Genomic DNA, 237,110 nt, shown 5'->3' on the forward strand with positions numbered 1-237,110 from the left:
ATGTGCATCGGATTGGCCCCGTGATGTAGCTCATGAATCGCCCCCCCCAAGTTTCTCACCGGAACCCCAGCCTTAGGCTGGTTTTTTGTGCTGTTCTTGAGGACTGGCCTTAAGGTATAGGAAACCCCTGTGTATATGTAAATAATCTGATTAAAATATATATTACAAAATTCATGAGCCCATGTGAGGTATAGCAATTCCTCCACGAAGATTTAGAATAATGAGCCCTTCAGTATTTGTTGTTATGAATGTACACAGAGTCTTCTTAGGGTCCACACACCAGCTCTCCTGTTAGTGGCCAGGAGTGTGGCCGTCCTCCTGCGTCCGAGGTGAGTGAAAGTCACTCAAGAATAGCTCATCAGCCTCATTCAGGAGGCCAGTCCCTCGCAGTCCTGTGAAAAACACATCGCCTTGGCCAGCAGGAGAATCTAGGTGGCCATCCTCCCTGGGCCTGAGGTCCAGCCACGGGCCCTGGAGGGACTCCCATAAATGCCTGGATGTCTGGATGACGCCACGTGCATGGTAGAGGGTCAGAGGGTGCCCTGAAGAGGAGAAACAAAGACCAAGCCCACATGGGACTGATCCGCGGCCACAGGGGCTTCTCTGGATGGCACAGCTGGCCCCAGACAGTGGCAGGCCCCAAAGGAGCACCCCCCAACACAGGGCCCCGCTTTCCTGGGTCTAAACATGGCACCCCTCCTAAGGCATTGGCACGTTGCAGACAACAAAACCCACGTCAGTGCATTTAAGCAAGAGGTTTATTGAAGGGTATTACAACGCTTGCTGGATCGTTGAAAGGGCAGGAGGAGTGGATTTGAGATTTCCAGAAATGACTCTCAGATTCACCGCCGGGAACGGGCCTGGTGAGTCGGTCACCTACCCACCTCAGAAACCTGCGGCTCCTCCTGCGAGCCTGGTAGTCGCTGCCTCCCCCCCACCAGCTGACCACACAGACACTCTGCCCCTGCCGTCACCCGTGTCACCCACACGGACATGCCGAGCCTCCCTGCTTCCCCAGGTGAGACCATGAGGGGCTGCATCCACCTGGGGAGACGGAAGTCACATGTGTGGAGCAAAAGCAGCTTGAAGATTCTCTTCTGGGTGAGCGGGATTTGCAATGTGGATTCACCCTCAGCGGGGCGATAGTGTCCTCAGAAGATGGGGGGCAGCTCTGAGTGACAGAGACCTACTCATGGAGGCGACTGGATTCTCTTATTCTGTGAATGAATAGAGAATTTAAGGCCGTGAAGAAAGTTTGGTTTGGGTGTATGAAGGAGGAGAAGCACCTACTGGCCAACAGTCGACAAGTGTGTGGAAATACACGTCTGGGACTTCTCAGAGCTTGAGCCACGGACTCATTTCTGAAGAGACTGTCACTGAAGTAGGGCGCTGGGTGACGATGTAAGCATGAGGAAGGGACATGCGCCTAGGATTGACCATATTTCGGGGGGGGGGCGGTTGAGAGGAGGAGCCTGCAAAAGTGGCAGAGAAAGAGGCCAACGAGTTGGGAAAACAAGACAAAGGCAGTGTTATCAAAGCTAGGTGGGACTGGCTACAGAATTTTCAGGGCCCACTGCAAAAGAGAAAAACAAAAGTCCTTAAGGATTTTAAGACAACACAGCAGAGAATTAAATCAAGCCCGGGGCCCCTTCTGAGCCTAGGGTCCTGTGCGCCTAAATGCACACTCAGGAAGCTGGCCCCAAAACCAAGAAGTGCAAGAGATCCAGAGGAGGGGCCGTGTCAAGGGGGGTGACATTTGAGAAAAAGCTGTTGAATTTGATTATTTCAAGGTCACAGTGATCTTCGAGAGTAGAATTGTGGGCACTAAATCTGATCATATGGGGCTGAAGAGCTGATGGCTCAGAGACGAAGCGGAGAATGGCACAAGGTAGGGGTTCGAAGAGATGGCCCGTTTTCAAGAATAGGCACAATCACATTTACTGGCTCGAAACACAGGAGCAGGGAAAACTGCAGATGTGAGAAGGGGGAGTGTGGGAGGGCACGAGGTTTGGAAGTGGCAAACATGTGATTAACAACAGAGGGGGAGACAGAAGCAGCTTTGGAAAGTCAGCCCCCGTTGCGGGGGGGCGGGCTCTGGAGCAAGGAAAGAGAGGGAGCAGGAAGATACAAAGAAATCAAGAGAGAAAGGGTGTGGTCACACATTCTCTAAGTGGGCGGACTCTATCATCCTGGAGGGTTTCAAGGATTTGGATACATTGATCCCATTCAACAGAACCAGGACCAACTGCTTTAAATGGAAATGGATTAATTTTGGGAAACCCACTCTCTGCGTGTGTGGGGGACATCAATTTAGAAAGCATTCCTGCTCTAGTTTGAAGACATGGGATTTAGTTAGAATCGACTGTCCGTGGAGTGTCCTGCTTCTGAAGAGGTAAATTACAGCCTAGCCCTCGTTCATGGTGTTTAGAAAAAAATAACTGCCAGCAACTTAGTTTTTTGAGTGTCTTATCCCTTGTGCTTTGTTTCTATTTATTCTTTTGTACTTGTTCAATTCTATTACAAGGGAAAACATTTCACATATTTTCACCCCAAATTTTATTCTTTCTACAGAAATCTTGCACAATCATTTTCTGCTTCATATGAAAAAAAAATTCCCTCCGGGATTTTTGAATCGCAAGTTATTAGAAGTAAACAAACAAAACACTTGTCTAAACGTTTAAAGAACATATTAAAATTCCCTTCATTTTTTTTTTGTTCTAAAAAGGCAAACATATTTGAATTTTTAAACATCCAAGACTGTAAGCCAACCGAAAGGACCACCACTGTTTAGTGAAGCACGAAAAACAGGATTTTAGAGTTGTGTCAGTTCTCAACTTCTAATTTGTGTGAAAGAACCTTTCTGAACTTTCCCTTTCCATACCTAGTAATTAAACCATTACTCCGACTGGAGCAATTAGAGGTGACTATTTTATAAAAACAAAAGTGATGGAAAAGATTCTACACACGAAGACACAACCAGATTAGGAGGTGCCGGCAGCAACAGAACAACCAGAACAAAGGACTCAATTTGAAATCACAAAGGAGCTTAAGACAACACACTTCAACTAAAAACAAACACGTGATGGAAAACAAAAACAGAAAAAGATCGTATTACTTCATTCACACAGATACCTACATAATTCTCCCTTAAAGTGGAGACATGGTCCCATCTGTATTAAAGTTTTGTCCATCGTGGGTTAATTTTTGCAGCTAAATAAGAATGAAACCTAAGCTTTTTGGTGTTTTATTTTGAAAATGAAAAGTTAGCATGGAGTCTTCGAGAAATAAGGATAATTGAGAAGGAATTTGGCCTCCGAGAAATGTGCCCATTCTGGCATTAACATTCTGTTGAGCCTCTACCTGTCACTTCTTAGAGGGCGGGTTTATCCATTTTAGCCCAAAGGGCTTTGACCAATGGGTAAGGCAGCTTCTTGATAGGAAGCACATTAACTTTTTAAAAATGGTAAAGGGATAGATATTCTTAGAAATCTATCGATTTAAAATGCTTCCCCCTCTCTGTCCAACTTTGTCTAAGTCCTTGTAAATTTAACATCATCCTTTGAAACAACGGATTCAACTGTAAAGACTTGAAAGTTAGATCTCCTATCCAGAACGTTTAAAGTAACAGGCACTTGGCTGTTCAGCAGAGACTTACTGCTACAGTTTATCTTTACACCTTTTCGAGAATGTGTGTTTATACAGAAAATCTGATGAATTCTGACAACCGAAGCAGTGATTCTCAAACTCAGAATTGCCTACTTGGCTGCTTACTAAAATGTCGATGTATTTAGGCACCCAGCCCACTCCCCAAGATTGAGTCATATATATATATTTTTTTCTTTTTAACACCTGGTTCAGGAGATTTTGATAAGGTGGTGTAAACCTCTTAAAGAAATATAGTTCACTAAAATTCAACTTTTATGTATTGGATCTGGCTCACAGTTCTTTATATGAGTGAGTCAAGTTGGGGGTAATTATTAACTAAATCTTAATCAACAGGGAAGTGACTTTAAAAAAAATTAACAGACTTTGTTTTTGAGCGGTTTTAGGATTATACAACAATCGAAGGGGAAGTGTCCCCTCACCGCCCCCCTCGCCTGTCTCCTCTAATGTTAACATGTTGTATTAGTGTGGTACATTCCTGTCAATTGATGAACCAGTATTGGAAAGTGACTTTGAAATGACATGGCCAAGGCTGCACAATACATTAATGGCTGGGTGGATGCTGGGAACCAAGCCACACCCACACCCTTGCCTGAACAAGGGGGGGCTGGTCATTTCTCCTGAGAGATGTTCTGTACAGATTAATGCCATAATGACTGTAATTGTTTTGCGCCAGTATCTGAGGACAGGTGGCAGCAAGGCTCATTTGACTAAGCACTTTGGCTGGTGCCTGGGTCCTGGCTCCCTCTTCGCTTTCCTTGCAGCCTGAGACACGAGCTTTAAGGGCTCCAGTATGTCAACCTGTGAACCAGGGCACTAGCATAGCACATGATCACTAATTAATTTATACTTTGACTCTTTCCAAAGGCAAGTGGGGTGGGTATCAGGGTATTTATGCTGGAGCACTGTCTGAGGTTCGGGCTTCAAACACTCTTGGATTTTCCTGAACGGATTAAAAAAGGATGCTTCATCCATTCAATTCTAAGTCAGGCGGGGGATACACATTTTAAAGCACAGTTTCCCCCTGTCGAGGAGCTTCTATTCTCCCAGCTGAAGGAGAGACAGGACACCAATAAAAAGACCCTTAAAACATATGGTTTCCTCAACAATCTTAGGAATAAGGCACACCAGGTGGTTAGGTGGGGCTGGAAGCCGGATGAGTGGCCTGGCGTTTCGGGAAAGGCTTCCCCTGGAAGATGTGACTTTCTGACTTAGGTTTTCAAGGATGAGTAGCAGTTGGCAAACCCCCTGGAGAGGCTTCTCACACCACTTGTGGTGAAGAACCAGTCCTTTTTGTTTCAATTTGCCAGAGACCAATGGTAGAACCTTGCTGTGCTAGGTATGATTCACCACTGGGTCTGACACCACCAAAACTGGTTTATACTCAGTTCAAAGATTCCACCGATCATTCGCTTGGCTGTTGTGGCATTTTTAAATTGCTACAGAAGTTCCTGAATCTTGGCTCTCAGTTTTTCTACCTGTTAGAGACAGGCTGCAGTTTGCAGACCAGCAAAGGGGCCAGCTGACACCCTTTGAGGGCACCTGGAAGCTTGTGGGAAATGCCCCCACTGAATTCCAATCCGCATTTTGACAAGATTCCCAGGTGATTCCTGGGCACGCTCAAATTTGAGGACCTGCCCTAGAGGAAGCAGTATCAGGTGGGTCTGATCCTTCATCCATCTCACTTGCCTTTGCCTGCTTCCTTTAGGTCTAGGACAGGGGTTACATTTTTTTACGGTGCAATTGGCCTTGTCCTCTTCCAGGTTACAAAACTACATTCTCCTGCTGCTAAGAAAACGTCCTTTAACCTGACTGCAAGAAAGAAACTCAACACGGGAAGGCAGCTTCCAGAAATTGAGTAGCCTGCGTTCCCCGCTTTGATCTGGCCCAACAGCCGGGGCAGCTCGGCCGACCGCGCTTCCCTCCCCGGGGTCGCTCATCTGCCGAGCTGCATTAATGAGATCCGTGTTGAGCCGGTTCCAGGGTCCGCTGAAGATCAAAGGCACAAAAGAATCCCCCAACCCCTCCTCCCCGGTGACTATTTGGTCTCAATCACCAGAGGGTAGAGTCAACTCCCCCGCCCACTCCTGGGTGGGGAGGCGGGGACAAGAGCAGGCGCAGCCCCAGCCTCGCCTTCCCCTCCAGCTGCGGAGCCCGCGCGTCCGCCCCAGGCGGAGTGGGCAGGGCCGGCCCTGCGGAAGCGCGGGGCGGGGTTGGCTTTGGGCTGGGCTCCTGGAGGGGTGGGGCGAGGCGGGCGAGCTGGGAGGGCAGGCCGAGTGGGCGGGGCTCAGCTCCTGGCGGGGCGGGACGGGGCGAGTGGGCGGGGCGAGTGCTCCTGTCTGCACGTCTCGGAGCTGCGGTGAGCCCGCTGAGCCCAGGCGCCCGAACCTTCGCCGCTGCGGCGCTCGCGCGGGGAGAGCCACTACGGGCTCGCTTCGTGGCCGCTGTCCCCCTGTCGCGGAGAGCGCCTCCGGCCGGAGCGCAGAGGCAGAGGGCGCGCTCCTAAGACCCCCGCCGCCCTCCCGCAGCCCGGGGGAAGAATGTGTCACCAGCTGTTCTCCGCTCGCGAGCGCTGCGCCCAGAAGTAAGGAACTTGGAGGCAGGGAGACAAAGGCTGCTGTTGGGACGGATGAGTTAGAGACTTGGGTTTGGGCAAACAAAAGGTGCGAAAGACGAGAAGGGGTTAAGGCGATGGCAGCGGGGGAGCCCCGCGGGCTCGGGTTCCTGGGAGTCGCGCCGTGACACGCATGGTTTCCCCGGACCGTCTGCTGGGCTGACTTCCGCGAGCCGGACGCGGGACTCGGGCAAGTTGGGGAGCGCCCTGGAACAATGGACAACTTCTTCCCCGAGGTGAGTGCGCTCGCGCCGGCGACAATGCCGGGACCTGGCCCCGGCGCCCCGGGAGGGATCTGCCCACCGCGCCGCGCGCTCGCTGGGGACCCTGACCTAAGCCCGGGAGGGCGAAACTTTCCGGGAGTCGCCTGAAATCACCCCCCCCACACACACACACCCCGGGCGGTCTCCGGATGAGTAAGCCGAGGCAGGTTTTGTTTGGTCCCGCGCTCCGGGACGTAGAGAAAGGTGAGCCTCCTTCCGCGTGGGTGGCTGGCTCGCGGAGTGTCCCCACGGCGCCCCGCGCGAGGTGGGGCGACGGGGCCCGACTGCCTGGGTGCGGGAAGCCCAATAAAATGTTCAGCGGGGACGTGCCTTTCTCCAAGAAAGTTCTGTTCTGGTATTTCCTTTGCAGAACGTGCCGGCTTCCTGTGAGAGGGGCGCAAACCCTTCCAAAGGAGACGGCGTAATGAAGTGCGAGAAGGCAGGCGAGGGTTTAATCATTCACTGTGTTCTCTGCCTGCGGGACCTTTGGAGTCTAGGTTGTAGTTCTGCCCAAGATGTACTCGCTCAGGGTTGGAGATCAAAAGATCGTGTACTTGTGCTGACGGTCCTTGGTAGATTTTGAATTCGAATTTAAAGAAAATCGTTTAGAGCAATTGTTTTTAAAGATTAAACCGATGCCTCATATAGGGTCATTGAGGGCGGGACACCACGGTTACTTGAAAACCCTTGCCTTGAGAACCTTTCCCCCCCCTTCCCTGGGATTGAGAGTTACAGTGGTTTCTTGGCTTCTCCTTTCTTGGTTGTGTTTATTTAATAAATTCTGTTTAAGTTTGAGGTTTGAAGTGGCTCAAAGTAAACTTAGTTGACTTAAGGGAGTCTGATGGGACTTTCATTGAAAGCCAGGGGATGTTTTGTGAATCCAGGACAGTTTTGGAATCTTCCAGCAAATTACATTGGTGAGGGTTTGCCTCTGTTGGCCAACTTGCTTTATCAGACTTAATTGGATATAGTATTTCAAGTCATTCAGCCTTCTGAATGCTTACTGTATTTTCAGACAACTATTTTTAACGGCCAAAGTGATAAGTTCTTGTGTCAGTGCCCACTTTTATCAAAGTGGCATCTCATATGTGATACCCACATTTGCTGTGAGAGGCAGGCTGGAGAGGAATTAATCATTAATTCATATTTTTACTTTTAAAGAAATCTATGGTTGAGACTATAGCATTTAAAACAAAACAAAACAAAACAAAACAAAACCTCATAGACCTTTGTTTTCATGACTGGAAGAAAGCACCAGAACTTTTTACAGGAGTTGCAGGTTAACCAACTTTGAAGGACCAATGGGCTGTGTTTAATTGCTTTCATCTGTAAGAAAACCTAGTCTCTGCCTGCAGGACACTAATTCGTAACTTTTTCTGATTTTGTTTTTGTGTTATGGGTCCCTTAGGAAAGCTCTTGAGACCTAGGATTTGTGTTCGGTTTGTTGGGGTTTCGGTCCCCCTTGAAGCCTGTCTGTGGACCTCGGAGGGAGGAGGCTTGTGGCCTCCCCTTGGGAAGAACTCTGCCCCCTAGTGCAAGTGGGGGGAACTGCAGGATAACGTGCGACAGCTGTAACCTGCCCTCAGGTTCTCTCCTTGAAATACTTTTTTTTCCTTACACCATACTTTGGTTTGGTGTAAGGGGACCTGGTTGTTGTATTTTATTTCAGTGATTAGTATATAATATTGAAGTTGGCCTTTGGCGATCATTTACACCCCCTTCATTTCCTAGATGATGAATCTTAACCTAAAGACCTTAAGTCACTTGTCTAATCTTGGGGAACTTATTATAGAATCCAGAGCCTTTTTTTCTCTGTTGCTGGTGACTTGAGTACTTTTGGGGCAATTTTCATTTATTTAAAATTACGCTTTTAATCTTGTGGTGTATTTGTATTGTAATATTTCTAATCAACCTTCAAAGTTCTGTCCCTGATTGTTAAATCACTTTGGGAGGCTGTCAAGGCCAGAGAGGCAACATAGTGCTGTATTAATTGGAGACAAACTCGTAACCTAGATCCTGTCTCTGTTAGTGTCTTATAACAGACCATCCTTTTGTTAAATTTTGATAAATTATCCAGTGAAGAAAATCATGTGATGTCCTGCTAGAGTAGAAACAGTAAGTGTGGCAGTGATATGTTTCCAAAACCGTAGGGGCTCAGCGATAAGTAGTATCCTGGTAACGGGTGTCTTTGCTAACTTTTTTCATTGTGATTTAGGCATAATGACTTGTTGCTTGTTGGACAACAGCTTGAAGCTAACACTAGCAATTGGAAAAAAAAAATAAACCAGATGTTGCATGTCTTAGCTTTATGTGCATATGGCCGGATAATAACAAAATGGGGACTTCTTGTGACTAGTAGCTGCTGTTTAGAGCTGGGCCAGGGTTTCTCAAACTGGGTGCCATTGACATTTGGGGTCAGTTCATTCTTTGTTGTTGGGAGGCTGTCCTTTGCATTGTAGGATGTTGAGCACCATCCCTGGCCTCTGCCCACCAGGTGTGAGTAGCGCCCCCAAGCTGTGACAACCAAGATGTATTGGGGACATTGCCAAATGAGCCACGGGGAGCAAAATTACTCCCAATTGAGAACCACTGAGCTAGCTCATGGAGCATTGCCTCGTGGAATTAATTCCTGCGCGTGTTGTAAGCACAGACTTCTTGCCTGCACTTGCCTGCTTTAAATAGCATCAGGCCTTTTTCTCCTGGCCACTAAGATGCTTGGGAGGCTTGTGCCATCCCCTGATGGCTACTGACTTCCAAACCTTCCCTGGGATTGGAGGAACTGAGTGCCCCACACCCCCCAATAGAGTTTCAGTCCCTCATGACCTTACACTTTTGTGGCTTCTCTCAGTTAAATTGCGTGCACGCTTCTGGGAAAACTTGTTTTTTGTTTTTTGTTTTTTTTTCCAGCATTTGGAGGTAAGCTGTTAAAAAGTGTACTGTAGGCAGAAACTAAGTTGAGGTATGTCTATAACCAGAAGCATTTTTTTTCTTTTTAAAGCAAACAGAAAAGGCTCAGCCAAGTGGCAAGACTATTTTGCAAACATGTTGATATTTTGAAGTGGATGCTGTTTCCATGTCCCTGGGGCCAAGTACAGCACTGAGGGTCCTGGAGGGGCCAGTAAGCACCAGTTGAACACATAAATGAGCTTGACTTTTCTGTTTTCTATTTTAGCAATAGGTGTGGCCTACTGGCTGTTTAAACAAAAGATCTTTTGAGGATTATTAATGGAACTTACATGAATGCTTTGATTTTTCAGAATATGTAAAATGTACACGAGTATGATCACAAAAATACAGAAAGCAGGTTATCACCGTCTTAAGACTTATTCGCTCATGAAAACATTCCAGCTGTACCTATTTCTTACAACCTGGTTCACTCTCAAGATGTTATGTGGAACCCCCTTCCTTGTTTCCACTTAATTTGGGAAGGTGTCTTGGTTTTGGTGCTTAACCTGGAGCTGTTCAAATAGCTTTTTAAGCTGGAAAGAGTTCTTGAGCCTATTTTTCTCCCCTTTTCATGGTATTTTGGTTTGGTTTTAGAACTTATTTATTGTCTTGATTAAAAAAAAGAATTAAGACTGTTATTTTTGGGGCGCCCCATCCCTCCTCTCCAAATCCTCTCTCAAGGACTTCCTTGTTCCACCGGGTCTTGAAGGTGATCCCTTTGACACCTATGAAATAGAATCAGACCATTTGCTGGTATCTTCTTTTCTCACAGAGGACTTACAGTGCCTTGGCTTTTCTGCACGCTCTATACAGATTTCTATTGTCAAATATTCATTTTTAGGCCCCTGCCAGTTCGGGGACAGCAGAGCCCCCGTGAGCAGCTGCAGGCGGGACAGTTGTTGCCGGCAGGGAGCCCTGATCTCCCTGCTGGTGGGGAAGGGCTGCTCTCCCCAGATCATGTGACCTCCTGTTCTCACCTCTCAAATCAGGCACAAACCAGCATGGGCTGGGCCTTCACTCTTTAACCAGCGTGGAGGCAGGAGAGAGCAATGTTTGCTTCTCTGGCTCTGGCTTTGAGCGGGGTCACCTTTAAGGACCTGAGCCTTGAATGTGCTTCTTCTCTTGAAATTGGTAGGAAATAGGATACTTTTTTTTTCATTTGTAACTTTATTTTTTATTGAAGTATAATATACGGTGTTATTAGTTTCAGGCGTACAATATGATTCAACAGTCCTCTGTGTTACTCGGTGCTCTGATCCCCTTTATTTCTCTCTGTTAGGGATACCTTATTAATGGGTTTCAAAATTTTGCCTTCAGAGTAACTGCTACATAACATTTTCTTTTTTTTTTTTTTTTAGATTTTATTTATTTGACAGCGAGAGACACAGAGAGGGAACACAAGTAAGGGGAGTGGGAGAGGGAGAAGCAGGCTTCCCGCCAAGCAGGGAGCCTGACGCGGGGCTCCATCCCAGGACCCTGGGATCATGACCCGAGCTGAAGGCAGACGCCTAACGACTGAGCCACCCAGGTGCCCCTGCTACATAACATTTTCATGTCCCCTGCAGGGAACATTCAAGAATGAGCAACCAATGACCTCTGTATTGAGCTTGACAGTACTTCTCCTTGCCTAAATGCCCCTAGTTGGAATGAAAAGGGCCTCATCCTTAAAAGTAGGAAAGATGTGGCTTTTGGAAACCCAGCTACACCCCTCTCCCCTGTGGGAGCTTGGGTTTTCTGACTGTCCTGGGCTTTATTTCTGTGGGCATAATCGTGTCCACCTTGCGTGATTACTAGAATTTGAGATAAGATTTACTTGGCACATGGTAGGTGGGTAATAAGAGATTAGTTATAGTAACTAAGAGTGAGTGGCTCTTGATGGTGAATGGAATTCCAGTATTTAGTGGTGCAGAGAGACCTTGGCCTTAGAGCTGTTCCCCAATATCATTTCTTGTGCTAGACTGCATTTATTAATTTTCTCCCTTTCACCCTGTACACTCTGGCACATTTTACCTTTCCAGACTTCTGTCTGAAGCATGTCCGTATAGCTAATAAAATCAAGCTCACATTCCTTAGTCTGATTTCCCAGGCGCTCTGATCTTGCAACTCTTTATTCTTCTTTCCCATGTGAATTCACCTCCAGAGGATCTCTTACTGGTTCTACTCCATGCTTTTGCGCACCTGTCCGCTCCGCTGATCGGATGTCCTGCCTGGCTAGCTCCTTTTCTGAAGCCATCCCTGACTGGTCTAGTTTACGGTGACCCCACGTTTCTTTCTTTCCTGTGAACTTGGCTCCTCTCCTTTCTGTCCTGGTCTTGTTAGGAGTTTACCCTGGTTAGCTAGAGGCTTTACATATCTTTTTCTTTTCCCCCCCTCTCAAATGAATAAACAGAGCCTCGAGAGGTTAAATACCCTATTTATTAGTTTTATCACCTCATTTGCACGGAGAGGTCCGTAAGGATGGGATTCTCTCCTTGTATAGCCTTTATTTTCCCCTTAAGTACGGATCTTTTTATGGTGGGAGGGGTGATGCTTACAATGTTTTTTCCTTGATTGTGAAGCATTTTACAATCCTTTGAGGTCAGTAATCAATATCGCTAAGGTTCATTGAGGGCTCTACATGCCAGGCATGTTCCTGAGTACTTGACATTCAGTAGCTCCTTTAATTCATTTGACAGCTCTTGGATTAAGTCCCCACGGATGAAGAAAGTGAGACACAGGTTAAGTAAGTAGCTAAGTGTCACGCAGTTAGAAGGTGATAATCAGGATTCGAATGCACACCTGTGTCTCCAGATTCTCTGTACTCCCCCCTGCCATTCTTTTCTGTCCTGTTGGTGTCATGTGTCTTACGCTTTTATCATTGTTTCTGGGCTCTTTGAAGTGCTGTTGACAGTAGGTAGTTCATAAATGATTTTTGAGTTAAACTGCATGGGAGCTTGGGGAAACACCCACACTCCAGAAACATTGAAACCTGGTAGGCCAATGTTCATCCTGCCATTAATTTTTATCTGGTTTGCTTTTTACTTTAGAAAGACATACCTTCTGTTTCCTTGTGAAATGTGGTTTCTAAAACTGCCGGCCCTGACCTCATGACGATGGTGGGAAGATTTATGTAATACGACACTGAGAAGACTCACTTTTTGAGATGTGTTTACTAGTACTCACTTGTTTACCCAGCTTTGGCTATCCGTTATCGCAGGGTTTCTCTTTGAGGTTTTCTGATAGAATCTTCTCTCTCAACTCGATTCTGTCCGTTTTCCCAGGGTTTCTCCACATTGGTTGTGTTTTACTTGTTAGCTGCTTGGTGCTCGCAGCATGATCACCCACAGCAGAGCTGAACATTTCTCAAAGAGCATTCCTCAATTAAAACATCTTGCTGCCTGGCCGAGAGCTTTTTGGAAAGTGTGTCCACCAGGTCTGAAGTGTGAAACTTGAGTCCCCAGTTTAAATCTAGCATCTCCTGTCACGTGACATCCCATCACCTGACTCCGCCAGTTACCAGGAAAGGTGTTAGCGCTCTGTGCCAAAGTCACCACCCATCTGTTGAAATTCAGCCCGGGCCTGGGGGTCACACACAGGAGTTGTAAATTTAATACCTCTACCTTCACCCAAGCTTCAAGCTTCATTAGCAAAGAAACGGTAGGCAAGGTTGAATTTTTGCACTTTGGGGTAGGTTTGCTTATCTTTACCACTTGTTGGACATTTAGAGGTGAAGATAAACGATTTGGGGGATGCTGGAGTAGAATGTAAGCTTTTTTTACATGGCCTGTTACCCAACATTGGGTCTGAAAAGAATTCCATAATTGTTTTAAATGTCTTTTTTTTTTTGGTCTGTTAATAACATGTGAGTAGTACCCACTGACAATGGTATACATTATGGAGACAGGTGGACTTACCTCTTCAAAAGCCTGTGTTCGCAAGGTCTGCTTTTTCTGTGTTAAAATTCTCTTTAAAAGAAGTTTATAGACGACACACTCGTGTGCAGCTCTTTTATTCTTTGGTTTTACTAGCCTCCTAGGTACTTAAATTATGCTTTAAAAAACTTTTGATAAACATAGATTTACTATGTTGTTACTATGTCAAAAGTAATGCAGTATTTGCCATGTCATTCTTAAATTCATCTCTTCTTAATCCTGCAAAGAATATGTACTAAGGTTAGGAAATGCCATAAGGAAGAGACAAAAACTGCCTGGGTCCTACTTTTAATGTTTTGGGCTTTCCATACCTCTGTGTATATGTTTCTATAAAAGCACACCTATAATATTTTCCATTTAAGAGTTGACTGCGAAAAGCTTTAAATGTCAAGAAACTTGTTGCCTGTGTCATTTTCACAAGGTCAGAGGCGAGACTACAAATGCAGACCCCATACCACACATCTAAATATTTAAAAGTTATAAATCAAGCTTACAAACTGGTACATAAAATGTCTTTGCCTACCTTGACACATATACCTTCATTAGGACACAGCCAAAAAATTTGTGTAAAGCTATAGTTTTTATTGCTGAAAGTCGGAATATCAAAGGTAAACGAAGATAATTATGGTTGCACATGCCTGGCCATTCTTTTGATAGGCCAATGATGTTTGCATGAGTAATAGACATATAGTCCATAATATATTTTCCATAAATCCATTTCTCTTGCCCATATTTCAGCAAAATCACTAAATTATATGGTTATAGTCAAGATTTTCACAGTTCACGTTTTATTGGCAGTAACACCAAAGTAAAAGACCTTGAGTCCTAGTGGTTCTTTGATTTTTAAAGAACTTCAGTTTGAAGAAGACCTGCTTTGTAAGGCAGGACTGTAGTTATTGGCATTGTCAACAAAAATTCATATGGTAATACTATTTTTTTTAAACAAAGTATAATTAACATGGTGCTATTTCAGCTGTACAATATAGTGAATCACCAACTATACATTGCTCACTGCTCATCAAGATAACTATACTTTTAATCCCCTTTATGTCACTCATACAGCAATATTTAGATTAAAGAAAGAATAGGGTTGAGGGGCGCCTGGGTGGCTCAGTCGTTAAGCGTCTGCCTTCGGCTCAGGTCACGATCCCAGGGTCCTGGGATCGAGCCCTGCATCGGGCTCCCTGCTCGGGGGGGAAGCCTGCTTCTCCCTCTCCCACTCCCCGTGCTTGTGTTCCCTCTCTCGCTGTGTCTCTCTCTGTCAAATAAATAAAATCTTTAAAAAAAAAAAAAAAAAAAGAATAGGGTTGCATGTGTTAGATCATTGATTTTGCAGAAAGTACTAAATATTTTAAATTAATTATATAAATCATATTATTACTGTGAATTTTCACTGTTCCCCAAACTTTTCAATGTTTTGTGTACATTATAAAGGAAACAATTCATTAAAAATCTGTTTTCAAATGAAACTATAACTTAATGCATCTTGGTCACAAAATAATCTGCATAAAAATGTGTTTGGGGTAGTGTGTGTGTGTGTGAATCTTTTCTTTCCTAGTCTTACAAATGTTTTTATTTCCTTAATCTGTTTTACATATTTTCTTGAAATTCCAGTTTTTTGGTTTTTTTTTTTTTTTTTTTAAGATTTTAGCGTTTTGAGAGACCGAGCACATAAGCGGGGGGAGGGAGAGGCAGGCTCCCCAGTGAGCAGGGACCCTGATGCAGGGCTCGATCCTGGAACACTGGGATCATGACCCAAGCTGAAGGCAGACACTTAACCGCGTGGCGCCCCTCAAAATAACATTTTCCACCAAAGTCCATGATTCATTCTTTGAGGAACTTCTATTTACTACTTTTTTTTTTTTTTTTTGTCTTTGTGATGTGCAGGGCACACTCTGGAGCCTACAGCCCAAGGTAGGAGTCCTAGGTGTCTGAGTCTAAGAGTGACCCTGCCCATTCCTCCCGCGCATGTATCATCATTTATATGACCATTTTAGGTTGCTTCTGGTTGTTTGCTTTTATAGAAAACAGCACACGAACGTTCTTATCCCTAGATCATGATATGCTCGTCTGATTATTTCTTGAGGATAAAATTGCCTGGGAGTGGAGATGTTTGATCAAAGAGTTTGCACTTTTTTAGTTAGATTTTTTTGGCAGTGAAAGTTTTATGAGAGGTTCCCTGCAGCTTATGTACAGCAGGCACAGCTGAGACACCCTGTCCTGATGTGTTTATGACAGCAGGGATTTTGTGACTTCTAACTAGAATCTTAATGACATGTATTATTTCATGAAGGAAGTTATCACATAATACTAGACTTGTGTCCACTGTCAGGTTGTCCTCTGAGCTGCAGGGGAGAGAGAGGGTCTCAGTTGATTACAAGCAGGGCTGGTGATTCACATCAGGCCCTCAGAAGATCCCTGTGTGGGCGCTGATGTTCGTTCAAGTCGCCGAAGTGCACACGAGGGACCTGGCTTTACCTTGCCTGGGGGACCATTGGCCATTTGTTTGGGGAACTGTTCATGGATTTTTCTTTTAATTCCATTCCTTTTTTTTTTTTTTTTTTTAAAGATTTTTATTTATTTGACAGAGACACAGCGAGAGAGGGAACACAAGCAGGGGGAGTGGGAGAGGGAGAAGCAGGCTTCCCACTGAGCAGGGAGCCTGATGCCAGGCTCGATCCCAGGACCCTGGGATCATGAGCTGAAGGCAGATGCTTAACGACTGAACCACCCAGGCGCCCCTAATTCTTATTCTTTTGTATTGTAAATATCCTTGTGTGTTAACCCTGGACCACAACAGTGACAGGATGGTGGTGGTTCTGACTGTAGGGGTTTAGGGAACCCACAATACTGTGTGTGTGTGTGTGCGTGTGTGTGCGTGTGTGTGTGTGTGTGTGTGTGTGTGTTACTTGAAAGCTTATTCTTATTTTTTACCCCATGAAATCTTTCACGGAAAGATTTGACTTTGAAGTGAGTGATGAAAATAACACTATCCCTTTTATAGTATATACCGTCATTTAATACAGGTTTGCATCTGCTTTTTCCCCACCCACATTTCATTCTTTAATGATGGGAGCTAAGCCTTCTTGGGATGCTGAAAACTGCAACAAGATATTCCTGTCATCCCCCAGCATCTCAGCAGGACGGAATGGAAAGGGGATTTCTTTGCTGTAAGCCAAGACGGCTAAGGCAATCAGGAGTGTCCTTACTTGAGTCCTGAGTTGAGTCAGGCCTATAGCGGGGGCAGCAGTGAGAGAAGTTCCAGGGGGAGGGTGTGGCCGGAGAAGCGAGGCCAGGCAGCCCAGACAGCTGTCACCTGAAGGCGTGTGACTCCACGGGGAGCCACGCTCCCGAGTCCTGAGACTCAACTCCACGTCGGGGCGCAGAGATGGAAACGCGTCCCTCGGATTCTTGCCCTCGTCTGGTCCTGGGTGTTTGGGAGGAGTGCCCAGTGAAGACTAGCCCAGTATGGAAGCAAGGGGAGTGTTTTCCCTGGTTATTTCTTAGGGGGCAGGGGCTCCTTCTTCCTACTTCTTACTGCTTCTGGTCCCCTGCTTTGAAAACAATGATAGTTTATTGGGCACAAGGGAGAAGAACAAAAGAGACCCATCCTATGAAAGGAACTCTCTTTAACTTTGTTAACTCCCAGATCAGGGGCCACTTGATCACCAGGGATTGGGCCATCTCCAACTCTCCTAGTCCGAACTGCCTTCACACCTCCTGCTGTTTCCCTGCCAGCCCACTGTGCCCTGCCCATCCCCACCCTGGGTCCCTGACCTTGCTACCTCTTTCCTTGTGTAGTTAAAATATGAGCTGAGAGCGCTTCCTGAGCCCTAGGGAGATGCCCTGTGTTCTTCTCACCACCTGGCTTATAGACCAAAGATTTTTTCCACATAGAGTTTTCTTCATACCTCCGTTTTTTTGAAAAATGTCCACTTGCTCTTGTTTTTTCCACCAAGAATGTGTATAGAGTATGAGGATGTTTCAGCAACAAGTAGGTAAGCTGTGCTTATGAGTGTAAGAGACTTTTTTTTTGCTTAAACTACTTTATATATATGAGATAAATCTGTGTATGCATGCACAGGTGCTTGTCTGTGTCACGTGCACACATGCACAATGCTCACTTGTGTAACACGTTGCATACACATGTGCACATGAGCACAATGTAGCCTTACAGGTAACGTGCATATACACACAGGTGCACACAGGCACAGCACACGCTCACACATGTAACACATGTGATCACATGTGCACAGCACTCGTGTGTGACATGCATGTATACACGTGCATGGTGCGCACGTGTGTGTACATGTGTGCGTGATATGCACTCGCCTGTGTGACACGTGTACTGTGTATATGTGCACATCCATATATATAATGCATGTGTGTATACACACATGCACACGTGTATATATGCGCACATACATGTGTTAGGTTTAGCATCGTGGTTCCAGACAGAGGCAGTCATGGCCATGGGTATGGGAAATGAAGTATCTCCCCAGGGCCGTGCTGGCTAAGGGTTTTGTCCACATCTAGTAGGTGAATTGTTTGCTGTTGAGAAGTTTTCAGTAGGCAGTATTTCTGAACTGCTTACAGTTTTCTAAGAAGATAAAGGTTAGAAAAGCAGCCTCTGCACCTTTTCCCATGTTACCTGCTTGTTAGGATGGGGTCATCAGGATACTGCTTTGTTAATCAGAGGTCCTGCATTTCCTTAAGATTTTCATTGTTTAGGGATTTTCTCAAAGGTAGGTGCCAAGTGCAAGGATATGAATTCTGGTGCATACTGTAAATTCTAGCACTGAGTTTTTCAGACCTTGAGAACCACTGAAATTTTGGATGTTTCTCTTGGTAATGTAGCTTTTCGGCTACAACAATTTCCTTCTTGCCTTTGGGCAGATCTGTTAGGTTACTGTACTTTAGGTTCTAAAACCATGTTCGCTTAAGATTCTCTTTGAGAAGGCCAGTGCATCTTTTCTAGAAATATCGATGGAATATAAATACGTAAATAAATACAATAGAAAGATGGAATCTCTTGTTTTTCGAAGTATATATCGGAAGAAATACATCTGATAAAATGAGCTCTTGGTTATAAAATCAGGACAAGATGCTGCCATGCAGTATCTTGGAGACTAAGCAAGCAAGTCAGGGCCTCCTGGCCCATGTTGTGGAGGGTAACTTATGCATCTGTTTTTTCACCATAGTTTTTATTTTCCTGTATTTTGCCATCATAAAAAAATTAAAGCACGAGTCATCAGTTCTAAAAGTGAAAATGGGGAGCAAAAATATTTCTAGGTTGGCCACCTTCAGCGGACTGTAGGCAGTATTAAGAAAATGTGCCTCTAGCAGGGAAATCCAAATCAAAACCTCAATGAGATACCACCTCACACCAGTCAGAATGGCTAAAATTAACAAGACAGAAAACAACAGATGTTGGTGGGGATGCGGGGAAAGGGGAACCCTCCTACACTGTTGGTGGGAATGGGAAGCTGGTGCAGCCACTCTGGAAAACAGTATGGAGGTTCCTCAAAAAGTTGAAAATAGAGCTACCATCCGATCCAGCAATTGCACTACTGGGTATTTACCACAAAGATACAAATGTAGGGATCCGAAGGGGTACGTGCACCCCAATGTTTATAGCAGCAATGTCCACAATAGCCAAACTGTGGAAAGAGCCAAGATGTCCATCGACAGATGAATGGATAAAGAAGATGTGGTATATATACACAATGGAATATTATGCAGCCATCAAAAGGAATGAGATCTTGCCATTTGCAATGATGTGGATGGAACTGGAGGGTGTTATGCTGAGTGAAATAAGTCAATCAGAGAAAGACATGTATCCTATGACCTCACTGATAGGAGGAATTCTTAATCTCAGGAAACAAACTGAGTGTTGCTGGAGTGGTGGGGGGTGGGAGGGATGGGGTGGCTGGGTGATAGACATTGGGGAGGGTATGTGCTATGGTGAGCGCCGTGAATTGTGCAAGACTGTTGAATCACAGATCTGTACTTCTGAAACGAATAATGCAATATATGTTAGGGGAAAAAAAAGAAGATAGGAGGGGAAGAATGAAGGGGAGTAAGTCAGAGGGGGAGACGAACCATGAGAGACTATGGACTCTGAAAAACAAACAGGGTTCTAGAGGGGAGGGGGGTGGGGGATGGGTTAGCCTGGTGATGGGTATTAAAGAGGGCACGTTCTGCGTAGAGCACTGGGTGTTATGCACAAACAATGAATCATGGAACACTCATCAAAAACTAATGATGTAATGTATGGTGATTAACATAACAATAAAAAATTTAAAAAAATGTGCCTCTGAAATTGCAAAACCGGGGAGTTCAGAGGGCTCTCCGTGGGAATGTAACTCTGTCCTTATTCGCCTGTTATCTTTGTGATATCAAGTGGGTTCTTTTTACCCTGAGGCACAGAGAACTAGGTTACTTTACCCAAGACCTATCCCCAAATGATGGGGTCAGAAATATAACTTAGGTTGTGTCCTTCAAGTCTCTTAAAATCCTCATGGACTCTTCAGCCTCCTTTAGGCCCTTAAATGTGAATCTTTACAGTTGGCTTGTACACGTGGAACAGGGAAATAGGGTACCTTCAGAAGAACAGGAAAAGTTATTATAAAATGTTTGACGAAGTTGAGTTAGCTATTCCCTCTAGGAAAGCAGAATTGTGGCAACTTCTTTTTGAAAGATGGTATATCCTGTCTTTAGCACAGCCTAGTTTAGGACAAAATTTTCTTTTTCTTTAAAAAAAAAAAAAAGATGTTCTAGCAGTGTTCCCTAACTCAAGTCAATAGTTTATTTGTCCAAGGAAGAAATGTGATGTATATTTAGGATTTGACATCAGGTGGGCTTTTGGTAACGATTTGAATAAATGGAGCTTGGGGTGATAGCGAAGCCACGATGCAGTCTTTTCAGCCTCTGTGCCATCTGCACTCTGTTATCCAGTTTAACTTGTGAGAATGTATTGATCACTTGGTGGGGACTGCTAAATTCTTTATATGGATTAATTCATATAATCTACCCAATAATCTTTTTTTTTTTTTTTTTTTAGTGTGAGACAGAGAGCAAGCCTGGGAGGGGGAGGAGCAGAGGGAGAGGGAGAAAGGGAGAAGCTCGAGCAGGCTCCATGCTCAGCACAGAGCCCGACGCAGGACTCGATCTTATGACCCAGAGATCACAACCTGAGCTGAAATCAAGGTGCCCCAAATCTGCCGAATAATCCTATGCTGTTGGTACCATTCTCATCTCTTTTATGTATAAGATTAGAGCCCCAAAGAAGCTAAGTAATTTGCCCAAGTTCACACAGCTGGGAAGTGGTAGAGCTAGAATTTGGACCCAAAGATACCTAGCTCTTTGGAACTTGAATTCATTTGGAGGTAATGTCAGTAGTTTGTGTAGAAGGAGGTGAAGATAGAATCGTGTCGAAATCTTTAGGAATGTGTATTTGCATCCCCATAGGGAGCAGACCAGAGTCATGTGATACAAGACCAAGAATTACCTACTCTTGCCAGTGACTGGAACAAGGAATAGGAGTTTTTTCTGTAATCCGAGCAGAAACACAGCCTCGATTGTTCTTGTGATGGCAGCCACTGAGTGTTCATCCTGAGTGAGATACGGTATTTCAGGCATTCTGTTGGGGAGAACATACAAAGATGAGTTCCTATGCAATTTGTAGATTTCTGGGGAGATTTCCTACTGAAGATGGAGGTCACACTGAATTTCCTAAGTCATTTTTCTTGGCTTTTGTATGTTTCTGATAAACTCCAGATTCCCATGAAGTGATGTTGTGAGAAGGCGTGTTTGCTTTGGAATCTGTGTGAGGTTTGCAGCTCTTGCTTGTCATGTGCATTGCTGATGGCTTCTGTCTGCCCTGCACCTGTGGCCTTCAGCTGTCCCGTCCTCCTTCAGCATCTGGAGTGTTCACATCTTCCTCTGCAGAGATGGGTAAAAGTGCCATTTCGTTTAAGTTGAGGGCTAAATCTTTTTTTATAAAGACATTTTTAGGTTCACAGCAAGTGATAAGATTTTAAGAAACTACCATTTTGGAAATCGGCCCTCTTCCTACCGATGTGAGATTTTTACTAGATAGTTAATGGTTTACATTTAAGTGAACTGTGCAAATCTGTAATTCACTTAAGATGGTGATATGTTGGTTGCTAATGTTTTCTATTCCTAATGAATACGGATTTTGTAATTTAAAAAGTGCTAGCATGAGGGCGCCTGGCTGGCTTAGTCGGTTAAGTGTCTGCCTTCAGCTCGGGTCATGATCCTGGGGTCCTGGGATCGAGCCCCGCATTGGGCTCCCTGCTCCACGGGAAGCCAGCTTCTCCCTCTCCCGCTCCCCCTGCTTGTGTTCCTGCTCTCGCTGTGTCTCTCTCTGTCAAATAAATAAATAAAATCTTTAAAAAAAAAAATGCTAGCACAAAAAAGAAAACGCTAGCATGGTTATATCAGCAGATCTGTTCTTTGTCATGACTTGTGTAGTCTGAATGATGCTAAGGGTTTGGTGGATCATTACTGGTGGGATTTGAATTTTATATGGAAGAGTGGCTCTCAACTGGTCAATTTTGCCTCCCCGGGGACACTTAGCAATGTCTGGAGACATTTTGGGTTGTTACCACTGACATAGGGAGGGTGCTGCTGACACTAGTGGGTGGAGGTGAGGGGTCCTGCTGAAGACCGTGGGATGCACAGGACCATGCCCCATCGTAGACTGATGCAGCTCCAATGTCAGTAGAATGAGGACTGAGAAACCCTGATAGAGAAGATTGACTTGATTCCGTGAAATTCTACCTTTTTGCATTTCAGTTTTCTGTTTTCTAAGTAAAATGAGTACCACTAACATAATTTCCTGTAACGTATTTTTTAGGGGTATGTGGGCGTGGCTGTGAATGAGGCCTTCATCCGATTTTTCAATTTTAATCTCCAAGTTTATTACAGTAAATTTGTTAAATTTATTATAATTTGCATAGTCATGTTAGACAGCTAGATTTATAGTTATATTTATTCCACAGTTGATTTCTCTGGCATGCATGAAAAATAAAATATATTTATTATATGTCTGTACATTCATACAGTAGGCTATAAAGTTATTTTTCTCTAGGCCTTCTTAACTGTGAGCTTCCATTTGTCCTAAAAGGCAAAGGAATAGACAGTAGGACAAGCTCCATCACAGAACACCAGGAGACAGATGTGTAGATTTGAGATGGAAGAAAGCCAGAAGAGGCCAGGATTAGTACTGTGCTCTCTGGACCTCTAGCCACTTGATTCTTTTCATTCATTACCAAGCACTTGGGTCACCAACCCTGTTAATGCACGAGGCAGCCTATTGCAAGGGGTAAGTGAACCTTTACCAACAAACTCCACGCCCTCCTTTCTTTTCCGCTTCTCCCTATTTTGATGAGTAAGTATGTAATTTTTTCTTTTGGTTTAATTTTCACCTAGCATGTTGTTTTTTTTGCAAGCTACAGCAATGAATCACTGAACGCTTGGTAAGGGCAGTTGAATCAGCAGGCTAAACTTTAAAATTAATGGAAGAATACTTCGAAGTTCATACCAAACCTTCAGTCAGGAGGGAAATTAAGTTGGGTTCATCTTAAAGTTCCTGGATTTAGGGGCACCTGGCTGGTTCAGTCAGGAAAGCATGCAACTCTGCATCTCAAGGTCATGAGTTCAAGCCCCACATTGGGCGTGGAGCCTACTTAAAAAAAAAAAAGTTCCTGGATTTAATCAGTGGTTTAGGAGTGAGTTATTTTTTTTTTTTTTTTTTTAGGTTCTGCTTTACTGAGGTATAATCGGCGTATAAAATTGTAAGGTATTTAGTGTACATCAGGGTAGGCGTTCTTCCCATGTTCCTCCTCACCTTTTCTCCCCCACTAGCAGGAGGACCAAACAGAAAAATAATCTGGTTTTCTATTGACTTTGTTGCTTTCTAATGTGGAAAGCGCCATAAACAAGACCTCTTTCTAGATGAAATTTTAGTGTCCTGCACGTTTTTGTTTGTTGATTGGGAATCATTTAAGTAAAAAGACTCTCAGGACTCCAAATGGGCTAATTTGTTAGAAGAAGAGTCCGTACCACTGCCTGTTGATGCAAAGTTCATTTGGATCATTTATTGGGCGTTAGCTGACTGTGATATGGGATTAAGGACTCTGGACATACAGTTCACGATAGAAATCTGGGCTGGATAGGTTGGTAATGAGGCTTCAGTGATGACATTGTCACCAAACCTTGGACCAGCTCCTCAGGGGACAAAGCCATTCAGCTGGTGAGGGATCTCTGCCAAGTACTTACTCACCAGCTCAGTTCATTCAGATGAATGATAAGAAACTTGAGTATGGTAGGGATTTCTTTGCTTCAGAGATCACGGCTTGTTAAAGATCCATGTTGATGGAATTCCTCATGATTCAGTTGTGGTCCTGGCATGGTGTGAGGCTGAGGCGGCTAAAGTTGGCCCCTGGCTGCCAGTGGGATTCCCACCGCTGCCTTACCCGAAGCTGTGATTTCAGGGCGGAGCGGGGTGCGCCAGAGGATACCGGCGAAGGACCGCTGATTCACTGATGCACCTGAAAGCTACCTTGGAAGCTATGAGCCTCTGAAACTAACAACAATAATAGGACGTTTATGAGAGGCTTATTTGGTGCCCTCTGCTGTGCTAATCCCTTTATGTACATCATCTCATGGCATTTTCCGCTTGTTAGCTATTGTGAATCTCATCTAGAGTCGACCAACCTGTGGCTTAGAGAAGTGAAGTAACTGGTCAAGTCACATGGCTAACACATGGGATTGCATCTTGTCGGAGTCTAGAGACTGTGTTCATTTCTTCTGAGCTGATATCTCAAGTTTATCACTGCTCTCCTGGCCAGGTGGATTACCAGTCTGGAAGGCCGACCGTGGGTTTATCAGATGTTTGGACTTTTCCTAGTGCCATGTGATCCCACCCTAGGCAGCGAGTATGTTTCAAGGTTATTTTCATGGTTTGTGTATGCACTTGAGGGTGTGTTTCGTCTAGGACTCTGTCGAATATAGGGCATATCTGGGCTACCAGCTCAACATTCACAAATAAGTAAAACAGAAATAGTGACTTGGCAGAAATCACAGCTCTACAGAATGAACAGTGGCAGAATTAACAGTGATGGGCCACATAGGCTTCCTCAGACACCACAGGTCCCAGTGAGGAGATCATCATGAGACATAATCATTTATTTTGCTGGCCATTCTTGAGTACCATAGATTTACTAGATACTAGGCATTCGATATTTACTGGATGGATATTAGGTTCCCTTAGGAGTGGGCACTTCAGGGCGGGGGAGTCTTCCAGCAGCAGCTCATGAAGTTTCCTTGGGAAGTTTGTCCCAGGTCAGGATCCCAGGGAGAGGCTGCGTGGCCAGCAAGTGGGACCACCAGAGCCCACTCTGGCCGTGAGCCGTCTCAGCCTGGCTGCTTGCACGCGGGAATATTAAGTTCTTCCTCATTCTGTCAAGAGCACACAGAAGTTGTTGGTGTGCCTTTGTCTTTTCTGACTTTGATTGCCGAAGTCCGTGTTCCCAGGTGCCTGCTTCCCGTGAGGAGCCCAGGCTAGCGGAGTGTGGTATATTATTTCTTGCCTGAACTGGAATGAGCTAAGTCTTCCAACATTGAGCTACAGAGAGTAAGCCACATTATGGAGGTGATTCCTGGTGCTGTGTCCCACAGCTTCCCCCCATCCACCCCAATGTAGGTCAAAGCTTTGCTTTCCCTGTTGACTCTGGAGCTCTGATTTTTGCCAGCCTCAGTTCTGAACTCTAATAGTGTCATAGTTGTAATTTGTCTCTCTCATTCTGAGTCTAGATCTGTGGTCCCCTGGCCACACGCAAATCCCATGCTGCACACTGCTCCTGCTTTGGCCGCTGGCAACTACCCAGGGTTGCTCTTGATTCTGTGTGGAGCTGTCCCCCACCGGCCTCCTCCCCGGTCTCCGACCTGGTACTCTCCTGGGGTCTCAGCGATGACAGGTCTTATTTTCCTCCTTCAGCTGGAGTATCCACCCAACATGTGCAGTTTCTTAAATGATAACTTCATTCACAGACCTATGAAGAAGACACTCTGATACCAGGGGTGAAACATGCGGTTTTGGGTTTCAGATGGACCTGCCAGGAGAAGCAAAAATCACTGTTTAAAATGTTCCCAAGCAATTCATGGCACAAAAGCCTGGGTTCCTGTCCAAGTTACCAAGTGTACAGCTCCCCTGCTTTATTGCTAGTCAAAGGAGAGTTGATTATTCCTCAAGGTTTGGGTTTTTAAAATTAAGAGTTTTAAGGGCATATATTTTTTTTAAAGATTTTATTTATTTATTTGACAGAGAGAGACACAGCGAGAGGGAGAACACAAGCAGGGGGAGTGGGAGAGGGAGAAGCAGGCTTCCCGCGGAGCAGGGAGCTCGATGCGGGGCTCCATGCGGGGCTTGATCCCAGGGCCCTGGGATCATGACCTGAGCCAAAGGCAGACGCTTAACGACTGAGCCACCCAGGCGCCCCTTAAGGGCATATTGATGGCTGCCTGATTTTTTTTTTTTTTTTTTTAGTTTTTAGCATCTTTCGATTCTGAGTGTGGAAACTTTTATAACTGGGGAAAAAGCAGCAGTTTTTGGTATTTGTGTTAGGAGAGCAAAAAAGAATGGAAACACAGTGAGAAATGTAGGCTCCTTTTTGGTGAACTTTATGAAAACCAAAGAAGGTAGAATCAATTTTTTAATTAACAAAAATAAACAGAATTTCACATTCTGCTGTTCAGTTGGCAGCTGGCCAGGAAGCGTGCCTGTAGCTCAGGAATCATCCCAAACCAAACTAATGGAAAAAGTCTGACTTGCTGGCAGCTGAAATTCAATATTGAGGCAGTGACATGGGTGTGTGCGCGTGTCTGTGTGCGCATGCGCTCACTCACTAGTGCTGGGGCAGGATGGCCATGGAAGACGTTGGAAGCCGTAATCCCTGGCAGCTATAAATAGAACACTTACTTGGGTGGCTAAAATTCATGCTTTTAAAAAAGGGCTTTATTCTGCCATTTGGTCAGAATTAAGATATGATTCAGTATGTTATGTCCAAGACTGGCCTAAAAACAGGCATTTTCCTTTTGATTTGAGCCAAGTTTAATTAAAGAGCACTGTTTGACAAGCCCATTAAATAATTGGAACACTTCCCTTCAAAAGCTTACTTTGAATGGAGGCATTATGCACCAAATAATGCATTTTTAAAAAAAAACCTATATTGAGGTCCAGACTACATGACCTACTATCTGAAAGAGTTGCAAATACTGGCCCATAGGGATCAGCAGGTGAGCATGGTGAGTGAATGAGACATGGTGTGGGCATTAGGGAGTGGTGGGGACTGTGGTTAAACCAGAGCTCCCAAAACTGGGAGAATTTAAGATTCGGTGTTGCCAGGCTTTCTAGTTTTTAAAGAGAGGCCACATATGGAGATCCCTGTGAATTGTCCCAATTTGTAGCATATTGGCAAGTAATGCAGAACATTTTGGTTTTTACTGAGTGAGCCAAACAAAACTTGACTGGGGTTTCTACCCTCTAAGTGCTGAAGAAGTGATGCTTCTTAACTTTGGAGCAGAGGAAGGGAATGGAATGGGTTATTTTCCTTTGGGTTAGTTTTAGCTCGCTTCCCCAAAATACGATGTGGTAAAACCTTTTTTGCGAAGGTGATATCTAGGTTAAGTTTCTGCCTTTCCAGAACGGATCCCCACTTTATTCAGTCTTTTTGGCCCATTCTTTATGTTTTCCTTGGCTAATCCAGGGATAGAAGCTGGATAATCTTGTCTTTTAAAGGGGGAGGTGGGAGAAAAGTTTTACTTTCCGATTTTAAAAGTTTACTTTGTTTTGCAGAGCTGTGAGGTGCGGAAGGTTTCTGTCCTCTTTCTTTTGGTCACTTAGTGTTCATTCAGCAAGCCTGAATGCCTCCCTATGGAGTGTGGTTTCAAGGGGAAGGTCGTGGAAGCAGGCTGCTTGGGTTTGAAAGCTGTCCTCCTGCTTGCTGGGTGGATGGCCTTGGGCAAGCTGCCATACTCTTCAGAATCTCATGCCTCCCGTTTGTAAAATGAGTTTGATCAGAACTCTGTAGTCTTAGCTCAGGCTGCCATAATAGAATCCCACAGACTGGGCAGGGCTTAAACAACAGACATTTATTTTCTCACAGTCCTGGAGGCTACAAGTTCAAGATGAAGGTGCTAGCAGACTCAGTTTCTGGCGAGGACTCTTTTCCTGTTTGGCAGAGGACTGCCTTCTGGTTGTGTCCTCATATGGGGAGAGAGAGCTCTCTGGTGTCTCTTAGTATAAGGACGCTAATTTTGTTGGATTAGAACTTTACCCTATGACCTAATTTAACCCCCAAATAAAACCCGAACATTGTCCATTCACCCCCTCCCCCCGCCCCTGACAGTCACCAATGATCCATAGCTTAACCCATTCTGGAGATTTCATATACGTGGAATTGTACAATATGTGTGACCTTTTGTGTCTGACTTCTTTCACTTGGCGTGTTTTTGAGTTTCATCCGCTTGGTTGAATATATCAGTACTGAATTCCTCTTTATGGCTGAATAATATTCCAGCGTTGGCTCTGATTTTATATAAATGTGTATAAAACACGTGGTATAAAAATGTCTCTATTGATCTAGTTTACACGTATAATGTATATATTGTATATGTTGATTTCTGCCCATCAAGAGGCTCTCATTTAGAGAGATTGGAATGGATGTATTCTGTGTGTGTGGTTTTTTTTTTAAAGATTTTATTTAAAAAAAAAAAAGATTTTATTTATCTATTAGAGGGAGAGGGAGAAGCAGAAACAGACTCCCCACTGAGCAGGGAGCCCAACGCAGGGCTGATCCCAGGACCCTGAGATCAAAACCTGAACCGAAGGCAGACGACTCTTAACGGACTGAGCCATCCATGCGCCCCCGGATGTATTGTGTTCTTAAGTACAGTGTCATGGTAGCTTTAGCAACTGTTCCTCTATTTTCAGTTTGTAGAACTAATGAACTTATTTTTAAAAGCTTTATCCATACCTCACAAGTGAGAGGTTGAAGCGTCTTTAGAAAACCTAACTGTTGTTTGATTCAGTTTGGTTTGCTCACATGGGTGATTTAACACATATGAATACCTGGTTTTATATTGATTTCATCCTTTGCCTTAAATATCTGCCAAGTGATGTGAATGTACAGATTTTCCACTTACACCACATAAGAGAACCTTCAGAGGTGATTTTTTTTTTTTTTTTTGCTTTAGTTTTAGGTGATTCGTCTTTTTTTTTTTGCTCTTTTTATAACGGGGTAAAGATAAGTGCTTATATTACATTTTTTAAGGAATATTTAAAGCTCAGATAAAGGAAGTCACGTGGATGTATGCTCAGTAGCTCAGATGTGGAAATGCCAAAGCATTATGTCCCATATTTTTTATAATAGTTACAATAAAAAACCGAACCTTGGTTTTTTGAGTAGCCCAATGTGGAGCCTACTTAAAAAAAAAAACAAAAAAAACAAGCCTTAAATATACTTTGCCTTTTTCCACACTGATGTTTTCTATTCTGTGGAAAAAGTTTTTAAAAGAGGGAGAATATATTTCCTTACATAAATATTGTATCACAAAAGATATTTTAATATTGCCTGTGTAATCCGTTTGGATGTGGTGGCAGCCGTTGGGCCTTATTTGGGGATGGGTGAAATTGTCCTCTGTTTTTTTTTCTTTAATAAATCACTCTAAGGGTGCCTGGGTGGTTCAGTTGGTTAAGCGTCTGCCTTAGGCTTGGGTCATGATCCTGGAGTCCCGTGTTCGAATCCCTGTTCAGCAGGAAGTCTGCTTCTACCTCTGCCCCTCACCACACTTGTGCACGTGGCCTCTCTCTCTCTCTCTCTCTCTCTCAAATAAATAATATATCTTAAAAAAACACTCAAAATGAAAATGCCATCACCAATGATCTGTCAACGATTGAGTGATTGGAGGTGGTTTGTTTGGCCCTCTATGGCATGTGATATTTTTCTCCTTGGTTTCCCCAGTTTTTGTTGTGCTTCCTGTGACACCACCCCCCCCCCCCCCCCCCGCTTCGTCCGTTTCCTTTGTGGCCTTGTTTTCTGTCTTGCACTCGAGGGGCAGTGTAGTATGACTGTAGGAGCCTGCGCCCTGCAAGGACCCATCTCCACTCCTGCCTCCACCATTGAATAAGTTACAGAGAGGCGAGCAAACAGAAGCAGAGCAAGTAACTTTTGTCAAGGGGCAATCAGAAGTCCTGGGTTCTTGCACGTGGGTAGGATAGTGCTTCTGCACAGTAGACAAGGGCTGGAGAGGAGGGGGCGGGGGTGGATCAGCAGACGGCATTGTGGAAGGACCTGGCAGGATCCATAGCAGTCTGGCATCTCTTGGGTACGGGTGATGCGATTGTCCAGTGTCAGCCTTCCACCCAGCGATGGCAGTGACCCTTCAGATGGCATGGGGGTCAGGAGGAGGAAGTTTAGAGAGATGATGATAAGGTTTTGACCATGCTGGCTTCTGTCCTCCGGGCCTTGGAAGTGAATGATTTAAAACTTCTTCCAGCTGGGATGCCAGTGGGCCAGTAACACTTAACCACTTCAGACCAGTGGCTCTCATTGGGGGTTGGAGGGGTTTCCCTGCCCAGGGGACATTTGGTGAGGTTTGCAGATCGTTTTGGCTTGTCACAATGATAACCCCATGGGTGGGGTTTTACAAGTGAATAGAAGCCAGGGATGCTGCTAAATCCTGCAGTGCCCAGGATAGCCTCCACAAGGAAGAATTATCTGGCCCCACGTGTCAATGTTGCTGATGTTGGAGCCCTTCCTGAGGTCAAGGAGGCACATGCCTTTAGCCCCACGAGTGACCCGCTAGCACCCCATTCCAGGCGGTAGTGGTAGGGGGGCTGGGGGAGGACCCTTCTGGGCCCTGCCCCTAGTACCCACCAGGGATGTCCTAGAAGTCTGTTAGTGCCCCTTGGGATGGAGAACAGCTGCTCTCTCAGGCAGCGGGTGCCTTAGGGCCCGTAACAGATACGGGACACAGGCTGGGTGTGTGAGACACACTATCGCTTTTGTGAAGATGCCAAGTAGAAAAGATTTCTGTTGCTTCTGACTGCGACTGCAGCTGAGGAGGTGTCTGTCGTCATCTATGGGTGCTTTCTTTTTTAATTTGCTGTGGAGGCTGTGGAACAGGAAATTGGACTCCACAATGGTGGGCTTGTCCTCCCTCCTCAGATATCACTCTGTTAACAAGCAGCTCCTGACTCCCCACAGCTCTCTCCCCGGACCCATGCATTGTCCGTGTGCGGGTCAGGGCGCAGGACAATCTGTGTGGGAAGGCTCTAGCTTGCCAATGCGCATCTTTGAAATCAGGAATTAAATTTCTTTGTTCCACCTGTAGCAGGGAGTTTATTCTTTAAAGCAAACAAGAGATGATCAGTTGGTGTCATTGGATTCCTGGAAGCCATAAAATACATTTGAAAGTGGGTTACTCCTAAGGTAACACTGTCTTTTGCTTTGGCAGCCCCTAGAAACAGAACTTTCTCACTTTGTGACACTTGCCAATCAACAGATCTGAAACGGGCCTACTGCCGTGGTGGTTAGGTTGTTCCTGCAGCCCCTGGAAGGCTGGGCGTCAGGAAGGCTGCTCTGGGCTCTGATGGCTGAGAGCCTCTGGCCTTAGGACGGGAGAACATTCCTTTGTTGCTCTCCTGCCTTCTCTCCTGTGGAGAGCAGTGGGACTCTGACTACGTGGGTAGCAACAGTTTGGGAGAAAAGCGTTTCAAGGTCAGTAGCACGATGATTTATCCTCAGAAGACAACAGTAAGCTTTGCAGAATGAGACCAGACAGATGTATTAGGTTGAGTACACCGAATTCATTCTTGGAAGCGTTTCCTTCAGAGGGTTTGGAAGCCAAGTTGTGTGTTGGTTTGCTTAAAGACAGTCCTACCCATCTCTAGAAAAAGGGAATTAGGCCGCTCTCCACAGCAAACGTGATTCATTGCCTCGTGTTATCTGTGTCAGATATGGAAGACTCCTCTAATAGAGTCTCTGGACTGTTCTCATGTAGTTTGTGATTTAGTGCCGTATTAAACTCTACATTCTCAGCCCAGGCTCTGTGTTGCAAATACTTCAGCTCAAAGAACACAGATCCTCCCTCCCACTTTGACACACAATACCCTTTTGTATTTTTATCTGTTCTTGTGTGTTCCTCTCTCTGCATTTGATGATGGCTGTTTTCTGTATTTACTAGTTTCGTTTCTGATTCGATTAAACTCTTTGCGAGGAGACGGTCTTTTGTTCATTTTCAGGCTGTCCGACAGTTCTTGCTGCCAGGCGCTGGACTGGGCTACTTCACTCTTCATTCCCTTGCGGTCATCCCTTAACTGCTCTGTGGATTCGCGTTTATCATTTGCATTTTGGAAAGTAGGAAACTGTGGCTCAGGAAAGAAAAATGAGTGGTAAGGCATTAGTACGTGGAGTTAATGAGGATGCACTTTGCCTGGGAGCCAATAATTTTATGATATAAATTACACATCAGTAGCACTGGTTTAAAAAAAAGAGAAGAGAAAAACCCCACCTGTTGTGCCACCTGTTAGCTCCGGAATTTGGGGCAAGTTCTTTACTCTGTGCCTGCTCTCTCACATCTGTTAAATGGGGGCAGTATTAGTTTCTCGCTCACGGGGGTTAGAAATAAACAAGTTGGTGCACGTGAAATGCTTGGCGCTGGCGCGTACCCCACGTATCCGCTGTTGCTGTCCTTCTCCAGGCTTACGTGGCCATTTGGGGGATTGAAGGCTGGTCTGCTGGATTCTGAAGCCCCTGTCCTCATCGCGGAGTTCTGTGTCCTCCTTGGCCCGGGCACAGTGCCTTGTCGGCCAACAAGGCTAAGTCAATATTTGTAGAATGAATAATTGCATTTGGAATTTTGGGGGGTTGGGGTGGTGGTTCTCTGGGTAAAATAAATTTGCTAAAAGATGAGAACATACCTTGGATTTATGAAAGAAATAGAACACCAGGTCAGAGATGTGGAAAATCCTTTTGCTTTCCCTCCCTAGCCAGGGCCCAAAGAGCAAACGGCTTCTCACATCAGTTATTTTAAATGTGGAAAATATGGCTTCATGACGGTCTGGCTCTGGAAGCTGCCTGGTGGTGGGAATTTCTAGTGTCCTTCCCGCTGTCTAGAAAATGAGTCTGGCCAGCACTGGACTGGACAGTGAGCAGATCAGGTGCCGGGGTTCTAAGATGAGTAGCCCCTGAATGCTCGTTGTAAGAAATTCCAGAAGGCAGGCGGTTTTGGTGCACGATCCAAGATCTGTGTTTTTAGTGTATAGCTATACACCCTTGTAATACTGCTTTTCACGAATGTGAACCCCAAAATCTGTAATAGTCTTCATACCTATTTAAATGCAGTAGAGGTAATCTTAGGGAAGGGAGTTGGGCGTGAGAGGTCAAGGTCATTGTTAATAGGGCAGGGCTGAGAAAAAGTATACACTCTCTGGCAGAGCATCAAGGTGAATGGAATTGATGCTGAAGTCCACCATGTTCTTAGGTCTTTGTTGAAAGGATCGTCCTTCTGTCCTTCACCCTTCCTAGCAGAGGTGAGCCTCCTGCTAAGCAGGCCTGGCATCGCACAAGTTACTTATATATGAGTATACCTTGCTTTATTGCACTTTGCAGATACTGCGTTTTTTTTTTTTTTTTAACAGATTGAAGTTTTGTGGCAACCCTGTGTCGAGCAAATCTTTGAGCCATTTTTCTAACAGCATTTGCTCACTCTGTGTCTCTGTCCCATTTTGTGTACTTCTCGAAGCATTTCAAACTTTTTCTAATATTATTAATGCTTGTTGGGTGATCTGTGACCATGATTATGACTTGCTATAAGCTCAGGTGATGGTTAGCATTTTTTTCTTTTTTAGCAATAAAGTATTTTTATTTTATCTTTAGGTAGGCTCCTTGTCCAATGTGGGGCTTGTTACCACCCCGAGATCGAGAGTCACATGCTCTATGGACTGAGCCAGCCAGACACCCCAGCAATAAAGTATTTTTAAGTTATATACATTGCTTTTTTTAGACATAATATCGCATAGTCAACAGACTAGAGTGTAGTGTAAACAACTTTTATATGCACTGGGAAAGCAAAAAAATTCATTTGACTTGCTTTACTACAATACTCTTTATTGTGGTGGTCTGGAACCGAACCCACAGTATCTCCTGAGCTCTGCCTGTCCTGATTTCTCCATCAGTGGACAGAAGTGCGGGGAGCAGAGGTGGCTGAGCTGGGGAGGCGGGCCAGGCCCTTCCACAGTGGGCAGTGTTGATGGCCAGGCTAAAAGGGTGCACTGGTATTATTGGCAGAGCCGCCGGGAAAGACTCAGGACAGGCTGGGTGCTGAGCTCAGCCTGGCTGAGATCTGAGGACAGTCTTGGGGAGGTTGGAGGGGAGGCAGGGGCCAGATGCGCGCAGTCCTTAGGCCTTGGGACGGATTTTGTCCAAATGAAAAAGGCTTTAAGCAGGGAAGGGATTTGTGTTTTCAAGGATCACTCTGGCTTCTCAGTAGCACGTAGATTAAATAGGGACAGGGCTGGCTGTGGGGACTAGGGTAGGGCCTGGGCATGGGAAGGTGGTGAGAACAGATGGCCTAGGTGGGCCTTTGTTCCATGTGTTCAAAAGCCAGTTTGCCTCTCAGAGCTGCTCACCTCCCTGCTGGGTACTGAGGCAAATTTACAAGTTTTTCTGCAGTCTGTCTTTAGATCCTCCCTATATACGAGGCTCCCGGCTAGCTTTTACTGTTGCTCAAGTTCATTACACTTCTAACCTGTAGCTCATGGGAACCCCAATTAACTGCGTTTGCCTTACGCAGTGCTCATTACCTCTACAAGACTCTCTCGTCTTATTATGTTAAAAATATCTGGTCATGGAAGGAGGAGAGGGCAGTTTTGGGTGAAAGCACATCCTTTCTACTGCTTGATGTAGAATTAATTGTCTAGCTTTATTTGTTTTAACTCCAAACCCCTAGTAACTCAGATAATGAGTCGACATGTGCAATTAAGAGTTCAAGAATTTAGAAAACATCGCCTTTGAAATTGCCGTAGAGTTTTGTGTTACAGTAAACAGGTAAGTTTCCCTTCCATCCCTTTGGTTAAAAAAAAAAAAAAAAAAAGTCACAGGGCAATTTATGTACCAAGTTCCCCAGAACTATTTTAATCATACACTGGGCATGTAGACTTAACATTCTTAGAGCAATTTTAATTTATTACACTCTTATTCAGAAGTAAAGAAAAAGACCGCTCAGCCTCTCTCTCTCCAGGTAGTGTTTTGCTAAGGTAGGTTCGGTTGGACCAGTAACATGACAAGGATTCCTGCATACCTTTGCCAGTCGTCACTGGGGAACATCTGTATGTATGCTCCCTAAAATGAGAAAAAGCAGAAGAAAAGAAGACCTTGTCTTTGTATACACACCACCATCTGAGCTCCCAAAATGACATCTCTAGATTCTAGATCTGTGTTGTCCGGCACTTTATTTTCATTTTTTAAATTTTTTTAAAGATTGTATTTATTTGAGAGGGCACGAGGAAGACAGGAGGCAAGACAGGCTCGGAAAAAGCTAACCAGGCAGCAGGGAGCTCCTGAAAGTTTTATCTCTGGGGCCCTTTGAGCTGCTTGTGATAATTCCTGCAGCTCTTAGCCCAAGGAGAGACGTGCAACTTCCTTCGTGCCTTTGCTCAGGCGGCTCCAGGCCTGGGCTGCCTGCAGGCAAGTTCTGCTTGGAAGAATCTGCTTATCTCCCAGCCTGTGATTGATGACAGCAAGAGGGCACACATACTTGTTGGTCAGCTCTTTCTTAGAAGAGCTCAAGGAGTTCTTGAAATGAGTGGGGTCTGCAGAGTTTTAGTGACACTCTTCAAATGCCTAATGGCATTGGGTGGGTTGCCCATGATTGATCTGACTACTGTGTCGGCCACCTCGGCCGTTTTGTCCTTGCTAGTTTTCTGTGAACCACTGGGGTTCTTATTTATTTATTTATTTTAAGATTTTATTTATTAGAGCTCATGCGTGGGAGAGCACAAGCAGGGGGAGCAGCAGAGGGAGAGGGAGAAGCAGACTCCCCTCTGAGCCAGGAGCCCGATGCTGGGCTCGATCCCAGGACCCTGGCAGGAACATGACCTGAGCCGAAGGCAGACGCTTAACAACTTAGCCACCCAGGTGCCCTCCACTGGGATTTTTAAACTTAAACCTCTCTTGGGAGCTTTTTCTGTCGAGTGAGGGGGTTTGAACCTGTTTGTGTCTGCCCCTCTAAATGTTGCTAGGTCTTGTAGCCAATGCCGGGATGTCGCCACGGACTGCTGGCTCGGTCTCGCCTGGAAATTGGGGCAGTGGAGATGAGTGGTGGTTTCTCTAGATTTCCAGGGTCTGTTGACCAACGTCTGTGGCATTTTTCTGGGGAACAAAGACGTTTGGATTGTGCCCCCTAAGATGCCTTCCAGTTTGCCTGGTGTTCACAAGAGAGGGCAGCACATGGGCATTCTGTAGAAGTCTGTAAGGAAGATTTATTGCCATGTGAAAAGTTGAGCTGTGGGCTTAACCACAGATTTGCAGGATTTATTGAGGAAAGCTGGTTTCATGCACCAGTGGGGCACTTTGCATATGTCTTGGATATGATGATATAAGAGTATTTGGGGTGGTATCGTGGACTCCCTAAATAATGCTGATAAAGGACATTTTTTTTAGGTGATGTTCCGCAAGCCAGCTGTGTTATAGGTACAGTCTTGTGGCAGCTTCTAAAATAACTTTTAAGTGACCAGTTTTAAAAAAAAATGACTTTCAGCCAATTTCCACACAAACACTTGGATTGCAGTGAGCATTAATGATTGAGTAAATAATTCCTGCAGGGGTGTAGGCCAGCGTTGTGTAGTAAATTATTCAGGAGCAGTGCATTCAATTTCTGGACAGGATATTTATGTTCACTAACTTCTTTCCTTCTTTCCCTCCCTCTCTTCCTTCCTGACTTTGCTTGGACCTAATGCTTTTCCCCTCTCGGGGCAGCTCTTTGGATTAGTGGTTTGAAACCCAGTGCTCTTCGAAGCTGATGTTTTACTTCATGTGGGGTTCCAAAGAGAGCACCAAGGAGTTCAGACCAGATTTGAAACTCAGGGAATTGGTGAACTTGGGAGCGGGGAGGGAAGGGAAGGAGCCCTCCTTCGTTTGGGCACGCACCCAGAAGGCCTCATCCTGCCGAGGACTGGCACAGTGAAGGAGCGCTTCCCCCACCCCACTCGGCCCAGAATCATGGTGGGGCCTCCAAGGATTCCAGTTGCGCACATGTGGGGCTGGTCCCGGGGCGCTGTCCAGATTTACAAGCTCCCCTGGTGTTTGCTTTTGCAGCACGGCAGGGATGAGAGCCTCCCCTCTACTCTGTTTTCTGTGTCCTGAGAGTTTATTAGAAGTTCTCTTGGCCACTGGTGTTTGTGCCATCTCGTTCATGAGCTGCTTTCCCGCCTGCCATTGCCTGCCTTCATGGCCGGTGGAGTGGAGTATGGGCTCCATTCTGCAGAGCAGAGCTGCCCGGCCAGGAGGACTGCAAGAGGAGGGTCTGGGAGCTGGGCTGGGGGGGGGGGTCTTGGCGACCTTGCTTAACCCTCCTTCCCGTCCCGCTCTGTTTTATAAGAGGAGGCCCTCTGCTGGCGGTTCACCACTGAGGGGTTTTATTGCATGCATGCCCTTGCTTCCAGCCATGAGTCAGGCTTTTTCCTGAGTGAGGTAATTGGGGGAGTGGGGCTTACCTGGTAGCTGCAGAGGCTTGGGAAGGATGCAGTGGGCCAACGGGGTAGCTGAACTCCATTCCTGGGAGATGTCCTCTGGTCTCCTGCTGGGAAGCTGCTCCTTTGCCGGAGTGAGCCTGTTCTCACCCCTGGTCGGTGGAGGCTGCCTGGGAATGGGAAGGGGAGGAGAGGGCCTTCAGTTTAGACCAGGGCCACTTTGGTCTACACAGGGCCTGGCATCCAGGAGCAGGAGAGAAGCTGACAAGGAGCTAGGAGGAACCGAGAGGAACTTTCCTTGAGCTTCAGGACTGAGAGCTTTGTGTTGCCTGCCCCGAGGGGACCTGGCCAGATTTGTTTGGCAGGCCCCAGACTTTAGCCCACCTGGGCCCTGCTTAGTGTCCGCATCCACCCCAGTGGGGTCTTAACTGCAGCCCCCCCTCCGCCCCGCCCTGCCCCTGTTTCTGCCCGCCTGTTGATTCTGCTCAAGGAGATCCCGAGAGTATCCAGGTTTTGAGTGACCAAATCTCTTGAACTGAGAGGGACTAAAGTTGATACCTCCAAGTGACTTGGCCGCTGTATTGTTTTGTTTCTTGTTTTTATAAGAACACAGTTGGAAAAGAGTTTGTTGCGTTGTAAAACAATGTAATTTGGCCTAGGTTTTATTGCTAAGTGGGGAGGCAGTTTTAGTCCTTCGTGGTTTCTAGAGCTCCGTTGGGAGAGTCTGAGATTTTTTTTTTTTTCTTGCCCGGGACAAAGGTGAATGCCTTCTTTGTTCAGTTGTGCGGAGCAGTTAACAGTTAATGGGCGGTGATTAAGTAGAGCGGGTAAGCCACTTTACATTTTAGCTTAGCCTACACTGGCACTTGGCTAATTTGCAGAAAATTGACCTTTCAGCATGGTTTCTACCTGCCCGAGGGGAGTCCGTCCAGCTCATCCCTTGTGTGAGGCCTGCTTCCTTTGTCGACACCCCAGGTGCAGGCTCTGTGTATGTCTCCCCAGGTGGGTCCTTGGGGCATCAAGCTCCAGTTATCTTTTCAACTCTCTCCCCCCTGGACTGCAAGCCTCCGGAAGTAAGGTTTGTCTGTCGCTAATCTTTGGACTGTGTCTCTGGCACAGCATCTTTATTGCTCACTCAGTCGGTGGCCACTTCTGCCCTCCATGGGGAGTTCCTGATGATGTGCTCACCTTCATTATCAGCCAGTTTAATCCTCACAGAAACCCGGGGGTAGGTAGTCTTTCTGTCTCTTCTGTAGATGGGGAAGCGGAGACCCATGGAGGTTCATTGGTCCCAAGCCGCATGGCTCAGCTGCAGTGAAGCCAGGATTCCCATTCAAGCAGCTTGACTCCCTGGACTGAGCCATCGCTGGAAACCACGACACTCCAGTCCAGCCCTGAGAGGAACCCCCAACCAAGGAGCATTCTACAAACCTGACTTGTGCGCCTCAAAGCTGTCAAGGCCATTAAACAGGGAAAGTCCAAGAGACTGTCCCACACCAGGAAAACACCTAAGGAGGCATGACAGCTAGCTAGAATGTCACCGATGGGATTCTGGGACAGAAAAAGGACGTGAGGGGAAAACTGATGGAATAATGAAGTGTGGAGCTTGGTTTGAAGATCCTTAATTGTGACAGACGTGCCCTCGCTGTGTGAGAGGTCAGCAATGGCGGGGGCCTGGGTGAGGCATGTATGGGGACTCCTATTATCTTTGCAACTTCTCTGTAAAATCTAAAAGTAGCCTGAAATTAAGTGTATTTAAAACAACAGCAGAAACCACAAGCGCCACTACATTGCACAGCCTGTTGGGCGTGTCACGTTCCCGGTGCTCCCATGTCCTCACGCCTTTTATTTTAGATAAAATCTCAGAACAAATACAGGCATTTACGTGATTTAGAAATGTTCCTGTCCTCTTCAGCGCCCCCCCCCCCCATCAACTTTCCTGGTGGGTGTAGCTTGTATTTAGAAGTTACTTTTTTTCTTTTTAAAGATTTTATTTATTTATTTGACAGGGAGAGAGACAGTGAGGGAACACAAGCAGGGGGAGTGGGAGAGGGAGAAGCAGGCTTCCCGCGGAGCAGGGAGCCTGATGCGGGGCTCCATCCCAGGACCCTGGGACCATGACCTGAGCTGAAGGCAGATGCTTAATGACTGAGCCACCCAGGCGCCCCCTAGAAGTTATTTTTAAATCCCTCCCAACAGAAAAGCATCCACAGTTGCAGTTTTGGAGAAAATGTTTGTTCACGGGGTGAGTTGAACTAGGCCTGTATGTTCTTAGATTCTCCAGCAAGGCATTCAGAGGAGAGCTGTTAAAGCAGTAGATGGCTAACAGCCATCCTGGACGTGACCAAAGGTGCCTGCAGCAAGACCCCAGATGTAGGTACAGCCACGTTGTGTCGGAGAGCCCTGCGGCTTTGGAGCCCTTGGCTGAGCCCGCTCCTGCCATCTCATGTGATTCTTTGTGCTCGGACAACAGGCAAGCCACGTGGCCCGTCATTTTGTGCAGAGAGCTCTCAGAGCATTGACAGGAGTCCACACCTTCAAGGGGAGTGTCCAGTGCGGTCTCTAAGACCCCCTCCTGTAACCCTTGGTGGCTCCTCCCTCTGTGAGCAGCACGGTTCTTGGAGATGCTACTGTGCATTTACCGCGCATGGAGCAGAGCCCTGGGGCGGGGTTTGCGACTGAGAGTGAATTAATTAATTCTTAGCCCTCCTCTAGGGTGTCTGGCCCTGTTCTAGGTGCTGGAGATTGAAGGGCACAAAACTAACCCATTCCTGCCTTCTGTAATACAAAGGATGGAAATCCTATCCTACATCAGATAGTCAAAGCACTGAAATGACTGTGGTTTCAGTGTTCTAGGAAAAGCATATAAAAACTAGCTGTGGTCATTTGCAATTGCTTTCTGGATGTCTTCTGAAAGTCATGACATTTGTGTGTTACAAAAATAATACCTGATACGTCTTTGTTTGTGGACCATGGGGACTCCATGAAAAGCAGTGTAAACTGAAAAGAGGACTTTCTTGATGTATGGAATAAGGGAGGTCAGGGATGACGATGGCCCGTGAGATACCGGGATCCAGGGAGGGAATGAAGTCAGAGGTGAGTCTGTCTCTTATTTCTTGTTGGTCTCTCTTCCTCTCTTTTGTTATTTGCAATGTAATTCACATATCCTAAAATCCACCCTTTTGAAGTATGCAATTCATTGGTTTTTTTGTATATTCACTAATACTAGTACTAGTATATTAGTACATATTAATATGAGTATAGCCTAATGGTTGTGCAACGATCACTATGATTCTAGAAGGTTTTCATCACTCCAAAAAAAAAAAAAAAAAAAACCCTACACCTATTAGCAGTCACTGCCTACACTCAGCCTTAGGCAACCATCAGTCTGCTTTCTGCCCATGGATTTACCTTTGGGACATTTCATAAAAATGGAATCAGACAATACGTGGTCCTTTGTGGCTTCTTCCACTTAGCATAATGTTTTCAAGTCTCACCCATGTTGTAATGTGTATCAGTTCTTCATCCTTTTTTTAATCACTGAGTAATATTCCATCATGTGAATGTACCACATTTTAGAAGAATCTCTTTATCAGCTGATGGACTATGAGGGTTATTTCCACTTTGGGGCTGTTGTGAATACTGCTGCTATGAACATTCATATACAAGTTTTGATGTGTGGACATTGTGGACATATATTTTCATTTCTCTTGGGTAGATACCTAAGACGGAATTCCTGGATCATCCGGTGATGTTATGTTTACTCTTTTGAGGAAATGCTGGACTGTTTTCCAGGACATCTGTGCAATTGTACCTTCTGACCAACAGTGTATGCAGGTCCTAGTTTCTCTACATTCTCGCCAACATGTAATCTGTCTTTTTGATTGGACTAGATTATTTTTAAGCACCTTTTAATCCAGGAACTATGATTTTATGAAAAACATCAACTGCTTTTGAAATTTAATAAAATTCTGCAAAGAAATTAGTGTGTATGCCACAGAAGTGAGAAATAGCTGTTTTGAGTTTATTTACTTCCTATTGTGTTCTTGGTTCATTCATTTTTAGGAAGTAATGACAAACTCCTGTTCCAAGTAAATTTGTTTTGTTTTCCCTTAAAAACAGATAAGATAATCTTAATGAAATCCTGTTCTGGCCACTATCAGTTTTTATTTGTAGGTTTATTTTTTGTTTGTTTGTTTTTGTTTTGGAAAAATTCTGGTCAAGAACAGGAAAGAACAATAAACGATAGGAAATAAGAGGTGAAGGGTATCTGGTGTTATGTTCCATGAAGAGTGCAAACATCTTGTGATGGTCTTTTATTGCCCCTTCTGTTCTATATCCTACTGTTTCCACTAAAAGGAAGAAAGGAATACAGTTTTAAGTTCCTTAGGATTTCTCACTGGTTTTTGAGAGTCTTAGCATCAGAACAGTTTTATTCATTTTATAAAATCTGTATGTCCTTTCTTCCATTTACCTACTTGTCTTTCTTGTCTTGATCTCCTTATGTTTCATAATTATTTCCTTTGGAAGAGAGTAGATGGGGAAGGTATTAGAAAAGGGGTACTTTAGCTTGGATATATTGTAAGCTCTTTAGAGCAGCGACAATTTTGTATCCTGTTGAATCTTTCATAGTGCCTGGTGCAAAATAGGGGACTCAAAAAAATATTTGTAGGAGGAATGGGCTGGTGGGTGAGTGGGTGGACGGACGGATGGATGGCCTCCTGGGGGAAGTGACTTAAAAATGGATGGATGAATTTCAGGTGTGTTGACTGGTTCTTTAGCCCTAGTTTGTTCTCTTTTCAGCACATAGGTATTCACTATGTGATGATTGGTTAACTAATAGATGGACTAGTTTGATTTTTGTTCCTTGGATTCTCAGTGTTTGAGATGATCTCAGCAACTTGGGGATGTCTTATTTCTTTCAATATTCCTTCTGGGATTATTTCTAGTCACTGTAGTTTATAAGAGTAAGTAAAAAGCTGTTTCAAGGGATTGTGAAGAAGGTGGAAAAAAAAATTAGAATATAAAACCAGGACTGAATCAGTTGGCAAGTTGGACCCCACAGCCATGAAATAAACTCTTTACAGCATCACATGGTCGTAATTTAGGCATCTCGCCACCTAGCATAGTTTGTTTGATTTTGATTTTTGGGAGTGGGAGATGCCAATGAGTCTTTGTATCTTTACCAGTGAGCAAAGGTTAGTTTCTGGTTGATGATGCCTTTTCCCATTTTCTTTCTTCTTTTTCTCCCTTTCTACCTCCTACAATTCATATACTTTTCATGTCCTCCTCTGCATGGAAGCTGCCCTTCCAAGTAGCTGATAGTGGTAACAGAGTTTGACCCTCTGGGCAGGACAACAGGAAAAATGTGAGTGCCTCATGATCCTTCTTGGCAGCAGCGTTGGGGGAGGGGAGGATGGGGTCCTAAGGAGTTATCCAAAGACCTGGAACGAATAGTCTGTGACCTTTATATAATAAATGCAGACAGGCCTCCGTTTGCGGCCATACTGGTTTTTAGGTGTGTTTGAATTGTTGGGGATGCTACATGTCTACCTGTGAAAATAGCACCATAGATGGTCCTTAGGCTCACAGGCGAGGCCAGGAAATGATGTTAGCGAAGATGGGATGACCTAGCTGAAAGGTACAAATCTACTGTAGCTACAAATAGCTGGAATGCATTTCTTATAAAAACATATAGTATTTCAACAATACCATCAAGGATTCTAGAGGCCTGTCTAAGGAGTTATCTAACACTTCTGGCATTGTCTTAGGATGGGGGCGATTATGTCTGCGAGTTTGGAGCAGAATGTCCGCAACACGTTTTCCTCTGGAATCTGATGGTGGCATCAGCCCTGATGGGCCAAGGACAGTTGCTGGGTTTGCCTATACAGAGAACAAAAGGCATCACTGTTCCACAACCAACAGTAAAATGGTACAAATTGGGGGTCTTCGAGCCACACATTTCCATCATCATGGGCTGTAGGCTTGCAGTTTCTCTCTTGAACTTTCCCTCCTCTGTGGCTGGTGCAGGTCGGGGGAGCTCTGGCCTCAGCATCCAGTTGAATTCTGCATCCTTTGAGACCTGAGCCTAAAACCACCCAGGGTCCCTTGAGAGTCTAAGGAGCCCCGGGCCTGGTTGAAGCGTTCGTCTTTGGAATCTGATACAGTGGTTGAGAAATGCTTGCCAGCCTCAGGTCTAACGCCCTGCCGTCATGAGGTGAGGAAATGAGCCTGAGATCACTCAGCCTTGTGGACCCCACACTCTGCATGGTGTGTGGCCAGGGGATGGAAAGACCACCCACTGGTGTGGGGATGCTGGGAGTCCATGGTCCCCTGACCCTTCACTATGTTCCAGGGCCCCTCCTGAGGGGTGGCTATCCCTGGGGGGGAGAAGTCTTGGGTTTCGCCTTCCCTGTTCGTTTCTGGGGAAGAATCTGCTGGGTCTGTCCCCAGCAGCAGTCCTTTGTCCCGCTGCTTGTGGTCTTGCTGCAGTTTTCACACTCACCTTGTACATGGGCTTCTGGCCCCCTCTCTATTCTTGTGGGCACCATTTTCAAACTTCTGACAAGTTTTGTGTTGGGGGTTTGTGAGCAATGAGGGGTTGAAATAGCTCCCGAGGGCTAAGAGCACCATGGACAGGTTTTGTCTGTCCCGTTCAGTCATCTGTGTAAAAACATGAAACGTCTGTTCTGATTCACATTAAAAACAAAACAGACTGTACAGAGGGAGGAAAAGGAGAGAGTCCCTCTCGCACCACCATCAAACTGTCTGCCTCCTTGACCTTTTTCCTTGTTCGTCATTTTGAATCCTATAGCCACCCCCTCCCTTCTGTATGCACCTGGTTTGATGTCCCCAGAAATTAGATCTGCCCCAGGTATGCTGTACCTGGGCCGATTGGACTCTGGGAAGTTGTGGAAGTTCCTAGAACTTAAACAATGGAGTCTGCTTTCTGTTAAGGAGGTCACCGACAATGAGTGGTTTTGGAAACTCTAATTTGGCCGTGGCTCTAGAACTTTGTATCGCTCTCGCTCTGTGGTTCTCAACTAGGACCGTCCCCTCACCCGCAATAAATAATTACCTTGACCGAAATGTCACTAATACCATGTTGAGAAACCAGCTTTAGGATTTTGCGTGTTGTAAAAGCCATTGTCTTATTTTAAGGTGGATTTGAATAATAAGGATTAGGAAAAAAAAAATATGTTGAGAAGGTACTTCCAACAGAAAAAAAAAGGACTATAAAACAGGAGAGATCTCATTTATATGTGGAAGCTAACCTCCCCAACCCCCCAGAAAACAAAAGAACTTACACAGAGAACAGATCAGTGGTTTGTGGGGTGTGGGGAGAGGAGATGGGAGAAGTAGGTAAAGGGGGTCAAAAGGTACAAACTTCCAGTTACAAGTAAGTCCTGGGAATGTCATGTGCAGCATGGTGACCATCCTTAATAATATCCTATTGTATATTTGAAAGTTGCTAAGAGAGGAGATCTTAAAAGTTCTCGTCACGAGAAAAACAATGGTAACTGTGTGTGCTGACAGGTATTAACTAGACTTACTGTGGTGATCATTTCACAACATATGCAAATGTTGAATCATGTACACCTGACACTAATATAATGTTATTTGTCAATTATATCTCGATTTAAAAAAATGGAGGAAAAGTGCTATTTAAATCCTTGGTACTGTAATATCCACATCCAGTTTCTGGAATTCAATAGGGTCAGGAACATGGTCCCCCAGACCTTGCCCCCGCAGCCTTCGGTGTTAGATATCTTAGAAGATGCCAGGTTAGAAGTCATTGCAGACAAAATCCTTTGGCTGCTGAGTTTATTACAGATTTAATTAATCTTAATGTTTTTTTCTTTTCTTTCTTTCTTTTCTTTCTTTCTTTTTTTTTTTTTAACTGAGCTTTGTAGCTGTTGGGCTTGAACTCAAGACCCTAAGATCAAGAGTCGCATGCTTTACCAGCTGAGGCAGCCAGGCGCCCCTACTATAGATTTAAATAGTCCTATTAATTTAGCCATTACAGAATGGTTTGATCCCTTTGTCTTTAAAAAAAAAAAAAAATCACATTTCAAACAAATTGTGACTTTGTCATGTAGGTCGTTAGAGAATCCTGAACCGTGGTGCTTATTAACACAGGCCAAGTAAGAAAAGTTAGGTGTGGTGCTGTTCTGGCACTGAGACTGAGTTGTGTGTTTGAGTAAAAAATGTTCTCTTTTCTGTGAATCTGTAATTAGAACATGCCACACAGCATGGTATTTAAAGCTCATCATCATTATCTCTTTTTAGGGTTGTTTCCCTACCTTATTTTTAAACTTAAATTTTTTTTTTTCCGCCAAAGTTCAAAAGAGAAAATCATTTTTAAAATCAGAAGGGAAATGCAGTACTTTTTAACAGTAGATTGAAATCTATGCTGGTGATTTTATCTTCTTAACCTTCAAGTAGGGATCAGCAAACATTTTGTATAGAGGGCCAGGAGGTAAAAATTGCAGGCTGCTTCATGTTGCCATGGTGGTGGGAAAGAGCCAGATAAAATTCCTTGCCCAGGGAGGAGGCACCGCAAGTCAGCAATGGACTGGGGATTTATGATTATCTTCCAGGGTGAGTGGCTAATAATTAAGCACCATGAGACAATGATACAATCTACCATAGTCTCATCTTTCGATTAGTTTGGGCAAGTCTCCCGTGTGGTCTCTCAGCCCCTCGTTGACATTAGTGGAGAGCAGGGACTTGAATTCAACACAGATCTTCAGAGTTCTCACTCAGCCCTGAATGCTTGTGGGTGCGTGTGTGCGTCTGTGTATGTTTCTTGTTCTCTCATTGCCCAGTTATAGAGACACGATTGGGTTTTTCCCTTTACAGAATGGTTAAGAATATGTGTGTGTACAATTGAGAAGTATGTAGGTTTGGAAATCAGCTTTTTTTTTTTTAATGATTTGGAAGAGTTCCATTGTATGGATTTATTACATTTTGTTTGTCTCTATACCAGTTAATGGTCATTTGAATGATTTTTAGTATTTTGCTATTAATGATGTGGCTCCAAGTATTTGCATGCAAGACTTTTTTTTTTTTTTTTTTTAGATTTTATTTATTAGGGACAGCAAGCATGACCAGGGATGGGCACAGTGGCCCAAGGGAGAAGCAGACTCCCCACTGAACAGGGAGCGATCCCAGGACCCTGAGATCATGACCTGAATTCAAGGCAGAAGCTTAGTTAACTCACTGAGCCACGCAGGCATCCCTGCATGCAAGACTTTTTGAAACATTTCTTTTAAGGCGGTAGATCTCTAGGCGTTGAATTATGGGAACCTATGTTAGATTGTGTTTAGCTTTTTAAGAAACTGCCAAACTGTTTTCTAAAGTGGATGTACCATTTTACATCCTCACCAACACTTGGTACAGTCAGTATTTTTTTTTTATTATTATATCCAGGAAATCATTTGTCGGTAATGGAAAGTGGAACCTCTATGAACCTCGCTTTTGGAGATAGGGAGGCAAGTAATACCATCCCATCTTACAGGATTGCTCCAGATCAAAGGAGAATGGGAGCTTTTGTGCAAGTGCTTTGTATCGTAAAAATGTTACTGGTGATTATGTGCAGAAAAATTTTTAGCTGTTAAATTTCACACATATCCATCCCAGAGATTAGGATGAAAACTTACCCAAGTTTTAATAAACTGTATTTTGTGATCAAACTTATAAAGACGTTTTTAACTCAAATTGTGAGCTTTCTCCATATGCTAGTTTGCCTGTATTGTGCATTAAATTATCAGCCTTATTTAACAATGACAGAATATAATGGCTTGCATATGGTGGGCAAATTTTTCTTCCCCACACAAACTTGGATGATCTGGTAAATGTCTGCTTGTGACTTCATTTTCAAATGCCTTGTGGGTGGCCTCTTTCCTGGACCTGGACATATGTGTTCTATTCGAATAGAATGGAGGCAGATCATTTGGGGGCTCAGAAACTCCAAGAACAATCTATGTAAAAATATCCACTTTAGTTTTACTCTGTAGTTCCGGTTTCATGAAAATTGCCAGTTTAAGCCTTTTCAAGGAACAAAGGGAGTGTTTTGAATGCGTCTCCCTTCCTACCTGTGGAAGACAGCTACTGTAGGCCTTGTGGAGCTGGCCAGTGGGCTTGAGGTTTGCAGTCCAGGCGGATTTCCTAGATCTCCCTTATCAGCAGCTCTTCGCACCTATTGAAAAAGACCTTTGGACTAAGGAAGTTGAACCGTGTGTTTGATTGTGTAGGACTGTGTCAACAAAGGGCTTTATAGTACCTTCACAGGAGGTAAAAATTACCACAACACAACTCAAGGGAAAGAAACTGTGAGCTGTGTAGCTTCTGGAAGTCAGGAGAGATTTATGTTAATCCTCGTGACAATTTATATTAATTCAGCAGTGTTTCATAATAAAATATTTGATTCTTAAGACGCTTTTAATAAATGGGAAACACATGAAATCCATTTTGATTTACACGGTGCAGGTGATGGTCATAGCAAACAGTGCTTTGGACTTCAGACTGAGGAGACAGGAGACCGTGAATTGTTTCATGACTTTACCTGATGCGTAAAAGTTCTCACCTTATAGAACTTTGAAAGTTTCCATTTGAGTGTGTGTAGGTATTTCAGAGCTTTAAAATGTTGTAGTCTCCGATGTGTAAATTAAAGAGGGTAAAAATGGGGCACCTGGCTGGCTTAGTAGAGCATGCGACTCGATCTCAGGGTCCTCAGTTCAAGCCCCACGTGGGCTGTAGAGATCACTTACATAAAAAAAGTAGTTCAGGCACTTGGAAGTCCTTTTCTAGATCATTACAGATAATGTAGTTTTGGTGTGGAGTGATATGCAAGAGAACAGTCTTAGAGGATGGCGGAAGTGAACGTTGTTTTTGTCAGCAGCTGTTTGCTAAATAAATCAGGACTGACAGGCAAACTCTTGGTGTTACCTGTGTTTCAGGCAGAACCACCTGTCAGAGGGACGGGAGTGACTCCTGCAGAGATGGGAACTCACCCCTGTTGATGTTCTGGGTGTCCTTTAAATAAGGCAGGCTTCTGGATTTAAAGAGAACTAGTTCATATTCACTGTTGTTGCTGTATATGATGGTGGAGGATTTCAGCCCCTCTTTGGAGGGAAGGTTGGAGTACAGAGTTAATACCTTAAAAGCTGCGTAATAAGGAGAAAGGGAATGCCGGTGGGGAGGGCTTCCGTAGGGCTGTAACAGCCCATGCTGGGAGAACCAGTCACAGGGAACAGGAGAGCTGGCCCCAAATACTTTGACCAGACTCAGGGGTGACTTGGAATGCCGAGTAGGGGTGGTGACAGCAAAAGTTCTAGCTCTTGGCTGGTGTAAACAAGGTCATCATTGGCACCAAGGGAGTAATTTTTAAGTCAGATTTTTTTTTTATTTTTTATTTTTCGTAATTTTTAAATAATCTCTACACCCTACGTGGGACTCAAATTTACAACCCGACATCAAGTGTCGCCTGCTCTACCGACTGAGCCAGCCAAGGGCCCCAAGTCAGATTTTTGTATCTTCTTAAATTTTCCCTCCTGGCAGGGTAAAAGAGAACGGATGGTTGTGTGTGTGATAACTGGCCACTTAAAGTGACTTCTGTGTTATATATATTTTTAAAGATTTTATTTTTATTTATTTGACAGCGCACGCACAAGCAGGGGGAGTGGCAGGAAGAGGGAGAAGCAGGCTTCCTGCTGAGCAGGGAGCCCGATGCAGGACTCGATCCCAGGGCCCTGAGATCATGACCTGAGCCGAAGGCAGACGCTTAACAACTGAGCCACCCAGGCACCCCTGTGTTGTTATATTTTGATTGTGCATTGTTTCATTCATTTAATTTATGAATTACTTTAAGGAGACAAATAGTATGATGTGTGGAAAGAGCATGGGGTCAGGAATTGGAGGTGTGTGATGGGAAGCTGACTTGGGCTCTGAGCTTCAGTTTCCTCCTGGAGGCGGGATTCCTAGCTTACTGAGGGTTAGTATTAAATCCAGTGTCCTTGAGGCTCTTAGCACTTGACCGTGACACATCATGGGCACTCCATTACTGGAAGTTAGCTACTATTTTTGCTACTGATAAACATAATTTAAGGTAGCATAACGTGCGGGTGCCCAGGTGGCTCAGTCGGTTAAGTGTACGACTCTTGATTTCAGCTTGGGTCATGATCTCAGGGTTGTGAGATGGAGCCCTGCGTTGGGCTACGTGCTGGGTGTGGAGCCTGCTTAAGATTCTGTCTCTCCCTCTCCCTTTGCCCCTCTCCCCCCAGTGCTCTCTCTCTCTCAAAAAAAAAAAAAAAAAAAAAAAAAAACTATAAAAAAAATAAAGTAGCATAAAGTGATGAGTTTACTTCTATATTATTTATCCCCTGCCAACTCTGTGTTAAGAGACTAGTAGTAGCCCCTTAAACAGCAAGTTGAATATACTATAACCAATACATTTTAAATATTTCACTTAACTTTTGAAATCAAAACAAATTAAGTAGCCCAATAAAATGAGGTTGAAAGTTCTAGAAAAAGTTCCGTGTAAGTGCCATTTCAAGTGATAACTTAGGTCTAGTATTTGCACATGAACACACTGCATCGTAAGGATGTGCTTGGTTAGTGTCATTTTTGTTGGGATTGATGAAATTGAGCAAATTAGTAATAACTTGAGAGATTTAAGTTTAGTGTTACGTTCCGTCACGCGGGCATACATCATACAGATAATTCTTTATAATTTGGCCAGTAACACCCAGTGATTTCTTCAAACTTTTATCACTTGGATCACTTGTTCTTGGAAACGAGTGTTTTTCATGTTGTGAAATGAGAGGAAGAGGAAATTCATCGTTGGAAAGGTAAATACTATGCTTGTTTCATTTGTCCAGTAGGGACATAAAAAATGGAAATAAAATCAACGCCGAAAAATAGGCCCCGGGTGAAAACAATAGGATCTGGAAGTTTCTGTCTTGAGCTGCAGTTCTGAACACTGGAGTGCGTTGGGTGTTTTGGTGGAATCCTAGCAAACTTCACCCTGGTGGACTGGGTTCTCATCTTTCCTAAAACTTGAGTCCCTCTCTTGGAGAGTTGATTTGACACATGGATTTGGTACCAGTAGGAAGTCAGCAGACTGTTTGAATGCCGTTCAGATGGGCAAGGGCTTGGAGCTGGGACGAGGGGAGCCAGCAGATCCCAAAGAGTTTTCAGTGCCATGGGGGGAACAAGGTAGCGACCTGGTTAAACTTGTTTCTGGAACCCAGCTGCCTGGGGTCAGGTTCGTTCTTTCTGGTGATGCTGGGCAAGTTGCTCTGTCTTGAGGCCTTCAGGTGTCCCATCTGTAGAGTGGTGACAGTGCCTGTCTCAGGGGCCTTTGTGAGTGAAATGAGATCGTCCACATAAACCACTTGCATTTCAGCAACACAGGGCCTACTATTTTCTCGCCCCCTTCTCCGTGTTCTCTGGTGGGACGCTCAGTCATGCTTGTCTCTGGTGAAGGCTGTGCCTCACACTTTCTGCAGTCATTCTTGTCTGAGAAAAACATTTGCTTTTTTAAAAAGTTGTTTTTTCTTAAAGGACTGTAGTAGTCAGTGATTTTGAGAGTGGTGATTTGCCACGAAACGCAACCCAAACTCCTAGTTAAACCTTCTTTGTTTTGTTTATAGGGGACACGGGTCTGGCTGAGAGAAAATGGCCAGCATTTTCCAAGTACTGTCAATTCCTGTGCAGAGGGCGTCGTGGTCTTCCGGACAGACTATGGTCAGGTGAGCACGTGTCTGCAGCTTCCCGACATCTGTGTTCTGCTTCTGGAAGTTGTCCTCCAGGAGCACATGTGGGCTCGCCTCTCCCTAACCGCGCCCCCCCCCCCAATACCCAGACGTCTTTTCCTAAGTGGGGAAAACCACATCTTGAAAAGAATGTAGAACATACACCTCAAGTGTGTGAGAGATGCAATAAAATTCTCCAGATGGAACGTACAAAGTGTTCCAACCAGGACAAGACAGAAAAGTGCTCCACTTGGCTGGTTCCTGGGAATCTCATCAAAGAAACAGACGTATAGGGTGCAAGCAATTTGAGAAACACTTCACAATTATTGATATTTGCATATTGGTTTCCTTACCACTTTCCCTTAAAATTCTTCCATTTCCTAGAGTGTTGGACTATGGGTCTGTCGGTGGGAATGTAGGCAGTGGTGGTTCCTTGTAAGAACAAGATGGGCTACACCACCTCAGCTGAGCTTCCTTGTCCACCTTCTTGGTCAAATGAAGAGGTTCCTTCCGTAGGGGGCATCATCCACTGCTTCTGGTTCCCTGTTCTTTAGTGTAACCTAAAAGCTGTATCAGTGAAAACAAATACATGAATCCAGAAACTAGCTCACTGGTTATAATTGGGCGATTGTAAAAGAAGGCTGGTGTCTCCATTTTATTAAGGAAACTAATTTTAATATCACAAATGGATCCCTTTTTCAGAGACACTTGGCAAAATTTAAGACCTACAGAGAGAAGGATGTCCTTTGCCAGTATTTAAAACTCACGGTTTCTGAATCTGGATTGCAAGTTTTGTTGAGAACAAAACCTTCAGGGTCAGTGTCAAGTAGTTTAAGGCAGGTGGGCTACGTGGTTATCAACCTCTTAGAGAGAGTCCACTTGGTGGTACCTTTCTCGTTTCATGGCTTAATAAACAGTGATGTTACTGGGCTGTCTTGTAATTCCTCGGTGTCTTTGTCATCTGAGAGTCTTGAGTAGTTGATGAACGTTTGTCTGGTGGTGTAGACCTAGCTGGGTTTGGTCGATGGCGGTTGCGGGGGATGGGGAATGGGGCAGATAGATCACGAGTCTCATGGTCATTGCCAGTGTGGACGCTGGAACTGCTGCCCAGCCTGGTTTCCTTCTCATTAGATTCTCGGGTTGTGCAGTATGATCTGTAAACTAAGGACAGGCTAAGTGACTTTCGTCAGGCTTAAGTGTGTACATTCCCGTGCCGGGTTCGTCAGCATTTGTCTGTCTCGCCATTATCCTGCCCGTTCTCCCTTCCCACTTGACCCAGATGAGAAATCACTTCCTTTTAGGTTCTGTACATACTTTTCAAGGTGATATAAAAAAAGGAAAACCGTATTTCAACAGTGTACCTGACTCGATGTAACTCTTCCTGAAAGTGTTGTAAAATAGATTGTTAGTGGAATTTTCTTTTTTTTATTGACTTGTTTTTTTAATCCCAAAGACAATTCTTTTTTCTTTTTAACTTTTCCCCCCTCTTTTAAAAAAAAAAATTGTGGTAAAAACACATAACATTAAGCGTAACCATTTTTAAGTGTATACTTAAATAGCGTTAAGTATCTTCATACTGTTGTGCAAGAGAGCTCTAAAACTTTTTCATCTTGCAATACTGAGACTCTGTACCCGCCCAGCAATTCCCCATCTCTCCTCCCACCCGTTCTTGGCATCCACCCTTCTACCCTCTGTCTCTGATTTTGATTACTTTAGAAACTTCATGTGAGAGGAAGGATCGCACCCAGTATTTGTCCTTTTTTTTGTGGTTGGTGTATTTTGCTTGACATGGTGTCCGTGAGGTTCTAAGATGCTTTCTGTTCCCATCTAACTACACCGTGCTCGCCAGAGGCTAACATGGCAACTCCAGCCCTTTAGGGCTGCTGTCGATGACACAAGGTCTGAACTGTGTGCCTCGTGAAGCCATTTTCAGTCCCAGCTAATGAACAGCTCAGTGAGCGGGGGTGAGTGGGGTGGTCAGGCCAGTAGATGTGCTCCCTGCTGATAGTATTTAGAGACTGTGGGCTTCGAAACAACTAAAGCAGAATAACATGCACTTAAACGTGAAAGCAGCTCTCAACTTTCACTTCTCATCTTCTGTCGGTCATCAAATACTTGGTCTTATGTTGTCCACTCTGTCATTCCCAAGTATAATGAGCTCGGAGGTGTGTGTAGGAATTACAGGGTCTAAGCAAGAAGGGTGACACAAGATGGGAAGAATTGGATTCAGACTTGGATCAAGAATCCAGCCTCTTTCCTTCCTGACCTCTTCTCTCCTCCCATCGCAAGCTCACTGTGGAACCTGCCCACGTACTCACCGGTGATTAGGAGACGTTCCTGGACGGGTTCCAGTCCCCAGGACAGGAACAGCAACTCTGGAATGGGGCAGGGGCAGATTCTTGAAGGAATCAGGGTCCAAGATACAGAACATGGCCTTGTCGTCCTCAAGCCTGTCTGTGGTAACTTTTCAAGGTATTGGCTACTTTTAACTCCATTTATTAAAGGATGTGAAGAAATCAGTGTGGGGGGAGGCAGGGGGAGGTAGAATGAAGAGTTACTGTTTAATGGGTACAGAGTTTCAGTTTGGGAACATTCTGAAGGTGGCCGAGGAGATGGTTGTACGACAATGTCCATGTGCTTTAATGCCACTGAACTGAACACTTAAATGGTTAAAGTGGTACATTATTTTGTTCTTTTGTACATCTTACCACAATAAAAAAAAAAATTCAGTGTTTGAGGTCCAATGGTAACTGGGAAAAGCTGTCCAATGGGTATTTTTCTGCATTTTTAAAAACCATTCTGGGGGCGCCTGGGTGGCTCAGTCGGTTAAGTGGCTGCCTTCGGCTCAGGTCATGATCCCAGGGTCCTGGGATCAAACCCCGCGTCCGGCTCCCTGCTCAGCGGGGAGCCTGCTTCTCCCTCTCTCTCTGCCTGCCGCTCTGCCTACGTGTGCTCTCTGTCAAGTAAGTAAATAAAATCTTAAAAAAAAAAAAAAAAAACCCACCACCATTCTGGTGACATTTTTTTGGGAAAAATGTGACCTCAGAGAAACAAAAGCTTATGAAACTATTAGTCTGCCCTAACTCTGATGTTATGTGCATCACCAGGGGTCCTGTTCAGCTGCAGATTCTGATTGGCAGGTCTGGGGTGGGGCCTGAGAGTCTGCATTTTTCACAAGCTCCCCGCTGATGTTGATGCTGCTGGTTCATGAACCACATTTGAGTAGCAAGGGTGTAGAGGGTGTTCCTGAGAACTGCCTTGGGGTCGTGGTTGCCTATGATGAGAGCTGGAAGAACTCTCAAACCCTGTATGTGGACCATTGGACCCAGGGTTGTAGAGGAAGCAGAGAGAAAAGAAGGAGGGCTTTAGGTGAAGCTAGAACACTTTTCTTTAGTTTTCCAAAGCTCTTCCGTTCTCCTTGCTCTGTGCCCTTCCTTCCTACAACCATTTCGCCCCGAGCATGCCTGGGGTGGTGCTGACGGCAGCAAAATGATTCTCCAGTGGATCAAAAAACCATTTTGAAGTCCTGTTTAGTGTTGGAAGCCAAGCAGAGCCATGTGTCACTAAAATCCTAAAGTGGGACCTCAGGGACCCTGGGTAGGTAGGAGATAATGTGTTTTTTGTGAGAGCACTGAAGGGTACATTCACCGATTTCATTTAGTCTCTGATAATTTTGCACATGCACTCAGCTTTTTTTTGATTTTGGGGTTTTTTTTTGGGGGGGGGGTTGGCCAGAGAGATGGTTTCACTGTTAACTTAAAATTCCATTTCACACCAAAAGTTAAACTACTATAGGTTGGTCCAGGGAATAGAGAGGACCAAAACGTTCCCATTTGATTTATAACTTATGCTCTACTCGCCGTGAAGTATTTGCAGATGGAAAAAGAAATGTGCAGGGGACGCGCTAGCACACTTTGTTGAAAACTATGCATAGTTGTGGCCTGTGGAGAACATAGCGCCTGGGCAGGTCAGCACTTGCCCTGAAAGTTCGTTCTAGGCATACGTTGTGTTATTGCCCTTTGCTTTACTGAGCTTTGAAGAGATTGCCTTTTGTTTGTTTTTACGTTTTGCAGATTGAAGGTTTGTGACAGCCCTGCTTGAGCAAGACTGTTGGTGACACGTTTTCCAACAGCATTTGCTCACTATGTGTCTCTGTGTCACATTTTGGTAATTCTTGCCACATTTTAAACTTTTTCGTTATTGTATTTGTTATGGTGATCTGTTATCAGTGATTATGAATCATTGAAAGCTCAGATGATGGCTAGCATTCTTTTTAAAAGATTTTATTTATTCATTTGAGACAGAGATGCAGAGAGAGCATGAGCAGGGGGAGAGGCAGAGGGAGAGGGAGAAGCAGACTCCCTGCTGAGCAGGGAGCCCGACGTGGGGCTCAATTCCAGGACCCCGAGATCATGACCTGAGCCGAAGGCAGCCGCTTATGTGCGTTTTTAGGTATTGTTGCACACCTAGTAGTTGACAGTATAGTGTAAACGTAACTTTTATGTGCACTGGGAAACCAAAAGATTCATTCGAATCACTTGATTGTGAGGTTCTGGAACCGAACCTGCAATTTTTCCGAGGTATGCCTGTCCGTGTCTTCTTGGGCGTCAAGCTGCGGACAGAGTTTTGGAAGAGCACCACGACTTTGCAGGGTGTGGGTGTGGCTAGAAAATCAACTCTTACGGAAGTGTAAGATGGAAGACGGCCTCGAACACTGGTCTTTTCTGGAACACTAGCGAGGTGCATGGGCCATCACGATAGCACCCATTAGGAACATTGTAAACTGAGTAATAAGTTCTAAATTAGATTTTTCACTTTGAGAGTGAGCTATCCTCTTTTCTGAGAAGAGCCTAATTTGATTGCTCTGAAACAGCTTACAGTGATATCAATTTACCTAATTGTGTTTTAGGGGGGGTAGTTATTCAACTTACCCCAGTAAACTTAATCAAGGCAATTACTCTAGGCAGTGATTCTGTGGGATTTTTTGTTTGCATTGTCTCTCTACGGGGTCTTCAGAAATATTTTCCTGGCTGGGGATTTAATCACCCCCAGTCTACAAGTAAATGCCCTCCCCCTCGCCCTTCTCTCTTTATTGGCTTACAACGAGTATGATTAGATGTGGGTTTAAAAAGTTATTGTTCTCATTTGATTAATTCACGAAAAGGCCATTAGATTGCCTGATACTCTCAAGTCCGCCCCACCCAGCAGAAAAGTCAGACTTCCTCCAGCTAGGCAGAAGACACACTACTAGATGCTGACAATCACACCTCCCATTTATAGTTGTCCCTAACCTTTTTGGTTTGACCTTCCAGTGTTGACTTGTTGGAATTAATAGTGTGGGCCCAATTTTGTGAAACTTGATAAGGGATTAGTAGGGGGTTCTTTCGTTGTTGTTGCATTTCTTGGTCATTTTCTCACACTCTCTATCCTGCCCAGCTGTTTTTCTTTGCGGTTTTCCCTTCACTTTGCCCCCACGGGTGCCTTTTTGTGTCCCTTGCAGGGAACGTGCAGTACGTGATGTTCGTGGACCATGCGTGTCCACGCCTGGGTCCTGGGGAAGTCTCCCCCAAGCCTGCTGAGGGCTGGAGAAGGGACAGTGGGGCAGCCCAGCACCTCTCCTGCTTCACAGCACCACACAGCACCCTGGCCCCACACCCTGGCAGGAGGCAGACAGCCAGAACTCTGTGATTGCCCTTCTGGGGCCGACAGATTGGATCTGATTGTTAACGCAAAGGGGTGGATCGGAGATATTTTAACTGAATTAAAAATTTCATCCGAAAAGAAGCTGACAGCCCAGCTGGCCCCTGAGAGCTCGGGAATGCCCTGGATTTCAGCATTCCATGCTTCACACGCAAAGCCAGCTGTGGGCTGAGGCAGCTGCCTGTGGAGACAGGTCCCTTCTGTGTGCTTGGCAGTTGGTGTGGCCGCCCGGGGTCTGGGGGTGGGTTGGCCCAGGGCCCCCCGGGGCCACTCACATGAGTGGGAGAGGAAGGGGGAGACCAGCAGGGAGACACTTAAAGGTAGGAAGATGGGGACAGCATTCATGATGCCGAGGTGGTGTCCCCGGGGTGCTGCGAGTCTCAGCCAAGCTGTAGACAACAGGACAGACGCTTTCTAGACAGCTGGCCTACGTATAATTCCAATTCTATATTGTTGTTGTTTAAAGTATCTTCTATCACCTTCTCAATTTTTTAATTTTTTGTGAAGATTAACTTTCTCATTAATGCACCTATTTTGGGGAAATCCTACTCATTTTGTTTTCAAAAGGAAGGAAACGTGGATTAGTTATATTTTTGCCCCTTGTAGCCTTGCAAGACTCAAGTGTCCCCTGTATTGCAATGGCTGCTTCCAACCAAATTAACCTGTAGGTCCGGTTGAACCATATGAAATTGCCATCTCACCAGGCTGAGAGGGTTGAATATTGGCAGTTCCAAGTGGTTTGACTCAAGAACGTGTTCATGACCCTCTATTTTAGCTTTGTGTCCTAGCTTTATTGATATGTTTATGACTTCAAGATAGAATAAGAGATCGAGTTTTCCAGATGGCTGACAGTAAGGTTTAGCAAAATGGGAGTGTTCTTGCAGTCCAGTCGAGAGGCACAGCAGATCCCTGAAACAATATACAGCCTTGGCTTTTGGAGTCCCACCGCCATCTTTATCTGTTGCTCTTGTGTATATGTGTGTTTGTCAACAGCTGTGACAGGCTGTGACAGGCTGTGACATTTGTATTCCTTTTGGGGTTTCCATTTTCTCCAGGTGTCTAAATAATTTGCTATGATGGGTTGCTGCTGCAAATATCCAAATTTGAGTTTGAAAGAAAAAAATGAATGTATATACATTTTTTCTGTTTTGAATTGGAGTTTGGGTTTCCTCTATTGTCGAGTGTGTGTGTGTGTGTGTGTGTGTTTGTGGTAAAATATACATACATAAAATTGACTATTTTAACTGTTTTTAAGTGTATAATTTAGTGGCTTTAGTTATATTAGCAATGTGTGAAAGCATCACCACTGTTTCTAAAACTTTTTCATCACCCCAAAACAGAAACTCTGTACCCATTAAGCACTAATTACCTATGTAATTTATTTTAACTTTATTTTTTTTTTAATTTTTATTTGATCCGGGCGGGGGGGAGGTGGAGAGAGAGAGAGAACACAAGTGCCCAAGCAGGGAGAACGGCCGGCAGAGGAAGAAGCAGACTCCCCGCGGAGCAGGGAGCCCAGTGCGGGACTCGATCCCAGGACCCCGGGATCATGATCTGCGCCGAAGGTAGAGGTTTAACCACCTGAGCCACCCAGGTGCCCCCCCCCATGTAGTTTCTTTTTAAACTATTCTCTTCTTGCGTACCTTTTCTTATCCTGCTTTTAGAAATAAGAGCACAGTAGAAATTCTGGTTTGTGTAACCTTTCTTAAGGAATAGACGATGTCAAGAAAGAATGGCTGTAGGCCTCACATCCAGGTTCCTAGGAGGAAGAATCTGACACTGACCACTCCTGAGCATTGGCAATGGCCAAGTGACGTGCCTGTGAGGTAGATGGTGCTGCCCCATCCTTTCCCTTCTCAAAGGGGAGGTGTCTGCATAGCTATCTAAAAGTAAGGGGAAAGAGGGGCATGCTAGTGACAAGTGACAGATAATTGTGAAAAATCAGACGTGTTGGCTTCTTTTGTTGAAACTTCAGTATGGGTCCATCTGTTCTTGGAAGTCGCTTTAATCAAAACAGTGCTGCTATATTAAAAAGACAGCATTGAGCTGGGAAACTCTTAAATTCTTTGTGCTTTTCCCACATTTTGCTGTTTTATCTTGGAAATACCCGTGTCTGAGATGGATATTAAACACTGGTCCGTGGAGTTTCTTAGAAGTCTATGCTCCAGAGACCGAACACCACTGGGACTTTCAGTCTTGCTTTGAAGAGCAAGTAAAATGCAGTGTGTCCAGAGTACTTGGTTTTGAGTAAGAAAATGTTTTTATGCTCTGAAAGCCATGTGAGTCTTACTCTCTAGACCTCTTCCAAGAATTTGGTTTGGCATCTTGTGGCTCAAAGATGGAAAGTCAAATGTTTCCATTAATTTTCACTCTGGGACTACAGAAAAAAAAAAAAAAAAGTCTGCTTGTTTATTAGTGCACCTAGCTCCAGCAGGAAACCGTGTGTCTTTGCAAATATGCATAGCTCTGTGTATTGTAAATTTTACCCACTATTGTAAATTTTAGCATTTTGAAATCTAAGATTGTTATCCCATACATTTCAACATCTATGTTGAAATGGGAAGCAATTTATAGTAACAAACACTGCAGGACATGTTGGTGTTCTGAGGAATGTGGGCTGTGTCAAGTGTTGCAGACCTTCACTTGCTAAGAGTGCATACCATTTCTGGGTTGTTACCTGCCATATTCCCAGCACCAGTGAAAAATCCATTGGTAAGACTTAAGAGAACTGGGTCTCTGGGGCCTGCCTCCTTGTACCTTTATCTGAATCCAGCCTAAGTGGATTTAGAATCCAGCTTATTTCAGACTCTTTGAGACCATGGCTTTTTCCCTAGCCCCTTTGGACTGAACAGCTGGGCCCCACCCCTGCCCTGCCCCACCACTGGATAGGTAGACAGGTGGCTAGGGAATTGGTTGCTATTAGCAGTATTTATTGGCCCCCGTGGGGCTCTAGCTGAGCACACATTCTCTGTTTCTGTAAATGCTTTTGCAGGAGAATGCATATAGCCTCTGCCATGGGCCATGACCTTCTCTGGCTTCCTGTCCTCCTTCCAGGGGCCAAATTGTTCCCTTTTGCGTTTTCTCCTTTGTGGATCTCTCTCAACTTTGGCCTCTTCATTCCTCTGTTCTGAGCCTCTTCTTCCCAACCTTTAGGCTTGGTCTGTTTATTTGTATCCACGCCTGCCTCTGATCTGCCAGTCTCTTCTCTTTAGTTGACTTCGGGGTTCCGGGCTCTGCTCGGTGGCACGCTCCACTTGTGCCACTGTGAACCTGCAGTGTATCTAGACCTTTCCAGCTGCGCTCATGGGCAGGCGGGAAGAAAAGGGTTGAGGTTTGGTGCCATCAATCCCATCGTTACTTTCAATTTTGTGGTTAGCTTAGCAAATTAAATTGCTCATATTTGAAGGTAAGCAGGATACCATCTTGCCTTCTTGATGCCCATGACTACTGAACACAGCTAATTAATCCTGTGTGCTAAGCTCAGACCAGGTTGCAATTTATGACCGGGAGAGGTAAATAGAAAACGTTAAATCAAGACTAGATCCTTCTTGGGACGCCTGGATGGCTCAATCAGGCACCTACCTTCGGCTCATGTCATGATGCCAGGGTACTGGGATCAAGTGCCACATCGGGCTCCTTGCTCAGCGGGAAGCCTGCTTCTCCCTCTCCCAAGTCCCCCTGCTTGTGCTCGCGCTTTCTCTCTCTCTGACAAAATCTTTAAAAAAAAAAAAAAAAAAGGTTCTTCTTTATTTTGCAGGCTCAAATACTATTGTAAGTATCATTTTATGAAAAATGTATGTGAAGATCTTACTTGGAAAGAAAATGACTTACAAATTATTTATAGGAATTAGACATGGCACCATGTACTGTAATTTCAGTAGAAAAAGCAGGGGTAATTTGTTAAAACAAATCAAGGTGGTTGTCTGTCTGTGACTTGAGTTGCATTCCATTCCAAAAATTCATTTATAGGCCTGTTATCTGGAACCAGTTTTCCCAAAGACTCCATGATACACACGGGGAGCTGACTGTCCCGTCCGTGTACAAAGACCCGGTACCCGCAGGATGGCATGCCTTGGGGGGCTGCAGAAGCCCTCTGTTGGCGGATCCCAATTTTAAACTTGTTTGCAGAGTTCCAACCCAGGATGCTGCCGTGGTGGGATTAGGGAATCACATTCTTCCCTCGATCACCTCCCTGGCAAGTGGTGGGGAAAGGAGGCACCTCATTTGTAAGCCAGGTCCTCCTCATCAGGGTTGGCCTGTGGGATGGGTAACAGGGACGAGGAGGAGGTTTGCCTGGTAGACCTCTCTCTGCCAGGAGCCACGCTGGTGCTATTTGTCCCCTGCAACCCCCACAACTACCCTAGAAGGTGTCTTTAGCCATATCGCAGTGCTGTGGAAGCCGAGCTTGGTGGGATAACATGTCCACAAGCCCCCACTTGGTCAGTGAGGACTGGGGGAGCTGGGGCTGGGGGCCAGAGTGGACCATCTCCCCACTTCTGTTAGTTCTTGAGGAGGAATGCAAAGTAGGACAGGGGAGTCTTGGGATGGGGGTGTTCCCACCTGTCCCTCCTCATCCTGGCTGTTTGCCAGGATCGCGCCCCTCTGTGGGCCCCCCGGGATTGAGTGCACTTGGTGTCTGTCTGATCATGACCTTTGGGCTTTCTCTTGAAGTCACTCTCCCAAGATCGGCCGGTTCTCCCGTGGTCTCCCCCACTTCCTCCTCCTCTGTGGTGGCTTTTATCTTGTTTTATTGCTCTAGGGAAATAGAAGGGTTAGAAAAAAAATCATGTTTTTTAATTTTTTTTTTTTAAGATTTTATTTATTTGATAGAGACACAGCGAGAGAGGGAACACAAGCAGGGGGAGTGGGAGAGGGAGCAGCAGGCTTCCCGCGGAGCAGGGAGCAGGGAGCCCAACGCGGGGCTCGATCCCAGGACCCTGGGATCATGACCTGAGCCGAAGGCAGACGCTTAATGACTGAGCCACCCAGGCGCCCCTCATGTTTTTTAATTTTGATGTTTCATTGTCTTGTGTTCACAAGCTTGCTTTCATCATGCTCCTTCCGATCAGTCCTTCTCAACCCTGGCTGCATCCTCTGATTCACGGGGAAGCCTGTACCAAGAGCCTTGGCCCTGCCCCCAGACAGTGACATCAGAATCTCAGCTGGGACTTGGGCTCCTCACAGAGCATGGGCCCTGCTTAAGATTCTCTCTCTCCTCCTTCCTCTGCCCCTCTCCTGTTGTTCTCTGTCTCTTTCTCTGTCTCTCTCTCAAAAATAAATAAAAATTAAAAAAAAAAAAAAACACAACATTTGCATCCTGGACTTAGAAAGTGCTGTTTGTAACCTGTGATTGCTAGGCCTTGATTTTTCCCACACAGCTCTTTTTCTGAACTTTTCGTCGGTGGTTCTCTGAAATGTCTCTTCCGCCCACATTATATTTGCTTACAGCTCCTTCTGTTTGTCTGTCTTACTCTCCCTCTACGGAGTACCTGCCTTGATCTTTCCATCACTCTTCTCTCCTCCCATCCTCTCCCCTTGGACACTCCATTAGAGTGGGAGTTTGGGGTTTAAATGTCCCAAACCCTCGTGCGGTGTTTCTCCATGTGTGGTTCTCTGATGAGCCGCTTCGTAATCATTGTTAAGAATGCGGGTTCCTTGGCGTCACCCCGGACCTGCTGAGTCCTCTTCTGTGAAGATGGCCCTAGAGTCTGTGCTTCAGCAAGGTTTCCCCCTGATTCTGTGGGCCTCTGACTCGGTGGGTGTATCGATCTGAGATAAACTTGGAGACGACTCCTCCTTGCTCTCCTGAGCTGGTCTCATTTACCGTTTGCTTCCAGCTGGACTGCCCCCTGTCCTGTGGGGTTGGGGGCTCCGGGGAGGGGCCGGCCCTTCTGATGGCATGAACCTCAGGCAGGGTTCTTTCATTTTCCCCTTCTCCCTCACGCATAATTCCACCCCCTTTCGCTTCTGTGTCTGGAACAGAACCCAGTGTTTGGGGTCCTCTCCTTCCGGCTGAAGATACTGGAAGGTTCTTACTGGTCAGTGGGGAAATCCCAGCGGTAAAGCAGCTTCCTGAAATCCCGTAATCAAGTGCACAGAGACCATCAGTGATGGTCTTTGAATTCAACTCGATTGAGTTACATTTGTTTCTGAGGAAAACCGTACCGGTTTCTCTTTCAGGAGAGGGAGGGCAAGGCCCTGGAGTTCAGAACAAGGCCCTGGGTGGGGATGGGTGAAGGTGTCTCCCCTGGAAGGAGCTTGTTTCCCCCATTTCTCCAGCAGTGTGCCTGCCCTCATGCCTGGAAAGACCCCCTACCCCACTCCGGGCTGGATGAGAGGCCTAGAAAAGAAGGGGTGGGTAGATCCCAAGCAGCTGCCCCACATGGAGGAGGAAAGGGGGCTTTTGGCCAGTGGAGACCTCTTCTAGTGACTCCATGTAAGGAGTATCTGTTCCTTAAAACAGCAGTGAAAGCGTGAGCTTCCAGCTTTTATTTCAAGCTGGTTGCATTTGCCCTTTTCAAAGGTGAGAAAGCAGACTGAATGGGCACTTCTGAGGAATTTTGCCTGGGAGGGGGACGCCCACAGACTTTCTCAGGTAGTGGAAACGTTCGGTGTTCTGTGTGGTTCGCCAAGCCGTATAATTTTCCTGTAGGTGAAGTAAACTCGAGTTCTTAAAAATAACTCCCGCCTGTTGGAAGGCAGCTGTTCGTCTGGAAGGTACGCGTGTCTCCCACGCTCTGCTCACCTCAGAGCTGATGGACCAGCAGCCTCACGTGAGGCGGTGGCAAACCGGGCCTGCTACCTGGGTTTGTAACTGCCTGCGAGCTAAGAGGGGTTTTTGCATTCTTTGATGTTTGGAAACATCAGAAGGAGATTTTATGATGCATGAAAAATGACCTGAAATTCAAATTTAGAGAAGTTGTGCTAGAAGTTAAGCAGCCGTGCCCATTCACAGACTTCTCATCTAAGACTGCCTTCCGACTACTGCAGCACAAGAGAGGAGCCGAGAAGCCTCACGTCTTTACGCCCTGGCCCTTCACAGAAGTTCGCTGACCCCCATCTAAAGGATCATTTTACCCAGTTGCTTCCGATGTGATATTTAGTGCTGAGCGGCCTTCTGGTGGTTTCCAGTGCTGACTACACACATCAGACACACTGGAGGGGCTGCTCCCTGAGATTCCTGCGCCCCCCCCCCCCCGCCCAGTGGTACAGTCTCCCTGGAAGTGGGCCCAGGAATCTGGATTTGCAGCCAGCCAGCGGAGGCCTTGCTGTGAACCCCGGGATCGATGAGGGGTTAAGCCCCCTCATTTTGTTGTCCTGGCGAGGTGGAAATGCCCTGCCCGAGAGGATTAAGGTCATCAGTGACAAGACCCCTATTTCCTGCTACCTGTAGGGCAGTGGCTCTCAGAATTGAAAAGCCTCAGAACATCAGCCTCCGCCCGCCCCCCCCGGCCCCCCCGCCCCCACCGAGGGCTTGTTAAACCACCGGATCCTGGGCCCCCACCCAGGGTTTCTGATTCGGCACATCTCAAGTGGAGCCTGAGAATCGGCATTTCTGACAGGCTCCCAGGTGTTGCTGATGCCGCTGCTAGTCTGGGAGCCACATTTTGAGAACTGGCTTGTTGGGCTCTGTGTGTGGATTGTTTGTTTTTTTTAATCCATGTTCTAAATAAAAGCATCTAATACACAGTCTTCTCCCCAAAGTTGTTTAAAAACACAGATGGTCAGTCACACAGTCCAAGTACCTTTTTTTGACTGCTACACCATAAAGGGATCGTTCTTGAGAGATGTCTTGTCGAAAAACAAGACGTCGTCTGGCGGTCTTAGTTTAAAATACTAACACCTGTCAATGGTTTAGTCTGTAATCGGCTAGGGGTGGGGGGGGCGTGGTTGGTTGATGGGGAGCCACTCCCAACCACAGCAAAAACAAAAATAAGAAAGCCTGTGTGTTGTGTGTTAATTATATCCCAACACGTTTCCAAGGAAGGTCCACTCTTAGTATTGCAAAAAATAAATGAGTTGATTGGGCTTAGACACAACTTTCAGAAGTTATTCTGCAAATTTTGACACCTAATGCCTGTTTTGAAGAACAGTTAAATTAACTTAACCACTGGCTGTGCTAGGCAAATGCACAGCCCTCCTTTTCTAAGTGAGGTGCCAGAGAAGGAAGGAGAGTGATTCTGTATTTAGAAGCTGTGGTTGGAACTCCCAAGCTTTTGAGAGTCAGCTCTGATTTAATAGACTGTCTCATCCCACTGTCCATGCTGCCCTGGCAGAGAGAACACTGGGCCGGGGACCAGGAAGGGGACCAGGACTAGAATAAGGCAAGCCTGGTGTGTAGGGTGCAAAATGGAAGGAAGCACCCAGCCAGGGTCATGCTGCATTTGCATGCCCCCCCCCAAGCTATAAATTGTGTGTCCTGACCACCTGCCTCTCCCTAGTCTTCGCCCTGAACAGAATCTAGGGGCGTAAGCAAGACTCCCTAGGACAAGACGCCATCTGTAGACTCAAAGTCCCTTCTTCCCTTTGCTTTGCAGGAATGAGTCATTGAAACAACTTCTGTTAATGGTCCTACTTTGATATTTTTCAATATCAATTTCAGTGTCAATTTCAAGTTATTGACAATAACTTTGTCAATACATTTTAGGGAACTTGTTTAAGATTAAATTACTTCCATGCACGCCGCAGTGTGTAATATGATGGTGTGGAATATTCGCACAAGTTTTTGAGGGGAAAAATGTCCCCAAAGGATTTCCTCATGAAGACTTTATAGCAGGCTTGTGCAATCCCCTGTAAAACTACAACATTACATTTGTGAATTCAGCACATGGACTGTATTAGATATTCCAAGTGCAGTGGCTTCATTTCATTTCAGAGGTTCAAGTTGGTCTTTAATCTGGCTCTTGTCTGAGTGTTCCAAATAGTTCTCGTAACAATTTTTAAATAATTTAATGGTATTTTTAAGTCTTCCATGGAGGGTAATTGAGTAGCCAGCCCTGGAGAATTCAAGTATCTTTGTCTTCTGGAATGACCTTCTGTTCTGAAATGTATCCACCTTCCTGCTATGTCAGAGTTCACGGTGGGTTGCTCCAAAGCATCTGCTTTCCTTCTTGCAAAGGCAGCTAATGACAGATGTTTATGGGGTGATGCTGAGAAACCTCCACTCCCCTGACAATGGGCTGGAACATATGCTGTCCCCAGTTTCAGGAAGCTTTTGTAACAAAGGACTCCAAAAGAGATCAGGCCACTGGGGAATGTTACCAGCATGCCTTTGTAAAGGGCAAATCCTGTCCGATTAACCTGATTTCCTTCCCTGAGCAGTGATAAACCAGGGAGATTAAAAAGGCAGATTTTTCAACTTTCGCATTTATTTCTTTTTCCTGACTTAAAAAATGTTCATAATTAAAAACTGAAGGTTGTTCATTTGAAAAATGTATTCTTTTCCCCCCTCTTCATCAAAAGGACTTGCCTTAGCAAACAGTACATGGGCCCTGGAAACATTCACTGGAGGCAGCACAAGTGAGCGTTTGTCCGCAACGGTATGAAGATGTAAATAGCATAGAGGAAAATAATTCCTGCCTTTGGAGGAAAGCCCTACTCAGAAGTATCCATTATTGGCTCGTTGCTGTCCTTGATGGAGATTTCAAAATGGTTTGCAGATGTTTCTTTTAGCTGAAAGAGCCAAAGAGACCATAGGCACCTTTTAACACCTAGGATAAGATAGGCTTAGTTCGTACGTTTGAGCTGCGGTCTGAAATGAAAAGGCATGCTTTTGCTTTTAGCAGCGGTATTACGGTATGAGTCACATCCCGAACAATCCACCTGTGTGGAGTGTACAATTCAGTGGCTTTTAGGATATTCACAGAGTTTGCAGCCATCACCGCAGTCCATTTTGGAACATTTTGGTTACCCCAAAATACACCTCTTAGCTGTCCCCCCCGCCCCCCCAAAAAATTCCCACTCCAGGCCCCAACCCTAGGCAGCTCTGTTCTCTGTTGCAATGGATCTGCCTATTCTGGACATCCTGTGTGTGTGCAGAATCGTGTCATCTTCTGTGACCGACTTCTTCCACTTCCTGGCACGATGTTCTCATGGTGCGTTCATGTTGTCGCATGTACCAGCACCCCGTTCCTTTTTATTGCTGAGAAATATTCCATTGTATGGATATGCCACGTTTACTCAAAAGGAATAATCTCTTAAAGCTAAGTCGAAGAGAAAAATACAAAAGAGAAAGGACGGCTAGCCATTATAAAGCCACTTTTTATATGGTTTATAGTGAGTCACACATTTAATATTTCCAAAAGTAAGGATGATATTTTGATGCCTAAGCTTGAGATCAGAATAAGAGCAGTGACCTAATTCTTAGATGCATGAAAAGAAAAAAGTTTAGACTTTCTCTTAGATTCTATTTCTAGTTACGGTCTCCTATCTGAAAATGGTTACTTTTTTTTTTTTTTCCCAAAGTTATGGGAGGATTGCAAGATCATTAAGGCTTTGAGGAAGGGGTTCTAGAGAAGCCGCCCAGGAAGTGGGTTAAATAGCATGGAGGAGGTTAGTAGGTTAATTGAAGCAGACGGGATACTTACATAGATAGTGCAGACTAGCTATTCTCTCCCACTGGGAAGAAAGGACATCAGCCCGGATGGGAGAGCTGGTAGCACAGGGAGGGACATCCTGACCTCAGAGACAGCTCGGAATGACAGCAGAGGGGCTGACTGACTTCGCCTTTGAGAATAAATAGCTGGCCTCTCATCTGCCTGAAAAAGGAGTAAGGCTATAGATTTTAGACCTGAGGATCGCCAGGCATCATTTTCCTCCTCCTGTCTCTTCTAAGCCGGTGACAGATTGTCATGAATATTTCCTTGTACAGGTGAGACTGTTGTCATCCTGACCCAAGGCACAGATGAGAATCAATGCAGATTGCCTTGACATTTGACAAGGTTGGAGAAGTGGAACAGTTTTTTAAAAAGAGAAGGTGTAACTTGAAGATGTGACCTATGATACTGAATTTTTTGTGTGTGGCGGGATTTTGAAATTCTCTAAGTGGTGTCTCGAACCCCTTACTGGTCCCCCCGGGTCCAGTGTACTGCTGTTCTTAGCTACTCTCTAGGGCTGCCTGGCAAAGATTCTTTTGAGGAATTCTTGGAAGAGATGCCGAGGAGGTTCACATGGGGCATTTTACTTCAAGCATTTATTGGGTAATTTGGGGGAGGAGAGGACTGAGGGGGTCATGTAGTTTTGCCAGGTCATTTTGTATGGGCGTGGACGTGGCCCTGGATACTTTGATCGAAGTCATCTGGGAGGGAAAACAGAAGGGGGCCTCATCTGGTTCTCCTGCTAGAGGGTCCCGAGGGCCAGCTCCTAGGACGGGCCTGGAGAGCAGCCCAAATGAACCGGAAGACGTGAGGGGCTCCTGGCCGCAAGTCACAGAACCTGTTAAGAGACCCGATTAATGTCCGAAAGCCAGAGGCAAAACAGTTAAGTTAATTTTGGGCACCTGCTACCCAATAAACCCTTGTGAATGAATGCACTGAGGATAAAACTGAAATAAGACCCAATGAAGGAGTTAATTTACATGTGCTAGGAGAGGAAAGTGGTTTCTTTACCTCCAGGACTGAGCCAGTGTTTGTAATCATTTACAGCATGTGTGTGACCTAGAATCTCTGCTTTTTGTTACTTGGTGACTTTTTTTTAACCCAGGCTTTTTTAATGGGGTTGGTTATTTAACACTTTGTTCCTAAAGGGCTTGTTCATTGCATCTGTGTGTATGTCTCTGTCCCTCCGTCCATCCTAGCCAACCATAAGGAAATCTTTTCTGATTTCGTCAAATAAATGAACCAGTAATATCATCTGTTTGTATATTGATACTTCTGTTTTTTTTCCTACGTTTGCATTATTGGGTGGGATCTTCCCAGTGCAGCCAATTCAGCAAATGAAAGAGAAATCGCAAACGCGATTTTGCAAATCTGAAGAGTCTCAAAAGGTCCCTACCTCCCATTGTCCCTGATGTGGAAAGTGCTGCATGAGCCTGGCATTTATAGGATTCTCTGTGGTTTGTATTTTCATTGGATTGATCTCATTTTGATCCTTTAACAGACCTGTGACCCACATTTCCATTTTTTCAAAAAGTCATTTATAAAGATCTGCCCGTTAACCACTTCTCTGTTGCAGAGACAGAAGCGATTTTGGGGGTCTTTCGGTACCTGGGACCTGACTTCCCAGTGTAAAGCAAAGCCAGGTAGCTGGGGGTGAGATTCTGGGTTTTCTTAAAAGTGTGAAACCATGTGGGGGGAAGAAAGAGGTCCCAGAAAGTAACGGTTACTTTTTCATTCTCTCCTTGCAAGACTTCAAATTCAGAAATGTAAAGTAGACCCCAAGGTAGAAACAAAGTTTTCATGCAGTCTACTGGTTTAGTTAAAAGCCATTTACATGGCAGGAAAAACCCCTGATGAGGTATTCACTCACCCACCTCCTCAGTTTTTTAGAGCTCATTTTAAGGTATTAGAATTACGATCGGGTTGTGTTTCCCTGTACATGGCCTTTGCCTCATCTCTTTCTCCTTGCCAATGTCCATTAATCATTTTTATGCCCTTTAACTGAGAATTTTATTCTGCTTTCTAAATTTTTTTTTTTTAAGAGTTTAAGTAACCTCTGCACCCAGCGTGGGGCTTGAACTCACGACCCCGAGATCAAGAGTCGCCTGCCCTGCTGACTGAGCCAGCCAGGCACCCCTCTAAAATTCTTTAAAAAAAAAAAAAAAAAAAAAGTAAGCAACTGGGAGTTGGAGTGTTGGATTTAATGTCAGGCCAGTATAAATGAGAAATCGCTGAAAGAACTGGTAGGGCTCTTTGATGAAAATATCTTTCCTGTGATTGCCGGGCTCGGCAGAAGGACTAATACTCCAAGGGATATCTTTGTAAGACCAATTAATTTCTTGCCTAAAAGCATTCCTCTTTGTCTTACAGAAATTCCGGACCTAAAATTGCCAGGAGGATCAGGGTCGCTGAATAAATAGTTTAGATGTTTGTGTTCTCAGTTACTTTGTGTGAAGAAAGTGTAAGCCATCTGGGCTCTCCGTACTTTTATCTTGCTGGTTCCAAAAGATAGCGGATATGGCTTTTGCTTTTAGGTTAAGGCAGATGTACGAGCCTGTCATCTTAATTTCTTTTGTATGGTTGGCATATCTTTTAGCTGTTTTGAGATGTTGGGGAGATTTCAAACCAAGTTGTTGAAGAACAAAATACATTGGTGGGTTTTCTTCACTGCTAAGTAGACTAGTTCAAATATTTTGTGAACCAGTGTCCTCTGAAATAAGTACATTTATTTAGCAACATTTGGAGTTTCTCTAAATTTGTTGTTAATCTGGGTTTTGTGTTTTTTTTTTTTTTTTTTTTTTGCCAGATGTTTAACTTAGGTCTGAATCCTGCAACTATGGTTTGGCTTCAGCATTGGTAAGAAGAGAATGTCAGATCCTGAAATATTTCGGTGTTTAATGTATTTTGGAATAGTTTCCCCTCCCAACCCCAAAATTCTGCAACAATCTCTGAATGTATCCTCTGAACTAATGTGACTTTTTGTTGTTGGTGGTGTTGTTCACTTGTGCTTTTATAGTTTGTACTTTACTCTAGTGGCATAAAGACTATTGTTATTGCAAATTTAGTCGTAACTGACTTTTATGTGAATCCATCACTCAAGATGATGCCTAGAAGCTGTCTTTTGAGCGTATTTTTAGTTACCTTTGGAAAAGCCATTATGTTTAACAAAATAGGTGGGGCAGGGGATAAAAATCCCTGATGTCTGGCAGCGGATTAGGCTCTAGCAATCAATAAATGCATATAACGTGCAGATGATGGACTGAAGCTGTTTTTCACTTATCAAAATGAAAGGAGAAAAATGCTTTTAAAACAGTTAATTCAGGTAAAGAATGTAAGGGCTAATTTTTTTAGGTCCTATTTATCTTCCTGAGTGATAACTCATTTTTCCAAATGTAGTTGAAAAAACTCTTAGGTGCACAAGGAATGCTAATGCCTAGGCATGTGATCTGTACCCCCTAGGACTTAGATTTAAGAAATGTAACCAAGTATGTCAACTGGTTCTAGTAATGGTGGTGATGATGTTCATGTAGACACCAGCCTCTTGAGTTGTCTGGTGGAGAGACGGGTCCTTCTCTCCATAGCCGGTAGGTATCAATTCCAGGTGTTTCACTAACGGTAGTAATAGCTACTAGTGTTTCCCAAAGACTTGAACTAGTCCTAAATGATGTTGAGAGAGGCGGGGAAATTGGCCAAATCAAGTTTGCAAAAGGCAACGTTAGTTTTCAGAAATTAAGAGCACCCATTTAATCTTAAGCTCTGCAGTGAAGAAATGTGTCTTTCTTTGCTTCATAATACTTCCCAAACAGCAAAAGAAGCTGTTGGTCAAATTAGTGCCCATTAACAGGCCTTCATTTTGAGAAGTGCTGACCCAGATGTTGGTTCCTTTTTTGTGGTTGCTACTTTCATTTGGGTGCTTATCAGCATTAATCAGCTGATAGCAATGTTGTCTTTAGGATAGGAGTCCTATACAAGTACCATTTGGATGTTTTCCTATTTTTAAAAAACTTTAAAAAGTGTGTTTGATTATTGTCTCTCTTTTCTTGGCCTCTGGGTTCCATGACGGCGGAGACCATGTTCATTTTGTTCCTCTGCATCACCCCAGCATGTCCCAGAATGTTGCCACCTCATAGACATTCACTAAATATTGAGTGGATGAAGGCATGAAGATGGGCTTTGTTCTAGGCTGTATACATTTCAATTTATATCACACCCAAATAGATTCAGTTATAGCCGTGTTGAGGACAACCATTTTTCTTAAGTAGTCTGAAGAGGTGTATTTCAGCGATTAAACATGACTCTGGTGACAAAGACAGCAGGGTCCCCCACTATCATTGCCGTCGACTGAGTGACTTTGGACAATTACATAACATTAATCATCTGTTTTCTCACCTGCGACTGGTGATGGTTATACTTACCTTTCAGGGTTGGTTTGAGGGAAGGGAGGGTGCGCGAGGAGGCTTAGGGATGTGCTGACATCGTGTGTATTTAGCAGCTGTCATGTATTAGGAAGTGTCATCCCAAAGGCAGGCCCCATACCATAATAACCTTCCCCACCTTTCAATACCAGCTGGCTAATGACAAACCTCTTTTGGCCCACCTGTCTTCTCTTCATCCTGTCTTAGCGACTTTGACGGCAAAGAAGGGAGATGATGTAAGCATTGGAGGATGAGGGTGAAACGGGCTCTTTTGTGAGGACCAAAATCTAGAAGACCTTTTTTATGGTAATGGACTCTCTGGAGCCAGGTGTTAGCTTTTATGCTCGGGTGTGGGAGGGAAGGCAGAAAGGGGGTCTGGCAGATTGATTCTGGAACATACCGTCTCACACCCAGCCATGACTGCCACCCTTCAGTGATTTCACGTGGTTTTCAGTGTTGCGAAAAGCTTGGTGTGAACAAACCTCCATCCAAATCCTCTTTAGTCTTATGACGCTTAAAGATAGTAATGTTATAATTAGTTCTCCAGTAGCTTGTGTTTCTGTTTGGCCTCGTTTTACTTTGAAAACAAAATCAGCAATACAGCCGTGCACACAGTTGGCCGCAGTCCGTCTGTTTTTGAGGGTTCTTGTCGCCTGGCTGCAATAGCTACTGGATGGTGGCTCCCAGGCCTTGGGAAGGTCTCTGCATCCAGAGATTCTAGACCTACATACTTATCCCTCTGTTTAGATTGTCAGGTAAGCACATCAGATAGCTCTTGCCCTTATTGTAGTTTTAAAAGACAATTTTTTTTTTTTTTTTTTAATGGGCTCCACCCTGGGTATGGACCCAGATGCAGGGCTTGAACTCATGACCCTGAGATCAAGACCTGAGCTGAAATCAAGAGTCAGGCCTGACAATTTTACCACACCCGACAGTGGGGAAGATGTAGAATAAAGGACAACTGTTTAAAACAGAAATTAAGCTTTATGAAAAACTAGTTCCATTGTCTTCGATTTCTCACTTGGCTACTGAAAATTAACAGCCGCGGTAAAGAATTTGGAAGTCTTGGGGCACCTGGGTGGCTCATTTGGTTGAATGTCCGACTCTTGATCTCAGCTCAGGTCTTGATCTCAGAATCCTAAGTTCAAGCCCCGCATTGGGCTCCATGCTGGGCATGGAGCCTACTTAAAAAAAAAAAAAAAATTAAGAAAATTTAAAAAAAGGAAAAAGAATTGGAAGTTCCCACTACAGTTGAATTCCATGAGAGGAATCTTTTTCTGACAAAAAATGCAGTCCCTACTCCAGGCTTATAATTCCTGGACCTTGTCTTAGGGAGAAGGTTAGTTCTGTAGTTGGCATTTCAAAATTACTCTCATTCCTTTTGTTTAAAGATAAGGTTTGATTATTTTTACACATCTAGTTAAGGCTTCAGTTAAATGCTTTGGTGGGATAATGAAGACCGTTATATTCAAAAAAAGAAATATATATATCCGGAATCCTCCTGCTTCAGATAAAATCTTACTGGAGCGCTTACAGATTGTATAGACTACATAAGGAGGGGTGTGCCGAAATAGCCCCTTCATTTCTTAACTGGGGTTTCTGTGAAGTTCTGAGTTTTGCAGACCTTGATTTAAGAGCCATTGAGAATGATCTAGTCGATGGAGCGCATGTTCTTAATGTTGCTCTGATTTTCACCTAATTTCACAGTTGCACTGACCTAGTTTTGAGGACAAAAATTATTAGAATACCAGGTGGAACTTAGAATTAGTGGTTGACTATAGGTTCTTTTGCTTTGCAAAAAAAACTAGACATTCGGTTCTGGTAGGTTAATTTAGCAAAAAGATCAACCGAGTAAATTTTCTTGCTTTGTTTTTAAATACTCCCCTATCATTCCTTTCATAACTACGTATTTGCCCTTTTTGATTGTGAATCTAGAGAAAGTGAAGAACCAATGAGGGAAGTTTCTGGAGAAAGTGTAGTGGATCAGTCTCGGGATCGTTGGGTAGCATCTTTATCTTCAGGATTCACTGTTGTCTGTTCCGCTTACCTCTCGAAGGGGTGCTTTGAGAATGAAAACAAACTACAGGGAAGTGGAAGATCTATGAGGATGTGTAATGTGGGCCAAAGCAGTGAAATCTGCTGCTTCTGGGAGTTTTGTGAGGAACTCAGAACCCAAATGACCAACCTTGAGTTGAATGAGGGATTCATTCTTCAAAGAAAAAGCAGATAAAATTGTTTGGAAGAAAATTGTTTTCTAATAGTAGGATTTGAAGGAATCATGTGAAGGATACACAGGGGAAACAGATGGAAAAGGGAATGGAGCTCCCCCAGGTTTATTGAGGGGAGGAGGCCACAGAGAGAAAGGGAGTGGACTCAGTTTTGCAACTAGTTCAGCGGCTGATTCGATGGGTGACTTAGGAAAACCCACTTTTCCTGTTGTGCCCACTTTTTCCCTCTTGTGTGTCTTTATTTTTTTTTTTTTTTTTTGGCCTTGTCTGTTGGCATAAAGTGTGACAAAGCACTACGGGTTTGTATTTGAAGCTCTTATGTAACTGTGTAATTATTATTTATTGGTGTCCTCAGCCTCCCCAGCCTAACTTGTGCAAACCAGTTTTGAAGCTATGAACGAATTCAGAAAACCTACAGGCTTTCTGGTTGAGCATTAACATCCTGTTTTTCATGTCAGTTTTTACCTGTTTTAAAAAAGCAAATCTGTAATTTTACCCATCACTGTATATTTGATGTCTTACGCTAGAGTCCAGGTACTTAGCATAGATGCAGTTTTAAAATACTCTTCCATTTTAATTTGATTTTTAGGAATGGACAGGCAAGGGTGACTTTTAAAAGTATTTAAAAAGTTAGAAAAGGAAGTTTGAGGACCTTATGCAAACAAATGCAACAACATATTTTGAACCCAGAAAACATCACACATACATGCATACATACTAACAAGGACTTTCTGGATCCTAGTTTTTTCATTTATAAATTTAGGATTAGAATAGCACCTTCCCAGAGGGCTGATTGCCAGACAGAACATAGGTTATCTGCCATGTTTTACAGCTAAGAATTGCCGTAATCATATATACATACGTGTATATAGATATTTATGCACGCGTGTATATAGATGTGCATATACAAGTTACAAGAGTATTGGGAGGGGGTCATTGCCATGGCACTTTAAAAGGTGGGGTTGGGCTGTGGAGCATGCTTCTGAGCTGGAGCTTGTGGAAGGTTTTAGGACCTGGGGAGATCTTGCGGAACCAGGCTGGCTGGGTGTGGTGTCGGCTGGCTGCCAAGGTGGCAGGGAAGGGCCTCCTGAATGTGTGGTCCTGGGCTCAGGGCTCGGAGCACAAGGGGAATGGGAGGAAGCAGGGCAAGCGGAACCAGAATCCATAGCAGAATTTTGCAAGGCAACAAGCCTTTGACAGTTTTGCAATCGAGCCATTGGGCCAACTGCCAAATCAGACCAAGCATCTTATCCTGGCCTGTGCCTCTAGGTCGTCTAAACCCCTGTGTTGTAAGCCCCTGTCTGATGCCCACTGACAGCCCTGTCACTGGGGAGGGGGCGATGTTCGTGCAGCCTTTGGACAGATCAGGAAGGTTCCGAGAAGCCGACCTGTTTGTGTCTGGTCACATCCCTGAAGTGTCGGACTGCTGTGAGGGGAAGGGATTGATTTCCCTGGCGAACCTGGCCTCCCGCTGCCTGGAGCCCAGCACCTTTAGTACAGCATCTGTTAAAGGTACTTTGAGGACCATTTCGTCCGTCTGCCCTTTCCCTTGATGGGGTCTCTCTGCTCCCTTCTCGCAATGGCCTTCGTTTCCTCAGGCTCTTGAACAGCGCCAGGCATGGAGTCAATGTGTGTTGAACAAAAGAGCTTTTGGCAAGAGGCAGGCCAGCCGACTTAAACCCCCAACTCCATGGAACACATAAGGCATTACGTTTATTTAAGCTACGACAGGTGTGGGGACATGTTTTCTGAAGCGTACGTGTATATGTAAAGGATTTCCTACATGAGGCTATTTCTGAGGGCTTGCTTTATGCTGTGAAACCAAGAATATGCCCGCCACCTGACTTGCTATTTGTTATGTAATATACCACTCCCACTGCTAACATTCCCCCCCCACCCCCCCAAAAAAAGATTAGTCTCATGGCTTCTGTGATTGAGTGCTCTTTGTGTACTTATCAGATATTGTGCTGATCTCGGCAGCATCATGCTGTGCCTAGTTGTGGGCTAATATGTGCCAGACCAGTTAAACAAACAAACAAACAAACAAAACCACCTCCCTTGACCCCGAGCCTAGAATAATGAGGCCAGGACGAAGAGATCATGGGCTTTATTATTAGACACACTTACAAAAAAACTTATTAATGAAAAACAGTTTGTGAGAAGAGTTGGCCTCGAAGTCAGCTTCCGTTGTGAAAAGTTCAAATAGAATGTGGCTCTGTTGAGGGTGAACCTAAATTTGCGAGTGGTGTCTCAGACCACGGGGGGTTCCTCTAGTTCATGAAACATAGCCATCCTTTGCACCTTGGAGAAAGTGGAAACAATTAGAATTTTTCAAATGGAAAATTAACCACTAGCCCTGCCGTTTCGTGGTTGCCCAGGCACAATGTAAAAGGTATTTGCAGGGCGCCCGGGTGGCTCAGTTGGTTAAGCGTCTGCCTTCGGCTCAGGTCATGGTCCTGGGATCGAGCCCCACATCGGGTTCCCTGCTTGGCAGGGAGTCTTCGTCTCCCTCTGCCCCTCGCCCCGCCCCTCGCCCCTCACCCCGCTGGTGTGCATTCTCGCTTGCTCTCAAATAAAATTTTTTAAAAACTTAAAGGTATTTGCAGAGGCAAATTTTGGTGTTAGTACATGGTAAAGACATTTTAAGCTGTTTATCTAAAATCTGGAAAATCCCTCCGACTATTGAGTCCTAGCCTGCTTAATGAACAGAATCGTTTGCATTGTTAATAATTTGTTCTGACCTTTTGTACAGAAATATTGTCTCCATTTTAATAGGCTTAGCTCAACCCCCAGAATGATTACCTGTAATAGTTCAGTTCCTCTAATACACAGTGAAAAGACTTAAAACTGAATTTGTTTGAAAATGTGCATTGTTCCTGGGGCGCCTGGGTGGCTCAGTTGTTAAGCGTCTGCCTTCTGTTCAGGTCGTGATCCGGGGTCCTGGGCTCAAGCCCCGCATCGGGCTCCCTGCTCAGCGGGGAGCCTGCTTCTCCCTCTCCCACTTCCCCTGCTGGTGTTCCCTCTCTCACTGTGTCTCTCTCTCTCAAATAAATAAAATCTTTAAAAAAAAATGTGCATTGTTCCTGAATAATACTTTTTTCGGGGTCTGTCTTCAGGGTTATGTAAGCAGCTTCTACACATTTTAAATCCCTTCTTTTTCATTTCTTAAGTAAAGATACACTACATTTCCCTATGTTGAATCTTTTGGCCCCCATACATTGGGTTTGACTTTATTTGTAGCGGCCATTTTAAATAAGGGCTTATTTGCTATTTTTTGTTGTTGTACTGTATTGACAATTACAGCCTCTCCTCTGAAGACGTAAACATTTTTAGTAATTGATTTAGGTTAGTGTGCGGGTAGCAGCTCCGTTCCTGGTAGTAGAAAGTACTCGACTATAGCATTTTTCACAAGGGCTTGAAGGAACACAAAAAAATCGAGTGTCACTAGTGAAATGTAAAGCAAGGAGTCTCCTAGGGCAGGTATGCTTAAACTCTTCTGTGTTAAGTTTTTCTTCTTAGTTGCTGTGTTACAGTCTCTCTGTAGGAAACCCAGCCAGAGATTGTCAGACCTTGCTACATTGTGTTCACGCAGTTCATCTTTTTTACCTGGGCTCCCACACTCCTACTTTCTTCCTCCTTTGTCCCCTAACCTTGGAATTAAAATACACAGCCTCTTGTAATTGTAACAGAATGGTTGGTGGAAGCCTAGGGCATGGCAGAACGGAGGCTTGAATCCCAGTCTTACAGGTAATGTTGAATGTGAGGGGTTTTGTTTTTTAACTACCTAAGCACTGAATTGGTACCCAGATCTCTGAATTCTTCCTTCTAGCTTTTCTGTTTCCCTGAAACATACTCCTAAGCCTCCCAAGCACATAAATCCCGAAACTCTTCTTCTTCCTTGATATTCAGTTTTTAATATCCTAAAGATCCTTCCCTGTGTGTTGATAGCAGCTTGAATTCAGATCCACATCTGTTCATGCTGGCTGTTTTATGGACCCGTTTCCTGAATCCTCTTTCCCAACCCCGTCACACATGGGTATGTAAGTATGGTATCAGGAGTACTAATAGCACCTGTTAAGCATGGCCGGGTACCACACCAGGCTCTTTCTAACCATTATCTTACTGTCCTTTGAGGCTTCTGCTCAAATTACCTCCTCTTAATCTTGGGCTCTCAGATTGTGCTCCGGAACGGAGACTACGATCTCAGATGCTGTCTGGTGGGTCCCGATGGTCCCTTACACCATTGTCATCTTAGCTGATCGCCACAACCCGCTTTCCTGACTCCACCCCAGACCTCTACCCAGTCACAACCGTTGGGGGAGGGGCCCGCATGCATCGTCCACCCATTCTGCTGGCATTTCTTCACAGCGGAGCTGGAGGATGACCCCCACCAGGTCTAGCTTCAGCCTGGCACTTGTTCTGGGTCTCACGCGCTGACCCAGGCCCCTTCTTCCGGTGCTGCGCACAGGGCTCTGCCGTTCTAACTAGGGGTTCGGGGAAATTGCAGAACTCAGTTCAGAAAGCAAGGTAACAGGACGCCTGGCTGGCTCAGTCGGTGGAGCGTGTGACTCTGGATCTCAGGGCTGTGAGTTCGAGCCCCACGTTGGGTGTAGGGATTACTTAAAAATCTACCAAAATCGACCCTACCAAAGCAAGGTAACAATGCTGATTCCGTTTATAAGTCACAAGGACTGTCATACTAATGTGTGGGATTAAACAAATGGCGTTTCTCCGTTTTCCTGGGACACACTGCTACCCACCCAGGTATTCACAGGAAAGTTACTGTGTGACTTTTGGTCTAGGGTGCTTGCTTACCAGTGTTTGTCTTCACATGTTGGGGGAAGGATTTTTTTTTTTTTTTTTTTTTTTTTTTGCAAAGATCTGTTGAACACATTGCTGGTGTTATTTGCTCTTACAATTACTGGCTTGGAAATAGCATATTTTCTTAAGTATGAATCCCGAACAGGGATGCTTAGTTTGGGGGTTAATTCAGAATTCTTTAATTCTCTGCAGAACGTACACGTTTCTGGAAGTCCTGATTTTGCCTCGTGTCTGCCTGAATCAATACTGTATTTGAGAGATAAATTGAACAAAGTGCTACACTATCTGATTCATTAACATTCACAGCCATCCTAGGGAGAGGGGAAAAACACCTTGCAGTAGAAAGTTGTATAGAAAGATCCATGGACATAGTTCTTAAGTTCTCAGCTGACTCCATTTAATGACTTTGGAGGACCTTATCTATTAAAGTATTTATTAGTAGCGTGTCTACTAATTATAGGAAAATCTTTTTCAGTCTTAAAGAAAATATTCCCATGGATTAAAGAAAATCTCCTATTCTCAGGTGTCTTGGAAGCAAAGGAACTGGATCTCTTGCGTGGCACCCTTTGACCGGTCTTCACGTGGCCGATTTGTGGGAAGTAAGAAGACCGTTGGGGAGATTAGAAAGGAGGCCTATGGCAGTAGGCCTCCCCTTGCATTATGAATGCCCATCATTCTCTGCCACCTGTCACTTGAAGTCTGGGGACCGCGTGCATTTAGAATTGGAAGTAGTAGATGATGCCGTGGCTTCGTGCCCACGCAACATCAGGACAGTAGCAACTTGCACAAATTCGTCCTTGTATGAAATGCCGGCCTGAATTATTATGAAACCTGATGCTCGTGACAGTTTCACTCTGCTAAAATGATTCTATTTTTCGGTTACTGTTCGCGCAATAGAATGTGTTGTTTTGAGACATCCCGATCCTCTGAAATACTGGCTAATAAACTGATTTCAGGTAGAGGCCTCTTGTGTCTGCTTTTTCATAGAGAACATGGACTGTCCATGGAAGGAGCTCCGGTAGACTGCTTTTGCAGAGGCCCATTGACCTTGGCACCAAGGGTGGTAGATGCTTTGGAGCATTTACTCTGAGGCGGGGGCTGACTAAGTGCTCTACGTGACTTCGCTCATAACAACTGCAGGAGGCAAGCCTCTTGTCTTCTGATTTCTAGTTGTGGAAACTGAGGCACAGAGCGGGGAGGCCTCATTCCCAAGGCTGCGCGGCCTCGATCAGATGCGGCAAGGATGTGAGCTGACGTTTGAGCCAGGATCAGTGGGATGCCAGAGACGGTGATCCTCATTGTGGTGACTTGTCACAGTGACTGTATGTTGTACAGATGAAGCGAATGACTCCTGATGACGTCTCAAGACTTCTAACTTGTCTACTTAAACCCCAGGTGTAGCTTTGTGGACCTGTATTTACCTGATTCGACCATACGGAGGATCCCCATGCTCTGTGCAGCCCAGTGTCTCCGGCTGGGGCATTATGGCATTCAGAAAGGTGTGGGGTTCTGTCCTGTTGTCACTGAAACTGAAGCCAGGCGCGTTTAGGGGTCAGGGTCTGGGCACTAAATACCTGCCCATGAATGATAAAGACCTCTCCTGTCCGGATGCCACAAGTGCACTTTACCTCGGACAGGGCCCTCAGCTGAGGCCCCCGGGTTAGTGATGCTACACAAGTAGCACAAAGCCAGGAAGGGTTGGGTTGGTGGCAAGACGGTGGACATGTCCCTGGAGAAGAGCAGCAGGGGAACAGGGCGATGAGGGGAGGGCACACTCAAGGAGTACAGGGAACCCAGGGACAGTGACCAGGCTGGTCCCATTTGAGGGGGACTTGGGCATCTTCAGCCAGATCCTCTTGGCTCCCACTCAACCCTCTCCCCTGTTCCTGGCCGGCTCCTCCCCAGTCTGCCTTGAGCTCAGCTTCACCTCTGTGATCAGCCCTGGGTTCCTGGTTTTTACAGAATGGGTCCGCTGGTCATGTGCAGGCTGACCTTCCTTATTCTAGAAGTACTGGTTTTGCCCCATTTCTGCCCTCGGCTCCATCATGCCCCTCTGGTCCTCTGCCTTTTAATGAGCAGACTGGTGGTCAGCAGGATGGCTGAGGGGGCTCCAGTGTTTGAGGTGGGCTCAGCATGCATCCAGGGAGAGGTGACTTCCTGTACCACCTTCTGGGCTGAGCGCCTGATTCAAGTATTTGTTAAAAAACAAAACAAACAAAAAAGCCTATCAGCTTTATTGAGATATAATTCACACCCCATAGAATTTACCCATTTAAAGTTCAGGGGTGTTTAGTATATTCACAGAGTTGTACAGTCATCACCACAGTCCATTTTAGAACATTTTTTATCGCCTCAAATGGATACCTCAGACCTGTGAGCAGTCACTCCCCCGCCTGCCCCCACCCCCGGCCCTGGCAACCACTGATCAACTTTCTGGCTCTGAATTTGCTTGTTCTGGACACGGGCCATAAAGGGAGTCCTGGGACATGGGCCCTTCTCTGTCTGACCTCTTTGACTTGCTTTCAGGGGTCATCCGTGTTGTCGTGCGCATCAGCACTGTGTTCCTCCTTGTTCTGAAGGCTCTTCCATTGTGTACAATGTAGGTACGCCACGCGACCTTTCTCTGTTCTGCTGATGGACATGTGGGTTGCTTTCCACTTTGGGACTCATAGAAATAATGCTGCTGTGAACATTCACGCACGACCTTTTGCATGGACGTGATTTCATTTCACTTGCATATATACCTAGGAGTGGATTTGGCTGGCATATTTGGTAACTTTATTTGGAGGAACTGTGTTAGGCTGTTTTCAGAAGCAGTTGCATCATTTCACATTCCCTCTGGCACTGGATTAACTCCCATCCTCTTAATGGCAGCGTATCTAGCTAGCTATCAAGAGATGAAGATAGCATTAACAAATTATTTGAAACTGCGGAGTGATGAAAATAGCGTGGATTCATTTATTCCTAATTCCTAGTAGTGTGGATTCATTCATAATTCCTAATCTTGAGAGGGAGTTGACTGCTCTGCATTCGATGCAGCTTTTCTGGGTTTTCAGAGGTCCACAAGGTGGGAGGCTGTCCCTTGGTACATTTCCATCATTATGGTCTTGATCAGTTTCCATCTGCTCATGTCATGTGCATGAGGTTGGGAAGTTTCTGGTTTCAGCCTTCTCCATGATCTTTGCCCTGGAAATCAGGTGAGAGAGCAGCATTGGTGGCTGACGCCTGAGAGCACAGGGGTGTGAGAGTGTGGGTGGAGGTAGGAGTCGGGGGTGAGGCTGTAGTGCCAGCTCTACATCCTGGCGGGAGGCGCTGCTGTCTGGTGGGAGTAGTGACCATTTGGTGGTGACAGAGATGGTAGGGGCCCCTTTGTCCTTATACTATGCTTTGACTCTGTAACATTCTAAAATAGAACTTTCAAGATATGCAAGCTTATGGTAAGGATATTGATCATCAGAAAAGAAGGCTCTCCAAACTCCCCTTTTGGGAAAGCTAAGGGGAGGGTGATGATATTGACAAAAACATAGCCACATTTATCCTCATGACCTTGGAGCTCAAGATTAAGATTTCAGCCAGATTCCCATAAGTTCCTTTTTTTTTTTTTAATTAAGATTTTATTTATTTATTTGACAGAAACAAAGCGAGAGAAGGAACACGAGCAGGGGGAGTGGGAGAGGGAGAATCAGGCTTACCGCCGAGCAGGGAGCCTGATGCAGGGCTCCATTCCAGGACCCTGGGACCATGACCTGAGCCGAAGGCAGACGCTTAACGACTGAGCCACCCCGGTGCCCCTCCCATAAGTTTCTAAACCTCAGGTGCTCCGGCTTTTGGATATTCCGGCCAGATTCCCCGCGGAAGATGTGCAGGGCTTTTATATCCTTTGGGTTCATGGACATTTGCAGAGAAACAATTCCTTGTTGGCACTTTCTGGGGGAAAGACAAACAGTATTCTTTTTAGCCCCCTTATGTTGTTCATGGTCCCTATATTAGCAAGAATATCTCAGTACATGGTATTTTATTTTTCATTAAATACACTTTTTAAAAGAGATCTTTGCTGTATTCACTTACTGATCTATTATATTTTCCAGTCTATTCTCTTTCAGGCCTTCTGCCCCCTTTTCATCCTTCCAGTATTTCCAGTAGAGTTTTCTGCCATTTCTAGAGATTTCCTTGGCAGGGGAGGGGATTGGCATACAGGGAAAGGGTGGGAGCTCGTTATTCCACGTTCTGATCTGTTGTGCTTTGTCTCTGGCCTTTCCTTTTATCTGAGTGGTGTGTTTTCTCCGAGTTCTCGTACCACAGGTTTGAGTCAAGAGAATCTCTTGAGCCTTTGTAGATATTCAGCCGCACTGACTTTTGGCTCCAATCTGGAATCATTCCGATTCTGTTTGTGCACTGGATTAAATAAATACTTTGAGTTGTATCTCTTCTTACTTGACACTTGGCAATGAATGGCATGCAAAAAATATGGCGCTTACAGCTAAGAGTCATAAAACTATTTTGACTCTGTTTTTCAGCTCTGAGATGTACACATACTTGGCTCAAATATGCCTTTTTCATTTCACTTAAGAGCAGCCAAGGAATTACTGTCATTCAGTTTAAGGCTGTTCCAAAGCAGCCAGTAAATGAAAAATGTTGATTTACAACTCAGTCTTTGGAGTCGGGTTGTAGATCACCAAAGCAGGGTGCTAATTATATGATCTCAGCACCACGGACAGGCAGCTGGTGCTCATCCCTTTAGCAGACAATTTGCAAGCAGCCACTGGTGCCAAGCATTTGACGAGGCAGTGAGAACTCGGGAGGTTTCTGTGAGATCCACGCGGACAACCCACGTCCTCACGGATCAGTCCAGTAGGAGGGTAGCGGCACGCCCCCAACTGTGGCGGCATTGTGATTTCGTCTTGCCCTCCTTCCCGCCAACCCACATGCAGCCCTAGATCCTCATCATGGTGCCCCAGGAAATCACCACTTCCACACCGGAGCTAAAAGTCCTGCCAGCCCTGATTGATTGCTGGGCAGGGATGAGACAGAGGAGATTACAGCACAGCATGGGTGAAGGACAGGAGAGGTTCTGTCCAAGGTGCTGTGGGAAAGAAGGGCACTCCTGCCAGGCTGGGTGCATGGTGGGGGAGGCTTGGAAGAGGCGTGACCTGGAGGAATGCAGGATGGACCCCAGGACAGTTCACTGAGTGTGGAACCCAGCGAGGTGGGAGAGGGAGGCGGGAAACTCTCGGTCCATCTGATGTGGCTGGAGTCAGCGTGGTAGGAGAAGTAGCCGGGGTCCCTCAGGAAAGGCATTGCAGGGAAACCACAGTAAGATTATTCTTCATCCTGGAAGTGACTGGAAACAAACAGAATTCCAGTCAGCGCCTGGTCGGATTATGTCACTGGTAACAGTAACACAGCCAACAGTGAAATATTTGAGTTGCTTGCTCAGTACAAGAGTGTGCTAAATCCTTTGGGTACATTTTCTTACTCCCATCTCACTACCACTCTGAGGCATAGGTATTATCATCCATATTTTATAGATGATGAAGCTGAGGGCTAGCATGTGGAGTAACCAGAGCAGGTTAAGATTGCTTGGCTGACGGGAAGCAGAGTGGGTTCAGACCCATCAATATCTATGCTGTTCAGACTTGAGCCGTGTCCCCTAAAAGATCCTAGTTGATCCCAGTTTGGGAAATATCAGCCCAGGAAACCAGAATTTCATCTCTGAAAATTTTTCAATTTGAAGTTATGAGTGCCAAGAAAATTCGTCTTTAAAACTAGTGAAAAAAATTTTTTTAATCATTAAAACTCAACATTAAAAAATGTTCCTTGGACTCCAAATTTGAGAACAATGAGATGCCATGGGACACTGGGGGCGGAAGAACTAATTAGGAAGCAGTTATGGGGGTTGGATGAAAAATGTGAGGTGGGAGAGAGAGGAGAGCAGATGGATTCTAGGCGATGTTGATCATCTAATCTAGGACTTGGAAAGCAGACTGCCAGCAGTGGGCAGGGATTTTAGATTGACTCAAGTTTCGAACTTGGGGAGCTGGTGATGGTGTCATTCCCGAGAAAAGGGATAAGGGGGTAGGCACAGGCTAAGATACGGAAGTCCAGTTGTGTGTGTGTGTGTGTGTGTGTGTGTGTGTGTGTGTGTGTGTGTGTGTGGAGGTGTGTGTGGAGGTGTGTGTGTGTGGAGGTGTGTGTGGAGGTGTGGGCATAAAGATGCTTTTGAAACATCAAGATGGTTTGGAATTATAGGGATGGAGATTCTCTACCAGAGTTCAAGTTCATGCTGTCAGGGTCTGGGCTTCTGACTCAGAAGAGAGGGATCGGAAAGGAACACTTAAAATTAGAAAACGGACCAGGACGTTAGGACCAGGAATGAGGAACCTCAGAAGTGAAAGCTGGTGAACCAGTTGTCTGAGAAGCATGGGGCCAGGAATTGGGGCTCCTGGGCGTTTATCCCGTCCATGCCTCTTCCTTTGTGGTCTCTCTGGGCCGAAACTTACCATGCTTAATACAAGTGAATTAGAGGAGAAGCCCTTAACTGCTTTTTTTTTTTTTTTTTTAAGATTTTATTTATTTATTTGAGAGAGAGAGAATGAGAGATAGAGAGCACGAGAGGGAAGAGGGTCAGAGGGAGAAGCAGACTCACTGCTGAGCAGGGAGCCCGATGTGGGGCTCGATCCCGGGACTCCAGGATCATGACCTGAGCCGAAAGCATTTGCTTAACCAACTGAGCCACCCAGGTTCCCCCCTTAACTGCTTCTAATAGCTGGTGACTCTTGGGGAAGGGGGTGTACTATTTCACTTTTTTTTTATTATTTTGTGAAAGTAGCTCTATAATAGTCATTTTTAAAATTAATTGAATCAGTTATGTGTATCCAGATATGTTCACTGATAGTGATTTTGATTGGACTGGTTTTTTTTTAAGGCTAGAAATGTTTTGAACTTTGAGAAAATGGGAAAAATAGAAAAGTATAAAGAAAGTCCAAAACACCTACTTGTGATCCATTATTGGAGCTCTGATATATTTTCTTCCAGACTTTTTGCATGCATTTTTAAACTCTTTTGTAACCTTAGTGTTTTGAGGTCATTGCAGCTCCACATGCATTTGTGAGCAGTAATACAGAAGGATTCCAGATACCCTTTACCTGCTTTTTCTCAGTGATAATGTCTTACAGAACTCAAGCACAATAGCACAACCAGGGTCTTGACACAGAGTCGAGATACAGAAGCTTTCCATCAGCGCTGGGATCTAGCATGTGGCCCCTTTAAAGCCAGCCCCATTACCCTCTCACCTCCACTCCCTCATTAACTTCTGGCAACCACCAATCTGTCCTCCATTCTCTGTTATTTTGTCATTTCAAAACTGTTATGTAAATGGGATCATACCCCATGTAACCCTCTGGGAGTGGCTTTTTCAGCTTTTGCGTTTTACACGTAGTGCTGCTATGAACACTTGTGTGCACGTTTTTGTGCAAATATAAGTTTTCATTTAGATAGAATGAACGCCCAAGAGTATGGTTGCCGGTGTGTATCTGTGTGCACACAGTTACTGGTGTGTGTGTGTTTCTGTGGGCATGCATTTTAAAAATTAAACATAGGATTATACTGTGTGCATAGTATAATTTTATCATAATTTAATATAACTAATGAAAAAACATTTGCATCAAACGATCTTTTTTTTTAAGATTTTATTTATTTATTTGAGAGAGAGAGAATGAGAGAGAGCATGAGAGGGAAGAGGGTCAGAGGGAGAAGCAGACTCCCCGCTGAGCAGGGAGCAGGGAGCCCGGCGCGGGACTCGATCCCGGGACTCCAGGATCATGACCTGAGCCGAAGGCAGTCGCCCAACCAACTGAGCCACCCAGGCGCCCAAACGATCTTTTTCTTGACACTAAATTCTTCAAGGTGGAAAGACTGGCTTAAGGGGCGTGAGCATCTTGTGATGTACTCGAGAGATTTGCAAGATGCTTCTTAGCTCAGCTGGAGCAACGATTGTGATTTTCTTCATGTAGATTTTCCTAAAAACTTCTTCTATGAATAAAAAAGTAGTGTAGTCTAACATTTAAGAGAAAGATGTATATCATTCTTCTATAAAAATCACAATTTCTAAATGTTCCATATAAATTCCAATTTAAGATCTTCTTTTCCTCCTCATTTCCTTAACTAGCAGATACTAACATGTTCTTTAATGTGTGTGTGAGTGTGTTAGTCATTCCTTCTGACTGCTCCAGCTCGCTCGAACAGGTAACGTTTTTCTCTGAAGTCTACCAGCAGAGGTCAGGGCTGGTGTATCACCTAGGCCTTCCTGGTTGGTGGGCAGTTGCCCACGCAAGCGAATTAGTTGCATTTAGCATTGCTCATTGTGTGGTATGGCTCTGCATCTCCATGGGCAGATGTACTGTCCACGATTAGCTTCCTGGTGTTTTAGACTTTTCGGACTCTTAATCCTATCCGTCTGCCTGGTAAATGCCGCAGTGTCATCAGAAAGATATGTGCTCAGTGGTTAAGATTTACTGCTCAGGGACTGACCTGCCGGAACCCCCCCATCCTCATTGGGTTGTGTGTATCATTGCTGATGCCTTTTGGTAGTGTTTTATTTGTGCACAGGAATGCAGGAGGAAACCCTCCATTTTGAGGACAACAGTGTTTGTAGTGATCACTCCTAGAAATGATTCAGACATTGCCTTCCTGTGGGGTTTCTAGAAAGTTGGACTCATTGAATGGCATTGCGTACTGAGATTTCTTCCCTGTTTCTCTAGCAAAACAATCACGGTGTCACACTTGACCTTTAGTTGTCTGTGATGAGGACTAAGTAGAGAAGTGTCGGCCCCCATCCTAGCTGCTTCTGCGGCCCCCAGTTCCTTCTGGTCAGAGGCCAAGTGTCACTGCAGGGCACAGGGGGACCCCCCACACCCTGCCTCAGTCACGCCCCACTATACAGACGCCCTGCACCGCCCACCATACCCGGGGAATTTCCTCTGTTCTAGCCCCCAACGTGGAGATTGCCCTGTTTGTTTCTGATCTCTTGGGGATCGCTAGGCTTTTTGAAGGACGAGCCATTTAATTCATTGTTGTATTCCCGGGGTCCAGCTCACAGCCTGGCAAATATGGTAAATGAGGGAACTAGAGAGGGCAGATAAACAAATTCAAAAGGCTGTCTCTGAACTGGTGTCCCTCTCGGTCTGACTCTAACGGGTGTGCTTTTCCACAATCCCAAGGAATTCAGTGCTAGCTCTGCTGTGTGCCATTGGGCAGGTTTCCTAACCTTTGTGATCCTTTGTCAATTCAACCTCAAAACAATGAGCAACACTGTTTTGTCCCTTGCCTGGGATCAAATGAGGGAATATCATCAGTGTGTCTGGTGCACATTGCCAGTGGTCACTAGTGCCCTGTCTCTCTGTCCAGCCCTTTGCCTTACTTTGGTTTTGTACCCAAATGCCATGCATCCTGTGACATTGGGCCCTGAAAACCTAATGGCAATTTAAATGGCTTAATCCCACCAACTAGTTTGTCTTTGAAAAAGAAAATATCAGTCTTTCTTTCATCTGTATTCGGTAGTCTGTTATCTAGCAAACTTAACAAGGCAGGCTAAAGTTACCAGAACATGGAGGTAAAAATGATTTGAACCCCCTGTGCCATGTAACTAAAATGCTAAATCTAATAGGTGGGAGCTGAAAGGGAGGCACTGTTGCCATTTCCCCCTGCTCCCTAAGAGACTAGGTGTGTATGATCTTCCTTGTGATGAGATTTCAGTGGAACTTTCTAGTGGACTCTCCATTTCTGTGCCCCATTGACTTTCTGCAGTCTCCTGAGGCTGCAGCAAAAACAGGCCAACTTTTCAGTTAAGTAGGCCACTTCCTCTTAGACTTGTCCTTAAGGGCGTATATAGCCACTGAGAGCCTGGAGTCAGGGGGGCTGGCCACGAGGAGGCTCATATTTGGTTTCCATTACTGCTCTTTGTAGCCACAGGTGGGGAGGCAGGAGCCTTCACCTCTATCAGGGATCATACTCGCCATCATGAATTCATGAGCCAATAAACGAACGAAGAAGGAAATTAAATTGAAAGAGCACCCCCAGAAACGAAGTTGAATCCAGAGAAAACCCAAACGAGGCCAGCTAGATTTGTGCAAAGGGGTCGAAATAGAAAGTGTACGTCAGTTTTTCATCAGATAATGTACAGGCTCAGATTGTCCTAAAAACCAGAGAACTAACTGTGCCCCCCTCCCTTTTGTTCACTCTCTTCATCCAGCTGGTCTCCAGGCTCGTGTCTAAGGAGTCTGGGCTCCTCTGTGCAAAGATAATTGGTGCATTTCCTTTTGGAATGTTCTGTGTTCTTCTTTGCACTTTGCCTCCCTCGTGGTGAATAGATACCTTTTATTCAGCCTTCATTAGTGTCAATCACTGTGACTTTTACCTACATCATTTTCTTTAGCTTTCATGATGATTCTGAGTTATTATTACCATTCTTATTTTGCAGGTGGAAAAAAAAATCCTGGGCCAGAGCAGGTGTAAGTACCTTGCTCATTTTCCCTAGGCTCTCGGATGCATAGATCTAGGAGAAATGAATCCAGCCTGATCAGCCTCCAGTACTCCAAGGCCATGCTTTTTGGTCATTACCCCACTCTACTTCTCCTTATACATTATACCCATTTTGAAACCCAGGACTGTTTATTCCGTCTTTATTGAGTCTGTATAGAGGACCAAGACTGGCTCTGGGGAGCATCTATATATGCCCTTAAGACAAGTCTCAGCAAGACTAGGCGTGCTTCTCGCCCTCCTAGAATTTTCGAACCATGGTTTGCAACCCATAATAGGTGTGAAATCAGTTTAGAGGGTCACAGCCAGCATCTAAAAGAAACAGAATAGAAAATACTAAGATGCATCAGACATTGTGACAAGTGTTTTATGAAACCGTGTGTATGGTAGTTTATAGGATAAAACGTTTCCAACTGTAGGTTGTGGACAAATGAGTTGAAAGAGATTGACCTGGGGTCCCAGAGTGGGGGACCCAGAGGTGGTTTTGAAGCAAGTAAGATGACAGATTAGGTAAGTGATTACAGGCTGTCCTGGGAGCTGGGAAGATGGCATACAAGCAGAATAACGAAGAGGCCAGCATGGTGCCCATGACCGCATCGGCATCTCCTGAGAGGGTAACCTTGGGGCTGAGACCTCCAGGAGAGTCCCAGGATGCAAGTGGCCCGGACACAGGACAACAGCCACCCCGGGTAGGGTGGGAACAAGGTAGAAAGAGCTGGACCATAGCATCTGACCATAATACAGTACAGGTGGAAGATAGCAGTGCAGATATAAGCAAACCCTGAGGCCTGGACACCACGCTGGTCCTCACGGCCGTCACCCTCTTAACTCAGGTCAAATGAGGAAGAACCAAAACCTAAATTGCAGAAGATTGTCAGGCTGACCTTTGATGAACCTCTCTTCAATGTTTTCTTTGTTTCTAAAATGTTTTTATATTTTATGAAAGGTTCTGTTTATAGACATTGGGTCGTTCACATCTTTTTTTTTTTTTTTTTTTGGTAGCATCTACCTAGACCTCTGGTTGGTTGGCCTTTCTAGACCACAGTAGGTCAACGTGGTGCTCTTGACATTGGGACTGAATAAATCTGTGATGTGTAGCAGCATTCCTGGCCCTTCCCAGCCTGATGCCAATAGCACCCTACTCCTTACCCTGGTTCTGATGACCAGAAATGTTTACAGACGTTGCCACAGGGCTGGGGGGCGGAGCAGGGGCGCTGAACTGAGAACATTCTAGGAGGAAATCTAGGATACAATGAGAGGAGATTGCCCAGATTGAGAATACCCTCCATCCCATCTGCCCATGACAGGGTTACTTTCTGTTTCCTTTCTCTTTAATTGGAAATGTTAAATGTTAGAACTGGGGCTTCTAATGACTTGTGGTAGGAGAAATCTGTATATGTATGTAAAACTGTGTTAGAGAGACTCTTGCCTCCACCCTTGCAGTATAGGTGCTATCCTAAGGTTAGACATAAAAGTGGATTAACGGTGGCTGAGCTGTTTTTTTATTTAATTGACTCCATACCTTTTGATCTTTCATGTAGAAGTGGACCCAGCATTAGACAAGCCTTCCGAGTCGTTTTTCCAATACTGTTGATTTGGTTTCCTTTGTTCTGCTCCCATGCTTAATCCAGTCCGTCTTGTGACCAGTGGCTTATATTTCTGACACAGGAGTTATTTGTTCTGAGGCTGCCTTTTCTCTAAGTTGATTGTCTGTCTATTAATCTTCCATATTTTCCTCCACTTCTTAACCTCACCACCTTTCTCCTGCTGTATGCTCCATGGAAGTAACTCCATTTTTTTCCTGAGTTGGGTTTTACAGAATATATTTTGTCACTGTATTGTGGCGACTGTTCCCCCCAAAAATTCCTGTAAAAAGAATCCCATTCTTTACACCTAGAGTTTTCCTGCCATTTTGGGGATAATCTAGTGTAACTAATATCGTGTTAATTGTTGCACATACCAATGACTTTTGATGCTTCAAGGGACTCTCCTTAAAAATTCTTAAATAAGATTGTGGGTCTCATTAATCCTTGGAAATCTTTCTAAATTAAATCAGGTGCTTATTCAACCACTGTGCCTTAACACACTGAATGCAGGGGGCTGGTTCCATCTCTTACTTCCTTAGGGTCTCTGCTTTGATGTGACCCTATCAGTGAGGCTGTCGTCCTATCTAGTATAAAGTAACCCCTCTTGGTATTTAATTCCTTTACCCTCATTTATGTCTTCATAAACATTCATCACCATCTGTGATAGATATTTACTTGCGTAAGCTATATTTCCAGTGCTTAGACCACATCAAGAAATATTTGCTTGAATGAATGGATTTCCTTAATTTATCAGACACTTACTTAGCACCTGCAGTATGGCACGCACTATTCTAAAAGTTTTGCACGTTAACCCATCTCTGAAGGGATGGTTATCCTTGCCTTTCCTTCATGAACACATTTTCTCTACTATTCTACTTTTCTGGAGAGAATTCGTATTTTGAGCAGCTGCTGTCCTCTGTCTTTTCTGTTCATGGTCTCTTGTTTATGTGCTCTTCCGTCATGATTCTATCTCCTTGAGGCCATGGGAAGAATTGGTTCCAGTTCTCTGGATTTTCCCACTCCTAGAAGGGGCACGTGCCCACGTTTGACACAGAGCATGCTCTTGAAAACCTGAACTCGAGCGTACGATGGTGGGAAACCCTACGGTGGTGTGTAGCCATCTCCGTCAGAGCCGTGTGCCCAGCTCTGGACTTCAGTCCACGCATTTTCTTACTATTCCCAGGGCATTAAAAAAGACCAGTTGTTTACCTATGATATAAATATTTAGGGGCGGGTGTGTAATTTTTTAGTGTCTAAGTGTTGTAGGCTGTGTATGATTATTTCCAAAAGGCAGAATCAATATAAATACAGATGACAATTTTTAGTAATCTAAATTATTTCTATCCTCAAATTCTGGAATTCTCTGTATACTCAGGGACATTTAGTAGGAAGAGTTGTTTGCACGTTGGGAAGGACTTGCTGATGATGAGGGGATGTGGGGACTGAGCAGGAGACAGTTGTGCTGGCTTTGGTACCCTGTCGTCTCTCCTACAAGAACCTTTTCCTGGGAACCTGAGCAACCATTCTGCCCACTGTGTTGGTGGGAGTTTTGAGCAAGCAGCATGAGAAGAGCCTCCCGGTGTGTGCTGGGAGCAGAGAGGTGACACAGGACTCTTCTTTGCACTCCTCAGCTGGCTGGGAGTTCGCGGGGCCAAAGTTCTGCTTCTGCCCCCCACCTCACAGTCACTGCAGATAGTACCAAGTACCCAAGTACCAGCCCAGTGGTTAGTTTTCCAGAAAACCTGCTTGGGGCGCCTGGGTGGCTCAGGTGATTGGGCCGACTCTGCCTTCGGCTCAGGTCGTGATCTCAGGGTCCTGTGATCGGGCCCTGCATCGGGTTCCCTGCTCAGTGAGACGTCTGCTTCTCCCTCTCCCTCTGCCCCTCTCCCCTGCTCATGCTCGTGCTCGCTCGCTCTCTTTCTCTCACAAATAAATAAAATACTAAAAAAAAAAAAAAAAAAAGAAAACCTGCCTGGATTAGCATCATTGGCATGTAGCAAGCTGGGGAAGAGCAGAGCGTTTTAGTATGTTCACTTCTGGGATTTTCCAGATTGCCCCAAGACAACTTCAACTCTTGTCCTAAATCTGTTTCTTTAATTTACTTCCATGGTGCTTGAGTTGGAATGGAAGGTCAGTGTCTTAAAAGTGCATCCACACTCTTGAATGTTCCTACACATTGTTTTTCTTTAATACGTGTTTCTTGGCCAGGACATACCCCACCTTGCACTCCCTGAGCGGTCCCCAGGCCTGTCCTACCCTTTGGGTGCTTACGTGGCGGGGTTGGCTGCTTATGTGGCGGGGTTGGCTGCCTCGCCAGGAGGTGGGGCCCCTGGGGCTGGTTCATCTCCTGGTGGATGTCTGCTCCCAGGAAGCAGCTGGGGAGAGTGGCTGGCCTTGAGAAGAGACGGTTGGGTGTCTGCCCTCGTGTTGAGCAGCTTCTCAGGACTGGTTTTGACCAACTCTTGTGGTTCATGTGGCAGAAATGCCACTGCTGAAGTTTTATTTTTTCCTCTAGAAAAATAAAACATGCCATTTTTCACGGCTTCTCAAAACCATTGGATTGGTACTTTGGCTTTCCTTAGTGTGTCATTCTCTTTTGCAATAACATACTATTTGTTGCCATGTAGGCAAGTGGTCGATATTTAAAAATAGAATTCCCCAATCAGGAAGTTCTACAGATACTGTTCCAGAAAGTCATTGTGTGTATGTGCACATATGAAGTACGTGTGCATGTGAGGCCTGCATTTTTCATGTTCTTGAGGTCCTTGCTTTTTATATCTTCGTGCTTTTTAGGGGTGAACATTGTGAAAGTATAAAATGAATAATTATGGAGTAGACTCCGTCATCAAATGATTTTGTTATGTACGTGAGTGCATATGTAAAGCTGGCCAAACTTTGATCAACAGGTGCAGCTGACTTAATATGTTTAATCCTATACCAAATCAGTAGTGATAAAAAAGCAATGAGTAGATTTTAGAAGTACATGCAAATTCAGTGATCAGTCTTAACTGCATCCGAGTTCGTCAGGTACATGCTATTGCACGTATGCGGCGCCCATGAGTGGTGTTCAGAATTTTAAGGAGGACAGGTGTCAAGCAAACAAACTGATTTTATTTTAAATCCAAGAAGGGATTTAAGGATATTTTTAACATATTCCTGTGAAGATGTGTTCCGACCTTTGAACAGATACATATTTGAACAAATAGGACTATATGGTGAATGGAAGAGCTATTATCATGAAGTTTTGAAATATATATGTATGATCCCATGTGAGGCATTACACAGTGAAGTCAAATTACTCTTTAAAAAGTTTGGTTAGTTTCTTAACTCTTAACTGATTTATATAGGAATTGGAGAATTACGTGGAGCAGTGAACCGCAAATTTATGATTTCTGCGATTCCCAAGGGATGGCTAATACTTGAACTCATGTCTTTGAGGAATCTCAAATTGCGATTGTCAAATAATTGCTTCCTTTAAAGATCGATAAGTGGCACAGAGAAAATGAAGAAGTTCTCTGCAGTAATACTTTTTATTGGCCAATTCAGGATCTTGTTGCTGTGAAACTGTCCTGAGATTGTACTTTAAGATGGGAAATGTGTGGGGAGGCTGTTCATTGCTGATCGCTAAACAGTTGAAATCATTCTGCCCATCAGGTGTTCACCTACAAGCAGAGCACAATTACACACCAGAAGGTCACTGCTATGCATCCCATGAATGAGGAGGGCGTGGATGACATGGCCACTTTGACGGAGCTCCACGGGGGGTCCATCGTGCATAACTTACACCAGCGGTATAAGAGAAATCAAATATATGTAAGTTCCACTTGAATTCTTAAAAAAAAAAAAAAAAAAAAAAAAACACCTCAAGTTTGAATGAATGCTGATTTTTGTTTTCCAAGGGTATTTCCCTAGCCTTTTGAGAACCTGACCATCTCATCTAAGTAAACCTGTGTTTTGGGGAGTTTTGCCAACTTAGAAACGTGGTCCAGTAAATTATGTTCTCATGTTTACTGCTTTGATTTTATTAGAGGGGATTACTTTCTATTGAAGGGTAATTTGACCTCTTCGGGTGAGTGCGTTCTGTTTTGTTAAGTGTTCTGTTCTATGAAGAAGTCACCAGAGTGGTTGTCTCCCTCAGTTAAGGGCTGGGGGTGGGGGGTGTGAAATGTGGATTTGCAAACAATAGTACCTTGAGCTCTAGCTTTTGTCTCCTTTTCTTGATTTTTCTCCTTTTATGGATTTTCGCAGTTTTTTTTCTGGCTCTGGAGCCCCTCCAGGGGAATGTTTGGATTCAGGGAACCCATCTTTCTTATTTGTAGGATTGCTGTTTTGAAGGGAGACATGTCCATAAAAAGCAGGCGTGCACATTTTTCTCTCAACTTTTGTGAAATGTGACTATATCTGTATTATAAGAGTAATATTTAGAAATCACTTCAAAGAAAAATCATTTCTATAATACATAATTACTTTTTGACATTAAAGTACATATATTAGTTTATCTGTCAAGATTGGCCTGCAGATTTTATCTTTTCATCTGCCTGTTTCTAAATCCTTATAGTAAAGGGGCCAATGGCTTACATATGTTTTTTTCTTGTCAAGTTCAAATTTGTAGGGTTTTTTTGAAAAAAATTTTTTTTAATATTGTAAAAAAACTCGATCTTGTAGTAATTTTTCTTCAGTTACGCTTAATTTTGCCAATACATTTGTGATTTTGATGAATAACATCAGCCTTTACAGCAAACTCGTAGGTGCTTACGGAAACTCAAGGCCTGCTTATTAGTATTCTTGTTTCACCAATTTATTTACCCTTAGACGAGGAGAGGAGAGCTGGGAAATGAGTTATTTGCGGGTTTAATGCTTAACTTTCCTCTGCTTTTTACGTTGCAAAAGTGTCGTTTTTGCCAGATTGACCTAATGTTTGCCACGTTTTTAAGTGGCCCTATGGAGAGAAATGCAGTGGGATTTGACTGGCTCAGCTTCCCTACACTAAGTCTCTAGGTTACGATATTTTCCATATGTTCTTCAGGAAAGGTAACATTCCCATGTGTTTATGAAGATGTGGCTGTCTCTTCTGTGTTGTGCACGTGCTGACAGAACTCTGCGATCAGAAATCTCCAGGGTGACCAGTGGCCTCCCTCCTTCCTGGGGAAGAGCCACTACCTGCATCCGGGTTGCTGTACCTGGGTATTGAGTATTATTTGACGCTGCCACGGAACTTTGTTTACCCAGCAATTTCCTTGCTCAGTTTGTCAAGGACTGACTTTGTCTTTCCTTTTTTATTTTTTTTTTAAAGATTTTATTTATTAGAGAGAGAGGGCACAAGCCAGGGGGAGAGGCAGAGGGAAAGAGAGAAAGGGAGAAGCAGACTCTCTGCTGAGCAGGGAGCCCGACATGGGGCTTGATCAGAGAACCCTGGGATCATGACCTGAACTGAAGGCAGATGCCCAACCGACTGAGCCACCCAGGAACCCCTGACTTTGTCTTTCTTGAGCCAAGGACATTCCCGGGCACCTAGTAATTGTGTGAGAAATGTTTGTAAAACATATGCCATATGTATTAGAAATAACATCCTAGTTGATGATGAAATGCGAAGCTAGATTTACAATTTCTTTATGGGTATGTGTGTCTCATAGGTGAGTATTTCAGAATTCACCTTCTTCTATCTTTAGGTGCAAGTTCTTATTCTACATTTAATAGTCAGGGAAAAGTCAATCCATTAGCAGGGGCGGGGGGGGGGAAACTACCCAGGGGGTTTAAAAGGCAGAGCCTTTTTAAAGTTTTTCCTCTCCCTCTTTTCGTGATGACGTTAAACCTGATAGCTAAGTTGCCCAATAAAGCCTGCGAATAGGGTCTTGGTTTTTTTCCCTAGAATGAAGATCTTTTTCCTCCCCTTTGAGGGAAAAACACGGGATTTTTATACCTCCAGTCTACGGGTCAGTTCAGTTAATAATGCCCTTCTATGCCTGCCTTTTGAGACTTGGATAACTGTATTGTCATAAAGCAACCCCTCGATTTTCTTATCATCGCTGAAGCTGTTGGTGATGGCTGCCAGGACGCCTCAGGCTCTGCCCCATCAAGGCAAAATGACCACCTGTCAGAAAAACCACAGCTGTCCTGCCTTTTATCCCCCCTCTGAACGATGCCCGTCTACAGCTTTAAAGAAGAAAATAATTACTTGTACTAGAGGTGCTGTGTTAGTTTTCTTTTGCTGGCATAAAAAATTGCCATAAATATAACAACTTAAAACAGCAGATAGTGTCCTACGGTTCTGTAGGTCATGGTCTGACCAGGGTCTTGCCAGCCTCAAATCCAGGGTTGAGAGGGGCAGTGCTCCTTTCTAGAGGCTCTAGGGGATGATCTGTTTCCTGCTCCTTCTGTTCATATGTGCAGTTACAGGACTGAGGTCCCCGTTTTCTTGCTGGCTGTCAGCCGAGGGCTGTTCTTAGCTTCCACGGGCCCGCTTCCTTCCACCTTCAAAGCCAGCAGCGGTAGACCGAGTCTCTCTCATGTTCCAGATCTCTCCTTCCTTCCTTCTCATTTCTGTCTGCAGCCAAGACCTCTCTTAGCCTTTAAGGATTCCTGCGATTGGATAGGGCCCACCTGGATGACCGCCCTGTCTCAGCATTTCCAACCTTAATCACATCCTCAAAGTTGCATTCGGCCTGGACGTCCAGGGGCCACGTTCATCTGCCTGCCATAGGTGGCCTCCTTTGAGTCATGTTACGGAGAAGGAATCCCCGTGGGTCTCCTCCGACGCTCTGGATCTTGCGTTTTTTCATTTGTTGGCTTTCTGGTCCGTGTTAGCAGGTTACACAGCTTGCTGATGAGCAGACCCATCACCAGGTAGAAAGTTCTACTGCCTTGTGCTAAACCAGGACCATTAGCTTTTTTTCTCCTTGGGGAAAGGAGAAAACCCTTTGCCCTTACTGCCTGCGGACTTTACCAGACCCCAGTAAGTTATTTTCCCCAGCCGGTACCATCCCCCATTAAAATGGGGTAGACAGCTATAAAGATTAGGCAAAAGCTCTCAGAGTAGACAAATCTGAGTTGAGCATGCTTTTCTCCACTCGCCTCCGCTTGGGCTCTATCTTAATAATTTAATCTGTGTGTCAGTTTTTTAATTTATGTTTTTTAAAAGGTCAGATGTCATAGTGATGTCATAACCCCTACATCTGACAGGACTGTTTTAAAATCAAATGGCAAGTGAAAGCTTCTAGAGCCTTTGTACCTTTCCTGCACCTTATTTGTCTGTACTACCAGGTGTTTATTTATAAAGCTCCTGCCTGGAACTTGGCCCTGGATCCTTCAGGGCAGAAACTGAACAGACTTCTCTGTCAGTGTGTAGGTCTGCATGACCCTAGCCTTGCCACTGGTCCTTTTGGGATCTGACCCCTGGCTAGAGCAGCCCTACTCTTTACATAATTGCCTTGCATGAGCCCCTTCCTTTGGCCCTAATGCTGGATTCCTTTCCTGGAACTTCAGGTTCCTGGTGCTTGAGGCTCCATCTCATCTTTCCCATCCTCTGGTGACTTCCCAGCACTACAGCTCCCAGCCTTGGACCTCATCCCACACTCCACCCTGAGCCTCTTTTCTATGGGCTTCCTGCCACCGGGGCTGTTCTGTGATGGCCTCTCCTCGGGAGAGGGTCTGATGAGGGTCCCACATTCCTGTCTCCTACCGCTCATGAGACTGGGTAAGGACAAGTACCCACACCTGTCAAGTTCCTAAAGGCTCAGGGAGAGGAGGAGCAGGGCATGTGTGTGTGGGACAAAGAGGGAAGAGAGAGGGGGAGGTCACCTGTAGGTAGGCGAGAAAGCCTGAACTGACCATGAAAAGCCCTGTGGAGGGACGGGAGGGGCAATAATGACCCTTCAGAGGAGAGAAAAGAGTTGGTTAGAAGGAAAGGCTAGTAGGCACCATACAAGAACATGGAGAGACGAGAGTGAATTCAGTGTGTTGGACTCACTAAATTGGGGAAGTTCCTTTGCTCACGGAATCTGGTGTGTTAGGGAATATTGAGCCAGTTAGACGAGATAGGCGGGCTGGGGTCAGGACACCCTCAAAGCAGTGATTCTCAACCAGGTGATTTCTGTCCCCAGGGGACATTTGGCGCTATCTGGAGGCATTTCTGGTTGCCTGGCTAAGGCAGAGGATGCTATCGGTATCTGGTGGGTAGGGACCAGGGGTGCTGCTGACACCCCACGGTGCCCAGAACAGCCCACAACAAAGCATTATCGGGACTGAGATGTCAGTAGTACCAAGGTTGAGAAACCTTGATTTGCTTATAGTTAGTAATGTTTGGACTGAGCGGTATAGAAAGCACACCATCTTTGTTAAAGGTTTTTGAAGAGAGAATTTCCTCGAGGTAAAACTTAGACAAGTTGATAGGGAAGTGGTGTGGTATGGAGTAGGGAGGGTAGATTGGCGGAGAGAAGGTTGCAAAGATGCCAGGGCAAAGCGATGGAGGGCTTTAGCCCGGGGTGGGGGGGTGGGGGCGAGGGAAGAGCAGACAGGAGAAGCGTGGGGGAGGAAAGGTTCGTTTTCATGACCCCCAGCCTTGTGAAGGCCCAACGGCCGGGAGGAGATGGCGCCAACAGTCCTGTGGCAGCTCCTCTAGGAGAGGAGAGCGGGGAAGACGAGCTGGTGTTGGACGCCCATCCTACTGTATTCTCTGGAGCCTGGATCATTTCAAATTGTTATGTACCCAGCATCTAAACACAGTGTTGACAAGAGCAGATGAGGCTTCTGTTGTATTGAACCTAAGCTCCGGGTCTGCCAAGCAAGCTCCGTGGTGTGGCAGATTTGCTTTCCGCCAAATGGAAGAGAAGCCCAGTGTGTCCATTACAGGGTTTGTTGTGTTCTGGGTCAATGGCACGGAGGAGCCTCCTCTCCCAGCCTTTAAGGAGCGGCTCCAAACCACATCGAGGAGGGAGCCGCAGGGAATGCTGAGCTTGTCTGCAGTTACGGCGCCGGGGATGGCTCCAGAGGAAGCCGGGCTCCGCTCCACCCAGCCTGTCGGTTAGCCTGTCGCTCTTGCCGGACTCACAGGGCAGGGATCAGAATCAAACGAGCCCCTTTGAAGAAGCTGGGGCCGAGACTGAAGATAAATGCGTGTGTAAGCACAAAAGAGTCCTCGCGTCTCGTGTAGTTGTAGGTGTTTCAAAAATATCCTCCTTTGGTGAGGTGGTGTTCCAGACCGAGTCTGTAAATGTGGGTGATGATGTACCTGAATTAACTTGGAAGCCTGCTGCTTTCTGGCAAGTGTAATGTGTTGGCCGCCGCGAGCTAGAGACCTGTTGGCGGAGCAGGCCTGTGAACTGAGTTCACGTGCAGGGAGATCCCGGGCCGCCGACGGTCCTCAGACTGGGTGTGGGGTGGACTTGACGGTCTTGGACACGCGCAGCTAAATCTGCATTTCATTTCCTGGAGTTGAGTTTTCCCGAAGTAGACTCCTCGGGATTCATTTCCGTCCCTTCCCAAAGCCAGGGTCAAGTAATAGTGTGCCTCTTTCGGACGCCAGGATGGCCTGGAAGCAGGATGGCGTGCAGCCTGGGCATGTGCCTCATACCAGGAACAGCTGAATACAGTGTGGTTTGTCAGGGGCTTTTTTTTCACATGAAATCAAGACCGGTGTTGCCAAAAGATGATTGTAACCATCTGTCTGACAATATGTATTTTTAAACTTTACCAAACATTTATACTCTTGAGTGGCTACTTCCACATCAGCACATGATGGCGGCAATTAGGAACGTTGTTTTTATGATTTTTTTTTTTCTTTCTTTCCTGCCTCTCTTTTGGGTCTCTTTTTGGGTCAGATTCCTTTCAACAAGGAGGGAGTTTTAATCAGAAATTTACTCAAATTAAATGGAAATGTCACTTCCAAATTTCAGAGCTTGACTTCAGTAACAACTTGACTTACCTGTTGTCATCTAGTTTTCAACTAGATGTGAATGTTAACAGTTTTTTTAATTGTTTAAAACTGTTTTAAATTGTTCAATTGGATAACGATGGCAAAGTTTTTTTTTTTTTTTAATGTAGAAGGTAGTGGACATAGGACACTAGAACACAGTTAAAACATGAATTTATTTGGTAGATTTGTGGTCAGATCATGTGCCCCCAAGCTATCTACATGGATGCAGCCCTACTTGTGTGCCAGGCTGAGTGCTAAGCTCCAAGAATGCAAAATTACTCTTGTTCACTGTAATTGTTCCTTGAAAGATTGGATAAATGAAAGACACTGCCCCTCCAAGACCTCACAGTTCACTGGTGAGGGCAGACGCAAGCAAACCGTTGACAGTTGCTCAGGGTGATAGTGTGATAAAAGTACTTGGAACATAATGAACGAGCATCCAAAGGAGGAAAGAAGGAAGGGGTCAGAAAATGATTGCCAGGGGGCGCCTGGGTGGCTCAGTCAGTTGGGCGTCTGCCTTCGGCTCGGGTCGTGATCCCAGGGTCCTGAGATGGAGCCCCACCTTGGGCTCCTTGCTCAGTGGGAAGCCTGCTTCTCCCTCTCCCTCCGTCTGCTGCTTCCCCTGCTTGTCTGTCTCTCTCTCTCTGACAAATAAATAAATAAAATCTTAAAAAAAAGAAAAATGATTGCCAGCAGAGGCACTAGTCATGCTGAGTTTTGAAGGATTCATTTGACCAAGAGGGAGGCTGGCTCATTTCTAGCAGAAATCAGCATGTGCAAAGACATGAACTAGTATGGTGCATTTGTCCAACTGCAGGACATTCAAGATGCTGAAATGTTATATGCAGCTGTCTGGCAAGATGGTCAAGAGCAGGTGAGGAAGGGCCCCGTGTAAAAGTGAATGAGTTTGAATATATTTGTGAAGGCTGTATGGGACAACTTTAAACATGAGTTCTGGGAAAACTCACTCACTGCAGGGTGATGGATGGGAGTGCAGGAGGCATCCCAGTCTAGGACCAGTGAGCTAGATGGGAAATGATGGGGTTCCAAACCAGTCCTGGGGGAGTTTGAGTGTGAAGGATACTGAGAGGAAGACTGTAAGTGTTTGATAGAGTTTGGGGGCAAATAGGCTGAATGTCTGTAGGATGAATCTCAGATTTCTGGATTAACCATTTGGGTTGACCATGGTGCTGTTGTCAAGATGCCACTAAGTGAGGGGCGCCTGGGTGGCTCAGTTGGTTAAGCGTCTGATTCTTGATTTTGGCTCAGATCACGATCTCAGGGTTGTGAGATTGAGCCCCGTGTCGGGCGTCACTCTCAGCATGGAGTCTGCTTGAGATTCTCTCTCTCCGCCTCTCCTGCACCCCCCCCAACTTGCACATGTGCACTCGCTTCTTGCTCTCTCTCTCGCTCTCTTTAAATAATATCTTAAAAAAGAAAAGATGTCACTGAGTGAGAAGAAATAGGCGTTTTGGGGAGCTCAGCCCTGTCCATGTGAGTAAGAACTAAAGGTCATCCAAGTGAAGATGTCCATTGCGCCGTTGAGCGTATGGATCTGTAATTTAAAACTGAAGCTGCATTCAGGATAAAGATACTGCTCTATGGAGTTGAGATGATCAAGAGGGAAGGAAAGAAGAGAATGGTGGATGGGAAATTAATCTGGCTGATGATTCCCACTTCTTAAGTTTTCCCTTTAGGAAAGTATGGCACAGCCCTGACTTTAGCAGATTTCCCTGGTGCGTTTCAGATGTCCCTGTTCCACATCCAGCTACAGTCATGATCACATGATGAAAAGCAGTTGTGGTTTTTATTTTCCTTAACAAAAAGGATAAATACCCCTGATTTACATAGTATTCTCATGTAACCATCATGTGGGGTCCGAGAGGATATGTGTTTATGACTGATCAGAATCTTAGGCCCAGAGGGGTTAAGCAGTTTTCCAGGGAAGGTAGTTCTGGGCTTCGGACTTCTTGGGTTCTGATGACCAGAACCTGTTGTGTAGACCATTAGTTCCCGTGGCTGAACAGTGCCTTCCTAACAGTGGCATGGATCCCTCTGTACCTCAAAGCAGAGCGCGCCTGAGGCCACTGGGTCACTTTTAGTTTTCTGAGTTATACCTCTTCCTTTTGGTGGGGGCATGAGATACTAGGCATTACACCCCGATGCCTTTTGAAAATCTTGAATTGGTAGACTTTGGATTGAAGAAATGCAGAGTTTCTTCTAACATTTTTAAGCAACATGTGCTACGGCTGTTTTAGATTATTAAAGTGGGCAAGGAAATGTAGTTTTTGGTGAGTTATGTGGAACTTTTCTGACTAGAAAAATTTGTTATGTGCTTCAAAATAGAATGTCCTTTCTATTTCTGAAAAGCCATGCAAATGACCAAGCTCTTTATTCTGGTGGAATTTGGAATCCCATATGAGGAGGCCAGTACCAGGTCCTGCCTCATGTTTGAGAATTTCACGTGTCCAGAGTCTGAAACATGGCGTCGTCATGGAGGTTTCAGGAGCAGTAGAAATACCTTTTTATGGGGGGATAAATGTGTGTCACAGCTCTTGGGATTTCTTACCAAGTGATCTTTGCTTCCCTTCGTACTTAATTTACAGCGAGGCTCTTCTTTGACCCCCTTCGCTTGCCAGTCGCCATTTTTACTTATATTACATTTGAACTTGACTAATTCATTGACTCTCTTATCCATGCAGCCTTTGTTTTAGTGATACAATAACCCAGGCGGAGTGGTATGTTTAAGGTAGTGGGGGAAAGATAAGATGTCCTTGGCCATAATTATTTTTGCTGATAGACCGCTAAGATTTTGCCTAATTTGTCCTCCTTTGAGTAAACTATTAGGAACGACTGCTGTTGTTGTTGCCATGTTGTTTTACACTTCTGTTTTATGGAGGTTCAAAAGTGCCACTTGGCACGAACATGGGCACGAATGATGAAAACTCAGTAAGTGACTGGACCCCCCCCCCCCCCACCCCGCCAGCTTCTGTAACTGTTATGAGAATAATTCATTAGGACTCAGGCTGTTCTCTCACCTTTTGGGAGCCGCTCAGACTCTCTTCTCAGATATCCCAGTTGAGTGACCCTGAAGATGGTGGGATTTGTTGGAGGGCTCTAAGCAGGAGAGTTGTCATCTTCAGAGGCTCATGGGTCAAAAATGGCGCTTGGATTGAACAAGCAAGTCCACGCTGGGAAATCAGTGAGGAAAGGGGGCTTTTTTGAAAATTTGAGTGAGGTTGAGGTGGGAGATGGAGGGGAAGGAGATAGAGTCTAGAGTTCATTGAAAGTGGAATGTATAAGACACAGAGACATTGGCCACTGGTGATGAGCTGGCCAGAGTCTGGGAGGGTTCCTGTTCCGTACATGGGTGAGCGGTGGAGGGGGCTGCCACAGAGCCACGGTGTGGCTCCACTCCAGGAACCCAGGTTCCTGTCCTTGATTTCACTCACCGGCTCTGTGACTGTAGGGGCAGCACTTAACCATTCCCTCATCTGTCAGAGGAGGCTGAACCGTGGCCTCTGGCCTGCCCAGATCTCAGGGTTATGTTGGAGCAAGTGAGGACTGTGAAGATGTGTCTACATGGGTAGGATTGTCCTCTGTGCCCCACAATTATGAAATGTCAGAGAAAGTTGTTTTGGAAACATGTAGGCTTGTCATTTAAAATCTGGTGACAAGCCTTTTAAGAAATGACTTAGGCCATTAGTGAGAAGGTGAAGTAGTAGAGCTTGTGCATTCATGTTTTAAGAGCCTAATTAACCTCTGGTACTTAATGGAGGTCTTACATTAGACATTTTTTTTTAATTTATTATTAAGCTTTTACTTAAATTCTAGTTAGAGAGAAGCATTTCAACTCTAAATGAGACAAGGTTTCCTGTACTCTTAAAAAATAAAAATAGGGACGCCTGGGTAGTGCAGCTGGTTAAGTGTCTGACCCTTGGTTTTGGCTAAGGTCCTGATCTCAGGGTCGTGATATTGAGCCCGGTGGTGGGCTCTGCACTCAGCATCGAGTCCGCTTGGGATTCTTTCTCCCTCTGCCCCTCCTGCTCATGTTCTCTCCCTCTCTAAATAAATCTTAAAAAATAATAAAATAGCTTTAAAAAATTAAAATACTGGATTCTCTGTGTATACCAGACACACATTTTACATATTCTTTACTCTTTTTTAAGATTTCAGATTATTGAGTTTAGTTCAAATTAAGCCTGATTGTTTGCTGTCCCTGTGTGTTGCGAGTCCATTTGTTGAATTTACTGTCAGCCACAACCTATGTATTTATTAATATTTGAGCTGTAATGAGATTATTTTGTCCCTGAAAATCTAAATGCCTTTTGTCTTCTCCCTTACTAAACGGTCTGTAATTTGTCACTGGAATATTTTTGTCAATTTGGGTTAAAATTTGAAGGTACATGTCCAAAAATGGAGCGTGATGCTTCTTGTTATTTGCCCTTAATTCTGTGCTTGTTTTCAGATCTCTCCTTGGTATTATAAAGAAGAGATTAATGTATTCTATCAGTACCAAAATTCTCAATCTTTTTAATTTTTAAAATGTTTAGTTACTACCAAATACGCACAAACTTTGTCATCCTGACCATTTTAAAGTGTATAGTTCATCAGTAGTGTTATGTACGTTCACATTGTTATGAATCGTTTAGAACTCTTAAATCTTCTAGAACTGGAACTCTGTGCCCAGATGGGTGGCTTATTCAGTTGAGTGTCTGCCTCTTGGTTTTGGTTCAGGTCATGATCTCATGGGTCATGGGATCGAGCCCCATGTCAGGCTCTGTGTTCAGCCGGGAGTCTGCTTGAAGATTCTCTCCCTCTGCCCCTCCCTGTACTCGCGTGTGCACTCTCTCATGTGCATGTACTCTCTAAAAAAAATAAATCTTTTAAAAAGAGAAAGAAAAATAGCTCCCCCATCCCCACTCATGCCAGCCCATGGCAACCACCATTCCACTTTCTCTTTCTGTGAATTTGACTACTCTAGGTACATGATTTCAGTGGAATCATACAGTATTTGTCCTTTGGGACTGGTTTATTTCACTTAGCATAATGTCCTCAAGGTTCATCCATGTTGTGTGTGTTAGAATTCCCTTCCTTTTTAACGCTGAATAATAGTGCACCGTATGCGTGTACTACGTTTTACTTATCCATTCTTCCTTTGATGGATACCTGGGTTGCTAACACCTTTTAGCCATTGTGCAATATTTTTTTATACACCCTGGAAATATAAAGTTTTAAAATCCATTCTTCACTCAGTAGGAATATAGCAAAGAAAATAAAGTACTTGGAGGACCAGAGGGGTTGCCCAGTCAGGAAGGGGTAGCATGCCTATGAGATTTTGACCAAAATAATCACTTTCCAAGTAAAGCTTTTGTGGAAAGGTTATGATACTCTTTATGAGTAGATCAGTACTTTTTAGAAGAAAGGCTCATCTCCCCAAATATTAGAACAACCATACAAACATGTTATGACAAGATGTGCAAAATTTTCAACACATGGGCTGGGGGTGTATCATTTTTAAAATTTTTTGTTTTTGTTTTGTTTTTAAAGATTTTATTTGACAGAGAGAGACAGCGAGAGCAGGAACACAAGCAGGGGGAGTGGGAGAGGGAGAAGCAGGCTTCCCGCGGAGCGGGGAGCCCGATGTGGGACTCGATCCCAGGACCCTGGGATCATGACCTGAGCCGAAGGCAGACGCTTAACGACTGAGCCACCCAGGCGCCCTGTTTTTGTTTTGTTTTTAAGCAAGCTGCGTGCCCAGTGTGGGGCTTGAACTCACAGCTCTGAGATCAAGAGATGCATGCTCTACGACTGAGCCAGCTAGGTGCCCCAGGGCATATCACTTTTTTAAAAAAGTGTGTTAATAATTGGTTAATATCCTAATATTAAGGAAATTTAATTCTTAGCCTGATACTGTGTGGCTTTTACATTTTATTTGTAACTGAGAAAGAGGATTGCATTGTGCCTGCCTTGCTGTTTTAAGAGGGAAGGCATTAAGTGTCTTGATTTCTGCCAAAGTAGGAAAAAAGTCAGAACATATTGCAATACAAAAATGAACAGTTTTGATATTTCCATAATAAAAATAATAATCAGGGCAGCTGGCTGGCTCAGAAGAGCACGCAATTCTTGATTTCAGGGTCTTAAATTTGAGCCCCATGTTGGGTGTAGAAAATACTGAAAAATAAACTTAAAAAAAAAATCCTTTAAAAAATAATCATATAGCTACCAAAAGGTAGAAATGGGTCTGATATTTTAGACAAAGTAGTGTAGGGGTCTAGATACCCAGAGCTCAAGCACTGCCTGCTTCACCCCTGCAAACAGTTGATGAGAGGGAAGGCACCAGAGCCTGTGGTCAAAGCATTGATGGAGGATGTATGCATCTTCCAGGGAAGTAGGTGGTTTTCTGTTGTCCTTTAGAAAAAGGACACTTTCCTTCCCCAGAGGAAAAAGCAGTTTCCATCTTTCTTTACGGTCAGATCTTTCCCACAGTGCCCTGGCCGGGGTAAATGGACTTTCTGGAGAGTTGAGGTTTCCAGAAACCTAACCATTTACCCATTAATGCACTATATCTTTTTCTTTTTTAAATGGAGGTGAACTTACCATAACAGAAAATTAGCCATGTTAATCTATGCAATTCAGTGTGTTTTAGTACATTCACAATGTTGTACAATCAGCACTCTTGTCTAGTTCCAAAGTATTTTCATCACCCCAAATGGAAACCCTAGATCCACTAAGCAGTCACCCCCTATTCCTGCCTCCTCCCCCTGCCCATAGTAACTACCACCAATCTGTCTGTATGGATTTACCTTTTCTGGATACGTGAACTTTGGCGTCTGGCTTCCTTACCTTGGTGTAATGTTCTCAAGGTTCATCCCCACAGTAGCTCGCATCAGTACTTTATTGCTTCGTGGGGCTGAATAATAGTCCATTGTATGGGCATACCACATCTTGTTTACCCGCCCATCGGGGAATTGACATTTGGGTTGTTTGACCTTTAGGCTAGTGTGAATAATGCTGTACTTGTTTTTAATTCTTTTGGTTATATATCTAGGAGAGGAACCGTTGGTCATATGGTAATAACTCTTACATTTTTAACCTTTTTGGTTCAAATATTTCTAAAATATATTGTAAACCTCCTTACATTTGAAGACCGTTCCATGGAGCATGTGATACTTTGCTGGATGTTCCTGGCAGTCACCATGAATATAAATGAGTACAAATTGCCACCATGTGGTACAGATGTTCTCAGGATGTTTGGACTTTCTGCCTAGCGTTGCTTGCTTTTCCTTTCCCTATGCTGCATCGTTGTGCCTTGCCAAGGAATGTAAGAAGAGAAGCCTCTGCCTTTGGGTTGCTCAGGTTCAAATCTCACCACTACCACTTCCTGGCTATGTGGGTGAACAGGACATCATCATCATGCCTGTTTCCTCCTCTGAAAAGTCGGGCTAGTAATATTGGGAAGCTCCTTAGGTTATTGTGAGTGTGAAGGGGTCAGGGCCCCTGTGTGGGTCAGCTCGGGAGGTCATAACAAAATATCACTGACTGGGTGGCTTAAACAGTGATTTTCTCACAGTTCTGAAGGCTAGAGGTCCAAGGTCAAGGTGTTGGCAGGGTTGGCTTCTCCTGTGGGCTCCATCCTTGGCTTGCAAATGGCCTCCATCTTACTGTGTCCTCAGACGGTCTTTGTCAAGGCACACACATCTCTGGTGTTTCTTTGAGTGTCTACATTTCCTTCTAAAAGGACGGCAGTTAGATTGAATTGGGGCTCACCCGAACAGCCTCATTTTAATGTAATCATCTCCTTACAGGCCCTAGCTCCAAATATGGTCCCATTTCTAGGTGTTGGGGGTTAAGGCTTCAATGTAGGAATTTTGGAGGGCTGAGTGCAACCCATAACTCCCATGAAGCACCTGGACAGTGCATGTGCGCCATCAAAGGTGGTGGTGGTTACGCAGCCTGCCTCCACCGCTCCGCTCTGCTACTTCCATCAAGTCTGAGCCTGGAAACCTGGTAACCAAACTCCGTTAGCGTTTCCTGCAGAAGTTCAAGTGAACAAATTTGGTCCATGTGGATGAGGCAGCAGGCCTTACACGTTAATAGTTGTAGTCTTTGCTGCTCTGAAGAGTTTGCTTAATTTCTGGCCTGGATTTTGTTCCGGAAGGGTAAGATGGTCAGGCATCTCGGTTCCAGACCATTTATGTGGCACCTAGTGTTTTCAAAATGGTCTTGTTACTGTTTTAAAAGTTAAGGTTAAAGATACATGACATAAAATTTACCATTTTGACTATTTTTAAGTGTACTGTCCAGTACATTAAGTACATTTGCAGTGTTGTGTAACTATAACCACAGTCTGTCTCTAGAATCTTCTTCCTATCCCGAACAGAAGCTCTGTACCCGGTAAACAGTAACTCTCCGTTCCTCTTTCCCCCAGCCCCTTGGTGTCGCTCTAGTTCTTTCTTTAATCCTGTTGATTCCTGAGAGCTACCTGATGAAGAAGGAGACGGGGAGTGGACAGTCCTCTGTACCTGGGACGGGATGAGGAGGTCACCGGGAACAGGGATTTGGGCCTGGGCTGCTTCCCCATCTTTCTGTGGTTTACCTGTCACTGCAAGTCCTCTTTGAAATGGTTCCATTTGTTTGTACAGAATGAAAAGATTTTGTACCAAAAAGGTATAGGAAACACGTATGCAGAGGGGAGCCCTGTCGGTCCTCTTCAAGCACACTCAGGTGGATTCTGTTAAAGTCCGAGACAGGTGGGGCTATGGGGACGTGTGGCTGGCCCTTCCCCTTTGGAGCGTGGAACAGCATGAAGTGTATCCAGCCTCTTCTGTCTCTGTCCCAGCGTGAGCAGAGGCGACGCGCCCTTGTCCTGCACAGTCCTGTTCCCCCCCCCCCCCCCCGCCCACCAATGCCGAGTATAACCCAGCGTCCTTCTGTCTCCCCGCCCCATCTGCTTGCAGACCTACATCGGCTCCATCATTGCCTCAGTGAACCCCTACAAGACCATCGCCGGGCTGTATGAGCGAGCCACCATGGAGCACTACAGCAAGTGCCACCTGGGGGAGCTCCCCCCCCACGTCTTTGCCGTCGCCAACGAGTGCTACCGATGCCTGTGGAAACGCCACGATGACCAGTGTGTCCTCATCAGGTAACCGGTCAGCCGGGAGGCTGGCGGAGGGCTGGCAAGGGGGCCACTCGGGAAGCTGGTGTCAGAAGCCCACCACTGGCCGTTCAACCCAGCCAGCCCCCAGGACCCAAAACCTGCTTAGGAGGTTAATGAGAAAAATTTTTCCTAAGTACCTAAATTTCTCAGACGGAGTTTTCTATTTCGAATGGCTTGGTAAGTACAGCTTTCAAAAGAGCCAAACTCACTTAGAAAAAAGCAAGAGGTACCACATTTGTTGGCTCTTAGCCTCAGAATAATTCTTCCATTTTTTTTTTTTAATTTGCCTTAATTACTCTTTGGTTTATTCCAAGAAAATGTGTAGTTCTTTCAAATTTAAAATGTTATATATATTCTAGAGTGAGAAGGCTTGTATATTTGAGCAAGAGATCTTTTTTCTCTAATTCAGTAAGATTACATAGAATTTCCCAAATTTAAGCATCTTAATGATTTTGAATTTTATTAAACTAGCAGAAGGGGCACCTGGGTGACTCAAGTTGGTTAAGCATTAAGCATCCGACTCTTGATTTCAGGTCAGGTCGTGGGATCGAGCCCCGTGTCAGGCTCCACGCTCAGCGGGGAGTCTGCTTGGGATTCTCTCCCTCTGCTTCTCCCCCAACTTGTGTGTGCACTCTCATTCTCTCTGTCTCTCAAATAAACAAATGTAAAAAAAATAAACTACCAGAAGACCCACTATCGAAACCTATCACTAGGAGCTGTCTAAAAAAGCAATGGAATATATTTCTTTAAAAATATTTCTTTTATGGGGCACCTGGGTGGATCAATCAGTTAAGTATCTGACTCTTGATTTTGGCTCAGGTCATGATCTCAGGGTTGTGAGATCGAGCCCCACGTCAGGCTCCACGCTCAGTGCAGAGTCTGTGTGAGATTCTTTCCTCCTAACTGCTTCACCCCCCTCTCATGCTCTCTCTCTTAAAAAAAAAAAAAAAAACCTTTTATTAACAGATTCGAATTGGCCTCATCACTTACATTCTAGTGATATCCAGTTGGATCTTCTTATTAGTTCTTTATCCCAGAATCGTGTTCTCGTGACGTTCAGAGTGCCCGTGGCTAGGACCCAGAGTAGATGTGCTGAGCCTCACTTTCCGTGAAGTTTCCGTGGACTCCCCAGGCCCTGCCTCATTCCCGCTCCCAGGCCTGCACTCGTGGGGCCGGGGGGGCCCGCCTGTCACTGAAAGTCTGGAGTGTACCAAAATGGGTGGTGGGAAAGATTTGGACTTCTGTTGTAGGTGACTTTCTAGTCCCAACTTGTGGCAAAATAATGACATTATTTCAAGAGGAGAGGACAAGGCATTTTGGATTTAGGTGAGATGATAAATGAGACCCTCTTGAACCCCTCCGGGTTTCTGATTCGGTGGAAGTAAGGCAGATGGAGAGCCATATGTTAGCTTTAGACTTGAAGCCAGTCGGGCTGGCTGACATCGAAGCCCCAGATTAGACCAAAGCACCTGATCCGGATGCAGGCAGGCAGGTAAGTGGTGGCCATGCTCACTGTGGGAAACCAGTTCTCAGCCGGTGAGGAGCGGACCAGTCCTTCCCCCCAGTTCACCTGTCAGGGAAGCCACCCCAGCTCCTGGGGGAGGAAAGGTGGGGTGTAGGTATGAGCAGACCTGCCAGAGGACGTCCCTCACTGAAACCCCAGGGAAGGGGAGCAGCCCCCGCCAGCTGAGGACATTTGGGAGATAGAGGGTCCTGTGTGGCACCTGTTCGAAAATGAGGACGCTAATGGTTTGTGAAGGGTCAGTGTGTTTTGGACACTGTGCCAGGAACTTTTCAGGCATCATCTCATTCGGGTATCAGCCTTCCAACAGCCCTTTGATGTATGTGGCTGCTCAGTAGTATCTGTCGGTGCCACACACAGAAAACTGCTTTAGGGATTATATTCTTCTTACTGACAGTTTTTGCCCATTACGCTAGTGCATGGGTCCTTGCTTTTACAGCAAATCAGAATTACATGAACAGAATGGCAGAACTTTGCCTTTCTCATTGTACCTCTCTCTCTGCCCCTTAAGGGGAGGCAAGCATCTGGGCAGGTACACGCTCTTTTCTTAATCACTTTTATGGTGCTAATGTCCTGGGCTGTGGAAATAACTTGGAGAGAGAGGCTATCCATTTATGTAGTTAAGTAAATGAGTCATTATGACTTGCAGTTCGTCAAAATGAAGCTATTTAATATATTTTAAAGGGGGGGGGCTTTCAAGGGTCCCATTTCCAATCAAGAAACTTGCCTTACGTCTGGAAGCACTGTAGGCTCTTGCAGGGAACTTCACCAAAGCTCAGAAGTTAGAATATAAGATCCCCATTTCAGCATACAGAATATGATTTAATATGATTAACAGGAAGAAAGAAAACTTAATCTATTTTAAGAAGATCAAATTGTATTCCACACTTAGGTACCTAAATATTTGCCATTGATAATTACTTGTTTCTTACTTTCAATGGGAAAAATGAGAGGATGACTCATATATCACTTGCCAGACAGAATAGTTTAGGAAGAAAGAGGAAAATCAAATGAGGTCATTGTGCATGTGTGTGTGTATATGTGTAATAAAACGGAAAGGGGTTGGCATTTTCATGCCAAAGACTGTGGTATTTAAAAACAAGGTGGGAGGTGGAGGGAGAGTGGATCCCAAATAGAAAGCTCCCATTGTGTGATGCCCGTGTGAACGGAGTAACTGAATTTATCTAAATTAACTCAGGAAACGGAGTCTTTAAGAATAGAGTTCTCATTAAAATGTGTCTTGTTTAATAGATATCTCTGGCAGTTTTTTTTTTTTTTTTTTTTTTAAGTGGGGATTGGGGCTGTGAGAATTTAGAGAAAATTGAGTCTAAAAATAAAACTTGTAGGTTACTGTAGATTTCCTCGGGCATGATCTGCCCCCTGGTGGTTACAATGTGTTTTACTACTTTGAAGACATTTTCTCATGCAGATACCTTTAAAACCAGAAAATAGGCCTGTTTGGAATCAGAGAGGACTTGAGAGATCAATTCTTTTCCCTCCCTTCAAGGGAGGTCCAGCTACTTGGTGGCAATGCCAAGTCTCTAGGCTTCTAATCCGAGCCTCTTGTGTTGGTCTCACTTTCAAGGTTGTCAGCTCCCCCAATCTCTTGTTTTACCTGTTGGTGCAACATTTAAGCAAATGCTTATGGTATTATGGTTTTAAAAACGTGTTTAAAACTTGAAATTCTTTTTCATCTAACTGGCAAGATCAGCATTTGATCTTGGTTGATCTGGTCCATTTTACATTGACTTGGGCTTCTCATACATTGATTGGGCAAGTGGGGTTTAGTTTATTACCGTGTCTGGGTGTATGTGACCTTCTAAGATCTGTAGGATAGGTAAGGCGTGTGGCTAATTCACTATGAAGCTCATTGCCCAGGACAGTGTCTGGGAGAGGGCCAACATTCAACAGCTGTCCGTCCAAGCATATGCAACTGTGGATTTGGGACCTTTGCTTTGCCTTGCATGTTTTGGTTCTCCAAAAAGGGATCGATTATCCACCTGATGGATAATTAGATGTTCAGTCTTCTATTTCTAGGAATATATTTATAAATGATCGAATTGGAACAGTGAACAAAACTTGCATCCTGGATTAGAAGGGCAGCAACCTGAATAGGACTTGAAGCAGGCTTCTTGCTCACGTAATGTGGCAGGTTACTGTGCTAGACTTTAGCAACTAAAAATTAATAATAATAAAACCCAGTCTCTGCCTTTAGGAACTTCTTCTCTGATGGGAAGAAACTGATGTAACTAATTTCAGTACAACCTGCCAAATGTTATAACGGAAATATGTCCATGGTTGCTCAGAGAAGGTGGTAGTAGATCCTCAGGAAGGAATTCAGACAATACTTCATAGAGGAAGTGATGTGCGATTATGAGTCAAAGACTGTGTAGGAATATGGCTGGTGTAGAGGGAAGAAGGGCCCAGAAGCATTTGCCAAAACACAGATACTTGGAAAAACAAGGGTCATTAGGAAATGGAAGGTAGTCCCTCCTCTCTCCATGGTGCACCATCATTCTGGGTCTCTTCCTGGTTCTCCGGGCGCTCCTCACTCGTCCTCCACCTGCTCATCTTCCACCCAGCCTCTCCCTCTGAGGTCTGCAGAACCCTCTGGTCTGAGGTCTGCAGAACCCTCTGCAGAAGATGCCTACCCCTGCACCCCTCCCAAACCCCGCCCGGCTGGTTTCTCCGAGTTCCAGACATGTGTCCAAGTGCTCTGAGGTACCATCACAGAGATGTCTCCTGGGCATCTCAAGGGTGGCATGTCCTAGATTCATGCTCAGTTTCTCCCAGAAGTGTATTCCTCCTTTCCTGTTCTCATTCTCAGCAAGTGGACTCTCCATCCTACCAGCTCACAAGCCTGAGATCAAGAAGTCCTTCTTGGAACTAGAAGTTCTTCTCCTCTATATGCCGCCCCCTGGCCCCCAGGAAGATAGAAGTCTACGCAGTAAAGCGTACTGACCTCATGTAGACAGCTCTATGGGTTGTGACAGACGTGCACACCTGTGTTGCGATGCTCAGATCAACCCGCTAGCAAGCTCCCTGGGTTTGCAGGAGTCCCTTCCCTTCACCTCCCTGTTGCTTACCACCCTCCTGACCCGGTCCTGACCAGGGTCATCAGCTGTACCTGCCCCCATCTTTCCCAAGGCCTCTCACTTCGTGTCACTGCTGCCCCCCCCCACTACCCTTCTACCCTCACCTCTGTCTCCCCACCTCCTGTCTTGCCTCCTTCCATGCATTCACTCCATTCCGTACTCCACACAGAGTGATTCTTTAAAAACTTGAACTTGATCATGACAGTTTCCTGCTTGAAAACGGCCTCGTGACTTTGATTCTGCCTACGAACACATCTCAAAACTTTTAATATGGCTTATGAGGAGGCCCCCTGTCAGCGCTTTGGGTTATTTTCCTTTCTCCTTTTCATTTTCATAGTTTTGTTTGTTTTGTTTTGTTTTAACAGTATAAGCTCATTTGGGTTCATCTAGAAGAACATGTGTTCTCTGCAGCCCATGTTTGTGTTTGCAATCATGTTGGCGCCAAGGGTTAGGACTCTAACTGCCATGGGCTAATGAGAAAAATGTAGAACTGGATATGTAAGGGCTGTGTTTGCTGTAAGTCAAGGTAGAATAACATCATAATTGCCGTATGAGTTACTGTGTTAGGGCGGCGAGAAGAAAGGAATGCGGTGGATTAAATGAGTCAGCACACTGCCCGTGGTAGGACAGGCTCCAGGCTCCGCACACAAGGAGTGAGGCCGTCCCAGTACAAAGAGCTCTGCGGCTTGAGCAAAATGACATTAACCAGTGGGTTAAAATTAGCCCTGTTCATTTGGAATTGGGGGGGGTGTTCTATTTTTGTTTGTCATCTTAACTTTGGCTTTATAGTTCTGGGATGAGGATTAGCAAGGACGTATGTACATGGTTACATAGATCATTGTGCTCTAACGTATGGACTCCGTCATAGTCTCCGTATTACCAGGCAGGTAACGCACCTCTGACACTCTCTGCCAGACATGATACCAGATCCCACAGGTGAAGGGCTCCATCCTACAAGACTGCCCCCTCCACGTCCCCCCCAAACCCCCCCTTCAGACGCCAATCACAAGTCCAAGTTGTTACTTGTGCTTCTGATGGACGGGCCATAGATTGGAGGTTCCGGCCCACCCCCTCCACACACACACTTCGATGAATTTGGTAGAATGGCTCACAGAACTTGGGAAACCAGTTTACTTACAGATTACTGGTTTATTATAAAAGGTTATAACTCAGGAAGAGCTGGGAGAGATGTATAGGGCAAGATATAGGGAAAGGGCCCTCGGCTTCCCTCCATGTGTTCACCAACCTGGAAGCTTTCTCAACGGCACCTCCCACCCCTGTCCTTTTGGATTTCTATGTGGGCTTCATTACATAGGCATGATTGAATGAATCATCGACTCTTGGTATTGAATTCAATTTCCAGCCCCTTTCCCCTCCCCAAAGGTCAGTGTTGGGGGGAAGGAATTGAAAGTCCCAACCTTCTCATTCTGTGGCCGGTTCCCCTGGCAAGCAGCTGCCAACAGGGGCTTTCCAAAAGTCACCTCATTAACATAACAAATGATCTCTTTATTGCTATCTTCATATAGGAAATAATGAGGGTGTTAGGAGCTCTGTGTCAGAAAGGAAGATGAAGACGCAGTATATATTCCTTATTATAAATAATCACAATATCACACACCTGTAACATGGATATCATACGTTACATCTGTCATTATAGTGATGGGTAACTTGAAAATGTCAGGGGGTGTGATTCATGATCTTCCTCGCCACCCCACTCCCCTATTTAACTAGTTCCTGAGCGCCTGGGTGGTTCAGTCAGTCATGATCTCAGGGTCATGATCTCAGGCTTGTGAGACAGAGCCCTGCGCTCAGCGTGGAGTCGGCTTGGGATTCCCTCTCCCTCTCCCCCTGCGCCTCCCACTCATGCGCGTGCTCTCTCACACGCACACTCTGTTTCTCTCTCAAGTGAATAATAAATCTTATAAATAAACGAAAGAACTAGTCCCATACTTAACTAGAGAACTAGTGGCCTCTCAGTGGGGCGCCAGCATCGTCCCTGCATTTCCCCGGACTTCAGCCACGCAAGCTGCTTTTCCTTCCTCCAAGGCATGGAGCAGCGTCCCCCTGCTGAGTCTACCCCCTCTCCCTTCAGTTTCCACCCAGTTAACTCCTGTGCACGTTTTCACGCTTTGGTCTAAATGTCGGCCCCTCCCATCCCCTCCCCACAAAAAGGTCTTTACTGAACCTTTACCCTCCATCTAAATCGTGAGTTCTCTTATCGCCTGGGATACCTGTGACTCTGTTTGAGATCTTTGTGCCTCTAGATCACAGACAGACTGACCGCCCCATTTTATACATCAGTGCTTTAACATCCCTTGGTGCAGCCTGACGCATAGTAGGCTCACAGATGTTTAAGGAGGGAAGGGGTATTTGCACAGATGCTCTTTCTCCGTTGCTTCGAAGATTACATTGGTTTGACCTTCAGTAAACTGTTTTCATGGGGAACGTTGAAGTCGCAGGCAAAGGAGGGAGGAAAGGGAGGGTTACGTAAAAGTGTATGGCCGGCAGAGTCGTGTTACCTTGACATCTGGCATGTTTCTGGGTTTTAACAATGTGTGAGTTACTGTCTTTATCCTTTGCCTTGTTCATGTAACACTTCCACGGCCCCATGATAGTCACCACTTCTTACCCCCTGGAGCAGTCCTATCTGAATTGTGTGGAAACTGCTTTCAAGAGTAGTGGTTCCCAAACCTGGCTTCAGAGTAGAATCCTCTGGACAATTTTTAAAAATACAAGGAAGTTCTACCCCTATAGGTTCAGATTAGAAACATATTAGGTGATTCTAATGTGCAGCCAAGTTTGAGAACTGTTGCAGAGTGTCTGTGTTTTGTTTTTGTTTCAAGTTTTAATTCTGTATCCAAAAAAGATGTACTTGAACACTATGCTTGGGGGGGCCCTGGGTGGCTCAGTCGGTGAAGCATCCACCTTCGTTTCAGGTCAGTCAGCTTCTCCCTCTCCCCCTTGTCTCTCTCGCTAACTCTCTCTCTCAAATAAATAAATAAAATCTTTAAAAAATGTAATCAACAATGAAGACAGGAATCAACTAAATAGCCAAATAGAATACAGTGAAATATCAATTTAAGTTGATAATGGATTTGAGCTTGGTACCTCCTTTGTTGGTTTAAAAATCAAAGATAAACTATAACAGCCTGTCAAAAGTAACCCATAATCTCATAGTAAACAGCAAACCGATTCTATTTTTGAGTTCCAGAAATTTTAAAAAACAAGCATTAAATAGGGGTGCCTGGGTGGCTCAGTCAGTTAAGTGTCTGCCTTCAGCTCAGGTTATGATCTCGGGGTGCGGGGTGGGGCTCCCGATGCTCCGCAGAGAGTCTGCTTCTCCTGCTCCCTCTGCCACTCCCCCTGCTTATGCTCTCTTTCTCTGTCAAATAAAATCTTCAAAAAAAAAAAAGCTTGAAGACAGTATGATACATTGAGAAAAAATGGCTGCAGATCACTGTAGATTGATATCCATGGCTGGCGAATGGCAGTGAGGGTCCCGGATTTTCTTCTCCTTGACCAAGTCTTGCCGGTTTGGAGTTTGAACAGTAGATTCTCTGTGATCGTGTCTTTGCCATGTTCTATTTATTAAGGTAGGCTAATTGCTGTTAACAAACAGCCCCCCAAAATCTCAGGGGCATAACACAGGAATGCTTTACTTCTTGCTCATTTTGCAGCCCCACAGGGGAAGGCGAGTGACTTGAGTCTATTCCACATGTCATTTTGTTTAGAGCTGTGCCAGCCCACAGGGCACCCAGGTGGCAGCCTTGGATTTCGAGCCCAGATTACCATGAAGAAGGCAGTTTTTTACCCACCATAGAAGTGGCCTATATCTATCTCTCTTGCTCCGTAGTTCAACTGCCCTTCTGTTCAGACTGGCCACGTTGAGTCCCTGTTATCCACTGATTGCTGTCAGAGAGGTTGACACGTTTTCCACTTCCTTGTGCTGGAAGATAAAGAAGTGGGTTTGGGAAACATGTAACCTTATTTCTGCTTCACATGTTTTTTAACTAGAGAATGTAGCCCTTTAAGTTCTGTTTGTTTTACCGTAATTGAATCAACAACTGGCTAGATGTATGTATTTTTTTAAATATCAAGAACTAGAGCACCTGGGTGGCTCAGTCGATTAAGCATCTGCCTTCAGCTCAGATCATGATCCCAGGGTCCTGGGATCAGGTCCTGCGTTGGGCTCCCTGCTTCTCCCTCTACCCCTCCCCCCTGCTTGTTCTCTGTCTCTCTCTCAGATAAATAAATGATTAAAAAAAAAGTTATCTAAATCTCTTCCTGCAGTTTTTTCTTAGTTTATGTTACTCATTCACTGCGTCCTTGCTGAATGCCCCCTGGGTGCCAGATCCTGGGCCTTGCACGTGCCAGTGATGTGAGGGAGATGAATATATGTGCTAAACTCTGTACTAGGAAGATTCTGGTTGCTGACAACAGAAAACCCAACCGAAGTTGTTCTAACTCCAATAACACAGGGCAGAGCGGTTTCAGGTCTGTGAATTCAGCCACTCCTGCTAGGCCTTCTCTGATTTTCTTGGCTTTTGCTTGATTATCTCAAGACAGGTGTGGATTCCCAGGGATTGGTTGTCTGCAGCAAGGAGGACGTTTCTGCCTGGTGTCTCTTGTGTGTACGCAAAGCTCCGCAGGAGCCCTGAGCTTGCTTGACGCGGAGTCTCTTGGGCTGCAGTTCTCACACCTTCCCATGGCCAACCCTGTCATTTGCAGAGGGAATGGAATGACTGAGATTAGCCTAGCCCGGTGTAGATTCCCCGTGGGCCTGCAGCACCCAGCCAGACAGGGCTGGTGTCATCTCTCAGTCCTTTCCTCTCCTTTGTTACATGTGGTTAATCATTTACCAGGTTTTCAGCAAAATTCCTCTTTCATAACTTCCCAGATCGTGACCTTCACCAAGGGCAGCTTTTTTAGGACTAAATGGAGCTCATCTGTGTATCTTGCCCATTTAGCAATTATTAAGGTGCTACCTTGATATATCATTGGCATTGCTGTTCTGTTACACCTTTTTTTTTTTTTAAGACTTATTTAGAGAGAGCGTGCATGGGTGAGCAGGGGTAGGGGCAGAGGAAGAAGGAGAGAGAGAATCTCAGGCAGACTCCACACTGAGTATGGAGCCTGATGTGAGGCTCTATCTCATGACCTTGAGATTATGACCTGAGCCAAAATCAAGAGTCAGGCTCTTAACTGACTGAGCCACCCAGGTGCCCCTGTTACTACAGCTTTACTTTACTTCTCTTTTAAGTTCCCTGCCTTTTACTACTTCCGTTCTCCCCACAATACCGAGAATGGTATCTTACACAAAATTGAGTTTCTCTTTCCAAATCTGTGACCTGTGCCTTCTTGTCCACGTCCGGCACCAGACAACACCTGCTCTCCTGGGGCCCCTGCGCTCCTTCCAGAACATGACCTCCAGAGCCATGTTCTTCCCAGGCCACCCTGTTGAGCTCAGTCTCCGCCTTCTGTCTCCTGCGGTTGCCTCTGGGCCATCAAACTCAATCCTCTCTGCTTTCCTTCTCCACCACCTCTGATCTCAGTGCTGCTGGCCTAGCCGGAGTCCCGCCCGCTCGTGGTCTTCCCAAGCTCATCTGGCTCTTGTGCCCAAATCCTTCCCTTTCTCTTTTTGTGGCTCACGTTTGCCATTCTGTTCAGGTGAGACTTGAACCTGATTTACTTCTCTCACTGGCCCCCCCTCCCCCTGCATGGCTTTGTTCACTTTCCCTCAACTGTCACTGAAGTGTGATCTCTGCAGGACGTCAGACCTGGTGTTACATTCTGGACACGGAGGCTTAGCCGCTGCCTCCCTCTGAGTATTAGTATGAAATAAAATGTTTCCCTGTGGTGGGTCGAGGACCTGTGGGGTCATTCCCTTGTCCCTTCAGTCATATTTACGAATAATTGCATTTTTAAGCCTATTTGCCTGCTTTCCATTTCCCAGAACGATGCTGTTAGTGTGCTCGTTCCTTTAACAAGTATTTAGCAAGTCCTTCTCAGCAGCCGGGCCCTGTGGAGATGTCTGGATACTCTAGCGAACAAAACAAAGATCCCTGCCTGTGCCAGGCTTCCCTCCCATGGAAGGCATGTCCATCCTCTCAACTTAGTGAAGGTGATTCTGTTGACCTCTGACGTCCGAGAGGCTTTCATAATAGCAGAAAGGGTGTGGCCAGAAGGAGAACTTGCTTTTACTGCCCTTTAACTTGACCTGCGGGACAGGCATTTCGACCTCTGTTTTCCCACCTTTCAAAGGGAGTGATGTTGGTCAAACTGGGTTTCTTTTCTTTTTTTTTCTTTTTCTTTTCTTTTTCTAATTTGAACAAGCTTGCACATTTTGTTTTTCAGCGGTGAAAGTGGGGCAGGTAAAACCGAAAGCACCAAATTGATCCTCAAGTTTTTATCAGTCATCAGTCAACAGTCTTTGGAATTGTCCTTAAAGGAGAAGACATCCTGTGTTGAACAAGCTATTCTTGAAAGCAGGTATTTCTTCGTCATGCTCCTTATTTCCGATGACTAGGATTCACTGTCCTCCCTGGGTGGCTCATTTAAGGACGAGTTCTAATTAGTTGGTCTCTTTTCTCTTTTTACAATTCCTCAAAGGAAAAGTCCCAGCATGGACACAGCAATTTCTAACAACCCGAGCCACCATTCCTGATCCTCACCCTACCCCGGCCCCCTACTGGGCCAGGTTTGAATTGGTGAGTGAGTGATTCTGAGGAATATTCTGCAGCCTCCTCTAACTAGCGAGACCCTGACTCATTTTTTGGAGGCCTTGTTATGAGCAGAAATTTCAGCCTCTGGCCAGTGTGTAACAGAGACCTTAGCACAGAAGTGAGGGAGCCTCTGCTAGTCTTCCAGCCCTTTGGAGGCACCATGTTGGCAAGATGGCATTTTTTTAAAGCCTCTCACGTGGCAGAAGATCAGTGGTACATCTGATGGCAGTGAGCCTCAGAACTTTGAAAGAGGGCTGTGTGGTGAGGTATCATCTGAATTCTTAATTTGAATATGTATTGGCCCGATGTCTGATTTGTGCCTTATAAGATTTTAGAACCAATAAAGACCTTATAGATCTTGTTATTTAGAATTTTGTCTAGAAGTCAGCAAACTATAGCCAGATGCCCATAACCTGTAGCCTGGTTTTGTTTTAGCATTCATACACTTTTTTCCAATTGTCATGAAATATATATAACATAAAATTTATAATTTTAAACGTTTTTTTCAGCGTGCACCTTAGTGGCATTAAGTACATTCACACTGTTGTGCAATCATCGAAAACCATCCGTCTGCAGAACTTTGTCATCTTTCTGCAGCCTCTTTTTGTAAATAAAGTTTTATTGGAACACAGACACACTCATTTGTTTATATCTTGTTTACAGCTGCTTTTAAACTACAGTGGCAGAGCCAAGTGGGTTGTAACCGAGAACACATGGCCCACAAAGCCTAAAATATCTATTATCTGGTTCTTTACAGAAATCTTTGCCACCCCCTAATTTGTCTGACCCCATCTTACAGTTGGGGAAGACCCAAAGAAATCACTTATAAATGAGTTGCCCCCGGACAGACAACAAACGGGTGAAATTCCCAGGACTGGGTCTTTTTCAGTTGCTGAAATTTAAGAGGGGTCTTTTTCTGTACAATCCCTGGCTTGTGTATATAAGCCCAGGCTAATTTGCACAAGGACAAGCCTCTGTGGTTGCCTGGACTCTGTAGCATCCTCTGCCTGCACACCGAGCCCTAAGAGCACTCATTCAAAGTGGATATGGATTATAAACCCATTCAGCAAGTGCTTTGAAAATGTGACTCTTCTGTAAACAAACATAGTCACCATAGGTCCTTTTGATTTCAGATTTTTCTTGGCAATTATATATTTTGACATTTGTGAGGAACGCTCTTGCTGATTTTAGATCTCCCCTAATTAATACTCGCTGCTGTCCTCACTTTTTTTTTGATTAATTTTTTTATTGAAGTATAACACACAGTGTCCTATTAGCTTCAGGTATACATCATAGGGATGAGCTATTTTTGCACATGGTGAAATGACCCCCACAATAAGTCTAGTGACCATCTGTCACCGTACGTAGTGATTACAATGTTATTGATATATCTCCCCTACTGGAATTGACATCTCATGACTTAGGTATTTTATAACTGGAGAGTGTCCTCATGTCTTTCACAGCCCCATCATGGAAGCTTTCGGCAATGCTAAGACCGTGTACAACAACAACTCCAGTCGCTTTGGGAAGTTCGTTCAGCTGCACATCTGCCAGAAGGGAAATATTCAGGGCGGGAGAATTGTAGATTGTATCCTGTTTCATTTCGGTCTTGTCTTTAGTATTTGACTCTCTAAGTACAAACTGCTCTTGGTTATCGTAAGGACAGGTAATGTGAAACATTTCAGTTATTGCTTAATATTACTATGTTTGACCTATTAACTATCCTAGGAGATAACCGTTTTTCTTTTGGAAAATTCTATCATGTTTGTAATCTGGAAAATTGGATTCATCATCAAGCATCAAGTGTTTGTTGTTTGAGATCAATTTTGTCAAATAGTTTGGCACCTCCTAGGACACCATGTGTCCCGTTTGAAATTGGATTTAGATGAACTAGTCTATGCTTTGTTGGCTCATCTCTTGGCACTGGAAGTCACAGTGTCAAAGGAACAGGGATTTGCAATTATTTGGGTGACAAAGAATAGAAAATTAAAGCCTAATTGAGCATGTCATATCCTGGTTTTGTTCCTTGACTGGCCATTGCTTTTCACATGAAGATTTATTAGAAAAAGTAAGTAAACATGATTTAATTCACATTTTCTTCAAAAATTATTTTTGGAAATTGTTGGTTTGTGTTAATTAAATGAAGGAAACATCTCAGATGAAATCTGATTTATCCCCACAGAACCGAGTAGTAAGGCAAAACCCCGGGGAAAGGAATTATCACATATTCTATGCACTGCTGGCAGGGCTAGAACATGAACAGAGAGGTGAGTGAATGGGACACTGGCACAGAAATATATGGATTAGCAACTGGTTTTCCCTTGAAAAGCTGTCAGTAATTCATCTGTTTGGGTTTTGTTTGTATTCCATCAATTGAAACGAAATGTATGAGAATACCGAAAGATGTTGAGTCCATTTTAGAGCCAACTAATGTAGAGGGAAGATCGTCAATAGAGAAATATTAAATTTTTTGTTTTGGGGATCTTGGTACTTTTCTAATTTATAGACTATTTATGAAAAAAAAGGTATGATGCATATTGTAACTGGTTTACTTTTAAACCATACACAAATTGGGGCGCCTGTGTGGCTAAGTCGTTAGGTGTCTGCCTTCAGCTCAGGTCATAGTCCCAGGGTCCTGGGATCGAGCCCCGCATCGGGCTCCCTGCTCCACGGGAAGCCTGCTTCTCCCTCTCCCGCTCCCCCTCCCCCTGCTTGTGTTCCCTTTCTCGCTGTGTCTTTCTGTGAAATAAAATCTTTAAAAAATAAATAAATAAAAATAAACCATACCCAAATAAAGCTAATTTCTAAACATTTGATTTTTAAGGGAAAATAAAACAGGATCCTTATCAGTTTTTCAAGAACATTTTCTATCATGCTATCTCATTTAATTAAATCCTTTATTTTTATTTTTATTTATTGACCTTTTAGTGAGCATAATCAAGAGTTGGAGGCTTAACCTACTGAGCCCTGATTAAGTCCTTTTTATTTTCTCTAAATGATGATTAAGAGAGAACTTTTTTTTATATTAATAGGAGACTATTAGCATAGAATTATTTATATACTTTATTTTTTTAAAGTTACAAAGTGAGAACTCTTTTGGATTCTGTCTTTTCCTGGCCAAATACTGATTTTATTATTTTCTTTGTCTTTTTGCAGAAGAATTTTATTTATCTGTGCCAGAAAACTATCACTATTTGAGTCAGTCTGGATGTATAGAAGACAAGACAATCAGTGACCAGGAGTCCTTTAGGGAAGTGATTGTAAGTTACTTTCTTATTTTACCTTTATTAAGAGTGACAACCCCCTAAAAAAAAAAAGTGACATTTCATTTCCTGTTTCAAAAAAAATTTTTTTTTATGAATGGACCCTCAACTCTATGGTCAACTAATCTTCAACAAACCAGGAAAGAATGTCAAAAAAATTTTTTTAATGAAAATAGAGGTAATTACATTTGCACCGCTGTACTGAGAATAGGTACTTCCTTTTTGTTCCAAGTCATGATAAAGAATGTTCCAGACTGGAAGAGAATCCTCTTTCTTTAGAAGGTGGATGAATATCTGTGGCATTCAGGACAGATGGGGAATTGACTTGGAACTGTATGAAAAAAAAAATATAGGGTTGGCACTGGAACATGCCAATCTTTCTTTTTTGAGCTATTTATTTATTTATTTGTTTATAACAGTGTCTACAGTTAAAACCAAATCTGTCAACCATTAGACCAGGTGACTATTAAGGATCTTGTCTGAGTCTCCTGGCCTGATTCTGACAACCAATTCTGACCACAAGAACAGTAGTCACCTTACAGCTCTGCGGTGTCGATTACGTGTGGCCTCTTCTAGTTTTCTGTTATCACAAGGACTTTGTTATAAGGTGACAACATTTAGGAACCCTGGTCATCGAGCTTTATTAATAGCCACATCCGATGCGAATGGCCAGTAGATTTTGCCAATGCAGTCTTCGTTCCTTTGCCAGAGTCATTACTACAACAGTTGGATACGGTGGATCTAGGGTTGATTCCTCATCATAAATGCAACTGACACTGACCGCTTGTTATATGGGCTCAAATGGGCCATCTCTCTCGTTGTTCTTAACAATACTGTGACGGTAGGATCCCTGATTGGCTACACTCTACAACTCAGAGAGGTTGGTGTCCAGCCTAACCACACACAGTACTAGATAGAGCCGGTGTGGAAAGAGTCTTAACTCCAAATCCCAGACTCTAACCCACAAGGCAGGCAGGTGGTACCAGCTTCTGGTACAGCCCAGATGTGTCAGTCAGGTTCTTTGCTTTATAGTTGTCAACAGTCCTCTCTTCAGTGTCCCCTTTTATTCTTCTAGATTGTTCGTAAAAATGCCTTGTGGAATAAAATCAGGGTCTTTTTTTTTTAAGTGGATATGTATCATACATCATTTTCCACATCTTAAATTGAAATTAAGAACAGGATTGGCTATGATATGACCCTCTCCCCCTCTGTCTCCCTTTTATTCTGTCATTTATAATGAAGAGGGGTTTCTCTCGCCAAATCTCCTTCCTTGAAACTGTTAACAAAAAAGCCCCTGTTGACAGCACCTTTTGCTGTATACCCTGGACAGCATGAGAATTGGCCCTGAGAGTTGGATTTTATGAAATGTTTAAGTATTTTAAATTTTCCTTCCCAATTTTATTTTGCCCCTGGATTTCTATTACTACTCAGACTTTCTCTCTTCTCAGTTTGTTTAGTATTGTTTTTGTCTTTACTGTCTGTTAGAATAAATATGAAAACTCATTCTTATTTTTGATGAAAAGGGCAAAGGAGGACAGAATTTTTTTTCCTTTTTTTCCCCCCCTTGAAGCTGGAGAACAATGCTTTGTGATAGAAGGACGTTGTTTGTGGCAGGAGACAGACTCCTGTCTAAAAAGCAGTTCTCCTACTCATTAGCTTGCTGGCCACTAGGGTGCGCTGAGTATCAGGTCCTCCCCTTGTCCTGAAAGCCCTGGAGAAGTTACTCTGCAGGCTTTCCTCTGCTTTCCTCTTGGGCCTTCATTTTCTGAATCAGAATTGTTTGTGCCTTTTGCTAGCCTACAGGTAGACTTTTGGGGCTCGCCCTGCTCTCATTGATTGCTAGCTTTTATTATTAAATTGAAAGAGTAGGTTTTAGCATTTAAAATCTCATCTTAACATTGAAAAGGTATCATTGAGAAGAGAAGAAAATTTGTACATGAAATTGATACAGACAACAAGCTTACAAGTTTAAATTATTTAAATATTTACTTTGTGATTACTTTTTGGTGTCAACCTATTAGAAATGGCAATGAAAACCTAGCTGCTATCTATTAAAATCAGAAACATGTAGTTTTTATTATTATTTAACTTTCTGGAAGTTCTAAGCAATACAGTCAGAAAAGAAAAATGTGCACCTTTTCAGAAAGGAGGAAAAACACTCTTCTATAAAAAGTAAGATTTTTCTCCATTTTTTTTTTCTCCCTTTACCTTAAGCCACAAGAACCACAAATAGAGGATTAGCTTAAATAATGTTATAGCCATAAAATTAGGTCCATTAGAGCAAGCAAAACATATGCTCAAATATATTTAATTATATGGGAAAACATGCTTATTTTATAATTGAGGAAGATAAGCTGCAACACTTGATAATCTTTTATTTAAAAAAGCATTTTATGTATAATTTAGGATAATTGATAATAGTAATTATATGCAGAAAAAAGGCTGGGACAAAAAATAAACCAAATATGTTATCTCATGAGGCAGAATTCTAGGATTTTATTTTATCATTCTGTGTTATCATATATTTACAGTGACTGTATCAGCTTTAATGATTATATAATTATGATTACATTCCTAAAATTGCAATTTCTACAATCAAAAGTATCCTGTCAATACCAGCCAGCCCATTGTTCTGCCTTATGCAGTACTCTGTAACCAGGAGTGACACAGGAATGGTGAAAAAGAGACACTGAACTCTTCAGGCTGAAGTCAGTTTTATATATTCAACATGTTTGAGCACCTGCTATGTGCCAGGCACTGTTCTAGGCACCAAGGAGATTGCAGTAAATAAGCTACATATAACCCCAGTATTCTGCTGAAGAAGGAAAAAAGATTGAATCATATTGTACAGCTGCTTTTAATGTAATTTGTCTCTCAGTATTTTCCTCCAAAATCACTTAAATTTGTATCTTCATATTTCAGTTTCATAAAGCTGCTTTCCCCAGAGGTTTTGGAATCAAAGGGAGGAAAGGGACCACATTCCATTAAGGGTGAAGGATATTTGTTTGCAGAATATGTTGAAATGTTCATAGAAATTATTTCTGTGAATTATGTATGCAAATGTCATTTTTAGCTGCTAAAAAAATGAGTCTTTTTATCAACTTCAATGTCAGTATACTCTTGTATACTTCTTCTAAGAATTTTGCTTATTTTATTAAGAATTTGCTTTCTGTATTTTTAGAGTTCATTATTGCCACCACTTGACATTAATATAAATAAGTGCCTGTTAAGTATCCCGGGCAGCTTTAGAGGACCTGGTTTTTCCTGGTGCAGACTCTGTGAATGTATGCTAAATTTTATAGCCATGTTTTTATGCAGCCTTTCAAATTGCCCGAGAAATTTCAAGTCAATAGGAGCAACTAATTTGTCTGCATCTGACCCGCCAGAATGGTGGCTGATGAAATGTGCGTGAAGTAGCAGGAGTCTTTGGGTGATAATCTTTTCAGATTCTCTTACTCCATAAATGTTGAATGTTTATAGCCTTCCTGGCTGTGGACCAGGACTGGGGTTTCTGGACCTTATCAGCCTTACTGGGTATATCCATGGGTTTTTAATGGTATGAGCCCATGTGTATGTATGCATGAATTCATTCCACATGAGTCAGATTTCATTAAGACTTAAAGGACGGACGTTAAAACCTCAGTTTTGCCAAGCATGGAAACATCAATGTCTTTTGGTGGTGGTGAACTTGGGAGCATAAGCAAATTTTATATTATAAAGTAACAGAATATTGCCTGATATCACATTGCATAATAAATTATTATCAGATTGCTTACTTGCAATTTACTATGCCCAGAATAGCCTCCCCTTCCACTGTTTCAGTGACACCATTTGTTCAAGATTCATCTGTGGTCCCTTTGCCTTGAATGGTACCTCTACACCTCACAGCCAACTGCCTGAGACCCTAAGCAGATGTACCTTCTGGCAGTAAAGCACATGAAATTTGCCCCTCCTTTCTATTACTTTCTAGTGCCATGAGCCTGGCCTCCTTTGGTCCTTCACGATTGGGACCAGATCCCATATTTGTCATCCCTCTTCTTCCCCCACTGCCCACCCTCACTTTCCCAAACACCTATATTTTTTTTTATGTGCTTAATAAGGACTTTATTGAAAATATTTTAACTTTGTGCCAGTTTTATTATAACTAAATTGCTGTTTAGTGCTTCTGAACTATACAGAGAATTTCCCAGCCTTATCGTTGAGAAAATAAGGTAATGATAATAAACTTTAAAGTGGCTACTCTTGCCGAAGGGGGGTGGAGACTGCAACCGGAGAGACTGTAAACAGGACAGTAGGGCACAGTAAGTAGAGGCTCTTACTGGCGGTTCCAGCACGCATGCCCACGCTGCTGCCAACTGGGGGCAGCCATTAAATTACCCCGCAGAATGATTAATGCAATTACTAATCACCACGCTTCTAATTCACTTAGAGTTAGATTGAAAGTAGTCAAATTTATTAACACAGTAAGCACGTTTTATTTGCTTTCTATCTCCGTATATGACTTCGGTATGTATTTTAAGAACTTAGCCAAGAACATTTTCATTGGGCATCTCTTGATATTTTTCATTTGATAGCTTGACATTTTCTGCTACAGCAAACTTATTTTTTTTTTTGTCTTATTTCCTTTTAGTGTTTATAAAGTCCAGGTAGTTGACTTAAACAGTAAAGGATTTCATTTCTATGATCTAAGAATTTTTTTATAAGTTAGTGTTGAATATGCCTTATAGGAGGAAAACTTGAATCATAGAGAGGGAAAGTATTAACTTTTGTACAGCGCAGGTGCTTTATAATTATTTTGCTGTTTGATTTGGTCCTTACTGCTATTTTAAGTGTCTTGAGAATAAATTATTCTGTATTTCTTAACTACCTTTCTTTACTTTTAACTTTTAGAATAAGTAAATTTGAACAAATATTTTTCCATATGGTTTTTTTAATAGATAAGCACTCGACTAATAGTTCTTATTCTTTGTGTCAATTTCTGCTTGAACCAATGAAATGAGTCTTCAAACACCTGATTAAGTAATTCATGGTATTTTTATTATTTGTAATCAGATTTATTGAAAGGCCATGTACATATAATAAAATGCTACCATTTAAAGTATACATTTTAATGGATTTTGAATTTACTCACCCATGTACCCACAACCACAATCAAAATAAAGGGTGATTCTTTTTTCTTTTTTTCTTAGTAAAGCCTCTGTTTATTGTTTTTTTAATTTTTATTGTTATGTTAATCACCATACATTACATCATTAGTTTTTGATGCAGTGTTCCATGGTTCATTGTTTGTGTATAACACCCAGTGCTCCATGCAGAACATGCCCTCTTTAATACCCATCACCAGGCTAACCCATCCTCCCAACTCCCTCCCCTCTAGAACCCTCAGTTTGTTTTTCAGAGTCCATCATCTCTCACGGTTCGGCTCCCTAAAGGGTGATTCTTTACTCCAAAAGTTCCTTGGCCCTTCCCAGCCACCCTACTCCTGGGAAACCACTTATCTGTTTTCAGGCATAAATCAGTAGATTTGTCTCTTCTAGAGGTTCTTGTAAGTGAAATCATACAGAGGGTATTCTCCTGTCTAGGTCCTTTTACTCATCTACATCATACATAACACAGTTCATTCCCTTTTCTAGTGAGTGATATTCCATTGAATAGGCAGCAATTTGTTTATCCAATCACCCATTAATATTGTAAAAATATTGTACCGTTATTGTAAAAATATTGTCAAAACATTAAAAGACATGATGGAACATAATGTTTGTGAGTTTACCAACGCTAACATTGCAGCTATTTTCAATACAGTATGTTTAATTCCCAGCGTGGTTTTCTTTATGGGGTACCTGGCTGGCTCATTTGGTAGAGCATCTGACTGTTGATCTCCAGGTTGTAAATTCGAGTCCCACATTGAGTGTAGAGATTACTTTAAAAAAAAAAGTTGCAAAAATACAATTTTTAAAAAATTTACTGATAATGTGGTTTTGTTTTTTTTTTAAGTAATTTCTACACCCACCCTGGGGCTTGAACTCATCACCCCAAGATTAAGAGTCCCATGCTTTAGCGACCAGCCAGGCACCCCACAAAAATATAATTTTAAACTTTTTACATAAAGCTATCATAAATCATGTTTCTGGATGATCATAATTTCCTTTAAAAAGTACACATTATTCTAAACTATTGAACCGTTCTCAACTATTGCTGTATTTGACTTGTCTGATTATAGGATAGTTAGAATTTTTTCTCAACATGTTAATATAACACTGCAGTGAATATTTTATAGAACTTCCTTTTTCTGTTGAGATTTTCCTTGGAATTAATTTCCAGCATATAAGTTATGGAAGATTATATAAGAGATTGCTTTTTTTTCTTTTTATATCTTTAGAAAGTAATAACATTGGCTGGATAATAAGTTTGTGGACTTTGGGTTCATTGGGCCTGACTTTGAATATTGGTTGTGCAACCCTGTGAAAGTTACTGAACCTCTCTGAACATTGTAAGTTTATGTACATCTGCGGCCAGCACAATACTGTCATATAATCTTGTTTTCCAAAAAGATTATATTAACGTATGGCACCAATGATCAGTGCATAAATGTCCCAGTTTCACCAATTTTAGGTTTATCAGTCACAAGTTTTTTGCTAATTTAATAGAAGCGATCTCAGATTTTCTTTGATTAGTACATGTTTGATTTCTAGGAAGGATTTGCATATGCTCCTATAAGAAATGTCTATTTTATTTTTGTTGTTCATATCTTTTTTATTATGGCTAAGCTGTTGCTCCTTCCCTTATAATTTTTAAATTGTTGTCCTGCCTCTTGTTTTTGCCTTTTGTTTCAACTTTGTTTTTTCCTTGTAAAGAAGTTAAAACTTTTCACGTTTTAAATCTCCATTTGTTTCCTTTTACAATTTCTGCTGCTTCACAGTGGTGCTCAGTTTCCTTCCTAATCCCCTGAAGTGATTGTCATTGTCACGATTATTGCATTGTGCGCCCACGTGCTCTTGGTAGGTCATTTTCATCAGTATTGCCAACAATTCTGTCCTCAGTTGGGGGAGAGGGATGCTTTTTTCTTGACAAGAGTATGGCTTCTAAATCATAATAGAGGGGCACCTGGGTGGCTCGAGTTGGTTAAGCATTAAGCGTCCAGCTCTTGATTTCTGCTCAGGTCATGATCTCAGGGTCCTGAGATCCAGCCCCGTGTCAGGCTCCATGTTAGGCGCGGAGTCTGCTTAAGATTCTCTCTTTCCCTCTCCCCGCTGCACCCGCATCTCTGAAATCAATCAATCAATCAATCAATCACAATAGAAAATGAGCAGATCTTCGATGTGATTCAGATGATACTTCAGTTGTTTAGATACTTGTATTTGGGAACAAACCTCCTCTCCCTTAGGGGCCTGTTTATTTTTATTTTCCCCCAAACAGCATTATATTAACTTCCATTTCCTATGGAGGGGCCAAGACAAGATCTTTAAAAGTTCTTTGGAGAAATTAAAGAGAGATGTGATGAATGCCTAGGGAAGACTGATCTGAATCCATTCATCTAATCCATCAATATCTATTATAAAAGGAGCAGAGACTCTATCTACAGAGTTCCTAATAGAGAGTTTTATTCCTCTGACTTGAGTTCCTGCTGCATTTAGCCATTAAGGAAAAGCCCTGAAATGTACACTGGAGCGGTCCCTTCCCCACCAACTTATGTGCAAGAAAATAAATATTCCATTATGCTTCAGGATCTACAGAAAAAGCATTTCTTTTTCACCATCATTACTGTGACTCTCTTAGGTAATTCTTCTGTGGTGTCCCTGGCAGACTTGTACCTAGTAAGGCAGATATCTCATTTTATGTCATCGATTGGGTGATCTCCACATTGTACAGTTCTTCCTTAATATCACATTCTTTTATGGGTGCCTGTGCAAAGGCTTTATCATTTAAAAGTGAGAGGTCATGAATCTATTTCTTGTTTTCTTGCCTTTAGAACAATACCTAACAATTTTACTGAGTAATGGGTTTTTCATTTTCTTTACTATGGAAGAAAAACAACAAAAACTTAAATACATTGATTTTCTTTCAGACGGCGATGGAAGTGATGCAGTTCAGCAAAGAAGAAGTTTGGGAGGTTTTGAGGTTGCTTGCTGGTGTGTTACATCTTGGGAACATAGAATTTATCACTGCCGGTGGGGCCCAAGTGTCCTTCAAAACAGGTAGGATGCCTCCCGCCTCCTTCCCTCCCTTGGCTTTTTCCTCATAGGGAACTTAGACCTAAAATATTTACTCTCCGGCCTTTTACAGAAAGAGCTTTCTGACCCTGGACAGAGACTTACAGAACTTTGTATTTGATGGGAACTGTCAGTTAAGAAAGGGTCCAAGCCTATGAGGAGTGATTATTAGAGGGAATGGTGGCTGTGTTCTCATTCTTAGCAAGGACGGAGGAAAACGGACCCAATAGAGAAATAGGAGCAACGAGGATTAGATGTAGAAGAATGATAGGGGTCAGGGGTGTGGTGTTGCTCTCTTTTGCATAGTTTGTGAGTGGTGACGTGGTGTCCCAGGAAGACCGTTCGTTCTCGGGTGGAAATGCCGTTCACTGTTCAGCTCTGCTACAGTCTGTTTCCTTGAGTTACGTATCCCCCAACGCTAGTGATGTCTTATCTATAAAGTGCTTCACTGACGTGTTGTCAGGACTAAAAATTAATACGCACATCGCTATGTCAGTTGTCCTTTTCCAGTTGTTCTTGACTGGGTAAGTAAAAATGCTAATCACACATACACTTTTCCTGAAGTGATTTCTGTATTTACTTCTGGAACTTTCCCGATGGAAGCAGTGTGTAGGGCACGAAGCCTTGGGGATTGCATGCGCTAAAGGTTGAAAGGGCTTTAGGCGAGGACAGCGCTGTAGGTCAGTGGTTCTCAAACATGTTGTCCCAGCGCCTCTGAATCATCTTGAAACCGTAGAGAACTCCAAAGAGCTATTGTTTATGTGGGTCATGTCTGTTCATGTTACATCCTTGGAAATTAACTGAGGTGTTGTAAAAAACCCATTGCATATTAAAATAATCATATTTTTATTTAAAAGACTGTTTTCCAAAACAAAAGAAAATCCGTGAGAAGAATGGCATTGTGGGGCACCTGGGTGGCTCAGTCGGTTCGGGTCATGATCCCAGGGTCCTGGGATCAAGCCCGGCGTCAAGCTCCCTGCTCAGCGGGGAGCCTTCTTCTCCCTCTGCCTGCCGCTCCCCCTGCCCCCCTGCCCCCCTGCTTGTGCTCTCTCTCTTTCTCTCTCTGAAATAAGTAAAATCTTAAAAAAGGAGTGACATTGTCTTACACTTTTGCAAACTTTTAAAGCATCTGATGTCATGGAGGACAGCTAGATTCTCTTAATCTGCTTCTGCATTCAGTTTGTTGAGATACCTCCATGTCATGTAGCCACTAGAAAACTCCTCTGTACCATGGTAAGGGAATGAGAGTAAAACAGCAAAGGACATCTTAATATCACAGAAAATAGTTAGGACCTTGCAAGCCTCTGGCAGATCTTGGGTAGCCCCTGCCTCGCGGTCTCAGGACCACACTTGGTCCAAGCGCCAGGTTCTCTGCTACTAGCCTGAGACCCATTAAGGGAGTGAATAACTTACCAATAGAATGCGTGTTCTGTAAATTCTACCTGAGGGACTGAGGAATGTTCTCTGCTGTAATGTATCGCCATGTGGAGTTAGCTTTGGGGTCCCGTGGCCCATTCCTGCTTGGCTCAGGGCATCCGCTTTCCCCTTGTTCTTCATTTCCAGCCTTGGGCAGGTCTGCAGAGCTCCTTGGGCTGGACTCTGCACAGCTCACAGATGCTCTGACGCAGAGATCCATGTTCCTCAGGGGGGAAGAGATCCTCACACCTCTCACTGTTCAACAGGTATGTGCCCTTTGCCATCAGAGCTTTTTTTAAAAGACACTCCTGGGGTTTCACATTCACAGCTTTGATTCAAATAAGTAACTACAACAAACCATTCAAATGAGCAAAATAAAGAAGATACCCCTGCTGAGGGGAAGAGACAAAGTTGTTTATTTTCTTAGAGGTAGTGCAGCCAAGTGTCTAAGAGGACTGGGTCTGATGGAGATTTCCTGAGTTCAAGTCCTGACATACTACTTTCCATTTTGGGGGAATGCATTCATTGTGTCTGTTTCCTCCTCTGTAAGACAGGGATAATTATCATACTTAATTCATAGGATTCTTGTAAGGATAATAATAAATATATGCCAGTTACTTAAGTAATAAGTAAACATGAGCTATTGTAATTTATTGTTATTATTTGTGTAGTAGTACTTAGTTTTGCTTCTGCTACTGCCTTGAGCCAATTATATGTGCCAGGCCATCTAATATCCGTTTCTTGATTGGGTAAGTAAAAATGCTAATCATACATACCATGAAGAAAATTTTTCTGTGTACAAAGTAGATTATGAGGGGTGCCTGGGTGGCTCGGTTGGTTAAGTGTCTACCTTCAGCTCAGATTGTGATCCCAGAGTCCTGGGATCGAGCCCCACATCGGGCTCCCTGCTCAGTGGGGAGTCTGCTTCTCCCTCTGCCCCTCACCCTGCTCATGCTCTCTCTCGCTCTCTCACTCGCTCGCTCTCAAATAAATAAAAATCTTAAATAAAAATTTTTTAAAAAGTAGATTATGAGAAGATGATCATGAGAAAACTCAGGCCTTAATTGTCTTAAACCTGACAAAATTTGTAGCTGTGTGTATGTTGGTTCAGATTTTCTCCTGTAACTCAACATAAAAACTTGAGTTTGAAAGCCAGCTATGTAAAGGCGGTCATAGTGAATCCTCCTGGAAAGTGAGTTCCAGTTCGCCCTTTCTTTAGACACCTGTGTTTTCCTAGATGGTACTGATTTACTTGGTATTGGGTGCACAGGTGTTACTCCTGTTTAGTGCGTGTGTCTTCGAGGGGGGCAGGGATGGACTTGCCTGCCCAGGCTGTCCGTGGTCAGCGGGAGACAGTCACTGTGTTTCCTCTCCCCCAGGCGGAAGACAGCAGAGACTCCTTGGCCATGGCACTTTATGCACGCTGCTTCGAGTGGGTGATTAAGAAGATTAACAGCAGGATCAAAGGCAAAGATGACTTTAAATCCATTGGCATTCTTGACATCTTTGGATTCGAAAACTTTGAGGTATGCTTCTGAAGAGTGGGATGCATGAATTCTTTTCTGTCCACTTATTGACTGATCGTAAAATCTCTTCAAATAAATATTGATATATTTCTCCGCAGATTTATTTTTCCTTTTCTTTACCTGTATATGTAATAGTAAGGGCACTAAAGATACTTGTTGAATGGTTTCCCGCCCCCCCCTTAGGTTAATCACTTCGAGCAGTTCAATATAAACTATGCAAATGAGAAACTTCAGGAATATTTCAACAAGCATATTTTTTCTCTGGAACAGCTAGAATATAGCAGGTAAGCACTCATAGGATTCCACTTCAAAAAAAATTTTTTTAAATCAGCCACTTAATTAGATAGCTTTAAAGCTCTATTTTATTATAACCTAGCCCTTTTAAATCTTGCTACAGGGAGGGACTGGTGTGGGAAGACATCGACTGGATAGACAATGGTGAATGCTTGGACCTGATTGAGAAGGTAACATTGTTGAAGCATTGTAGCAGTCCCAAGGGTGTCCCACTGGGCTGATTCATATTTATGGGAACAAAATAGCTTGTGCGAACATGCACATCAAAGATGTGAATGTTTAGAACACAATGGACCGTTTGGAAACATACATGCAAATGTGCAAGATTGAATTTAAATACTTGGCCGCTTCAAGCCTATTGTCTCATTGAACTCCATATTTTAGAATCAACAGTATGTGAATTGGCTTCACTTAGACTTTAAGTCAGCATCGAAAGCTTTGCCACCAATAGTAGACTGGCCACTTGTACTTTTCCTCCACGAAATTGTGGTGGGTTCCATTTTTCCATGTTTCTGGGACACTTAAATTCATGGGATGTCTTCATAGAATCATTCTGAATTTTTTTAAACCAAGAAATTGCTGTGCCTTTTCCTTTAACAAACACTTACTTGAGAGGGGGGATGGAAGCTCTGAAATATTTTGAGGCATTCAACTTTTAATTCATTTAATTTCTTTTCTCTCTTCTAGAAACTTGGTCTCCTCGCCCTTATCAATGAAGAAAGCCATTTTCCTCAAGCCACAGACAGCACCTTACTGGAGAAGTTACACAGTCAACACGCTGTATGTCAAAACCTGCCAATTCCTAATTATGTCTGAGTAGCAGCTCTGTGGATTAAGATTACACATAAGATATTTCAGTGCTGTTGGCTCCGCTGTGCTTCCCACATGTAATTTTTTTCTCAAAGCAAAGCTGTCTTCTCCAGATGCTGGAACTAAGTTGAAATAAGTTAAAGGGATAGATTTGGGGCTACTCGTCAGAACGTGCCCACATTTAGTTGATGAGTATAGAATTTAACCTCACTTCTGCGATGACGAGTCCTGCATGGTTTTGATAAAGTGTATCACACACTCTGACCTAAACCTCTGAAGTGTGGTGGGTTTTCAGGTTGTTTTCACGATCTGTTGTAGTTAATTCTTTTGGGAAGTCAGTGCAAATCAGCAAGTGAAATTAGGCATTTGTATTTGTTTCTTTGTTAGAATAACCACTTCTACGTGAAGCCCAGAGTTGCAGTCAACAATTTTGGAGTGAAACACTATGCTGGAGAGGTAACTTCCTAATTAAGATCCTTATTGATATTTGCCCATTTGGTATTTGGAGAAATAGTAATTTCAGAAGCCAATCATAAATGTTTCAAAATGACTTCTCTTCATAGGTCTGGCTTTTAAAGGAGATGCTTGTGACCTGAAGTTATTCTTTTGATCAGTTGTACCGTTTCTCATTTATTTTTTGTAAAAACCAGGTGCAGTATGATGTCCGGGGCATCTTGGAGAAGAACAGAGATACCTTTAGAGATGATCTTCTCAACTTGCTAAGAGAAAGCCGGTATGTCAGTCTCCTCCCCAAGACATCCTTAGCAAGCAAACTATTACTTGTGCAAATTCTTTTAATTTACAAATATAGAAAAAGTTAATATGGAAGCAACTTGATTTATAATCTCCTTTCATGGGCAATATTTCATTAATAAAATGACCAAGATATAGAAAGTAATACAAGTGGCAGTGACTACCATTTAATGAGGTGCCCTAAGAACAGCAGGCATATCCATGAGTTAGAGACTATTAATCCTGGTATGCAGATGAACAGACACTAATTCTTGGAGCAGTGAAGTGCCTTGCCCAAGAACCCACAGCTAGTTTTGATTTGCTCTGCTTGGCTCCAGAACCTAAGTTCATAACCAGGATGACCTCCTTTCTTCACAACAAGCTTAGAGCTAGCTATGTGTTAAATTGGTTTCAGCCTTGGGTCTGTAGGACCCCATCTGTCTCTAGTTTAAGGGATGTCAGAAAAAATAAACAAGTATTAACTCAGCTAAGATGACAAACTTACACGTTCATTTATTCATTCATGAATTGTAAATTCACACCATTACATCAGTAGCTGGTTAGTCTAGCCGTTTGTGTGTATTAAAGCAGGAGGCTGTGTGCGGGAGAAAGGGCAAGAAATAACCCTTGGGTTGAAGCTTTCGATACTTGTTTCAGATTCAGCATGAATCTCTTTACAGAAACAAATTTTTATTATCCAAGGAAGGAAAGTAGCACAATTATTAAAAACCCTAATACTTTTAGGAATGTAAATGTCAGTGGCCACCTGGTCACACAGACAGCTGTGAATTGGGGTGAAGGAAGCCCACCTACAACGTCAGTTTAGGAGCTTAGACCTGGAAGATATTTAGATTTGTTTTAACTTTCCTGTGGGAAGATTAGCCGTTTACAGCACTGTCAGCTGTTCCTATTTTTAGATGAGTTTTTGGGTCTATAAAAATGGCAATATTCAGGGACACCTGGCCGGCTCAGTCGGTAGAGCATGTGACTCTTGATCTCGGGGTCCTGAGTTCGAGCCCTACATTGGGGGCAGAGTTTATTTCAAAAAAAAAAAAAAGGTTAAAAAAATAAGAGTGGTGATGTTTGAAAAATACCATAGCATGTTATCTATCAAAGCAATTTCTTAGTTAGATTTTAAATGATACATTTACAAATGACCTTGATGTTAAATAGAACCCTTTGGCTGTGGGAAGATCACAGGTGTGGAGGTCAGCAGGGTGGCGTTTGGCTGGTCGCCTCTGCCTTCACGTAAAGGGGTTTTGTGACTGGAGTAAAGAAGTTTCCGTTCCAGTCCAGGTTTCTCTCTGCAAAACTGTGAGGGGCTTGGGCTGTTGCTGGCTCTGCTCTCTTTCACCTTTGACACTTGTGACATTTTAACGGAACCCGAGCTTTTCTCCAAAGCACTCAAAGCACAGTTAGAGAACCTGAAAGGGTGAGCACGAAATGGCACCCTGGAACAAAAATGAAAAAGGGATGGGGGCAAAGTGAGAAGTGGCGGGACAGCCTTGCCGGTGCCGCCTTGGGAGGGGTGGATGCTCGGATGTCCTCCAGGCCTTCCCTGCTCTCAGGGAAGCCACCCGCCCCCCACTTCACAGCCCGTGGCTGTAGCATCTTCCATGCAAGAAAGATAGAAGTTATTGAGAAGCCTTTTACTTTTTATTAGTAGTGGTAATTTTATAGAATTTTTTAGCAATAACATAAATTCTAAAATTTATACCTTCATTTTTCAAATGAAAAATGAGGCTAAGTCCAGCATCTGCCCAAGTCCTGTGGCTTGGAAGGGATGGAGGCAGGATTGAAACCCCAGTGTACTTCACTGCAGATGAGCACCTTTCCCTGTGTTAACTGGGTGGATCTGCGAAACACTGTGAGATGTGCAAAACCGTCTCCCTCCACCAGGCAAAGACATTAAGGCTGCAAGGAAATTCGGTGGCCCTCTGGAAACACAGCGCTCCTCAGTGGCATGTCACCCTGGGTCACTTTCATCCCAGTCTACTTCTCTTCTGCAAGATGCTAGTGCTCAGAAGAGGGGGCCACAATTTTTTTTTTCCCAGTGCCTAAAGCTCCTTGGCAATGGTTGCTTTGAAATCTTTGGAAGCTGTTCCAGTTCTTCCTGGACTTCGTGGGTCACTTTCAGTGGGAAACAGGCATGGTAACTACAGGAATCCAACACCTAATTATTGGGCCCCTCATGGCCCTCCTGCTCTCTGCTCACACAGATTCGACTTCATCTATGACCTGTTTGAACACGTTTCAAGCCGCAATAACCAGGATACCTTGAAATGTGGAAGCAAACATCGACGGCCTACAGTCAGCTCCCAGTTCAAGGTTAGTCTGCCCTGCTGGCTTTCATGAGTCCACGGTTGCTGTGATTTTAGGAATTGAAAGCAGAAATTGGGGGGATGTGAGGTCCATAAAAGTATTTGGTTTTTTTCTCTTTTATGGCACCAGACAGTGCTTTCAAAATAAAATATACTTTTTCCGAGTCAGATGAAAACATGTAGATATTTTTTTTGTCTTGTTAAAAATAAATAGCTCCATATTCTAAGTTGAAGGACCTTTTGGCCATGTGGGATCACTCTGATTTTTATTTAGAGGCTCATATGAATATAGAGTATATTTCTTTCCACGTGTGGATTTTTGTATTTTTCCCAGATACGTTGACAGTATCATAACTAGGAATAATGACCAAGTAAGTGCATATTTAAGTAAGGCCAATGTCAGTTACCTTGTCCAGATACCCGGAATTCAGAGAAAATAAGGACCATTCTTATTTGCATTTTAAGTGTTTGGCCATTTTAGAAAGTTTAGAGGTAGAGCATACAAAGACTATTTTCCGAACTTAATTGTTCTGTTTTACCCCCAAGTAACAGATCCTAATATGAAGAGAAGTGGAAGCATGTCAGTCAATAGACATTTATTAAATCTGCCTTCAAAGAGTCTGTCTTTCATTTAGTTGCCCAGAGCAGGATGCATCCAGTGGGGTTCTGTGTGAGGTCTGTTGTACAGGGCAGCTGGTGATGAGCCAGGGACACACCAGCATTGCTGATGGTGCTGGATTGTGTGATAGGACGGGCAGGTTTGACCCAGGTAGGTTATAATAAAAATAGCTGCCACTTATTGTGTATGTATTATGTGCCAGTCATCAGGCTAGTCGCTTCATGTATGCTATCTTGTTCATTTCTCCCATGACCTTGTAAGTATGTACTGTGGTCCCCGTTTTACAGATGAGGAAACTGAGGTTTAGAGAGATGGAGACCCCTTCAGTCCCTCTGAGGACTGAAACTAAGATTTGAAGTGAACCTGTCTGACTCTAAAACCTAGGCTCTTAGTCTGCTGGTGGAGTTGTTACGTATCCTTTTCTAGGACGGCGTTGCCTGGAATTGCCTTGGAAGGCTTTGTGGATATTTGGGGGTTAAATTGCGCTAGGAATCAAGGAAATGGCAGAGAGTGGGCAGGCCGTCCAGGTCAAGAGACCAGACAGGAGAAAGGAGTCCTGAGACAGGAGTTTTGGATTCTGTCCCTGTAAGAGTATGGGTAGAGCCAGCTGACAGGATGCCTTGTATGGAGTTAAACCGGTACCAGAAGATATGAAGGGCCATGTGTACCAGGCCATTTTGTCATCTGTGAGAAATCCTAAAGCTTTCGAAGCAGAGAAGTAACTCATCAGTGCAGTGCCCTAGACAACCGAGTTTCTTCAGCAAGACTGTAAGAAGAAAAAGGAGCCAGAAATGGAGGGAAAACCAGTGGTTTTAAAGAGACTTAAAGACCCGTCCACTGCAATACGAGAACTTCATTTACATTCTGATTTCAAAAAACAGACCATTTTTTTTTAAAGATTTATTTATTTATTTGGGGATGGGGAGAGGGCAACTCAAGCAGACTCTGCACTGAGCCTGGAGCCTCCCACAGGGCTCCCTCTCACGACCCTGAGATCGTGACCTGAGCTGAAACCAAGGGTCGGACGCTTAACCAACTGAGCCACCCAGGCACCCCAAAGAACAGACCATTTAAAAATTATGAAATTTGAGACATTTGAAGATTTAACATGAAATTTGAGACAGTTGCTTCTTTTAATATTGGTATTAAAGAATTCCTATTAAAGCTTTTTAGGATGATGATCTGGTGACGACATACATTTTGAAGGTGTGTAGCCTTTAATAACACATACTGAAATTTTGAGGGATGAACTAATACGCTGTCTGGGATTTGCTTTCCTATGAGGGGTGGGCATAATATGTACGCAGACAGGGATCGGATGAAATGAGATTAGCCATGAGCTGAAGCTGGTGATGAGTGCTCATTACATACTCTGTCTGCTTTGGGAAATGTTAAAAATTCTTCACAACCACCACAACAAAAAATCTTAAAAAACAAACAAAAAAAGAAAGCAGTATTACAGAAGATTGATCTGCCTGGTGATTTGAGGGTAAGAGTTGAGAGATTGTGGGATACTGGTAGAGACTGTCATTTTGATGGAAATAATGAATTAGGAGAAAAAAACTCCAAGGGGGAGAGGACAGGTTTTTTGTACGCAACATCATCGAAATAGCCTGGGGTTACTTTTTTGCTGGTTAACACAATGTTTTTGTTTTTAATGATACTGTTTCAAAGAAGTGATAAATGAGCTCTGTATACTGTGAAATAATTTCAGTGACTACGAATTGTAGTATCTTGGCTTTATTTTATATCAGAATGACAATGTTAAAAGTAAAAACTCCTATTAGTCCTATGATTTATATTGGTTTTTATTCCTGTTTCTGATCAGTGCCTAGAATGCTAAGAAATCTAAAGAATGGCATAGTAAGAGACTAAATCAACATATACTTTTTCCTTTCTAATAGGACTCACTGCATTCCTTAATGGCAACGCTAAGCTCCTCTAATCCTTTCTTTGTTCGCTGTATCAAGCCAAACACGCAGAAGGTAAGATTTACAGCAGTGCTAGGCTGAGGCTGGGTCTTTAAGGACACCACCTCCTGGGGCACTTTCTCTACAGTCCTTTCATCATAGATGGTTCGAAGGATATATGATATTATTATAACCTAACATTAAATGGAAAAATTCCCTTCGTCTCTTGGGCCTATTTGTCTGCTTCTGAAGGATGCTATTAAGCTTTAGAGAAATCTAGTTTAAAGGAAATATTGTGAAGCTTTCACGATTTTTTTTCTTTCTTTTTTTTTTTTTTTAAAGGATTTGGTTTGAAATTTTTGGGCAGGCTTCTATTATGGAAGACATAGTTGGTGTAGGTTTTGTGGTTGATTTCTTTTCTCATGTTGCTTTTTTTTTTCTTTTATTTATTTTTTTTTAAAGATTTTATTTATTTGAGAGAGAGATAATGAGAGAGAGAGAGAGCACACGAGAAGGAAGAGGGTCAGAGGGAGAAGCAGACTCCCTGCTGAGCAGGGAGTTGGATGTGGGACTCGATCCCAGGACTCCAGGATCATGACCTGAGCCGAAGGCAGTCGTTTAACCAACTGGGCCACCCAGGTGCCCTTCATGTTTCTTTCTTGTTTAACATGATGAAGGCTCTGTATTCTAAGTAGCAATGCTGACTTTGAAGGATTCTAACCATGTGGTCAGGCCTAATTTGAAAACTCCTGAAAGGCTGCCATCATCAGTTTTCATGGGTAGGCTCTGTGAGGTTAGCTTTTTAATGCTACATAGCCTGATCAGAAACAATATGAGTGTTACAAGAAGCTATCTAAACAAAGAAAATTTAGTATTCAATGTATGTAGTTGCTGAATCCAAGACTAAATGGGCACCTTGCCCTAAAATGTTGTTGAAAAATGGAAATTATCTTGATTTGGGAAATAATCAACTCTTAGTAACCTCCCGAAGATAGGGAACCGCCCCCCCAAGACAGAAATGTCATTGGTCCCTCATGTGGAAATAAGGCTTGAGCAAAGGAATCTGACATGAACTGTTTCCCCTGAGACTTGTGTTATATTGTGATAACTTTGCTGATGCTAGATCTTCCTTTTTATCTTGTTTACCAGTTGCCTGTGACTTTAATGTTAGTGATTCCTCATTTATGGTTTAAAAATGTTTCTAAGAACAGGAATATTGAACTCTCTGTCTTCTAGGAAGGCAAAAGTGGATGCTTTCTTTAACCAAGAGTAACCTGTTAAGTTTGCTAGCTTAGTATGAGCCGCGATGGTGGGGAATTTGGTATTTGTATGGCATAAAGCAGCTGAGATCAGTCCTATGTGGAAGATCTGTGCATCTGTTCTGGTAGCTTAAAAGAGTAGCTCGTCTTTCTGTTTCTTGAATTTATATTCAGTTGTCTTAGATTATCACAAAAATGGCAGCATATACAATATGTAGTTTTGGAACACAATGTAGGAAATTACTAGTCAAAACATAATAATATACCATGTCGGCTGGTTTATATTTCACTTCATAACCTCAGTGGGCAGTATTTACAATACAAATGGACTTCACGCTTTGGGTCTATACTCACAGGAGCTGTTTGACCTGTTACTCTTCCTCTTTACAACAGTGTTAATAATACCATATTTTATCTTTCAGGCATGCCATTTTTTTCCCAAAATGTAAGGACCTGGGTATTGGGGTGCATTTTACAGCTTCTGGCAAGCCATAGTTTAATTGGGAGCTCTTTTCCTGTTCCTGGGATGTGTAACCTAATCATGCAGGTTTATAGGCACTGGTATCTTAGATTTAGTGAAATGGGGACCCGCCATGCCAGCACTAATATAAGGATAGAAATTTTAATTTGAAAAACTCGGTGCCTCATGTATTTGTTTTTTTCTCAGGTGACATGGAATTTTTCCTTTAAATTGTAATTGCTTTTGAAATTAGGCCCGCTTGGAAACTCTTCAGCAGGCAGAATATTGAAGAAATTACCTCTTTTCGGTGTCTGTTTTTTCTGGCTGGAGTTTGACTGTGCCCAGTTGCTTTGGTTTTTGCATTTAAGGGAATGAGCCAGCCCAGCCTCCTATTTCATAGGTCCTGCCTACGGTCTTTCTGTCGCCTGACCTGTGGCAGACACTAATTAATGCTCACCAAGAGATGGGCCATAGGAGACTCTGGAAAGGTGTCTTGGTACCATTTTAAATGCAACCAGAAAGTAAAGGCTCAGACGCGTGAACCGACTTGTCCGAGGCCCAAGATGTAGGTGTGATTTTTAAGTGTGAAGATGCAAATTAGAATATGGAAATAGTTAATTACGACTTGTTAGCATTCATTTGGTCCCCTTGAAAATATCAGATGTTACTAGTGTTGATGGGCAATGAAATGTATGTAAACAACCCTTCTGTGGAGTTTGTTACGAGTTTTCTTCTGTCCAAGTGTTGGTGCTTCTAGAAACTTCACAGGGAAAATCCTACCTGCCATCACCCCGTAGATGGGGAGTATATATTTCTGGTGCAAAGGGATGAGACTGTCTGTCCCTACCTCATACCCTTTTCCAGTCATTTGTTCTTCAGGGGACCTTGAGAGGATGTACTCAAGCTTACGTGTATGTAGGTATATTGTGCATCATTCAGGATCATGGATCATGGGTTTGGGCAGATTCTGGAGGGTTTATTTTTGAAAATTCTATGACCAGAGGGGTAAAAACAGTGGCTTCAAAGTCTGTGGCCTAAAGAAATGTGGCCTTAGAGAAAGTGAAGGAGTTGCTTTGTGCTTTTAGGAGCATATCTAACATATCCCAGACTCCTGTGGTAGCTTTTTTGAGTGTGAGCACACAGCCCAGTGGGCCCTGAGCTTGTAGGAGAGGCTGCCTCCCCTCCTTGACAAGTGGGAAGCTCAGAGTGGGTGCTTGGGCCTAAAGCATCTGGAAATCCTTTGTTGGGACTATTACAAGGTTTTTGTTATTTGGGATTTTTGTGTTTTGCTTTGAAAAGCAAGTGCAAGCAGGGAGAATATAACTGAAATGCTAGACATTCTGTCAATTCAGCTATAGTAATTGTGGACTTTTTTTTAGAAACAGCATGTAGCTAATCTTAGGTATTGTATAAAAGACATTTCAGTAGCGTTGAGAAATTCTGGTGCCAAGTTAGGAGGCAAATTTTAAAAAGCCTACCTTTGAATACAATGGAATATTATTCAGCCATAAAAAAAAAAGAATGAAATCTTGCCATTTGCAAAGACATAGATGGAGCTAGAAGCTATTATGCTAAATGAAGTAAGTCCGAGAAAGACAAATGCCGTATGATTTCACTCATGTGTGAAATTTAAGAAACAAAACAAACAAGCAAAGGGGAAAAAAAGAGGCAAACCAAGAAACAGGCTCTTAGCTGTGAAGAGCAGAATGATGGTCACCAGAGCGGAGGGGGTGGGGTGATGGGCAGAACAGGTGATGGAGATGAAGGCGTTCCCTTGTGACAAGCACCAGCTGATGTATTATTGAATCACTATATTGTACACCTGAAACTAATATTACCCTGTGTGTTAACGATACTGGAATTAAAATAAAAAGTTAAAAAGAAAAAAAAAAAGCCTGCCTCTGCATAGGGGCTTGTGTGCAGTCAATTCTTTGCCTTACACAGCACTGCAGGATGTAATCTTCCACTCGGCTTAGAATTTTGGAGTTTACAAAGGGCAGACTTCTCCATTAGACAATTCTTAGATGGCAGTGTAGCCTGTTAGCTTTTTTCTGTTGTGATTCACTGGGCAGTACTAGTTTCTGGCTCAAGAGTGTCCAAACCAACACCGGGAGATTTCCCTAAGGAAGGAAACCTGCTTTGCTTCATCAGAATTTCTCCCCAAGGGTGGCCCATGGCCTGTGATCTCTCCCTTCTGTCCCCGCCTGGTGTTTTAGCAAATAAGTTCTAGTCAGAAAAGTCTGTCATTAACATTCCTCAGAAAAACCCTGAGGAAGTGCAGGACAGAATTAAAGAAGGGAACAAACTGATAAATATCAGGGAAACCTTCCGGGGTGTGAGCCCTGGTTGTCTGCAGTTCCCAGCCTCGAATGTGGGGAAGGTGAGGCTGTCCCTTGTCAGGAACGTGCCTGGCTGACCCTCCTCACTGTTCCTTTTGGAGGTTTGATGTGAGGAACCCTTGGATCCTAGGGGGGAAACATCCTCATTTCCGGCAGCATCCTCCTCAGGCTTTCAATCCAACATAACAATAACCTCAAAGATTCTGTCAGAGTCTCCTCCAAAAAGGCAGGACCTGGGTCACCTGAATCACCTCGAGGCTGAAGGCCAGTGGAGGAAGGCTTCTAGCAGTCATGGCGGCTGGGAGTCAGGTTTATCTGAGGGAAGAGGGGAAGAGTGAGGAGAGGGAAGTGCCAAGGGGAGGCCCCAGGGGAAGGGAAACTGTGAGGTCCGTGAGGGGGCACTGCCGTCATATTTGCTGGAAATTGGAATCTCAGGCGGAGTACAGAGCTGGAGAAAGAGTTAACCCGATCATGGTGGCCTTGTCTTCGAAGCACCCTCTGTGAGCCCTGAGACACAAGGACCTGTCGGCTTCTCACATGGTGGTCTTTGAAAGACTTGAGAGGATGCCAGGGCTTTGCACTTAAATGAATCCTGATGACCTTATCCCGCTCTGTCATGGTGCCACTGTTTATATCAGACTAATTTCCTCATTTGGACAGTACCCAAGACAGGCTGCCACCACACCGGAAGTGAGGACACACTGTGCAGGCATTATGAAAACCTAAACCTCCTGTTTCCAGAGGCCCAGTGATTCCGTGAATGAATTAATGAATTCAGCGCATTCAGTCCTGGGGACTTTATATTTGTGTGATCCAGGTGCTGCCTGCCATTTGTTTTCTTGGGGGGCGGGGGGTTGTGTTTTTTGTTTTTTGTCTTCAGCTTGAACTCAGGATCCTGAGATGCCGACTGAGCCGTCGAGGCCATCCCCTTCCCCACCCCCCCCCCTTTTTTTTTAAACAAAGACCAAGCATTTCTTTAAAAAGTTCTGATGATCATGTGGCATATTTCCTACCTTGAATTTTTGTCCTGTTCTTCCTAAATCTTTTTCTCTTTCCTTTTATTCTTCTTACTTGTCATTAGCCTTACTGAGCTTTCTTGCAGCAATTTTTTTTTAGTCATTGTTTTCTCTACCCTAATCCTATTTTCTGAATAAAGTGTTCTCTGCATATGGAAGATCTTAAGCAAGTACAACTTTGTAGGACCTACCTTGCCTGTCCTTGCACCATGCCGCCTAGCTCAGTGTCCAGGCCACAGTATGTGCTCAGTGAATGGTGAATTGAATCACTTATCCAAGTACATGGTGCACTCACTCATGGTATATGAGTGCTTAACTTTGCCAAAGATAAAGACCTAACTTACTACTTTTTTTTTTTTTTAAAGATTTTCATCTTATAACCCAGTGTGGGGCTCACACTTATAACCCCAAGATCAAGAGCCCATACTCCACAGACTGAGCCAGTCAGGCACCTGCTGACTTGCTACTTTTAATCCTGACGGCTGCAGGTTTCTTCTAGTTAATTTATTTCAGGCATGTTTTTTGCTTCTGGAACCTTTTTGATTGATGTCAGTGCAAGTGACCTAAGGATATACCAGCAGATCAGTATTAGGGTGATATCCTTAGTATGATTCAGCCCTTTTGTGTTCAAATATCAGCACACGATGCTAGCCGGCACCTCTCTGCTCTCCCTCTCTGCACTCACAGGCTTTCCTGCAGAACAGGGTCATCCATTGGTGCTCTACACCGAGGTCACAGATGGCTGTGCTCCGCTCGGGCCAGACACAGGACGTGAGGAGGCGCCGTGGTCCTGGGAGTGTCGGTGGGAGGCCTATGGCAGGGCCCTGCCGGGGCCATGGGGCGAGACAGATGTGGAGCCGAGCCGTGTGCCTAGGTTCCTGTCCCCACTCTTGTCGCTGGGCAGTCCCGTGGCCTTGGGGTTGCTTCCTCCTCTCTGAGGTGTGGATGAGGGCCGGGCAGCACCTGTGTAGCGGACAGTTGTAGGTAGTAAATGAGCTAAGGGGGACACGAAACAGCCGTGTTGGACTATGTGGAAGAATTCATCCCTGCGCTGTACGTGGGAGACGGAGAACACGCTCCACATTTTTACAGCTCTTTCCGTCCTCGCAGATTCCAACCCCAGTTTATGCTGGATCGCAGGAAAAGCTTCCTAAGACTGTTGCCAGCCCTTTTCCTTTTTGAGTTTAGTTTTAAATCACCTATCTTTGGCAGATTGTTGTAACTGCTGCTGTGGGTTTTTGTTTGTTTGTTTGTTGGGTTTTTTAAAAATTTTCTTTAGTCCTTGACACTGTTACAGGATAAACATTTATTTCAATTTTTAAAAATTGACTTTATCTTTTATTTCTTTTTAAGTAATCTATACACCCAGTGTGGGGTTCGGACTCATGACCCCCAAAATCAAGAGTGGGATGCTCTACCAACTGAGCCAGCCAGGTGCCCCTAAAATTGACTTTATATTTTTTAGAAAATTTTAAATTTACAGAAAATTTGAGCATATCGCATGGAGTTCCCATATCTCTTTCCATCCCCCTCGACACACACACACACACGCACACTCACACGCACACACGGAGTTTTCCCTCCTATTAACATTGTACATGAGTACGTGAGTTTGGCGTGTTTATTATAATTAATGAACCAGTATTCCAAAGTCCAAAGTTAACATTAAGGCTATCTGTGTTGAAGGCTCTTTGAGGTTTGACATATGCACGTGGTCAGGAAGTGTCAAAATGCCAAGTATTCAGTCTATTCCCAATACGATGAACATTTTCTCAGGTAATAGTTCCTAAGAATAGGACTGTTTCTGATTGGCCGAAAGGCGAAGTGCTGAGAGTGAGATCTCTATTGCGCAGGATAAAACGCAAATGATACTGTTCTGTGTGGAAGAAACCCATAAACACCACATGAGAAAATGGGGAGAGCAAAAGCATCAGGAGCACCAGGGAGCTAGGACATCTTAGAGCTATCTGGATCATCAGCCCCCTTGACTCCTCTCTGCGTTCAGTTGGTCTCACAGCCTTTAGGGGTGGTTCCGTTTCTTCCACATACCTCCTGGAAAATGCCCCCTTTGCATTGAGGAACCTTCCATAATTCTTCCTGTCCTTCTGATTGCCCCTCGTGTCGCCTGCTTGCCTGTAACTGGAGCGCCCCTTGCTAGCATCTTGACTTTTGAGAACATCACATACAGACAGACGCCTCATAAAAAGGCAGCCTTACCTTTTCAGGAAATTTTAGTAAAGGAGGCATTAAAGCAACCATTCTTCTCCCCGAACAAAACAATCCCCTTACACCCCTCCTGGTCACTTGAATCCTGTTTACCATGTTGTCATGGCAACCATTCAGTAGCGCCATGCAAAGCCCGGGATAATAGCCACAGATGAAGCTCTGCTCCAAGTGAAGAGTGTTGTTCTCAGGGTCACATCTAGATTGCTCGATTTTGTCTCGTGGCTTTTTCTTCTTTAGTAATAGGCCCTCTTTGAAAATTTGGGGGGCCTTCAAGTGTCTTCACACGCTTGTTTTGGGGGCATGGGAGGTGGTTAGTTTGCTCTTGCCGTTAAAACGGTCTCCAGTAATCGCTAGCCCGCCAGTCTCGCCGGGCTGGACTTCCTTTCAGTAGAATCGGGAATGAATTAAGCAGGCAGAGCCCAAGACACCACATAAAAGCCTGGGAACAGCAGTGAGCCGAAGAAAGCCCGTTTTTGTGTCCGTTGCCTCGGATGCTTGCAGTCCCCGACTGCTAAAGATGCAGCCATTGACAGCGGACAAAAACTGAAGGGGCACGAGAAGCCCAAGGTAGGAGTCTTTCTCTTATTTGAGCCGCTTAAAAGTTTCACGGGCCTGGGAATGATCATGGGTAGGCCAAGATTTGGTGGGGAAGTGTTCTAAGCCTGGGAGAAACAGGCTTTTCCGTCTCTCTGAGCACCAGAAAGGTTTAATTTCTAAACAGGTGGGTAAGTGCTGTATGAGTTGGAACTGCTAACACTTTGTCAGGACGAAGGACGTTAACCGATCAGGCATCGATAATGGGATGTATTTTTGATAGGAAATTCGCCTTGTATGGGAAAACTCATTTTTAATATGAGGTTGGAAGGGGAGATTGCTGGCGGTGGTTTCTTTTGTTTGTATGGGTTATCGCGAGGCATTTTGCCTTAAAAGTTTACAACGCCACAGACCTGTAGCTTTTCCTCGCCTTGTACTTTGTGTGAACCTTTTAAGGAAATCTGCCCAAGAAGAATCCTTTCATTTTAAAGTGTGTTGTAAACTGGTTTGGACCCGAATGTGGAAATGGAGGAGTGAATGGCGTTGGCTGGTCATCTATTGACTATCATACGCTGATTTTGCACAAACATACACACGCCAGAATTTTTCAGTCGGCCCAGAGAAACCTGATGAGGCACATTTTGTTGAGATTCTCTTAGTCCCCCCAAAGTGTCCCCCCAAAGAAAGAACATGATAAAGAGCGACTGAAATGCTAATCTCCACCTCCACCGGACACTAGAATGTGTTCAGTTGATCTCCATTCATTTGCTAAATGTGCCCTTTAAGGGAGCAAGTTTTAAATGTGAAGGTGGTCTTTCATATTAAATTGACTTACATTTAAAAGAAGCGAATAATAATGTGGCTGATGGCTACTTGGCTAAATCTGCTTTCACGGAAATAAATTTCCAGTGCCGGGTGAAAACTCCAGTGTGTTTAGAAGGTTTTACCATCAGGCATAACAATCTTACCAGTCATTAATCTGACATAAACTTAATTACCACCCCGAGAGAGAGGTGGAGTGTTAGTCGCCAATGGGAAAGTTTCTGCCTCTCACAGACTGAGTCTCTGTACCCACATTTCATGTAGCTCCCCCAGGGTCAGAATCCCATTGGTTTGCAGGCTGGCTTGAGTGACAGGAAACACTCCCTCCCGTGTTAAAGGATACTTTTCGGGAAGACTGTGATTACAGAGACCCGCCCAGTCTGCCCTGCTGGCTTCCTCCCTGGGAGGTGCCTCCTACCTGGGAGGTCCCAAGCTGCCAGGATGGGGTAAACATTTTCCCCTGTGCCCACCGTGACAGGTAGTCATGGCCTCCTCACCTGAGCCCTCCAGCCATGCGTTTCAACTTTGGCTGTTCTGGAAATAGCGACCAATCAGCATAGCAGCCCCTCTCCAACATTTGAGCCAATCCGAGTCTCAGGCCTTCTGTCTATTTGACGCAAACTGTGGGGTGATTTTTTTTTTTTTTTTTTTTTTTTAGTTGCTAACTTAAAGCATTGGCATTTTCCCAGGCAGCCCCCTTAATGTGTGATTTCTGTGAGCGACTTTGTTCTAAAAACCCACCACTGCCCACCCAGCAACTTTACAGAGAGCCAGTTCCCAAAGCGGTGGTCCCCCTTGATGACTCTGGAGCAAAGGGCCCAGGTTTGAGCCCAGACCAGAGGGTAGAGGTGGGGGGTGCATTGGGGCGTGGTACTCGGGCTCAGAGACTAAGCCTCCCTGGGTCTCCTCACAGCCTTGGAAGAGGCCCACTGCACCTCCTAGTCTCCTCAGCATTTTGCTTTGTTGACCCTTGACCCTGGGGACCCTGCCTCAGGCTGGCTCTTTCCCTGATACACAGAAATGCTACAACATTAGATTAACAATAATAAGAACAGCACTACAGTTAGTAACTGGGTTTTGCCTCCACCCCTCCTCGATATAAAGGCAGTACTTACTGATTATAAAATAATTGGAAAATATGCAGAATATAAATTTAGTTTAAATTCTTCACATTTTATTTAGAGGCTGCTCTTAATTTTAGAACTATATTAGCGAGCTGTATCTTAAAACATTCCTGTGCTTTTCGTGCACGACTACAGAATTCTGCCAGTGACTATACTTTCAAATAGATTCTATTGCACTCTTTCCTTTCCTTGTTGTAAAGAGTGCTTCTGTATTATTCATGTGTATTATTATCTGTTCACATTCAAGATTGTTTGTTAACGGTAAATCATCAGTTTATTTGCTAAATCACAGCATGTGCATTGCTATGACTTGGATGTATAACATCCACAGGGCCACATGTTCATTAGGGCCAACAGTGAACAGGAAGACTATTTTGCAACATGTATAACAATGGATTTATAGCCCTAAAAAGTAGCCCTTAGAAATCAGGAAGAAAATAACAAATGTGTTGGTAGAAAAGTGAGTAAAACACATGAATGAGAAATTCGCGAAAGGTGATACACAAATGGGAAATAACTTGACAACCTCGGTAGTATAATCAAAGAAATAAAAAACTTTAAAATAGATAATTTTGCCCGTGTGAAGACTGAATGAGTTTCTTGGTTTTGTGTTGCTTTTTAATAACACTCCCAGGGCAGTCCTGGAGGACACTCCCATTAATGTATGCCGGGAGTTTAAATTGTGGCAGCTCTTCTGAAGAACGGTCTCCTCCTGTCGTCCTGATTGAACGTTTTCTTGCCTCTCCTGGGACTGTAAGCCATCTGTTTTTCTCCCTCGTGCTGTCAAAAGTTCGTTCTCTCCGGGTTCCATCTCCTCGCTCACACGCTCTTTGCATTAAATATATGTAAATATTCTAATGTTTAATATGGAAATATATACATAAAAGGGAGGGGAGGCGGGAGGGAATAGGGAATGCTCCCCTGAGCAGTCTCTTCGCTGCTAAGTATTTCCGAAGAGAGGCCATGCCCATTTTCTTTCTAATGCTGTGCCGTCAAAACTGCCCTAGCCTCCCTTTGGCTGAAAGCTTCCAGGTAGTTTTCCCTGCCCCGCCCTCCGCATCCCCTACCCTCACCCCCCCAAGGCCTGTGACCTAGCCAGCCACCCCGCCTTCCTGGCACCTGTCTGACGAGGCCTCCCGCCCTCCCCCTTTCTCTGGACTGGTTCCTGGGTTGTAGGCACAGCCTTGGGTTCTGCCCTCCTCCCCTGCCCGTTCCTGCAGAAGTGCTGCTCACTTCTCCCCTCCGGCTCTCAGCGAGGTGAGTTACCTCTGTACTGTAGTTTTCCCAGCCCCAAATCCTCCTCTAAGCTTTGGCCTCCTCGGCTAATTTTGTAACCCACTTTTTTTTTTTTTTTCCTGGGTTTCTCAAGTTTCTAGTTCTGTGCTGGTCTGCATCCCCTGCATCACATTTCAGATTGGAATGTGTTCATAATTTCACATTCTTTACCTTCCGCCTCCTTGTTTATCGGGTTTTTCTGATTTTTCGGGTTATAGCAGAATATCACAACGTTGGTGCCGTTGGCGTTTTGGACGGGGCGATCCTTTGCTGTGGGGCCCCGTTCTGTGTGCTGTATTAGGACCTGTAACAGCTCCCGGCCTTCTCCCCATTAGATGCCAGTAACAGCCCCCAGGGGCCTCCAAACATTTCCAAACCTCCCCCAGGAGGCAAAGTTGCCCTGCTTGGCAACCAGTGGGTTATGGTGTCAGTGCTGATTATTTCTTGGTTTTTATCCTATTTTCCCTCTGCTCTCGGTAAAATGGCATCTAGGTACAATTTCATTTTTTTTTTTTAAGACTTTATTTATTTGACAGCGAGAGACACAGCGAGAGAGGGAACACAAGCAGGGGGAGTGGGAGAGGGAGAAGCAGGCTTCCCGCGGAGCAGGGAGCCCGACGTGGGGCTCGATCCCAGGACCCTGGGATCATGACCTGAGCCGAAGGCAGATGCTTAACGACTGAGCCACCCAGGCGCCCCCAATTTCATTTTTATTATACCAATCGTTCAGGCTTTGAACCTTGAGTTTTACTATTGAATATAGGGTGAAAAGAGAAAATGGCGTATCATTTAACATTTTTCCAGAAATTTCGAGTCCCTTGTTAACATGTATTGTTTCCTAGTAAGTAATATTAGAAAATTTTAAAGGGGGGGATGGGGTGCCCTTAATATCAGTGTGTCTTGCAGGATTACGTAATTGTTCCGTGCTACTACCCACTTTCTCAGATGAATGGGTGGCCTAGTTTCAGCCACTCTGAAAGGATAAAACAGCTCATTAAAGTGTGCCAGATGCTTCATTTGTCACTGTTTCACTTAAAAGGGAATACTGTTTCGCTTTGGAATTATACTGTGTTACACTCCAAGTTTGCCTTTATGAAATGCAAGACAAGTGTCCCTGTTAGAAATATTGCAGCATCCCCACCTCAACCCCCTCCAGGTTTATAATGAAAAGTTCACTACCACACAAATGTTTTAGAAACTGTTAAGTAAAGCTTTTTAAAAAGTCTCTCTAGATACACAAGAAAACGAAGTTTGAATATGCATCCTCAAGTTGGATAACAGACTTCTGCCTTTGAGCCCGAAAGGGTTTAAAGGACAAGGGTTTGGATACGAAATCCTTTTAGTATACCTAATACTGTTTCCACTGGGACAGCTTAATTAAGGCTATCACAGTACATAAGGAGAGGACTGAAACCAATTTTGGGGAGTCAAATACGTCCCACAAGATTGTGAGGGCCGAAAGTAAAGCATCGTTAGTATGTTCACTGTGGCTTGAGAAATTGCAGAAAGAAAATTAGCCTGGCTTCTTTTTATTTCCTTCTCTCTCTCTTTTTCGGGGTTCATTTGTTTTTGTATTAACTCTGAAACATTGGCCTGTGTATTTGAGTCATGGACGTCATTATGTCAATTCCAATAAAGCTTGGACTACTGAATTGATATCAGACCCCACTTGCAGCTCCTAGGGCCTTTTTACTCCCAGGTGCCATGTAAACTGAGGTCCTCCGTGGAGGTGGAAGGGCAGTTTGGACCTCGTTATGACGTCATTTGGTTTGGATGTCCAGGATTCTAACACACGTGTCAATCCTCCAAACCAGGTAGCAAAGGTGCAAAAAGGTACAAAAAACTGTAAAACTTAAGGCGCCTGACCATCCTTTAAAGCAGTCATTGTCTGTAACCTGGTGGCATCAGCAGATTGGGCCACTTCTACCTGGGAGCTCCTGCTGTCTAGAGCTGAGCTGGAGGCATTTCCCGGTTTATACATACTTGGGGCTCTGCCAGGGTCCGCAGAGTGAAAGCCTTTCCCTTCTCATGCTCGATTAGAAAAAAATGAGCTACAATACAATCATCACTTGTTCTCCATGACTCACCTTGCCTACTCCCAGCACATCCACGCTCCTTGTTACAACATGTTGATGTAGTTACATGATTGAGAAGGTGGTTTGGAACTAATGGAAGAGCCTTTAGCCACAGGCCTGGATGCACGGGCTTTTCTGTTCTCTGTTCTGGTCATTTTGGTAACCAGCCTCACGCACAGATTGTCCTCTGCTGGGTGCTGTGGGGGCATAAAGGGATAGACACCCTTTCGTTGCATATTAACTCTTTTGAGGATTGGGTGCTAAAATCTAGGAAGCAGCGAAGACGTGAACAGATTATGTCTGAATCCTTTCTGTGTCTGTTCATGATCCCTGACCAGCCTCAAATGCCAAACCACTGATGGGGGGGGGGGGGCGTGGGGAGTCAGACCCAGGAGCATTTGCGTTGTGTTCCCCAGCATATAGTGGTAGTGGTTGTAGTCCCACGGTTTTCTTGCCTGAATTACAGAACTTGAACTCTGTCTCAACATTGATCCTTCCCAGCCTAGGGACTGTAGCAGTGAGCCTACCTGGGCCTGTTTTTCTACATACTCCGGGGCTAACGCTGCATTAGGCTATCCTAATTCTCAGAGAACAAGTTGATTTTTTTGCTGCTTGCTAGCGAATAAGGCAGTCTGTCCTTTAGACAATAAGTGGGGGACTCCTTAAACATTTTTGGATTACAGTTAATTAATGAAGATGTATCAGGAGGCCGTGTATCACAGTGAACTGAGCGAGGTTTTACAGAAAATGCTGTACTCATCGTCCCCAGGCACGTGTCACTGGTCTGTCTCTGAGTCCGCAGTGTTCTCGTTGATGGAGTAAGGACAGAAGTCACCCCTTTTTTTAAGATTTTATTTATTTATTTGCCAGAGAGAGCATGCACAAGCAGGGGGAGTGGTGGGCAGAGGGAGGGGCAGGCTTCCCACCAAAGCAAGGAGCCCCACGCAGGACTCGATCCCAGGACCCTGGGATCATGATCTGAGCCGAAGGCAGACGCTTAACCGACTGAGCCACCCAGGCGCCCCAGCAGTCACCCTTTTTTAGAGTGGTTACAAGGATTGATTGTGATCATGTCTATAGAACCCCCAGCTCAGTCTGACGCACACACGGTGGCCACCGATGATAATTATCCTGCTGGTCATTACGGAAAGAGGCAATGTGTATATGTCTTGGAGGAGACCGCCGATGGCAATTGTGTGGCAGTGCCAGCAAATCGGGCTGTTCATTTCCTCTCATGACCTATCATTTGTATTGATTCACCACTCACTGAAGTTGACACTGCACCCTCAAATAGTATTTATTAAGGACCTATATTCATTTTGAGGTAAATGTAGAAAAAGACCCTTTTGTGGGAAAAGTATTATTAGAACCCTGAAGACCATTCTTTAAATCCAAGAATGGGGAAAGTGGTTACGGTCAATTAGATCCCTAAAGGAAGTGGATGGATAGATTATTCTGAGGACAGGTGAAGAGAAAAGAACGTTTTATTGTCATACGTGTTTTCTGTTTGCTGTGTCTTTCTCAGATTTCAGAATGTGTTTGTTCTGTCTCTGTACATATCCCTTTTATTTATTTTTTTTTTTTTTACCATTTTGCTTGGGTAGTGGAAGAGTCTTGAACTTAAAACTCTTTTGTACTGATTCTCAGACACCAGGGTCATGAAGAAATGTGCCAGGCTGCAGATGAGCCGGTGTGGCACATCACGCATTGGGCTCTTTAACCGTGAGGGGGACAACGGGGCAGGGTGGGGGAGCATCCGATTTAAGCATCTTGAGTAGAACAGCTCTGAAGCCTGGCCCCACGCTCTGGCTGCGGAGTCCTGTCAAGGCCCCAGGGATGGGAAGAACCTGGCCTTTGAGCATTGCCTGACCTCCCGTTTCCTAGCAACTCCCAAGTGCTCAGTGGAATATTTTGTGCTGTTCCTAATTTATACTTAACAGATACTGGCTGTGTTTAAGGCTGGCTAATTTCCCATTATGACTTGCAGACAACCACTTTAATACATGAATAAGCAAGAGAAAGGACTCTTGGGAGGCTGTGCTCACCGGCACCCCCTTCTCACCAGGACTTCATTTTCCTTCTAGAAAGTAGAATTTACCAAGGACTTGCAAACACATGGCCATTTCCCCGCAGAGACAGGCTGCACTGAAGAGTTTTCAAGTAAAACTCTTTTCTTTGACATTTTTTTCTGATCTCCCAGCCCATATTCACGACTATTGATAAGTCTGCTACATCCATTATCAGAGCAGCAACTCCTTCCTTAGCTGTATTCTTGTCAGCGAATGGAGCGGCCACTTCCTGTTCCTTCCTGTGTAAATGAGGCAATAGGATGGGGTGATTCTCATGCCCCTTCCAGCCCTCAGCTAACAGGCATCTGATGAAATCCTACTCTTTCCAATAATTGGTGTCTCTCGTTTGGGGGCTCAGATTTTTCCCAGTTGCCATTTTTATTTTCATATTTTTTGTAACCATTCAGACTCCTCAGTCCTTATTTGCCTTTGTGGCAATTGTCTCTGGGAATTCCTTTTCCTCCATATCCTAGCTTAGACTTAAGAATGATGAATGATCTTCATCTCTGATCTTCATCTGTCAGTGGCTCAAAAGTGTTTTGTCTCTGAAATTCAACACCTGAAAGCAAGAGAGCACCGGTCTCTTCACTCTTCTCCTGATTCTTATCTGTAGACTAATTTCTCCTCCCACGGTGGTCTGTCTGAGTTCCACCTGAGGTAGCACTGCACTATAAAAATAACTCTGGCCAAGCATTACAGATGTCCGTCTGACAGATTTTCCAGGCTGTGGACATTGAAGCATGGAGGGCCCCTGGGCACATGTCCCTCCTGTCTTCCACCTCATCCCCTACTTTTTGTCTTCGGGCTCAGCATCCTTCTAGCACTGGCATAACTTTGGTGACGGTGTGAGTGAGTTGGTCTGGTCCACGGCTACGTTAGCGGTTCTGTGCCTGGCTGGCATCTCTTCGCCAGCATCTGTGAAGAGACACAGCTGCCCTCCTAAGGCATATTTCTCAGCGTGATTTTTCAGAGCGAGTGTGAATAAAAAGGCCTCTGACCTATTCAGTATGGTGGACGGCACATTTGAAATAGAACAGTGATGGACAGTGAGATTGAAGTTTAGTTTAGCAAGATAAAGGGTTTAATTATACTCACTAGATAAAATGGCAACAGATTATACCCAAGAGGGAGGCTGCTTTATGAGGATTTCCAGATGAGATTTATGCTAAGGATCAGACCTTCTGTCATCTTTACTGGGGTCTGTGGACAATTTAGAACAAACCTGTGGTCTCCCTCCTTTCCACCCCCCCCCCATTTCTCTGTGTTTTTCTGAGTCTCTTTCAACACACATTAATTGACTCTTCAAGATCGATTTATAGATACAGATACATCTCGAACTCCCAACCTCTTATTTTAAGTTTATATGACCTCTTCGGAATTTACATGTGCCCTGTCAGCCCACCGTCTTGTCCTTCCACTGTTACTACTCTGTTTGATGGGACTTGTTTCTTTTTCTTGCCTAGACCTCAGTCCCCTAGTTTCTCTCTCTCTCATTTTTTTTTAAGATTTTATTTATTTGACAGAGAGAGACACAGCGAGAGGGAACACAGCAGGGGGAGTGGGAGAGGGAGAGAGGCAGGCTTCCCGCCGAGCAGGGAGCCCGATGCGGGGCTCGATCCCAGGACCCCAGGATCATGATCTGAGCTGAAGGCAGACGCTTAACAACTGAGCCACCCAGGCAACCCCCCTAGTTTCCCTTAATCTCCATGTGGACTCACTCTGTGATTTCATTGTATGCCCCAGCTGGATTCATTGGTGGGCCTTAAATTTTTTTTTTTTTAATGGGAACAGAGCATACATATTTTTAAAAGCGCTCAGATCATAAGTAACGTGCTTTGAAAGATCTCTGCGTGAGCCCAGACATAAAAACAGCAGCCCGCGGCAGGGAGGAGAGCAGTTTAGTTATGAATTTGGGGCTTTGGTAAGGACCCTGAGCTCACTGAGCTTTGTCCAGATTGCTTGTCTTAGATGATGCCCACATCGTCCTCTCTGATCCCACCATGTCACTGGAGGATATCCGAGAAATGTGCTGTGATTGGTTCTAGGACATGTCTGCGTCCGCCCTGGAGGAGGAGACCTCCCTGCCCTCAAAGACTTCCCACACTCCCGAACCCGATGTGAGCCTTCCAACTGTGGCGCATGACCGCACCTTGTAATCCCACAGAGGGCTGAGAACATCTGTCACTAGCGAACTCGCCTGCCTTCCTCCACAGTGTCCCCTCCCTCCCTCCGTCAGGGTCTCAACAACGCATTGAGTACAGTGTTCCCAAGAACTACCCTGTCCAAGCCTCTTGGCTGTGTGGCTGCTTCACATGAGGCCACCAACTCGTGGTTTTCATTGTGACCACAGGGCACTCAGTCCATGCGTTCTGTCTTTGATTCTGACTTCTCTGACCTAGATTTGAACTTGACCACAGCCCGGGGATGTCCATCTGGCTTTGGCATCACCTACCAGCTCGTGTTGTCAGTGATGATGTCTGCTCTGCTATGTTTTCTGGATATTTGTGAAGTTTACCGTATTAACCACAATAGTATTTTCAGCTATACAGCAACCTTGTGTTTCCACCAGGGATCTGGATGTTTCTGGAGCCTAAGCCCATTCCCCACTGGTGCCCCTTCCTTCCCAGGGGGTAATCCTTATACTTCCGTTCCTCCACAGGACCTCTTCCATCCAACTGCAGGTGGTATAGGTGGGTCACACACACTTGCTTCCCCTCAGTCTCCCTTTAGAAAAACCTCAACTCTTGACAAGACACAATATCTCAGCCAACAGTGACCTACACGATTTATACATAGAAGTATCACATTTAATCAGCATTGGTTTAGAGGCTTCACAGTATTGGGGATTCACATCAGTATGTATGCAGTTCTCTGGTCCTTCCTCAAGGTTGCAAAATGGCTGCCATAGGGGCAACCATTACATCTTCACAGAATATCTTCATTCAGTTAACAGCTAGTTTTTGAGTGTCTCTTTGTCCCTTTGGGATGCATCTCTGAATCAAGCCAACAAAGATTTGGTCCTCTTAGAGTATTAACCCGTGAAAGGAATCAGGGTAGGGCCAAAAGAGCAGCTCTCCTTTCATTCGGAAGGAAAAATCCTCCCTCAGTAGGTTTGCCCCAGTCCACAGGAAGCTTGGGAGGGTGAGGGTCTGGCAAAGGTGCTTGAGTTTGCCCGGGTAGCTTGCAATGATCTCATTCCCAGGACAGTTGTCCTGAGTACGGTGGGAGTTCCATTAGCAAGGAAGGATTGATGGGCCCCGCCAGCAATAACACTTTACATGAGGAGTGGAGTGGATGAAGATGGGAAGATGGAAATACAAAAATATTTGTAACTTAGGTACGGCTCAGAGAACTTTTTGGGATGTGATATCAGATTTTCTGAATAAACATTTAACATATAACAGTTTTGAGGAAGAACCTAGATAAATATACTTATATTTCTTATAAGCATTGCCCAGCCTTGACATGGGTATCTTGTAGAACCGTACTTCTCATACTGTGTGTGGCAAGAGAGCAGTTCTTTTTTATTGCCAGTTTGTCATGGAGTAGAAAGTTCGATGGTGCGTCCATGTCGAATTGCTGTTAAAGATCCTGAGTGCTTGCTCCCACTTCCGGTGTCTGTCTCATCGTGGACCGGCACCCGTCACCAGCCACACTTGGAGGGATGCCCTTCTGGTTCTTCTGCAAGGAAGAAGAGCGCAGAATCTACTCACGGGACCTGGTGCTTAGCAGCCACGTCACCTTGGGCGAGTCACTCGAGTTACACCAATTCGCTTCTTCCATGTCTATAAGGAAGTCCTGTTCCCGGCTTACACACTTGCCTTTATTTACAGGGTACTGGGAGATTTGATTGAGGTAAAGAAAATCTTTTGTGCAGAGTAGCCCGTATTTAAATATTCAACACCATTATTTGCTGTTTGGCTTTTAAAATCAAGGAGAAAACCATAGCTTTTTTCCCTGGTAGTGAGAATTTCTTATCAGTTTAAATAGCAACTCTGTTTAAACAGCCCAGGGGTTCTGTTTTGCAGGAACATGCTGCTTTTGGTCGTCCCCATGTGAGGGGCAGAGGGCGTCCACAGGAAAGCCCCCCGGTACCTCGCCCCCCAAGAGGGGTCTGGCGTGCAGGCCTGAAGGCTGGGAACTTCCTGCAGGGTTTCCTGGGAATTCATGGCCCAGAGGGAGGCAGGCTTGGGGGCGTCTGTGTCCGGTATGTGCAGGAAAGGCGGGAAGGAAGCCCAGCCGTGTGCAGTATTCTGCATGCATGGCCGTGGAGAGGAACTCAAATCAGAGCAGCAGGTGCAGGGGCTGTTGTTAAAAGCAGGAAACGGGAAAGGAATAAGAATGGAAGAAAGACACTGTGGAGGAGGGCGGGCTTGCATTCTTGTAACTCAAGGGAGCATTCGACCGAACGTCAAATACGTGTGGCTTTCGGGCCATTTGTGGGGTTTGGAAACAAGCATGTGACGCGAGCACAATGGTCGCTGAGACTCAAATGGGTAAACGTGCCCTGGACACAAAGACAAAGTGCTTGTTCTGAACACCGGGGGGCTGGCCCTTGGCAATAGCCTTTCCAGGCGTTTACCTGCCAGGTTTGGGGAACCGGTTGATCAGGGCGCACCCCTTTTTGCCTCTTCTGTCTAGCTTTATTACAGACCCCCCGCAGTGGTGTGCTTTTTTTTTTTTTTTTTTTTTTTTTTTTTTTTATTATAGATGCTAAACTATAGCACTGGGTTCAGTGGCCTGTTAAAAGTAGAGCCAACTGAATGGCCTAGGAACCTTCTGGAGTGACATTAGAAACTTCGTATAAATTTATTAGGAAAGATGAAATCCGTATGTTTTGTTTGAGAATTGTGTTGTTATTTAGCACTTTACTTGAAGTTCATGGAAATTCTTCATGTCTAATTTCTTTGGAATCACTAGCCTCATGGAAACTGCCTGGGGTGTTTTTCATCTTTGAATAACGGATCATGTTTTCAGTGAAAAGTAATATATTTTGGTTTGGTCTCTATATACGCCTTATGATGAAAGAGTCTGACAGTTCATTTTATATAAAAATATGCTCCAAGTATCAAAGGCAAATAGAGTTATAATGCTAAGCCTTGCTCTTTTTCCCCACGTCCTCCTAGAGTCAGGGCTCAACCTAATCTGTTAGAGCAGCACTGTCCAGTGGAAATAAGGTGTGAGTCCTATATATCATTTAAGATTTTTCCAATTGCCACATTCAAGTGCAAAAAGAAATTAGTTTTTATGAAGTTAGTTTTAATAATATACTTTAGCCCAATATAGCCGAAATGTTACTTCAACACGTACTAGATTTCAAAATCATTAATGAGGTATTCTACATTTCTCCTTGTATTGATTTTTTTTTTTTTAAATCCGATACATAATTTGCTGCAGACTGCAATTTAGTTTGCACTCTTTGATTGCACTGTTTACCTGGCTTTCGTTCTCTCCCGGGTTGGTTGGCATACTTTTTCTGCAATTGGCAAAATAGTAAATATTTCAGGCTTTGCCATTGTCGTGTGAAAGAATTCACGGACAATGCGTGGCTGTGTTCCAAGAAAACTGTGTTTACAAAACCAGGTGGCAAGCCGGATGTGGCTCGCAGGCTGAAGGCAGCCAACCCCTGCCCTAATGAAGTGTACTGTCTCCTTAGAGTTTTAATCCTCAGAAGTTGACTACTGTTTTGGTGTAAAGTTACCAACATAGCTATTGTGATGACTTTCATTCAAGAATATTCAGGAAAAATGTACCAGGAAACAAAGCCTATGGTTAAAGAATGAAAATTTTGGAACCACAGGAACTCCCCATCCCCCTTTCTGAACTCGGACCTTGTAGGGCAGACAGTGCAAGGTAGGGGTTCGTGGTGCTGGCCCGGCCCTCACTGTGCCCGGCTCTGTCTTGCAGCAGCTTTGTGACACTTGTAAGTTACCCTCTCTGTGCCTCAGGTTATGCATCTTTAACATGGGGGTGATCATAATCCCTACCTTACAGAGTTGCTAAAATTAAAGCGGCACTGTGGGTAGAGCATGCAACCCTTTTTTATTTTTCTTTTAAGATTTTATTTATTTATTTGTCAGAGCGCACAAGCAGGGGCAGCAGTGGGGGGCGGGGGGCTCGATCCCAGGACCCTGGGATCATGACCTGAGCCTAAGGCAGACGCTTAACCACTGAGCCACCCAGGCGCCCCGAGCATGCAACTCTTGATCTCGGGGTTGTAAGTTCGAGTCCCACGTTGGGTGTAGAGATTACTTCAGAATAAAATCTTAAAAAGTTCAGTAAAAGCTAGCATTATAAAGTTGGTGTAATGTCTGGCACATGGTGAGTTCCTGGTATGTTAGCCTTCCTCGTTGCTGCTCCTGTTTTATTACTAGTACTGTTATTACTAGTACCATTGCTACAGATGGTATTAGTAGTACCGTTACCACCACCACCGTAGGGACTCATGAATACAGAGCAGTCCACGCACCAGAACAGAAGCGCTTCAACGTGATCAGCCACCCGCGGGTGTGGTCATAGTAGCTGCTTGCGTGGGCTCACTTTGGACTCGGACTTGTTGACAAGGAGAGGAGCTCCTGCGCTCTGGGGACGCTTGGGCAGAATCTGCAGGGATTCCGGTATTAGAAGAAGTGATGCCTGTCCTGGTAACTGCCATGTGGCGTGACTTCCGTCACTCCATCTTTGGACCTGTTGCATGAAGACACCGCAGCTGCCCTTCCTGCCTTCCTGGGTGGTAGAGATGAGTGCGTGCTCCCCTGTATGTATGTAGTTTGGAAGCTGCAAAGTGCTGTACAGATGTTAGCTAGGAGCATTTCCTGAGGAGTTGGCTCTCTTTGCCTTCTATTACACATTTAACTTGATCATCATAGGCTGATGTAATTCGTAGGGCAGTTGGAAGGATTGAGATGCCTGTAGAATGCTTAATTCATTGGTGGAAACATAGCCCCTGTTCAGTGAGTAGTAGCTGCTATTTTTATTAAATTAGTTTAAGACACAGCCTTTTATCATAATCCATCCCTGTAGATTTCTATGCGTCCTTTGGACTAGAAATACTATTAAATGACCTTGTTGTGTAGCGTGACAAACTCCCACATTTCCATGGTCTGATACACTACAAGATGGTGGCACACATAAAATTACAACACTCCACATAGAAGACTGACAGAATTAAGTCACTAGAGTCTTATCAGTAATTACTTTCTGGTTGATTAAAATGTCGAACTAACAAGGACACCGTGTAAAGTGAGAGCTGAGGGAGTCTCCTGCAGGGTGATCTTGTCCTAGAACAAAGCCTCTCTGACAGGAGGCATCTCCCTAATCCTGTTGCCTTAGAGGTCGAGGCTGGGCAGAGACGTGGAGGTTATAAAGCTTCACGTGGTAGCAGTTGCCTTCCAGTTCTCCGTGCTCCTAACCACGGGCCATTGAAAGTACAGGACTGCATTCGCCACAAAACAAAGGGACTCTTGAGGGCCAGGATAGGGGTGTGGACAGGAAGCGCTCTGGTGTGGGGACTCCGCCGTTCCACTCTTTTGATTTCCTTCCATTCAGTAAAATCGGAACAGAATACAGCCAAGAGTAGAAACCACTGAGACGTCCTCCCTAGGGAGCTGATGAAGTACCTCCTGGTAGTGACGTTGGTGTGCGGCTGGTGGAAAGAACATGGGGCACCTGTGTGTCCTAACAGCGATGTCTTTAGGTGAGAACAGAATGTAGGGCATGCTTTCATTTGCCTTTTCTTTTTTCTTTAACAAAGTGTGTGTGTGTGTGTGTGTGTGTGTGTACGCGTGCACGTGCGCACGCGCGCCTGTATGTGCTTATAGGTGTGTGTAGAACGCACACACAGTCGTGTGTTTGTACGTGCATAGAATGTCCAGACGGAGTCGCAGGAAACTGGCCAGAGTGGTTTTCTCCAGGAGAGCTGTGGGATTTTCGCCATATACATTCTCTCTGTTTCTGATTTAAAAAAAAAAAACACCTTTGGATGCATTATTCTGTCATTTAACCATAACTTAATGGAAAAATGAGACTACATTTATTTCCCAATTTCTTTTACATTCGTCCCCAAACTCCATACTGAGAAGTTACTTCATTGTATTTTGCAGCTGAACCGTTTCATATAGAAACACATTCTGCTTATGTCCTATAAGTAGTTAAGAAAAAGAACGGGATATTGAGCTGTGTTTTGGGCATGTTCTCTAGAAACACATTTTGAGGACCACTTGGACCTTGTGGCTGGCATCCTTAAGAGTTCCAGTTACACCAACTCCAGAACAGAGTTTTTCTGCTCCTGTTTTCATAAAAGTAAATCAAATCTAGTTGGGTAGAATTTGTTTTATTAAGGTTTTCTTGCAAAATTCGCCCTACAACAGTGAGAAACCTGGCTCCCGCCATCCGCCATTCACTTATTTAATTGTACAGTAGTAGTGGAATTGTGAACCTTCCCAGGGAAGAACTCTTGTCAGCTGCAGCACAGTGCGTATATGCGTATACCCCTTTGCCCTAGTCTTGCATACAGACCCCATTTCCAAAGGTACGTAAGACGGCCCTGCCCCCACTCCTTCGGTGAGGTGGTTTTCACGCCTTTGTAATACATTGAGATTCTTTTGTGACGATATACATTACTTCCTGGGATCCTCCAAGGTTCACTCTTGTGCTTTAAAATTCTCCAAAATTCTCCGGATCTGGGCAAATGTATCATATGGTGTATCCACCATTACAGTATCATACAGAATAGCCCCACCAACCTAAAATCTCCCTGTGCTTTACCTATTCATCCCTCCCCCCTGAGTCCCCGGGAACCACTGCTGTCTACACTGTCTCTATAGCTCTGCCCTATTCAGAATGCCGTATAATTGGAATCAAGTAGTAGACACGTATGCTCATTTCAGGCTGTTTTCCTGTAGCACTATGCTTTAAGGTCCCTCCCTGTTTTGGGGAGCTTGGTATCTCTTTTTTAAAAATCTCTGAATAATATTGCATTATATGGTTATACCACAGTTTCTTCGGCCATTCACCTATTGGACGACATCTTGATTGCTTCTGGATTTTGACAGTTCTGACTAAAGCTGTTACGAACATTCACCTGCAGGTTTTTGTGTGTTCAGTTCAGTTGGCTAAATCCTTAAGAGCATGCTTGCTGGATCATATAAAACTGTGTTTAGCTTTATGAGAAACTGTCTTCCAAATTGGCTGTATCATTTTGCATCCAGCCACCTGTGAATTAGCATTCCTGTTGCCCCACATCTTCACCATCATTGGGTATTTTCAGTTTTCTGGATTTAATCATTCTAATGGGTGTGGAGGTATCATTGTTTTAATTAGCAATTTCCTAAAACAACTGTTGTTGAGTTATCTTTCCGTATGCTTAGTAGCCATCTCTAAATCTTCTTTGATGATGTGTCCAGATCTTTTCCCTACTTTTTACATTGGGTGGTGGTTTTCATATTGCTGAGTAGTAAGCGTTCTTCTGTATGTTGGATACAGTATTTTTTTCAGATAAATATTTTTTAAATCTTTTCCCAGTGTATTGCTTGTCTTTTCATTGTCTTAACAATATCTTACACACAGAAGTTAATCAATTTTTCCTTTGATGAACTGTCTTTTGATATCATTTCTAAGTCCTTGCCAAATAAGTACGCTGGAAAAGGCTGTAAACAGAACCACAGTGTTGTTTTTTTTTTTTTTTTTTTTTTATGTAACACCATAGTATAAGAGTGTATGTATCTGGTGTGTCGGGGCCAGTGGTAGGCAATTTAGTGACAAATTCATAAAATTTAGACCCTCCCCTGAGGGTGTATCATCTACTGGGACTTCACATGGATATGTCTAATGGACATGTGGATATACATGCCAGGAGAAAACGCATGGTCAAGGTCACATCCGAAGGCAAGTACATGTGTGCTACCAAGTGAAGGGGAGGTGACAGATGGCACCGGTCAGATGCCTCAGGAACAGGTTTATGTATTGAGGAGGGTATGTTTGAGGGACCCCTAAAAGATCCATGAAACTCACCAGTTAGAGACAACGGGAGGAACATCCGGGTGGTGAGGCTAGCTCCAGCTGAGGAAGACAGGAAGTGACGGCTTTAGTCCAGAAACAGCTAGGGTTCTCTAGAACTTGAATAAAATGTAGGGTTTACTTAGCTGTGTGTTGACTGGAAGGCTGGCTGGAGCCATAGTGCGGGGCCTGGGACGTGAGATTGAAGCCTTTGTCTTGGTTTGGTGTGTGCTGGGAGTTGTGAGCAGGGGCATAGCATGACTAAAGCAGCACCTCAGAAAGATGCTGCGTGTGTGTGTGTGTGTGATCTGTTCCAGCAGTCGGGTAGGTGGGGTGTGCATGGCTCTGAGGTGAACACAGCAGCTTCCAGCTGTAATAGTTGAGCATTTTCTCCTCAGGGTTGGTGACCGCCCTTGGCTGGGAGGGGTGTCGTGTGAAGGCTGTGCCTGGTGAGGGAGAAATTTCCAGCTCTATAATCTGACCTCCGGGACTGATGACAGCTTTTGCCAGTCAATGTAACCATGTTGCTTCCCGTTCCTCACCTGGAAGGGGGCAGGGGGTTGCCTATTTAGGGGAAATGAGTTTCTGCCTCTTTGCTCGAAATGGAGAATTAGCAAGCAGCAACAACTGTGTAAAGTGTTTAACAACCCGGGAGTGAAATGACTGATGTAAGTACAAAGAACTTTTGTCGCTAGTTTAATGGGCTTTTGTTTAGTGCCTGTTCAAGGTCAGGAAAATTATATTGCCACTTTAGTAACCATGCTTTTGAAAACTCTTCAAAGCGCGATAAACCTCTGTTCAATATTTATTAACTGCTTTTGAGAGTTTGATGTAGCAAACACAGCAAATAAAGATTGAGAGACCTTGCGTCTTTTTTTTTTTTTAATTAATTTTTTGGGTTAATTAGTAAGGTGAGGATAGGCGTCCCATTGTAAGACTTTCTCAGTCATTACAGGGCTGGGAATGATAGTTTATTAGTGTAACATAATTGACTTTGGATAAGCCTTTCTGGGATCTTTGATTTTCTGTAGTTGAAGAAGGGTTATCAGAGGTGAGGTTTATGTTTAAAGGTGAGTAGAGTAAAGGTATGTCCGATAATGGTAATGCAAATACAAATACACCAAAGATACTGAATCCCCTCTCTAATGGTAGTTGCAGCGCCTCTCCCCGACTCCGTAATATTTGCTTACCAAAATAAAGAATCATGTAAGGGTTCCTTTTACTAAATAATTAGCTTGTTTTAGATTTCTTAGGATGCCAGGGACTAAACCAACATAATATGGACTATGAAATAAGTCCCTCAGCTGCAGACCTAATATGTATGTAAATAAAGGTGAATGAATTTCACATTGAAAAGTAGGTCAAGATCCATTTAAAAATATGAGGAAGAAATAGGACCCTTTAATTTTAGAATGTTATACTACTCACTTTGAGAAACAGTCTACCAAAGAGGTAGGAGATTAAGTCTTGTAAGATAGAAAGTTAAAAATTTTTTTCTATTAAGCTACTAAGGGCAGTAATAAGGAAGGCACTTGTCGGTAAAATGTTCAGCTCTCATGTTTGGTTTTTCTCTGCTCCGCGGACCTGTATTGTCAGGCCCACGGCTTGCTGCCCATATTGCACTCTAAGCAGATTGGAGCCAGATTTGGACCCAGTTGTTTGTTGGGTTCAAACAGAAACGGGCATTTCATGCTGTAACCTGGAAGGTTGCTCAGTCTATGGAAGGAACTTCCAGTTTCCTCATCTACAAGATAGAATCACCTGCCCTTCTCACCCACCCTTCTCCCTGAAGTCCTGGCTGGCCGCCCACCAAACCCCGTGGGCCTCTGCGTGGCAAGCCAGATTCCCACTCTTCCTGAGTTCCCAGGGCTCCTTGCCTGGTTTCTGAGATCTCCCTCAAATGCTGAGAAGCACGAGAACTTTGAGGGTCCATCGATAACGAACTCGCTCTATTTCTTCAGTAAGCACAGACTGAATGTCCTCGTACTGTAGACAGGTGGCTATTTCCAAGTTCGCTGACACCCTTCTTAATATCTTTATGCAATATTTATGAAATTATGAAAGGCTAGGTAATGTTCCGGGTAATCAGATTCATTAATACATAAATGCGTTTGTTTCTGTCTCTGAGTGTGAAGCGTCTCCCCTGTCCTGGGTCCCTGTTTATCAGCACTTCTCTTGCCCTTTATTTAGATTTGAAGCTGCAGAAGGTAGGGCTTGCTCATAACTGGATTTTGGGGGGAGGTCTTAGCATGTTCTGTTATCAGTCATTTGTTTTGTCGAGGCATTCTGAAATCTTTTTAAGATGGTAGGGGAAGATAGTTTTCCTCATTATTATTTTTTTTTTCTTAGAATTGAATTACCTGAAACAAATACATTCAATCCTGTCTCCAGGATGAAGACTTTCCCTCACATCCATTGCTGCTTGTCCATTTTATTTTTTAATTTTTTATTTATTTTTTAAGGTTTCTGTATTTATTTTAGAGCGAGCACGTGCAGGAGGGGCAAGAGGGAGAGAGAATCTCAAGCAGACGCTGCGCTGAGCGCAGAGCCTGACCCAGGTCTGGATCCCACGACCCTGAGATCAGACCTGACCCGAAACCAAGAGTGGGACGCTTAACTGACTGCGCCACCCAGGCGCCCCACTGCTTGTCCATTTTAAATGCCTCCATGTCTTGTGTGGCTTTTAAAATACTTGAAAAAACTGGCTTTATTTAGATAGAATTCACATACCATACAATTGACCCATTTGAACTGTACAGTTTGGCGGGTTTTTGTATGTTCACACATAAAGTGCACCCATCACCACTCTCAGTTTTAGAACTTTTTCATCAGCTCAGAAAGAAACCCCCTACCGTTGGCCTGCCCCCCTCCCCCCCCACACACACACATACACATACCTACCCCCACTGCTTCCACCAGCCCTAGGCGGCCACGACTCTGTGTCTGCAGAGTTCCCTTTCTGGACATTTCATATGGATGGAATCCTATAATATGCACGTGATTTTTTTTGTGACGGGCTTCTTTCACTTAGTAAAATGTTCTAAGGGTTCACATAGTGTGTATTAGTGCTTCATTCCTTTTTAGGACCAAATAATACTCCGTTGTGTGAATAGATAAACTATGGGGTTTTTGTTTTGTTTTCATTTTTTTAAAGTAATCTGCACCCAATGTGGGGCTCAAATTCATGACCCCGAGATCAAGAGTCGCACGCTCTACCAACTGAACCAGCCAGGCACCCACATGCATTCATCTGTTGGTGGACATTTAGGTTGTTTCTACTTTAAAGTATTCTTCCAGTAGCTTCACACTTGGTCTTCTTGCTTCTCTTTCCCTTTTTCACTCTATTCCATGCAGGACCTCTAGAATCCACTCGATATCTGGGTTTTTTTTACCTTGTAAAAAAATGTTATTTATTAAACATTTTCAAAGACATGTAGCCATGTAGAAAAATAGTCATATTGTATATACGTGATTATCTCCTTCGTTCAGTGCAGCCTAACTTTTTCATTCCCTTTTTTCCTAGCGACTTTTCTTCCCACCGTCCATAACAGCGCCTCCAATCCCAATAAGGACTAAACCTGAGTCTTCCTGTGCTTCTCTGCACATCCGTATCTAGATTTAGACAGAAATACCTCAGAGATACTGTGGGTTTGGTTGCAGACCACTGCAATAAAGTGAATATCACAAAAAGCAAGCCAGATGAATGTTTTAGTTTCCCAGTGCATATAACATTATATTTATATTATTCTGGAGTCTAGTAAGTATGCAGTAGCATTATGTCTTAAAAAAGGTGTGCGTATCTTAATTTAAAAATGCTCAGCACCATCTGAGCTTACAGCAAGTCATAATCACTGATCACAATGAAAAAGTTGGAAATTTTGCAAGAATTACCAAAACGTGACACAGAGACAAAGTGAGCAAATGCTGTTGGGAAAATGGTGCCGACAGACTTGACACAGCTTTGCCACAAACCTTCAGTTTGTGTAAAGCACAGTATCTATGAAGCGTGATAAGACGATGCATGCCTGTATATTCACGCACATACAATAAATAGGGCAGGGTTGATTTTTTGTTGTTGTTCTTTTGGGGGGTATTTTTGTTCTTTGGGGTTTTTTGGTGAGGTCATTGTTTTACAAAAATGAGATTGTTATACATACTTTCCTGCATCTTTTCTCAGCTTACCAAAGGCCTGAGAGTCTACTAGTGCATCTTTCACTTGGTCTCGTTTTTAATGGCTGCATGATATTTCGTGATGTGCCTGATATCAAAATATCCCTGGCCGTTCTTCTGGTCTTGTTTCCAGTTTTGACGCTCCCAACAAAGTGATCCTTGTACACCTCAGATCTGACCGCATTCATCTCTTACTCTAAGCCTCTGTTGGCTCCTTATCTTGAAAACAATTGCCATCAAAGTTGGGATGCAGGAAGCACAGCCGCCCAGGTCCACTGCACCCCCCCTCTCTGTCCCACACTAACAACTGGACACCCAGGTTCTTGTTCTGCCTCTTAGCTATTGTTTGTGCTGCGTTCTCTGTGATACGCCCCTTCCCCTGCAGCAATGAATAGAAGTTGTTAGAGCCCAGACTCTGGGTCAGACCTGGGTTCAAATTGTGTCCCCCATACCTCCTCATACTTTGCTTTCTTCTGAATTCCTAAGGAGCGTAATTTTAATGTTTGATACGGTTTTATATTTGGCTTTCTGCTGCGTAAGGAATGAGGATTGGTTGGTATACCTGCCACCCTTCTAAGTTGAAGGGTCCTAGGAGACAGAATGCAGCCCCTGTGAGGCTACGCATGCTGGACAGGGGCCTAAGGGAAATCTCTGCACCTTCCTCTTAATGTAGCTGTGAACCTTAAACTGCTTTTTAAAAAATTAAATGTCTCAGCGGGGAGTCTGCTTCTCTCTCTACCCTTCCCCCTGCTCTTGTTCTCTCTCTAATAAATAAATTAAAAAATCTTTAAAAAATAAATAAAAAATTAAGTGTTAATAAAACAATTAAGGAAACCATGGAAAGATTAGTGCTTGCCAGGGGTTGGGGGAGGTAGAAATGAGTAGGCGGAGCCCAGAGGAATTTTAGGGCAGTGAAACTACTCTGCATGATCCTCTAATGGTCGATGTGTGTCATTATCCATCAAAACCCTTCGAATGCGCAAGACCTCGGAGCCCTGTAAACTGTGGACTCTAGGCTGTGATGATTCATCAGTTGTAACAAATGCAGTGCCCTGGTGGGGGTTGTTGATTAAAGGAAGAAAAAAAAAATCTAGCCCCACTCTTTTTTTTAGTCTTCCTTGAGCATGAACCATGAATCCTTGCACATAGTAGGTATTTAAAGCCCTGGTTTATAGCCGTTACTTCCAAAGTCCATGTTTTTTGCTGCCATCAAAATGTCAGATGGTCTCTTGTCAGAGCAAACTCCAGCTCTGGAAAACTAGTTCCTGGTGAAGACCAGTGTGCGCCGGTGAAGTTTGGGAAGGAAAATGCCTCAAGTTGTGACGTGTCCCGCCCCCAGCTGGGTCATCATTGAACATTAAATTCACCAGAGAAGGAAGTTGAAACTAAAAAGAGAAGCACGGATGGAAATACAGGCTTACTGCGCTGCCCCCCCGCCCCCCCCCCCCCCCCGCCCCAATCTGATTGCTGTGTGGGTTGCCCGTGGCAACAGTCTGCCTAGAGATCCCCCTTCCTGGTTAAATTACTACACAATTGCACCGTGAGCCTGGAAAGAGCGGCGGCTCCTGGTGGCCCCCTGCCTCCCTGCCTCCCTCCCTGGGCTGTATGAAATCCTACAGCCACACCACACTAATTAGCCCGAGAGTGGAAGGGGTTGTCATGGCGACCGAGCACTTTTTAAAGCACAGGAATGGTGTTCATTATTGTTCAGTGTCTTTAGCTGTGCCAGAAAGGTCAGTGTGGCAGGCATTTTCCATATGAATTTTGGCCTGAGAGCCAAGCCGAAGGTGGAATGTTCCTCGGAGAGGCTGAAGATGGTGAGTGTGGCTGAACTTTTTTGGATGGGGGCATTCTTTTGTAATATTTTTTTAGGACATTCTAGGAACTGGTGCCAAACGAAGGAATCGTGGGGACATTGTTAAATAAGGGATTGGAAGAAAAGATGCAGGGAAAAACAGTGGGTCCGGGAAGGGGAGAGATTGAGAAAAGTCTGAGCATCCCGTGATTGAATACTAAATTAGTAGGTGTCTGATTATGAATTTAACAAAGTTGGGTAAGCCTGATGCTTTATTCTGTGTTTGTTTTACGTTAGCTCTATGCTAGTCTTTGTGGATGGCTGTGGCTCAGATTATATTCCCAGATAATATAACGGAAGCATGTTAACCAAATACCTCTAGAACTCTTGCCTCTCTCCATTTTTTTAGAACACAAAGATAAGGCATAAGAGTAACTGAGGGTGACTTTTCATATTTTTATGTTTTTCTTCCTTTTTCAGGGATATTTAATCAAGACTAAAAACCAGGGAGCCACAGTTTTTTGGACGTTTGCCCTAATTTTTTGGCTGTACTCGGGTAGAATACTGCTGAGTAAAGACAAGTTGACCACATTGTTTGTAGAAGGAATTAAATTAAATATAAGAGAAGTCAGCCTGCTGTAGATAATAGCAGGCTATTCCATCAAAAGCTGTAGGGGAGATTTACAGAGCATTCTTCAAATTTATTCTTTGCTAGTTTGGGAAGCCTGCGGGAGAACATGGCTTTAAGCCTAAATTTGTGTTAATGACCACGTTTATAAGGACTGCAAATTTAAGCCACTCTTTTTCTTTTTTTTTTTCTCCTTGCACTTTTTAACAGTGTACTTCCATCCTCTCGCACCCCTTTTCAGTCATTTTATTTACAGTTGTGTAGGATAAAATACAAATTAGTTCAAGGGAATGGCTGTTTGAATTGAAAAACAAATCATTGCCCAAAAAGCTGCAAGTGGGAAATGGCCTACTTTTTGGGCTTTCCCCTGAAAGACCATTGTCCTGTCAACAATGCTAGTTTGTTTGGTAATGGAGTGGATAAGAGAATACATTTCAGGACATGAAGTTTTGGGTTTATTTTTTTTTTTTTTTTTTTTTTTTGTCTGTCTTTGGTTTGGATTCATTTACTTAGGGATCATCTTGTAGAGCTCTCGATACATGGAGGATTTGACTAGATATTGAGAAAACTAAAATTCTATCTTTTCTCCACTGGTCTGCTTTCTCTCTCCCCACTCCCCATTCCCCACCCCCCACCCTAGCCGCACCCACCCCTCCCTCCATCCCTCACTGGGGCACTCTATTCTGTGGCTAGAAACATGCCTTTCAGTTCCTTGAAATGGAAGTTCAAAAAGTAAATAAAGTGACATCGGATGACACTTTCTAGGTTCTTTGAAAAACAGTATTTAAAATGGTAGTTATGTTTATGATCATTAAAACAGTCAGAAATTTGAACATGGACATTAATACCAGAGATTTATTGGTATCTTTTAAGACATGATAATGGTGGTGTGGTTATATTGAGAAATGGTATTGATCGTATTTACGAATGAGGTGATGTGACATCTGGGACTTCAGAAAAATTTAAGGGCAGGGAGTAAGGGCTCCTGGATGGTGCTGGATTCACAGGTTGATGGTTGTTGAAGCCAAGTGATGGGTCCCTGGGGGTGGGGTTTGCTTTCTCTTCTGTATTTTTGTCTGGGTTCCGTGTGTGTGTGAGACAGAGAGAATGAGGGGATTGTCTCGTTCACTTTATCTTCTCACCGTTTCGCATGTTCTAGATGCCAGACCAGTTTGACCAGGCGGTTGTGCTAAACCAGCTGCGATACTCGGGGATGCTGGAGACGGTGAGGATCCGGAAGGCGGGGTATGCAGTCCGGAGACCCTTTCAGGATTTCTACAAAAGGCAAGGCCAGGCTGAATAGATCTCTTTCTTTTCGGAGGCACTGGGAAAAAGAGGGTTCATAGCAAAAGGTGACGCGGGTGACGTCTTTATGCGGCAGGTATAAAGTGCTGATGCGGAACGCGGCTGTGCCCGAGGACATCCGGGGGAAGTGCACGGCCCTGCTGCAGCTCTATGACTCCTCCAACAGCCAGTGGCAGCTGGGCAAGACCAAGGTAAAGTTACAGAGAAAGAACCTTCATCCTGTGGGGCGCCTGGGTGGCTCAGCCGGTGAAGCGTCTGCCTTCGGCTCAGGTCACGATCCCAGCGTCCTGGGATCGAGTCCCGCATCGGGCTCCCCGCTTCTCCCTCTCCCTCTGCCCCTCCTCACCCACTCGTTCTCTCTTTCTCGCAAATAAATAAATAAAATCTTTAAAAGAAAAAAAAAAAAGAAAGAAAGAACGTTCATCCCATCGAACTCCTGGGAGATGTTAGGGCAGGTATCCTGTGCAGTTGCTAACAAATTATTTTTGAACTTGGACAATATGGTGCCATGCCTACCATAGTCTTTTGTCCTCCAGACAGTTAATATTTTATCTGAAGTCCTTGACTTGTCAGGAGCTCTGTTTTCTGAAACCTCAGACCCAGACTGTGTGCATACGTGTGCGTGCGTTCCTGCGGGCAGTCAGCACATTTGGGCTGATGAGCAGTTCAGTGCCGTGAAGTGCTGGGCAGCCTCTGGCTTCAGAGAGGTGAGAGCCCAGACCTTTCTAACTGTTCGTAATCCGGATGCTGAATGCTCTCCCTTCCCCACAGGACCTGTTGTGCCAGAGACCGGCCAGTAGTCCAGGATCTCGTAGGTTGACCAAAATCCAGTCTGGAAAAGCAAGTGAAGGTCATTTTGGGAACATGCTGGTGTGGTGGAGATGAGGCCTGTATCTGTTTTATTCCAGACAGGAGCTGAGGGGCAGACAGTTTAGCCTCAAGAGCAAAAATTAGCCATAAAATTGGTTGTGTGACCTCTTCTGCTTGTAGCAGGGAGCTGCTGAAATACTCATTTGCTGTTCACTCTTGTTTCTTCCCTCCGCTCCCGGGCCTCATCGCCCAGGAAAGACAGAAATGTGACTCGGCACAGAAATGCAGGCAGCTGCGGGGGGGGCTTGACCGTTGAGTGTTTGGATGTACTCGAACGTAAGAGGCGGTCCTCATGCTTCATCCTCCTGGCCCTCTGAGTAGCAGTGCAGCATCCGAAAAATATCTTAAAGCTTCCACTCATATTACATTGTTTTTAACCAAAGAATTTATTTCTCTAAAAGGAAAAGGGGGCGCCTGGGTGGCTCAGTTGAGCATTCAACTCTTGATTTCCACTCAGGTCATGATCTCAGGGTCATGATCGAGCCCCGTGTTGGGCCCAGCCCTGATTGTGGAGTCTGCTTAAGACTCTCTCTCCCTCTCTCGCTGCCCCTCCCCACTCCGGGGTGTTATCTCTCACGGGCTCTCAAAAAAAAAAAAAAAAGGGGGGGGGTGAGTAGAAAGGAGAATGGTTGACTGTCTTAGTTCATTTGGGCTGCTATAACAAAATACCACCGACTGGGTGCCTTGAAGAACAGACATTTATTTCTCACAGTTCTGGAGGCTGGAAGTCCGAGAGCAGCAGGGTCCTCGGGCGGTGGAGAGTGAGCTCGGGCTTCTCTCCCTCTTCTTAGAGGGCACTAATCCCATCATGGCCCTCCCCCCGCCCCTCCTGACATCATCCAAACCGAATTACTTCCTAGAGGTCCCTCGTCCAAATCCCATCACACTGGGAGATGGAGAGGACACAAACATTCTGTCCATCATCACATCAGTGACGAGTATGGAGGTATTCCACGTGGGGACACTCAGCAAGGGAAAGCGTATAAGGGACATACTCTTCACTCTTAAGTTTTGTTTTTAAGATTTATTTGTTTATTTTAGAGAGTAAGAGAGTTGGGGGGAGGGGCAGAAAGAGAGATGGAGAGAGAATCTCAAGCAGATTCTGCACTGAGCTTGGGGCTCGATCTTGATCACACGACCCTGAGATCACAACCGGAGCTGAAATCAAGAGTCAGAAGCTCAACCGACTGAACCACCCAGGCGGCCCATGCTCTTCTACTCCTCAGCAATTTCACCCTGGCAGGGATTTAGGATACAAACATCCAACAGGGTTGTGATGGCATGCAGAGGTATTGATTAGTTATCTGTTGCTATGTAACAAGCTACCACTAACGTAGTTGCTTTAACAGCACATGTTTTAATTCCCTCACGGTATTGTGGGTCAGGGCTCCAGGCATGGCTTAACTAGGGCCTCTGTCGGCGTCGCCCAAGCTGCAGTCAGAATGTCAGCTGGGGCTGCATTCCCTTCTGGAGCTCGGGGTCCTCTTCCAAGCTTATGTGGTGCCAGCATCTGGTTCTTCGCAGTTATAGGACTGAGGTCCCTGTTTCCTTGCTGGCTGCCACCCAGGACCGCTCTGAGCTCCTGGAGGCCCCAGCAGTTTCTTACCACGTGATCCATCCCACAACATGGCAGCTCCCTTCTGCAAGGCTGGCAGGAGAGCTCAGCCGGAGTCCTTATAATTCATGTATTCACAGAAGTGACAACCCATCACTCTTCCACATTCCGTTTGCTAGAAGGAAGTCCGTTTCCACCCACACTTGCAGGATTAAACCAGGGTGTAACTCACTGGGGGTTCACCTCAGGATGTGTCCTCACAGACTTAGAGGTCTTGAATTCTCCTCCCTCTGGCCCCCACTGCCACCCCCTATTTATCTAACTCATCCTTCCAGTCTTGGCTGAGACATGGACTTGGACAGGAATCCTTTTTGACATTCTCCATTGCACCCTGCACGAAAAATACACCCCCAAACTGAGTCAGGCCTCCTCTTCTGCCATCTACATCAGTTCCGTTGTGACACTCAGCATGGTCTCGTGCCGTCTTGGTGTTACCTGGTGACTTCTCTACAATCACCCAGGAGGGAGCATAGAGTTAATTGTTCAGCTTCTACACAGTGCACAGAGTAGGAGCTCAGTCCGTGTCTGGTAAGCGCTAGAAAACCGTAAGGGATGGAACGAGGGTATCACCTGTAGTCCCCCAGGGGAAACTTTCTAAAGACGGTTCAAATGGAGCTCTTGACAACACAGTATCACCTGCTCTGACTTTTTAATCAAAAAGCTACTGCATTCTCTATCAACGGCTACCCTCCCCCTATCCCGCTGCCTTATACGGTGGAATAACAGCAAAGATTGTGATGTCTCAGACAACACAGGTCTCTTCTCTGAGCTCTCAAGAACCAGTCCAACTTCACGTACAGCTACAGTTACATTGTGGAAATGAGGCCCAGGCAAGGCCTGGAACCAGGGATAGCACAGGGGGCACAGAGACAGAATGACGTTGCCCTTCAGGTCACTATGTTCCTGGGAGAGAAGACGTCCACGTGCCACCGATCAATCATACAGCGTCATCTCCTCTAGGAATAAAGACACCGCTTCTCCGGGAGAGACCTCACTGTGGATTGAAATGCTCAGGGGAGCTTTCAGGATGAGGACATCTTTAAAGAGGAGTTAAACTTTAACTGGTGACCAGCTGGAGGTGGAAGTAGGGTGGAAACTCGATGGTTCACAGAAACATTGGGAAGAAAACGTAAACATCAGGGCATTTGAATCGTGTCCGCTAAATAGCTTTGGCCTTGACCGCTGTTTGACTTGATTAGACATCAGTGTGTGTTTTGGTCAGTGTGGCTGCCAGAAGGTCTTTGTATGTAAAGCCTTGAAATCTAATGAACATCTGGATCTTCTGGTAAAGAAAGTCCCATCACACGTGACGGAGGGAAACGTGGACAGTGTTGTAGTCGGCAAATTGAACACGGCACCAGGTCTAAATTAGTTGGCTCACGTAAAAACTCATTTAGTACTTGGGAGGCAAGAATTCATATCTGCTGGGCGATCAGGTGAGGGTCCTGCCTCAACCTCCGGTGAACAGCCCATCCAGAACATTCCCCTGTGTGTCCCTGCTGTGAGGTTGAGTTGAGGGTGACCTGGTTTGGTCTCTTCCCGCTGCCTTGTGACTCTGACACATTTCATTTTTCTGACCAGCTAGACTCTGTTGCCAGACCTTTCTTCCCCTCTGTTCTATGGCAATAAAGTCGGCAAGAGATATTTTTTTATAAAGACGCTTTACTACAATAATCCTTGGGCTCTTGAACTATTAGGGTAAGGATGAAAAAAAGCCAGATGAAATTGTTCGTACTGTATGTTGAGTCGAGTTCAGCAGGGCAGTCCCTTGAGTGGGCACCGCCCTTTCCTGAGCCACTTGGTGGCACCTGCTGAGGGCAGCACTTCCACCCACAGAAGCTGGGTCGCGCTGGCTCCATCTCGGCCGCGTCCCAGGAGGACGGGGGTATGGCCGCTGCTGGGCTGGGAGAACGGACGTGGCTTTCTGTGTCCTTGCATAAATTCAGGGTGGATGTTCTTAAGCTGAGTCGGGCCTCCAAAAGTGTTCTGCTCTATTTGTTTGCCCTTTGGGTTAGTGGAAGAGCATCTAGAGAAAGATGGGGAAGTAAACGTGCTAGGTGGAGCAGAGAGCTCTTTGGGATGGGCGTGAAACTTGACACTAAAGCAGGTATTTCTCTGATTCTGATTCAAACCAAGACATTCTGTAGACTTTCAGGGAGGTGAAAGACACTCTTCCCTTCGTAAAGCTTTCTATTTGATCATGGAATAAATATATTGCTTATTAGAACTGGCATTTTGTTTCATTGTAGCCCCGCCACTATCATGCTTCACCAAGATTTGACTTCTGTACTTTTAAATACTCCCCAGAGCAACAGCATTAGAATAAGATCTTTAATGCTGGAAAAAAGTCCCAAAGAAGTTTAAATACTTCTTGAAAGTCTAGTCTTGATGAAAACTGCTTCAGAGATTCATATTTCTGAAAACATTTTATCAAATAAAGAAGCTTTATACTTGTAGCTTCTGTCCTTTACTTTTTTTTTTTTTTTTTTTTTGGCCAAAGATGCAGTCTCTTCATGCATCAGTAGAGCATATAATTGCAATTATAGGAAGAGAGTTGTATGAAAACTTTTCTAGGAGAATTATTTGTGGTAGAGTTTTGCAAGTGCTCGGGAACCCGGAGCAGGAGTAGGTAAAGCTTCTGTGAGTCACATGGTGGTAGGATTCTTTATTTGCTTTTCTTTTTTTGCCCAAATGTCTTGGAAGAGGCAGAGCAGAGCGTCTGGGAAAATGTGCTTTTAAGAAAACATAATGCATCATTATAGGCCAGAATGACTCACAGGAGCATAAATCAAAACATCATGAGTGAGAGAGAGTGTCATTTAGCCTCCCGCCCACCACCACCAAAATGCTTCCAGGCTGACCGTTCATAGAAAAGCAAAAAAATATTTGGCACTAGTTCTTCTAGGAAATAGTTCAGAATTTCTTATGCAGGCAGTAAATCTGAAATTATAAAATTTAAAGCTACCTTGATTAAGGGAGGGTCTTAATGTTTTCACATCTTTTTAAATACTGGGAATTCTGATACAGAGTGCCAGTTAGCAGATATACCCCTTATTTAATAAGCATAGGATTGAGGTGCCTGTTCCCAGCAATAGGCCAGCAAATAGCTATGATCTGTTTTGTCCCAATTCTAGTATTCTTGTGAGGGTCAAACGGAGATGGAGCGGAAATGGTTCAATTCTAATTTCAAACTCCGTTTTCAGAATTACATTTTTTTTTTTAAGATTTTATTTATTAGAGCATGAGCGGGGGGGGGGGCAGGGGGGGAGAGGGAGAAGCGGACTCCGCGCTGAGCAGGGAGACCACTGTGGGACTCGATCCTAGAACCCTGGGATCATGACCTGAGCCAAAAGCAGATGCTTAACCAACTGAGCCACCCAGGCGCCCTCAGAATTAGTCTTAATGTCAATTTTTAAATGTGCATTAAAGTTTTTGAAGCCAAGATACCGTGATCGTAATCACTTAACAGTCATGCAGAGAGAGTTTCCGTGTGCTAGTAAGGTAACATTTTGCAAAGTTCTTGGGTTTTTTTTTTCCCCTCCCTCCCTTTCCTTCTTTCCTTTTGTAACATAGAGCGTCTCTCTGTGTTTCTTGTGACTTACGCTTCATGTGGGACTGGTGCTGGTCCATGAACTATTTGTCCCACTTAAGTGAATGTGAACTTTGATGGCAACTTCATAGTCCTCTGTGCCTCTTGGATCTAATAACCAAAAAAAACGGTGGGGGGGACTTTTATTTTCTTTGCTTTTTCTTTCTAGGAATATATTTTTGCTCTGTTTTTCAAATGTCTTAGTACATGACAGATGGAAAGTTAAAAAAAACAAAGCAGCCCTTCGCCACAGGGAGGTGGAGAAGCACTGTTCTAGAACACATGGCTGTGTGTTTGGAGCAAATTTACGGAGAGAGAGGAAAGAAAGCCTGACTTCCAAAAGATATCTCTGACTCAGAGAGAACCTCCTTTTACCAGCCATGTTCTTTGCTTCTGATGCGTCCCTTTCCCTCGGCCAGGTCTTCCTTCGAGAATCCCTGGAGCAGAAACTGGAGAAGCAGCGGGAAGAGGAAGTTACGAGGGCGGCCATGGTGATCCGGGCCCACGTCTTGGGCTACGTGGCACGGTAAGAAGCACACGGAGGGGAGAAGCTGTAAAGTATAAAGTGGTAAGGGGAGGCCTCCCCCTGTATGTGTCACCAGGCGGGGTAGCCCTTGTTTGCTTTTACTTACGACAGACCTGGACGGAGGATGGAGGTCGGGACCAGGCTATGGGGAGTCTCAGGGTAGCGCTCCCAGGTGGCTTGACCTGGGTGAACACAGGCAAGGGGCCTCCTGCTGTCTCCGTTAGAGCAATGACAGGAGGGGGGACAGTGCCGAGTTATTTAAGTTGTTTACCCAGTTCCTCTGTGTCACGTATTGAAGCCGGGCAGCCTGGCTGTTGACTTGGCTGTTGGCCCGTCGGGTCCACCGAGACCTCCCCTCTCCCGTGTTTGCCCAGTGAGGCAGCTTCTTGCCTTGTGCGCTAGAGTTCTGTCCATCTCTGCGGACCTGACTGCTCTGAAACCCCACGCCGTTCCATTTTCTGAAGACCATCCTGCTGTGGCCTTTTTCTTTCCCCCTCATGAGAACGGGAGACGACATCAAATCTTATTTGGAGCTGTTTACAATCCAACCTCTCCCAGGACTCTTCAAAGTCAGCATTAGGGGTTATGGGCTTATTTAGCGAAGATAATGATAAGGTTCTTGCTTTAGTTTTGTTTGTTGTTGTTCTTTTGTTTTCCTTCCGTTTTGTTTTGTCCAAAGGGGCCTCCTCCTGTTCGCTCCCGTCCCTGTAATGAGACGTTCAGAACTCGGCCCTCTTCTTTTGTCTTGTAGCACTAATGTAAACTCATTTGAAGAGCTCGGAGCCTCATTACCTCAACAGCTATTCTGTTGTGCTGTTTTGTTTTCCATTTTCAGAAAGCAATACAGAAAGGTCCTGTATTGTGTAGTGATCATACAGAAGAATTACAGAGCATTCCTTCTGAGGAGGAGATTTTTGCACCTGAAGAAAGCAGCCATAGTTTTCCAGAAGCGACTCCGAGGTCAGATTGCTCGGCGAATTTACAGGCGCCTGCTGGCGGAGAAGCGGGAGGAGGAAGAGAAGAGGAAACGGGACGAAGAGGAGAGGTATCCACTAGCTTTCTTGCTCGGACGAAGCAGAAGGGCACCTTTTGAAAGTTTTTTAAGGTCAATATCCATTCTTGCAGCAAGAATTCCCAGTGGATGCTGCAGAACCTTCTATTTGAAACATTACCTCCTGGTGGCTTGGCTATAAAATTCCTTGGCAGCCTTGAAGACCGAGTTCTGTGCATTTTTATTCATGCACAGAATGAGCCAACTGACCAGAGGAAGAGGGTCCATCCTTCATCCTTTTTAAATTGTCTTTAGCGAAGTTATCTTTTAAAAAGGTAGCGCTCTCTCAGAAATGTGCTTCTGGGATTTTTTTCTTTTCATTGCTTTTGGTTATTTTCACCATCGTTTTCCTTTACGTTTTTAGAGAAAGAGAGAGGGCACGAAGAGAAGCTGAGCTCCGCGCCCAACAGGTAAAGAATGCTGTTGACCGCGTGCCATCTTATCTGCCCCTTTCCTTCCCACCTCAAACACTTTGATGTAAGGATTCAAAATGAAAATAAAGTATAAAGATACAAGAAGAAGAATTTTAAAGGAGATGCTGATGATGCGCAACCCGCTACAACTGAGTAAAACTTTGTGAATGTCTAAGGTTTTAAGCATCATTTCTCTAAACCCCCGTAACCTGTGTATTTGTTGGCTAGTACTGCCATAACAAAGTACCACAGCCTGCGTGGGTTAAATTGTTATTTCACAATTCTGGAGGCTACACCCCCCCAGGATGAAGGGGTCAGCAGGTTTGCTTTCTGCCGAGGCCTCTCTCCTTACCTTGCACGTGGCCACCTTCTCGTCGAAGGTGGGCTTGCGTTTGTGTGCATGCATCCCTGGTTCTGTGTGTGTGTGTCCGGATCTCCATCTGTAAGGACCGGTCAGATGGGGTTACAGCCCACCTCATGGCCTTATTCTCACTTAATCACTTCTTTAAGAGCCCTGTCTCCAAATACACATTCTGTGGTAGGGGGGATTAGGGCTTCAACATCGTCCATTTGGAGGAGGCGGGGGGCACACAGTTCAGCCCATAGAAAGAAAGCACAGCTCCTCGTGGTTCTTTATTGCAAAGAAGGAGCGATGCTGGTACTGGTTGGAGTGACCCTTGACCTCTTCCTTCCTCTTCTGCCCAGGAGGAAGCCGCCCGGAAGCAGCAAGAGCAGGAAGCCTTGCAGAAGAAGAGTACGAGGGAAGCGGGACTGCACTGTGACCTGGAGAAGCAGAAAGAAAACAAGCAGGTGGAGGAGATCCTGCGCCTGGAGAAAGAGATCGAGGACCTGCAGCGCATGAAGGAGCGGCAGGAGCTGTCCCTGACCGAGGCGTCGCTGCAGAAGCTGCAGCAGCTGCGGGACGAGGAGCTCAGGCGGCTGGAGGACGAAGCGTGCCGAGCGGCGCAGGAGTTCCTGGAGTCGCTCAACTTCGACGAGATCGACGAGTGCGTCCGCAACATCGAGCGCTCCCTGTCGGTGGGCAGCGAGTTCTCAGCCGAGCTCGGGGGGCCGGCGGAGGGCGCGGGCGCCGAGAGGCCCAGCTTCAACTTCAGCCAGCCCTACCCGGAGGAGGAGGTGGACGAGGGCTTCGAGGCCGACGACGACGCCTTCAAGGATTCGCCCAACCCCAGCGAGCACGGCCACTCGGACCAGCGAACTAGCGGCATCCGCACGAGCGACGAGTCGTCGGAGGAGGACCCCTACATGAACGACACGGTGGTGCCCACAAGCCCCAGCGCAGACAGCACGGTGCTGCTCGCCCCGTCGGAGCACGGCTCGTCCAACGGGGAGCCCGCCTACTGCATGCCCCAGGGCGGCGGCGGCGGCGGCCTCCTCCCCTCCCCGGACGGCGACTACGACTACGACCAGGACGACTATGAGGACGGCGCCATCACCTCGGGCAGCAGCGTGACCTTCTCCAACTCGTACGGCAGCCAGTGGTCCCCGGACTACCGCTGCTCCGTGGGGACCTACAACAGCTCGGGCGCGTACCGCTTCAGCTCGGAAGGGGCGCAGTCCTCCGTGAGTATGGCCCGCGGAGGCCTGGGGGGTGGGGTGCGAGGGTGGACCTGGTCTGTGATCCGCGCCCCGGGGGAGCCCAGGTTTCAGAGTCGGGCTCGTGGGGATGATCCTCAAGCCCTTTCCCTGGCCAAAAGCAATCGCATTAGTAGATGGAGCTTTGATGTGCTTGCTGTAGGTTGAACACAGAGCCCAGAATCGCCTAAGAAAACTGGCATTGCACATGGGAACTCAAGCTGTGTCTGTCGTGGCCTCCCAGCAGGTGGGGAAATAAAGCTCGCCCTAAATTAGAACTAGAACGGCCAAGGACACACGGGAGAAAGGTCTAGACTTCGGGTGGCTTCGAGGTCCACTCCCCAGCGTGTTCTACCTGGTTCTGCGCCCGTTAATGGCTTACACCTGCTCTTTCTAGCATATGGGTTTATTTATAGTTGACTTTTATTTTTTCCCATTGGCTCTGCCTTAAATAGCCCCTTGATTTTCTAAGGCTTGAAAGTATTCTTATCCTTATAATTTAAAGGGAATTAACTCTTGTATGGTTTGATTAAAATTATACCCTTGAACAGCAGAGTGTTTTTAGAACAGCCTTTGGATTAAAGTATGTCTCGCATCGTATCGATTCGATGGATCATTTGACCTTACAGGTCGGTATTTTGTAATTCTTTTGATGACCACCCTGTGTTGTAAATGGTATGAATCCTCCTGTTGCTTCTGCCAGGTTTTGGGGTTTTTTTTAATGTTGACAGATGCTGGGCATTTTTGTTGCTTTTTCTGTTTGGCTCACCATTAGCTCTCTCCTTCTTGTCCAGTTTGAAGACAGCGAAGAGGACTTTGATTCTAGGTTTGATACAGACGATGAACTTTCTTACCGGAGGGACTCTGTGTATAGCTGTGTCACCCTGCCTTACTTCCACAGCTTTCTATACATGAAAGGTAGGACCCGTGTCCCCAGGGCGCCTGGGGAGGGGGGTGCGGTAGAGCCATGGACCACTGAGGTTTTGTTTTCATGGAGGCTGATTGAGGGGGACCAGGAAGATCACTCTCCATGGCCCCCCACCTGGCGTTAGGTCCTCTGAGGTGAATGAGGGATGCCAGGGGTGACATGATCATACCACAAAGAACGCTGCTTGGATTCTCACAGCATTAGGCCAGAGGATGCAGCCACTGTCACCGTCTTCAGGCCCTGTCTCCTCTCTCTGGCCACCCTATCTCATCTCTGTGCTCCTTTCCTTTCTTCCTACGTCTCTCCCGCCCCGGCCAACACACACTTTTCCTTTCCTTTCTCTCTCTCGCTTCTGCCGCAGTTGGTGTAGCCTGTTATAATGATACACTGCACCTTTCCCTCCCACGGGAGTGTGAGAGAACCTAGAAGGGTTTCCTATACAGGGGAGAAAAGTGAAGATCTGAGACACGGGTGCACCGTGCCTTGACTGCTTATGACACCTGCTGTCTACCCCGCGCTTCATGACAAGGACTTGGGTTGTATATTTTGACTGCTATTAAACTTTGAATGTCTTGTATTGGCCCTTAATACTTAAGGACTTCAAAGCATACTCCTTCTGGAAAGGAACTTAATTAGGCCCTTGTGGTCATGCCTCCTTCATGTTCTCAACTCTGACTTATACTTTATATTTTCTTTTTTAAGTTTTTTTATTTGGCTGGGTGGGGGTGGGAGGAGCAGAGGGAGAGGCAGAGAGAGAGAATCTTAAGCAGACTCCACACTCAGCACAGAGCCCGATGCAGGGCTCGATCTCACGACCCTGAAATCATGACCTGAGCTGAAATCAAGAGTTGGACACTTTAACCGACTGAGCCTCTCAGGCACCCCTCAACTCTGACTTCTAAATCCATGACAGGGATCATGAGAAGCCACAGTCCTCACCAGGTTTTGGTAGGAGTTTCACATGGATCCCTGAAAGAAGGGTCTGTCTGGTTTCTCTCACGGCTCCAGGCTACATGAGGAGCCAGGTCCAGATCTGGGGAATGGGCAGGGGTGACCAAAACCATCATCCCGCTGGTGATGCCCTTCACTCTGCCACCCCTCCTTTCCTTTCCCTTCCCCGTTTCTCTGTCGGCAGGTTTGTCTTCCTGACTCTTCCTCACTTTCTTTTCCACTGCCATCTCTCCTACCCTCTGTTTCCCTCCATGAAAAAATTTTTATTCTGTGTACCCTTTCCCTGTTTCTTCTGTTCTTTGCCTTTGCTTCTCCTTCCTACTGGCATATTTATCTTTTTTCATATTACTTCTCCACCTTGATAGTTTTCCTGTTCTTCACTTACATTTTTATTTTCATGTGATTTTTTTTTTTTGCTGCTTCTGCCCCCCCGCCGCCATCCTCAACATCAGTCTAGCTACGAGTATCAGTCACTGGCTTTTCAAAGGTTTAGTTTACAGGGGATCTTCCTGTTGCCTGAAGTCATTGGTTGGTGGAAATTTTTATAGGTGTGCTAGAATGAAAAAGGTTGAAAATTTTGAACTGAGTAATCAAGTGTTCACTAGAATACTCAATAAAAGAAAAAATTTAGTCACAAATCAGAAGTTAAGAAGTATCAAATCAGAGCATTTTAAGATTTTTGTCATTCATTTCTCAGGATAAATATAAGCTTTTTATTAGTAGTATATATTTCCCCCACCCCTAGTTAATTCTAGTTCCCTAAGTTAGCTTTAGAATTCCCTATAAGTCACTCTTCTATGGCATTTGGATTTATGACATAATTGATTAAAACAAATAAGATTAGAAAAAATAAAGATCTATTCAAAGCATTAAAATCTTAAGATTAAAGCATGAAGAGCCCAAGAAGGTAAACAAGTGAATATTTGGCACACTCCTCTTAATAAAACAAGTTGTCCTATAAATGCATCACCTTCTAACCTTTGACACATCGTCATTTAATTTTTAATAAACTATTTATAAAGTTGTGACCAAACATTTGAGAGAAACCAATGATAAAGAAAATCGAGCCACCAGATTATATTTTGAGCATAAATGCATTTGCACCAGCCTAATAGTCTCCTTAAAGGGTTTGCAGTTAGGAAATTAGTAGCACTGATTGATTTTTCTAAATGGTGAAGTATTGAGAGAGCACCCAGAATTGGAGAGGGGCTGCTGGGGGTGAGTCCCATTCTTAGCATAAGAGCCATAGAGGGAGTAAACTCGAGGTGATGGGTGATAACGGGTATAATCTGTGTCTTCAGAACAACTGTCAATAACCTTTATTGTTTAAAAACATTTTTTTAATCAAAGTATTAACTAACATACAGTATTATCTTTGTTTCAAGTGTACGACGTAATGAATTAGCACTTGCACACCTTGCTCAGTGCTCAGCACTAGAAGCCGTAGTCCCCATCTGTCCTCCTACAACGTCACTAACCTTTATCACCTGAAGACAGTAAGATCATAGAATAACTTTGTACTACAGTTTCCTCTGGGCTTGCTTTGAGAAACCCAGATTAAAGCCACAGATCAGAAAGAAGAAGTTTGATTCTGGTATCCCTTGGCGAGTTTGTAGTTTGTTAGGAAACCACCTTGGAGCGTGGCGTGGTCCCAGACTTGTCAGCCAAGCCAGGAGACCATGCTTTAGGTTTAAGAAGGGGCATGGGGTGGGGGGAAGTGCCTGGAGGGCTCAGTCCGTAAAGCGCCTGCCTTTGACTCAGGTCATGATCTCAGGGTCCTGGGATCGAGCCCCATGTCGGTTTCCTGCTCACTGGGGAGTCTGCTTCTCCCTGTCCCCCGGCTCGTGCACGCACTCTCTCTCTCTCCCCCAAAGAAAGAAAGGGCATCGGTGTGTCCAACGAAAGCAAGTGCCTTGCACGCCAGACCCCAAGTAGTGTTGCCATTGCTTCATCGGTTTCACTGTGAGGTTTAGCTCTATGCTCACTGAAGCAATCATTGAAGAAATTAATCTGAGAAGGTCCGTGTTCAAGCTACCTCCAATCTGGAAAAGAAAGCGTTTTCCTTATTCTTTCAGGATCCATGTTCACCTGTGCCTTATTTTTATGACTGGCTGATCAAAAAATGTAACTCGTCTCTTTATAATAAATTACTGAAGTAGATTCAGTGTCCTTCAGTGGATTCCTTAAGAGATTTTTTGATTGATGGTGGTTCAGATCTCATCTTTGATTGGAAATCTAGAATACTAAGATAAAATTATTCTGCTAGAAAAATATTAGAAGTTTCTTTTAAAGATTTCATTTTTAAGTAATCTGTACGCCCAGTGTGGGGCTCAGACAACCCCAAGATCAAGTGTCATGCTCTTCCGACTGAGCCAGCCAGGTGCCCTCTTAGAAATATTTTTTATCTTGTAAAAGATATACGTATATCCTTGTTTTACTTCTCTTACTGAAGTGTTTTCTACTCAATAAATTACAGCTAATTCTCGTTTCATGTCCTAAATCTACACTTTTTACATATAAATGATTTTCAGATGATGATACTTTTCTTTGAAAAAAATGTGTTTATCCGAAAAAGGCCTCTTTTATTTTCCTATGGAAGTTTTAAGTCTTGTGCCCCTCTCCCTCCCCCCCCCCCATTGACCAAATAAGGAAGAAGGAATGTGTGTAAACTTTGACACCATTTTAAACTAATTTCTCCTCTCTGGGGCATTTGGAGATAAGCATGATCCATTTGTTCGGAGATGGTTTGCGCTGCATCTCGACTCATCCCGGGGTTAAAGTGTCAGCTCATGATTTGTGCTTCTGCCAGCATCTCACCAAGATTTCTCAGCTGAGTGGGAGCTGCAAAGAAGGGAGAGCATTGTTGTGTAATCCAACCAAGCTAGCATAGCGTAGCGTCGCCCCACCGCCCCTTGAACACAAGCCAGCAGGGACCATGCTTTGTCGGGGGGTGTCTGGGGGCACGGCGGTTGGGCAAAGTGGAGGATAGGCTGAACCTTGAGACCCTCTACTGATGCCGTCATGCAGTGTGATTGACTTTTCTCAAACCCCTCCCTACCCTATCTTGGGGGAACAGGTGGCTTAATGAACTCCTGGAAACGCCGCTGGTGCGTCCTCAAGGATGAAACCTTCCTGTGGTTCCGCTCCAAGCAGGAGGCCCTCAAGCAAGGCTGGCTCCACAAAAAAGGCGGGGGCTCCTCCACGCTGTCCAGGCGGAACTGGAAGAAGCGCTGGTTTGTCCTCCGCCAGTCCAAGCTGATGTATTTTGAAAACGACAGCGAGGAGAAGCTCAAAGGCACCTTGGAGGTCCGGACGGCCAAGTACGTTGACGGACCCTGGAGGTGGCCCAGTGGGCTGGTGCTCTGGGGCTGCTCAGTCGTTCATGTCGATGCCCACAAAGCCACCTGGCCCGCGGTCTTCGACGCAGTAGGTTGTAGTAGGCGTCACGTGCGTCCCAGTCATTCACTTGAGCTGATTGAATTGTTAGGGGCCTGGGGAAGTGACTTTGTGAACCGTTCACTTCTCATGGTCACGTTCAGAGCCTTGGCTCTCGGTAAGATGCGTGCTGGTCCTGGTGGGGATGTGATTGGTTGTGTGCAGGGATCCTCGAATATTGAACAGTGGGTTCAAAAGCTTTTACTGATCAACACACCACAACAGGTTGCTAAGTTGGAAGCAGACTGCCCATCTGGAGGTGTTTGGTTTTTGCTGTAGTTTTTGAGGTGTCGTTGACATATAGCATGTGAGTTTCAGATGTACAACGGAGTGATTCCACAAGGTGGAATCACTTGTTAACACTTGTTAACACAATTGTTAACACACAGTTAACAATTTTTTTTTTTTGGTGATGAGAACTTTTAAGGTCTACTCACTTAGCACTTTATCCAAATGGGCGATAGGTGTATTCTTAACTAATTCTCTCATGCTGTACATGATGGCCCCGGGACTTATTTTGTAACTTGGAGATTGTAACCTTTGACTACCTTCATTTTTTTTTTTTTAACTTTTTGAATACCCTTCATTCTTAGAGATTTTTTTTTTTTGAATGAATCCTTTATCTTTTACTTTCGTGGGATAATCCAGCCATCGTATCCAGCAGTGAGAGGAACAGAACCGGGCTTTGAATCCAGCACACGCCCTTTTGCTGCCACCCTTTTATAGAACCAAAGCACTGGACTATTGAGGACCTATTATTTGGGTTAAAAATTAAGGTTTTCAGGAAATTGTTCGACTTCACGGCAGCTGGGTAACTTGATACTATACATTAAATGCTTTGGGATAACCATTAGCCATTATTCCACTCAAAACCAAACAATCACCATATTTAGAAAATGGGTAAAATAAGCTTTGAGACAGGAGATTAACTCCTAAAGTCACAAGACCTGAAAATGGTGTTTTGTTTCTAACCAGCATCAGTGACTTTAGAACATTATTTATTAAAAAGTGTGGGAAGTTGAGGAGAGTGTTCTATGCATTTAATTTTAAGGGCAAATAACGAAGTGCAGACAGTGGAGTATTGGACTTCTCCAGGCTGCCCTTGGGGTGTGTTAGGAGCCCATGCTCCAGCACAGGCTTGAGTGTGCGGGGCTATGAATCTAAATCCTACAGGAAATTTCCATAGCATGACACAGCTGTGTGCTTCTGCCTCTCAGCCCTGCATCCCTGATGTTCCTCCTGATTCACCCTATAGGAGGCTCCCCCACAAATGCCAGGAAGCTCAGAGGAGGGGACAGAGAGGGAATTTCCCTGGTGGGAACTGATGTATAATCCTCATGCACCTTGCTCTGTGCTGCTTAATAAAAGGCCCTATTCTCCAAGTGCTTTGTGAAAATTACAGAGTTAAGGAGACGTTAGTTCTTACTCGGCCATTTCTGTCCTGTTTTGCAGAGGGAAGGCAAGGAGTTGTTAGGGTTTCACCACATTAAGGTTTTTTTATTGGCATTAATTAAAAGTATCCACTTTATATTTTGAAATGTTTTGTTACAGAAAATTTCAGTCCTATGCAGAAGCAGGCAGAAGAATGAAATCCCTGTGCTGTTAGGCCGCTTTCAGCTGTGACCACCTGCCCTCCTCCCCGCCCATGGCCATTGTGTTTCATCTGTAACCCCACGCGCACTGCTCCCCCTACAGGCTGTGTTCTGTAAAGCAAGTTCCTGACATCAGAATTTTATCTCCAAATATTTGAGTATACACTTAGAGATTAAGACTCTTAATATATAATCACATTATGGTGACAACATTTAAAAAAATAACAGTAACTTCTCAATCACCCAGACTCCAGTCAATGTTCAGATTTCCCCAGTTGTCTTGTATATGGAGGTGATAGTGCTCTTGCTGCTTTGGATTGGTTTATTTCTTCCAATCAGAATCCAAATAAGGCTTATAATTTTTAATCCATCGACAGATCTCTCGAATCTCTTGTAATTTATACAACATTCCCCCCTCCCCGTCATTTTCTTCATGGACTCGCTGTCATTGAAGATGCCACCGCATTTATCCTACAGAGTTTCCAGATACTGCATCGTGACCCTGACAATATCATCACTCCCTGTCCAGGGCAGCTTTTTACAAGGGCAGGTGTCTGGGCCCCACCCTGAAGAGAGGCGCCGCCCCCCGCTGCCGCCTGTGTTTTCTGAATGTTTCCCAGGACCGTGTGGGCCACGGTGGTTCAGAACCACAGCCTTCCAGCTAGATCACAGTCCCATCTCTCACTTTACGAACAAGGTTGCCGAGTTCCTGAGAGGCAGAGTGGCTGGTCCAGGATGACATGGTCTGTACAGTTTCCCTGGAGTCCTGCTCAGGAGACTCTGTGACCCGAGACTTGGCTGATTCCTGCCCATCTATCACCTCTTCCTGCTCAGAAAGGGTGTCACAGACTGCTCTAGGAATTCTCACCATCTTGATCTTTAAAAATATTTTATCTTGTCTCAGTGATTCTAGCTCTAAGATACTTATTTTTTCTAACTAGACTGTTCGGTTGTATAGCTGTAAAATGAATATTGTACTGTGAAGAGTTATACTCCTTCAGTTGGCAAAGCAAGATGGCTTTATCCCCAAGCCCCGTTTTCATCAACTATTTGGCCACCTCTGTTTCTGTGCCAACATCTGCTTGTGTTTTACCCTGATCTTGTTAACCTGGTCCACCGATTTTAAACCTCCATGTTGGGATGAGAGCAAGATGGTGCTGAAATCCAGAAACACCCAGACTCTGCTCTTCAGCCCAGAGCCCCCAATGAAAATAATGTGCCCATATGAGGTGGAGTATGTCAGAGGTGTCAGCCAAGGCCTTCAACTGTAGTGGAAAGCCATGAGGACCGGGGAAGAGCTCAAGCCACACTAGTCGCTTTGTGGGGGTCCTCCCATTGTAGGGCATTGAGAGGAGCCAAGGGAAGGTGTGGGCCAGACTGGGGGCAACTGCCCCAAGCCTTCTAAGGCCTCAGCAGGGGCGGGCATTGGGTGGGCCAGAGTGAGGAGAGAGACTTCTCCTTAGAGTATTCTACCGACCTCAAGGAAACACCTACCCCTGATCCCGGGTGAGACTTCCTCTCTCTCTCTAAAAGCAGAGAAGACCCCGTCTCCGCCCCCCCCCCCCCCCCCCCGGAGGACACAGGGATCTTCATCATTTCCAAAAAAAAAAAAAAAAAAATTGCAAGACTGAAGTGGGTGTCTGATTTTTCGGTTACAGTTTCCAACTTCCGTCCTCAGTTTGGTGAAATGGCTTTTCCTGCTTACTCTTAAGGATTCTGTGATCCTAATGTGTATTTGGTGCTTTTGCTACTTGGCAGAGAGATCATAGATAACACCAGCAAAGAGAACGGGATTGACATCATCATGGCCGATAGGACCTTCCACCTGATCGCCGAGTCCCCAGAAGATGCCAGGTGAGACACAGCTGTCAGCTGCCTGCAGACTGCATCCTCACTCCTGCTCAGGCCGGGTGGCGGCTCTGAAAAGATTGTCCTTGATTCTCTAGTTGGGCTTTTCTGTTAGGATGGTTGAAGAACTGAGTCATCAGATTGACGTGCTTGTCCCCTGAGCAGTCTTTCACTGGGCTAAGGTGTCCCAAGTACCACACACAGCCCAGGATTTCCAGCTTTGAATGCCACTAGACAGACCCCTTGTTTTCTCGGCTCAGGCTTTTATTGTCCCCTGCAGCGTATGCGAACCATGCAACCACACAGAACTGCAAGCCCACCCTCTGGAAGCTTCTGAGCTTTGACAGGGAACAGCTTGTGTTTGCTTAAGGATTGAGAAAGCAAGAGCATTAACCCCTGATTGTTTAAATAAATGATAGCACTGTGGCTTTCGAGGAGCATTTAGGGTCTTCATATTGAAGAATTCAGTAGGACAGAAGAGATGGTTAACACCAGTAAGAGAATTACTGTATTTCAGGCAATATTCTGAAATGCTTCACATATATTAACCCATTTAATTCTCACAGCCGCCCTACAAGGTTAATAGCATTATTACCATTATTACCGGGACCCACATTTTACAGAGTAGGAGACTCAGGTAAGAGAAAGGGGAGTATAATTTGTAAAGTCACAGAAGCTCAGTTCTACTGAATGGAGGCATTACGTTTCTTATATTTCTTAAGGAGCTTAAATCTTCGACCAAGCTCAAAGGACACTGTGGTTGGTGTCCATTGGCTGGATCAAGTGTTCTCACTTTCCTGGACCTCAGGTTTCCATCCTCGTGCTGGGGACCTGTGGAAAAAAAGGAGAGAACTGGTATCTGCTCCCCAGGGTGATGCATCACAGGGTCACACAGCGGATGAGATACAGCAGAGCCTCTCTTTCTCCTGCTGCTTTGTGAGCCACAGGGCTGTGTTGGAGGTATCTGTCCCCCCCCCCCCACCCCGCCCCCCCAGCAATGCCAGGGAGCATCTTCAGTCTATAGCCTTTACTTTTGAGCTCCAAAATCATTCGAATCTTGTAATGAATTCTCAGTGCCTTTCGCTACTATCCCTTTGCCCTTTGAATGTTTGAGTTGATAGAGCACCATGGTAGCATCATTAAGGGCAAAGAAAATAATTCTTCCCATGGGAACAAACTAAAACCCTGCTTGGATCCATAAATTATGACACAGACTGGAAAAACAAGCAAACCTGGAATTATAGCTCCGTCATTCCATCTGGGACTCCTAGAGACCGCCTGTGGTTGGTTGTGGTCTATGGAATGCCTACAGCTTCTCAGCTGAATTATAGGCCCAGCGTTTGGGAGCCATCTTCTCTTTTTTGTGCCATAACGAACCTGCTAAATTTAACATTGGGTTTTTTTTTTTTTTTTTTTAAGTAGGCTCCACACCCAGCATGGAGCCCAGGGTGGGGCTTGAACTCCCGACCCTGAGATTAAGACCTGAGCTGAGATCAAGAGTCAGATGCTTAACCAACTGAGCCACCCAGGGGCCCCAACATTTGAGATAGTTGAACTGAGGACTTCTTTTCTTGACCAGTAGAACACTTTTTTTTTAAATTCCTTTTCAGATGGAGTTACACTTGATTCAGGAGGAGAAATTTGTAAATTTCAGAGTGTCACCTGAACAGAATGAAAGCCCAGCAAATTTTATTTGTGTGCATGCGCACGCGCGTGTGTGGGTGTGAGAGAGGGAGAGAGAGATCCCATGTGGCCTACATCTTGAACATACGTGTTTTTCAGTGTTTGATTTGGGAAATTTTTGAGCTTCATAAAACAGTGACTTAAGTCTTGCCTTTGAGTTAATCAGAATTGATGAAGCAAGTGTATATTGAGATGTTTCCCTTGGTTTCCCTAGGAATCTGTTGACGTTGCCTATTTTCAAGCTCTGAGTCACATTTTTCCCCTTTAGGAATCACAGGAGATGGATTTTAGTGCTTTGCTATAGAGACATGACTTAAATGTGTAGAAACACATTTTTTGCTTAAATATCCCATCATAGACACCAAATACTTTGTCCTCTGCCGTACTTAGTAGGAGCGTGTATATATGTCTTATTAGCGTCTGCAGGAGAAGGCTGTCCCTAGCATCTCACATTTGGCACCTCCTACATTTTATAGTTGCTTGATAAATGTTGGATGGATGGATGGATGGATGGACGGACGGATGTGTGGCTATTTGTGGTCATTTTTCCTCAAGCCTATATTGTATTTCTAGGTACATCATGACTTTTGTTCAGCTTGACTTTTCTGGGGTTGACCTGTTTTCCTTTGTTGTTTGATTCTAATGAGGCTGTAAGTGAGAAAACTCATTTGAGGTGAAGATAGAAGAGGTCTCCAGTCAAAAAAACCTTTCCACTTTGTACTTCAAGCAATTGTTTCCTGTTTCCAGCTTTCCTATGGTTTTATTCTTACTTAGGTAGAAATCCTATCAGGTGGCTGAAAACCCCATCCTGGAAACGAGCTGGGAAGATCGACCTCACTGGCCATCTTGAGATGGTGCTCTGACGACATTGGCCTTCTTACCTTGGAATTTACTTTTAAGAAATGAAAAGGCACTTGAATATTCCCTAGGTTATAGATAACATCCTCAATAAAGATCCTTGAATTAGTGTTTTGGGTGGCACTTAGGATTTCGTCGTCCTCCATTCACTGTCTAGAGGTCTGGGGCAGCTGGAGGAGAGGATCTCCTGTTGATCTGAAATTGCAGCAGCTGGTATCTAAAGCACTTTGGCTGCTGCTTCTACCTTTGTCCATTGGTAGCATGAAACCCACGTTTACCCACGAGGAGTGTAGACAGATTAAAAACAAAGTTGCTCAGAGGAAATGTCATTTTTACAGAGAATGTGGAGAAGGGCATTGGTCACCGTGTTGCCAATCCAGCCGTTGGCCTCTCCTTGACAGTCACTTTCTCCTTCCCACAGCCAGTGGTTCAGCGTGCTGAGCCAGGTCCATGCATCCACCGACCAGGAGATCCGGGAGATGCACGACGAGCAGGCGAACCCACAAAATGCCGTGGTGCGTGAGCGTCGCAGGGTGGAGGGAGACATCCCCAGGGAGGCGAGGGGCCTGGGAATTTCTAGACAATCTAAAGTAAAAGTGTAATAATTAAAGGAATATTTTGTTTGAAAATCATGCAGAAAAACAGAATTCGTTGAAGAAGATTATACGTAGTAACAGATTCCAGTCCTCCTGCTTTAAACCGTTACAAGAACACCACCAACAAAAAAATCCCGAGTTTTATGAAATCATGAAAGCACATCATACTTCCCTTCAGAGGCCTTAGTGAATTCGAACTTGTGTTCTTTCAGGCTTCACTCTATGCTGGACACGTAGAGAACCATACAATCATATTTTAGAAATAAAGTTTTCTTTTCTCCTAAGAACACGTCAAAGTTTCTTAGTGGAGTGTGTCTAAATTTAGGGATGGGTCCTAGTGTAAGAAAATCTGTACGTTGAAAGAAGTTTGAAACACTTTTCACTGAAAGTATCTGAAAAACAAGATAAAGATTCATTTATAATTTTTTTTTTAAATGAGTGAACTGTAGATTCTGCCCGGTCTGGAGTAGAGACTGTACTCACCAACTGAAGGGGGACCTTTCTTATCTTAGATAGCCATTATTTTACAGTTAATGCAGAAAGGAGGAGTGCTTTTTGTTTGCTTCTTTAGAGAGCCGTAACCTAGGGATGTTATGGTCATATGTGCTGTTCTTAAGTGGTTCTCTTTCCCCCGTTTTTGCTCCTTTCCAGGGCACTTTGGATGTGGGGCTGATTGATTCCGTGTGTGCCTCCGATAGCCCCGATAGGTAAGTTGGGATGTGACTCTTAGCAGATGGAATTAGTAACCTGCAGCCTCCCCCAGCTCTCTCTGCTTCTGGGCCACTTTCTTCTTTTCTGGGCCATGAAATGATTCTGGGCTGTGTGTTGACACCTGGTCAGTCCCAGGCTTCTTTCTTTGTGCCCAGTTTTACACCATCCAGAAGTCTTGCTCTCTGGGTACCTCTGGGATGCTGGGGGAGACTGTGGAAACCTAATTTAAACAGTCAGTTAAAAACATACGCACAAGAGGAATATCCTTCATTTGGATACAGGGATCGATCCAGGATTCATGGAGGAAGAAAATGTCTGCTTAGGAAAACAGTATTCCAGCATAGGGAAGGGTGTCTTTCCCTTTTCTAAACTTAATAATGAACTTAAAAAAGATTTGATTGTAACTTATATGTAGATTATTAATAAATTAAACCACAAAGATTTTTCCTTGACATTTCCACCTTATGTGTGCCCTTACGGTAGCATGTTTGGGTTTTGGGGTTTTTTTTTTTTTTTGAAGGGAAATCAGCTTCGTGGATGCCCTCAGGACTCTGTGCTATTGACCTTTGTCTTTATCTTCTCTATTTTTCGTCACTGCTGTTTGAATTCCAAGTAAGAATCAAAATTGGCTTCTGCCTTCAGGAGCATAGCTTTAGAAAGTGAATAGAAATGTATTCCAATTGACAAGAAAAATGGTGCCAACTAGGCAGAATTATGTGGAGTCTTCATCAGCCCCTTGACAGAGGCTCTTCTGAATCATAGACCCTTTATTTCTGGTATCGCCCTGCGCCATCCTACACCTGGCTCGGAGACCTTAACAAGTATGTTTTGTCAGTGGCCCAGATTTTATTCCGAGGGTCAGGTTCCCACCCTCTTTACATCTGTCTCCTCCTAAACCCCTTCTCTGTAGCAGGCTGGGTATATGAGGATCCATGCATAGAACTTGCCATCACTGCTCAGACCCTTCTCTCCCTCAAGTGCCCTCCCTTCTCCCTTCCGGACTATAGAAAAGTCTTTTGTTTTGAAAGAGCACCCGTCTTTCCCTGTCTACTACAGTCCCGTTAATCTTGCTTTTTCTTGAAATTCTGCAGCACTTAGCTGCTGTAAACATTTGAAAACCTGTAAGAAATCATTCACAGTCACTAGCTTAAGTGGTTAGATGCAGGAATTAGTAGGAGCAAGGGCCTAGGAGAGACTCAGGGCATTGCCAGACAAAGAGATGGGGGAGAAAGTAAATTTCCATTATTATGTTACCCCTGATTGGGAAATGAGCCTTTGCTAGATTGCTTTGAACACATGGACCCAGGTGGCTTTTTGTAGCAAGCATAATCGAGTGCATAAGATGTTCCGTTTACACCTATTTACTGATCTTCTTTTATTATTGGTGTCTGACATTTCATTACCGACCCACAGAAATATCATCCAAGGCAATACCCAGAGGCAGAAAGAAATTTACTCTGGAGAGGCATCAAAAAAAAATTTTCCCCCACCGTCACCTTATTGAGCTTTCCCTGAACCGAGTGTCATCTGGAAAGTTTTGCATGAAGAAATCTTTTCCCTTCCAGGGCCTTCAGAATGTGTGGCTCCAACTTTAAAGGTTAATGATGCAGAAAATAAATCTTACAGAAATGAGCAAGAGTTGCCTTAGCATAAAAATACAAACAGCACTGCAGTTTTCAATCCCTGTGACCATACGCCAGGAAAAAGGCATTTGATCTTGGTTCAGACAGGTGATGCTGCCGGTAGAGCTAAGTCTTTGCTTCCTTCCCGCCCTGTTGCTCAGACCCAATTCGTTTGTGATCATCACGGCCAACCGGGTCCTCCACTGTAACGCGGATACGCCGGAGGAGATGCATCACTGGATAACGCTGCTGCAGAGATCCAAGGGGGACACCAGAGTGGAGGGCCAGGAATTTATTGTGAGAGGTGACTGCCACCACGGCTTTGCTTTGTCATGGAGCTCTGTTTTCCTTTGCGTAGATACTGCAGCATTTCCCGCGTGAGCAGCTTTTCTGAGGAATTTTGACTCTTGGAGTTGCTTTAAAAAAAAAAAAAAAATCACGTAAGAAGTAGTCATGGATGGCCCTTTCCAGCTAATATGTAGAAGTAGGACCCACCCGTAAGCCTCCCGCAAATTATTACTTGGTATTTGGGGTTTCTTGTTGTCGTTTTTAATTGACATTTTAATCTCTCTTTCCAGGGTGGTTGCACAAAGAAGTAAAAAACAGTCCAAAAATGTCTTCACTGAAACTAAAAAAGCGGTGGTTTGTGCTCACCCACAATTCCTTGGATTACTACAAGAGCTCCGAGAAGAATGCTCTGAAATTGGGCACGTTGGTCCTCAATAGCCTCTGCTCGGTGGTGCCTCCGGACGAGAAGATCTTCAAAGAGACAGGTAACAGGGCCCCGTGCCCGATACGAGCCTGGCTTTGCTCCGACCAAGGGAATGAGTTTGCTGCCTGGGGTGTGTGCCGCGGTTTTCCCCCCAAAAGAAGCTCATTTCTTCTTGATTTATCTTCTGAGGCCATCTGTGGTTAGCTCTGTGGACACTTAGTCTTGAACCCATAGTAAAGAGCTCCTGCTTAATTGAGTTACACAGGTGTTCTTAGGACAATCACACAAAAACAAAGATTCTCCTGTGGCAAGCTCTTTTCCATGCCTGTGCGGGTGAGAGTCCTGACACAGCCCAAGAAGGCTCAATCCTGACTGTCCCTGAGCTTATTAACCTGGAATAAAAAGCAGTCATGTTAGCTTAGTTTTATTCTTGTCAGTATTATGAAAATATTTCTCAATTGAGTTTTGTTGCTAGTTATGATTTTGTTTTTGTTTTTGGTTTTTTTTTTAAGATTTTTTTATTTGAGAGCGCACATGAGCAGGGGGGAGGGACAGAGGCAGAGGGAGAAGCAGGCTCCCCGCTGAGCAAGGAGCCGGATCTGGGGCTTGATCCCAGGACCCTGGGATCATGACCCGAGCCAAAGACGGTCGCTTAACCGACTGAGCCACCCAGGCGCCCAGATTTTATGCTTTTTTAAATATAGCTCCTCTGTTCCAAATGACCGCTTGTTTCAGGACACACACACACACTGCTTGCTTAGCAGAAGTGCTTTCTTCTCAAGGGAGAGTCTAAGGAAAGGAAACAAACAGGAAGGGAGAAGGAGCGTCAGAAAAGGAGGGGAAGCATTGTCACTTTGGTTCCAGACCCGTGAAAGCGACTTAGTTTCTGCCTATTTTTCTTTCAGAGCAAATGTTACCATTTCTTTATTTTTAAAGATTTTTTTTTTTTTTATTTGAGACAGAGAGAGAGGGCGCGCGAGAGCACGAGCAGGGAGAGCGGCAGGCAGAGGGAGAGGGAGAAGCAGGCTCCATGCGAGCAGGGAGCCGGACGCGGGGCTCCATCCCAGGACCCCCGGATCGTGCCCTGAGCCGAAGGCAGCCACTTAACCCACTGAGCCGCCCAGGCAACCCCTGTTGTACCATTGATATATTTAATCCCGGGTTTCACTGTTTTATGTTTGTCTTTGCATCTCATCCCGAAGCTCCTTGTGTGGGTGGATAGGTGGGTTACCTCGCACACTTGGGAATTCAGCGAGAATTGTTGAATTGGGTAACGAGAAGGCTCCCAACGCCCGCTTGCCGGGGTGCCCAGTTGCCGGGGTGCCCCGTTGAGGGGTTGTCGGGGTGCCCAGTTGCCGGGGTGCCCCGTTGAGGGGTTGCCGGGGTGCCCGGTTGCCGGGGTGCCCCGTTGAGGGGTTGCCGGGGTGCCCAGTTGCCGGGGTGCCCCGTTGAGGGGTTGCCTGGTTGCTGGGGTGCCCGGTTGCCGGGGTGCCCCGTTGAGGGGTTGCCGGGTGCCCGGTTGCCGGGGTGCCCCGTTGAGGGGTTGCCGGGGTGCCCCGTTGAGGGGTTGCCCGGTTGCCGGGGTGCCCGGCGGCGCGCCGTGGTGCGGAGGGTGACGCGCTGCGCGTGTGCTCTGCCGCAGGCTACTGGAACGTCACTGTGTACGGTCGCAAGCACTGCTACCGGCTCTACACCAAGCTGCTCAACGAGGCCACCAGGTGGTCCAGCGCCATCCAGAATGTGACAGACACCAAGGCCCCGATCGACACTCCCACCCAGCAGCTGATTCAGGACATCAAGGTACGGCGGACCCAAGCTCGTGGGCTGGGTCCCAGTAGCTCACGGATTCCCACCCCACCCCCCTGGGAACATTGGGACATCCGGTCAAGCTCCATTTTTATTCCATGAACAAAACTAACTTTTGATTAATTTTCTGTTAGAATATTGCGGCTTTTAGAAATCGAAATGTGAGTGCTTAGGTGAAATTTGACACTAAAAGTACTTTGTCTTAAGGGAGGCGTCAGATGATGCTGCCGAGGCAAACCCGGATGTTGGATGGTCTGTGGTTTGGGGTGTAGGGCTCCCCATCCCAGGGACATGGTGTGACCTGTGTGGGGATGACCTGCTGCCACAGGATGCCCTTGAGCCCTGGGGTGGGGACCTTCTTGGAGCAACACAGTAATTCTCCTCTTACTGTATAGTGACCGGACCACACAGCGGGCATCACCAGCAACCTGGATTGGTCTAGAAAACTTGGAATCTTTTATTAGGCACCTCCAAACTCACAGGAAGCTTCCAAGTCTCTGGACCAACACTGACATTGTTAAATTGTAATTCCCTTTTCATAAAGATGAATTGCTCAGGGAGTATACATTGAACGGATAATTACATGGCAGCCATGCACGGAGATGCCACACTCATTTTTCAGGAATGGAAACAGAGACGTGGAATATTCCGGTTGCGTTGTTCACGTAGCTGGTCAGTCCCTGATGCAGAACCAGGTCAAGGGGATTATTTTTACTGCTGTTCCTCTTAGTTACCATCAGATAGATTCCCAGTACCAAGCAAAGAGCTGGAACAGTGACAGAAAAGATTTGAGAATGCTAGCAAGACAGGTGTTTACTGATCTACATCAAAGGAAATTAGCTCATCAGATCCAGGAGGCAAGGTAGACTTCGCGGAGGTGGGAGAGGTCTAATATGTCCATAGGATATCATTTCCCACTGAATTCAAGTCTGCCTGTGGATTCCAAAGTGGTGTATTTTCTGGGTATTTGGAGCTAAATTCCATGAAGTCAGGTATTCTCCAAAACTCTGCAGAGCTTTCCATGAAACCCAGGATGCTAAATACTAGCAATTCCATTTCTAGCATTAAAAAAAGTTTGAAGGTTTGTTTTTTTTTTGAGAAAGCGAAAACACATCACTGAACTTTCTCTTCAAAGCTGTGTCTTATCTATTCTTACGTTCTCTAATTTGAAATCTGTCATTAAAAGAGTACAGAATTTTCCAAATATGGAACAGTCCTTTTTTAAAAATTAGGTTGCCCTAATTAAGCCCATACAGAATTGTTGAAATAAAGTTTTTTTTTTTCCTGGCTTTCAATTGGGTGTTATTAAAGGAGTTTCATAGTGGAATTACCACGATAGAATGATTTATTACCTCTCCTCCCAACTTTTCTGTTTATTTAACGTTCTAAAAGGAACTTTGCCTTTTTCGAATCCCAAATTAACATTTTAGGAGCATAAGTACATGATGAATTTCTACGAAGGGATCTCTTAAATTTCAGGAAAGAGGTTAGGCATGTTGAACAGTCTCTCTAATAACATCAACATGTGTAATTTTCAGGTATAGAGAAAATACAGAAGATCAAGTAAAGAATGAAAACAATGTATTTTTTAAGCGAATTATAGATGAAAATACATGGTTTGCTAAATGTTTGATGGCGAAATAGCAAAAGAACTTTAATTTTTTGAAGTATATATAATCTTCAGGGGAAAATATATACACATGAAATGAACAGAATGAGCTGTGTGAGAAAAATGTGATTTGTGATTTGTCTTCAGACAGATTGTGGGTATCTTCGTGCTTGAATTTTTTTTTTTAAAGATTTGAGAGAGAGAGTGCACGGGCAGAGGGAGGGGGAGAGGGAGAGGGAGAAGCAGACTCCCCACTGAGTACAGAGCCAGACTCTGGGGTCGAGCTCACAACTTTGAGATCATGACCTGAGCCGAAACCAAGAGACGGATGCTTAACCCAACGGAGCCACCCAGGTGCCCCAGAATTATCATTTTTAAGTAGGCTGCATGCCCAGCATGGAACCCAACATGGGGCTTGAACTTACAACGCTGAGATCAAGACCTGAGCTGAGATCAAGAGTAGGATGCTTAACCAACCACCCAGGTGCCTCTGTGCTTGAAATTATTAACGCTAGATTCTCTAGTATCTCATGGATGCTTTAGACGCTGGAAAATGTTCATGTGTGGGAGAACACAGATGCTGGGGCACCTGGGTGGCTCAGTCGGTTAAGCTCCTACTCTCTTGATTTCAGCTGAGGTCATGATCTCGGGGTTGTGAGATCGAGCCCATGTTGGCTCCACTCTGGGCATGGAGTCAGCTTGAGATTCTCTTCCTCTACCCCTCCCCACCTGCTCGTGCTCTAAAAAAAATTTTTAAGAAAAAAGGAATACAGATGCTTTTGTTCTTGTACACACGTGTGTTTTAGATAAGCTTGCTTGCTTTACCGGGTCCTCTGTTTTCAAGGAGAACTGCCTAAACTCCGATGTGGTGGAGCAGATTTACAAGCGGAACCCCATCCTCCGCCACACGCACCACCCCCTGCACTCCCCGCTGCTGCCCCTGCCCTACGGAGACATAAACCTGAACTGTGAGTGCCCGGCCCCTCCCATACTCCGTGGTGGACACGATTCTGTTCGCCCTCGTCACTCCTTAGCTTGGTCACGTAGCGTTGTTGCCTGTGGTGATGTATGCATTGTTGAACTAAAAGAACAATTTTATTTTATTTTTTTTTTTTTTTAAAGATTTTATTTATTTATTTGAGAGAGAGAGAATGAGAGATAGCACGAGAGGGAAGAGGGTCAGAGGGAGAAGCAGACTCCCTGCCGAGCAGGGAGCCCGATGTGGGACTCGATCCCGGGACTCCAGGATCATGACCCGAGCCGAAGGCAGTCGCTCAACCAACTGAGCCACCCAGGCGCCCTAAAAGAACAATTTTAAAGGGAGGCAGGAAATGCCAGCCCTCCTGCGAACTCAGAGTTGCCTGAATTTACTAGAGAACCAGATCCTGAGAGTCTTACATTACAAATCGGGAACCTGTTTGGCAACCGACCAACTTTTTAAGCAAGCGTTTTGTAGAATAAAATAGTTCAGTTATATAACAAAACAGCATAACTTGCCCACCTCTGTGTTTTGATAGTGTTGTTTGCCTGATTCGAAGGTTCAGGGAACGTGGTAAGCACCGCGTCACGAAGCCACCGTCTATCCCCATTCCTTCCCCTTGTGTGTGTGCTGCTCAGATTGTAGCAAGACCAGGCCCTTCGTGTAAAGGTTTCTGTGTGTGTTCTTCTCCTAGTGCTCAAAGACAAAGGCTACACCACCCTTCAGGATGAAGCCATCAAGATCTTCAATTCCCTCCAGCAACTGGAAGCCATGTCTGACCCCATCCCCATAATCCAGGGCATCCTGCAGACGGGGCATGACCTCCGCCCTCTGCGGGATGAGCTGTTCTGCCAGCTCATCAAGCAGACCAACAAAGTGCCCCATCCGGGCAGCGTGGGCAACCTCTGCAGCTGGCAGATCCTGACGTGTCTGAGCTGCACCTTCTTGCCGAGCCGGGGGATCCTCAAGTACCTCCGCTTCCACCTGAGAAGGTACGAGGCGGCCCGAGCCGGGTGCTCACGCAGGTGCCGTGTGGCCATGTGGCTCGGAGGGTGAGGACGGGAAACAGAAGACGCCTAGTGTGGTTGCAGACCTCTGGGTCACACTCGTGGGTCCCTTGAACCAGCCGACACTGGGTCAGCATCCTCTCCAAGCCGCACAAGGCTGTGGCAGGGACCGGGTCCCTTTCAGTGTAGTGTCCTAACATCTAAGACGTGGAGTCCATTTAATTACCACCACCTGTATAAATGGGGTGGGGGGGAAGCCTGGCTATTTGGATCCAGATCAAATAGGTAGAAACATTCTGATTCAGACTGACGACCCATGGAAAAAAGAGTTTCATCCAGCGTTATGAGACATGGCTCTCAGCAGCCTGCAGCTGCTCCCCCTACCCAGCCCTGGCTCGCTGGGATTTTTTTTTTTTTTTTTTTTTTTTATTGTTTGCATTTAAACAAAACCACAGAAAGCGGCTGGTGTTTGCTCTGCACCATGGGGGGCCCCCTCGGTGCCTTCGTGGGCGGTGCGTTGAAAGCATCAGGCTCCCAGACGCCAGCCAGCCTCAGTCTAGCAATTAACAGTGAAGTGTTTGTCTCCTAGGATACGGGAACAGTTTCCAGGAACCGAGATGGAAAAATACTCCCTCTTCATTTATGAATCTCTCAAGAAAACCAAATGCAGAGAGTTTGTGCCTTCCCGAGATGAAATAGAAGCTCTGATCCATAGGCAGGAAATGACGTCCACGGTGTATTGCCACGGGGGAGGCTCCTGCAAGATTACCATCAACTCCCACACCACAGCCGGGGAGGTGAGGGAGAAGCCCCTGTCTGATACCTAACTGCCAATGCGCACAAGTCAGGAAGGTTGTACACGGTTAGGGGGGCTACCGCGTAGTTGTGATGTGCATAGTGCAGCAGCTCAATAAACAAGATGGAACCTACACCCAAACTCACGTCTCAAGAGATAAAAATAGGTATCAAAGATGAGTAGAAACACAGAAATTAAGCTGGTGCCAGAAGAGCTGAGACCTAGTCCTGCTAATGTAAGAAGCAGGTGCGTGTGGGTTTATCGTAGCATCTCTCCAATAAGTGGTCTCTGTTTGCCATGCAAATATCTACAATGATGTGTCAGATGAGCACATTTTTTTTTCCTTTTTTAAAATTGAAATTTAGCATTCTAAAACCAATTGGCTAAAAGGAGTAGGGCAGTAAAATCCAGAGAAGCTTCTGGCGTGGAAAGGAGAAACATCGGTGGAAGCCATTGTTTCTTGGAAGTTGATGAATGCATCCGATGAAAGAGAGGGCTTCAGTTTTCGTGTGCCTTTCCTACGAGTGTGGGTTTGTAAGAACTTTGCCTGGCATCTCTCTCTACCAGAGGGCAAAATGCTCTGCGTTCTTTTTTTTTTTTTTTTTTTTTTTTTACAAAGGCAAGAGAAATCTGATTTCTAGAGAACAATGGAAAAACAGCACTTTTGGAAATTCTGGGTGACCACACATGACAGTGGGGGGAGCTGCTTGGACCATCTTGTGCCGGCAGCTCCCTGGGGGCTCTGGTGAAGGCACATTCCAGAACCACGTGCTAGAAGCTGAAGACTTCGGGGTGTATCTTGCAGGTGGTGGAGAAGCTGATCAGAGGCCTGGCCATGGAGGACAGCAGAAACATGTTTGCCTTGTTTGAGTACAACGGAAGTGTCGATAAAGCCATTGAAAGCCGAACCATCGTAGCAGACGTGTTAGCAAAGTTTGAAAAGTAAGTTCCTTCTCCCTGGAGTGCCAGCAAATGGAATAAATTAAGAGCAAGAGTTGAGGATCTGAATTTCCATTCGTTTTCAGCTTCAGTGTGCATTTGAGTTCCTATTTTTTTGTATTGAAGCATGTTTAAGTTTTCATTTCCCCCTGCTGCCTGTTTTTCTTAATTCCTAGATAAAGCCCCTGTCTCAAGATTCAGCTCACCATTGTTTTTTTACCCCATTCGTTCAGTCCCCTGTTGTACACACTGCCTTGGAATTTCCTGATTCTAGGCTTTTCACTTGTCATTGGCTTCGAAACGGAGCCAGCAAACACAAGCAAACTCATACACTCTTCAAACTGCATTTTGTATCTCATGCACCTGTAATATTTGATCTAGGACTTTCTTATCCCCTAAGTAGCACAAAAGATATTTCTGTTCAATATAAACACAGCCTCCATAATATTTGTGCTGATTTTTGTAAATATTGTAGTTTGAGGGTTAGTGAAGGGAATGAAGATAGAGCCTTTGTTTCTTTTCTTTCTATGGATTCAGCATAATGTTTAGCCGGTACTAATTTGACTGGGGCCTGCAGAAAATCCTTGTTAGCACAGTGTAATTGAAGGCTGCCCATTTGTTGTCTTAAGTGAGACCAAAATGAAAGCATGATTTTCACTTCTGGCTAAATACAGTTAGTAAAGAATGAGTCCTCTAAAGTCAACTCCTTGTGGCACCGAAAGGCCATTTCTCCTTTTGCTTTTTGAACCTCCCTTGCCTTTTGTCCGTAGGCTGGCTGCCACATCAGAGGTGGGGGACCTGCCCTGGAAATTCTACTTCAAACTTTACTGCTTCCTGGACACAGACAACGTGCCAAAAGACAGCGTGGAATTTGCGTTTATGTTTGAGCAGGTAGAAGAACTTTCAGAAATGGATTCCTCTGCTAGGAACAGGGGTGAAACCTGTTCACACTCTTCCAAAGTTCGTGGTTGGTCCGGAGGGGTGAGGCATGGCGGTACATTTCCCAGCATGCCCGGGGCGGCTGCTCCATCATGCATCTCTAGAACGAAACCACAACACATGCTGTCTGAGGTCCTGTGCCAAGACCTGTTCTAGCTGGGAGGAGAGAGACATTAAGGGATAAAATATGTGTTAGATGCCGTCTGTGCTGGGGAGAGAGTTCAAGCAGCAAAGTAGGGGAGGGTTGTCAGGGAAGGTGACGTTGGAGGGAGATGCTGGATTTTGGGTCATACACCCCTAACGCTGCTGCCTGCTTCCTTTCAGGCTCACGAAGCGGTTATTCGCGGCCACTACCCAGCCCCTGAAGAGAACCTGCAGGTCCTTGCTGCCCTGCGGCTCCAGTACCTGCAGGGGGACTACTCGCTGCACGCCTCCGTGCCGCCCCTCGAGGACGTCTACTCCCTGCAGAGACTGAAGGCCCGCATCAGCCAGTCCACCAAAAGCTTCACCCCGTGCGAGCGGCTGGAGAAGAGGCGGACAAGCTTCCTGGAGGGGACGCTGAGGCGCAGCTTCCGGACAGGGTCTGTCGTCCGGCAGAAGGTCGAGGAGGAACAGATGCTGGACATGTGGATCAAGGAGGAGGTCTCCTCGGCTCGGGCCAGTATCATTGACAAATGGAAGAAGCTGCAGGGAATGGGCCAGGAACAGGCCATGGCCAAGTACATGGCCTTGATCAAGGAGTGGCCAGGCTACGGGTCAACGCTCTTCGATGTGGAGGTGAGGACTGACGGCTGCTTCTCGTTAGTGCGGCCGTGGCCAAGTCCATATAGGGTGGCACGACAAGATAGAGCCTTTGCTCTCTAGCCCCTTTTGTTAGAGCAACACCCCCTCCCCATGCTTTACCATTAGCACACCCTCTCATCCACCCAAAGTTTTTTCCTCCCTTGTAGTAAATGCTTCCACTGTATTAGGAGTGAATGGAAAATTAAGAGGTCACCTAATTCTTAAATAATTTCTTTCTTACGGAAGCCACAGATCAATCCAATTAACAAGTGGCTGGTAAAAATCAGCATTTAAAATTTTAAAAAAATTTTTTTTAGAATTATGTACATGAAATTAGAAACTTTGGATGCAGTTGACCCCTGAACAATGCAGTTAAAGATCCGTGAATAACTTTTGACTTCCTAAAGGGTAACTACGAATAGCCTGCTCTTGACCGAAAGCCTGACCAATAACATAAACACTCAATTAACACATATTTTCCATGTTACATGTTACATACATACTGTATTCTTACACTAGAGCTAGAGAAAAGAATATTGAGAGAATCCTAAGGAAGAGAATAATACATTTACAGCTCTCTACTGTATTAAAAAAAAAAAAAAATCCACCTATAAGTGGACCCTTGAAGTTCAAACCCACGTTGTCAAGGGTCAGCTCTACCTGGATTTTACATTAGTTTTTTTCCCCATGAATATCTGTTTGCAGGGAAGAATTTTTTTCACGAATGGAATTTAGCCATTAGCGGTAACCCATACTCATTCATACCCTTTTTTTTTTTTTAAGTAGACCATTTATTTATTGTTAAAGGTTTTACTTACTCATCTGTCAGAGAGCATAAGCTGGGGGAGCAGCGGGCAGAGGGAGCAGCAGACTCCCACTGAGCAGGGAGCCCGATGCGGGACTCATCTCAGGACCTTGGGATCATGATCTGAGCCGAAGGCAGACGCTTCACCAACTGAGCCGCCCAGGCGCCCCTTAAGTAAACCATTTCCTGAAAGGAAGTCTCACCAGTGCTCTAGATCAAGGCTTGGCAATCTGTGTGCCACATCCCGCCTGCCTTATCATGATTTATTGGAACACAGCTATATTCCTTCCCGTCTCTGCCTCCTCCGGCTGCTTTCACGCTAACATGGCAGCATTGCGCAGCTGTGACAGAGACCCTGTCCTTGGCCCATGACACCTAAAATATTGCCTCCCCGTCCCTTAATGGGTAAGTTTGCCAGCCCCTGGTCTAGATGAGCTTTCAAGTTTTCTTCTCACAATCCCATTCAGCATGTTTGGTATCTGATGCCTTTTAAATGAGGCTCTCTAAAAATCTAAGTATTGATTATATATTCCAAGATCCCTTCGTGGATTTTGATTGGATGCTATGTTTGGTTGCTGGGTTGGTTCAGTTAGGTTTGTTTCTAGGTGTAAACCAGGGGCTTTGTACAACACCACCTCTTCTCGGTGTCACTAATGTACATCCCTCGTACCCGCTTCTCATCCCTGAATTGGGGCTCTTGTTTCCCAACACCAATCCATGCAGGGAAGCCCGTCGTTAAACCAGTGACATTCCTGTTACCTCCGTGCACACAGGAGGTCATTGCTGCCTCTTTCAAGAACCCTGTTTTCCGGGGCGCCTGAGCTGCTCAGTTGGTTAAGCGTCTGTCTTCGGCTCAGGTCATGATCCCAGAGGTCCTGGGATCGAGTCCCGCATCGGGCTCCGTGCTCAGCAGGGAGCCTGCTTCTCCCTCTGCCTGCCTCTCCCGCTGCTTATGCTCTCTCTCTCGTCTCTCTGACAAAATCTTAAAGAAAAAAAAGGATTGGAGGCAGAGCTAGGGATAGGAGACTGGCTTCCACTGCTGGGTTTGCTGGGGCAGCCGTTGTCAACTTCCCCCGGAGTAAGGTTATCAACAGGTGGAGTCAAAGCCTGATGTCAGGATTCACCGATTGGGTTTTCCAAATACCCAGTATGGGTCAGCCAGTCAGAAATCAATCAGGCCTCCAATGGGGAGACCACATGTCCTCTTTCGGTTCCCCGGGTACATGCAGAACACCGTTTTGCATAGAGTGCCTGACTCAGCCTCTCCCATGGTCTCTGTTTGTTACTGCTTGCTGATGGGACTCTGGTCCACAGTGCAGGGAAGGCGGCTTCCCCCAGGACCTCTGGCTGGGCGTCAGCGCAGATGCTGTGTCTGTGTACAAGCGCGGGGAGGGAAGACCCTTGGAAGTCTTCCAGTACGAGCACATCCTCTCTTTCGGGGCGCCGCTCGCAAACACGTACAAAATCGTGGTCGACGAGAGGGAGCTGCTCTTTGAAACCAGTGAGGTAAGAAGCCAGCCACGGAAATCATTTGTGGCCTTGACAAGAGAAATGCCCCATTTCCTGATGCCTTGGAGTAATTTTGACTGTTTTGCTTTAAAACATGAAAATACAGCATGGTGGTCCTTCCCAACTGTAGGTGCCCGGAGGGCCAAAATCGAATCCTCCCAAATTTCTTCTCTACCTCTGCAGCCGAGAAATTTGGTTCCGTTCTACCAGTGGGTCTTAACCGCAGAGGAAAGGAAATGATGTAATGTCCAAAATATATATAGTGTGGCAAGGAAGCCTTGTGCCACTCAGCAGATGATGATGGCAGAGAATCGCAGCTGCAGGGAGCAAGGGGCATGACCGACCGCCCTGGGCGTCGCTAATTCTGGCTCACAAAGTCACCCAAAAAAAAGCCTCTCAATGTGTGTGCCCTCTGCTCCAAAGCTTAAAATGTAATCATCATCCTGATAAACCAAAAAGCCTAGTGAGGGCTCCTCTTAGGGAGCTGCTAGCAAGCAGAGGTAGAAAATGGAAATGAATGACCCACCAGCGTAGCTGTTGCTGTCAAGTCCTGGGGAGGTGGCCGTCTCACCGAGGCTGCAGTGCGGGAGGCGGACTAGGCTAACGGCCGGGGAGCAGGCACAAGGCAGAGGCGGCACCTTTGACCGGAGGGTCCCAGGCGCCCGGCTGCCAGGCCTGGCCGACTTCAGTAGACAGAGCCACCGTGGGGGGTCTTTGATGGTGCCTGGTGTGATGCCCGTGACTGTGCCAACTGACATGGGGTGGGACTAGGAGGGAGGGGAGATGAGGGGAGCAAGGCGGTTAGGACACCTTAAGAGGGATGCAGGCCAGCATAAGGAGGGGCAGCCCCCCCGCCCCCCAGCCTCGCTCTGTTCTGCAGCTGCATCATGGGGCGGGGACACTGATGAGCCAGCGTTTACCAGCTGTGATCGTGGGCTCGGTCGTTCGCCAGTATTTTAAGCGGGGATAGTAATCCCAGCCCTGGTGATACCGACAGTGTCCTCGAGGTGGGTGGGTGTGTGTGTGTAACCTGACAAGTGTACATCAGGCAGAATTGTCGTTTTCGTGTGAAAGAACCACCAGGTGGTGCCCACCGTATTCGGAAAAGCCACGCTTTCCCTGCCCGCTGACTGGGAAGCGGGAAAAGCCGCTGCAGGTTGGGTCCGGGACAGAACCGGAGCCGTGGATTCGTGCAGCGGGCTGTTGGCTTCGGCCCGGCCGACCGGGCCTCCCCTCCCCGCGCCCCCGCTGACCGCGCGCCCGTTCTCCTTCCCCTGCGCAGGTGGTGGACGTGGCCAAGCTCATGAAAGCCTACATCAGCATGATCGTGAAGAAACGCTACAGCACGTCGCGCTCCGTGAGCAGCCAGGGCAGCTCCAGGTGAAGGCAGGAAGGAGTCCACGCGTCTCCCACCTCCCGAGCTGCAGCCCTCTGGCCTGGGCCGGCGCCTGCGCAGAGCCAGGGCGGAGCCGCCCCGCCTCCCGGAAGCCCGTCGCCGGAGGGAGGGGTCTCCGAGGGTCCTTCCGCCCTCAACTTCCGCGAGCCTGTATGAAGCTGTCAACCTTAACAGTCAGCACCCTTTCGAAAGCTTTACTACTCTTAGATGTCACATGCCTTAAAAAAGAGAGGACAAACACCCCTCCCCCCCGCCCAAGCAGCCAGAAGTGCCTTAACGTGTGGACCCAACACTAACTGACCTTAACTGTGCTACTGAAGGGAGAGGCCCCTCCCGCCATCTTGGGGGAGACTTACAACGCTTGGACGGGGAGGGGCGTTGATCCATCAATTCTGCACTAGCCTCCCAGCCTGATTTCCCTACTTTGGGGGAAGGTGAGGGAGCGGGGAGGGGGGACAGGGAGCACAAGGGGGCAGGATATTTTAGTCGGAGCGCTGCTGGCAGCCTTCCCTGCGGACGTAGATTCACTACTTTGTTTCCTCGCTCACGTCTCTGTGCTTGCCTGTGCGTGCATGTGTTCATAAACTCATCACTTTAATCACTGTCTCAGCATTAAAAGCAAAGGGAAAAGAGGATGTGCAATGGTGTAAACAGTCTGTCTGTATATTTTAATAGTTCAGAGGTCTAGCCTTCAGTCGTTACTTTATAAGGTGGTTTTATTAACAGACCAGAATCCTGGATTTTCCTGTCTTTGCTGTATTTCGAAAACCACGTTTTGACTCCCTTGTGTTTTACGTGTAGCCAAGTCTGCACTGTGTCTGCTGTATTATAAACAGATATGCAGCCCATACAGATAATGGTATTTATAAACCACTCTTGACTCCAATGCTGTTTTTAGAACTATATGAAGTCCCTTTGGAGTCTTTAGTTTCTAAAAGATTTAAGTTAAAAAAACAAAAAATTTCTTTGAAGGTGAGTTTGTATCGCTCCAGGTAGATGACCATATGACCACGTCGGGTATGGTGGAAAGAAGCTTCATTCCCTAGGGGTGTAATGTGCGAGCGAATCTTGAAAGGACCCTGACCACATAAATGCCGAGGCTTTAAGAAAACACATTTTAGCCCAAGTTGATGATGATAGTCCAATAAGGTGCCTGTAAATAAATCAGCATTTATGACCAGAAGAAAAATAATCTGGTCCTGGACTTTTATTTTTATATGGAAAAAAGCTGTAAAGCCTTAGGCCAACTAAGTCTGCCCACAAAGAAAAAAAAATTGCCTTACCTTTCCGGGACAGCCCTGCGAAATTGTTTGTTGGCTCAAAGAAAGTCTGACAATAAAAGATATTAGCTATCCTGCAGTGTGTTTTCTTGAGCAGGGGGACCTGAAATACATTACATTATGGGGTTCGGGTTTCTGTTGTCGGTTTGGTTTTAATGCTTTTGGCCTCAGTGTCGAAGCTGTGTGTTTCATAAGCTGATCACCAGGTCTTAAAGTGGACATGTAGAGACACAGCCCGACTCCAAGGAAGCAGAGAAGATAAAGGATTCCGTGAAACCCAGAAATCTAAGGCCTTGAAATGTGTGTATATGTCAAACGGTCTCAGAGCCCCCAAACCTGCCTAATCGTGAAATCATGATCCTGCAACCTGCTTGCAGCCATGCTCACTGGGGAGAATACACAGGTAGGCTGTTCGGCCACTGATGTGCCCAAAGAGGACATGGGGTCTGACCTGGGACGTGAGTGGTGCCAGTCCCCCGGATGTCCCTTTCTCTTCCCACTGAGTCCCACCACTGCTTGTGTTCAGAGTGCTGCCCCCCTCCCCCCACGGGGACTGGAAGTGCCTAAAGGCAGGTGCTGCTGAGCACCTGTGGCTGCAGGTGATGAGAAGGAAGGTGAGCTAGACTCTGTGTTCTATTGTCTTTGTTTTCATTTCTAGCCCAGAGGGAAGTTGGCAGAAGGGCCTCTTCCCTCTGTGACTTCTTGTACCCCAGAAGGCTGCCTCTCTCCCCAGTTGCATATGACGAAGTAGGCAAAGTGAGGCAGAGTGCCCCACCTGAGACATTACAGCAGCACCAACACCAGAACCTAGGTCTCTCCACATGGGCCTTTATGTGCCCACAGCTGGGTTGTTCAGTGTTTTATTTAGAAATATCGATTCAGAAGAAGTTGCGACAGCATGTACAGGGAGACCCATATACCCTTCACCTGGTTTCCCCTATGGTAACATTTTGCAAAGCCACAGAACAGTATCACAATTGTCCATTGTAATTAGGATTTTGCTTCCCCATGTTATACAGGACTATAGTCCCCAGTTTCGAGACTGTTGCTTTAAACATTTCTTGTCTGCTATTTTGAATGAACTCGGATTTCCTTCCCTCCCTGCATTTCCTCATCAACACAGACTGGCTCAGCATCACCTCTCACTTCTACGTGATCGATAAGCATACTGACAAAAGCCTCTCCAGGCCCGAAACACTGTCTTCCCTTCACACGTCGCGCCCCCCGCCCCAGGAAATCCAGCCTTATGCCTGCCCGAAGCAGGCAGAGATGGGACTGGGATGGCTGGGAGGACTCCAGGGGAAGGAGGGGTGGGGGGGTCTTGAGCTGGTCTTGCAATATGGCAGAGGGGAACAAATTCTTAGGGGAGGGTCCCAGAAGTGGCACCAGCAGAGGTGTGGAGCAGGTGTTAGGGCAGAGGTCAGAAGCCATGCTATAGCTCCCCTGCCCTAGCGCCACTGGCCTCGGTGCTTCACCACCTCTGGCGGCCTCCCCTGCACCCCCCACCCGTAGATGCTGTTGACAAGCCAGATACATGGAGGGATCTTTATAAAATCTAAATCCAACTACATCCGTCTCCTACGAAAAGCTCTCCTATAATTTTGTCCAACCAAAATATCAAGCTCTACTATAGCTCCATGTCCTCTGCCCCGCCTGCCTCTAACCTTGTCTCATTACGCTCCTCCCCACTCAGCACAGATCTCGGCTTTCGGTCCATCCCAATTTTATCAGCCCCCAATTTAGGGTGTTCCGCCCAGCAGCGAGCAAAGGAACTCTGATGTTTTCCTGGTGAAACTGAGTGTCTGTGCTCAAGAAGACATGAGCTATAATCCCCAGGTACCTGGGGCTTTGGCAGAGATGTTCTGTCGAATGTTTATCAGCGGGCTCTCCGGGGTGGGGGTAGGGGGCAATCCTGCTGTGTAGTGTTGGCTGATTTTCATGGTGTCCATATTTCCACCAGGGCTAATTTCGAGCTCCAAGGTGACATCACTGAATGTGGAGTTGGATGGGATGCATAGTTGGCTCCCGAAAGCTTGGTCCTGCACACCACACAGAAAAGACATACCAATAAACAATTTTTCCGTAAGAAATTTTTTCCTATTCATAAGAAAACCTCTAAAGGAAGTAAAAAAGACACTTAGAAAGCTTTAAGCACTTTGTGTGGGGGAAAGTTACTGTGGGAAAAGTACAGACGTTTGCAAAGTATATAGTCTGCTCCTATCTTTAGTTTTCCCAGAGATTTCTTTTCCCTTTCAAGTAATAACAGGATTACAGTTGATCAGCAGTTTGAGACATAAACAGGGTCTCCTACCCCTGAGGCATCCAGACATTTGATTGGTGGGAATTAGTTTCCAGATCAGGGTTCTCATCATTCCCCCATGACCTGCCAGAAAAAATGAGTAATTCTGGTAACTTTGATCTCTTGGGGGAACTGTTCTCCATAAGTTTACTTACTGACTTGACATTGAGGAAATGCAATAGGCCTCTTGATTAGAAATAAGATAACCCCAATGATCAACATCAACCATAACATAATGTAGTTGACTTTAATTTACTAAATTCTTGTTTGGATCGGAAAAAAAAACACACACTATCCACACTATCTCAGTGGGGTTTGCAAAGGAAGAAGAAGAATTGTCTTAAGTTGCTTAGAGCCTAGTTGGGGGTAAAAGACATAAATATATGAAATGAGTTGATTGTAACAGCAATAGTAATTGGGCCATCTGCATGTGTTGAAGGGGTCCAGAAAACAAGAGTGCAAGGGAGAGAGTTTTCCAAGGAGAATGTGGTAGGGTTCTAGAGGGGAGGTGGGTTGGGGGGATGGGGTCACTGGGTGATGGGCGTTAAGGAGGGCACTTGATAAAAGGAGCACAGGGTGTTATATGTAACTGATGAATCGTTGAACTCTACCTCTGAAACAATACACAATGTTAATTGAATTTAAAAAAAATGTGGAGCCAAAAAATGAAAATTTGTGATGTGTAGTGTGAGCACATGCCAATGGAACAAATTACTGAAGAAAATCCATGAGGCAAAAATGAGCAGAATGGGGAGTACGTTTCTAAGTACGTCCTTCTTATGCTCTCCTTGTGTTTTCCCCTTGACCATCTCTCTCTGATGTGATCAATGGTGTTAGTTACCATTTGCTCAGAACATATGTTTCAGGCTTGGTGCAAGATGCATCATCCTGTTACTGTGTCCTTCCAGTAGGAGTAGGTGCTAGCAAACCCATTTTTACATTAAGGATATTGAGATTTAGAAAGCAGATTATTTAAGCAATATCTTTGCTGTGCAACAAGTAACTCCAGAATTCAGTGGCTAAAACAATAAGCATTTACTTAGGTCATGATTCTATAGGTCATCTGTTGGAGCTGGGCAGTCTCCCTGCTCATCTCATTCATGACTAAGTTCAACGGTATACATGTCAACTTTGTTGATCTTCCCTTGGCTTTCTCATCTGTCTGGAGCCTCAGATGAGATGGCTGAGCTCTGCTCCATGTGATCTCTCGTTCTCCAGTTAGCTAGCCTTGGCTGATTCACGGCATTTGGCAAGGTCTTGCAAAAACTAGTAGGTACAGGCAAGGCCTCTCAAGGCTTAGCTTCAAAACTGGCACATTGGTAAGTCCGCCATATTCTGTTGGCCAAAGCCAGACCCAATGCCAGACCAGAGTCAAGAGGTGGGGAAAGAAACTCCATATCTTGATGGAAGTTGCTGCAAAGTCACTCGAGAGGTTGGAGAACTGTGGCCTTTTTATAATCTAACCACACTTGGCTGAAAAATGACAAAACTACAGTGGACAGAGAATTCATACCAGGTTTGAGTGAAATCGTGCTCTTCTCATAAAGCTATCCTAAAATCCAACCACTTTCTCTATTTTCCTTTACGTGGCCACACCCCTAGCTTACCAGCACCCCTTCACCAGCTTCCTCTGACTGCACACTTCTAACGTCACCAGACACAGATGCCCACTATCGCGTCCGTTTTCCAGGTTTTCCCTCAGATTCTTCTCTTGCCAGAAATGATCTTTCTCCCTGTTCGTATCTCTTCATCCGTGACAACCTGGCTTAGATTTTAATTTCTCTGCAAAGCTGCCTGCAGCAGAGACTGCTACCCATCCCCCAGTGATCTGCCCTTTTACCATTTGTCCCTTCATCCCTTTTGCCTTTCATAAGAGAATTCCCTTACGTTTTAGCTTGCGGTGGATGCTAAGCTACAGAATCCATTCCCCAGCTTCCCCTGCAACTTTGTGTGGTGCTTTAAAAAAAAAAACAAACAAACAAGTTACAACTGGGACGCCTGGGTGGCTCGGTCGGTTAAGCGTCTGCCTTCAGCTCAGGTCATGATCCCAGGGTCTTGGGACGGAGCCTCGAGTCAGGCTCCCTGCTCGGTGCGGAGTCTAGTTCTACTTCTCCCTCTCCCTCTGCCGCTCCCCCTGCTGGTGCTCACTCGCTCTCTCTCAAAATCTTTTCAAAAAAAAAAAAAAAAAAATTAACTTCTTGATAACCCTTCCTATAAAAAGGCGAAGTCTCATCCCCATGAATATGGGCCAGTCATCGTGAGTCCACTTCTAATACACAGAATGTGGTAGAAGTGAAACCACATAGCTTACAAGGCCAGGTCATAAAAAGTGACACATCTTTACCTGCTCTTTCTCTTGGGACATGCACCTTAGGAGCTCTGACCCGACATGACAGAAATCTCACCAACCTGAAGCTGCCATGCTGAAAGGACTAGGTAAGGAGGCCACCCAGAGCTAGTCAAGCCCCACAGGTACCGTCCCCCAACTGGTTTGTCTTCTCAACCTCAACACGTGGGTGTGTCTTCAGATTACTCCAGCCACTAGCTCTATGCAAAAGACACTCCCTCCCTCTCCAGACCCATCAAAGTCTTAGTAAGACATCTTGAGGCCCAGGATCTTGTCTTGTAGATCAAGTTCCGGTGTGAATGAGGCTCTTGGGTGTAGTTCCTCAAGTACAGCTCATTAACACTGACTGGAAGATCTGTGTGCTGTGGAGACAAGTTTCTTGTCCTCCAGAAGCCAGCTGCTGCAGAGACTGTCCTTCACAAAGGGGAAAATGGTGGGGGTGGGGGAGGGCACGGAACAGTCACAAGTCTGTGGCATTTGTGGAAAAAGGAGGATGACTCAGGGTAACTCCAAGAACCCAGGGGGAAGGATTCCCAGTTGGTGGAACAGAGTCCCAATCATGGCACTGGCGTCATGTACTCAGCTGGATTTCAGAAATGTATGAAGGAGAAAAGTAAGTCATTTGGGCCAGGGGACCCACTGGGGTGGCTTTAAACATATCCACAAATTTCTTTGACAGTCCTCCCACAGAAAGGTCGAGTCTAATTCTCTCCTCCTAACAACTAGAGTGTGACAGGAAGGCTACCACGTGAGCCCCAAAGCTAGGTCGTAGAGGGGACACTCGAGCATTTGCGAGGCTCTCGGGACACGTGCTTTTGGAGCCGTGGAGCCGCCGTGCCAGAGAGACCGTGTGGAGAAGCTAGGTAAACAAAGATGCCAGAAGGGTCCCAGCTGTGCCAACCCCCAGCTCTTTAGGTCAACCCAACGGCAACCGCCAGACATGCAAATGGTGAGCCTGCAAATGATTCCAGCCCCCAGCTTGCAAGGCGACTCAGCTGATGCCAAAGGGGACAGAGATATGGTCACCCTGCTGAGGAGGTGCCAGCCATGTCAGCGAGCCAAAAAACGAATGAAAGTACGAGGAATGGATGAGATTTAAACCTGTCACTACTGGGGGCGCCTGGGTGGCTCAGTCGTTAAGCGTCTGCCTTCGGTTCAGGTCATGATCCCGGGGTCCTGGGATAGAGGCCTGCGCCGCATCGGGCTCCCTGCTCAGCAGGGAGTCTGCTTCTCTCCTTCTGCCCCTCATGCTCTCTCTAAACTAAATAAAATCTTAAAAAAAAAAACTCACTATTTACAGCTGATGTGATGAAGCACTTAGTTTAACAACTGATAGTGTTGGATTTTCTATTAGAATTAATGAGTGAATGTAGCAAGATCACTATGTAAAAGGGCAGTATTTTAAAAACCAAATGAATTTCTATATAGCAACAGCAACAATTATAAATTTTTAAAAATATCTCCTACAATGTTACCAAAAACATTTAATATCTAAGGGAAAATGTAAAGAAATACGTGTCTTCTGATGCCAAAGCTCAGGACATCTCCTTTATGCTACACTCTGAGTTGACATGTAAATTGATCTGCAAAAGCATTTGAAATGAGGTGAAGCAGAAAGTACTATGATACAAGTATCAGCTAATCATTAAAAACAAAAACATGTTGGAGATACAAGGAAATGGGTTTATAACCCAATTTATTTCTCATACAGGTGAGGAAGCTAAAAGACTCATAACTTCTAGTTTCATGGTCCTTTCTCTTAAATGAGGCTCAACTTAAAACACACAAGAGATCTAAATTCTAAAATAAAATACATCCCTTCACAACAAAGTGAAGGTTCCATTTCTTGGTTAGTAGAGAGCTCCTGCTTGAAATGTTTATTTTGTATTTTAAACTATCTGGCCTTTCTGTTGCTTGGGAGAATCATGAATTTTTTAAAAGCAAATTTCTGCAGCCATTCAACCAGAGCATGCTACCTAGAATCATCCATGTGAGAAGCACATCGAATGCAAATTGATGCCTGCCATTAAGCCCACTTCTCCTTCCCCTGGTTCCGCACACATGACTCTGTCATCCAGGCCTCAGCTTAAGTGCCACCTCTCCAGAAAGGCTTTTCCTCACCACCAAATATAAAATAGCTAGTCTTCACTGCATCACCATGTTGTAAGTAGCACTAAATAGTATTTCTTGTTTAATTGCTTACTGTACATCTTCCTTAATTAGAAGGTAATCTCGGGGGCACCTGGGTGGCTCAGTCGGTTATACATCTGACTCTTGATTTCGGCTCAGGTAATGCTATCAGGGTCATAAGATCGAGCCCCGCGTTGGCTCCAGGCTGAGCATGGAGCCGGCTTGGGATTCTTTCTCTCCCTCTGCCCCTCCCCCCGCTCATGTAATACATAACCAAAAAATAAATAAAGTCTAAAAAAAAAAAAAGAAAAGATAGTCTCTGTGAGAACAGCAATTTTTTTGTATTTGTTATTGTCACTCCTAACCAGACCATGTCTGAACATGGTGGATACTTAATTTTTTTTTTTTTAAGATTTATTTTAGAGAGCATGTGCAAGTGGGGGGAGGGGGGAGTCCTCAAGCAGACTCCCTGCTGAGCACGGAGCTCGATGCAGGACTGGATCCCAGGACCCTGAGATCATGACCTGAGCCGAAACCAAGAGTCGGACGCTTAACTGAGCCGCCCAGGCGCCCCTCAGCAATTACTTCTTAAATAAGTGGAAGCGTAAATGGCAACTTTCAATTTGGGGGCCACCCCAGCTGAGACTCCCCAAGGACAAGAGCCCAGGGCAGAGGTTAACCGCCAGTGCTTTGGGAAGTGCAGCACCAGGGCAGAGGGAATAAGGGAATGAGGCAGAGAGGGATGAGAAGCGATGCAATGTCATGTGCGGTCATGCCGGCCATGGCTTCCCGTGAGCCACCGGGAGACCCTGCAGTTGCTCAGCAGGAGTGGGGCCACATGGGATGTCTCTGCGCACATTGTAGAGGGAAATCCTGCCTCAGAGGAGCCCTTCAAGAGAAGGAAGAAAAGATACTTCCTGGGTTGGTCCTGTCTCCTGTTCCCCATTGGGGGAGTGGGGAGTCAGTCCCCTCCCACTTCCATGTCATCTGGCATCTCTCAAAGCCACTGGACACCGTACCCCACGCTGTGGCAGGCTGAAAGACAGCCACACCCTAATCCCCAGGACCTGTGTTACCTTGTATGGCATAACAAACATTGCAGAGGTGATTACACTGAGGATTGTGAGATCCTCCACGTGCATCCAGTGTAGTCACGTGTCCTTATAAGACGGAAGCAGGAGATTGGAGTCAGCGGTAGAAGATGTGACAGAAGGCAGAGGTTGCAGTGATGTCGAGAAGGGGCCACAGGCCAAGTCAGGCGGGCCACCTCCAGGAGCCAGGAGATGCACAGAATGGATTCTCCCTTGGAACCTTCCAGAGGAACCAGCCCTGCGGACACCTTGGTCTTAGCCTGTGAGTCTCATTTCAGACTGTTGACCTCCAGAACTGTAAGAAGATAAACTCACGTTGTTTTAAACTACTGAGTTCGTGGTAATTTGTTACAGCAGCAATAGGAAACAGATACACACACAAATGGATAAACAAAGGGAGCATTTCCTCTAACTCTGTGGCGGGAGGATGGAGACACCCCCCCTCCCCCTGATAAGCAAGGTCAGAGAACCTGAGGTACATAAGATGTACCCAATACAAGGACCTGCATGACCGCTTATATTAAGAAGCTAAGGATTGTATTAACATGGTCGTTTATCCTACTTCATTTTCCGTTGTGAATAACTTCCCAGCTCTGAAAAACATCCCTGGGCCTCACGGATGACTTTTTTTAAAAAAGATTTTATTTATTTGAGAGAGACAGAGAGCAGAGAGAGTGAGCACACAAGTGGCGGGGAGGGGCAGGGGAGAAGCAGACTCCTTGCTGAGCAGGGAGCCCAACGCAGGGCTCAATCCCAGGACCCCGAGATCATGACCTGAGCCGAAGGCAGACGCTTAACCGACTGAGCCACGCAGGTGCCCCCACGGATGACTTTTATATATGTCACATAACCTATTCTCCAAATCAGACCAACACACAGCTTAAAATCTGGTAAAAATCCATTCGTACAGAAACTATTTTATGTAGCTTTGATATAGAATGGATAGAGAGCACAGCATGTATTAGGGTAACTCTAGCCGCTTTAGCAAATATCTTCATTTCAATTACCTACCATTATTTTATTTTTTTAGAGAGAGAATGTGCATGAGTTGGGGCGGGGGGGAAGGGGCAGAGGGAGAGAGAGAATCTCAAGCAGGTGCCATGATCAGCACAGAGCCCAATGCAGGGCTCAATCTTAAGACCCTGAAATCATGACCTGAGCCAAAATCAAGAGTCAGACACTTAACCAACTGAGCCACCTGGGCGCCCCTCAATTACCCACCATTGTTAAAGATGACTTCTTGCTTATATAACTGACCGATATGGGTAAAATGTTAGAAGGGTGTTGGATCTGCTTCTGTGGCTATTCAGGAGCCCAGTGGACAGGGGCTCTGCCTTCCTCAACATTTATCTTCCAAGGGTGCCCTAGGCACAAACAAAGTGGCAGACAGGGAGCAGTTGACCAGATAAGAACATACACCTTTTAACCTCCTCGGCCTGGAAGTGATGTCACATGACATCACTTTTATGCGAGGGATGCTGGGAAACGTAGCTCCAGGCTGGGCAGCTACCTTTTCAGTTACACTCTGCACTACATAAGGGGAGAATGAAACTCTGGTGGACAACTGGCTGTCCCTTGCCACTGTCTATTCCTTGGGCCAAGAAGTATTCATGTGGACTCTTTCCTCCAACTATGGAAGACTCTTCTCACAGTCCAAAAGGAACATTCAAGGGAATTAACTCAAAAACGCTATTAGTTACTACTGCATCCCTGGGGGCAAAACAGACGGATAACCAACAAGAGACTGCTCAATCTATACAATCGAAAAGAAATCAAGGATGGATGACCAGGAAGCTGAGGGGACACCACCCCAAGTCCTTGCCTGGTTCCAAAGCCCATTGGTCGAAGGCAAGACTGTATCTCCAGCCCCCTGCAACACCACTATGTGGCCCTGATATCCCAGTCCTTCACCTAGGGGTAACTGAACTCTGAGGAATACCCAAGCATTTTGATGACTGTTGGACAGGACCTTAACATCTAGAGACACTAATCATCATCGGGGGCCTCTGTTAGGGTGCAGGAATATTGGGGCTAGGTAATAAATGGATACCTGGCCCAGATCAACTTACAATGGGCCCACTGGGTCTGTGGCCCCATCTGGAGGTCATTTTTCTAGATCCCAAATGTATAATGGAACTAGACATGCTTGGTAGTTGCACAAACTCACATTGGTTCCTTGGCTTAAGGTAAGACCACCATAGTGTAGACATCAAAGAGAATGTTCTGAAATGAATCCCATCCATGAAAAGGACAGTGAATCAAAACTAATATGGCATCCCGGGAGGAATGGCAGGAATTAGTGTCCTCACTAAAGAACTAGAGGATTCTGGGTGAGGCTCCCACTATGTTGCCTTTTAATGCACAAGTATGGGAACCTGCAAAAACCAAACAGATCCAGCAAACGACAGCAGAGTCAACCAAGCAGTAGTCCCAATTGCAGCTGCCACGCCAAATGCTGTCCTGTTCCTAGGTGAGAAGTGCTTGGTCTTAGTGCCTGCGCTATACGATTTCACACTCATTCTTCCTTGGAATCCTGTTTTTATCCATTAATTTCAAGTAAACGTGAATCAGAATGTATAATTTTGTCTGAAGATACATGAGATATATAGGATAAGATTTATTTCTTCAAAGAGAGTTACATAATTAAAACTTAATAAACATTACCTATAAAAATAGGGGCGCCTGGGCGGCTCAGTCGGTTAAGCCTCCAACTTTTGATTTCAGCTCAAGTCATCATCTCAGGGTCATGAGATCAAGCCCCACACTGGGCTCCCCGCTCAACTGGGAGTCTGCTTCTTGCCCTCTCCTCTCCCTTTGTCCCTCCCCGTCCCTGCTCGTGCTCGTGCTCTCAAATAAATATTGCCTATAATAATAAATGATTCATATGGTACTCATTTGGCAAACTTATTAATTCAAAACATGGCCAAGGATCTGTAGAGAAGCAAGACCTGGCTTCATGTAAGTACGTAACAATGGCTAAGTCCATGTGAGCTTTGCTGACTCTGCTTATGCTTGAAGAGGCTCTGAAGAGCTTATCTTTCCTTTCACCACCACAACAGGTGCCTTCCTGTCTCCCCACCCCCACCCCGTGCTCCCTGCAGCTCGTGATCGGTCATCCGCAAACCACCCATAATTACCATCTCGTCTTTACGTTCCACCTGCTAGCTCTAACTCAGAGTTGGAGTGTTCCCTGCAACCCTCTCAAGCGATGACTCTTTGATCCCCAGCCCTGTACCACTGGGCCTACTATGCAGTAATTGTCCCCTTGGTACTCCCAGGCCATTTCTCTTGCTTCCCTGATGAAATCCTCAGGATCTTTGGAGCAATGCTATTGGACCAGACCATCCACACTCCCTCCTCATCCAAGTTCCCAGCTGATTTTCTCTGCACCATTATTCTGCAGACTTCCTTCACATAAACAATCCATCCAGTGTCCTGGCTTCTTGCTTCTTTGACCTCATGTCCTCTTCCCCCTCCAAACTCTAGCCTCCACTGACTCCTTTCTACCTCTTTTCAGCGTCCTCCTGCGAGGAGCATTTCAACAGTTACCTCCTTGGGGCCTCCCAACCATGAAACCGCCATTTCCTTCAATACCCATCACTTCACTCGTGCCTTCACTCCCCTTCTCTGCCAGATTAGAATCTCTGGTCCATCACTCTAATCATTCAATTATATACACCCTCAGCTCCTTCCTCATCCCTTCTTCTTCTCCACTTGTCTTGAAAAATCTCATCCACAATAAACCCAATTCTCTAAGTCTGTATTTGAGCAGGTGAATGTTGCTGGAGAAACTCCCAAATATGCTGACTCTCACTGTAAGCTTATGAGCACAATTTTCTGAGGCTGGCCCGTCACTTCCTCCCTCCCACCCTTCCCTAGCAAACTGTCTCCCATGGTCTCCCCTGTCCCAAGGCCACTCTCCCAAAATTCCTTTTTAAACTTTATATCACTATTCCTCCCATCCCCCAACTTATTTCATTGTGAAAACCCCAGGAGAAGCAGAAAACACTGCAGCCTCTACCACATATTCCAATTTATCCCATGGACTGCTTTGGCTTTCATGTCATTTAGATGCTGACCTTCTCTCCCCTGAGCTCACGGTTTTTATATCCGGTTTCCTACTTGTCTGCATGTGGATCTGTATTAGGCATATGAAGCACAGTATGTCCAAGAGAGGATTCCTCCAAGAGAGAATTTTCTCTCCCAAATCTTCCCTATCTCTACAGGTGCTGGATGTCATCTGTAATTCCTCTCTGTCCCTAACACCTTACATCTGATCCCTTAGCAATTCCTGTTGGCTGGACTTCCCAGATGTATTCCAAATCCGGTCATTTCTCACCATGTCCACCACTGCCAATATCTCTGTGACTAGTGCGGTGATCCCTAGTTGATCCCCTTGCTTCATGCTTGTCTCTTCATCAGTGACCAGAACAATCTTTTCAAGAGGAAAACCGAATGGAGTTTTGCACCACATCCTTCACTGATTTGCCACCATCTTTTAGAAAGAAATCTCGACCGTGCGTGGTCTGCTCCGTCCTTCGTGATGCCCCGTCTTCCTCTCCTCTCTCACCTGATCTCCCCTCACTCTGCTCTTCTCACTTTGGCTTTCTTGTACCTTGGGCAGGTCCAGCTAGTTCTAACTGCATGGTCCTCACACGCACTTGCCATCCCCTTTGTTTGGCATGCCCTTCCGTCCAGAACTCCACATGACTGGCTGCCTTCCTTCATTCAAGTCTGCTCAAAAGTCACTTCTCTCACCTCCCCATCTCATCCAAAACACTTCCCCTTTTCATTCTGTTCCCTTTTTCTTCACTGTGCCCTGTGTTAGACTGTAATGTTAATGGTCTTCGTGCTCTGGTGCTATTGCCTCTCATGTGGACTCTGGGCTTAGCCAGATGACTTGCTTTGGCCATCAGGACATTAGAAAATGTGACCCAAGCAGAGGCTTGCTAAGTGTTTGCACATTAGGGGATGCCTTCATGGAACTCCAGCTGCCGAGTGGAGAAGTGTGAAGCCGGCCTGCTGAGGCACCTCTGCTGACAGCCGTGGCCAGGGGCCATCCAGCATCTTCTAATTGGTGGTAAATGCATACGTGAACCCAGCAATACCATGTGGATCTGAGATGTGCCATTCCAGCTGACCTCTCCCCAACTGCGCATCCGTGAAATCATGAGCAAATAAAAGTTGTTTTAGGCCACCAAGTTTGCGGATGGTTTGTTATCTACAGCAGTAAATGATACACTAACTTTCCTAACCTACAATGTTATGCCTATATGCATATTTGCTCACTGTCTGCCATGACTTCTAAAATGTAAGCTCTGTGAGGATAGGAACATGACTTTGAGTACACCGTGGTCCTCCAGCCTAGAACACTGTCTGGCCCACAGAGGCACACAGAAGACATTTGTTGTTGAATGAACAGTCTCTTGTGGAGCAGCCTCATATGATCCTCTGGATCTCTAAATTTGGCCCATGAGAAAGATCTATCTCCATCGAGTGCCTGGCTGGCTCAGTTGGTAAAGCATGTGACTCTTGATCTCAGGGTTGTAAGTTCAAACCCCACGTTGGGTGTAAAGATTATTAAAAATAAAGAAAGATCGGTCTCCTGTCTCCTGATTGACCACTAGACATGACCAACAGACATTCAACACCTTCTAAATTGATGGGGGGGGGTTCTCTCCAAATTTGTCCCCAGCTTTTCTCCTCTATTTCATATTTTAGTGATGGCACAACGGTGATGACACTTAATTTTATGTGTCAACTTGGTTAGGTGATGGTGCCCAATTTTTTTTTTTTTTGGTCAAACACCTGTCTAGATGTCACTGTGAAGTTATTTTTTAGATGTGATTTACATTGAATCAGTAGACTGAGAAAAGCACATTACCCTCCACGATACGGGTGAGCCTCATCCAATCAGTTGAAGACTTTAACAGAAAAGCCTAAAGTCCCTTGAACAGGAAGGAATTCTGTCTCCAGACCCCAGACGACAACACTACCTCCTGCATGAACTTCCTGCCTCAAGCCTACCCAGGAAGTTTTGGACTTGCCTGTGCACACAATTGCAGGAGCCACTTCTTTAAATCCCTCCTCCCCAGCTACACAACACGTATGTACACACACACACACACACACCCCATTGGTTCTGTTTCTCTGGAGAACCAATACTGGGATTATCTTTGATAATTTCCTCCCCCTATTTTCCCAACAGCCATTTGGTCACCAAAGCCCTACTGGTACAGTGTACAGGATGTCTCCTGTGGCTACCCTTTCTCTGCCTCCATGTCCCTTGTCTTGGTTTAGACTCTCAGCATCTCTCACCTGGACTATTATAAAAGTCTGCTAACCAGTCTCTCTGCCTCATCTCCTTCCCATCCACATGCTACTCCACCGCCAGGGTTACCTTTCTAAGAATCTGATCATGACACTTACCTCCAAAGTCTTCAATCACCTACAGAATACAGTGCAAACTCCTCAGTATAACATGAAAGCTTCTTATTACCAAGTTCAAGTTCTATTCCCAGCTCCATATCTCATACTCGTCTCTAAAACCCCTAAATTCTCTATATATTTAGCACCTGTGGATCCCCAAACATCTCATGTTCATTTCATACCTTCATGCTTTTGTACAGTTTAAGATTTCTTTTCATTTAGGAAGAGAGAGAGAGAGAGAGAGAGAGAGAGTGAGAGTGTGTGAGTGAGTGAGTGAGTGTGTGAGTGTGTGAGTGTGTGTGTGTGTGTGCAGGAAGGGGCAGAGGGAGAAGGAGAGAGAGAATCTTAAGCAGGCTCCATGCCGAGTGGAGCTTGATCTCACGGGTTCATAAGATCTTGCGGGGCTTAACAGACACATGAAAAAGTGCTCAACATTGCTCGGCATCAGGGAAATCCAAATCAAAACCTCAATGAGATACCACCTCACACCAGTCAGAATGGCTAGAATTAACAAGTCAGGAAACAACAGATGTTGGCGGGGATGTGGAGAAAGGGGAACCCTCCTACACTGTTGGTGGGAATGCAAGCTGGTGCAACCGCTCTGGAAAACAGTATGGAGGTTCCTCAAACAGTTGAAAATAGAGCTACCATACGATCCAGCAATTGCACTACTGGGTGTTTACCACAAAGATACAAATGTAGGGATCCGAAGGGGTACGTGCACCCCAATGTTTATAGCAGCAATGTCCACAATAGCCAAACTGTGGAAAGAGCCAAGATGTCCATCGACAGATGAATGGATAAAGAAGATGTGGTATATATACACAATGGAATATCATGCAGCCATCAAAAGGAATGAGATCTTGCCATTTGCAACGACGTGGATGGAACTGGAGGGTGTTATGCTGAGTGAAATAAGTCAATCAGAGAAAGACATGTATCCTATGACCTCACTGATATGAGGAATTCTTAATCTCAGGAAACAAACTGAGGGTTGCTGGAGTGGTGGGGGGTGGGAGGGATGGGGTGGCTGGGTGATAGACATTGGGGAGGGTATGTGCTATGGTGAGCGCCGTGAATTGTGCAAGACTGTTGAATCACAGATCTGTACCTCTGAAACAAATAATGCAATATATGTTAAGAAAAAAAAGAAGAAGAAGATAGCAGGAGCGGAAGAATGAAGGGGGGGAAATCAGAAGGGGAGATGAACCATGAGAGACGATGGACTCTGAAAAACAAACTGAGGCTTCTAGAGGGGAGGAGGGTGGGGGGATGGGTTAGCCTGGTGATAGGTATTAAAGAGGGCACGTTCTGCGCGGGGCACTGGGTGTTATGCACAAACAATGAATCATGGAACACTACATCAAAAACTAATGATGTAATGTATGGTGATTAACATAACAATTAAAAAATTAAAAAAAAAGATCTTGCGGGGCTTGATCTCACGAAGCTGAGATCATGACGTGAGCTGAAATCAAGAATTAGATGTTTAACCGACTAAGCCACTCAGGTGCCCCGCTTTTGCACACTGTATTCTATTTACTTGGAATGCCTACTAATTTGTCTTGAAAACATTCCAACCTGCTCTTCAAGCTCTAACTCAGATGTACTGTTTGTTCTTAAGCAGTCCCTGGATGCTTGGTCACAATATTTAGACAATGATAAAGATCTTTTCATTAGTCTTATTGTCTTGAAATGAATGTATGTGTCTGTATTTCTCAAAGACAAGAGGCTCTTTGATGGCAGGGACTGTAATAATGGATACTAATATATAGTAATAATAATAATAATTAGATCTCTGGTCCTGGTCTTCTGTTTAGCTCATCATAGCCACTCAAAAAATGTTTGCTGAGTCGATTTTTGTGTAGTAGATTTTAAGCCCTTTGAAGGCAGAAACCATATTGCTGTTCACCTTTCTATCACTCACGGTGCCTCTTATAGGATCTTGTACACAGTACAAGGATCAAGTACACAATACTATGTACAAAGTACACAGATTTAGTGCCTAGTACATAGGCTCTTGTTCAATATAAGAAGATTGAATTAAAGAAAAGCTTCAGTTCTCTGGAGAAAACAAATATTTCATTTCCTGTTGCTACACTATGTCAGCCACCCTTGGATTCCCACACTCGGGGCTGTCACAATGATTTTAAGTCAAGCAAGTGTTTGCGGAAAGGAGAAATCACTGAAGGTCACAATCTTGAGGAAACGGAAAGAGAAAGGGACTATCTTTTTTAAAAAGAACTATAAGAACTTTCTCTATTTCCTATTTTCTACAGTCTTCTAAAAAACATTTTTTTTTTCTTTTGGCAATTTTCAAAGCCACAAGAAAGTTGAAAGAATAGTACAATGAACAACCGGATACCCCTCACACAGATTCACCAACATCTTGCCACACCCGTTTCCCCCATCTCTCTATATATACACAATACTTCCTTCTGCTAAAAGCAAATGTTGCTGTCATGGCACTTCACCCCTAAATACTGCATGTGGCAGCACTCAGAAGGAAGACATTCTCTTACATCATCCTAACATCATTATCCTATCTAAGAAAAGCAATATTAATTCAACACATCATCTAGCATAGACTCTGGACTCAAATTTCCCTAATTTTCCCTCCAAATGTCGTTGATGGCATTTTTTTTTTTTTTGGATCCAGAATCCAATCAAATTTCACACATTGATTCGGCTGTTATATCTCTTCTCCTCAAAGTGTTCCTCTGTTCTTGATATCAAACACTTGAAGATCCAAGTCAACTGACCTGTAGAATGTAGGACACGGTTTTGCTAGGATTTGATTCAGGCCAAATGTTTCCAGCAAGTTCTGTTGTGTCCCTGCCACAGCATCAGGTCAGGGGGCCCATAAGTTCAGACGGTCCCACTCCTGGAGATGCCAAGCATGATGGGATGCAGATAAGATGGAGATCTCTCCAATGCAAAGACACACTTTGCAATTGATAACTAACCTGTGAGATCATGTAAATACTTCTTCCTTAGTCTTTTTCCGAGGGGGTCAATGACGATCATTGCCTGAATCACTGATTACATTGAGATTTCACAAAATGGCACTTTTCTAAATCTACAGTCTATACTTATTAACTCATCTCTGTAAAGCAGAGCTTCCCACCCATCCCTTTTGACTATCATGATGGAGTCGTGAATTTTTTTAACTCAATATAATCATTTAGCAGATTTTTTTTTTTTGATCCTCAAAATTTCCCAGATTCGGTAAGTGGGATCCCATTCAAAGCTGACTTCTCTGTCCTTTTGACATAGATTTTAAAATAGTCTTTGAACATGTCTTGCTTTCTGGCACACAAGATGTTCCTAACTCAGACCTAGTATCAGCCAATTCTCTGAGCTTCAGCTCTTTTCTGGCAGGAAATAGAAAACAACACCTGGTCTGTAAGTGAGCTCACCGCCATGGGGTATCATGGATTCTAGGCTCTTTCTGTGGACATAGCTAGAATATCACATCATGAACTCATATTTATTGACAGATCCATTCAAATCTTCCCCCAATTCCATGTTCTTTGACTTTCATTGAAAACCCTCATTAGTTCCAAGAACGAGGAACACAGCCCTAGGCGATCTGGATTTGGAAGAGAAGGGGGTATGAGGCTGCTCTGGTTCAGACAGGCACCAAGTGATGGAGCTTGAGCAGGCATGGCGGCCCTGAGACCAGAGAATGCGGTATATGGACATGGGAGCATTTAAGAGGTTCTCAGTGATTGTGGAAAGACTGGAGTTGGATGGGGAGTCCATATAATTTATCAGCCAAACCAAGCCATTTTTGAGAAGGAAAGCAAAGTGGTATTAATAACCATGCTCGTCAGCAGACATAAACCAGCACTGTCGTGGGCTAACCTGACATGTTACTTCAACAAGGAATAAAGGAAAGACCAGAATCGAAACTTACTCCAATATTTCCTGTCTTGGGGACTATGGGTTACTATAGTTGACAAGGCAGTTGTACATGCTGCTTCCGGTTCGGGGTGGGGGTCGTGTCTCTGTGACCTCTACTTGTCCTTCCCAACAGGGCTTATGAGGAATCAGACAGGGTGAAGGAACAGGCTTAACTTACAAGGCGTGTGACCAGGGTGGTCTCTGAAACCCACTGGGGTGGACATTCCTTTCGTTAAGTTTTTTTTTTTTTTTAATTTATTTGAGAGAGAGAATGAGAGAGACAGCACAAGCTGGGGGGAGAAGCAGAGGGAGAAGCAGACTCGCCATGGAGCAGGGAGCCTGATGTGGGGCTCAATCCCAGGACTCTGGGATCATGACCTGAGCCAAAGACAGATGGTTAACTGACTGAGCCACCCAGGCGCCCCTGGGATGGACATTCCTAGAAAAAGAATCTCTCCCCTCCAACTCTGTCTCACCTCCCTTTCTTATAGGGCAAGAGCAAGAACAACCTCATCCAGGAGAGAACAAACTGTCTATTATAGGAACATTGGATGCTAGCAGGTGGCAGGGGTTCTTTGAGAAATCCAGCTGCCCAGCACCAGGGGAATTTGAGGGTCCAGAGGAAGCTGGCTTTGGAAGCAGAGGCCAGTGAGCCTGTGGGACCCTGGGCTGACATGTATCTTCTCCCTGGAGAAAGGAGAAAGGCCTTCAATCCCAGCCAGGCCCTTGTCCAGGTAACCCAGAGTAAGCTTCCAAAGCTATTTTTGGGGTATTTCTGGTTTAGGGCAAGGGAAGGGAGCAGGAGAGTGCAAATGGGGTACAGAGAAACCATCAAGTTCCAATGAACTGGCCTGCAAATATACTGAACTCCAAACTATATTAAATATAATCTTAAGATTCTTTTGATGGTTCAGAAAACAGGTGAGCCTTGTAAAGCTTCAGGGTCCCCAGGAACACCCCCGGCTGCTCAGTAAACACCCAGTTGTGCCCACTCGTGCACGGTCTAAAGGATTCAGGTGACACGGCCCACCTATGTGTTCTCAGCGCGGGCTGGGCCACTCTCCCAGCCTCCAGGTTTTGTGCATTTCTAATGAACTAAAATCAGTAACAGGTGATAAGCCAAAAACATTTTGAAGGGATGTCTGTGGGACGTAACTCTCATAGCTATTTCATTACATTCCGCGAACCTAATTTTCGCTCAGGGAATACCCCTGGGGACTGCAGGCGGGATTCGCAGACCTGGGTTTAAAGTCGGTCACACCGCAGTTTTGCTTTGATAACCGAAGTCGAGCTGGCTTGCCTGGGACCTCAGGGGACTGGCATTTGGAGTCTACCACTTTCTTGGTTAAGAACAAACAACAAAAAGAAACCCATGAACTTCAGGAACTCTCCATTGCTCACAGGACTGCCACTAAACTTGGAGAATGGTCAAAACTCTCCTCCATCTGGTCTGTTTATCCAAAAGCCTCAACATATCCTATCCCAGGCAGGCCACCTGCTCTGGCCAGTGCCTCTGAACTCATCTGGGCCTTTCTTTTCCTGCTGATCATTCCCTCTGCCTGGATCTACCTCTTGGCCAGGACCCCTGCTGCTCCCTAAGCTCCAGACCCTCCGTAGCCCGCAACCTGACATTGATGAATCTCCTGGTTCGCCTCGCCACATTCCTCACCTTAATGAATGACAAGGAAGAAGTTTCTTCCAGTGACTCTGCCAGGCTCTATTTAATCCGCTGCTCAGAGATACCTTTCTAAAACACAAACCAAGCCACTTCACCCTCCGGCTGAAAGCCCGCCAATGACCTCAAAGCTCATACTCCTTAGCAGCACCAGGGAGGAGGCCCTTTTGAGCAACTACGAGCTCCTCTCACTCTGTCCTCTAGCTCGGAACTGCTCATGGTTTCCCCCCTGGGCCAGGCTGGCTCCCCTCCTGCTTTCAGGCTGTGCATATACCATACCTCCCCATTCCCTTCGCTGATCACTTCTTCAGGTTCCCTTGCCCATGACCTAGCGCCAGGAGGGAAATAAGCAGCCTTGTTTGTCTTACTGTAAGCCCACAGCCAGCCTTTAATGAATGTTTAATGATCAATAAATGAAGAAATAAGGAATGATACAAAATTGCAATGAGATAGAATCAGGACCATGGTGGGGGGGGTGGGGGGGTGAAACAAGAAGAGGTTACAGACCAGGATGATGGTTCACAACTTTGGCAGCTTCCCAGGTGAAATCTGAACACCCCCTCACTTACCCCCACCCTACAGAGAGGACAAAGAGAGACTGAAGGAGGAGGCGGGCCACCCCACAGTGGTAGGTGGCAGCCTGAATAAGCAAAAGAACTTACAGACGAGGCTTGTCTTGGGCAAGATCTCCACACCTCCTGGCCAGAATCTTAAAAGTTTATACAGCGGCGATACGCAACAATACTTCCCTCTCTCAAGACTGCATCCTTGAAACGGCTCCCACTGTGGGAACCACAGTTACAAAACAGACGTTCCAAGAACAGGGGAGGGGGTAAGGAGCCTCCAGTTGCCCAGGTCCTGCTTATGGGTCAACTGGCAGTCACGTCCTCCGGATGATCAACTCCAACATAGGACCAGCGCAGTGGCTAGTCTGCGGACTTGGGTGTGACCGCTAGCTCAGTGGGAAGGGGTTGGAAGTTAATGATCTGCAGTCATCCTTGCTGACTGTGTGCGTGTGTGTGTGCATGGGATAAATGAAGAGTACCTTTTCAGGATATACTCTTGTTGTCATAGGACCTCGTTCTCTTTAACCATTCTGAAGCCTTAAAAACCTCTTTTGTGTAATATAAGGTAGTGATCCCTAAACTGCGTGCCCCAACTGGTGTATGGATGGCCACCATCTTGGTGCGAGGTTGTTCATCTCTGGTAAGCACCACCCTGACACAATGCTTCTCAAATGGAGACTATTTTAGTTTGGACATTCCGATTCTTACAAGCACAAGTCAACCCAAAGCAGAAATAACCAGTTCCTTCTACAAGCTGGGCCTTGGAAACCAGGTCTGATCTTCTTTTCCATTTCCTGCGTGTTACTATTGTGGTGTTATGTACCTGTTTATCTGGGCTTAGAGTGAACTATCTAGTTCTCTTGGCTCAGTGACAAGGAAATGAGGGAAAATTAGGAATAAGGAGTAGAGGATATGGTGAGAACAGGAAGGTAAAAATTGCTTCAATAAAATTATCAGCACAAAAACATCTATGTGAGGGACTAATAAATAATAAAATACGTGTGCACGGCTCCTTTCATGTGGGAATCATGGGCCTACTGTAGGATTCTAATAGAAAACCTATTTTATGGGGCACCTGCGTGGCTCAGTTGGTTAAGTAACTGCCTTCCTCTCAGGTCATGATCCCGGAGTCCTGGGATGGAGTCCAGCGTAGGGCTCCCGGCTCAGCGGGGAGCCTGCTTCTCTCTCTGACCCTCTCCCCTCTCATGCTGTTTCTCACTCTCTCTCTCTCTCTCAAATAAATAAAACCCTAAAAAAAAAAAAAGAAAAGAAAACCTATTTAAGGAAAATAAAAGCACTATTGGGGCATTTCCATCTCATTCTAAGGCTTAGCTTGATGTTGTCTATGTGGCCTTCTGGAGTGAGATTTAATTATTCATCATTTTTTCTCCTATTACAAGCTTACTAGCTACTTTTGGAAGATAAAGGTGAGTGGACTCACGTAGCTATGGGCAGGGATAAAAGATAAGAGATAATCTCTCTTAAATAGAGATAAAAAGTGTTGCAAACCACATGTAGCAACTCAAGTTTAGCTTTTATGGGTCTTCTTGTCCACACCTTTTACTACTTCCACAGACCCTGAGCACAATAATTAGAATTCAGGGGGAGAGGAAGGAACATGAAGAATCTTGTGAACATGTCTCTAGAAGCACATGCACATTGGTTTGGACAATCGGGATGACCTGGTTCCTCGTCTCCTCTGCCCTGCATTCTCCCCTCCAGCTGCAGAGTCTAGTGAAAATGGTAGAATATTGTACCCCTGGGGGCTGTGTCCAAGCCTAAACAAAGGCCAGATCACACAGTAAAGCCCCTTTATCTTTCAGAAGCTTCTGCAGTAGAGCCAAGGGAGGGAACCAACACCTGGGAAAAGGGGAGTCTATTTTGCGGAAAAAAATACCTGAATTGTTTCCACGTGCTTTTTCATTGCCTCCCTGGCCACTTTCTATCGGGTGGTCAGATTCTCCTGGGGGCACATCGGACACTGCCTTCAGGAAAACCCCCGAACTCTGTACTGCTAGTGGATCATTCAGGGCCTTGGCCGTCTGCCGCAAATACACATAAGGAACTGTGCATCCGGGTGTGTAACTCCATACCTTCTCTCATGTTGATCTTCCAACAGAAATTATTGCCCCTCCTCCAACCACCACTTTACTTCCCTCCTCCTCACAATTCAGACCAGTTACCATTATTACAAAAAGCCTCCTGAAACCTGACTCTTCCACTCTTTCCCTAATTTGGGTGATTTAAGTTAAGACTCTTAGCATAGAGAAATTACTTCCATGACAGCAGTTATCACGTTGTAATTAGCCCCTCCTTGGCCTGGGAGCTTCCCGTGGGTGTAAGCCATATCCACTGGGCTTGGCCAAGCATTTGGGTGCGCAGGAGGTGTTCAAGAAACCCTCGAGTGAACTCTAGGAATATACCCTCTTGAGATATATCATACATGCAGCCAAGTGCACATGTCTGCAATGTACACATCAATGATATACAGAGGTATAAACATATAATGACCACCCAGGTGAGCATTACGGTGCATTCCCCAGAGGCTCCCTTGGAACAACAGGCTTTAATTGCTCTGGGAATGAGCCCCATCCATCTTGTGAAAGCCGGCCGGTTGCCACTATGAAAGCCAAGAGGATATAAGAAGCCCTAATTCCTTGCAGGTGGAATGCCCGGGATGGGGGCAGGGGCATTTTATTTCAGAGAAAAGTTAAGAACAGGGGGATTAAAGACTAGAACATTTTTTAAAAATGCAAATAGTGAAAAATGAGCATAGCAATTATCCTTCTTCCCTCCCCCTCAC

The 237,110-nt window shown here is 44.9% G+C and overlaps 1 protein-coding gene and 1 non-coding gene across 3 annotated transcripts; both read left to right on the plus strand.

Annotated features, from left to right (window-relative positions):
- The first annotated feature begins 5,996 nt into the window (after positions 1–5,996).
- Positions 5,997–213,937, plus strand: MYO10 (myosin X). Of its 2 annotated transcripts, XM_027604909.2 has the most exons (41): positions 6,463–6,513; positions 50,832–50,930; positions 94,469–94,627; positions 109,685–109,872; positions 120,859–120,993; positions 122,690–122,814; positions 123,281–123,294; positions 123,409–123,493; positions 124,383–124,486; positions 132,555–132,684; positions 134,263–134,381; positions 135,495–135,641; positions 135,825–135,925; positions 136,039–136,105; positions 136,623–136,715; positions 137,133–137,201; positions 137,396–137,478; positions 139,697–139,805; positions 142,322–142,402; positions 175,275–175,399; positions 175,497–175,611; positions 181,914–182,020; positions 182,856–183,065; positions 183,436–183,481; positions 184,190–185,068; positions 185,875–185,998; positions 190,036–190,279; positions 193,745–193,840; positions 196,797–196,890; positions 197,623–197,678; positions 199,466–199,608; positions 199,883–200,077; positions 201,659–201,816; positions 204,276–204,399; positions 205,105–205,402; positions 206,007–206,214; positions 207,019–207,155; positions 207,923–208,043; positions 208,416–208,868; positions 210,994–211,185; positions 212,471–213,937. In XM_027604909.2, exons 1-41 carry the CDS (start codon positions 6,493–6,495, stop codon positions 212,570–212,572), a joined length of 6,156 nt encoding a protein of 2,051 aa, XP_027460710.1. In that variant the 5' UTR covers positions 6,463–6,492; the 3' UTR covers positions 212,573–213,937. The 2 variants fall into 2 exon arrangements, with proteins under 2 accessions (XP_027460711.1, XP_027460710.1); XM_027604910.2 differs by lacking the exon at positions 50,832–50,930 and having other exon boundaries at positions 5,997–6,513.
- TRNAQ-CUG lies at positions 78,409–78,481 on the plus strand. The gene has a single exon. It is a non-coding gene; the product is annotated as a tRNA-Gln (tRNA).
- Positions 213,938–237,110: the final 23,173 nt, after the last annotated feature.

The sequence above is a fragment of the Zalophus californianus genome, chromosome 5 (assembly GCF_009762305.2).
Source record: "Zalophus californianus isolate mZalCal1 chromosome 5, mZalCal1.pri.v2, whole genome shotgun sequence".
NCBI lineage: Eukaryota > Metazoa > Chordata > Mammalia > Carnivora > Otariidae > Zalophus > Zalophus californianus.

Bases quoted from the DNA above. Each gene is read 5' to 3' on its own strand.
- MYO10 (XM_027604909.2), top strand. From the start codon at position 6,493: ATGGACAACTTCTTCCCCGAG. The intron at 6,514-50,831 runs GTGAGTGCGCTC...TTTTGTTTATAG, and splicing joins TGGACAACTTCTTCCCCGAG to GGGACACGGGTCTGGCTGAG. The intron at 199,609-199,882 runs GTGACTGCCACC...CTCTCTTTCCAG, and splicing joins CCAGGAATTTATTGTGAGAG to GGTGGTTGCACAAAGAAGTA.